Source organism: Phytophthora cinnamomi, assembly GCF_018691715.1.
Source record: "Phytophthora cinnamomi strain GKB4 chromosome Unknown Contig26, whole genome shotgun sequence".
Taxonomy (NCBI): domain Eukaryota; phylum Oomycota; class Peronosporomycetes; order Peronosporales; family Peronosporaceae; genus Phytophthora; species Phytophthora cinnamomi.
In genome coordinates, this window is record NW_027150959.1 from 737,882 (window position 1) to 1,015,873 (window position 277,992).

General features: G+C 54.9%; 50 protein-coding genes across 53 annotated transcripts; 22 read left to right on the top strand and 28 right to left on the bottom strand.

Moving 5' to 3' along the window:
- Nucleotides 1-27,622: 27,622 nt before the first annotated feature.
- Nucleotides 27,623-28,647, top strand: IUM83_08686 (uncharacterized protein; the record flags this gene model as incomplete). The annotated part of the gene is made up of 2 exons (XM_067933075.1): nt 27,623-28,086; nt 28,224-28,647. 2 exons carry the CDS (start codon nt 27,623-27,625, stop codon nt 28,645-28,647), a joined length of 888 nt encoding a protein of 295 aa, XP_067794060.1.
- A 595-nt stretch (nt 28,648-29,242) lies between these two features.
- Nucleotides 29,243-30,224, top strand: IUM83_08687 (Integrase catalytic core protein; the record flags this gene model as incomplete). Its single annotated transcript, XM_067933076.1, has 2 exons — nt 29,243-29,756; nt 29,848-30,224. The coding sequence occupies 2 exons, from the start codon at nt 29,243-29,245 to the stop codon at nt 30,222-30,224; spliced, it is 891 nt and encodes a 296-aa protein (XP_067794061.1).
- A 120-nt stretch (nt 30,225-30,344) lies between these two features.
- IUM83_08688 (Replication protein A 70 kDa DNA-binding subunit) lies at nt 30,345-55,017 on the top strand (the record flags this gene model as incomplete). The annotated part of the gene is made up of 4 exons (XM_067933077.1): nt 30,345-30,559; nt 30,640-31,131; nt 54,313-54,422; nt 54,560-55,017. 4 exons carry the CDS (start codon nt 30,345-30,347, stop codon nt 55,015-55,017), a joined length of 1,275 nt encoding a protein of 424 aa, XP_067794066.1.
- Nucleotides 55,018-67,986: 12,969 nt separating this feature from the next.
- On the top strand, nt 67,987-68,648 carry IUM83_08689 (uncharacterized protein; the record flags this gene model as incomplete). Its single annotated transcript, XM_067933078.1, has 2 exons — nt 67,987-68,352; nt 68,415-68,648. 2 exons carry the CDS (start codon nt 67,987-67,989, stop codon nt 68,646-68,648), a joined length of 600 nt encoding a protein of 199 aa, XP_067794067.1.
- Nucleotides 68,649-77,907: 9,259 nt separating this feature from the next.
- IUM83_08690 (putative short chain dehydrogenase) lies at nt 77,908-78,718 on the bottom strand (the record flags this gene model as incomplete). Its single annotated transcript, XM_067933079.1, has 2 exons — nt 77,908-78,507; nt 78,587-78,718. 2 exons carry the CDS (start codon nt 78,716-78,718, stop codon nt 77,908-77,910), a joined length of 732 nt encoding a protein of 243 aa, XP_067794197.1.
- Nucleotides 78,719-79,306: 588 nt separating this feature from the next.
- On the top strand, nt 79,307-80,284 carry IUM83_08691 (DNA binding protein; the record flags this gene model as incomplete). Its single annotated transcript, XM_067933080.1, has 1 exon — nt 79,307-80,284. The coding sequence occupies one exon, from the start codon at nt 79,307-79,309 to the stop codon at nt 80,282-80,284; it is 978 nt and encodes a 325-aa protein (XP_067794196.1).
- A 2,465-nt stretch (nt 80,285-82,749) lies between these two features.
- IUM83_08692 (putative 12-oxophytodienoate reductase) lies at nt 82,750-83,880 on the bottom strand (the record flags this gene model as incomplete). Its single annotated transcript, XM_067933081.1, has 1 exon — nt 82,750-83,880. The coding sequence occupies one exon, from the start codon at nt 83,878-83,880 to the stop codon at nt 82,750-82,752; it is 1,131 nt and encodes a 376-aa protein (XP_067794195.1).
- A 594-nt stretch (nt 83,881-84,474) lies between these two features.
- IUM83_08693 (putative short chain dehydrogenase) lies at nt 84,475-85,281 on the top strand (the record flags this gene model as incomplete). The annotated part of the gene is made up of 2 exons (XM_067933082.1): nt 84,475-84,606; nt 84,682-85,281. 2 exons carry the CDS (start codon nt 84,475-84,477, stop codon nt 85,279-85,281), a joined length of 732 nt encoding a protein of 243 aa, XP_067794194.1.
- Nucleotides 85,282-85,531: 250 nt separating this feature from the next.
- IUM83_08694 (uncharacterized protein) lies at nt 85,532-86,566 on the bottom strand (the record flags this gene model as incomplete). Its single annotated transcript, XM_067933083.1, has 1 exon — nt 85,532-86,566. The coding sequence occupies one exon, from the start codon at nt 86,564-86,566 to the stop codon at nt 85,532-85,534; it is 1,035 nt and encodes a 344-aa protein (XP_067794193.1).
- Nucleotides 86,567-89,282: 2,716 nt separating this feature from the next.
- Nucleotides 89,283-90,317, top strand: IUM83_08695 (uncharacterized protein; the record flags this gene model as incomplete). Its single annotated transcript, XM_067933084.1, has 1 exon — nt 89,283-90,317. One exon carries the CDS (start codon nt 89,283-89,285, stop codon nt 90,315-90,317), a length of 1,035 nt encoding a protein of 344 aa, XP_067794192.1.
- A 250-nt stretch (nt 90,318-90,567) lies between these two features.
- Nucleotides 90,568-91,374, bottom strand: IUM83_08696 (putative short chain dehydrogenase; the record flags this gene model as incomplete). The annotated part of the gene is made up of 2 exons (XM_067933085.1): nt 90,568-91,167; nt 91,243-91,374. 2 exons carry the CDS (start codon nt 91,372-91,374, stop codon nt 90,568-90,570), a joined length of 732 nt encoding a protein of 243 aa, XP_067794191.1.
- Nucleotides 91,375-92,545: 1,171 nt separating this feature from the next.
- Nucleotides 92,546-93,352, bottom strand: IUM83_08697 (putative short chain dehydrogenase; the record flags this gene model as incomplete). Its single annotated transcript, XM_067933086.1, has 2 exons — nt 92,546-93,145; nt 93,221-93,352. The coding sequence occupies 2 exons, from the start codon at nt 93,350-93,352 to the stop codon at nt 92,546-92,548; spliced, it is 732 nt and encodes a 243-aa protein (XP_067794190.1).
- A 380-nt stretch (nt 93,353-93,732) lies between these two features.
- On the bottom strand, nt 93,733-94,157 carry IUM83_08698 (Pol Polyprotein; the record flags this gene model as incomplete). The annotated part of the gene is made up of 2 exons (XM_067933087.1): nt 93,733-93,900; nt 93,993-94,157. 2 exons carry the CDS (start codon nt 94,155-94,157, stop codon nt 93,733-93,735), a joined length of 333 nt encoding a protein of 110 aa, XP_067794199.1.
- A 361-nt stretch (nt 94,158-94,518) lies between these two features.
- IUM83_08699 (putative short chain dehydrogenase) lies at nt 94,519-95,325 on the bottom strand (the record flags this gene model as incomplete). The annotated part of the gene is made up of 2 exons (XM_067933088.1): nt 94,519-95,118; nt 95,194-95,325. The coding sequence occupies 2 exons, from the start codon at nt 95,323-95,325 to the stop codon at nt 94,519-94,521; spliced, it is 732 nt and encodes a 243-aa protein (XP_067794198.1).
- Nucleotides 95,326-95,937: 612 nt separating this feature from the next.
- Nucleotides 95,938-96,968, bottom strand: IUM83_08700 (RNA-binding domain-containing protein; the record flags this gene model as incomplete). Its single annotated transcript, XM_067933089.1, has 2 exons — nt 95,938-96,758; nt 96,839-96,968. The coding sequence occupies 2 exons, from the start codon at nt 96,966-96,968 to the stop codon at nt 95,938-95,940; spliced, it is 951 nt and encodes a 316-aa protein (XP_067794068.1).
- Nucleotides 96,969-97,257: 289 nt separating this feature from the next.
- Nucleotides 97,258-98,030, bottom strand: IUM83_08701 (Short chain dehydrogenase; the record flags this gene model as incomplete). The annotated part of the gene is made up of 2 exons (XM_067933090.1): nt 97,258-97,824; nt 97,905-98,030. 2 exons carry the CDS (start codon nt 98,028-98,030, stop codon nt 97,258-97,260), a joined length of 693 nt encoding a protein of 230 aa, XP_067794256.1.
- A 1,216-nt stretch (nt 98,031-99,246) lies between these two features.
- IUM83_08702 (uncharacterized protein) lies at nt 99,247-100,452 on the top strand (the record flags this gene model as incomplete). Its single annotated transcript, XM_067933091.1, has 1 exon — nt 99,247-100,452. The coding sequence occupies one exon, from the start codon at nt 99,247-99,249 to the stop codon at nt 100,450-100,452; it is 1,206 nt and encodes a 401-aa protein (XP_067794257.1).
- Nucleotides 100,453-100,869: 417 nt separating this feature from the next.
- Nucleotides 100,870-102,003, bottom strand: IUM83_08703 (putative 12-oxophytodienoate reductase; the record flags this gene model as incomplete). The annotated part of the gene is made up of 1 exon (XM_067933092.1): nt 100,870-102,003. One exon carries the CDS (start codon nt 102,001-102,003, stop codon nt 100,870-100,872), a length of 1,134 nt encoding a protein of 377 aa, XP_067794039.1.
- A 1,385-nt stretch (nt 102,004-103,388) lies between these two features.
- Nucleotides 103,389-104,158, bottom strand: IUM83_08704 (putative short chain dehydrogenase; the record flags this gene model as incomplete). Its single annotated transcript, XM_067933093.1, has 2 exons — nt 103,389-103,958; nt 104,033-104,158. The coding sequence occupies 2 exons, from the start codon at nt 104,156-104,158 to the stop codon at nt 103,389-103,391; spliced, it is 696 nt and encodes a 231-aa protein (XP_067794038.1).
- Nucleotides 104,159-104,547: 389 nt separating this feature from the next.
- On the bottom strand, nt 104,548-105,681 carry IUM83_08705 (12-oxophytodienoate reductase; the record flags this gene model as incomplete). Of its 2 annotated transcripts, none has more annotated exons than XM_067933095.1 (1): nt 104,548-105,681. In XM_067933095.1, one exon carries the CDS (start codon nt 105,679-105,681, stop codon nt 104,548-104,550), a length of 1,134 nt encoding a protein of 377 aa, XP_067794254.1. The 2 variants fall into 2 exon arrangements, with proteins under 2 accessions (XP_067794254.1, XP_067794253.1); XM_067933094.1 differs by having other exon boundaries at nt 104,548-104,955.
- Nucleotides 105,682-106,441: 760 nt separating this feature from the next.
- IUM83_08706 (Short chain dehydrogenase) lies at nt 106,442-107,273 on the top strand (the record flags this gene model as incomplete). Its single annotated transcript, XM_067933096.1, has 2 exons — nt 106,442-106,573; nt 106,650-107,273. The coding sequence occupies 2 exons, from the start codon at nt 106,442-106,444 to the stop codon at nt 107,271-107,273; spliced, it is 756 nt and encodes a 251-aa protein (XP_067794172.1).
- A 174-nt stretch (nt 107,274-107,447) lies between these two features.
- On the bottom strand, nt 107,448-108,222 carry IUM83_08707 (putative short chain dehydrogenase; the record flags this gene model as incomplete). The annotated part of the gene is made up of 2 exons (XM_067933097.1): nt 107,448-108,020; nt 108,097-108,222. 2 exons carry the CDS (start codon nt 108,220-108,222, stop codon nt 107,448-107,450), a joined length of 699 nt encoding a protein of 232 aa, XP_067794255.1.
- Nucleotides 108,223-108,913: 691 nt separating this feature from the next.
- IUM83_08708 (Deoxyhypusine hydroxylase) lies at nt 108,914-109,763 on the top strand (the record flags this gene model as incomplete). The annotated part of the gene is made up of 2 exons (XM_067933098.1): nt 108,914-109,663; nt 109,731-109,763. 2 exons carry the CDS (start codon nt 108,914-108,916, stop codon nt 109,761-109,763), a joined length of 783 nt encoding a protein of 260 aa, XP_067794040.1.
- An 82-nt stretch (nt 109,764-109,845) lies between these two features.
- Nucleotides 109,846-114,482, bottom strand: IUM83_08709 (Molecular chaperone (DnaJ superfamily); the record flags this gene model as incomplete). The annotated part of the gene is made up of 4 exons (XM_067933099.1): nt 109,846-109,849; nt 109,937-109,946; nt 111,227-112,090; nt 112,172-114,482. The coding sequence occupies 4 exons, from the start codon at nt 114,480-114,482 to the stop codon at nt 109,846-109,848; spliced, it is 3,189 nt and encodes a 1,062-aa protein (XP_067794221.1).
- A 141-nt stretch (nt 114,483-114,623) lies between these two features.
- IUM83_08710 (Short chain dehydrogenase) lies at nt 114,624-115,455 on the bottom strand (the record flags this gene model as incomplete). The annotated part of the gene is made up of 2 exons (XM_067933100.1): nt 114,624-115,247; nt 115,324-115,455. 2 exons carry the CDS (start codon nt 115,453-115,455, stop codon nt 114,624-114,626), a joined length of 756 nt encoding a protein of 251 aa, XP_067794182.1.
- Nucleotides 115,456-116,320: 865 nt separating this feature from the next.
- On the bottom strand, nt 116,321-117,987 carry IUM83_08711 (uncharacterized protein; the record flags this gene model as incomplete). The annotated part of the gene is made up of 2 exons (XM_067933101.1): nt 116,321-116,325; nt 117,090-117,987. The coding sequence occupies 2 exons, from the start codon at nt 117,985-117,987 to the stop codon at nt 116,321-116,323; spliced, it is 903 nt and encodes a 300-aa protein (XP_067794183.1).
- A 387-nt stretch (nt 117,988-118,374) lies between these two features.
- IUM83_08712 (methionine sulfoxide oxidase mical1 protein) lies at nt 118,375-120,723 on the bottom strand (the record flags this gene model as incomplete). The annotated part of the gene is made up of 1 exon (XM_067933102.1): nt 118,375-120,723. One exon carries the CDS (start codon nt 120,721-120,723, stop codon nt 118,375-118,377), a length of 2,349 nt encoding a protein of 782 aa, XP_067794181.1.
- A 590-nt stretch (nt 120,724-121,313) lies between these two features.
- IUM83_08713 (Isoflavone reductase P3) lies at nt 121,314-121,526 on the bottom strand (the record flags this gene model as incomplete). Its single annotated transcript, XM_067933103.1, has 1 exon — nt 121,314-121,526. One exon carries the CDS (start codon nt 121,524-121,526, stop codon nt 121,314-121,316), a length of 213 nt encoding a protein of 70 aa, XP_067794108.1.
- Nucleotides 121,527-122,468: 942 nt separating this feature from the next.
- On the top strand, nt 122,469-123,251 carry IUM83_08714 (putative short chain dehydrogenase; the record flags this gene model as incomplete). The annotated part of the gene is made up of 2 exons (XM_067933104.1): nt 122,469-122,594; nt 122,685-123,251. 2 exons carry the CDS (start codon nt 122,469-122,471, stop codon nt 123,249-123,251), a joined length of 693 nt encoding a protein of 230 aa, XP_067794184.1.
- A 2,612-nt stretch (nt 123,252-125,863) lies between these two features.
- IUM83_08715 (Amino Acid/Auxin Permease (AAAP) Family) lies at nt 125,864-133,320 on the top strand (the record flags this gene model as incomplete). Its single annotated transcript, XM_067933105.1, has 2 exons — nt 125,864-126,471; nt 133,293-133,320. The coding sequence occupies 2 exons, from the start codon at nt 125,864-125,866 to the stop codon at nt 133,318-133,320; spliced, it is 636 nt and encodes a 211-aa protein (XP_067794111.1).
- Nucleotides 133,321-134,747: 1,427 nt separating this feature from the next.
- Nucleotides 134,748-135,572, bottom strand: IUM83_08716 (putative metalloprotease family M48X; the record flags this gene model as incomplete). Its single annotated transcript, XM_067933106.1, has 1 exon — nt 134,748-135,572. One exon carries the CDS (start codon nt 135,570-135,572, stop codon nt 134,748-134,750), a length of 825 nt encoding a protein of 274 aa, XP_067794109.1.
- Nucleotides 135,573-136,019: 447 nt separating this feature from the next.
- Nucleotides 136,020-138,086, bottom strand: IUM83_08717 (Voltage-gated Ion Channel (VIC) Superfamily; the record flags this gene model as incomplete). Its single annotated transcript, XM_067933107.1, has 1 exon — nt 136,020-138,086. One exon carries the CDS (start codon nt 138,084-138,086, stop codon nt 136,020-136,022), a length of 2,067 nt encoding a protein of 688 aa, XP_067794110.1.
- A 5,919-nt stretch (nt 138,087-144,005) lies between these two features.
- Nucleotides 144,006-144,948, bottom strand: IUM83_08718 (the record flags this gene model as incomplete). Of its 2 annotated transcripts, XM_067933108.1 has the most annotated exons (2): nt 144,006-144,170; nt 144,256-144,948. In XM_067933108.1, 2 exons carry the CDS (start codon nt 144,946-144,948, stop codon nt 144,006-144,008), a joined length of 858 nt encoding a protein of 285 aa, XP_067794180.1. The 2 variants fall into 2 exon arrangements, with proteins under 2 accessions (XP_067794180.1, XP_067794179.1); XM_067933109.1 differs by having other exon boundaries at nt 144,166-144,948.
- A 1,078-nt stretch (nt 144,949-146,026) lies between these two features.
- Nucleotides 146,027-146,995, top strand: IUM83_08719 (ATE1 protein; the record flags this gene model as incomplete). Its single annotated transcript, XM_067933110.1, has 1 exon — nt 146,027-146,995. One exon carries the CDS (start codon nt 146,027-146,029, stop codon nt 146,993-146,995), a length of 969 nt encoding a protein of 322 aa, XP_067794107.1.
- Nucleotides 146,996-148,416: 1,421 nt separating this feature from the next.
- Nucleotides 148,417-148,788, bottom strand: IUM83_08720 (uncharacterized protein; the record flags this gene model as incomplete). The annotated part of the gene is made up of 1 exon (XM_067933111.1): nt 148,417-148,788. One exon carries the CDS (start codon nt 148,786-148,788, stop codon nt 148,417-148,419), a length of 372 nt encoding a protein of 123 aa, XP_067794296.1.
- Nucleotides 148,789-149,528: 740 nt separating this feature from the next.
- IUM83_08721 (Vacuolar assembly/sorting protein VPS9) lies at nt 149,529-151,160 on the bottom strand (the record flags this gene model as incomplete). Its single annotated transcript, XM_067933112.1, has 1 exon — nt 149,529-151,160. The coding sequence occupies one exon, from the start codon at nt 151,158-151,160 to the stop codon at nt 149,529-149,531; it is 1,632 nt and encodes a 543-aa protein (XP_067794295.1).
- A 180-nt stretch (nt 151,161-151,340) lies between these two features.
- Nucleotides 151,341-151,902, top strand: IUM83_08722 (uncharacterized protein; the record flags this gene model as incomplete). Its single annotated transcript, XM_067933113.1, has 4 exons — nt 151,341-151,416; nt 151,498-151,553; nt 151,637-151,740; nt 151,818-151,902. 4 exons carry the CDS (start codon nt 151,341-151,343, stop codon nt 151,900-151,902), a joined length of 321 nt encoding a protein of 106 aa, XP_067794294.1.
- Nucleotides 151,903-152,138: 236 nt separating this feature from the next.
- Nucleotides 152,139-152,702, bottom strand: IUM83_08723 (uncharacterized protein; the record flags this gene model as incomplete). Its single annotated transcript, XM_067933114.1, has 1 exon — nt 152,139-152,702. The coding sequence occupies one exon, from the start codon at nt 152,700-152,702 to the stop codon at nt 152,139-152,141; it is 564 nt and encodes a 187-aa protein (XP_067794293.1).
- A 709-nt stretch (nt 152,703-153,411) lies between these two features.
- Nucleotides 153,412-153,790, bottom strand: IUM83_08724 (uncharacterized protein; the record flags this gene model as incomplete). Its single annotated transcript, XM_067933115.1, has 3 exons — nt 153,412-153,460; nt 153,556-153,617; nt 153,692-153,790. 3 exons carry the CDS (start codon nt 153,788-153,790, stop codon nt 153,412-153,414), a joined length of 210 nt encoding a protein of 69 aa, XP_067794299.1.
- Nucleotides 153,791-155,024: 1,234 nt separating this feature from the next.
- IUM83_08725 (putative phytanoyl-CoA dioxygenase domain-containing protein) lies at nt 155,025-155,912 on the top strand (the record flags this gene model as incomplete). The annotated part of the gene is made up of 1 exon (XM_067933116.1): nt 155,025-155,912. One exon carries the CDS (start codon nt 155,025-155,027, stop codon nt 155,910-155,912), a length of 888 nt encoding a protein of 295 aa, XP_067794291.1.
- A 99-nt stretch (nt 155,913-156,011) lies between these two features.
- IUM83_08726 (Glutamate carboxypeptidase) lies at nt 156,012-158,389 on the bottom strand (the record flags this gene model as incomplete). The annotated part of the gene is made up of 2 exons (XM_067933117.1): nt 156,012-157,992; nt 158,052-158,389. The coding sequence occupies 2 exons, from the start codon at nt 158,387-158,389 to the stop codon at nt 156,012-156,014; spliced, it is 2,319 nt and encodes a 772-aa protein (XP_067794290.1).
- Nucleotides 158,390-158,882: 493 nt separating this feature from the next.
- Nucleotides 158,883-161,207, top strand: IUM83_08727 (the record flags this gene model as incomplete). Of its 2 annotated transcripts, XM_067933119.1 has the most annotated exons (2): nt 160,237-160,282; nt 160,354-161,207. In XM_067933119.1, 2 exons carry the CDS (start codon nt 160,237-160,239, stop codon nt 161,205-161,207), a joined length of 900 nt encoding a protein of 299 aa, XP_067794298.1. The 2 variants fall into 2 exon arrangements, with proteins under 2 accessions (XP_067794297.1, XP_067794298.1); XM_067933118.1 differs by having other exon boundaries at nt 158,883-161,207.
- Nucleotides 161,208-162,190: 983 nt separating this feature from the next.
- Nucleotides 162,191-164,545, top strand: IUM83_08728 (Glutamate carboxypeptidase; the record flags this gene model as incomplete). The annotated part of the gene is made up of 1 exon (XM_067933120.1): nt 162,191-164,545. One exon carries the CDS (start codon nt 162,191-162,193, stop codon nt 164,543-164,545), a length of 2,355 nt encoding a protein of 784 aa, XP_067794301.1.
- Nucleotides 164,546-167,933: 3,388 nt separating this feature from the next.
- IUM83_08729 (Glutamate carboxypeptidase) lies at nt 167,934-170,221 on the top strand (the record flags this gene model as incomplete). The annotated part of the gene is made up of 2 exons (XM_067933121.1): nt 167,934-170,142; nt 170,190-170,221. 2 exons carry the CDS (start codon nt 167,934-167,936, stop codon nt 170,219-170,221), a joined length of 2,241 nt encoding a protein of 746 aa, XP_067794300.1.
- Nucleotides 170,222-171,652: 1,431 nt separating this feature from the next.
- IUM83_08730 (Glutamate carboxypeptidase) lies at nt 171,653-172,039 on the top strand (the record flags this gene model as incomplete). Its single annotated transcript, XM_067933122.1, has 1 exon — nt 171,653-172,039. The coding sequence occupies one exon, from the start codon at nt 171,653-171,655 to the stop codon at nt 172,037-172,039; it is 387 nt and encodes a 128-aa protein (XP_067794118.1).
- A 14-nt stretch (nt 172,040-172,053) lies between these two features.
- Nucleotides 172,054-173,277, top strand: IUM83_08731 (Glutamate carboxypeptidase; the record flags this gene model as incomplete). The annotated part of the gene is made up of 1 exon (XM_067933123.1): nt 172,054-173,277. One exon carries the CDS (start codon nt 172,054-172,056, stop codon nt 173,275-173,277), a length of 1,224 nt encoding a protein of 407 aa, XP_067794044.1.
- A 1,423-nt stretch (nt 173,278-174,700) lies between these two features.
- Nucleotides 174,701-176,326, top strand: IUM83_08732 (Glutamate carboxypeptidase; the record flags this gene model as incomplete). The annotated part of the gene is made up of 1 exon (XM_067933124.1): nt 174,701-176,326. The coding sequence occupies one exon, from the start codon at nt 174,701-174,703 to the stop codon at nt 176,324-176,326; it is 1,626 nt and encodes a 541-aa protein (XP_067794120.1).
- Nucleotides 176,327-177,099: 773 nt separating this feature from the next.
- IUM83_08733 (Tartrate-resistant acid phosphatase type 5) lies at nt 177,100-177,396 on the top strand (the record flags this gene model as incomplete). Its single annotated transcript, XM_067933125.1, has 1 exon — nt 177,100-177,396. The coding sequence occupies one exon, from the start codon at nt 177,100-177,102 to the stop codon at nt 177,394-177,396; it is 297 nt and encodes a 98-aa protein (XP_067794041.1).
- Nucleotides 177,397-251,035: 73,639 nt separating this feature from the next.
- On the bottom strand, nt 251,036-251,362 carry IUM83_08734 (uncharacterized protein; the record flags this gene model as incomplete). Its single annotated transcript, XM_067933126.1, has 2 exons — nt 251,036-251,046; nt 251,131-251,362. 2 exons carry the CDS (start codon nt 251,360-251,362, stop codon nt 251,036-251,038), a joined length of 243 nt encoding a protein of 80 aa, XP_067794042.1.
- A 317-nt stretch (nt 251,363-251,679) lies between these two features.
- Nucleotides 251,680-251,958, bottom strand: IUM83_08735 (uncharacterized protein; the record flags this gene model as incomplete). Its single annotated transcript, XM_067933127.1, has 1 exon — nt 251,680-251,958. The coding sequence occupies one exon, from the start codon at nt 251,956-251,958 to the stop codon at nt 251,680-251,682; it is 279 nt and encodes a 92-aa protein (XP_067794121.1).
- Nucleotides 251,959-277,992: the final 26,034 nt, after the last annotated feature.

The following is a 277,992-nucleotide window of genomic DNA, read 5'->3' on the forward strand; positions in this document are numbered from 1 at the left end:
GGCGTGGTTGAGGGCCACGTCACTGAGACTCCATCGATTCGTCTTTCTTGCGCTTGCCTACCCACTTAATTAGCTTGCGGTAGAGTTTAGCTTGCTTTTGGTGTAGTCTCCGCGCTTCTTGGTCATGATTCTCGGGGCGAGGTCAATTTGGTAGTGATAGTCAAATAGTTAAGCTCATTACTAACTGCAAAAGCAGACGAGACAAATCGGGTGGTCGAGAGTTAGCCAACAGGAGCTGTATACATAATGGCAGGTTTTACGGTTTCAAATATTTCATCCAGTAATATACCAGAGCTCGTAGGGTTTTGGCGTGATTGGTCGTTTCTATTAGTGCACTAATATGCTTCTAGTGCACTAAAGTGGCAGATTCCCTTATCGAATTTGCATACATATTAAAATGTTATCGTGTACCCACTTTGAAGGCGCGTGGCGCCTGACGTCGCGCTCGGCCGCAAAAGTGCTGAAACATGTCGCATCATAATTATACTGACCAATGCATTTGTATTTATTGTTATTTAGTCAGCTACCTACTCTCGAAGTTGAGGTTGGGAACAGATAGTGGTTTAATAACTATACTACTATCGGAAACGTCTTTTTTTTGTTTATGGGGCCGGAGTTTTAGCTGCTCGAGGCATCACTCTCATCCTCCTCCGTATCATTTGATTGATTATTGTGAAGGAAAATAATGTCTCGTGCGTTGTCGCCAGTCAGCTCGTTACGGCGAGAGGTGATGGCATTACCAGCACTTGAAAAACAGCGCTCAGATGGGACCGATGTGGCAGCAACTCCGAAATATTTTCTTACTACCGGGGACAACAACGGAAAATCACGTGCATTGGACTTCCACCACTTCAGAGGGTTTTCGAGCATCGTTGGCTTTGTCTTTTCACGTGCTCTGGTCTGACTTTAGTTTTTTTCAAGGAGCTCGCATTTGTCGAAGTAGATCTTTTGCTCAGCTTTCACTTTGTCACGCAGTGTCACATTCTCCGCTGACTCATGCTCCTGGTCTGATGCTTTGCGGGTTAAGCCAAGTAGCTCGCTTGTAAAATCATCCTCATCCTCACTACTCATATCCACACTCATGCTAAGATCCACATCAACGACAACAGCACCAGCAAGACGCAAGGCTTCGTTTTCTACAAACAACTCCGCTGCAGCTTTTTCGTCAGCGCGGTAGTATTTTCCATGATCAAACGGAGGGTCTAATAGACAGCAGGACGTTACGTCCGTGGGTAATTTGCTAAAGCGCTTACGGAGAAGAACCAGAACAAATCGACGAACCAAGTGCATCCGCTTAAGCGTAGGTCCATAGTATGGCTCACCTTCGTGTCCACTGGCAACTTTTTCGAACACTTTTTGCTTTGCAAGCGCATCTCAAGTAGTCTGAGACTGGGTAGTATAAGCGGCATAGTTGCATAGGTTTCACCAGATAGAAGTTTGGTCATGCCATCAAAGCTGACAAGGAGCCTATCAAGGCATTGGATATGGAATCACATCTCCCCAGTAGGTCGCGCTATCTTGACATCACTAAACTCTTCCTTTCCTACTGAGGTTTGTATGTACTCCAGAAAATCGTGTAGTGCTGGTCAAAGCTTTAGAAGTCTCCTAATCATTTGATGAGTGCTGTTCGACCGAGTTGCCACGTCTGCAATCATAGTAAGAGGCTGAGGAGTCTTCCGCAGAGCCTTTAACCTGGACTTCCCTTTCGTACTCTTGTTGAAAAAGGTTACAATCTTGCGGAAACTAGTTATATGTTTTCTCGTTTCAGACGCGACTAGCTTCATTCCGCTCATGATTTGAGCCACAGCTCGAGCGCTAAGACAACCACCAAGTAACCCTGCGTCAAGAGCGTCATCAGTCAGCACATCCACCGACTCTCCGAATGGAGACGCAACAGACGAAGACGTAGTTTCCAACTCCAGTAGCTCAATTCGATTTTCCAACTCTTCAATTGTTTGCATTTCAACTACTGGGTCTTCTATCGATCGCTCTTCACCAGGTTCGGGCTCAGCAAGATCATCAAAATGGACCCCTTGCGCTTGTCCGAGCGTTGTGACTTCAACTTCATCTCTTGTCTTTGATAGTGTGCCTGATACAACAAGATGCAATGCGTGTGCCACGCAACCGAAGTGGTCAACGCCCAGTTTGTCACATGCTTTAACAACATTGGAACCAATATCACGGACAATTTTGGTGAGCTTCAGCGGGTCTAATCCCCACTTGAGCGTCAAGCTCCTTATCACATTTGCAATCTGAACGCCAGTGTGAATCTAACGATTTCCAGTGATGACTTTTCATTTTGAAGACGGCAGTCACGAAATGAATTGTCAGGGCCAAGAAACATTCAGTTGTGCGAGACGTCCAGATGTCGGTGGTGAGGCAGTAGAACACGGCGCTTGCAACGATTCCCACTGTCAAGTCATTTCGGTTTTGCTGCGCGTAAGTCTGTAGCCGCTCGGTAATTGTACGACGAGATGACATCTCATAGATGCCGTTGATAGCTTGTATCAAGGTTGAAAAAAAAAAAGCGGAGCTCCTTATCTTCGATGTTACCCAGCGGCCGCAAGTTGTTACCGATCCAGTTAACGAGGACACGCGCAACTATCTCTTCTTCGGCTGGCGAGGCCTTCTTAAAACGCTTTGTTCGTGACGGAAACGGCATCGAAGACTTCCTCTTAGAAGCGATTGCCTCATACACCAGCTTGGCCGCAGAATTTCGTGGCATCACTCCCCTCGCTTTAATCAAAATCTCAGGGTGCTTTTCACTTAAATGCTTTCTAATATCAGCACTGCTTCCTGCCTTAAACGAAAACGAAACTTTACACTCGGTACAGTACGCAGAAGACGCATCCGACGACGCCCACTTAACTTTTCCTGGAGGGAGATGTGCGCTTGGAGCTACAAGCTTTACGAACGACCAATATGCTGTCTTATGAACGCGCGGCATATCGAAGAAATGTGTAGTGGGTCTAACTTGACTCACTACTTTAGCTTACACGTTGCGCTACGTGTATGAGGAAGCGTAAGTACATAGTATTAATATATATATATATATATATTTGAATACACAATTTAATTTAAATCAGATAAGACTCCAAGTGACTTAGATTAGGTAAAATGAGAACTGTATTGTTTGTGAATTGATCTTCCTCCTAAATCTGCTAAAACTGTTTATCATCTATGAAAGGGATTGGCAGCGGCTGGCTGTCAGAGCCCCGCCAATATGCACGTCTCTAATTGGTAGAAAGATGCTGCTTTCTACCAATAGGATCTTTGGGTATGTGTGGACCACTCATTGTGGTGGCCCACTTCAATGTATCCATTGGTGTGACTTACACCAAAGTGAGGAAGATAAAAAAACTTTTAACAGATATCTTATCTGTTAAAATCACAAGTGGCTTGTAGCCACTTGTCTGTAACCCCGTTACACCATCCCCCCTTGCTGCAGAGGAGGCTAATGTGCCGTGCGCTGTGCCCGAGGGCTTTCAGTGCGCGAAGTGTTTCCCAGGCGCAGTCCGCTTGAGCGACTGCGACCTGAACGGGTACACGTCATTTCGTGTGCCCGAAAGTCTCAAAGAGCTCCGTGCTAAATTCTTAGCACGTGAGGGTTCGGGCGCTAGCGATGACCGCAGCGCTCGCACTACTTCCGCTTCGCCAGAGCGTACTGTTCCTCGTACGCCCTCACCATTTCCGGAACGTCCTCCAGCAAGACGTTCCGCGGCTCCCATGTATCTTGATGGGGAGGAAATCCTCTCCAACGAATACGAAAACGAGCCCCTTGAGGGTTCGTTTTCGGGATACTATGGTCAACAATCCGCTCAACAATCCAGCGGGTTGAGCCGCGGGCGTCACGGATCGGCGGTGGCGGGGGTGGAAACACGCCCAGCCCCGGGCTGATCAGTATGCGTCTCTCCACGACCGGGTGACCGCCGTGGAGCGTCTGCAGGGCGCTGAGTTCGCCGCCCTGAAGCAGGAGCTGGCGAACCAGAAGGCCCAAGTCGCGGCGGTCTCGCAGACCGCCTCGAATATCCAGGTCGAGCTGGGGACCCGGGTGAAGGAATTGCTCCAGCGCGTCCGCGCGCTGGAGGAGAGGCTGCTCGTCGCCGAGGCCAAGTCCTCCGCTTCTGCCTCGGCTCCTGCCGAGGCTTCGGGTCAGCCGAGTTAGATGGCTCGTGCGGCAGGTACGGCTTCAGCCGTCCGACGTAAAAGGTCGGATGGAGGCGCATGCTAGACGATATGTCTAGCGTGTAAGCGTTGCCGTGCCGTGCCAACACAGTGAACGGCCCGATGAAGCGCGGAGCAAGCTTGCTTGCTCCGAAATCCGAAACTGCATGTCTAGGCAGGTTTTGTGTAGCTAACAAATAACTTTGAATTCATTTGTGTTGCTTCTGCCCACATTGTCTGCGTTCAGCTTCTGTTGGTCAACAGAAGCTGCTATTGCATCTTGGGCAACCGAATTACGGCCCGTCTTTTGGTGATGAAATTGATTGCATCCGAGCTGAAGTCATTCAGCTCGCTCTCCGCTAGAGGTCCGGCCTTTGCGTGGTTCATTGCGGTGTCTGCGCCCTGCGCAGACCCGTGGTTGTTGTCCTTGTTGGTGGAGGAGTCTGCGCCCTGCGCAGACTCATGTGGTTTGTCCATTGTTGCAGCTGACACTGTGCAAGTGTCAGCGGTTTTCTGCGGCTGCTGTATTGCAGTCGTAGATCCTCCCCCACTTAAAGTGGGAGCCATTGCACCGAGTAAACTCGGTAGACGTGGATGCCGCATGGCATTCACGTAGAACGGTGTATGCCCGATCGAGGCATGCACTTAGTTGTTGATGGCAAACTCTGCCATCGATAAGCACTCGCTCCAGTATTGGAACGAGTGAGCGTATCTCTTCAAAATGTCGACGAGCACGCGGTTCACCCGCTCGGTTTGACTGTCCGTCTGCGGATGATCCGCAGTCGACATTGAAAGCTGTCTCCGATGATTCAAGAAGTACTCCAGAACTGTCGTGACACACTGGAAGGTGGCCATCCGGGTGTGGTGAGAACCTACCAGCGAGTCAAGCGATTTACTACTGGTTGGGACTCTACACCGACATGGAGAAGCACGTGAAGTCGTGCCCCGACTGCAGCACCAGCAAAAGCCGCTCGCAACGGAAAGGATACTCATCTGGCAACGCGCTGGCGGAACGGCCTTTCCAGATGGTGTCTATGGACTTCGTGATACCACTACCGAAGACTCGGAGGGGCAACACAGCCCTGCTGCTCGTCCAATGTTCTTTTACGGGTTTTATCATTGCGAAAGCCATGGCGGATACGGGCGCACTCAAGGTGGCACAAGCATTCGAAGAATGCATATACCGACGATTCGGTGCGCCATCACTCATCCGCCATGACCGCGACCCACGGTTCATGAGCGAAGTATTCCAAGCGTTTGCAGAAATGATGCAGTCAAGGTCCCGAGCAACGCTGAGCTACCGGCCGCAAGCCAACGGACAGCAATAACGGTCAGTCAAAACTGTAATGCAATCCGTCAAGGTATACGCCGAAGAACCGCTACAACAAGACTGAGACGAGATCGTGGAAGGCTTAGTCTTTGCCATCAACAACTCACCAGACACGACTCGGAAGGAAACACCATTCTACCTTGTGCACGGGTGGGACGCCCAGTCAACGCTGAAAGCCATGTCATCCTCGCTCCGACACGACACGCCGAAGCAGTCAGACGCACTGGCGTGGCGACGCGAGGTCAACAGACAACACCAGATTGCTATGGAGATGGTCAAGGAATACCAAGCCACCGAGAAGACTCGCAGGGCCCGAGAACACAACACCAAACTAAGCAGGAAAGAAAAAGCGATGCTGGGGAAGACTCGGGAGCCCGAGTCGTCGGCGACAGCACAAGACCAACTGTGGTATCGGGAAATGAAGCCAAAGCCAAAACCCAAAGGCGGGACGAGGGATGAAGAAGACTCGAGGCGCCGGCGTTAACTGGCAAGTCACAACCCATCGCCAGTCATTGGACTAAACTCCCTGATCGCTGATTGGCCCAAATAGGCCGGTGACGATGACTCGTCGACGGTCCCAAGTCAAGAGCGGGCGGTTGCAGCTCGCTAAGTACGGTGCGAACCTACTGGCAAGATCCGAACTTACGAGTCGTCGGCGCCTGTCCCGAGTCGTCGGTGGCGTTTCAGCGGCCGTTTGAGTCGTCGGTAACGCCGCCACGTCGCAGAGAAAGCGCCGAAGAGTCGTGAGTTACAACTGGCGGTCCAAAACGGACGCGTTTATACTTGATATTTGTATTGATCGATAGGAAACTTAAGAGAAGACAAGATAAGCCTTCGGGCAACAATAACAGAACAGCTTTTCCTCCCAACCACGCAAGGGCGACACCAGTGCCTGCAGTGAACGACCTGCAGCTCAAGGTAAACCTGGTAGGTAGGATTATGACTGTCGGTGGGCACATCTACTAGTGTAGCGTGTGTTCATCCCTGGCAGGGCCAAGAGTTAGTGGCCGGTGTATTGGTAGCGACGAGTCGTCGCCAGGAACTGGAGGAGCGAGAGCGCACTCCATTTACTTCTTCCCGCCGGAGTATAGCTCCGGCACCCTCGTATCACGCCGTAAAAGGCCGGGACCCTTCCTTCTGAGGGCCTGCGAGGTATATTTTTGTGTGTGAGAGCGTGCTAGCCTTTGCTCGTGGCTAGTGACGCTGAGTCTTCCGTCGGTCGACTAGCGGAAGCTCGGTACACAGGGGAAACATCAACCCGGTGCAAGGGAAAGTTCCCGGGCCTTCAGGTTCTAACCCTAACAAGCCCATTGAGTCTTCGGTGACTCGGTGGGTGTTGTTGGTGGGGAAAGTGTGCCATATATAATTTAGCGCGTGTTCCTACACGACAACTGGTGCCGCGACCCGGGATTGGTGTGACCTTCTGTGTTTCGTGCTACTGCAGGTCGATCGACTTTACGAGCAATAACCAAGAGAAGAAAGGAAGAAGAACAAGAAAAAGAAGAAAAAAAGAGACGAAGAAAGAAGAAAATGGCGAAAGGATCACGTTCAGCGGTACCAGCAACTCCGATGAAGACTGGAGGAACGCGTGGCGACGACTCGACTGCGGCCCTGATCACGCCGCACCTCGACCCGATTGCTGAGCGGACCGTCAGCTTCGACGACTCGATGACTGGATCCGACGCCAAGGACGAAGAAATGGATGAAGACTACGACGATTACCTGGAGGAGAAGGCGCCTGCGCTAGCGGTGGTGACACCCGAGACTCCGGAAGATGCAGTGCTGTCTGCGGGACGCAGCGTGGGCACGCGCTCGTTGTCGCGAAACCTCGCGGTTGAGCTAGACGATGACACGCGTTCCGTGACGCGCAACCTCGCGGATGAACTGGATGATGTGGATGGCCCAGGGCCTGCATATGACGACTTGGAAGACTTTGAAGACGCCGCCGACGACTCGAGGTCACCAGTCCTGACGACTCAAGTGACCGAGCAAACCTCCGGTAACCGGCCGCCACTCAACGGTGACACGCCGGCGGCCAACAAGGTTCTCGGTCGACTATACGAAGAGATGAAGAAGAGCGACTGGGGTGAGCTATTCGAGCCAACGATGACTCGCCAGGCGGTTTGGGCCGATTTGTGTCACGAGTTGGCTCGCCCAGTGAGTTCGGTAACAATCGAACAAGTGGTGAAGGAAACCGAACGATTTCTGAAAGCATTGGGTCTTCGGCCTCTGGAGTACCCTTCGCCGTCGACTCTGGAGTGCTGGGTGCCGGCCGAAGCAGGCGCGGAGCTCTGGAAATGGAAGAAGCGACTCCGCACAGCCTTCGGCGTGAACTCGTTCACTCTGGACGACTCGCGGAAGACTCGTGCGACTCGCGAAGTGGTCGACCCGGCTAGCGTACCGCTGCCGACGACTCCGAAGAGGACAATCCGCGAAAACCCCAGCCGAAAACCCATCAGAGGGGTGTTTAGCGCGTCAGGAGAGCGATCCCCGTACTTTCAAGACTCCCACATGGTGACTCCACCAACTACGGGCTACTCAGACCGCGCTGGACGCACCACCGATGACTCAAAATCGGCCAGGGGCATGAAAAGCAACTCAAAACGGAGCACGAACCTCCGCAGCGGGCCCACCGACGACTCGTCGGACGAAGAAGCGGACTTTACCGGCGATGGAGGAGCGCAGATGGGCGAGTACCTGCGCCAAATCCGTGAGGTGACCGAATCCGAGTTGCTTAACGCGACTCCGAGGATCGAGGTGGCAACGCATCGCCCACTGGGGCAGATCAAGGCGTTTTCGGGCACCAGAAACAAGAGCGAGAACTCGATGCAATGGCTTCGCGCCTTTGTCTACGAGATGAAAGGAACACGAGCATCGCCCAACGATTGGTGCATGCCTTTCGAGCTGAGTCTTCGGGGCGGCGCTCTACATTGGTACCGACAACTACCCAAGAAGACCAAGCGAACGTGGAGCCTCTTAAGCGAAGCTTTCATCAAGTACTATTGCTCCCAGTTCAGCCAGTCAGCGGAGACTCGCTACTACTCAGCCAAGCGCGAAGACAAGGAACATGTTTGCGACTACCTAAACCGGCTCAATGGCTATGCCAGGAACGCCGGAATTCGGTTTGAGAGCAACGGCCGCAAGGCACGCGACCACGTCAAGCGGTTCCTCGAGACTTGCGGCGACCGAGGACTCGAACGGCGCCTGTGCCACCTGCGCATCTCAGACATACATGAGTTGGAAGAGATGATCCAAGAGATACTGAAGATTGACGAACGTAGTTCGTCCCGCGAGTCGTCGCTGCCTCACTCTCGAGCTCGGGATGCCTCCCGACGACGTGATGACAGACGTCGCGATGACTTGCGCCGCCACGAGCGCTCGGAGGACGCTCGCCGACGTGATGACCGCCGCCGTGACGACTCGCGGGATGCTTACAACCGTCGCGACCGACGCGAACGAGATTATGAGCGTCGTCACGACGATTCACGCAATATGCCTCGCGTGAGCCTAGCTGAAGCATCTGTCGCTGACATCGTCGCCGAACTTCATGGACGGGACACGCGAGACACGCGGAGCGAGCTGCAGCAACAACGCCACAGATATGATGGCGACAGCAACAGCGAAGATGGAAGTGAACACGGCAGCGACGACTCACAACGTTTCGGCGAAGACTGGGGTGATAGCTATTCGTCAGACGAAAGCGACCACTACCTTGCGGCAGCCAACGACAACGAACGACGAGTCGCCGCCGAAGGCACGTACGCCCGGTCCGCCAACCGACAACCCTGGGGTGACTCAGCGGGGCGCGGCCAAGGCCGGGACAATCGGCTCCAGAACCGCAGTCACCGCGACGAGAGACCTCGCCAGTATGGACCGTGCGCGGCCTGCGGGGGTCTCTATCACTCGGCGCACTACTGCCGACGTCGGTGCAAGCTGTGCAAACAAGTACACGACTCAGGAAAATGTGAAGTGTTCCAAGAAATCACCAAGATCATCAAGTCCAAGGTGGACAAGAAAGACCTCACACCCGAGCTCCAAGAACTCCTGTTTTCGGACCATTTAAACTAGGCAGCCCGCCAACTACGACTGGGTTGGTCCCAATCGGGCTGCCACAGTTAGCCGAGCCCGCAATTGAAGCCGAGTGCATCTTTGCATTTGTGGGCGAGTGCGAATGGACGAAGACTGAGCAAAACAACGACATGAAAACGACGGAATTGGAAAAGGAGAGAGGCGATTGCCTCGGTGGAGGTGTATGGTGTGAAGAAGCCGATAACGAAGAGGTGGGAGATACCGCTGAAGACTGGCTGACAAGCGCAATACAAGAAGACTCGCGCCGACGACTCGTTCCAGAAGTGCGACTCTTAGCTGGAGAACGGATGGGATGGTGGTCGGCGCAGAAATCTGACAAGCGTGTAAGGATGCGGACACTGGTGAACGGAGCCGTGAACGACTCGCGCACGAGGATATTGCTGGACACCGGGGCAAACGTCAGTGTCATCTCGGAAAAACTTGCCAAGCGACTGACACTCCGCGAAGTAGTGGGGCATGGACGTTGCATGGATGTACAAGGGATCACCAAGGGCAGGATGATGACGACTCGCCGAGCGAAGGTGAAAGTCACCCTTGGATGGGAGCGCGTTTATGTTTTTGAAGTCTGGATAATGGATCACTGTGCCGGGGTAGAAGTAGTGCTTGGCACCGATTTTATGATCCCGGCCGGTATCCGACTGGACCTCCTAAACGCAACGGCCAAGCTCCCCGACGAGGTAATGATCCCGCTGATCAAGACTCAAAACATGATGGACGAGGCCGAAGGAAGCCACGTCGCGTACGGTCCGACGAAACCAATGCAAATACCGGGCCATGAATGGGACGAGTTCAAACTACAACGGCGACAACCCGAGCCGACGACTCACGTGCCGTGGATCCGCCGAACTGAGACGTTCATCCCGACTGTCACCAGGTTCTACAAGGGACGTCCGGTCAGGATTCGACTTACCAACGCCACGGATAGGCTGGCGAGTTGTCCGGTACACTTCCCGGTGATAGTCTGGGTTCCGATTGGGTCGCTGCCGAAGACTGAAGGCTACGTGCGGCTAGAATCCGCAAAGTACAAGGAGTGGCAGGTACTCGCATACGCTGCCGCACGAGACAAGACACTACTCAAGTGGGAAGCTGAACTCTACCAACAATGGTTGGCCAAGCAGCCTCCAGCGGTGGAACAAGTGCGTTACCCGACACCCAAAGGTATCTTGCAGCGACCGGACAAAGACTCGGCCGAGAAACCACCCGTCAACAGTGAACGTGACAGTGCCGACGACTCGTCGGTGACGGATGACTCAGAATGGATAGCGGAAGAACATCACCGACGACTCGACGCTACTGCCGGCGACTCGACGGGGTGACGACGACTAACGATGAAGCCATGACTCCAGAAGCAGCTGGATCAGGACTGGAGACTGCTGAGTCGACGGTGCGCCGCGACGAAGACCGAGGACTAGAGTGCAGTCCGAAGAGGCATCCACCGATGACTCAGACTGCACCCAGCCGAGAAGCCGGAGACATCTCAACGACACTCGACCAGACGTTCATAGCAGTAATGCGTGTACTGGTCACGGAAGGTACCGTCGACAGTAGCGACGAGACGGCGGAACACCCGGCAGCGGACATCGAACTGGAAGACTACGCGCATGAATTAGCGTTCCTCCCCGATTTATCGGAGCCGGAGCCGACTACACTCAACTACTCGGCGGCGAACGTCAAGAATCCCGAGTTGTCGGCAGACCAACAAGGGAGCCTGATCGAAGTACTCCGACGCCATGAAAGTATCATGATTGCAAGCGGGAATGCACTCCCACCGCCGGCATATGGCGTTGTCTGCGACATAGATGTGCAGGGGCATGCGCCGATCAAACAGCGGGCCCGACGGATCCCATTCAAGCATCTCAAGAAATTGTACGAACTCCTCAAAGGACTGCTCAAGGCAGGGCTCATCGCGTTCTCGGACAGCCCGTGGGCCTCGCCAATCGTCATTGTCCTCAAGAAGAATGGCCAAGACATCCGCCTCTGCATCGACTACAAGATGGTCAACGCGGTAACGGCAATCCTGGAGTACGCCATGCCGCTCGTCGACGACTTGCTCACAGACTTGGAGACTTATCTTTGGTTCTGCTCGCTCGACGCGGCCAGCGGATTCTGGGCCATCCTGATGACTCTACGTGCGCGCAAGATTTCGGCATTTGTGTGTCCTCTGGGGCATTTCGAGTGGCTACGAATGCCTTTCGGCCTCAAGAACGCGCCGATGATCTACCAACGGATGATAGACAACGCATTGTGGGGATTCGTGCAACCTAAGGGCGGCTGGAATGCCTTTGCAGAAAAAATGAAGGCCGCCGAAGACTCGGCAGAACACTGCCGGCGACTCGAGTCGTCGCCTCGCCTACCAGGCACTACAGCGACGACTCGAACCAAGTTTGCAGCTGCCCGCGATGACTCGAAGACAGCTGAACCCATTACTCGACTCATTAACAGCCCCGAAGCCGATATGTTTACGACCAACGAAGCCGACGAGTCGTCGCTGGTACCTGTGTTCGACCGGCGATCCTTCGTGGACGATATCTGTTTCGGTGGCGAAGACTTCGACAGTTGTTTGGCGACGCTGGATCGGCTCCTCAGTCGTTTTGAAGAGTGCCGGATCAGCGTCAGCTTTACCAAGAGTGCTTTCGTGCAAGGACGCGTTGACTTTCTGTCCCATGAAGTGTCAAAAGACGGCATTCGGCCCGATCCGAAGAAGCTGGACGCGATCACTAAGCTGTCTTTCCCACGAACGAAGAAGGGAATGCAGTCTTTCCTAGGTGCGCTGAATTATTACAGCCGCTTCATCCAAGACTTCGCTGTCTACGGCGCGGCGCTGTACCAGCTGAAGGAAGACGATTTCGCGCCGGAGGGTGACCTCACAGTTGCCCGCCGGAGTTTCCAAGCTCTCCAAGACAAGGTTGCGGCAGCGCCGATACTCCGCCACTTCGACCACACCAAGGACGTGCACATCATGCTGTTCGCAAACGAGTGGGCATTAAGCTCCACGCTGCTACAGCTGCATGATCACAAGTTGCACCCTGTTCGCTTCTGCGGACGTGTATTGAAGGAGGCCGAGATGAACTATCATGCGGCGGAGAAAGAGGTGCTAGCACTGTTGCTACTGCTGAAGACTTGCTACACTCAGTTGGCGGGACGGACAATACGAGTTTACACTCGCTTCTCCACCTTGGAGTGGATTACCAAGTCAAAGTCACTCTTTGGGAGAGCTGTACAATTCGCGGTATTGCTCTCCCCGTGGCACCTGATCGTCCAACGAGTCAAGGAAAAGGACTGTGCCTTCACCCAGCTGCTCCAGTCGACGGTGACCAACTTCGTGGACCTCGATGACTCATTAGAACTGGTTGCCCCACCGACTAAAGGCTCACCGACGACTCGCATGGACCCAAACTTGCTCTATGCACGCCTACCGACGACTCATACAGGCTTCGTGGTCTCTTTCGATGGGTCAGCGAAGACTGAGAAGTACGGTGGTTACGGCAGTTGCTCATGGATCGTGTGGAGCCTTCCGGAGTGGAAAATAGTTATTGCAGCGAACGCTTACCTCGAGAAAACCACGGTCAATATCGCCGAGTACACCGGCATGAACAACGGCGTTCTCGCCGCGATCGAACACGGCGCCGAAGACTTAGTGATCGTGGGAGACTCGAGACTCGCGATCCAGCAATCCCTAGGGGTGATAGCTTGCCGGAAGGAATCACTGATGGCACAGCTGAATCATCACAAGGAGATCACAGCACGGTTGCGGTCAGTCAAATACCTGCACGTGGTACGCGAATACAATGCTGCCGCGGACTCGTTGGCAACAGAAGCCTTGGAGTCAAAAGTTTCCAAGGTCATTCTGAGTGAGACCCGGAAAGCAGAGTTGGCCGGACTCAATCGGATACAAGAAGTGATCTACGAGTCGCCGCCGCAAGGATCAGAAGCACAAAACCTGGTTCCAGGAGGCTCTCTTCAAACTCTGAGCGGCGTCTCGACCATGAAACGCAAGACATTTGCTGATTTCGTACGTCCAGAACCTGGAATGCTACTGGCGATGACTCGGGCGCAGACCAAGAGCAAGAAAAAACATGTCCGATTCACACACGATAAGCCGAAGTCACCGCCGAAGACTCGACCTAACCGGAAACCTCCTGAAATTCAACCCCGGAAACGACCCAAGCTCCACCAGCAGCTCCTAACGCACAAGACATTGATCCTGTGGAAGTCCAAGAAGAAAGACGACGACGAATAGCTGCCGCTCAGGACGAAGAATTGCGATGGGCTAACCTGAAGACCCTGTTACGCGGAGATGTGGAGAAACTTGGATACCGAGCCGCCAGAGATGCATGGAAAATCGCAGATAAGTTCGTATTGTCGGAAGACAATTTGCTACACTACATGGGAACGAGTCGTCGGCGTGAAGCTGAGTCGCAAGAGGAGATCTCGTTGCGTCTGGTGGTACCCACCACGATGATTCAAGAAGTGCTCCAGAATTGCCATGACTCGCTGGAAGGCGGCCATCAGGGTGTGGTGAGAACCTACCAGCGAGTCAAGCGAGATTACTACTGGTTGGGACTCTACACCGATGTGGAGAAGCACGTGAGATCGTGCCCCGATTGCAGCACCAGCAAGAGCCGCCCCCAACTGAAGGGATACTCTCCTGGCAACGTGCTGGCGGAACGACCTTTCCAGATGGTGTCTATGGACTTCGTGATACCACTACCGAAGACTCGGAGGGGCAACACAGCCCTGCTACTCTTCCAATGTTCCTTTACGGGTTTCATCATTGCGAAAGCCATGGCGGATACGAGCGCACTCAAGGTGGCACAAGCATTCGAAGAATGCATATACCGACGATTCGGTGCGCCATCACTTATCCGTCATGACCGCGACCCACGGTTCATGAGCGAAGTGTTCCAAGCGTTTGCAGAAATGATGCAGTCAAGGTCACGAGCAACGCTGAGTTACCGGCCGCAAGCCAACGGACAGCAAGAACGGTCAGTCAAGACTGTAATGCAATCCGTCAAGGTATACGCCGAAGACCCGCTCCAACAAGACTGGGATGAAATCGTGGAGCGCTTAGTCTTCGCCATCAACAACTCACAAGACACGACTCGGAAGGAAACACCATTCTACTTGGTGCACGGGTGGGATGCCCAGTCAACGCTGAAAGCCATGTCATCCTCGCTCCGACACGGCACGCCAAAGCAGTCAGACGCACTGGCGTGGCGCCGCGAAGTCAACAGACAACAGCAGATTGCTATGGAAATGGCCAAGGAATACCAGGCCACCGAGAAGACTCGCAGAGCCCGGGAACACAACGCCAAACTCAGTAGGAAAGAGAAGACAATACTGGCGAAGACTCGGGATCACGAGTCGTCGGCGGCGGCACAAGACCAACCGTCTACGGGACAAGACACCCCCGTCCCAAATCACCTGTCGCTCAAACCAAGTACGCATGTGCCACCGACGACTCGCGAGTCGTCGGCGGATGCCCCAAACCAACCGTTTGTGGGACAGGGGGTACATGTCTCTCGGGACAGGGTGGATCCACCTAAGACTGGCGGAATTGAGCCGATTCCAGGCCGAAAATCAATGCTGCCAGCCCCGTTTGATGTCGGCAGCAGGGTCTGGTTGTACGTGGAGAGAGTCAAGCCCGGCCTTACCAAGAAACCGGCACACCGGTGGCATGGACCCTTCCGGATCAAAAAGAGGATCGAAGACTATGCCTTCGAACTCGAGTTACCGGACCGCAGTGGATACTGATTCTATCCAGTCGTCCATATATCCCGACTGAAGCTGGTTGATGAGTTTGGAGATCGACCGAAGACTCGCCTCGCGCCCGGACTCGTCGACGACACGCGACTAGACTTTGACGAAGAACTGCTCCCTGAAGATAGTTGGGAGCCAGACCACGTGGCAGGAGAGTATGAAGTTGAAGCCATCCTCGACGACCGTGTGCCGTTGTCCACGGGAACTGAAAGAGCAGTGCGCGAGTTTAGAGTCAAATGGGTCGGCTACGATGAGCCGACGTGGGAGCCAGCCGCTAACCTTTCTTGCGGAGGGCTCCTCTATGATTACCTGCGGCGAAAACGAAGTGAACAGCGCCTGCAGATGGTTCAAGTTGCCGACGAAGACTAGGTGGCTATGAGTCACCACAATGACGACCTGTACTTGGGGCAACGCAGCCCAAGACCACAGACGAAAACAGCTACTGCAGTACTACTTTTTTGCATTTGAAAATTAAACGCTACCAAGATGGACAGCTAACTCAACGGCAACTCAGAAGCGGAATTGGAAACGAAAACCAAATGGATAGAAGACGCTGCCGACGACTCGCTTGAACCCGACTTCAACTCAATCAGGATCGGAGGCAACGGCTGCCCGAGCCAAGACACCAAGCAAGCTCGAGTCATCGGAACCACCAGCAGCATCCAGAACTGGTCCTCCCGGAACAGACGCAGCAGTCGGCGAAGACTCAGACGCAGCAGGAACGCGAGCACCACCAAACTCGGCCACCCATTCTGAGCTCAATTCACCCGGCTGCAGCGACGAACTTGGAACAACTCGACGACCAACATCGACGCGCGAAGAACCAGCCGGGACAAAGAGCGGAGCCGACGGGTTGCATGGGACGAACGTGGTGTTGTAGGGGTGCTGCTCCGGCACATCGATCCAGCCGTTCCGCCAAGGCTCCGCAGCATCCAGGGCAGCGACCTCGCTCAACCAGTCGGCAGTCTTGGGCTCCCAAGGCAAGTACTCCAGAGAATACCCAGGCATGGTCGGCTCAAGCATGAACTCGGGCTTCACCTCCAAGAAACTAGGATCCTGGCTGCTGCCCCACTTCCAGATGTGGGGGACCACCTTGGCGCGGAGACGGTCACTGCGTTTGTTGCGCTCGACCACGTACCTCGACCAGGCGGCTTTCAAAGTATCCAAGTCCTTCCTCGTCCGAGTCTTCCGCGCGGCAGTCCAGTCCATCATGTCCAAGTCAGCGGCAACTGCGGAGAACGTAGTCTCCACAGCCTTCGGAAGGATCCAGTGATCACGTTCCCAAAGCGAGAAGCCAAGGTCGACGTTGTCCGAGTCGCCGCTCCCACGAAAATTGCTCCAATACCCCATCACTCGAGTCATCGGCGAAGCCCGCTGGGATACCTTGGAGTCGGGATCAAACTCTGAAGTGTCAAAAAGACACGCTTGAGACGGGAGTCGCCGGCGGAGCTTCTGCCACGGATGATCAGGGTTTTTGTAGTCCGCGAATGCCGCGATGCCTTCGGGACTGGAAATAATTCGGAGATCCCGGGGCACCGGTGCAGGCAACCGAGCATTTAGCATCTGGGTCCAGCACTTGAGAGCCCCAGGACGCGTAAAAGGCGGCTCGATGTACGGCACAGCCCACTTAGCCACTTGCTTGGAAAATCGGACGAGGGGTAACTGACCCCGCGCCGGCGACGGCACCATCGGATGACGCCGGGGGCTGGAATCTGACCCAGGGGTGGACGACGAAGTGGCGACGACTCGGCCGCTTCCGGAAGACGCAGACTGGCGTGGAACGGAAGAACGACGGGGTTGTCGACGGTGACTCGTGTGAGTCTTCGGGGGGACAGGAGGTGTTTTCTTAGGCTCCACACCAGCACCTGAGATAGCTCCCGACGACTCAGAACCTGGGAGCTCCAAGAGAGAAGAGGATTGAGGGACGCCCACCGATAACTCAATCACTGATCCAACGACCAAATTCTCCGCCTCCGAACCAGTGTCCGGAAACCACTCGAGAGAAGCGCCAGAATCAACGTGAACTTGCTCGGAAGGAGGAGAAATAGTGCTCGACGAAACAGCATCTTCATCCGATGACTCCACCACACGAGACGGCTTGCGGGAAGGAACAACGGGTGAGCTGTCCGACGAAGACTTGGCAGCGGCCCCGGAGAAGGCGGCACGAGCGGGCGGACCAGTAGATCGCTGAGAACGAGCCCATCGCCCCTGGGGTTTCCGCCTCGACTTGCCCTTGGACGACGAAACCCTGGAAGCACTCGGGGCTTGCACTGCCAACGCGGGCGGAGACTCTGCGGCCGCAGGAACACTTCCGGAAGACTCGACAACCTCCACCTCCAATTCCAAGCGCTCACCATCTTGAGAAGGATCCCGAGAACCACCAGGAGCTGTCACCGAAGACTCACGGCTACCACCTCGACGGGAAGAAGACGTACGAGAGCCACGGACAGCGGAAGCTGAGTCTTCGGCGGGGCAGCGAGGTCTCTTGCCCGGGCGACTGGCGGACGGACTGCGACGGAGTGACGAGGAACGAACCCGCTTTTGCGACGCCGGACGAGAAACAGAGCTTGACCGACGACGAACATGATGAGAACCGGCTTCCCTTTGCGAGGAACGCTTGCGTGAGCAACCAATCTGCGCAGCGCGCACAGCCCGGTCCGCTTCGATATCGGCAGCACGAGTTCCCGGCGTTGTCTTGTTCGCCTCAGCCGACCGCTCCTCCGACGACAACTCAACATGAGAGTCCGATTCCAGGAAAGCAGCACGGGCCAAGTCAACGGCAATGGCATCCTCGGTTCGAGACGGATCCGCATTGGCCAGCATGTCCTTGAGGACCCGCCGAGTCTCGTGGCTAATGTCCAGCAGGTCCCAGTTCAACTCGCCAGTCGACAAACCTGTAAAGCATGAGTCATCGGCAGAATCAGAACACAAGCCAGCACATCCAGCAACACGACGACCAGTACGAACCTTCAGAGATCAGCACGAGGACGTCTGGATCCATGTCTTCAAACTTGACATGCGCCCGAAGAGTCCTGTTGGCGCGCGTGAGCCGCTTCACCTGCTCTTGAAGGTCTTCATTTCGGCGCTGGAGGCGAGTCGACGACGAGTCATCGCCGGCATCCAAGCGAACCAGAAGATCGTGAAGACGCTTGCTCTGTGCAGTCGACGACGCCACAGCAGCCTTGAACACCGTCTGCTCGCGAGTGAGCTGGAGAGCCATACACTTGCACTCGTCGTCAGCAACTCTAACGCGGTTCTCCAAGCGGGCGGCCGTCTCGGTGTGCGCATCCACGGCTCCACGAAGACCCTCCATCTCCTGGAGGTAGTGAGCCTCCAGGACCCGCAGACGCTTGACCTCTTTCTTGAGTGCTCGAGTTCCGCACGCGCTTGCTTGAGGAACACCATGGTGTTCTCGTGCTTGAACGACTCCTTCATCGCCGAGTTTTCGGCGGCAGCACGCGCAGCTTCAGCGGAGTGCAACTGACCTCGCATCACGGCCAAATCCAGACTGACGTCATCGTGGACCCCCATGTTGGGCTGAGCCGCCGCCACCACGTCTTCCAGCGAGCGAGCAGCGGCCAAGCGAGAGCCCACGTGGCGGTCCCCACGAATATTGGGACCCTGGTGCAGAGTGACATTGAGACGACCGATGAGATCCAACCGAGGACCCAACACCGCGATCACGCGCTCCGACGCCTCAGCGCTGGCTTCCATGACGATTTGCTCAAGGGCCTCACGCGACACCGTGATCAGCGAGTCGTCGGTGGTGGAACGACTGGCCTCAGCGCTCAAAGTAGAGCACCGAGCAGCTAGCTCCGACGACTGGATCGAAACTGAGTCGCCGGCAGCACTACCAACAGGCACATCAACCAGGGAAGTATCCTGAGTGACAAGAAACGAAGGCAATAACTGTGAAGGTAAGCGAGAGCAGCTCAAGATCAAGGTGCCAGTCAACGAGACGTACCGAAGGAAGAACCGGAGAGGTAGCCAGAGACGCGGACGACTCAGCGGAAGCGTCCAGCGAAGCTTGGCTCGGCGCATCGCCAACAGCGAGTGAGCCCAACTCCGGAGATGACAAGACAACCTGGGAAGCAGACGCACAAGCCGCCAGGCATCAGCATCCCACGTGAAGCTAACAAGAAAGCGAGAAGACGACAGGAAACTCACCGTGGCCGAACTGGCCGTCGACTCAACAGCGCTCTCATCCTCAGACACCGCCGACTGCGAGGGAGCAGGAGCAGCAGGCGAACCACCAGCACCAAGCGAGCTTCCTCGACCTGGCGAAGACTGACCAAGATACGAAGATCCGGGTTAGGAGTGAAGACGGCAAGAGAACAAGGAGAAGACGGCTTACCTGGAGCGAAGACCGAGATACACCGAGAGCCCTGAGGGCCGAGTTCACGGCGGACTGGGCAGCGCGCGAAGAACCAACCATGGCACAGGAGCACCCCGACGCTCACCAGCACGCGGCTCGAGTCGCGGTGGGGGCAGTTGTGGTATCGGGAAATGAAGCCAAAGCCAAAACCCAAAGGCGGGACGAGGGATGAAGAAGACTCGAGGCGCCGGCGTTAACTGGCAAGTCACAACCCATCGCCAGTCATTGGACTAAACTCCCTGATCGCTGATTGGCCCAAATAGGCCGGTGACGATGACTCGTCGACGGTCCCAGGTCAAGAGCGGGCGGTTGCAGCTCGCTAAGTACGGTGCGAACCTACTGGCAAGATCCGAACTTACGAGTCGTCGGCGCCTGTCCCGAGTCGTCGGTGGCGTTTCAGCGGCCGTTTGAGTCGTCGGTAACGCCGCCACGTCGCAGAGAAAGCGCCGAAGAGTCGTGAGTTACAACTGGCGGTCCAAAACGGACGCGTTTATACTTGATATTTGTATTGATCGATAGGAAACTTAAGAGAAGACAAGATAAGCCTTCGGGCAACAATAACAGAACAGCTTTTCCTCCCAACCACGCAAGGGCGACACCGGTGCCTGCAGTGAACGACCTGCAGCTCAAGGTAAACCTGGTAGGTAGGATTATGACTGTCGGTGGGCACATCTACTAGTGTAGCGTGTGTTCATTTACTGGCAGGGCCAAGAGTTAGTGGCCGGTGTATTGGTAGCGACGAGTCGTCGCCAGGAACTGGAGGAGCGAGAGCGCACTCCATTTGTTTCTTCCCGCCGGAGTATAGCTTCGGCACCCTCGTATCACGCCGTAACAGGCCGGGACCCTTGCTTCTGAGGGCCTGCGAGGTATATTTTGTGTGTGAGAGCGTGCTAGCCTTTGCTCGTGGCTAGTGACGCTGAGTCTTCCGTCGGTCGACTAGCGGAAGCTCGGTACACAGGGGAAACATCAACCCGGTGCAAGGGAAAGTTCCTGGGCCTTCAGGTTCTAACCCTAACAAGCCCATTGAGTCTTCGGTGACTTCGTGGGTGTTGTTGGTGGGGAAAGTGTGCCATATATAATTTAGCGCGTGTTCCTACACGACACAACCGTCTACGGGACAAGACGCCCCCGTCCCAAGTGACTTGTCGCCCAAATCGAGTACGGATGAGCCACCGACGACTCGCGAGTCGTCGGCGAGCCCCAAACCAACCGTTTGCGGGACAGGCGGGACATGTCTCTCGGGACAGGGTGGATCCACCGAAGACTGGCGGAATTAAGCAGATTGCAGGTCGGAAATCAATGCTGCCGGTCCCGTTTGATGTCGGCAGCAGGGTCTGGTTGTACGTGGAGAGAGTCAAGCCCGGCCTTACCAAGAAACCGGCACACCGGTGGCATGGACCCTTCCGGATCAAAAAGAGGATCGAAGACTATGCCTTCGAACTCGAGTTACCGGACCGCAGTGGATACTGATTCTATCCAGTCGTCCATATATCCCGACTGAAGCTGGTTGATGAGTTTGGAGATCGACCAAAGACTCGTCTCGCGCCCGGACTTGTCGACGACACGCGGCTAGACTTTGACGAAGAGCTGCTCCTGAAGACAGCTGGGAGCCGAACCACGTGGCAGGAGAATATGAAGTTGAAGCCATCATCGACGACCGTGTGCCGTTGTCCACGGGAACTGAGAGAGCGGTGCGCGAGTTTAGAGTCACATGGGTCGGCTACGATGAACCAATGTGGGAGCCAGCCGCTAACCTTTCTTGCGGCGGGCTCCTCTATGATTACCTGAGGCGAAAACGAAGTGAACAGCGCCTGCAGATGGTTCAAGTCGCTGACGAAGACTAGGTGGCTATGAGTCACCGCTATGATGACGTGTACTTTGTGGCAACGCAACCCAAGACCACAGACGAAAACAGCTACTGCAGTACTACTTTTTTGCATTTAAAAATTAAAACGCTACCAAGACGGACAGCTAACTCAACGACAACTCAGAAGCGAGACCGGAAATGAAAGCCAAATGGATAGAAAACGCCGCCGCCGACTCGCTTGAACTCAACTTCAACTCAATCAGGATCGGAGGCAACAGCTGCCCGAGCCAAGACACCAAGCAAGCTCGAGTCATCGGAGCCACCAGCAGCATCCAGAGCTTGTCCTCCCGGAGCAGACGCAGCAGTCGGCGAAGACTCAGACGCAGCAGGAACGCGAGCATCACCAAACTCGGCCACCCATTCTGGGCTCAATTCACCCGGCTGCAGCGACGAACTTGGAACAACTCGACGACCAACATCGGCGCGCGAAGAACCAGCCGGGACAAAGAGCGGAGCCGACGGGTTGCATGGGACGAACGTGGTGTTGTAGGGGTGCTGCTCCGGCACATCGATCCAGCCGTTCCGCCAAGGCTCCGCAGCGTCCAGGGCCGTGACCTCGCTCAACTAGTCGACAGTCTTGGGCTCCCAAGGCAAGTACTCCAGAGAATACCCGGGCATGGTCGGCTCGAGCATGAACTCGGGTTTCACCTCCGAGAAACCCGGATCCTGGCTGCTGCCTCACTTCCAGATGTACGGGACCACCTTGGCGCGGAGACGCTCGCTGCGTTTGTTGCGCTCGACCACGTACCTCGACTAGGCAGCCTTCAAGGCATCCAAGTCCTTCCTCGTCCGAGTCTTGCGCGCGGCAGTCCAGTCCATCATGTCCAAGTCAGCGGCAACTGCGGAGAACGTAGTCTCCACAGCCTTCGGGAGGATACATTGATCGCGCTCCCAAAGCGCCAAGGTCGACGTTGTCCGAGTCGCCGCTCCCACGAAAATTGCTCCAATACCCCATCACTCGAGTCATCGGCGAAGCCCGCTGGGACACCTTGGAGTCGGGATCCAACTCTGAAGTGTCAAAAAGACACGCTTGAGACGGGAGTCGCCGGCGAAGCTTCTGCCACGGATGATCAGGGTTTTTGTAATCCGCGAATGCCGCGATGCCTTCAGGACTGGAAATAATTCGGAGATCCCGAGGCAGTAGTGCAGGCAACCGAACATTCAGCATCTGGTTCCAGCACTTGAGAGCCCCAGGACGCGTAAAGGGTGGCTCGATGTAAGGCACATCCCACTTGGCCACTTGCTTGGAGAATCGGACGAGAGGCCGCTGACCACGCACTGGCGAAGGCACCGTAAGCTTACGCTGGGAACTCGGATCCAACCCAGGGGTGGACAACAAAGTGGCGATGACTCGACTGCTTCCGGAAGACGCAGGCTGGCGTGGAACGGACGGACGACGACGTTGTCGACGGTGAATCGTCTGAGTCTTCGGTGGAGCCGGGGGCGCCTCCTTAGGCTCTACGTCAACACCCTGAGCCGCTCCCGATGACTCAGAATCCGGAAGCCCCTGGAGAGAAGAGGGTTCGGGAACGACTTCCGGCAACACAATAAAAGATCCAACAACCAAGTTTTCTGCCTCCGATCCAGTGTCTGGAAACCACTCGAGAGAAGCGCCAGAGTCGACGTGAACTTGCTCGGAAGGAGGAGAAAGAGTGCTTGACGAGATGACATCTTCATCCGACGATTCCACCACACGAGAAGACTTGCGCGAAGGAATAACAGGCGAGCTGTCCGACGAAGACTTGGCAGCGCTTACGGAGAAAACGGCGCGGGCTGGTGGACCGGCAGAAGGCTGAGGACGGGCCCATCGCCTCTTGGGTTTCTGCTTCAAATTGCCCTTGGACGATGAAGCCCCGGAAGCACTTGAAGCCGGCACCGTCGACTTCGCTGGGGGTCCTGCAGCCGCAGGAGCACTTCCGGAAGACTCGACAACATCCACCTCTGTTTCCAAGTGCTCACCATCTTGAGCAGAAATCCGGACATCGCCAGGAGCTGCCATTGAAGACTCACGGCTACCACCTCGACGAGAAGAAAATGAACGGGATCCACGAGTAGCAGAAGCTGGGACTTCGGCGGGCGCCGAGGTCTCTTGCCCGGACGACTGGCGGAAGGACTGCGACGGCTTGACGACGAGCGAAAACGCTTCTGTGGCACCGAACGCGAAACGGATCTTGACCGACTACGCGGAAGTCGGGAATCGGCCTCCTCTTGCCAGGTGCGCTTGCGAGAACGACCAACTTGCGCGGCGCGCGAAACACGGTCCGCCTCGACGTCAGCAGCGCGAGTTCCAGGCGTTGTATTGGTCGCTTTAGCCGACCGCTCCTCCGACTACAACTCAACGTGAGAATCCGATTCCAGGAAGGCAGCATGAGCCAAGTCAAGAGCAATGGCGTCCTCGGTGCATGACGGATCGGCATTAGCCAGTCTCTTGGCTGATGTCCAGCAGGTTCCAATTCAACTCGCCAGTCGCCAAACCTGTAAGACATGAGTCATCGCCCAGAGTCAGAACAAGCCAGCACATGCAGCAACTCAACAACCGGTACGAACCTTCGGATATCAGCACACGGACGTCTGGGTCCATGTCTTCAAACTTGACGTGCGCCCGAAGAGTCCGGTTGGCGCGCGTTAGCCGCTTCACCTGCTCTTGAAGGTCTTCATTTCAGCGCTGGAGGCGAGTCGACGACGAGGCATCGCCGGCATCCAAGCGAACCAGAAGATCATGAAGACGCTTGCTTTGTGCGGTCGACGACGCCACGGCGGCCTTGAACTCCGTCTGCTCGCGAGTGAGCTGGATAGCTAGACGCTTCCACTCGTCGTCAGCAGCTCTCACGCTGTTCTCCAAGCGGGCGGCAGTCTCGGTGTGTGCATACACGGCTCCACGAAGGCCCTCCATCTCCTGGAGGCAGTGAGCCTCCAAGACCCGCAAACGCTTGACCTCCTTCTTGGATCCGCGCGCGCCTGCTTGAGGAACACCATGGTGTTCTCGTGCTTGAACGATTCCTTCATCGCCGAGTGTTCGGCGGCAGCACGCGCAGCCTCAGCGGAGTGCAATTGGCCTCGTATCACAGCCAAGTCCAAGTTGATATCATCGTGGACCCCCATGTTGGGCTGAGCCGCCGCTACCTCGTCTTCCAGCGAGCGAGTGGCTGCCAAGCGAGAGCCCACGTGGCGGTCTCCACGGATGTTGGGACCCTGGTGCAGGGTGACATCGAGACGGCTGATGAGATCCAGCCGAGGACCCAACACCGCGATCACGCGTTCCGACGCCTCAGCACTGGCCTCCATGACGATTTGTTCGAGGTCTTCACGCGACACCGTGATCAGCGAGTCGTGGAACATCTCGAAGGTAAGCGACTGCAGCTCAAGATCAAGGTGCAAGTCAACGGGACGTACCGAATGAGCAGCAGGAGAGGTGGCCAGTGACGCGGACGACTCAGCAGAAGCCTCCAGTGAAGCTGGGTTCAGCGTATCGCCAGCGAGTGAACTCAACCCCGGAGATGACAGGACAACCTGGGAAGCAGACGCACAAAGCCGCCAAGCATCAGCACCTCGCGTGAAGCTGGCAGAAGGCGAGAAGACGGCAGGAAACTCACCGTGGCCGATCTGGCCGTTGATTCAGCAACGCTCTCATCCTCGGACACCGCCGACTACGAGGCAGCAGGAACAGCAGGAGGACTGCCAACACCAAACGCGCGTCCTCGACCTGGCGAAGGCTGACAAAGATACCAAGATCCTGGTCAGCAGTGAAGAAAGCGAGCGGGCAAGAGAAGACGGCTTACCTGAAGCGAAGGTCGTGACACACCAAGATCCCTGAGGGCCGAGTTCACGGCGGACTCGGCAGCGCGCGAAGTACCAACCTTGGCGCAGGAGCACGCCAGCGCTCTCCAGCACGCGGCTCGAGTAGCGGTGGGGGCGGCTATGGTATCGGGAAATGAAAGCCGAAGCCAAAAACCCAAAGCCGAGACAGGGGGTGAAGAAGACTTGAGGCGCCAGCACCAACTGGCAGGTCAAAACCTATCGCACCAAACTCCCCGATCGCTGATTGACCTAAATTGGTCGATGGCGATGACTCGTCGACGGTTTCAGGTAAAGCGCGGGCGGTTGCATTTCGCTAGGTACGGTGCAAACCTACTGGCAAGATCAGAACTTATGAGTCGTCGGCGCCTGTCCCCAGTCGTCGTTGGCGTTTCAGCTGTGGTTTGAGTCGTCGGTAGGGCCGTCATGTCGCCGAGAAAGGACCGAAGAGTCGTAGGTTATCCAAAACGGACGAGTTTATACTTGATATTTGTATTGAACGATTGGAAACTTAAGACAAGACAGGTAAGCCTTCGGGCAACAATAACAGAACAGTTTTTCCTCCCAACCACGCAAGGGCGACACCGGTGCCTGCAGTGAACGACCTGCAGCTCAAGGTAAACCTGGTAGGTATGATTATGACTGTCAGTGGGTACATCTATTAGTGTAGCGTGTGTTCATCCCGGACAGGGCCAAGAGAGTTAGTGGCCGGTGTATTGGTAGCGACGGGCCGTCGCCAGGAACTGGAGGAGCGAGAGCGCACTCCATTTGTTTCTTCCCGCCGGAGTATAGCTTCGGCACCCTCGTGTCACGCCGTAACAGGCCGGGACCCTTGCTTCTGAGGGCCTGCGAGGTATATTTTGTGTGTGAGAGCGTGCTAGCCTTTGCTCGTGGCAAGTGACGCTGAGTCTTCCGTCGGTCGACTAGCGGAAGCTCGGTACACAGGGGAAACATCAACCCGGTGCGAGGGAAAGTTCCTGGGCCTTCCGGTTCTAACCCTAACAAGCCCATTGAGTCTTCGGTGACTTCGTGGGTGTTGTTGGTGGGGAAAGTGTGTCTTAGCTAAATTAGCGCGTGTTCCTACATGACACAGCCATCTGGTCCACCAAGGTCAGCAGGCACTTGTCTTTCTGAATCTCATCATCCGATCCAATGCCCCCAATTCAGTGTCTCTCTCCTGCGGGTCGAGGCCCAAATAACCCAGTACGTCCCGATCCACGAGAGTCTTTCTTCCGTCGGCAACCTCACAAAACCCCACGGATAGTTGTTGAGTATCCGCTGGTAGACGAGCGGAGCGTTCTTCAAACACAATTGCATGCGGCTCCACTGGAAATGGCCGAATGGTGACACAAAAGCCGATATCAGCTGGCCTCGATCCGGCATTTTGATCAATTAGAAACCAGTCACCATCTCCAGGCTCATGAACCCCATCACGCTTTCGAAACCGACCAGCAGGTCCCCGATCAACGGTAGCGGATAGTTGGACAGCTGGATGAATCCGTTGATCCAAATTCGAATGTCAACATCGTTATTCTTGAGTACAACAATCGGGGACGCCCATGGGGACGTCAATGTCTCGATCAGTCCGGTCCTCGAGCAACTTCTTCAGTAACTCGTACACCTTCATCATGAGATGAGGCACGACTAAACGAGCCCGTTGTGCGACTGGTTTAGCATCTCCCAAGTCTCGTTCTCATTCGGTGCGTCCTTGTCTGGTGCGATGGCATCGAAGAACCCTTCATCATCGACTCAGGGTCATCCACGACTTCAATGTCCTTCGCTGACGAAGCCTCTGCTGACGCTGTACCGACGTCCTGGGGCTCGGCCTTCACCAGGATGCTCTTGAAAGTCTTGTTGGTTGTGAAGCCTAGGTCTAGTGCAAGCAGCAGCAGCAGTGCTACTGTGGGTTGCGTTCTGACAGGAGCGTCTAGAGATGACCACCTAGTCTGACATGCGTGCGCGTGGTACCTTCCACTTAGAGCATGATTGCTCACCAGCCCATCTCTTTGCAGGAGACCGCCGAGAAAGCTTCAGCGTTAACCTCACTTCTGAATATACTTCATAGTTACCAAGCGAACCTAACAGGCTAACATCCTCTGTTCAAGCTCAAGAGCGCGCCATAGCCACCACTCAGGTTCAAACCAGTTTTCAAACGCAACACGCCGTGACTACTGCGGCCCCGACCCTCCCCAAACCTCGGAGCAGTGTCACAATCGTCCTGCCTAGAGGGAACGCGGGCAAGATGGCTGCTGGAAAGAAGAGGAAGTGGGCCACAAAGAAGACAAGGCAAGCGAGAGGATCGTCTTCAAGTGCGAGTGGTGGTGCGAGAGATGAGCCAGAAGGAGAGGATGACCTCGCTGGAAACCCTGACCACAATACGCCGTCGACTCGCCGGGAACGAACTGACGAGTACACTCCCGGTGGGGCCGACCGCGCACGCCCCTCGCGCCCACGTGACAATGACGACAGCGACGATGACCCTGACAACGAGAGCAGTGGTGACGACAGCGACGGCGGCAGTGATGATGGTGACGATGGAAGCAGCAACGCAGGGGATAGTGGGTCCGATGGCGCTGGCGGCGACAGCAGCCTCGGTGGTCTCGACGCTCTGGTTGCACGCCCGCCGGAAGGGGGTCGCCCAAGCCGCAAAGAGATTGTAATCCACAAGTTCTCGGGGCGCATCCAGCCTGGGAATTTGACAGCAAAGTGCGGACTTTTTGGTCTAAAATCAAAAACCAAATTCTTGGCGCACAATGGCGAGATATAAACCGCTGGATTGAGCAAGTCAAGGTCACCTTCCTGCAGGCCTGTCTCACCCGTGACGCCTCCAAGTGGTTCAACAGGTTGTGGCAAAAGAAACCTCAAATGAGCCTACGTGAGTCCGGTACTCGACTTGTAGCCAAGTACACCACCAAGATTGATGAGGATGAGATACGCGAGCGCATTGAGACGACCAAGAAGCAAGCCGACGAGAGCTATGAGATGTACTCCCAGAAGCTGCAAGACATGGCGGACTCGCTGCCGGGTGGCGTTGGTAAACGAACAAATGCGCGGGTTGCTCTTGCAGCTTTTGTAAAGGACCTGTACTTCCAGACGCTGGTCGCAGACAGAGCTCGAGGTGAGAACATCTGCGAGGTCGTCATCCCGAACGTGTACCTCGTGCCGACGCTAATGATTACGCTGCTGTCATCCTTCCGTCTCGTTCAAGCCGACCACTGGGCAGCGCACGAGTCGAGGGCTTGCCGCCGATCGTGCCTGTCACATTGATCTTGCGGGCCCAATTGAAAAGTCCTAAACCGGAAACGAGTATTTCATGGTTGCGGTGTGGCACGACTACGTTAAAGTATTCGGCTTGTAGACCAAGGATAAGGTGGGTCAACGTACGGAGGAGTTTCTTGCATACATCCGGCGTTAGTCTTGCGTCCCCGTCGGCCAACTCGAAGTTGTGCGGACAGACGGCCGCGGCGAATTCAAGATTACGGATTTCCGAGAACTCGTTGCTGAACAAGGTCTACTTCACCAGCACTCCGTACGGTACCGCAGCTCACAGAACGGCGTTGGTGAGAGGGCAATCCGTACGGGGACAAAGATGGCTTGTGCGGTGTTACTGGAATCCTTGTTGCCACACTATCTGTGGGAAGACGCACTTACGCATGCAGCGAACATCAGGAATAAAATCCCAACGAAGGGCTTACCGGTGACACCTCACGAAGCGTTCTTCGGGTTCAAGCCAAATCTCCGACAGCTTCCTGTGTTTGGACAATCCGTGGTCATCCGTGTTTCCGAGAAGGTCCGTCGAAAGCGCTTCCGCTTTGATGGACCCAGCGACCTTGGCGCCTTCGTCGGATTCAGCGAGAATATAATGGGGTACCACGTCTACGTGCCAGGCAACACGCAACGCATCCGCGAGAGCGCTGGTGTAATTGCGCTGGATCGCATGCTGCAGGAGGAAGTTGTTCTGCCAGCAGACGATATCGAGCTGCCGCTGGCAGAAGGGGGAGGAGAAGACGAAGAAGATCTCCATGAAGTAGATGTCGAGGCGGGACTGGAGACTCCAGCAGCGCCAACACAGACCGTGCATCGAAATCCGCAGCAGAAAGAAGCGGTGCGAAACGTCGTTCGGAGCACACACTGGACAAGAGACGCGGTCGAGGAACTGAACGGTACAAATGAATTCACCGAGAGGCGTGCGTCCGAGCGCTTCTCAGCGCGTGCTATCAGGTTACGAACCGAGAAATGCAGATCGGAGCGACTGCGGTCCAAGCGTGTGGATGTAGCCTACTTGTGTTTTACTGAAGTTATCCGGGAGCCGCTCAACTTAGCCGAAGCACGACCGAAGCACGACGCCTTCCGCAATGGCCCGAGTGAAAAAAAAGGTAATATGGGCGTAGCTGCGTGCCCTAGAGGTAAACAACACGTACGACCTGATCGATCTGCCACCTGGGGCACGCGCAATTGACAACACAGTTCAGTTACGACTCAAGATAGCAGCCGACGGTACCATTGACAAGTCCAAGGCAAGGATTTGTACACGAGGTGATTGCCAGATCGACATACTGGACTACCTAGAAACGCCCGAGCCGGTGATGGACCGCGTATGTGTCAAGCTTTCCTTCGCTTTTGTGGCGAAATTCGGTATGGCAATGCGCCAGGGTGACGTCCCTGCCGCCTATCTCAAGGCGCCGCTGAAAGAAACAGTCTTCGTGAAGCAGGTCAAAGGCTTCGAGCACCCAGGCATGGAATCAAACGTCTGGCGCCTCAAAAAGGCGCTGGACGGATTGAAACAAGCTGGACGCGAGTGGAACTTAGAGATTGACAAGTTCCTGAAGGAGTGCGGCCTGTAGCCGACAACTGGATATGCATGCTTGTATTATGCGCACGTGGAAGACGGACCGCTCCTCGTCTGCCTCTATGTAGATGATATTCGAGTGGCACATCCGGATGAAGAGCACGTACTGCGACTCATGGCGGCGCTGAACGTCAAGTATCAAGTTAAAGACCTCGGAAGGTCAACGCAGCTTCTGGGGATGAAAGTGCGTCGCGAGGGCAACGCGATCATGCTGTCACAAGATGCCTATATCAATGAGTTGCTGTACCTCTTTGCAATGGACCCAACGCGCCCCACGCACACACCGATGGTGACCAAGACGCGACTGGACTGCTTGACTGACGAGCTGACGTCCGAAGATGCAGAGCACATGCGCAACAAGCCATACAAAGAAGTTGTCGGAAGCCTACTCTTCTTGCACGGGTATCAAGGCCGGACCTGGCGTTAGCTGTGAATCAACTAGCCAGACATGGCGCCAAGCCGAGAAAAGCAGCTTGGGACGCTGCCAAGTATGTGCTGCGATACCTGGGCGCAACGCGAGATCTCGAGCTTCGGCTGGATGCAAATTCGGACGATCTGCGCGTGGCCACAGATGCGGACTGGGCAAACGACTTGAACGACAGAGAGTCGGTCTCCGGGTTTGTTGCATTTTTGTTCGGCTGTCCGGTGCACTGGGGTTCCACTAAGCAGACTGTGGTGGCACTCTCAAGTACCACAGTCGAGTCCATTGCCGCAACTGACGGACTGCAACATGCGGAGTGGATCCAGATCGTTGTTGGAGAGATCGGATCGGCGACACCCAAGCTCACCCTGCAAGTCGATAACCAGCCAGCAATCCACCGCATCAAGCGAGAAGGAAGCTCGGGCGCGCAAAAGGCGGTAGACATTAAGTTCCATGCGTTCAAAGACGCATGGAAAACAGGGTCATGACACTCGAGTACGTGCCAACGCAGGAGAACCCGGCTGATTTCATGACCAAGGCTCTCAGCCGACCGGAACTCCTGCACAAGCGTGGCCTGTCTGGCCTGAGCTCCGTATCGGGTGACGGCTCAGGAGCAGCTGCTTGTGGGGGAGGTGTTGGTTGTGAAGCCTAGGTCTAGTGCAAGCAGCAGCAGCAGTGCTACTGTGGGTTGCGTTCTGACAGGAGCGTCTAGAGATGACCACCTAGTCTGACATGCGTGCGCGTGGTACCTTCCACTTAGAGCATGATTGCTCACCAGCTCATCTCTTCGCAGGAGACCGCCGAGAAAGCTTCAGCGTTAACCTCACTTCTGAATATACTTCATAGTTACCAAGCGTACCTAACAAGTCTTCACCTCCTGAATGCGGTCTCCCCATCACTGGCTCCGGCCGGAGTTCGGGCGACGCAGATGCGGACAATCCCGGAACTTGCAGCACTGCAGCGAAGCATGTCACCTCCCTCTTCCCCGTCGGATGTACCTTCAATTTAGTCGACGGGGGTATTCAAACGGCTTCACGCTCGGCGGTTCACGATCCAGAAGCACTCGCAGGCGATGGCCCTCCTTCAGTCGAATCTCGCGGGAGGCAAGGTTCTCATTGATGAGCACCAGCCATTCTCGATAGCCTCGCGATCCTGGACGCACGAAACGTCCTGCGGCAGACGGAATCCATACGCGATGACAATCTAGCGTTTGGTATATGAAATGTTCACTACTTTCACGGTCACAAGCCAGGATGTGGCACCGTAGCATAATCTAGTGACCCATCGGTTTCCTCGTTCGGCCCATACCAACTCGCGTTGCGGGTTAGTGCGACCTTACAGAATGCTCACTACAGCTGCCTCTCCGGGACTGAGGTAAAGATTCCCAGGGGTAGTGACGGCCATATCCACTCCGCCTCGCACCCGAACGGCGTCTCCATACATTTGCACAGTCTCCCCATCCGGCAGCTGCAAAAGACCTTCTCGCACACACAGTCTGACTCCAGCACAGAACATGAAATTCATGCCCAGTAGTGCATGCACACCTTCTCAGCTCCATGACGTACACCACTCTCGGGCCGAGAGTGATCTTGACCTGTGCGCTAGCATATATGTAAGTGGGTACTCCACCCAGTCCGGATACCTTGATTCGCTGATGTCGATTGAGCTGGAGCTTGAGTCTACACGCAAATTCCAGGCTAACCATGCTCATCGACGCTCCAGTGTTTAATCGTATCCGCACCCGCACATCATTCACTGCACCATGCATCAAGGCCCCTTGATGTGAGGCCTCCTCCGGCTTATGATTCGTCCACCATCCATAGCGTTCTCCTGGGGCCAGCTGGATCTCCTTCGGTCCCTCTTGAAGCGATGATTCAGGATGGTTCAATCTAGTTAGTCCAAGTTAAACTCGACCAGACTGCATGGAATCATCATTGCTCAAAGAAATCATGCATTTTTCGTCATCTTGACAGTTGGACCTCCGCTCTGGCCCAATGTAAGCTGAGGCACATAATTCAGGGGACCTGCGCCCGACGTGTACTGGGTTCTCACCCAGCGGGATTAGTGATTTAACGGCCCTCCTGAATCTACCTTGCCATCCAGTAGCTGATCCGGTTTGATCATTCAGTGCTCCTTGTTGCGCGAGTTTCTTCACAGCTTCCATCGCCTTCCCATCCTCGCATCTTCAATCGTGCAACAAGTAACATTGCTTGCACGGGTACGTCTTGCAGACATGACCTCGATGGCTACGTCGGTGACAGCGTTCGCACACGATGTCGGCCCTGTAGTTCTCAGTCCGGTGTCCTAATTGTCGACATCTGTCACAAATTCGTCTGGATGGTCCCCTCACAGTGACGCTGGTGTCCACTGGTTACCAGACCTTGAAACTCCCGGCTGATGTGTTGGTCGCCATCCAGCGTCCCCCAGCGCTCTGTACACAGCGGCTCGCCGTTTGGCTTCCGTCCATGTGGTCGGGGCTGAATCTTGGCTGAATAGTCGGCCCGATGATGGCGTCACGGATCACGGCTCAGCTTCGATCACGTCCGTCGGTCATCCAGCTCGTCTTGAAATTGCACTCATCGCTCTTCATCGTCGGACATCATCACTCTAGATCACATAAGCGCGCCCCGGGCCTCTCGGTCTCGATCGCGACGCTGATTGTCCGCGCGAAGGTCTCGCGGCTTGGACGACGGAACCTCGCGGTCACGTCTCGCCACGTCTCCTCATGATGTTGACGCAGGATGGACTACAGATCTTCAAAGCTGTGAAAGCATTAGGTCTTCAGACTGGATCGGAGTCGCGTTTCATTGAGGTTCTTGATGAAGCGCTTGATGTGCTGCTCCCTCGTCCTGGTTGGCTTCTTGAACTTGACATTCGCTTTGCCTGCGGCGGCATTCAGCCGGTCAAAGAAGTCCAACGCAGATTCGGTCCGCTTTTGCGTCAGTACCTCTCTGAATCGGATATCTTTGACTTGCAATACTTCGCCTTGAACGCCTTCGAGAGCTTGGGCCAGTCCTCACGCACATGCTTTGGAAATTGAGAGTGCTAGTTGCGGGTGGCGGAAGACAGCTTGAGGCGCAACTGGTACACATTTATCTTGTCCACTCAGCCGTCCTGGACCGTTAGAGTCAGGAATCGCTCCAATCATCTAGTCCGTTCCGACAGCGGGGCCTTCTCGTCGAACTCTTCTAGCAAGTGTTGCATAGAGAAATGAAGCGGAAACCAAAAGTCGAAGCCGAGACAGGGGGTGAAGAAGACTTGAGGCGCCAGCGCCCACTGGCAGGTCAAAGCCCATCGCACCAAATTCCCCGGTCGCTGATTGGCCTAAATTGGTCGATGGCGATGCCTCGTCGACGGTTCCAGGTCAAGCGCGGGCGGTTGCATTTCGCTAGGTACGGTGTAAACCTACTGGCAAGATCAGAACTTATGAGTCGTCGGCGCCCGTCCCCAGTCGTCGTTGGCGTTTCAGCTGTGGTTTGAGTCGTCGGTAGGGCCGTCATGTCGCCGAGAAAGGACCGAAGAGTCGTATGTTATCCAAAACGGACGAGTTTATACTTGACATTTGTATTGAACGATTGGAAACTTAAGACAAGACAGGTAAGCCTTCGGGCAACAATAACAGAACAGTTTTTCCTCCCAACCACGCAAGGGCGACACCGGTGTCTGCAGTGAACGACCTGCAGCTCAAGGTAAACCTGGTAGGTATGATTATGACTGTCAGTGGGTACATCTATTAGTGTAGCGTGTGTTCATCCCGGACAGGGCCAAGAGAGTTAGTGGCCGGTGTATTGGTAGCGACGGGCCGTCGCCAGGAACTGGAGGAGCGAGAGCGCACTCCATTTGTTTCTTCCCGCCGGAGTATAGCTTCGGCACCCTCGCATCACGCTGTAAAGGCCGGGACCCTTGCTTCTGAGGGCCTGCGAGGTATATTTTGTGTGTGAGAGCGTGCTAGCCTTTGCTCGTGGCAAGTGACGCTGAGTCTTCCGTCGGTCGACTAGCGGAAGCTCGGTACACAGGGGAAACATCAACCCGGTGCAAGGGAAAGTTCCTGGGCCTTCAGGTTCTAACCCTAACAAGCCCATTGAGTCTTCGGTGACTTCGTGGGTGTTGTTGGTGGGGAAAGTGTGTCTTATATAAATTAGGCGCGTTCCTACACGACGAATGGCACGTCTTGACCTAGTAGGGAACGGTCGACGCGAACAGGAAGCTGCCCGTGCCTAGTCGACTGGGGTAGAATGTTTCCGTCCATCTATTCCGGTCCGCAGCATTTTTGGTAATCACGATACCTTATACTTAGCTTTACTATGGAAGTTGAAGTTGAAAGCATGATGTATGAGATGGCCACAACTGGTGGCATGGGCACTACTACAGTGCCTACAGTAATTAGTCTGGGCTCAAAATTAGTTTGTTTTCAAAATTATTCGGGACAAGACTAATTCATGTGGTACAGAAATTGGGATGTTCATATTTAGTCCGGGTACAATATTTATAATTAGTCTCTCTGAACTAGGCTCGTCTTGGTAAAGTGGTTTGGTTCCTGCCCATCCATTTCAATGAATCAAGCACGCAAAGCGGTGGCTTATCGCTTTGTGTTGACGGAACATGAACAGCAACGCAACTTCTCCCTCACTTACAGGAGGTTATACAGAAGTACACAATAGAGTTCGCTGGGAAAGTGCGGCGGGGCCGAGACAACAGATGAATAAGAGCCAATCGACGAAGACGAGATTGAAGCTAGATGCCGCTCAGAGCGAGCAGGGCCTGTCATCCTCGACGAGGCCATCGTTTGGTGTTTCCCTTGAAACACTGCAAACGGCAGTCTTAACTACATAAATACAAGTTCTCTTTACCACCAGCAGACTATTTAGGTATTCAAAATTAGTCTGACCATTTTGAAGACAGACTATTTATTGTGAGTGAAAAAAAAATCGATGTTCAATTTAGTCTGGGCCAGACTAGGGTTGGTTTCAGGATCCAAGGCGGGAAGCGCCGCAGGAGAGAAAGGTGGTTTTTTTCGATAGCATGGTGGCAGTTAGGAAACGACTGCGAGCAGCAGTGCGAGCAGGCAGGTCTCACTCTTTTTTTCTCCAGTTCGAGCTCAAGCGCCGTCCAGCTTAACCAAGTGCCCTCTCTCGCGCTGCCTCGATGGAGACCCCTACGTACTACTACCTTCGCCCGAGCGCCTTCGACACGCCTGGCTACTGCTACGGTATGCCCGAACGCCATCGGCGGGTTCGGAGGATCTCGCGGTTAAGAAGGTCTTGAGCGGTCGCTGGAATGATGATGACGATTACGAGGTAGAACTTGCTGCGACAACAGTGGAGAAGCGTGTGGGCACTGAGGCGGAAGCCATCAGCGGCATAGGAACCTATGTAGGGAGCAACATGTGTCTGGCAAGAATCCCGAGTGACGGTCCGAGAAGGTGGGATTGTGGTGTTGTGGTAGGTTACGCGTGGGTGGCGGAGTCGGCGATCAGCACGCTACACCTTATTTTTAACGATGGGCCGGAATCCGTACCATTCGATGAGTCACCCTTTGAGGATTTGCCCGTGGAGAGCTGTGCAATGCGGTCGTGTGTACACCGCTCAGTATGTGACTTGATGCTGGGTGAGATGAAGAGTCTTCACAAGCAAATTTCTGCCAATTTTAACTGAAAAGGCCGCCAGCGTCGAGCTACCCGAAATTTGGCGACGATTTTGAGGCGGTATGACATTTTACCTCCCGAGGAAGAAGCTCAGATTCCTCTCTATGATAGTTTGCGTGGTCAAGTTTCTCGAGTCTATATCAAGTCCGTCCTTAAATACGTCTACATCAACTCTGGGCGGCGACGTCCACCATCTAACGTCGCTGTCGGTGCATCTTTGTTCACCGAGCCGGTTTCAAGAGCAGCTCGGGTGGTAGGCCCAGTGGTTCAAGACGCGGACACAGCACCTCAGGAGCCAGACACAGCACCTACCCGGATCGTAATCGCTTCTCAGGACGCGCGGATACTCGACTCGGATGACGATAGTGACTCGCTGGAGATATCGCTGCCATTTTTGGCAACACGAGCAAAACGTGTGAGGTCAAACGACGAACAGGGCGCCGATCATGGACGGTCGCGCCTCGGCGTGCAAGAGCCCAGTAACCAGGCGGAGTCTCATTCCGCTATCGAGGAACTTGATGATATGATGGCTGTTCAACATGGTGTCTCTCGATCGCGGACTCATACGCTCCCAATATTGGGGTCAAGTTTGGATGGGGCAAAGCAGCAATTCCGGCGATCGGTGGTGGCACTGGGTATTCACAGCCGAACCGTCTCAAGTAAGTATGCCAAACTATCTCCTGATGTGTATGTGGAATCTCTGCAATGCGAGTGTCAATGTCTGCATTTGCTGTTACACCCAGCTGTCCTGCGTCGCTTATTCTCTTTGGATTTTGGTCAACGTGGTTTATCGATTCGCAATTTCGTCTACTTAGTGTAAATGAAGCTCGAGAACTTCGACATCGCTATAACATGACTGACTTCCCGGTCAAGAACGCCATACCAGCCATGGAAAGTTTCAAGAATCTGACGGAGCTGGTCGATGCTCTGTCATGCCTCTGCAGTGTGGTCACTATCGCGTGTTCGGCCGAGATCATACAGCTTTCGGAACACGCTCGTGCATTTGTCAGTGCGCTGAATCGTAACCGGGTCTCGCTCGATGCCCTCGCTATTGACGAACTCGCATACTGGATTGATGAACGGTTCGAAATACGGCCACTTCAAGCCGAAAAAGCTCCCCGACGTGGTGCCAAACTATATCACGAAGAACTTTGGTGGACTCAGTGCTGAATTTCAAGATCGCTGATGGGGCCAAGGTGAACCATTGGCCGTTCCGGCAACTTGGGACCTGCAACGCCCGTTATCCTACCCCAAAAATGTGGTCTTGCCACGAATTTCTTCCCCACGTGGCGCCAAAGGCTCCTCACGAGCGGATCCTTCGCCTGTTGTACATGGTCGCCAGCTCCAAAAGCGGTTTGCAACAACACAAGCCGCACGTAAGAGGCTACACGAGCAGCATCAGGATCAGGACGCGTACGGCTCCATGCAGCGTTGCCGAAATTTGATATTGCGCCTCCGGTAGCGTTCCCCATGCAAGAAGGCACCGATACGGCACCAAAGTTTCTGATTGATCGTGAAAACAACGCGCATTTTGCGAGTACATACGTCGATCTGGATGTGTTCTCCCGGAATTTGTACGGCTGCTGCGTAATGAGACGCCGGATGACACTAGACCAAATAAGGCGCTTGAGATTCCAAGTCGGAACAAAGCTTGGATGTCGCACCCCCACCGCCAGTTGTGGGAGCAGATTGTGTGTCATGATGTCCGGCCACGATGGAAGTCACAGCATTCGCGTCAAGCCGAGACCCCAAAAACCCACGGATCGGCGACCCGTTGCCAAGAACATTCGAACAGGTCAAGACGCCAACCAATATGTTGTGCTTGACATCAGCCTACTTGATGTACTAGATGGCTTGATGTGCAGTCCGTTTGGTGCAGTGGCAAAAGATTCCGTGCCAATGAATATTGATGCCAGATCATACATTATTTATCCTTTCCGGGTGGTGAGTCTGTAAATGATGAGACTTTGCCTGGTGACGCGATTGACATTTCGTATGAGGGAGCGCCGGTCGTCGCGCAGCGTCTCGTTGGGCTACGAGAAGCAGACCACGACACTAAGATGATGACAGGTGATGTTAATGCCGTTTTTCGGCATATCCCGATCCATTCTGACTACGTTGGGCGGTTTTCTGGTTGTGTACCCGAACTGGGCATCCTCGTTATCGATCTGAGTCGTCCCTTTGGTTGGACGGACTCTCCTGGGTACTACTGGGTCGCCGGTGCAGCCATTAAGCATTTGTACGAGCATTCAGCGCCTTCTTGGAGCGGAATGATTCTGGAAGATCGAAAGCCTTTCACATGCTCCGCGTGGTACGACGACTACATCTGCATGGAACCAGATATCGGGACACGTTTACCTGAAGCTAATATAGCGTTACGATCGGCTATGACGGAGGTACTAGGACACCAAGCGTGCAATGACGACAAGTTTTCGTTATGGTTTGTCAACGGCAAGGCGCTTAGGCTAAACCGGTTATTGGAGGAAGGAACTTTGTCGATGCCCGAGCAGAAAATAGCCAAGGCTCGCTTTAGAGTTCTCGAAATGCTTATTGCTGAATCTACGACCCGAAACGGCTTAGACCAGCTCCTTGGAAGCCTACGTCACATCACTACTTGTGTGCGTCCAGCAGTAGCCTTTTTCCAACGGGTAGCATCGCTGCATCGGAAAGCGTACGCTCGCATTCATCTGACCAATGGTGTCAAAGATGATCTGAGATGGTTTCTCATCGTTTTAGACATTGCACCGCTGAATCACGTGGGATTCGACAGGTTTGTCGAGCGCGCTACACCCTACTTCACCATTATTATGGATGCGTGTGATGGGGGGTTGTGCGCTACATTTGCCGCCGGAAAGAATTCCTTCTTGTGCAATTCGACGAAGAAGAACGGCGCGAGATTTCGCAGCTCAAACAGGGTGGGACCAGCTTCGACATTAACGTCCGCGAACTACTAAGTGCGGTGTTTGTGGCAGCGCTTTGGGGGAAGTACTGGCACTCGACCTCCTCACAACCGCATCACGTACGCTCCAACATTGACAACCAATCGGCCGTGTGCTGGAGCAACAAGCGGTCCAGCAGGAACAGCCTGGTTCAACTTCTCTCGCGTTCGCTGGCGTTGGTTGAGGTACGCTACCATTTGTTCACGACGGCACAGCACGTTCCGGTCGAAGAAAATGGATTTGCAGACGCGGGCAGCCGGGTGTGGCAATCGCAGACACACAGGAAATTATTTGCTAACCTTTCGTTGTCTTGGACGAAGGTGAAAGTGCCACCCGAGTTGAGGAAGCTCTCGGGGCTTTGGGAGCACTTTTGCTAGCGGGTGCACTCGCTAAAACCTCCACTCAAAGCTACGCCAGAGCATGGAAGCAGTGGGAAGAGTGGTGTATGTTCATGCTTTTTCTGCCTGTCTCGGTCGCGATACAATTGATCGGAATGCAGCTCAGCTTGGGGCATTCGCAGTTGTTCTTTGGCGCTACGGAATGAACCGGCAAAAACGAGGCAATCAGTACTCTACAATCAGTGGTAAGTTGTGCGCTATGAGGTGGTACCACCGTAACTACAGGGGCTACGATCCTGGTGTAAATGCTAGTCATGCAATACTTCTCCGGGGGATTCGACGATTCACGGATCCCGTTCGCAAGAAGCAGCCAATTAAGGTGCCCCTGCTACTTGCAGTTCGTGGGTTCCTCACTCTCATGCAGCGAAGACACCAATGGATTTGGGGCGGTCTACTTCTCGCTTACTTTTTCCTCCTTCGACGCTCCGAATACTTGCCCATTGGAAACAAGTGTCACAACTATATTCGACGGCTCGGCGATATCTCCTTTCTGGATGGGCATGGCCAAGCGACCACCCCGCGCCAAGTCCGAATAATCTGCATCAAGCTCACTGGGGCAAAGAACAATCAATACGACCGCGAAGAACTACGGTACCTGCATGCTTCAGATGACGACACGATTGCCCAATACTAGGTGCTCGATGGATCTACAAGGCAGCAATCAATTACGGAACTCTACCAAGTGATCTTGCGTTAGCCACATCAAGTCACCGTGGCATCACTTCAAAGGCGATGGCCTTGCTGATCAAACAAGCTGTGGTCAGTGCAGGGCTTGGTCCGGCACGGTACTCCACACATTCCGTTAGAATTGGGGGTGCAATGAATCTTCTAAATGCCGGTGTAGATCGATTGGTGATCAAAGTGCTCGACAGGTGGTTATCCAATGCCTTTGAAGAATACCCAGTTCTGTCGGCCGAAGGTTCGCGCGATATTGCACGCCTAAAGTGTTAGAATGCAAGTATCGGGGTATTGGCAGCGATCAGCGACACCCAACATCAAGTCGCGCCCCGGTAACGTTGGTAGGTAAAAAAAATGGCAGACTCGAGCATATGCACAGTCGCGCCTGTTTTCCACTTCACTACGGTTCGAGCTCCGGCACAGTCGAGAAGCTGACATGTGACTCGAACTGGAGCTACGGCACAGTTGATTACACGTGAAACAAGTGCGCTATCACATGAGGGCGCGAAGCAGCAACTGAATTTTTTGGGGCCGCCACCGTACCCTAGTTTTCATAATGCATGTTTGCCCCACTGACGTAGTGCTGATTGTTGGAAAATTACTTCACCTTTCAACTTCAAAGTGGCAAATTAAAAGTTCAATACGTCAAAATGTAAGTTCAAAACGACACACACTGATAAAACTGATAATATTGTGCGAGCAATTATGAAGGGGTATAATTTAGTAAGATATTCTTAGCGGCAAGAACTCGCGCCAAAACTACTGGACAGCAGCAACACCAACGCTTTCTTCGCGTCCCTCCAATCCATTTCCCATTTTTCAGCGCGATATCCTCACCACTTCAAGCCTCTCCGTCACCAAGCTCAATGCTGTACGACGACGTCACCATCAAGCGCGTGCTGCGCGCCACCAGAGCCGGACAAGACTGGCTCAGCGTTGCTGCCAACAACGACGTGAACCGACGCACTGCGTGCCGCTGGATCGCTGCTGCGCAGGAGTGCGATGCGTGGGCCGCGTCTCCGAGAAAGCCACGCGGTGGCAGGCGCGACGCTCAGATCGATGACGCGCACGTCGACTGTGGTGTAGGAACACGCGCTAATTTATATAAGGCACACTTTCCCCACCAACAACACCCACGAAGTCACCGAAGACTCAATGGGCTTGTTAGGGTTAGAACCTGAAGGCCCAGGAACTTTCCCTTGCATCGGGTTGATGTTTCCCCTGTGTACCGAGCTTCCGCTAGTCGACCGACGGAAGACTCAGCGTCACTTGCCACGAGCAAAGGCTAGCACGCTCTCACACACAAAATATACCTCGCAGGCCCTCAGAAGCAAGGGTCCCGGCCTTTACAGCGTGATGCGAGGGTGCCGAAGCTATACTCCGGCGGGAAGAAATAAATGGAGTGCGCTCTCGCTCCTCCAGTTCCTGGCGACGGCCCGTCGCTACCAATACACCGGCCACTAACTCTCTTGGCCCTGTCCGGGATGAACACACGCTACACTAATAGATGTACCCACTGACAGTCATAATCATACCTACCAGGTTTACCTTGAGCTGCAGGTCGTTCACTGCAGACACCGGTGTCGCCCTTGCGTGGTTGGGAGGAAAAACTGTTCTGTTATTGTTGCCCGAAGGCTTACCTGTCTCGTCTTAAGTTTCCAATCGTTCAATACAAATATCAAGTATAAACTCGTCCGTTTTGGATAACCTACGACTCTTCGGTCCTTTCTCGGCGACATGACGGCCCTACCGACGACTCAAACCACAGCTGAAACGCCAACGACGACTGGGGACGGGCGCCGATGACTCATAGGTTCGGATCTTGTCAGTAGGTTCGCACCGTACTTAGTGAGCTGCAACCGCCCGCTCTTGACTTGGGACCGTCGACGAGTCATCGTCACCGGCCTATTTAGGCCAATCAGCGATCGGGGAGTTTGGTCCAATGACTGGCGATGGGTTGTGACTTGCCAGTTAGCGCCGGCGCCTCGAGTCTTCTTCGCCCCTCGTCCCGCCTTTGGGTTTTGGCTTCGGCTTCATTTTCCGATACCGCAACTGCCCCCACTGCGACTCGAGCCGCGTGCTGGTGAGCGTCGGGGTGAGCACTTGGGAATGGAGGTGGAGGTTGTCGAGTCTTCCGGAAGTGTTCCTGCGCCCGCAGAGTCTCCGTCCGCGTTGGCAGTGCAAGCCCCGAGTGCTTCTGGGTCTTCGTCGTCCAAGGGCAAGTCGAGGCGGAAACCCAAGGGGCGATGGGCTCGTTCTCAGCCATCTTCCGGTCCGCCAGCTCGCGCCGTCTTCTCCGTAAGCGCTGCCAAGTCTTCGTCGGACAGCTCACCTGTTGTTCCTTCCCGCAAGCCTTCTCGTGTGGTGGAGTCATTGGATGAAGATGTCATCTCGTCGAGCACTCTCTCTCCTCCTGCCGAGCAAGTTCACGTCGACTCTGGCGCTTCTCTCGAATGGTTTCCAGACACTGGTTCGGAGGCGGAGAATTTGGTCGTCGGATCGGTGATTGAGTTATCGGTGGGCGTCCCTCAATCTTCTTCTCTCTTGGAGCTCCCAGGTTCCGAGTCGTCGGGAGCTATCTCAGGTGCTGGTGTGGGGCCTAACAAGACACCTCCTGCTCCTCCGAAGACTCACACGAGTCGCCGTCGACAACCCCGTCGTCCTTCCGTTCCACGCCAGCCTGCGTCTTCCGGAAGCAGTCGAGTCGTCGCCACTTTGTTGTCCACCCCTGGGTCGGATCCGAGTTCCCAGCGTAAGCTTACGGTGCCTTCGCCAGGGCGTGGTCAGCGGCCTCTCGTCCGATTCTCCAAGCAAGTGGCCAAGTGGGATGTGCCTTACATCGAGCCGCCCTTTACGCGTCCTGGGGCTCTCAAGTGCTGGAACCAGATGCTGAATGTTCGGTTGCCTGTACTACTGCCTCGGGATCTCCGAATTATTTCCAGTCCTGAAGGCATCGCGGCATTCGCGGATTACAAAAACCCTGATCATCCGTGGCAGAAGCTTCGCCGGCGACTCCCGTCTCAAGCGTGTCTTTTTGACACTTCAGAGTTGGATCCCGACTCCAAGGTGTCCCAGCGGGCTTCGCCGATGACTCGAGTGATGGGGTACTGGAGCAATTTTCGTGGGAGCGGCGACTCGGACAACGTCGCCCTTGGCGCTTTGGGAGCGCGATCAATGTATCCTCCCGAAGGCTGTGGAGACTACGTTCTCCGCAGTTGTCGCTGACTTGGACATGATGGACTGGACTGCCGCGCGCAAGACTCGGACGAGGAAGGACTTGGATGCCTTGAAGGCTGCCTAGTCGAGGTACGTGGTCGAGCGCAACAAACGCAGCGAGCGTCTCCGCGCCAAGGTGGTCCCGTACATCTGGAAGTGAGGCAGCAGCCAGGATCCGGGTTTCTCGGAGGTGAAACCCGAGTTCATGCTCGAGCCGACCATGCCCGGGTATTCTCTGGAGTACTTGCCTTGGGAGCCCAAGACTGTCGACTAGTTGAGCGAGGTCACGGCCCTGGACGCTGCGGAGCCTTGGCGGAACGGCTGGATCGATGTGCCGGAGCAGTACCCCTACAACACCACGTTCGTCCCGTGCAACCCGTCGGCTCCGCTCTTTGTCCCGGCTGGTTCTTCGCGCGCCGATGTTGGCCGTCGAGTCGTTCCAAGTTCGTCGCTACAACCGGGTGAATTGAGCCCAGAATGGGTGGCCGAGTTTGGTGATGCTCGCGTTCCTGCTGCGTCTGAGTCTTCGCCGAATGCTGCGTCTGTTCCGGGAGGACAAGCTCTGGATGCTGCTGGTGGCTCCGACGACTCGAGCTTGCTTGGTGTCTTGGCTCGGGCAGCTGTTGCCTCCGATCCTGAGTGAGTTGAAGTTGAGTTCAAGCGAGTCGTCGGCGGCGTCTTCTATCCATTTGGTTTTCATTTCCGGTCTCGCTTCTGAGTTGTCGTTGAGTTAGCTGTCCGTCTTGGTAGCGTTTCATTTTTTTAAATGCAGAAGATAATGCCGCAGTAGCTGTTTTCGTCTGTGGTCTTGGGCTGCGTTGCCCCAAGTACAGGTCGTCATTGTGGTGACTCATAGCCACCTAGTCTTCGTCGGCGACTTGAACCATCTGCAGGCGCTGTTCACTTCGTTTTCGCCGCAGGTAATCAATCATAGAGGAGCCCGCCGCAAGAAAGGTTAGCGGCTGGCTCCCACGTCGGCTCATCGTAGCCGACCCATTTGACTCTAAACTCGCGCACTGCTCTTTCAGTTCCCGTGGACAACGGCACACGGTCGTCGAGGATGGCTTCAACTTCATATTCTCCTGCCACGTGGTTCGGCTCCCAGCTGTCTTCAGGAGCAGCTCTTCGTCAAAGTCTAGCCGCGTGTCGTCGACAAGTCCGGGCGCGAGACGAGTCTTCGGTCGATCTCCAAACTCATCAACCAGCTTCAGTCGGGATATATGGACGACTGGATAGAATCAGTATCCACTGCGGTCCGGTAACTCGAGTTCGAAGGCATAGTCTTCGATCCTCTTTTTGATCCGGAAGGGTCCATGCCACCGGTGTGCCGGTTTCTTGGTAAGGCCGGGCTTGACTCTCTCCACGTACAACCAGACCCTGCTGCCGACATCAAACGGGACCGGCAGCATTGATTTTCGGCCTGCAATCGGCTCAATTCCGCCAGTCTTAGGTGGATCCACCCTGTCCCGAGAGACATGTCCCCCCTGTCCCACAAACGGTTGGTTTGGGGCATCCGCCGACGACTCGCGAGTCGTCGGTGGCACATGCGTACTTGGTTTGAGCGACAGGTGACTTGGGACGGGAGTGTCTTGTCCCGTAGACGTTGGTCTTGTGCCGCCGCCGACGACTCGTGATCCCGAGTCTTCGCCAGTATCGTCTTCTCTTTCCTGCTGAGTTTGGCGTTGTGTTCCCGGGCTCTGCGAGTCTTCTCGGTGGCTTGGTATTCCCTGGCCATCTCCATAGCAATCTGCTGTTGTCTGTTGACCTCGCGGCGCCACGCCAGTGCGTCTGACTGCTTCGGCGTGCCGTGTCGGAGCGAGGATGACATGGCTTTCAGCGTTGACTGGGCATCCCACCCGTGCACCAAGTAGAATGGTGTTTCCTTTCGAGTCGTGTCTTGTGAGTTGTTGATGCCGAAGACTAAGCGCTCCACGATCTCGTCCCAGTCTTGTTGGAGCGGGTCTTCGGCGTATACCTTGACGGATTGCATTACAGTTTTGACCGACCGTTCTTGCTGTCCGTTGGCTTGCGGCCGGTAACTCAGCGTTGCTCGGGACCTTGACTGCATCATTTCTGCAAACGCTTGGAACACTTCGCTCATGAACCGTGGGTCGCGGTCATGGCGGATGAGTGATGGCGCACCGAATCGTCGGTATATGCATTCTTCGAATGCTTGTGCCACCTTGAGTGCGCTCGTATCCGCCATGGCTTTCGCAAAGATGAAACCCGTGAAGGAACATTGGAAGAGCAGCAGGGCTGTGTTGCCCCTCCGAGGCTTCGGCAGGGGTATCACAAAGTCCATAGACACTATCTGGAAAGGCCGTTCACTCCAGCACGTTTCCAGGAGAGTATCCTTTCAGTTGGGAGCGGCTCTTGCTGGTGCTGCAATCGGGGCACGATCTCACGTGCTTCTCCACGTCGGTGTAGAGTCCCAACCAGTAGTAATCTCGCTTGACGCGCTGGTAGGTTCTCACCACACCCTGATGGCCACCTTCCAGCGAGTCATGACAATTCTGGAGCACTTCTTGAATCATCGTGGTGGGTACCACCAGACGCAGCGAGATCTCCTCTTGCGACTCAGCGTCACGCCGACGACTCGTTCCCATGTAGTGTAGCAAATTGTCCTCCGACAACACGAACTTATCTGCGATTTTCCGTGCATCTCTGGCGGCTCGGTATCCAAGCTTCTCAACATCTCCACATAGCAAGGTCTTCAGGTTGGCCCATCGTATTTCTTCGTCTTGTGCAGCAGCTATGCGTCGTCGTCTCTCTTCTTGGACTTCCACAGGATCAATGTCTTTTGCGTTAGGAGCTGCTGGTGGAGCTTGAGTCGTTTCTGGGGTTTGAATCTCAGGAGGTTTCCGGTTACGTCGAGTCTTCGCCGGCGGCTTCTGCTGGTCGTGTGTGAATCGAACGTGTTTTTCTTGCTCTTTGTCTGCGCTCGAGTCATCGCCAGTAGCATTCCAGGTTCTGGACGTACGAAATCAACAAATGTCTTGCGTTTCACGGTTGAGACGCCGCTCAGAATTTGAAGAGAGCTTCCTGGAACCAGGTTTTGTGCTTCTGATCCTTGCGGCGGCGACTCGTAGATCACTTCTTGTATCCGATTGAGTCCGGCCAACTCTGCTTTCCGGTTTTCACTCAGGATGACCTTGGAAACTTTTGACTCCAAGGCTTCTGTTGCCAACGAGTCCGCGGCAGCATTGTATTCGCGTACCACGTGCAGGTATTTGACTGACCGCAATCGTGCCGTGATCTCCTTGTGATGATTCAGCTGTGCCATCAGTGATTCCTTCCGGCAAGCTATCACCCCTAGGGATTGCTGGATCGCGAGCCTCGAGTCTCCCACCACCTCTAAGGCTTCGGCGCCGTGTTCGATCGCGGCGAGAACGCCGTTGTTCATGCCGGTGTACTCGGCGATGTTGACTGTGGTTTTCTCGAGGTAAGCGTTCGCTGCAATAACTATTTAAGGCTCCACACGATCCATGAACAACTGCCGTAACCACCGTACTTCTCAGTCTTCGCTGACCCATCGAAAGAGACCACGAAGCCTGTGTGAGTCGTCGGTAGGCGTGCATAAAGCAAATTTGGGTCCATGCGAGTCGTCGGTGAACCCTTAGTCGGCGGGGCGACCAGTTCCAGCGAGTCATCGAGATCCACGAAGTTGATCACCGTCGACTGGAGCAACTTGGTGAAGGCACAGTCCTTCTCCTTGACTCGCTGGACGATCAGGTGCCACGGGGAGAGCAATACCGCGAATTGTACAGCTCTCTCAAAGAGTGACTTCGACTTGGTAATCCACTCCAATGTGGAGAAGCGAGTGTAGACTCGTATTGTCCGTTCCGCCAACTGGGTGTAGCAAGTCTTCAGTAGTAGCAACAGCGCTAGCACCTCTTTTTCCGCCGCATGATAGTTCATCTCGGCATCCTTCAATACACGTCCCCAGAAGCGAACAGGGTGCAACTTGTCATCATGCAGCTGTAGCAGCGTGGAGCTCAATGCCAACGCATTTGCGAACAGCATGACGTGCACTTCCTTGGTGCGGTCGAAGTGGCGGAGTATCTTCGCTGCCGCAACCTAGCTTGGAAACTCCGGCGGGCAACTGTGAGGTCACCCCCTGGTGCGAAATCGTCTTCTTTGAGCTGGTACAGCGCCGCGTCGTAGACAGCGAAGTCTTGGATGAAGCGGCTGTAGTAAGTCAGCGCACCTAGGAAAGACTGCATTCCCTTCTTCGTTCGTGGGAAAGACAGCTTAGTGATCGCGTCCAGCATCTTCGGATCGGGCCGAATGCCGTCTTTTGACACTTCATGGGACAGGAAGTCAACGCGTCCTTGCACGAAAATACTCATGGTAAAGCTGACGCTGATCCGGCACTCTTCAAAACGACTGAGGAGCCGATCCAGCGTCGCCAAACAACTGTCGAAGTCTTCGCCACCGAAACAGATATCGTCCACGAAGGATCGCCGGTCGAACACAGGCACCAGCGACGACTCGTCAGCTTCGTTGGTCGTAAACATATCGCCCTCTGGGCAGTTAACGAGCCAAGTAATGGGTTCAGTCGTCTCTGAGTCATCGCGGGCGGCTGCAAACTTGGTTCGAGTCGTCGCTGTAGTGCCTGGTAGGCGAGGTGACGATTCGAGTCGTCGGCAGTGCTCTGCCGAGTCTTCGGCGGCCTTCATCTTTGCTGCAAAGGCGTTCCAGCCGCCCTTCGGTTGCACAAATCCCCACAACGCGTTGTCTATCATCCGTTGGTAGATCATCGGCGCATTTTTGAGGCCGAAAGGCATTCGTAGCCACTCGAAGTGCCCCAGATGACACACATATGCCGAAATCTTGCGCGCACGAAGAGTCATCAGGATGGCCCAGAATCCGCTGGCCGTGTCGAGCGAGCAGAACCACAGGTAAGTCTCCAGGTCCGTGAGCAAGTCGTCGACGAGTGGCATGGCGTACTCCAGGATCGCCGTTACCGCGTTGACAACTTGTAGTCGATGCAGAGGCGGATATCTTGGCCATTCTTCTTGAGGACAATGACGATTGGCGAGGCCCACGGGCTGTCCGAGAACGCGATGAGTCCTGCCTTGAGCAGTCCATTGAGTAGTTCGTACAATTTCTTGAGATGCTTGAACGGGATCCGTCGGGCCCGTTGTTTGATCGGCGCGTGCCCCTGCTCATCTATGTCGCAGACAACGCCATATGCTGGCGGTGGGAGTGCATTCCCGCTTGCAATCATGATACTTTCATGGCGTCGGAGTACTTCGATTAGGCTCCCTTGTTGGTCTGCCGACAACTCGGGATTCTTGACGTTCACCGCCGAGTAGTCGAGTGTTGTCGGCGCCGTTTCCGATAAATCGGGGAGGAATGCTAATTCATGCGCGTAGTCTTCCAGTTCGATGTCCGCCGCCGGGTGCTCAGTCGTCTCGTTTTTTTCTGTCGATGGTACCTTCCGTGGCCAGTACGCGCATTACTGCTATGAACGTCTGGTCGAGAGTCGTTGAGATGTCTCCGGCTTCTCGGCTGGATGTAGTCTGAGTCATCGGTGGATGCCTCTTCGGATTGCACTCTAGTCCTTGGTCTTCGTCGTGGCGTACCGTCGACTCAGCGGTCTCCAGTCCTGGTCCAGCTGCCTCTGGAGTCATGGCTTCATCATCAGTCGTCGTCACCCCCGTCGAGTCGCCGGCAGTAGCGTCGAGTCGTCGGTGATATTCCTCCGCTATCCATTCTGAGTCATCCGTCACCACCGAGTCGTCGGCACTGTCACGTTCACTGTTGACGGGTGGTTTCTCGGCCGAGTCTTCGTCAGGTTGCTGCACGATACCCTTAAGCGTCGGGTAACTCACTCGTTCCACCGCTGGAGGCTGCTTGGCCAACCATTGTTGGTAGAGTTCAGCCTCCCACTTGAGTAGTGTCTTGTCCCGTGCGACAGCGTATGCGAGTACCTGCCACGCTTTGTACTTTGCGGAATCTAGCCGCATGTAGCCTTCAGTCTTCGGCAGCGACCCAATCGGAACCCAGACTATCACCGGGAAGTGCACCGGACAACTCGCCAGCCTATCTGTGGCGTTGGTAAGTCGAATCCTGACCGGACGTCCCTTGTAGAACCTGGTGACAGTCGGGATGAACGTCTCAGTTCGGCGAATCCAAGGCACGTGAGTCGTCGGCTCGGATTGTCGCCGCTGTAGTTTGAACTCGTCCCATTCGTGGTCCAGTATTTGCATTGGTTCCGTCGGACCGTACGCGACGTGGCTTCCTTCGGCCTCGTCCCTCATGTTTTGAGTCTTGATCAGCGGGATCATTACTTCGTCGGGGAGCTTGGTCGTTGCGTTTAGGAGGTCCAGTCGGATACCGGCCGGGATTATAAAGTCGGTGCCAAGCACCACTTCTACCCCGGCGCAGTGATCCATTATCCAGACTTCAAAAACATAAACGCGCTTCCATCCAAGGGTGACTTTCACCTTCGCTCGGCGAGTCGTCATCATCTTGCCCTTGGTGATCCCTTGTACATCCATGCAACGTCCATGCCCCACTACTTCGCGGAGTTTCAGTCGCTTGGCGATTTTCTCCGAGATGACACTGACGTTTGCCCCAGTGTCCAGCAATATCCTCGTGCGCGAGTCGTTCACGGCTCCGTTCACCAGTGTTCGCATCCTTACGCGCTTGTCAAATTTCTGCGCCGACCACCATCCCATCCGTTCTCCAGCTAAGATTCGCCTTCTGGAACGAGTCGTCGGCGCGAGTCTTCTAGTATTGCGCTTGTCAGCCAGTCTTCGGCGGTATCTCCCACCTCTTCGTTATCGTCTTCTTCACACCATACACCTCCACCGAGGCAATCGCCTCTCTCCTTTTCCAATTCCGTCGTTTTCATGTCGTTGTCTTGTTCAGTCTTCGTCCATTCGCACTCGCCCACAAATGCAAAGATGCACTCGGCTTCAATTGCGGGCTCGGCTAACTGTGGCAGCCCGATTGAGACCAACCCAGTCGTAGTTGGCGGGCTGCCTAGTTTAAATGGTCCGAAAACAGGAGTTCTTGGAGCTCGGGTGTGAGGTCTTTCTTGTCCACCTTGGACTTGATGATCTTGGTGATTTCTTGGAACACATCACATTTTCCGGCGTCGTGCACTTGTTTGCACAGCTTGCACCGACGTCGGCAGAAGTACGCCGAGTGATAGAGGCCCCCGCAGGCTGCGCACGGCCCATACTGGCGAGGTTTCTCGTCGCGGTAACTGCGGTTCTGGAACCGATTGTCCCGGCCTTGGCTGCGCCCCGCTGTGTCACCCCAGGGTTGTTGGTTGGAGGACCGGGCGTACGTGCCTTCAGCGGCAACTCGTCGTTCGTTGTCATTGGCTGGCGCAAGGTAGTGGTCGCTTCCGTCTGACGAATAGCTATCACCCCAGTCTTCGCCGCAACGCTGTGAGTCGTCGCTGCTGTGTTCACTTCCATCTTCGCTGTTGCTGTCACCATCATATCTGTGGCGTTGTTGCTGCAGCCCGCCCCGCGTGTCCCGCGTGTCCCGTCAATGAAGTTCGGCGACGATGTCGGCGACAGATGCTTCAGCTAGGCTCACGCGAGGCATATTGCGTGAGTCGTCGCGACGACACTCATAATCTCGTTCGCGTCGGTCGCGACGGTTGTAAGCATCCCGCGAGTCGTCGCGGCGGCGGTCATCACGTCGGCGAGTGTCTTCCGAGCGCTTGTGGCGGCGCGAGTCATCGCGACGTCTGTCGTCACGTCGTCGGGAGGCATCCCGAGCTCGAGAGTGAAGCAGCGACGACTCGCGGGACGAACTGCGCTCGTCAATCTTCAGTATCTCTTGGATCATCTCTTCCAACTCATGTATGTCTGAGATGCGCAGGTGGCACAGGCGCCATTCGAGTCCTCGGTCGCCGCAACTCTCGAGGAACCGCTTGACTTGGTCGCGTGCTTTGCGGCCGTTGCTCTCAAACCGAATTCCGGCGTTCCTGGCATAGCCATTGAGCCGGTTTAGGTAGTCGCAAACATGTTCCTTGTCTTCGCGCTTGACTGAGTAGTAGCGAGTCTCCGCTGACTGGCTGAACTGGGAGCAATAGTATTTGATGAAAGCTTCGCTTAGGAGGCTCCACGTTCGCTTGGTCTTCTTGGGCAGTTGCCGGTACCAATGTAGAGCGCCGTCCCGAAGACTCAGCTCGAAAGGCATGCACCATTCGTTGGGCGATGCTCGCGTTCCTTTCATCTCGTAGACAAAGGCGCGAAGCCATTGCATCGAGTTCTCGCTCTTGTTCCTGGTGCCCGAGAACGCCTTGATCTGCCCTAGTGGGCGATGCGTTGCCACCTCGATCCTCGGAGTCGCGTTAAGCAGCTCAGATTCGGTCACCTCACGGATTTGGCGTAGGTATTCGCCCATCTGCGCCCCTCCATCACCGGTGAAGTCCGCTTCTTCGTCCGACGAGTCGTCGGTGGACTGGTAGCGGCGGCTCCTGCTCCGTCCTGAACTGCTTTTCGTGCTCCTGGCCGATTTTGAGTCATCGGTGGTGCGTCCAGCGCGGTCTGAGTAGCCCGTAATTGGTGGAGTCACCATGTAGGAGTCTTGAAAGTACGGGGATCGCTCCCCTGACGCGCTAAACACCCCCTCCGGTGGGTTTTCGGCCGGGGTTTTCGCGGATTGCCCTCTTCGGAGTCGTCGGCAGCGGTACGCTAGCTGGGCGACCACTTCGCGAGCCGCACGAGTCTTCCGCGAGTCGTCCAGAGTGAACGAGTTCACGCCGAAGGCTGTGCGGAGTCGTTTCTTCCATTTCCAGAGCTCCGCGCCCGCCTCGGCCGGCACCCAGCACTCCAGAGTCGACGGCGAAGGGTGCTCCAGAGGTCGACGCCCCAATGCTTTCAGAAATCGTTCGGTTTCCTTCACCACTTGTTCGATTGTTATGGAACTCACTGGGCGAGCCAACTCGTGACACAAATCGGCCCAAACCGCTTGGCGAGCCATCGTGGGCTCGAATAGCTCACCCCAGTCGCTCTTCTTCATCTCTTCATAAAGTCGACCGAGAACCTTGTTGGCCGCCGGCGTGTCACCGTTGAGTGGCGGCCGGTTACCGGAGGTTTGCTCGGTCACTTGAGTCGTCAGGACCGGTGACCTTGAGCCGTCGGCGGCGTCATCAAAGTCTTCCAAGTCGTCATACGCTGGCCCTGGGCCATCCACATCATCCAGTTCATCCGCGAGGTTGCGCGTCACGGAACGCGTGTCATCGTCAAGCTCAACCGCGAGGTTTCAAGACAACGAACGCGTGTCCGTACTGCGTCCCGCAGACAGCACTGCATCTTCCGGAGTCTCGGGTGTCACCACCGCTGGCGCAGGCGCCTTCTCCTCCAGGTAATCGTCGTAGTCTTCATCCATCTCTTCGTCCTTGGCGTCGGATCCGGTCATCGAGGCGTCGAAGCTGACGGTCCGCTCAGCAATCGGGTCGATGTGCGTCGTGATCAGAGCCGCAGTCGAGTCGTCGACACGCGTTCCGCCAGTCTTCATTGGAGTTGCTGGTACGGCTGAACGTGATCCTGTCGACATTTTATTCTTTCTTTGTCTTTTTTCTTCTTTTTTCTTGTTCTTGTTCTTCTTCCTTTCTTCTCTTGGTTATTGCTCGTAAAGTCGATCGACCTGCAGTAGCACGAAACACAAAAGGTCATACCAATCCCGGGTCGCGGCACCAGTTGTCGTGTAGGAACACGCGCTAATTTATCTACGACACACTTTCCCCACCAACAACACCCACCGAGTCACCGAAGACTCAATGGGCTTGTTAGGGTTAGAACCTGAAGGCCCAGGAACTTTCGCTTGCACCGGGTTGATGTTTCCCCGGTGTACCGAGCTTCCGCTAGTCGACCGACGGAAGCCTCAGCGTCACTAGCCACGAGCAAAGGCTAGCACGCTCTCACACACAAAATATACCTCGCAGGCCCTCAGAAGGAAGGGTCCCGGCCTTTACAGCGTGATGCGAGGGTGCCGGAGCTATACTCCGGCGGGAAGAAATAAATGGAGTGCGCTCTCGCTCCTCCAGTTCCTGGCGACGTATCGTCGCTACCAATACACCAGCCACTAACTCTCTTGGCCCTGTCCGGGATGAACACACGCTACACTAATAGATGTACCCACTGACAGTCATAATCATACCTACCAGGTTTACCTTGAGCTGCAGGTCGTTCACTGCAGACACCGGTGTCGCCCTTGCGTGGTTGGGAGGAAAAACTGCTCTGTTATTGTTGCCCGAAGGCTTATCTTGTCTTCTCTTAAGTTTCCTATCGATCAATACAAATATCAAGTATAAACGCGTCTGTTTTGGACCGCCAGTTGTAACTCACGACTCTTCGGCGCTTTCTCTGCGACGTGGCGGCGTTACTGACGACTCAAACGGCCGCTGAAACGCCAACGACGACTGGGGACGGGCGCCGATGACTCATAGGTTCGGATCTTGTCAGTAGGTTCGCACCGTACTTAGTGAGCTGCAACCGCCCGCTCTTGACTTGGGACCGTCGACGAGTCATCGTCACCGGCCTATTTAGGCCAATCAGCGATCGGGGAGTTTGGTCCAAAGACTGGCGATGGGTTGTGACTTGCCAGTTAGCGCCGGCGCCTCGAGTCTTCTTCGCCCCTCGTCCCGCCTTTGGGTCTTGGCTTCGGCTTCATTTTCCGATACCACACGACTATTTGATCTCTCTCCTAGGTAAGAACTGCTACTTGACGCTCGACGAGATGGTAGACGCGCTTGAAGCGCGGTTTTCGTTGAAGGTGTCGCGTTAGACGGTCAAGCATCACATCGACGGCAGAACGTACACCGTGAAGCAGACCCACCGCGACAACATTTACCGGAACCTCGAGCGCAACAAGCTCCTTCGGCGCGACTACGTCGTCAACCTCCTGGTCTACAAGGCCGCAGGTAAGACTATTTTCTATGTTGATGGGACTAACTTCAACCTGTGGTGTTCTCGTCGCCGCGGCCGGAGCCTAAAAGGCAAGCGCGCGGTCGACAAGAACACGGCAAGTAAGGGCTCCAACATTCATGTGATTGCGCAGAGAGGCGCTTTGGCTTGTTCACCTCCGATAAACGCAATGAGTTCATGCGGCTCCTTCTTCGTCACATCTCCCTCACGACCCCGCTTAATGACGTCGTTATTGTTGCGGATAACGCCCCCTGCCATGCCAACGTCGAAGACGTCTTCAAGGAGGAGGCGTTTTCGGAGGCCAAGCTACTGCGCCTAGGGCCATACTCGCCCATGTTAAACCCGATCGAGAATTGCTTCTCGACCTTCAAGGCGATGGTCAAGCGATTTTTGGCCCGCCACCGCCAAGCTATCGTCGAAGTCCCTCCGCATCGCACCATCAAGGAGCACCGGGAGCAGTACTTGCTGCTGGCGGCGGACCTGCTATTGGAAGAAGCTATTACCCCGGGTCTTTGCCACAGGTGCGCGCTGCATACCATCAAGTTCCATGCAGATGCTATACAGCTGAAGGACATGCCTGTAGGCCAATAGGTAACGCAATATAAAGTGTGGCGTCGGCTCTTTTTTATTTTGTGTCGTTTTGAACTTACATTTTGACGTTTTGAACTTGGAGTTTGCCTCTTTGAAGTTGAAAAGGTGTATAAGTACTGTACCGTACTTATATGCATAAATATTATTTTTGTCCATTATTTTTTTCATTCGCTATGAGTTAAGAGAAAACTCTGCTGTACGAAATTTACATGTAAAATACGGTAGATACTAGGGATATTCCGTTAATTCACTCAATTTCGTTCTTCGCACTTGTACCGAATACCAAGTTTCCATGACATATTGTCGATGGGAATGGCACTATAAAAGAAGGTACTTTGGGGCAACACACATGATCAATGGCCCTGTACGACTCGCGTACAGTACCTTTACACATGTACGAGGATGACGCTTCACCATAGCAGTGGCTCCGATTTCGTCGAATGGGTAGTCTGACTCTCGGTTGGTGGTGAATCCTTATGAAGGGCGAAAATACTTTCTTCAACCCGTGGCATAATCCTCACCATCCCGCGAACGCTTCCGCAGCCGTTAAACCCTCTTCACCCAAGGGCACCGAGCCTTGATGGCTTGGTGTGACTGGCGGAGAGGTCGTGCTGTGACAAGCCCGTTCTCCATTTTAGCAGCGGCGTTGCATACATACATGCACCAGTGCTCCAAGATGAGGAGCACTATACATATGCATTACATGTAGCAGTCAGCGATCTAATTGAAGCACAAAATTGTCGGCGAAGTATTGTGAACGTAAGCTAAGCACTCAAATGCGTGTTGCCATCCGACTTCCTTATACACGAAGTGTGAGTTGGGCTCCAACTGGTATTGTTATTCATGCTTCTCTTGGGATACTTCCCGTGATACACTGGATTAAAGCAGCACGTGGTTGCGACCCAGTTAGTACAGTATCCCACATTCAGAATGTGCCATTCTACCCGTGTGATACTGTACATGTATAACTGATACGATGTGCAACTTCTACATGTACGTAGTTGAAAAACTGGCTTGTGCGAGGAATACTAAAAATGTGCTAAGGGAATTTGCCAATTTAGTGCACTTTTCAAAGGGCATCAGTCAAGGCGCGATAGCCGAAAGTCTACTGTGAGTTTCAGTGTGCAATATGCATGCCCAGACAGGTGTTTGTTTACTCTCTTTCACAGATTAATTCTGGTATGGAGAGGCTCTTATTGGGTAGTCTGGATGGACTGTAGTGAATGGCCTATTTCCTGCTGATTGCCATTTTAGTGCTCCTTTTTATCTTAGTATTTGTATGAACCAGCATTTCTCAAACTGGGACAGTGTTTCTTTCGTTCAGTGGTTAGGTAACCTATAATACTCGATAAAAACGCAAACACAACAGTATTGAAAGGATATGTATCTTGGAAATAATTTGTCATTTCGACAGTGCTGACAGCTCAGTCGGTTAACGCCGCTGGCTTAATGAGGGCCCTACGGGGAGCATGGTTGTCGCGGGTTCGAGTCCCCTCGGACACGTTAATTCTCCGCACTGTTATAAAGGTATCTGCTCATCTGTGTGTGCAATTGACTTACAGTAACTAACATTGATTTGCCTGTCTGTCTTATCTCTTGACTAAACTTCAAACAGCGATTGCTCGGGTGCGCCTGGAGCATTTTCAACCTCCGTATGAACCGGTGTCAGTCGGGAACCTTTTGCCGTGCCTTTCGAGGTTTTGCTTGTAGGTTCTCTAGTAGTTCACAGCTGACTGTCGCTGTCTTCCGCTTCCTGCCTTTCGTGCGTGGTGGTGGGAGGACGAGAAGCTGTTGTTGGACGGTTTTCTTGCTTAATCGACGCCGGCGCCGCTTCATAAAGCGCCTGTACCAGCCGCTACCAGCGCCAGTGCCCGTAGTCATCTCAGCTATCGTGCTGGCCTTGGCAATGATTTCCCCACGTTTGGCCGGCTTCCCAATAAGCTAGAAAGGTTTTGCTCTGCCTCAGCTGTCAGGCGTGGTTGAGGGCCACGTCACTGAACTCCATCTGTTGCTTGCGGTAGAGTTTAGCTTGCTTTTGGTGTAGTCTCCGCGCTTCTTGGTCGCGAATTTGGTAGTGACCAGGAGCTGTATACATAATGGCAGGTTTGCTAGTGCACTAATATGCTTCTAGTGCACTAAAGTGGCAGATTCCCTTACTATAGTTCGTTTTTGTCAATACAGTCTGACACAGCTGATGGCACGGTTGTTCATCGTGTATCTGTTCTTCGATGAACACGAGTGACATATGTCACAGGATTTTTTGTGCAGACCCCTCCCCTCCCTCAACATGGGCCCCAAGTGATGCCGAAAGTGGTTTGATGGAGCAAACGGGAGCCGTTTTAGATTTTGTGCATCGTTTGTTCGTCTTTTTTGCGACAAATGTCCCGTCCAAATAGATGATCCAATTATCGTGTTTGAGGAGTAGAACATCACAAAAGGGAGCATTCGTCGGGTTGCTTCGTACAACAACAACAAAACGCGTTTGAACATTAAACCGATAGCCTTTTAACTGGAAGAGACGTTTGTTCGGCATTGCAGTGATAACAATTATCCGATAACTTCCATTTGACCTGTGTGAAACTCAATTTTGGCATAAATGTGAATGGGGTTACACAGTAGTAATATGGATCACTCAGCCAATAGGCTGTGAGCTTCAGTAAACATTGATTGCGAGCGTGCGTACAGGAACAGTCATGGCATGGTCGTATTAAGACGACCGTCGTACTGTATGCGGCATATCCATCCTCATCTTCTCGTTATCATCTGAATTGAGTACCACTTCGAGCGGGTGATTACCGGTCGCAATGCGACGGTACATACAGTGGTGGGTAAGTATTGGAGACCATTAATGGTGTCACACTTCGACCTAGAAAGAGAATTTTTGAGCAATAATGGCTATGTATGTGGCTATATGCTAGTACGATGTATATCAACGGATACAGTCCCCGATTCCGATGCCCGTGGTATAGATCGCGAGCTCAAAATTTCACCATCCCATTTGCATGCCATGTGTTTGGGAGGCTTGTTGGTGGTTGCTCGCACCGTGCTCAACCGAGCTCCAGATCAGTCACGAATTACTCCCGCACCCGCCAAGCCAACTCAAGATGAACAGCAGCGTACTTCAGCCGCCCAATTACCATAGCCTCAGCGACAGCGTTATTGGTGACGTTGTGTTGCGGTCCACGCGTACACAGCGCGACTTTGTCGATGATGGCGCTTCTTTCTACGAAGAAGGTATCGACTTCGTACATATAGCTGCGAAAGCTCCATTCGAGGACGATTGCACCTCAATGGCTCCAACACTGAAGACTCATTCCCACTCGGAGCGGAAACGGGAAGCGCAGATCAACGCAAGCTCGCTCCAAAACAGCATGATTGGGAGAGAAGAACCCCTAAAGTCTGGACATCGCGCTCAGATGAAAAATACCACGAAGGACGAAGTTGCTGCGCGTGTCCGAGAGCAACGGCGCATTATTCAGATGCGATACCGGAAAAAAATGGCTTCAAAGACGCTGTCCCTCGAGAGCGAGGTAGAGCGGCTGCGGAATGAGGTTCGGAAGCTGGAAATGAAGACGATCACGCTTGGTATCCCCTCAAACTCCAAGCCGTGGCGTTTCGCTGTCGAGTACTTTCACCTTTTCCGCCACGGTCTCAAACCAGCGTTGAAGCAGGTGTCAGTCTCCCAAGGATCCTTGGGTTCGGTCGAATGCACCAGTCACCGCAAGTTCCTCCAGTCAACAATGGCACCTGATGTGGGCGTGGATACTGGGTACGGTATTGAGGAAATTTTGAGGTGCTGGGGGCTTCTGGCTTGCTACTACGATAGCTTCAACATTGAGCTCGTCCGCCTGGAGAGTGACAATCAAAGCTCGGTTGTTGCGTACGGTAAAGTGTATGTAACTGTCAGCGAAAACACACTACGACACGCCTTCCCTCGTCTAGGAATCAACGAAAAATTCGGCCCACTCGGAGCTAAGCTTCTCGGTCGTAGACTGGAAATGCATGGGTTCTTAAGCTTTGGCTGGGATCACGTGGAAGATCGTGTGTCAAGTGTCAAGTACAGCTTCGATATGCTGACCCCGTTGATGCAACTACTCGGCTCTCTGGAAGATGCAACTCGCGTATTCGAAGGTGCTCCGGTTACTCCCGACTGCAAGTTTGTGACTTATGCAAGCTAACTAAGTTGGCACTGGGTGGACATACTCAGAATGCTATTAGTCACCACCAAATTAAACGTGGCTACACGTTAACATGCATTTTTTTCAGTTCTAGTACGCAATACTGGCAATTGCTATAAATTCAGGGAAACATTGATATGATCTAGATTGTTTGTTGTGTCGTGCCAACATTTTGCCCGTTTACCAAGTGGTATTTAGAAAAGACTGATTAATCAAGCAGTGATTGTATCATTGTTGTAGATATAGTGAGATGCGTAGCACACCATCGCCAATGGGTGGAGAGAAACAACATTTGCTTCTAGGATATGGGTGTCCAGACAATATCAAGAATTCACAGCACACCCAGTTCACCCTATCGATTTCACATAAATTGAGAACGCAGATAAATCGGTAATCGAAAACTTCGTCTTCTTGAAGAAAAATCTTGAGGAAGACGGTGTTTTCGATTAACGATGAAGAAGACTCTTCTTCTCCTTGTTGTGATCGTGATGAAAGTGAAAATCTCCTTTCGACTCCCCAAGCGATGGCAAAGTGTTGCAATTCGATGGGTGTTGACTATTGCCATGCACTGCAGGCACGAATCAATGTCGTGAAGAAACGTTTAGCGACTCGACCACGAAAGAAAGCTGGGGTTCAGCTCCTCATTAAACGACAGCAGTTCATGTTTCTCCAAAGTTTATCCAGGTGTCGAATGTGTGTATTAAAGAACTTGGGGGCGTTTGGTGTGACATCCTATAAAACGCCCGCCCAAATCGCTAATAGAAAAGACTGGGATAGTTTTGTTGGTTTTGTTGGTGGTATGACAAAGGGCAAATGCTGAAGTGCGATTTATCGTTAAGCCCAAATCTACTTTACTGTCCTTCTCTCCATGTTGTTCCCTTGTGCCCCTTGATGTTGTTTACCGGAAGCTGGATTTGACTTGATCTCATTATGGTATATCCTACCGAGAACTTAGTGTCAGTCATTGGTCTTCCCAATCGCGTCGTGGCGAGGCCCGTGTCGTGTCCACCATCAACTCGTTCACCATGACGCCATCTCCGCATGAGTCTTTGCCGTGTCCTTGTCCTTCCTGCTTGCGCTGGTGGTACACAATACAAACACTCCCACTCGTCGCTAGGGTTGAGCGGCCTTGGCGGCGACTCCGCTCGTCTCGAGCAGGTACTGCGGCGCTTGGTTCCCACAGCCTTCGATAACATATCGGCGAGCTGGTCCATTGTCTGCACGTAGTCGACCGCGATGGTGCCCCGCGCCACATTCTCACGGATGAAGTGATTCTTGATGTCAACATGCTTGGTCCGAGTATTGTAGCCTGCGTTGCTCGCCAGTGCGACGGTTATCCTCCCACACTCCCACTTGCTCGTGGCCCAGGCCCTCCAGCATGGCTCGGGCCCACAGCACCTCCTGGATATGCAGTGTGAGTGCCATGTACTCGGCCTCCGCCGAGCTGAGAGCTACCGTGCGGTGGTACTTCGACTTGAAGACCACCGGCGCCCCGCTGATCGAAGCCATCGTTCCGGACTCCGACGGCGGTGGTCGAGATTTCTGCCCCAGTCCGCGTCCGTGTATGCCCCTACCACAATCTTCTCTGTTGCAATTGTAGACGATGCCAGGTCTTGTGTGTACTTCAGGTACCAGAACACTCGAACCGCAGCCTTCCGATCTAGAACCTTGCCGACTGCGTGACCACGTATGCCACATCCGGGTGAGTGCACGTTGTGATGCATCCAATGAGAGCTCAGTGTGGCTTTGCCGGCATTGTCACACGTTCGGCGTGCGTCGTCGGTGACTGAGTCTTCGTCAACTTCAGGCCCGACTCGCACCAACTTGGCGTCTTGCTGGTAGAATCTCTTCACCACATCATCAATGCAACGCGTCTGCTTGATCACGAGCGTCTTGGCCGAGTAGTCGTGGTTGATCTCTATACCAAGGATGAACTTGGTCTCACCAAACTCCTTCATCTTGAACGAGTTGTTGAGCGCCACCTTGACCTCCTGGATCTCGTCGCTCGTGGTAGCCGCAATGATCATGGACGCAGATGTACACGTACTTGCCCTCCTTGCCCTCGACGTAGACGTCGGCACCGCAAACCCGAAATCCGATGTTCACGAAGACGCGGTGGATAGCCTTCTGCCAAAGCGTTCGTGCCTGCATCAGAGCGTAGAACGCCTTCTCGAGCCGGCACAACATGTTCGTCGCGTCCGCGACGTCGTAGGGCTCCTCCATGTACACGCGCTCCGTGAGCCCGCTGTTTAGGAACGCAGTGTCCGCATCGAATTGCTCTGTCACGTACGCCATCGCTACCACCACCGACAATACAACTCCGATTGAGTTCATCTTGGTCACGACTATTTCTCGAGGAAGTCTACGCCAAACTTCTGTTGGAACCCTTTCGCCACCAGGCAAGCCTTATACCGATTGGTAGGCTGTTTTCGTTGCGCTTCGTCACGAACACCCACCGACATCCGATCGGCCGAGCATTAGCTGTCCGTTGAACAATCGTCCAGGACCCATTGTCAGCCCGTCCATTTAGCTCCGCGTTCATCACCTTGATTCACTACGAGACTTCGTTGCTACGCATCGTCTGTTGATACGGGGATTGTTCGTCATCCGCATCACCAACACATGCAGCGTACCTCAGCACAGATTCTGCAAATGGGTTGTCCTCGTCAAACCTCGGTCGCTTTGGCGATGGAGGTCAGAAGTGATCGTCGTTGTCTGAGTCTTCGTTGCTGTTCATTTTCGACTCCTCGACGTCTGCTAATCCGTTTCCGAGAAGCTACACGGACGGCTTGAAATTGACCGAGACCTCTTAGTCAAGAAGCACACCACGACGTACCGCGAGTAGTCGTCCACGATGGTGAGCACCGGCCCTTAGACTTCGCCTTCACGGGACCCATCACGTCCGGGTGAACTAGCTTGAGTGGAGGTGTCGTTTTCGTCAACGAGCGCGAAGGGAAGTGTGCGGCCGTCTGCTTTCCCTTCACGCTCCGCCGCACAGGTTATTAACTCATCGGCTTCCCAGTCGTTGCTTGCCGAGTCTTCATCAACGAGTCGTCGTTGAGATGTCCCATACGAGCGTGCCAAAGGTCCCACCCACTTTTGACCCCCGAGTATTTGGTGTAGTACGCCGTATCCTGCTGGCGGTCCGGCACGTAATGCCTTGCCGATCTTCTTCCCCGAAGCCATCACCGTCGACTTGTTCCAGATGACACACGACTTGCGCTGGAACTCCAAGTTCATACAGCGCTCACCCAACTTTCCGACCGTGAGCAGTCGTCGGTCGAGGTCGGGTATGTTGAGCCTCTGCCGTTCGGATCCGATTGCCGTCGATGCCCGTCAAGCATACTGACCCCGTCCCAGCCACGCGAATCTTCTTTCCATCCGCGATTGTAATAAACATGTTTGACAACACCTCCGCGGAGTCGAACAAGCCGTTGTGGTGTGGCGTCATGTGCACCGTCGCACCACAGTCGATCTGCCACCCTTCCGACCGATCCTCCCCAACAGCGAACACTGAGTCTTTGTTGATGTCACCGTTGGCTTGCTCCGGGTGGGTAGTCCCGATTCACGTGTCCGATTTGGTCGCTATTGAAGAACTTGCCCTTGAACCTACCGAGCTTTCGTCCGCCATTGCTTTTTCGATCCAACCCCTTGCCGACCTTGCCGAATATTTGGTTCTTGCCTTACCTCTGAACAAGGTAACCTTCAGCGCACGCTCCGAGGTGTCCTTCTTCTCCTGTTGCTCGTACTCCTTGAGTAACTTCTCCTTGACCTCGATCAGATTCAAATCCTTGGAGTTCTCGACAAACGATGCGATCAACTCATACTCAGCGTGCAGACTGCTCACGAGTTGCCGGTCATTGTCCAGAAGCTCGCTGAGCGTTTTAAGGCCTACGATGAGCTCGTCGCACTTGTCCAGATGCTTCACCATCGTCGAGCCGTCCTTCATCTTGAACTCATGGAGACAACGAGTCATCGCTACCCGGTTTTTGTGAGCTTGGGTTTTGACTGCGGAGTGGAGCCGCCAGACCGAGGTCTAACGGCGTCGAGAGTTTGAGAGAAGATGACCGAGGTCTCCTATTGGCTACTCACATTTACCGCGCCAGAGTGACAGGAAGCTAGTTAGTGACTGTGAGGCTCGGCGGGTTCTAATAAATTCTCGCCGAGCTCTCCGGATAGTCATAGTGGATACACCTTTTGCCTCCTATTAAGAATCCGGACTTAAGACGAAGGCTCGTCCGGTTGTAGGATTAGACCGAAAGCTCGGTCTATATTAGATATTTGTATATACATTAGGGATTAGTTATAGTCGAGGCCTCACCGCCTCTAACTATTAAATCAGAGCAGAATATTCCCCCCAAGCCATCAGGGTCAAGTCCGTCTACGGTAAGTCTAGCTAGCTTAGCTGTAGGGTCTGGATACGCTCGGCCGACGCGGGGTATGTCTGCTGGTGAGCTTAAGGTACATTGACCGAGAGATCGCCCTGGTAAGACCAAGAGTGGATAGTGGCCGAGTGTTGGGAGGTAAAGAGTCCTCCCTGTACGTTGGTATGTTGTCCTGGGTGCGTGGCGTGGCCCCCAGTGTAGTAGACTCTTTGGCCGAGGTTTCACCTCGGCGCCCCTGTCAAAGGCCTTGACCGGCCCGGCACCCTTCCTTTCTGAGGGACCACAGTGGGTTTAGCGCGAAAGCGTTTATATTTACGCACCCCAGCCGTTGCTCGTGGCTGGCGGTGCCTCTGTGTGGGCTCTACCTACCTGACCGATACTTCAACACAAGGCATATTTCCAGACCGGTGTAAGGGATCGGACCTGGTCTTCAGGTTTAATCCCAAAAATCTTCACCGACCTTTCGAGTGAAGCTTGTGTTGTTGGTAGGACTCGTTCCATTTGTCGAAGCTGAGGGACGAGGACTCGTAAAATCGTGAATTCCTACACGACATTATGAATCGTCGTCCAGCTGTAGATCTCTCCCAGAGTGTTTCAGGGTTCCATGCTTGAATGGCCGAGGTAGCTGACTGAATCTTCGTGGGGTGCGCCAATGCAACCCCTTGAGCTATGAGTCTGAGCGCCTTCATGTCGTTGAGCAACCAGGCTTCGGTGACCTCACTTGGATCCTTCACCAGTTGCACGTGCGCCAGCAGCCCCGTCCTAGCCAACGTCATCCGCATAGCGAACTCCCAATGGAAGTAATTGTCGATTCCCAGGATGACTTCGACCATCTTGCTGGTCGTTACCTTCTCCGTGGTTGTGAAGCTTGAGCATGGTGCGGCTGTTAACCGGTTCGTTTTGTTGGTGATATGGAAGAGGGCAAATGCTGAAGTGCGATTTATCGTTAAGCCCAAATCTACTTTACTGTCCTTCTCTCCATGTTGTTCCCTTGTGCCCCTTGATGTTGTTTACCGGAAGCTGGATTTGACTTGATCTCATTATGGTATATCCTACCGAGAACTTAGTGTCAGTCATTGGTCTTCCCAATCGCGTCGTGGCGAGGCCCGTGTCGTGTCCACCATCAACTCGTTCACCATGACGCCATCTCCGCATGAGTCTTTGCCGTGTCCTTGTCCTTCCTGCTTGCATTGGCGGAACACAATACCTACAAGGTTTCCAGATTAGCGAGCGACTTCTAGTTGAGCCCTGGAAGTGAGTCACAGCTTATTCACCCCTGTTGTAATATAGGAATCGCACGAAAGATGTCACACTACTATCAGCTAGGTACGGGTGCTGTAAGTATAGGTTTTTCTCCTGCAACGCCAAGCTCATTTTAAATGGACTTAAAATTTGCAATCTTTAAAATGCTCGAGGGAATTTCGGTGTCGGACGCACATTTTCTAGTAGCTAGTGTGAGATTACTTCGAGTAGTGCGCACGTACGCGCAATATCACTTAAGAACGCGCGGGTTGGGCCGCCGGCGTCACGGATCGGCGGTAGCGGGAGTGGGAACGCGCCCCGGGTATGATCAGCCCTGGGCTTATCAACTCGCGCCTCTCCAAGATCGAGTGACCGCCGTGGAACGTCTGTAGGGCGCTGAGTTCGCCGCCCTGAAGCAAGAGCTGGTGAACCAGAAGGCCAAAGTCGCGGTGGTCTCGCAGACCGCCTCGAATGTCCTGGTCGAGTTGGGGACCCGGGTGAAGGAGTTGCTCCAGCGCGCGGACACGCTGGGGGAAAGGCTGCTCGTTGCCAAGGCCAATGCTTCCGCTTCTGCCGAGGCTTCGGGTCAGCCGAGCTGGGTGGCTCGTGCTGGAGGTACAGCATCAGCCGCACGACGTAAAAGGTCGGATGGAGATGCATACTAGACGGTATGTCTAGCGTGTAAGCGTTGCCGTGCTGTGCCAACACAGTGAACGGCCCAGTGAAGCGCGGGGCGAGCATACTTGCTCCGAAGTCCGAAACAGCATATTTAGGCAGGCTTTGAGTAGCTAACAGAACCAATGAATCCACTTTGAATTCATTTGTGTTACCCCTACCAATATTATCGGCGTTCGGCTTCTGTCTATCCACAGAAGATGCAATCGTGACCTGGACAAACCGAATTACGGCTTGTCTGCGATGGTTGAAGTCAATCGATTCCGAACTGAACGAGTTGAGATCGCTGTCAGCAAGAGGCTCGGCCTCTGCGTGGTTCTTCGCGGTGTTTGCGCCCTGCGCAGACACATGGTTCTTGTTGCTTGTGGAGACTATGCTCTGCTCAGACTCGTTTGTCTTGTCCTGGTCGCTTGGGAAGGCTGCGCCCTGCGCAGAGTTATGCGTTTCATTCCTTGTTGTTGCAGCTGACACCGTGCAAGTGTCAGCGGTTTTCTGCGGCTGCTGTATTGCAGTCGTAGATCCTCCCCCACTTAAAGTGGGAGCCATCACTCCGAGTAAACTCGGTAGACGTGGATGCCGCATGGCATTCACGTAAAAAGGTGTATGCCCGGTTGAGGCATGTACCGAGTGGTTGATGGCGAACTCCGTCATCGACAAACACTCGCTCCAGTACTGGAACGAGTGAGTGTAGCTCTTCAAAATGTCGACGAGCACGTGATTCACGCGCTGGGTTTGGCCATCCGTCTGTGGATGATCCGCAGTCGACATAGAAAGCCGACTCCCAAGAAGTGTAAACACGTTTTGCCACAGGTGCGCTGTGAAGCGCGGATCTCTGTCCGACACAATGTCGGTCGGCATGCCATGGTGTTTGAACACCATGTCGACGAACAGACGGGCCGTCTGCTTCGCTGTCACTTCTGCCGGCACCGCAGCGAGATGTACCATCTTGCTGAAGCGGTCGACGAAGACCACAACACCGATATTCCCTCCGCTGTCCGGGGGAAGACCAAAGATGAAGTACAAAGGCATGGACCTCCAGCACTCCGACGGAGTCGGTAGTGATTGCAAAGGAGCCTGTGCGAATGGCGCAGGTTTTGCACGTTGGCACACCTCTCAAGCACGGACGTACTTGCGCACCCACTTATACTGGTGGTGCCAGTAGAAGTCACGCGTGAGAAGGACGTATGTCTTCTCACGTCCGAGATGTCCCGCTGTCGGGGCATCATGATATTCGTACATGATCCTGAGTCGCAGGTCATGGTCATTTGGCACGACGACGCGGTCCGCGTTGTCGTCGACTGCATTATAAAGAAGCAGTCCGTCGCGCACCCGATATCGGTGTGCACGCGCACGAAGGTGCTTGGGCAACTTCTGACGAGCCTTGTCAGAAGGTGCTGTGTCATAGGCCAGCAAGAGTTTCGCGTCCGCGTCGTGCGCGTACGCGGCCTTCACGTCGTCTAACAGAGACGATGTGGGTGTGCTCGATCGCATGGTGTCAATGGCATTGACGTCAGCAGCTTCTGCGTAGTCCGGTCGATGTGATAACGCGTCGGCCACCACATTCAACCTTCCGGGTTTGTATTCGACCCGTGGTATAGCAGAACGCACAAATTAGTCCTTGCAACAGACACAACATAGTCGGCGCTTATCGGTCTGCGCTAGGTTGTCCCCAGCGGTTCGGCCCTTCCGGAACAGCGATGGCGGCTTTTTAAGCAATGCCTCTCGGGTGCTGACGGCAGACATAATCCAGCCCGCGCAAGGACTTACCGAACGTGTACGCTTGTCATGGATTTAGAACATTCTGCTCTGTTTGTTTGTTATCTCTCCGAAGAGACGCTAGGGCTCTATCTACTTTTCCCTATGATCTATACAAATACCTAATGAAATGAAGGGGTTTCGGATCTCAACTGACCCCTCACTGAGTCCCTATGTAACTATCTTATGAGTCTCGCTGACCTCTTCACTCAGTGAGAATTACCGTTCCAGCTCTCACTTCGCAACACCGGACCACTCTGACTTTGAAACCCTTTCGCCGACTTAAGAAATCGGCGGAAATTACCGTGGTCACTCCCATTTTGAGACACCGTACCGCTTTCACTCTGACACATCTGTGCAGTACCGTGGTCGCTCTGAATCTGCAACGCTGGACCGCTCTGACTTTGACACGCTTTCGCTCGTTCAGGCTGCTGCCAACGGAAGTCGGTGTCGGGTCACATACTGGTCACCGAATTTTGGTGTGACTCAACACCACAACCGCCCCGGTCGTGATACGACCCTGCTGGCGAGTGTCTTGACCCAACTGTTGTGTCGCAGCCTGTGTCCCTTTCTGTCAGTCAGCGCTTTCACTCCACGCTTGCATTCACCCGCCAAGTCACCCAGCGCGTTCGCCGCTTGCCGCTCACGCACCTGTCGTTACGTCGCTTCGCCGGGGCCACTGTGATGTGTAATAATCGAGCTGACGTATCTGTTGTGATGCTCCAGGCACTCCCATGGCCGGCTCACCTAGCGCCGACTCGGCAGCTGCTGCTGCCGGAGTTAGCCGTCCAGCCGACTACGTCTCCGACTCAATCCCCGACTTCGCCATCTCTCCTGGGACTTCTGAGGCTCCTCGTGATGTCTGGGCCACCTCTCTCGGGCGCCCAGCAACTGCGGCCGGCGTTATTACTGCGTCCGGAGCGGACACACCAGCTCCGGCCGTCGCTGACTCGGCGCCTTTGGTGGTCCCGATCGGCGAGCTGGATGCTGTCTCGCCGAGCCCTAGCTCGGCTCTAGTGTCCTCCGGTGCCCTTGAGGAGGGTGAATGCGTCGAGTTGAAGACGCGCGGCCTTCGCCGCGACACCGCCCCCGCCATCCAGGTGCGTAAACTTCCTCCTACGCTTCTCGCTGACTTGCTTCTAACCTCAGCTTCTTTCTGCAGGCTTTGCAAAGCTCAGCTCCAGCGAGAATGGCTTCGGTCGTCAGCAACTCGACGATCCGTGTGCCACTCTTTGGGCTTGCTGCGGGTCCGCGCTTCCCTGGCGCTAAGGCCTTCGAGTCGGCAGTCGAACTTGCTGAGTTCTTCCAAGACCTATCTCCGTCTTCGCCGTCGACTCATCGAGTCCAGGCAGTTCCAAGCACGCCTTCAGATTCAGCGGCAGCTTCGCCGTATTAGACATCGCAGTCGGTCCGGCCTCGCTTTATCCTGCGGGTGCGCTCTGGACAGGAAGAGTTCCCGCTCGTCGAGTCCCCACATAGCCGAGTTCCGACGACCCATCTATGCGGCCTGTTTCTCCGGTCGCTGAAGTCGACTTGACTGGGAGTGGGTCGCTGTGCTCCTCGGTCACCCACAGCGACATTTATTCGCCACGCCGGACTCCTTCGCCGAGTTAAGTGTCGTCCAGTGGGTCGGGTGGCTCCGGCAGGTCAGCTGGAGGTTCTAGCGAGCCAGCTGAAAGCGCGCTGGACCCTTTGAAATATTTGGGGAAACAGATTGCGGTGAGTATTAAGGAAGATAGTTGGTGTAGTGGGTCTAACTTGACTCACTACTTTAGCTTACACGTTGCGCAACGTGTATGAGGAAGCGTAAGTACTTAGTAATTACTTAGGTTAATTATATTTGAATACACAAATATAAGTTAAGTAACAAAAGGATTCCAAGTGACTTAGATTAGGTAAAATGAGAACTGTATTGTTTGTAAATTGATCTTCCTCTAAAATCTGCTAAAAACTGTTTATCATCTATGAAAGGGTTGGCAGCGGCTGGCTGTCAGAGCCCCGCTAATATGCATGTCTCTGATTGGTAGAAAGATGCTGCTTTCTACCAATAGGATCTTTAGTGTGTGTGGACCACTCACTGTGGTGGTCCACTTCAATGTATCCATCGGTGTGTCTTACACCAATGTGAGGAAGTATCCAAAACGTTTAACAGATAACCTATCTGTTAAATTCACAAGTGGCTTGCAGCCACTTGTACGTGTAACCCCGTTACACCATCCCCCCTTAAGGTTAGACGCGCGGGGTCTCCGCACGTCAATCTTTGGAATTGACCATTCGTCAATTCTCCGCGTTTGAGAAGAAATCCGCGCTCATTCAACGATGAGCGCGCCTCAGAAGAAGTCCGCAAAGTCGATGGGGAGTCATCTCTCCATCGACGACTACTCGAACGCCAGAAGGCGAAGTACGGTGACGTCGTCGACTTCGACGACGACGATGAAGACATGGAGGGCGAGGAGGACTCGCCCTCTAAGCGCAAGAATCAGTGTCGAGCGAATCGCTCGACCCTCATGCCAAGAACATTCGCCCGCGTGAAGGGGGACGAATCGGACGCTTCGAGTTCGAAGCGTTCGCGTACTGAGAGTGATACCCCACTCGCTTCAGCTGGGGCTCTCAGTACTCCGCGCTGCTGCTGCAGCGCGTGATGTTAAAGCTCAAGGCTCTCCGCGCGCTGCGCCTGCAGCGCGCGATCCATGGATGCCGTCCGCGTCCGAGATCGCGGACCGGTTTGGGAACTCGGTACCTCCGAATGAGGTGCCGCTGTACGTACGCAGCGCCATCAAAGATGACGCTGTGGCTGCCGAGCTGCACTTTGATGCGGAAACGCATCAAAGGCGCGATACTACATCGGACTCTTTCATGAGCTCCGATGGTTTCAAAGCAAGAAGACCTCTTCTCGCAGCAAAGTGCCCGAATGGCAGGCACTTTGTCAAGCTGGAACGCCTTTGTTGAGAACTTCAACAAGAGGCCGAGTGCTTACCGTGATCGGATTAAGCAAGCGCGTGATCGCTTCGAGACGTACTCGAAGCGTGGAAAGCTGGAGCAACTTCATGTTGCTGCTGAGGAGGCAAATGTGCCGTGCGCTGTGCCCGAGGGCTTTCAGTGCACGAAGTGCTTTCAGGCGCGGTCCGCTTGAGCGACCGCGACCTGAACGGGTACACGTCGTTCCGTGTGCCCGAGAGTCTCAAAGAGCTCCGTGCTAAGTTCTTAGCACGTGAGGGTTCGGGCGCTGGCGATGATCGCAGCGTTCGTGTTACTTCTGCTGCGCCAGCGCGTACTGCTCTTCGTACGCCCTCACCATTTCCGGAACGTCCTCCAGCAAGACGTTCCGCGGCTCCTATGTATCTCGATGGGGAGGAAATCCTCTCCAACGAATACGAAAACGAGCCCCTTGAGGGTTCGTTTTCAGGATACTGTGGTCAACAATCCGCTCAACAATCCAGCGGGTTGAGCCGCGGGCGTCACGGATCGGCGGTGGCGGGGTGGGAACACGCCCGGGTATGATCAGCCCCGGGCTGATCAGTATGCGCCTCTCCACGACCGGGTGACCGTCGTGGAGCGTCTGCAGGGCGCTGAGTTCGCCGCCCTAAAACAGGAGCTGGCGAACCAGAAGGCCCAAGTCGCGGCGGTCTCGCAGACCGCCTCGAATATCCAGGTCGAGCTGGGGACCCAGATGAAGGGTTGCTCCAGCGCGTCCGCGCGCTGGAGGAGAGGTTGCTCGTCGCCGAGGCCAAGTCCTCCGCTGCTGCCTCGGCTCCTGCCGAGGCTTCGGGTCAGCCGAGCTAGATGGCTCGTGCTGCCGGTATGGCTTCAGCCGTCCGACGTAAAAGGTCGGATGGAGGCGCATGCTAGACGGTATGTCTAGCGTGTATGCGTTGCCGTGCCGTGCCAACACAGTGAACGGCCCGATGAAGCGCGGAGCAAGCTTGCTTGCTCCGAAATCCGAAACTGCATGTCTAGGCAGGTTTTGTGTAGCTAACAAAACTAATGAACCAACTTTAAATTCATTTGTGTTGCCTCTGCCCGCATTGTCTGCGTTCAGCTTCTGTTGATCAACAGAAGCTGCTATTGTGTCTTGGACAAACCGAATCACGGCTTGTCTTTTGGTGATGAAACTGATTGCATCCGAGCTGAAGTCATTCAGCTCGCTCTCCGCTAGAGGCCCGGCCTCTGCGTGGTTCTTTGCGGTGTCTGCGCCCTGCGCAGACCCGTGGTCGTTGGCCATGTTGTTGGGGGAGTCTGCGCCCTGCGCAGACTCATGTGGTTTGTCCATTGTTGCAGCTGACACTGTGCAAGTGTCAGCGGTTTTCTGCGGCTGCTGTATTGCAGTCGTAGATCCTCCCCCACTTAAAGTGGGAGCCATCACTCCGAGTAAACTCGGGAGGCGTGGATGCCGCATGGCATTCACGTAGAACGGTGTATGCCCGGTCGAGGCATGCACTGAGTTATTGATGGCAAACTCTGCCATCGATAAACACTCGCTCCAGTATTGGAACGAGTGAGCGTAGCTCTTTAACATATCGACGAGCACGCGATTCACGCGCTCGGTTTGACCGTCCGTCTGCGGATGATCCGCAGTCGACATGGAAAGCTGGCTCCCAAGAAGTGTAAACACTTCTTGCCACAGATGCGCTGTGAAGCGCGGGTCTCTGTCCGACACGATGTCGGACGGCATGCCATGGTGTTTGAACACCATGTCGACGAGCAGACGGGCTGTCTGCTTCGCGGTCACCTCTGCTGGCACCGCAGCAAGATGTACCATCTTGCTGAAACGGTCTACAAAGACCACAACACCGGTGTTCCCTCCGCTGTCCGGGGGAAGACCAAAGATGAAGTCCAAAGACATGGACTTCCAACACTCCGACGGAGTCGGTAGTGATTGCAGTGGAGCCTGCGCGAATGGCGCAGGCTTCACGCGTTGGCATACCTCGCAAGCACGGATGTACTTGCGCACCCACTTATACTGGTGGTGCCAGTAGAAGTCGCGCGTGAGAAGGACGTAAGTCTTCTCACGTCCGAGATGTCCCGCAGTCGGGGCATCATGATACTCGTACATGATCCTGAGTCGCAGGTCATGGTCATTTGGCACGACAACGCGGTCCGCGTTGTCGTCGACTGCATTATAAAGAAGCAGTCCGTCGCGCACCCGATATCGGTGTGCACGCGCACGAAGGTGCTTGGGCAACTTCTGACGGGACTTGTCAGAAGGCGCTGTGCCATAGGCCAGCAAGAGCTTCGCGTCCGCGTCGTGCGCGTACGCGGCCTTCACATCATCCAACAGAGATGATGTGGGTTTGCTCGATCGCATGGCGTCAATGGCATTGACGTCAACAGCTTCTGCATAGTCTGGCCGACGTGATAACGCGTCGGCCACCACGTTCAATCTTCCGGGTTTGTATTCGACCCGGAAGTTATACTCCGCAAAGAATGAGAGCCATCTCGCCATTCTTTGTGAAATGTGTGGCGACTTCACTGCGGTGCGCAGTGAAGCATGGTCGGTGTAGACTACAAATGGTCTACTTCCAAGCAAATACACTCGGAACTTTGCGAGTGCATACTTCATGGCAAGGAGTTCCTTGTCATGCACCGGATAGTTGCGCTCAGCTGGCTTCAGCTGACGCGATTGGTAGTAGACGACACGATCACGGCCCTCGGGATCGTGCTGCATCAACGCGCATCCGATCGCGAAATCGGATGCGTCACACACTACGTGAAATGGGCGATCTTGGTCAGCCACTGCCAAGATCGGCGCCTCAGTCAAGCCCCGCTTGACTGTATCGAATGCCTTTTGGCAATCGGGTGTCCAATTCCACACAGCTTCTTTCTTAAGAAGCTGTGACAGCGGGCGGATCTTGCCCGCATAGTCCTCCACGTACTTGCACAAGTACGTGGCCAAGGAACTGCCTCAGTTCCTTGACACTTGAAGGCGTTGGCCATTCGTTAATCACTCTGACCTTTTCTGGGTCAGGGCGGACACCATTCTTCCCTACGAGACACCCGAGGACGGGTATCTCGCTCGCCCCGAAGATACACTTCTTCAGGTTCGCGTAGAGCTTATGCTTTCGCATAAGCTCAAGTAGCTGTCGGAGATGCACCCTGTGCATCTCTACGTCGAAGTCTTCCCGTCCACAGCCCGGCTGTGGATGAATACATCATCGAAGTAGCTCGGTGCGAAGTCGCGCACCGAGCGCAACAAGTGCGTCACGCACCTGTTGAAAGTCGCAGGGGCATTTTTAAGCCCCTGTGGCATTACTAGCCATTCCCAGAGCATGCCGCTTGGCGTGCTCACTGCCGTGAGAGGGATATCGCTCTCACGCATTAGGATTTGATAAAATCCATCTCGCAAGTCGAGAGCACTGTAAACGGTGCTCCCGGCCATCGAATCGATGATAACATCTTTTCGTGGTATCGGCGTCTGCGCCGGTACCGTCGCATCGTTCAGCTTGTTGTAGGCATGAACGATGCGCCATCCGCCCTGTGGCTTCTTGACACAGAACGTCGGAGCACTGTGCGGGGACTTTGATTCCCGCACTTGTCCTGCTTTACGACGACTTTCAAAGAAGTCGTCGATCGCTTTCACTTGCTCTCGCGGCAGTGGCCACTGCCGCGTGACACAGTATTTTGTGCCCGGCACGAGATCAATCTCGTGCTGAATGCCCTTATCCTGCGGAAGCTCCGCAGGAATGTCTTCCGGGAGTACGTCTTTGTACTCCCTCAATATTCGTAATAGGGACTCGACTTCAGCGAGTCCCAACCTTGTTCCTCGAAGCGCTCTCGCTTCGTCTTCGCACTGAGAGTGTCTTCACTCTCAGTGGTACTTCCCATGAAGAGCTGCCTCAGCTCTTCGCTCTCGCTCGTCGTTCTTTCGCTGTCCGAAAGAACGCAGACTTGCTCGATGCGTCCATCGTGCAAGTCGCGCGTGAAGCGCTTCCAGCTCATGGCTGGAAGCGAAGTCAACTCCGACGCCGTCGTCGGAGGACTAGCGAGTTCCATGTCACGATACTGGAATCCAGTATCGGTGCGCGTCAAGACGCTTAGCGTCTTGACATTCGGCGTCACCGCCGCAGTCTGCCCAGCAGACTGTTCTTGTTGCGTCTCGGTCCCGGACCGAGACTTGCGCAGCGTTTTCCGCTTGCGCCGTCTTCTTGTTGTGCGGAGCCCGGCTCCGCACAGTTGTTCTTGTCCAGGCCCGGCCGTGGACAGTCGTTCGCCGGCGGACCCTGTCCGCGGGCGCGCGGTATCAAGCCCGGCTTGACCGCATTTTCCTTCGTGCAGCCCGGCTGCACGGTAATGTGTCCCTTCGCCGGCAGACCCTGTCTGCGGGCGCGCGATATCAAGCCCGGCTTGATCGCATGGCGCTTCGTCGTGCAGCCGGGCTGCACGACAGCATGCAAATTGCGTCAGTGCGGTACGTTTGCAACCGTCCGCACTGTTTGCAGCGTCAACTCCCGGAGTTGACACGCCTTCGTCACCTCGACGCCAATCATTGGCGGAGCCCCTCATGACCGAGGGTGCGTCGGCTCCCGGAGCCGACGCGTCGTTGTCGACCTGACCGCTTCGGGTCAGGGACTGTCCCTTACACGCTTGAACGTGGGTGTTGGTTCCCGGAACCAACACATCTTTTTCTTCCGACGTCGGCAGCATTGCCGACGTGGGTCTCACTTGTGCGCGCCCTCGCGCACTTCCTGGGCACTCCGGGACAGCAGCATAAAGCGCTGTCTCGACTGGTGAGCCGCGCGCACTTGCTGGTGCGCGCGCTGCGGTAACAGGGCCATCGCTCTCTGTTCCGCTATCGCGTCCGAAGCGCACGAGCGTGCGCTTCTTCCAGTCTATTACCGGATCATGCCGTGCAAGCCACGGCATGCCCATTACTACGTCGAATTTGTCGTCCAGGTCCAGGACGATAAAGTGTTCGACAAACACTCGTTGTTTGTACGAGAAGCGCACGTTCACGACGCGCTTCTCGGTCTTCACGATGGCACCTGTTGCCAGTCGTACCTCCAGAAGACTTCGAGGTGTATCTACCTCCTCGAAGTCAAGTCTTGACAGGCTTCGTAGTCGAACAAAGTTGTTCGACGCGCCTGAGTCTACCAATGCTCGAAGAGAGTCACTCGCTCTCTTCGAGTAAACCTTCAAGATGACTAGGTTTGGCCTGTCATCTTGTTTCTTGCAGTGAGAGCTGGTCTCACTGGGGGCTGCAGTCCTCAGTGTCGCGTGCCCGATGTCGGCACGCGCGACTGCATTACCAGTAGGGCGCCCCGCGCCTACTGGATGTTCGCGTTTTTGTTGGTCCGCGGCGATGCCTAGCATCGCCACGACGGCCACCTCCAGGGGGGCATGGGAGCTGTGCACTCCCGTGCAAAGTGACCGATCCTTCCGCAACGGAAGCATCGCACGTTACCTCCCTGCTGCTGGTAACCAGCAGTTGTTGCGCTCGAGAGGTCCATTGGCTCCGGACCTCCCGTCCTCGCTACCGGGCGCGGTTGCGGCCTCGGTACGTTTACATGGAGTTTAGCCTGCCGCAGGCTAAACTCTTCTTGCATGGCAAGAGTGATTGCAGCTTCGAGAGTACTCGGGTACTCTCGGAAGAGATAGGTCTTCACAGGCCCATCTCTAAGCCCCTTCATGAACGTGACGACCTTGGTCGCCTCGTCAATCGGGAGTTAGTCACGATATTTGATACCAAATATCGTGCGCGCTGCGCGTAAGCATGGACGTCATGCTTACCCTGCTGAAGGTCGAGGAACTCCGCCCTCGACCGGAACTCGTTTTGCGGGGGCTCAAACGCTTGTTTGAGCTCCTCTTTGAACACTTCGTACGTGCTGAAGCACGTAGGATCGGAGAGTCGGCGTCCATACGCCCAACTCCTTGCGCGTCCGCCAAGGCAGGACATGGCGAACGCGACCTTCGACAGCGGGTCGACGATGCGTCGAGCCGCTATGGCTGTGTCGAGTTCGACAAGCCATCGGAGGAGAGGCTCGCCCTCTCTTCCCACATAATTGCTTACGCTCAACTTTAATGGTTGAGCACGCGGTGTCGTCCCTGACGACGCCGTCACTGAGGAAGCAGCATCACGCTGCTCCTTCATGATGAAGCCCAGAGCAACACCATGTTGCTCCGTCGGCGATAGCGTACGCAGCATTGTAGCTATCGCCGCTTCTCCAATGACTGTTGACAGTCGTTGGAGGGCCTCCCACTCTGGGTCAGACAGGTGGGGGCAGTCAGCGCGTGCAACATGCGTTGCAGGCGTGTTGGAGCTCTCCATGGGCACCTCCGTGCTCATGTGGTTCTCGGCTCCGCGTTCGTACGCCGCGTACGAACGTCAAGCAGTCGGTCGTTGGACGGACTACAAAGTGCTACCAGGTGTAGTGGGTCTAACTTGACTCACTACTTTAGCTTACACGTTGCGCAACGTGTATGAGGAAGCGTAAGTACTTAGTAATTACTTAGGTTAATTATATTTGAATACACAAATATAAGTTAAGTAACAAAAGGATTCCAAGTGACTTAGATTAGGTAAAATGAGAACTGTATTGTTTGTAAATTGATCTTCCTCTAAAATCTGCTAAAAACTGTTTATCATCTATGAAAGGGTTGGCAGCGGCTGGCTGTCAGAGCCCCGCTAATATGCATGTCTCTGATTGGTAGAAAGATGCTGCTTTCTACCAATAGGATCTTTTGGGTGTGTGTGGACCACTCACTGTGGTGGTCCACTTCAATGTATCCATCGGTGTGTCTTACACCAATGTGAGGAAGTATCCAAAACGTTTAACAGATAACCTATCTGTTAAATTCACAAGTGGCTTGCAGCCACTTGTACGTGTAACCCCGTTACAGTTGGATAGCGGCAACGGCAGGGACGGTGATGGTGCTTACCATCCGAAGTTGCAGCATGTACGCTGTTAGTGTCCGGCTAGCTATCCCCTTGTTTACACTTGATTCGTTAACTTGAAGTTATAATCATTTAGAGTTCAATTTAGGATAGTCACTCGAATGGTCCGCAGCGGTCTCCAGCGTTCGTCGTTGCTTTTGTGCGGAATTTTGGTCAGATATTTGTGGCACGCATTGATAGTCTAGCTGAAAAGTGTTCGAGCGGTGAAAGCAGCCGCTCACCGCATACCTTTTGCAAAAGGTGGTCAACATGTGCACTAGGCAGAGGACGTCACCGACGGTGCTGGGGAGACAACCATTGGCCCAGAAAAACCGCTGGGTTCGCTAGATCTACGTTTGTGTATGGATGGTACCCGACTTGGTGTCGGTACGTTTGGTCACCACACAACGAGTTTAGCAAAATAGCAAATGACTGGTACCAATGATACAGTATTCATAATTTCCAAGTCAATAATTGCTAAACAAAATTTCGTTCAATTAATGCAATCATTGGAGCTTAAGTGGGTAGATTATGGAGTTATTATAAATACCATAATTTATCCCCCGTGAAGTATTAATACTTATCCATATTATTGTTTTTTATAAATCACGCTGCTAGCGATAGAACTTACCCCTACAAGCAGAGTTCGATTCTATTCCAGATATCGATCGTAGTCGAGTCGAAGAAGGAAGCGTAGGGCTCTCGTTCCGCCCCGCGGATTTGGAGCCTTCAGGTGTGTGCTCCTCTGATCGAAGAGGAAAGGAGACCGGTATTGCTAAAAAAAATCTTACCAAGGCAGTTCGGACACGGGGATCTGAGGATCCAGGTTGAAGAACTTGCTCGTGCTATCCAGCGTCAGCTCAGCGATGAGGCTCGTCATGGCGGCCACGCTGTCCGACGGCTTGAGCGTCGCGTCGCCCTCAGTCATGTCGGTGTCCACGTAGCCAGGATGCAGCGACACGACCGCGATATTGCTCTCGCGCAGCTCAATGGCCAGCGCACGGGTCATCATGTTGAGCGCAGCCTTGGAGGACCCGTAGCCAAAGATGGCGTTCTTATACACCGCTGCTGTCTCGGGTGTGCAGCTACCGACACTTCCCAGCAGCGACGACAGCTGGACGACGAAGGCGGTGCCATGGGCCTTCGCGGCGAGCTGCAGGTTGGGCAGCAGTGTGCGCGTGACGAGGAACGGTCCGACGGCGTTGACCTCGAACTGGCGCATGATCGACTCCTTGGTAGAAGAAGTGAGTCCACCCGGGAGACCAATCCCCGCGTTATTGATGAGCAGGTCAATGGCGACACCTTGCAGTTGACGGGCCGCCTCAATGATGGAGGCCTCATCGGCCGTGTTCATGGTGACGATCTTGAACGGAGAAAGCGTTTTTAACTGGGAGGACGGTCAAAAGATGTTAGATTGGGCTACAGCCCAGGAAGCAGAGTACAATTGTTGCTGTTCGACCTCGCACCTTGTCCGTGTTGCTGTTCGCGCGCGCTGTGGCGATGACGTTCCAGCCAGCTTTGACGTAGTGCTCGACGAAGGCGAGGCCAATGCCGCGCGTGCTTCCGGTGATGAGAATGGTCTTCTGCGTGGATGCCATGTGGATGGTGAGAAGCGTGTGTTTTCTCTTGACGAAGACGTTGGGCGTCCGCGAGCTTTTCGAAAGTGAGCTCGTTCCTAGTGACTGCGGTTTGGTCCTCAAAGCCGCCGCCTGTCTTCATATTGACGCAGGCAGGTCAGTGACCAGGTCAGTCAGCATGTCACTCAGTGATCTCAGGCCACTGAGTGACATGCTTACGGAAACTGAAACTTCAACCAAACTGATACATGTACTCAGATGACAGTGTCAAAACGATCTTTTGGTGTCTTGACGACACCTTCCGACACACAGGCTATGGCGTCATTAGGGCGATGCATGGACAACATGCCTAACGTGGCATCGACATCAATCCCAAAGTCAGCGTGCTCAGCCACCACAATCGTGGGGCTCAGACTGCAACGCAACCACGTCCGGCACAGTGTACCCGTGTCTGCATTTCCACCAATCCAGCCGGCGGCTGCTTTTCAGCCAACCGCTGGGCGTTCAACCAGCGCCATCTGTCGGCGCCGCATTCTTGACGTTGACTCGCAGTGGCGCCCCCTCAGCTACCAGTTAGGCCACCGGTACAGTACACAGTACAGTCGAGTCATGCGCTACGACCAGCAGCCGCAGCCCGGCGACGACCGCCCCAAGCTCTTCATGCCGCCCGTGCACATGCACACGCACGTGCCCGCGCACGACTACAGCCACCTCATGCAGCACCAGCAGCATCCACAGCAGCACCAGCAGCAGCAGCACGTCGTCAAGTACGAGACGGGCGCGCACTACTACCACCCCGCGCCTCACGCTCAGCCGCCCATGCTGCACGTGTCCTCGTCCGCCTACCACGCGCCCGCCGACGTCTCCGCCGCCTCGGCGTCCACGCCGCCCAACGCCAAGAAGCGCTCGCGCGAGGACCTGAACCTCAAGGAGAAGCAGCGCATGTTCAAGCTCAACGAGCGCATCGCGCAGCTCAAGACGCTGCTGGACGACGCCGGCGTGCAGACCAAGAAGAGCAAGCAGAGCATCCTGGACAACACGGTGCACCTGATCGAGAAGCTGCAGAGCGACCTGCTCATCGCCAACCAGAAGGCCGAGCGCGCCGAGCGCCAGGCCGACGGCTTCCGCGCGCAGGGCCGCAGCGCCGCGGCCGCCAAGACGGACCGCCTGCTGCGTGGCTGCTTCGAGCACTCGTCCACGCCGCGGGCCGTGGTGGATCTGTCCTTCAAGCCCGTGGCCTTCAACGGCGCCTTCGCCAGGTTCGCGGGCGTTGCGGAGCCCGCGCTCAAGAAGAAGAAGACGCTGCGCCCCTACCTCTGCGCGGACAAGGAGACCTTAGATAGCATCCTGGCCAAGACGCGCGACTCGAAACAGTCGAGGAGCGTGCTGGTCAAGACGGGGGCCAAGGGCGCGGCCGTGATCCTCGTGGCAGCTGCTCTGACCGACGACAGCGGCGACGTCGTCAACATCGAGTTTAGTCTCGTCCCGATGGACGCGCAACAGCCGCAACAGCCGACCGCCAAGAGGCAGACAGCAGGCGGCGAGGGCGGCAAGAAGGGCGCAGCTGGCTTTGACGTGCAGCTGTAAAACTTTACGACGAGTTGGTGAACCCGAAACGACCAACTGCCGTACGATCCAGCCCACCGTTTTTGATTCGAGTCGAGTGCGCGCGCCACTGAGCGCCAAATGTGAGCGTATGTATGAGAGTAAGAGTAGTAATCTTCAACACAAAGGTGAAGTATTGATCGAACGAACGGTATTCATACTTTGAGAACCTACGGGACGAGGAAGCAAGTTTTCCGACAGTACTTGACACCAAGAATTCTGCCCTGAGGGGTATGGAGCACCATGATAAAAGGATCAAATCCTCTTCGCCTTCTGCTTTTGCGCCCAACCCGCCAGCCACCCGCGTGATGGACGCAAGTGAGTTGCCTGCATTCCCCGGTGCTCACAGCCGCGCGTCTCATTGTGGCGCGAATGTCTTCACCTGGAAGGGGAAGACAGCGTGCTGCAAGTAGTCGATTCCTTTCTGGACGAACTCTCCGAGACGTTGACTTTGACTGCTGCCTACAAGATTTCGGGTGGCAGTCTGCGCTTGCTGCAGTACCTGGCTGCCCACGAATCCAAGACGAAGGACTATTTCCTGCGGCAATGGGACGTCAACGGCGTGACAGGTCAAGCAGCAGCGCGTGGTGATCTGAGATCATTGAAATGGGTCGCCGAGAGCTATTTACCCGGAGAATTCCTCACGAAAGTGGTCGCTGAAGCAGCGTCTAACGGCCACATGCAAATATTGACGTGGCTGTGGGAAAATTACCGCGACAGAGGCGACTGGGGAGGCGTTGAGCTGGCCGGAGCTATTCGTAATGGTCACCAGGACGTAGTGGGCTGGCTAAGAGAGCATGTTGTACTTCGACCCGAGTGTGCTGAGTATTTGGTGACACATGCGGCAGAGTGCGGAAATTTGGCAATTGTTCAATGGCTTTGCGAGAATTTTGTGCTGGGGATGATGGAGTACACTCTGAATGCAGCGGCGTTGAAGCATCAGTGGGAAGTCACGCGATGGCTTCTGGATAATATTAAGGGTGAAGACCTGGATGCTGCTGTCAAGTTTCGCTGCATTTACACCAGCCCAGCAGAGGTTGGAAACCTAGACATGTTCAAGTTCTTGTATGATCGAGAGCTAGTGCGAGATCCTGTGGAAGTTCTGGCTTTGGCTGCTCAGCACGGTCATTTGAACATCATCGAATGGCTCCTCGACGAAGTTGGAGATATTGGTGACGCGTTCTATCGAGCTGCATGCAGTGGCCACCTGAACGTACTGAAGTACTTGCACGAAAAAAATGCCAGACGGTTGCGGTGACCCGCTTTTGGATGGCACTGCCCACGTAGGTTCCCTAGAAGTTGTCCAGTGGCTTCATGAGAATACCCCAGCTCGCTGCTCGTTATACGCCATGGATGGAGCTGCTGGCAATGAACATCTTGAAATGGTGCGGTGGCTCCATGCTAATTACACGGAAGGATGCATCTCGCTTGCGATGCACCTGGCAGCAGTACGCGGCCATCTCATGGTGGTTAAGTGGCTTCACGAGAATCGAAGTGAGGGCTGCCAAGAAGACACCATGGCAGTTTGCGCTAGATATGGCAAACTGGAGATGGTGAAGTGGTTGTATGCCAACAGAAGTGAGGCTTTCAATGGTAGAGCGATGAATGAAGCAGCGGCAAATGGCCATCTGAATGTCATGCTGTGGCTTCAAGAAAACCGCGACGAAGGACGCACCACTGAAGCAATGGACAAAGCTGCTGGAAATGGCCATCTTGAGGTGGTGAAGCGGCTGCATGAGTATCGCGAAGAGGGGTGTACGACGATTGCAATGGATGATGCACCTAGAAACGGACACCTGGAAGTGGTAAAATGGTTGCATGCTAATCGAAATGAGGGCTGGACTACGCAGGCGATGGATGGAGCGGCCGCGAATAACCATTTGAAGGTTGTGAAGTGGCTTCGATGCAATCGCTCCGAGCGGTGCACACCTGCTGTCCTTGTGGGGCTTTTCAGCGGGTTGGCACGCCTCGACACGGTGGCGTTCATGTTCTCCAACTTTCCGGAATGCCGTTCGTTTCTTTTGAGCGACAAGTTTGACTTTCCGTAGCTCGAACTTGTAGAGTGGCTGGTCGAGCGCGCTCCTGCTGCGCTGGTCGGTTGCACACTTGAAGTGAAGTCGTGGAACTGGCATGTTTGTGACTGGCTTCGGCAGCACAACTGGATGGTGGTCAACCAAGATACGGTTCATTGCAGTTTGTTCAAACTATTAATAACGAGTGGAGTGAGGAGTAATCCGCAGCTTCTTGTGCTGTTGCCAAGTTTTACGTATCCTTCCTGAAGTCCACTGTTGTGAACATGTAAAGTGGGGCGACGCTTCACTACAGCTTACAGCTAACACCAAGTGAATGAGTTATTGGCAATTCTGAATTGGCATGGCCATCTAAAAAAAAGTATTGTGTTTGGTTTCTGCAGCCAAAGCCGCTGTTTAGAACACTAAGCATCCAGTCTAGTTACTGAGCTCGTCCTTGGGCTGGTAGAACGGAAAGTCGTTGTATCCCTTGCCGCCCAACGACGAGTTATAGTACACCTCGTGGCCAACCTCTGGGGTGATCGGCCAGTCGTTCTGGAAGCGCTCAGCCAGGTCGGGGTTGGAGATGTACAGACGGCCGAAGCCCACCAGGTCCGCCGATCCGGTGCGAATGGCTCCCTCGGCACGGTCGCGCGTGTAGTTGTTGTTGGCCATGACGATGCCCTTAAACGCCGTCTTGGCGTCGAACGCAGTGGTGAGGCGGCACTTGTCCGTGTAACCGAAGCCAAAGCCGTCCAAGATGGCCAGGTAGCCGAGTCCGTACGTGCTGAGGCGCTCCATGGTGTACTTGAACATCTCGTAGTTGTCCTCGCTGCCCATGCCGGCGAAGGCGCCGTTGGGGGCGAGGCGCACACCGATGCGGTGCGCCGGCACCACCGTCTTGACCGCCTCCACGATCTCGATCAGGAGACGCGCGCGGTTTTCAAAGGAACCGCCGTACTTGTCCGTGCGCTTGTTGGTCGCAGACTGCAGGAACTGGTCGATCAGGTAGCCGTTTGCGCCGTGGATTTCGACACCATCAAAGCCAGCCTTGAGCGCCAGCTCGGCTCCGTGGCGGTAAGACTCCACGACTCCGGGGATCTCGTCCGTCTCCAGAGCACGTGGCGTCTCGTAGTCGGACGCGACGTAGTCGGCGTTGCGCGTGTGGCCACGTTCGAGCCGCAGCGCCGAGGCCGACACGATCTCGCCCTGCGAGTTGAAGCTCGAGTGGCTCTGGCGACCCATGTGCCACATCTGCAGGAAGATCTTGCCGCCCTTCTTGTGCACGCGCTCGGTCACGCGCTTCCAGCCTTCCACGTGAGCGTCCGTGTAGCATGCGGCGGCGTGGTACCAGCCGTAGCCCTGCTCGGAGATGGCGGTGGCCTCCGAGATGATGAGGCCGGCGCCGGCGCGCTGCTCGTAGTACAGCTCGTTGTCGGCGGACGGCACGCGGTCGGCGTTGGCGCGGCCGCGGCTCAGCGGGCCGAACACGATGCGGTTCTTGAGCTCGAGGTCGTCGCCTAGCTTCAGCGGCGTGAAGAGCTTGTAGTCGGCGGTGACGGCGGCCATGGCGGTGGAGTTGAGTGGGTGTGCTAGGGGCTGCAGATTCAGGAATGAGTCCTCGCCGCGTGGGGCTCTGCGCCGCTGGAATCTTAGGGAGACATCTTTCAGCTTGTCCTCCTATTGTCTCTGACGTCAGCAGGTTAGCAGAGCCCTTGGCGGGGATTGGGCGAGAGGAGCACACGTAAGCAGAAGTGTTAACGAATCTGTGACGTGTGAGCGCCAGCAGATGGATACATTTTAATCTTTGTATACGTGATCCTGCTTCAAGGGGTGCTACAGTTTACTCGGTGGTGCGATTATGGAAACGTATCCAATACGACTCGAGCCTCGCATAACGCTGTGGCAATCAGGAACTGAGATTGTTACGGGCGGCATCTCGGGTGCGCCACTACAGTGACTGTACTAGGCTGTGTCAGCACGTTAGCGCATCCAAGATGACGCCCGTTACAATCTCACAGTGTGTACTACAGTGTCGCCCTCAAGAGCGGCGATCGGCAGCGTCTGCAAATTTCGAGGAAGTTGCCGCTTGCTAGTGACCGACATAACCACTCACTTTTCAAAACACTTCGAGCCCCAACCACTTCACCAAGTCTAACAACTATGGCATCCTCCCAGAAGACCGTCCTCATCACCGGAAGCACGCGCGGCATCGGCCTCGCTTTCGTCGAACACTACGCCAAGGCTGGCTGGAACGTCATCGCCACGGCGCGCGCGAACAGCAACACGGACAAGGTGCGAGACCAAGCACCGATAAGTACTCGGTTTCTGTGTGATAGCCCGATCTAACACTTCTCGACTACCTCGCAGTTGAAAGCGCTTTCTCCGTTCAAGGTCGTCGCCATGGACACGGCCGATGAGGCCTCCATCATTGAGGCGGCCCGTCAGCTGGAAGGTGTCGCCATTGACCTGCTCATCAACAACGCGGGGGTCGCCCTGCCGAGCGAGCTCACATCGGGCACCAAGGAGTCAATCATGCGCCAGTTCGAGGTCAACACCGTCGGGCCGTTCCTCGTCACGCGCACGCTGCTGCCCAACCTGCAGCTCGCCGCGAAGGCCCATGGCGCCGCCTTCGTCGTCCAGCTGTCGTCGTTTCTGGGAAGCATCGGCAGCTTGACGAACGACACCGCGGCCTTCTTCCGGCAGACCGGGTACGGCTACAGCTCCTCCAAGACCGCGCTCAACATGATCACTCGCTCGCTGTCGTTCGAGCTGCGCGAGAGTAACATCGCGGTTGTGTCGCTGCACCCTGGCTACGTGGACACCGACATGACCGAGGGTAAGGCGACGCTGAAGGCGTCGGATAGTGTGGCCACCATGACGAGCCTCATCGCCGGGCTGACGCCTGAGAGCACGGGCAAGTTCTTCAACGCGGACCCTCAGATCCCCGTGTCGGAGCTGCCATGGTAGGCCGGTTCTACTGGGAACACAAAGGATTATCTTCACGCAAAAATCGACAGGCCGTGCATCTCAGGAAGGTGCAATTCACGAAAGGAGATCAGTGAACCAAATCAATACATTTACTTTTCTTACAGCTTCATACAAAGGACTGCAGCGTGCTCATCGACAGACAGTAGTATACGGGGACGAAGGCGCTTGGCGCGAACGATTCCACCGTAGCGAAGTAGACCGCGAAGGCGGCCTCGAACGGTGATCCAGCTTACTCCGACCGGAGGTGGCGGTACGCCTTTTGGGACGTCTCCCCAGAACCGGCGGTGGCAGTGGTCGAGATGGGCGCTGTGGTGGTGACGCTAGCACCCGCTTTGCTGTATGCGTTGTTGTTGGTTGGGGTAGCAGCCCCACCAGCACCAGTGTCCGCAGCCCCGTTCACGTTCGCACCCGTTTTTCCACCAACACCTGCACTTCCGCCCACGGTAGCTCCAACGCCAGCGTTTCCGCTTACACCGCCACCGACACTCGCAGATCCACTCACCGCGCCGGTCACACCAGCGCCCACTTTCACACCAGCGCCAGCATTGACCCCCGCGCCAGCATTCAGTCCAGCGCCCACCTTCACACCAGCACCAGCATTCACACCAGCGCCCACCTTCACACCAGCACCAGCATTCACACCAGCGCCCACCTTCACACCAGCACCAGTATTCACACCAGCACCAGCATTCACACCAGCACCCACTCCACCAGCGCCAGCATTCACACCAGCACCCACTCCACCAGCACCACTCACGCCGGCACCCACACTAGCAGTTCCTCCAACGCCAGCAGTGCCACCAACACCGGTTCCAACGTTTCCTTCGACACCAGCGCCACCGTAGCCGTTGCCGACACCTCGGCCATACCCGCCGATGTTAGCCCCGCCGTAGCCATTGTGCGCGTCGATTCCGTAAGGTCCGGTGCTAACGCCACCGTAACCATTGCCCGCACCTCGGCCATATAGGCCAGAGCTGGCACCGCCGTAGCCGTGGCCCGCATCATGTCCGTAGAGACCAGTGTTAGCACCTCCGTAGCCATTGCCGGCACCATGTCCGTACAAGCCGGCACTAGCTCCGCCGTAGCCGTAGCCGTTTCCCGCTCCGTGTCCGTAGAGATCGGCACCGGCACGGCCAGCTCCATACAGACCCACGCCTCCGTGCAGAAGTCCGAACGTCTGGGCGGCCTCTTCCTCGGCGAACGCACCGCTCGTGAGAGCCACGACGGCGAGGCACAAGGCGGTGATCTTGCTGCTGCTGAACATTGTCGGGTCGGTCGTACTTGACGGTCTTCGAATTCGCAGGATCCGCTTGATCTCGAGTGAGGAAGTTTGGAAATGAGTCTGAGCCTGCACCGGTTTGAGGTGTGCCCTTCAGGACGCACCATCATGCAAGTTTACGACGAAGACGAAGAGGAAGTATTCCTCAGCTACGCCTCTATACTCACGCACCGCCTGGGTCAAAGAGCATAGGGCGAGATGATGACCAGCCATTTCAGCAAGTCGTCGGAAATCCGTATGGATGCTCACTTTTACCGTTCGAATACAAACTCGGGCTAGACTCGCGCCTTTTAGTGTCGCCAGGTGGCAACAGCCACGAGGCATGACCCTAGTGAAAAGTTTTCATATGTACGCGATGCAGGCGCAACCTCAGCTGGCATCGGATTCAACTTTGCTCTGCCAGGCTATCGCCCGCATTTTAATGAGTATTGCTGTTATTTGTATTGTCTTTTGTATTGTCAAAGTTGAAGTTGTGGGAACAGCAAGATTTGCATTTTTCAGTAACATATATCTCGGGTCAGTAGTCTGGCAACAATCCGTAAACTATCTGTAGCGAGGTCGCTGAAAATAATGCTCATGCCCTTTGATGAGCAATTAGACAGATTCGCAATTCTCTGGAATTAGGCATTTACGCGCGGTCCAGTTAAGTTTATTAGTTGCAGACATGGTGGAGGGTAGTGCAAAGAGTGGAGTTTTGAACGGGATGAGAAGGCATGGACATGCTGAGATATGCTTACAGTAGATCTGATCTACCTCTTGAGGGGCGGAGCCGTTGTAACAGGACACAGACACCCATCTTGAGGCTGATAGTGCAATTACAGGCTGATGTCCGCTGCGTTTCCGGTCGGGAGGGTGTTCTACAATAAACCGATTCGAGCATACTCCGCAAGATACTAACCCAAACACCGCCACTACATTGGTCGAGCTTACGAGGGAATTCAGCAGTGTCACTCAGGGTACAAATGGCCAATTCAGCAACAGCGCGCACTTCCGTGAGCTCTTGCACAGCACTTTCATGTTTACTAGCGCGATATTTTTTCCAGTCTCAACGCACGATGAGCACCAGTGACCTGGTGAGTATTCGAGCGGAAGCAAGTGGCAACAAAGTACCGTGGAGAAGCGGAGCTGAAAAATAATCAGGTTCCCTGAACAGAAGTAACCGATCAGACAACCAACAACAATTCCACGGCACAGATAGCAGGCGTTCATGTTCAGTCAGAGAAAACATACATAGTTCATTTAGGAAGTGCGACCAAGCAACGCCATCGATCCAGCGATCGACATACAATGACAATCACTTTTGGACGAAATCGATTACAGTGATGCAGGTAGAACGGATGTAGAGTGGCTACACAAGCTTGCTCAATTGGATCGAACAACTTACACACTCGCTGCGGAAAAATTTGGTTTAATATGCAAGAATTGACCGGCCAACTATCCAAATACCACCCAAGATCATACCCTGCGTCAAAGCACAAAACGACTTCGGATTCACAAAGTTAGACATGCTGTTTCAGCATCACAAAAACAAATTCTGTAGTCAGGTTCCGATACATGAAAAGGCAACGCAACACAGGTGTGACACTTTCAGGATACTGAAGTCTACTCAAAGTGCTCCTCGTAAATAGTAGCGTTCTCCACTAAACAAGATAACTTCTTTATTATGAAAGATTTTTCAGACTCGTCTACAAACCTTCGACAACTTGCAATCGGACCGTCATCAGCCTCAATCTGGGTCTCTGCATCAAGTTACAACGGCTTCGCCCCTCACTGGAGCATCTTCAAACCTGGAAGTCACCGCTAACTTTGTTGCTAATAGCGATGGAGAAGCTTATGCTGTGTGTGGCGACTGGAGCATCTTCAAAACCTGGAAGTCACCGCTGACTTCGTTGCTGATAGCGATGGTCAAGTTTATGCTGTGTGTGGCGAAGAGGCAGATCAGATCTACTGTAAGCATATCTCAGCATGTCCATGCCTTCTCATCCCGTTCAAAACTCCACTCTTTGCACTACCCTCCACCATGTCTGCAACTAATAAACTTAACTGGACCGCGCGTAAATGCCTAATTCCAGAGAATTGCGAATCCGTCTAATTGCTCATCAAAGGGCATGAGCATTATTTTCAGCGACCTCGCTACAGATAGTTTACGGATTGTTGCCAGACTACTGACCCGAGATATATGTTACTGAAAAATGCAAATCTTGCTGTTCCCACAACTTCAACTTTGACAATACAAAAGACAATACAAATAACAGCAATACTCATTAAAATGCGGGCGATAGCCTGGCAGAGCAAAGTTGAATCCGATGCCAGCTGAGGTTGCGCCTGCATCGCGTACATATGAAAACTTTTCACTAGGGTCATGCCTCGTGGCTGTTGCCACCTGGCGACACTAAAAGGCGCGAGTCTAGCCCGAGTTTGTATTCGAACGGTAAAAGTGAGCATCCATACGGATTTCCGACGACTTGCTGAAATGGCTGGTCATCATCTCGCCCTATGCTCTTTGACCCAGGCGGTGCGTGAGTATAGAGGCGTAGCTGAGGAATACTTCCTCTTCGTCTTCGTCGTAAACTTGCATGATGGTGCGTCCTGAAGGGCACACCTCAAACCGGTGCAGGCTCAGACTCATTTCCAAACTTCCTCACTCGAGATCAAGCGGATCCTGCGAATTCGAAGACCGTCAAGTACGACCGACCCGACAATGTTCAGCAGCAGCAAGATCACCGCCTTGTGCCTCGCCGTCGTGGCTCTCACGAGCGGTGCGTTCGCCGAGGAAGAGGCCGCCCAGACGTTCGGACTTCTGCACGGAGGCGTGGGTCTGTATGGAGCTGGCCGTGCCGGTGCCGATCTCTACGGACACGGAGCGGGAAACGGCTACGGCTACGGCGGAGCTAGTGCCGGCTTGTACGGACATGGTGCCGGCAATGGCTACGGAGGTGCTAACACTGGTCTCTACGGACATGATGCGGGCCACGGCTACGGCGGTGCCAGCTCTGGCCTATATGGCCGAGGTGCGGGCAATGGTTACGGTGGCGTTAGCACCGGACCTTACGGAATCGACGCGCACAATGGCTACGGCGGGGCTAACATCGGCGGGTATGGCCGAGGTGTCGGCAACGGCTACGGTGGCGCTGGTGTCGAAGGAAACGTTGGAACCGGTGTTGGTGGCACTGCTGGCGTTGGAGGAACTGCTAGTGTGGGTGCCGGCGTGAGTGGTGCTGGTGGAGTGGGTGCTGGTGTGAATGCTGGCGCTGGTGGAGTGGGTGCTGGTGTGAATGCTGGTGCTGGTGTGAATACTGGTGCTGGTGTGAAGGTGGGCGCTGGTGTGAATGCTGGTGCTGGTGTGAAGGTGGGCGCTGGTGTGAATGCTGGTGCTGGTGTGAAGGTGGGCGCTGGACTGAATGCTGGCGCGGGGGTCAATGCTGGCGCTGGTGTGAAAGTGGGCGCTGGTGTGACCGGCGCGGTGAGTGGATCTGCGAGTGTCGGTGGCGGTGTAAGCGGAAACGCTGGCGTTGGAGCTACCGTGGGCGGAAGTGCAGGTGTTGGTGGAAAAACGGGTGCGAACGTGAACGGGGCTGCGGACACTGGTGCTGGTGGGGCTGCTACCCCAACCAACAACAACGCATACAGCAAAGCGGGTGCTAGCGTCACCACCACAGCGCCCATCTCGACCACTGCCACCGCCGGTTCTGGGGAGACGTCCCAAAAGACTTACCGCCACCTCCGGTCGGAGTAAGCTGGATCACCGTTCGAGGCCGCCTTCGCGGTCTACTTCGCTACGGTGGAATCGTTCGCGCCAAGCGCCTTCGTCCCCGTATACTACTGTCTGTCGATGAGCACGCTGCAGTCCTTTGTATGAAGCTGTAAGAAAAGTAAATGTATTGATTTGGTTCACTGATCTCCTTTCGTGAATTGCACCTTCCTGAGATGCACGGCCTGTCGATTTTTGCGTGAAGAGAGTCCTTTGTGTTCCCAGTAGAACCGGCCTACCATGGCAGCTCCGACACGGGGATCTGAGGGTCCGCGTTGAAGAACTTGCCCGTGCTCTCAGGCGTCAGCCCGGCGATGAGGCTCGTCATGGTGGCCACACTATCCGACGCCTTCAGCGTCGCCTTACCCTCGGTCATGTCGGTGTCCACGTAGCCAGGGTGCAGCGACACAACCGCGATGTTACTCTCGCGCAGCTCGAACGACAGCGAGCGAGTGATCATGTTGAGCGCGGTCTTGGAGGAGCTGTAGCCGTACCCGGTCTGCCGGAAGAAGGCCGCGGTGTCGTTCGTCAAGCTGCCGATGCTTCCCAGAAACGACGACAGCTGGACGACGAAGGCGGCGCCATGGGCCTTCGCGGCGAGCTGCAGGTTGGGCAGCAGCGTGCGCGTGACGAGGAACGGCCCGACGGTGTTGACCTCGAACTGGCGCATGATTGACTCCTTGGTGCCCGATGTGAGCTCGCTCGGCAGGGCGACCCCCGCGTTGTTGATGAGCAGGTCAATGGCGACACCTTCCAGCTGACGGGCCGCCTCAATGATGGAGGCCTCATCGGCCGTGTCCATGGCGACGACCTTGAACGGAGAAAGCGCTTTCAACTGCGAGGTAGTCGAGAAGTGTTAGATCGGGCTATCACACAGAAACCGAGTACTTATCGGTGCTTGGTCTCGCACCTTGTCCGTGTTGCTGTTCGCGCGCGCCGTGGCGATGACGTTCCAGCCAGCCTTGACGTAGTGTTCGACGAAAGCGAGGCCGATGCCGCGCGTGCTTCCGGTGATGAGGACGGTCTTCTGGGAGGATGCCATAGTTGTTAGACTTGGTGAAGTGTTTGGGGCTCGAAGTGTTTTGAAAAGTGAGTGGTTATGTCGGTACACTAGCAAGCGGCAATTTCCTTGAAATTTGCAAACGCTGCCGATTGAAGACGACACTGGACTAGGCTGTCTCGGCGCGTTGGCGCATCCGAGTTGACGCCCTCAAGCGTGCACTCAAGTTTACTCGGCCGTGCGATTGCATGTACATGTATAACGCACTGGTCCCTGTGGCAATCAAGAACTGAGATTGTTACGGCTGGATCACGTATTCCAAGTGTAAAATGTATCCATCTGTCGGCGCTCACACGTCACAGATTGTAGACACTTCCACTTTCTCGGCCAATCCCCGCCTAGGGCTCCGCTAACCTGCTGACGTCACACCTTGCCCTCCTTGGGGTGCAGTGAAAGACCAGCGTTCTGCAGGCGCGTGAAGACTTCGCGCAGGTGCAGTAGGTGCTCTTCAAAAGAGCTCGAGAACACCAGTATACCGTCCAGATACACGCGAACGTACTCCAGATCACCAAGCAAGACGTCCATCGCTGCCTGGAACCCCCATCGGTAGTCGGGGGCCGTCGATACCCCATCGGTAGTCGCAGGAACACGAACGTGCCGAGAGGCGTCGTGATGGTCGTCACCCTGCGGTTGAGCTCAGCTAGCAAGCAGACGTAGTAACACATCGGCACGTCGAAGACCGACTTGAGCCTGATCTTCAGCAGCGACCTAAGCAGCTCCTTGACATCCGTATTGGGGTATTATAGTGGTGGCGCCGCAGCTTCTTGTTCAGCTTGTGAAAGTCGCAGACCATACGGCAAAGCGGGTGCTAACGTCGCCACCACGGCAGCTATAACGACCACCACCACCGCCAGTTCTGGGGAGACGTCCCAAAAGGCGTACCGCCACCTCCGGTCGGAGTAAGCTGGATCACCGTTCGAGGCCGCCTTCGCGGTCTATTTCGCTACGGTGGAATCGTTCGCGCCAAGCGCCTTCGTCTCCGTATACTATTGTCTGTCGATGAGCACGCTGCAGTCCTTTGTATGAAGCTGTAAGAAAAGTAAATGTATTGATTTGGTTCACTGATCTCCTTTCGTGAATTGCACCTTCCTGAGATGCACGGCCTGTCGATTTTTGCGTGAAGAGAATCCTTTGTGTTCCCAGTAGAACCGGCCTACCATGGCAGCTCCGACACGGGGATCTGAGGGTCCGCGTTGAAGAACTTGCCCGTGCTCTCAGGCGTCAGCCCGGCGATGAGGCTCGTCATGGTGGCCACACTATCCGACGCCTTCAGCGTCGCCTTACCCTCGGTCATGTCGGTGTCCACGTAGCCAGGGTGCAGCGACACAACCGCGATGTTACTCTCGCGCAGCTCGAACGACAGCGAGCGAGTGATCATGTTGAGCGCGGTCTTGGAGGAGCTGTAGCCGTACCCGGTCTGCCGGAAGAAGGCCGCGGTGTCGTTCGTCAAGCTGCCGATGCTTCCCAGAAACGACGACAGCTGGACGACGAAGGCGGCGCCATGGGCCTTCGCGGCGAGCTGCAGGTTGGGCAGCAGCGTGCGCGTGACGAGGAACGGCCCGACGGTGTTGACCTCGAACTGGCGCATGATTGACTCCTTGGTGCCCGATGTGAGCTCGCTCGGCAGGGCGACCCCCGCGTTGTTGATGAGCAGGTCAATGGCGACACCTTCCAGCTGACGGGCCGCCTCAATGATGGAGGCCTCATCGGCCGTGTCCATGGCGACGACCTTGAACGGAGAAAGCGCTTTCAACTGCGAGGTAGTCGAGAAGTGTTAGATCGGGCTATCACACAGAAACCGAGTACTTATCGGTGCTTGGTCTCGCACCTTGTCCGTGTTGCTGTTCGCGCGCGCCGTGGCGATGACGTTCCAGCCAGCCTTGACGTAGTGTTCGACGAAAGCGAGGCCGATGCCGCGCGTGCTTCCGGTGATGAGGACGATCTTCTGGGAGGATGCCATAGTTGTTAGACTTGGTGGGTGTTTGGGGCTCGAAGTGTTTTGAAAAGTGAGTGGTTATGTCGGTACACTAGCAAGCGGCAATTTCCTTGAAATTTGCAAACGCTGCCGATTGAAGACGACACTGGACTAGGCTGTCTCGGCGCGTTGGCGCATCCGAGTTGACGCCCTCAAGCGTGCACTCAAGTTTACTCGGCCGTGCGATTGCATGTACATGTACAACGCACTGGTCCCTGTGGCAATCAAGAACTGAGATTGTTACGGCTGGATCACGTATTCCAAGTGTAAAATGTATCCATCTGTCGGCGCTCACACGTCACAGATTGTAGACACTTCCACTTTCTCGGCCAATCCCCGCCTAGGGCTCCGCTAACCTGCTGACGTCACACCTTGCCCTCCTTGGGGTGCAGTGAAAGACCAGCGTTCTGCAGGCGCGTGAAGACTTCGCGCAGGTGCAGTAGGTGCTCTTCAAAAGAGCTCGAGAACACCAGTATACCGTCCAGATACACGCGAACGTACTCCAGATCACCAAGCAAGACGTCCATCGCTGCCTGGAACCCCCATCGGTAGTCGGGGGCCGTCGATACCCCATCGGTAGTCGCAGGAACACGAACGTGCCGAGAGGCGTCGTGATGGTCGTCACCCTGCGGTTGAGCTCAGCTAGCAAGCAGACGTAGTAACACATCGGCACGTCGAAGACCGACTTGAGCCTGATCTTCAGCAGCGACCTAAGCAGCTCCTTGACATCCTTATTGGGGTAGTGGTGGCGCCGCAGCTTCTTGTTCAGCTTGTGAAAGTCGCAGACCATACGGCAAAGCGGGTGCTAGCGTCGCCACCACGGCAGCTATAACGACCACCACCACCGCCAGTTCTGGGGAGACGTCCCAAAAGGCGTACCGCCACCTCCGGTCGGAGTAAGCTGGATCACCGTTCGAGGCCGCCTTCGCGGTCTATTTCGCTACGGTGGAATCGTTCGCGCCAAGCGCCTTCGTCTCCGTATACTATTGTCTGTCGATGAGCACGCTGCAGTCCTTTGTATGAAGCTGTAAAAATAGTAAATGTATTGATTTGGTTCACTGATCTCCTTTCGTGAATTGCACCTTCCTGAGATGCACGGCCTGTCGATTTTTGCGTGAAGAGAATCCTTTGTGTTTCCCAGTAGAACCGGCCTACCATGGCAGCTCCGACACGGGGATCTGAGGGTCCGCGTTGAAGAACTTGCCCGTGCTCTCAGGCGTCAGCCCGGCGATGAGGCTCGTCATGGTGGCCACACTATCCGACGCCTTCAGCGTCGCCTTACCCTCGGTCATGTCGGTGTCCACGTAGCCAGGGTGCAGCGACACAACCGCGATGTTACTCTCGCGCAGCTCGAACGACAGCGAGCGAGTGATCATGTTGAGCGCGGTCTTGGAGGAGCTGTAGCCGTACCCGGTCTGCCGGAAGAAGGCCGCGGTGTCGTTCGTCAAGCTGCCGATGCTTCCCAGAAACGACGACAGCTGGACGACGAAGGCGGCGCCATGGGCCTTCGCGGCGAGCTGCAGGTTGGGCAGCAGCGTGCGCGTGACGAGGAACGGCCCGACGGTGTTGACCTCGAACTGGCGCATGATTGACTCCTTGGTGCCCGATGTGAGCTCGCTCGGCAGGGCGACCCCCGCGTTGTTGATGAGCAGGTCAATGGCGACACCTTCCAGCTGACGGGCCGCCTCAATGATGGAGGCCTCATCGGCCGTGTCCATGGCGACGACCTTGAACGGAGAAAGCGCTTTCAACTGCGAGGTAGTCGAGAAGTGTTAGATCGGGCTATCACACAGAAACCGAGTACTTATCGGTGCTTGGTCTCGCACCTTGTCCGTGTTGCTGTTCGCGCGCGCCGTGGCGATGACGTTCCAGCCAGCCTTGACGTAGTGTTCGACGAAAGCGAGGCCGATGCCGCGCGTGCTTCCGGTGATGAGGACGGTCTTCTGGGAGGATGCCATAGTTGTTAGACTTGGTGAAGTGTTTGGGGCTCGAAGTGTTTTGAAAAGTGAGTGGTTATGTCGGTACACTAGCAAGCGGCAATTTCCTTGAAATTTGCAAACGCTGCCGATTGAAGACGACACTGAGCTAGGGTGTATCAGCGCGTTGGCGCAAACGAGATGACGCCTGTAACAATCTCAGTTCTTGATTGCCACAGGGACTAGTGCATTATGTAAGCCGAAGAGAGGCTCGAGTCATATCTGATACGTTGCCATCATCGCAACGACCGTGCAGTTTCTGGATCACGTATTCTTAGAAGAATGCAAGAGGAAAACAATCGTGCTGCTTTTTTGAAAGCAGACGCACGATTCGGGGTATACACATCGTCGAAGTATTGTTGATTTTCATCAAAATTCCCCATCAACGTATGCATCCTCCTTGGTCTTCGAGCCTGCGAAAGACCAATTCAAAATGACTACTAAGTTCTTCACGGACGCAATGAGTACTTAAAAGTATTGAAGATGTGAAGCATGTGTTCATTAGAAAGGGTAGGCAGCACGAAACCAAAAACACGTGAACCAATACGGCAGTACGAGCAGTGAGGCTGAAATAGTGTAGCACGCCGTCGGCCCTTAGCTGCGACTGCGGCTTCGGCTGCTACTGCGGCTGCGACGTCGACTGCGTCCGCGACTGGAGCTTCGGCTGCGGCTTCTGCTGCTGAAGCTTCTTCCCCGGCTCCTGCTCCTGCTGCGACTGGCACTGCGGCTGCGGCTGCGTCCGCGCGCGCGGCTGAAGCTGCGGCTGCGACTTCTGCTGCTAAAGCTCCTGCTCCTGCTTCTGCTGGGGCTGCGGCGGCGGCGGAACGGGCTCGGCGAGCGTCGACGGCCCCCGCGGAAGGGCGGCGGCGGGCTGCGCCGTCCGCCTCTGAACGGCGAGGCCGCGCGTCGTCGGAATGCCGGCGAGCGCGAGCGGGAGCGGCCTCCGCGCCGGTTGTTGCCGAAGCTGCGGCTGCGACTGCGGCTTCTGCCGCGGAAGGGGGAGGCGCCGCGGCGTCCGCGTCCGCCTCGAGGCGGCGAGCGCTGGCGGCTGCGCGAGGCTGGGGACAGCGAGCGCGCGCGTCCGCCGCGGCGGCTGCGGCTCCGGGGGGAGAGCGCGCGCCGAGCGGCGTTGGGCTCGGGCCGCGGCGCGTCCGGCAGCACGCGCAGCTTGTTGCCGTCCAGCCAGCCGTCGTGCATGTGGTCCTTGGCGCTGTCGGCGTCCTGCTGCGAGGCGAAGGCCACCAGGGCGCTGGCCTTGCCGCGCGGCACGGCCATGTCCACGCGCAGCACGAGCCCGAACTTGCCGAAGATCTCGCGTAGGTGGTCGGCGTTCACGTTGCGCGTGAGGTTCTCCACGCGCAGCGCCACGGGGTTGGGTTTGGGCTTGGGCTTGGCGTCTGCGGGCGCGCGCGCGTCTGTTGCAGGGCGGGGAGGGTCAGAGGAAGGGCGAGAGGAAGGAGGAGGAAGAGAGAGAGAGAGAGGAAGAGGCTCGTACTGGACGCGGAGCGGGAGCGGGAACGGGACGCAGAGCGCGAGCGCGACGCGGAGCCTTTGCGACGTGCGGGCGACTGCGTCTGCGTCGGCGAGCGCGAGCGGGAGCGCGGGTTACGCGGCGGCGAGGCCATGGCGGCGGAGCTGCTGGCAGTGGCGCGGATGACTAGGGAATGGATCGCGAGCGCGGCGATACTGTAGTTCGTCATTTGATGTTGTATGATAGGTTTTGGGATTTTTTTAGGGTGTGGGTGAAGAGGATGCGGATGGAATTGGGTTTTTGATTGTTGGGTTTATTACGCGAGGAGCTTCAGGAACTCAACTGTTTGTCTGCTGCTTCCAACTTACCACGAGTGTAATGGACCGACCCTCGCTTGACATGGCTTGCACCGCCCAAATGGGTGGGTTCTCGATACCTCTGACTCACCACGGGAGGTTGCTGCCGTTGAAGTGGAAGAACTTGCCGCTGTCGTCGGGAGTGGCCTCCGCGATGATCTTCGTCAGGCCAGCCACGCTGTCCTCAGGCGTGGTCTGGCCGGTGTGGCCAGTCATGCGGGTCACCACATACCCGGGATGCAGCGCCAGCGCGATGATCTTCTCGTCCTTCAGGTCGGTGGCCAGACTCGAGTTCACCATGTTCAGAGCCGTTTTGGAAGCGCGGTATCCGTACATGCCGCCTGAGCCGTTGTCCGCGATGCTCCCCATGCGAGAAGAGACCTGGCCGACCATGGCCGAGCCGTTCTTGGCGACCGCCAGTTTTAAGTTCGGCAGGAACGCGCGCGTCATGAGGAACGGGCCCACGGCGTTGACCTCGAACTGCTTCATCATCTCGGCCTTGGTGGTCTTGTCGATGCCGCCTCCACCGCCAATGCCGGCGTTGTTGATCAACAGGTCGATGGATTCGCCCTTGAGCTGCTCGGCCGCAGCCGTGATCGACTCCTCGTCGCTCGTGTCGATCTGGACGACCTTCTCGAGCTTGAGTTCCTTGAGCTGATCACAAATGTAAACGAGGCAATGTTAGATGGCGGTTGGGGGGGGGGGGGGGGGGGGGAGCAATGGTAGCAACTTACGTCGGTAGCGCTCTGCGGGTCGCGGGCAGCAGCGATGACCTTCCAGCCGTTGGCCGCGTAGTGTTTGGTGAAGGCGAGGCCGATGCCGCGGTTGCTGCCGGTGATCAGAACAGTCTTGGCGCTCATCTTTGTTCGGGAGTGTGCTTGGTCGGATGCGTTTTCGGGACTGAGCACTGAGGTTTTTGACCAGGTACGTCGTGGTTCGTCAACACTTACACTCATACGTCATCTAGGTTTACAGCGGCGAAAGCGATTCACGCAATCAGGCACGTGGGGACTCGCCTATATCTTTCACCTCTATTGCGCTCGCAGCTCTACAGGTAGTCTTATTCAAGTTCGTCTCGAAAGACATTTCTCCGGTCGGTTCAAAGTTTTGACGCAAAAAGTTGTGTAGCAATTTTGAGATTAGAGCTCTAATTGTCACTTCCCCGTTTACACTTTGAACATTGGTTAAAATGACTGGCTAATTTCATCCAATTACTCATCATCGGTACAGTACGCTTTCAACTAAGTACGGTAACTATCAAGTTCAACGCGACGCTGGACTTGACACGCATGTCGAGCATCCTCCCGCTCATCCGAAGCCACCCCATCATGAGATCCGTCTGCTCTCCGGTGTTTGACACCGACGCAGTCCCGGTCATTTTCGATCGCAACCTGCAAAGTTTGCACGAAAGCAGTTGCCACGGAACTCGACGTGACTCCGTCCGAAGCCACCGCGACGGCGCTCTCATCTTCGTGACTTCATGCTCGCGTTTTGCTCTGCATTTCCGTCGCCGCCGCGGTGGTCTGCCCTGTCTTCGGCTCCCGCCGCGACACTGGGAGTCGTGTGAACTGCTGCAAGGACTGGGCGCGTGCTTTCGCCTCTGAGAAATAGGGTGCTCATGGCGGTCTCGGTGGGGACCAAAACCTGACGACGAAGCTCTCTTGGCAACAAGCGGGAGATCAGCCACCGCTGCCACCATGGAAATGAATTAATAGCGGTCAACTGCCTCGATTCCTCTATGACATGACATTTTGATGAAAAGTATCCACTGTCCGTGCTCGCCCTGCAGCGTTTCAATGCTACGACAACAAAGGATCACCATAATCATCCTCAGCAAAGTAATGCCCGCACTGCTGAAGCTCGGCGCGATCGACTGCGAAGAAGGACTTGAAAGGAACTGGTAGAGACGGGCTCAGCTAGAGAGCTCGGGTTCTGCCCTCTGTTGGCCTGCGCGAAGGTCTGTCGGTCTCCGATGCGCTGAGAGCATTTGCAATCCTTGTCCAGTTCTCAATTTTCCTTGGCAGTCCAAGCTTCATCAAGTTTGCTCTGGCATTGATCAGCTCCAGTCCGCGCACCATGGTCTTCTTTGCCCAAGCCACCAAGGCCGCATTCGCGCTACTCGCACTCCCAGTGCTCGCCGCCCAAGCCGCGACAACCACCTGCGAAGTCACCGACGCCGACGCCTGCGCCATCGACTCGCTCACGGCCTCCACCGACGACGGAAGCGTACTCATCTACCCGGGAGGCGACACGCGCTGCGCCTTCGATGACTACACGGACAGCGTGACGACGTTCGAGTCCAACTCGACGTACTTCTTCCAGGTGTTTCCCGCGGTCAACCAGGACAAGAAGAAGCTACTGCTCTTCTTCCAGGGCGGCGGCGCCTGCGTCGACAAGTACACGTGCGACTTCGCGCTGCAGTGCCAGCTCGGCGCCAGCTCGCTCATCACCACCACGGCCTCCGTCACGGACACGGGCATCATGAACCGCACGCTGGACGGCAACGTCTTCAACGACTACAACATCGTGTACCTGCCGTACTGCACGGGCGACCTGTTCGTGGGCAACAAGTACCTGGAGCCCTACGAGAGCGTGTACAACCAGGCTCTGGGCAACAAGCAGTGCCTCGGCCAGAACCAAGGCATGTACATGAACGGCTACAACAACACGATGGCGGTGTTGAAGTGGGCTCTGTCCAACTACCCGGAGCCGGAGCAGCTCGTTATCGGCGGCTACAGCGCTGGGTCGCTCGGTGCGCAGATGTGGTCCGCGTACGTTGCGAACACGTGGGGTGTGGCCTCCAAGTCCATCAAGTACCAGGTGCTGGCGGACAGCTACGTCGGCGTGTTCCCTGAATACAAGACAGCAGCAAGTGAGCTCATCAACTACTACGGAGGTTGTGGCCTTGTGGGCTTCCCCGATAGCATGGTTAGCGAGTGTGAGGCCGAGACGGCGACGGTGATCGAGATGGTGAGCTCGCTCATGAACGAGGCCCCGAACGCCGAGTGGCTCTTCATCGATAGCATTGCCGACAAAACCCAACGCAAGTTCTACGAGCTGGTGCTTCTGGGTATCGCCGGCTACCCGTTCACGAATCTGTTGCCAGCGGATGAGTTTTACGGCAACATGACGGAGATCCTAGACGCTTACTCGCTGTTCATGAATGTGACGCGTTTCAATATCGACAGCGACCAGCACGTGTGGTTGACTGGCAACGACTACGCGAGTGCCGAAGACCTTGAAGGCGAGTACTTGGGTGACGTCTTGAACTCTTCACTGTAAGGATTTTGAGTCGTCGGAGCTCATCCATAGAATACTTCAAGTACCGACGTCGAAAAAAAATAGTGCAATACAATAAATAATCGACTTTTTATATATCTTTTTATTACTGGACTACACTGACCTTCAATACAATATAAAAATTACCCAATTATTGCAATAAATTTGTAAAAAAATAAAAGTGCCCCACTGGCAAAAACCGAAAGTCTAGCCAACCTCCAGTCTAGAGGCCAGGGTCACTTGCAGTATCACCGCTGGCGCAACACTGTGTGCGCCCTGGCTGCCGGACTGTAGAGACTGCTACGCATTGTTCAAGTACTACTTGAAGTAATTGTAATCGAGAAATGGCAGTGAATATGAATTGTATTCGACTACATGAATGTTGTGTTGTAGTGAGCTATACAGCCTCCAACTAAACGCCTAGTTCTTGAGCTCGTTCTTAGCCTGGTAGGCTGGGTAGTCGTTGTAGAACTTCCCACCCAGAGCAGAGTTGTAGTACACTTCGTGACCAGCCATCGACTCCACCGGCCAGTCGTTCTCGAAGCGTTCCGCCAGGTCCGGGTTGGTGATATACAGACGGCCAAAGCCAACGAGATCGGCCGCGCCACTGCGCACGACACCTTCGGCGGTGTCACGGATGTAGTTGTTGTTGGCGATGACAACCCCCTTGAACGCCGTCTTAGCGTCGAAGGCAGTGAGAAGGCGGCTCTTGCTAGAGTAGTGCAGGAGGGCACTGTCACCATCGAGCACCGCTAGGTATCCGAGGTTGTGCTTGCCGAGTTGCTCCATGGTGTACGTGAACATCTCGAAGTTGTCCTCACTTCCCATGCCACCAAAGCCACCGTTAGGAGCAAGGCGAACACCGATGCGGTACGGCGGGAAAACAGTCTTGATGGCCTCGACAAGTTCCAGGAGAAACCGCGCGCGGTTCTCAAAGGATCCGCCGTATTTGTCAGTGCGTTTGTTAGTAGTGGACTGGAGAAACTGGTCGATCAGGTATCCGTTGGCGCCGTGCAGCTCAACTCCGTCAAAGCCGGCCTTTTTCGCTAGTGCAGCTGACTTGCGGTAGTCCTCAACGATGCCCGCGATTTCCTCCGTCTCCAGTGCGCGAGGCGTCTCATAATCGGCCACAACGTAGTCGGCATCGCGCGTGTGGCCTTGCTCGAGTCGCAGCGCCGAAGCCGACACCACCTCTCCCTTTTTGTTGAAACTCGAGTGGCTCTGACGACCCATGTGCCACAGCTGCATGAAGATCTTGCCGCCCTTCTTGTGGACTCGGTCGATCACACGCTTCCAGCCTTCCACATGCTCATCATTGTAGCACGCTGCGGCATGGTACCATCCGTAGCCCTGCTCCGACACAGCGGTGCCTTCCGAAATGATCAAACCAGCACCCGCGCGCTGCTCGTAGTAGATTTCATTGTTTTCCGACGGTACGCGGTCAGCATTTGCGCGGCCACGGCTGAGTGGACCGAACACGACGCGGTTCTTGAGTTCGAGGTTGTCGCCCAGCTTCAGGGGCGTGAAGAGCTTGTAGTCCGTGGTGGAAACCATTGCTGTTTTTTCGTGCTAGTGGTGCTGCTTGGGGTTTGGTTGGTTGCTTGGTTGCTAGAAAGCAAAACGCAGAATGAGCAATGCAACTCAAGTGACGTGAGTACCGCCACCTTCAGTGCTGAAGTTCACGACATCGTTTCGGTTGATTCGACAGTGGAGCTGTCTTTCTCGGCTACGATTGGTGCAAGACGCCTTCACCGCCATAGACAGGTCGAAGAGGTTCATGTCAACAGCCATGTCGAGTAATCCTAGACGCTGTTCCCTTTCAACACATACCGTATCGCCCCTGTCCTAAGCGAAGTTTTGTCCTAAGCGAATTTTATTTTAGCCAATGAAAACAATGCATTGACACCGCATATCTGTAGTTAAAATTCCATGTTGACCAGCTAATTATAGGCTGCCACCAGCCATTCGGTCTCAGTGTTCAAAGTGCTATGGGTAGACCACGCACCACAGGAACCGGCAAAAAGCCAAAACGCTACACCCGCGTTGCAGTCGACTATACGCACAAGCACCGCCTTCTCGAATTCCTGGCTGCTGGCTATTCTGTAAACGAAGCTATTGCACACTTCTACCCAAATTGCAGCAGGCAAACAGGTTTGTAGTGATGATGATTATTCCAGCAGCTCCGACGATGAGTTTTTCTAGTTGCACAATACAACACATTACTTTGATGAGACTTAATTGCGAAGGTAACCAAGCGAGCTTGGACACGTAGCTCAATTGGGAAAGAGCACCGCGTCCAAGCTCGCTTGGTTACAATTCCCGCCGTGTCCATACTTTTTGATTGGTCCAAAATACCAATAATTATTATAACTTTTACTCTTTATCATTTAATTCTGAGACTTGGCAACAAATGTACCGTAAACTGCATACATTGCAGTTCGCTTAGGACAGGGGCGATGCGGTACGCCGAATCCACCAATAGAAACCAGGACGATGGAGAGACACTATCGTCCGGATTATTCGGGTTGAGCACATAATGGCGGCGCAGTCGATCTGGCTTAACAGCTCCAAAATCCGTGTACAGGGTGTACGCTTTTAAAAAGCACGACTCCCAACAACTGGAGACCCACAACCACTACCACTGGCACGGTGTCGAATCTGGCGTTGACCACTTCCTTGTTTCCTCCTTACGAACAAATGAGCTCGACCGGAACTCACCAAACCCTGTGCAAATTCGCGGTATCGATCAGCGTGCCCACCTTCTCCTTCAACTGATCCAGCTCAAACTCGGCAGAATTAATCTGCATCTCCTGCTTCTCCATACCGGGAACGGGCGCATCCAACACGCCCGACGCGACTACGATGATCAGCGAATGGTTCGAGCCACCGTACGAATACAAATGAGTTTGTTGTTCAATCAAAAAATGGATTTGAACTATTCACCACGGAATTTCGTGACCCTCAAAGTGGAAAAACTTCCCTGTGTCTTTCAGCTTCGACTTCTGAATAATACGCACCATGGCACTTACTACGCGGTCCGCCTCGTTTTCGTAGCTGTTGCGTGGCAAGTTGGTGGCGACGTAGCCTGGGTCCAGAAGAATTGAAGCGATATGGTGGCGCCTCATTTCGTCAGCCATGCGGTGGTTGATCATGTGCAGTGCCGCTTTCGACGCCGCATAGGCGTACGGGCCACTGCCAGTCTCGATACTAGCCCACACCGACGACAAATGCGCCACACGAGCCCCGTTCTTGCCGTTCTGCTTAGCACCCAGCTTCAGATTTGGCAGCAGCGAACGCGTCACTAAGAACGGACCCACGGCGTGAACTTCGAACTCCGTCATGAGCGCGTCCTTCGTGGTCGTGGACATGCCCCCGCTGCCGGTAAAAGTGCCAGCGTTGTTGATGAGAAGATCGATCGGAATTCCCTCCAGCTCTTGGGCCATTTGAAGAACAGACGACTCGTCTCGAACGTCCATGGAAATGATCTTGGAAGGTGATAACGCCGTCAACTGATCCGCAGCGAACGAAGTGTTAGAGAGAAAATGCACACCAAATCCACAGCGAACTGTGTTCAAGCTCCCACCTCGTCGAGATTGGCTCCTTTGCGAGTTGTCGCAATGACGATCCATCCAGCTTTGGCGTAGTGCTTCGCGAACGAGAGACCCAGACCTCGGTTACTGCCGGTGATCACGACGGTCTTGCTTGGCATGGTTGCGACAAAAAGTTGTGAGAAGAGTAGGAAGAAGAACGGTTCTTCAAGAATGACTCGTAGATCACCCGCAGTATCAGAGTTTGGCGGCTAGCCGGATTGTCCCGCATAATCCCTTGCGCGTGCAGGCTGACTGCATAATCTACCCCGAGAAACTTGTCAAAGCGATCCTCAGAGAAATGCGGATGTACAGTAGGTCGATTACGAGTCTTACTGCACTGCATAATCTTCCCTAAAAGTTGTCCGTAACAAGGCATTAAGTTCAACAGCCTATTACTTGTACTTATTCCAGAGCCATACCTTATACAGCTCCAAAGCTCAAATATTAGTGCTGCACTCGCTTGTCGTTCATACTGAGAGCCCCGCCTGATATCCGGCCAGCAACTCAGCTAGTCGTCAAGCTCGTTCTTGATCTGGTACGCCGGGTAGTCGTTGTAGAACTTCCCACCCGGAGCAGATTTGTAATACACTTCGCGACCAGCCATCGACTCCACCGGCCAGTCGTTCTCGAAGCGTTCCGCCAGATCCGGGTTGGTGATATACAGACGGCCAAAGCCAACGAGATCGGCCGCGCCACTGCGCACGACGCCTTCGGCGGTGTCACGGATGTAGTTGTTGTTGGCGATGACAACCCCCTTGAACGCAGCCTTGGCATCGAAGGCAGTGAGAACACGGCTCTTGCTAGAGTAGTGCAGGATGTCGCTGTCGCCATCAAGGATGGCCAGGTATCCGAGGCTGTGCTTGCTGAGTTGCTCCATGGTGTACGTGAACATCTCGAAGTTGTCCTCGCTTCCCATGCCGCCAAACGCTCCATTGGGGGACAGACGCACGCCAATGCGGTTCGAGGGGAAAACGGTCTTGACGCCCTCGACAATCTCCAGGAGAAACCGCGCACGGTTCTCAAAGGATCCGCCGTATTTGTCAGTGCGTTTGTTAGTAGTGGACTGGAGAAACTGGTCGATCAGGTAGCCGTTGGCACCGTGGATCTCGACTCCGTCAAAACCTGCCCGCTTCGCCTGCTCGGCCGAGTGGCGGTAGTCATCCACCACACCAGCAACTTCCTCAAACTCCAACGCGCGCGGTGTCTCGAAGCTCGCAACATTGAAGTTGGTGTCGCGGGTGTGGCCGGTTTCACAGCGCACTGCCGAAGCCGACACAACGTCTCCTGTTGGGTTAAAGCTCGAGTGGCCTTGGCGACCAACGTGCCACATCTGCATGAAGATCTTGCCGCCCTTCTTGTGAACAGCTTCGATCACGCGTTTCCACCCTTCGACGTGTGCATCGGTGTAGCACGCAGGAACGTGGTTCCATCCGTATCCTTGCTCCGAAATGGCCGTGCCCTCGGAAATGATGAGACCAGCCCCGACTCGCTGTCCGTAGTAGATCTCGTTGTCCTTGGAGGGCACACCATCCGCGCCTGCGCGACCTCGAGTGAGGGGCCCAAACACCACACGGTTCTTGAGCTCGAGGTTGTCTCCGAGCTTCAGGGGCGTGAAAATCTTGTAGGCCGCAGTGGAAGCCATTTCTTCGGGTTGTTGAGGCAGGTGGTTGTGTTCGACTGAGCAAATTCAAGAATGATCAATGCAGCGACTCGGGCTCAGTCCTGTAGGAACGACTTGGTAAAATAACTCGCACTAGAACATTGCCACGCTAATCTATCCGCTCGTGCGATTGGCGTCGCGCCTCCAGCCGACGAGATGGAACACTTCGTGTTCATGCAAACACGCAGGCGGAATTCCGTAATCGCTTCCGGCGCTCATTCACCGTTGCTCTAGCAATAACTGGACTGCTATGGCGGCTGCCATCGATCGCGTTGCATCGGCGAGCTTTCAAAACAGGATTTCCAGTCTTGTAGGCTGCGCGGTGCTCTAGATCCAACGTCCTCTTTAAGTTTCGGCGGCAGCTCTCCCTGCCGGCGTAATGATCAAACCTCACCTGGTACACTCCATGCTCTATCCGCAGTGACCGACACACAGCTCCCGCCGAAATAGGAGTAACACGGCTCCATGCCAGTGCTCTGTTCGGCCACTGTTAGGTCTATTAGCGAGTGGATTCGTGAATTGAATGGCTCACCACGTTGAAGTTCATTGCATCCCGACCGCTGATTGGCTGAGACGGTGCGTAAGCGCTGGATCACGCCAGCGCTGAGTTTACGCGAAGACAAAGTCTGCACTGCACGGTTGGGCACTCAACGCTTCGTCCCACCGCACTAGTAGTGAGCCACTACCCAACAATCTACCTGCCCAACAACCTCCCAACCTCCACCGACCAACCTCAGTCGCCATGTCCAGCCCCACCAAGACGGTTCTCATCACGGGCGCCACGCGCGGCCTCGGTCTCACCTTCGCCCGGCACTACACCGAGGCTGGGTGGAAGGTCATCGGCACGGCGCGCGACGTCGACAAGGCCACCGACGTGAGTCCGCCCGACCTTGAGGCCTACGCCATTATGTTCTCTCTGTAACTCTGCATATATCGCTCGTTGTCGCCAGCTCAAGGCGCTCTCGCCGTTCCGGGTCGTCCAGCTGGACACGAGCGACGAAGCCTCGATCCTCCGCCTGGCCGAGCAGCTGGCCGGCGTCCCCGTCGACCTGCTCATCAACAACGCCGGCATCCTGGAGCCGGGCTCGTACGCGAGCGTGTCCAAGGACTCGTTCATGCGCCACTTCGAGATCAACTCGGTAGGGCCCTTCCTCACCACGCGCGCGCTGCTCCCGAACCTCAAGCTGGCCGCCGACGCCAGCGGCCAGGCCGTCGTCGCGTCCGTCACGAGCCTGCTGGGCAGCATCCATTCCAACCTGGACGGCGCGCTCGGCAGGCCGCTGCACAAGGTCTACTACGACAACCACAAGATGCCGAACGGCGAGATGTACAGCTACCGCGCGTCCAAGGCCGCGCTCAACATGATCAACGCCAACCTGGCCATGGACCTGCAGAAGGACAAGATCGTGGCCGTGGTGCTGCAGCCGGGCTACGTCAAGACGGACCTGACCCACCACAACGGCGTCGTGCTTCCGGAAGACTCCGTTGCCGGCATGGCCAAGGTGATCTCGGGCCTGACGCTGGACGACACGGCCAAGTTCTTCGACTTCCAGGGCCCCGAGCTGCCCTGGTAGAGCATCGTGAGAAGAAACGATTGCGAGTGGTATTAAGAAGAAGCGATGGCAAGAGGCAGCAACCTTCTTGTTCAACTGCTACGTCGAGGAAAAACGACCAGTGCATAGTGCTTTTTAAAGTCCTTCGTAAGAGTTATTTGAACTTAGTGTCGATCAAGTGGTCTGCTACTGCGGTCACCAGGGCATCTCGTGGCCTTGGAAGTGATAGAACTTACCTGTGTCTTTCATCGTCACCGTCTCGATCACGCTCGTCATTCCTCTCACACTCTCGTCCGTGTGGACATCACCCATTCCTCCGGTTAGATCCGTCACCACGTATCCAGGATGAACAACGATCGCAGCGATATTGTCCTTTTTCAAGTCGATCGCTAGACTTGAGTTCACCATGTTCACCGCAGCCTTAGAAGCGCCGTAGCTGTAGTTGCCGCCGTACGTGTTGCCCGCGATGCTGCCCATCTGCGACGACACCGTCACCACGAGGGCTCCGTCCTTGCCGTTCATCTCTGCTCCGAGCTTAAGATTCGGCAGCAGCGCACGGGTCACCAGGAATGGGCCCACCGTGTTCACCTCGAACTGGCGCATGAGCATGTCCTTGGTCGTCGTATGTAGCTCGCCGGGCATATAGATGCCTGCATTGTTGATGAGGAGGTCAATGGGAACTCCCTTGAGGTCCTGGGCCGCCTGCGCGATCGACGCCTCGTCGGTGCAGTCGAACGACACGACCTTGAACGGAGACAGCGCTTTCAGCTGCCAGACCACACAAATGAGGGTTAGAGGGAGTCTTGTCCGGCGTGACATGGAACGTATCTGCGAGCACACACACCTCGTCGGCTGTGCCGGCGCTGCGAGCGACGCCAATGACGTTCCATCCAGCCGTCGTGAAGTGCTTGGCGAACTCGAGGCCGATGCCGCGCGTGCTGCCAGTGATGAGGACGGTCTTGGGGGACATGAGCTCTGCCGGGCGAGGGATTTTGTCAACTGAGCTACTGTTGCGCCCTGCGTGAGATTGATTGCCAGTCGATTGGGATTTGTAATCAATTCGTCGGGTAATCTGCGACGAGCTGCTTCAGCTTCAGCCTGCCGGGTTGAGGGCAACAACGTGCTGAGTCAGCACCGACGCTGCAGGCTCCCGGAGACTGCCTGGAATAGAATTGGGGCTAAGAGTATTGGGCCTAGGGGGCGCTGGGCTGCATCCTTACAGTTCTGAGCATCGTGAGTCACGGGTGGCTACCTCGCTGACCACTGCCCCATGATGACTCCCCCCAAAGCTGCGACTCGCAATACGAGGAGAGACCGTGAGTTATTTGTAAGCGTTGAAGTAGCTACACACCAGCGATGCTTCGTTTTGAATTGGTCCGCACAAACGCAGCAGCCTACCTTCGGGTATACATGCATCAACGACAGCAGCCCAACCCCGTAGCAGGTGGCAAACGCCCGATGGTCATGAGTCGAGTCGCGATTGTGCGCGAAACGGCTGCGCGGGGTCTATAGCGCTGGCTGAAAAAGCGTCCAGCGTTGCGCCTGCACTGGACGCCTCTTGCGGCGTGGCACTAGCCATTCAGTTTTTTTTTTCTGCCGGTCGAGCAGAGTCTCTCTGTCAAGGGCGTCCCTCATCAGTTTCGATTTACCAGAGGAGCATTATGCTCGTGTGCGCCGGACGAGCAGCGCAGCGCCGCGCGTTGCTGAAGAATGAGACCTGTAGCAGCAGCAGTAGCGACGAAGACGACGGGGTACCGCATGGTGCCATCGCGCGGCCTCGAAGCCGCTTCGACCCGCGCGTCGTGCGGTCTCGCAACTGCGTCAACGCCAAGAAGGCGCAGCGCGCGGCGGTTCGTCGACGGTCGGAGCGCGCTCGGGACGAGGAGAGGCGACGGCGAGTCGAGGAGTGGGAGCGCGCGCTGATGCTGGCGCGCGCGTCGCGGGTCGTGGCTCGCCACAATGCAGAAGCTGGAGCCTTGAGACTGGTGTCGACGTACCACAAGATGCTGCAGCACGGATACTTGGCAATGAATATCGGAGACCCACATACGATTGAGATTCAGGACTTCATGCTCTCGGCCATGGCCGAAGACATCATCACGCCCGACTTCATCGGCTTGAAAACTTTCATGCAGCAGTGGGACTTCCTGTCGCGATTCCATTCTGAAGTGGACTTCCGCGCCGAACGACTGCAGCTATTCCCCATGGAAGGCGCCGCCAAGACGTACCCGTCCTTGGCGGCGCGAGATCGAGACGAAGCTGTCTACGTGGTCAAAAGCACAGGCGTCACAACGCTCAGAATCTCCCGCCTGACCATCGCAAACATCTTCCCGCACATTCTCAACGACGAGCAGCTCGTGCAGCACCTGATCGGCAAGACCTACAGCTTCAGCTTCACCACCTTTTCTCACGTTAGTGCTGACGGGGTGATATTTCAGAAGGAGTCACGGGTGGATCTCTCGTCGGCGTTCATGACAGTGCTGCATGACCGCGATGCTGCTGCCGTTATAATTCGCAAATCTGCGATATTGCCAAGTGGGTGCTTGGCGTTGCAAGACGAAGTCCGAGATTCTCAGAACACGCTCGCGAACAGCTATCTGTAAAGAGCACCATCCCATCCAAATTGCCGCAAAGTAGGTCAACAGGTTAGCAACATGTAATGTCAAAAGCATCGTCAAACGCACCCATGAACGGCTGGAGTCGTGTTTCTTGTTAGGAAAAAACACAGTTCTCTCACGACAGGTACAGGTTGGTGTTTGAAAGCAAATAGTCGAGTAGCTCTGCGACCGCCTGAAGAGAATACGCGGCAAGCGACATCTGCATCACAAGTCGGAACCCCCTGGCAGATCTGTCGTCAGTGTGAACAGTGCACTTGTCCAGATACACTAGGGTCCCGTCGCATTTCAACTTCAACGGGTTGTGTGGCGGAATCTGGAAGAAGTAGTGGAGTTCCTGCTGCTGTAGAAGTGTAGGCGTGGACATCAGATAGCCAACAGCGAACTCGACGACAAACTCTTTCGCGCCGGCAACAGATCGCCGGAACATACGAACGCTGCCTGAAATGGCACCTGGTCGTGAGGGATCACGGGGAGGCAGCATACAATACTCGATGACGTCTTCGCCATTGCAGTCATCTCCCTTGGACTTCGTATTCTCCAGAATGTCCTCCAAGATCTCAACCGTATTGTCAACATAGACGGCTTCTTCATGCCTAACATTTGAGGCATTTTCCTTGCTTGTAGATTGCTGCTGCCCGGCTGCCTGCTTTCTGGGGCCGGCTCTCTCATCCGGAGTGACGTCTTCACTCATTGTGATGCAACTGCTTAACAGCGTGGCGTTCTGGCACATGTGGCGATGAATACGCTTCCAGTGCATTCGCTGACAATCTCGTGAGCAATATTTGATTGTTTTGCAGGAACCGCAAGCTGAAAGCTTCTCACCAGGGTACGCTGAATTCCCGCAGCCAGCGCAGAGGGACCCGTTCTCCATATATTTGTTGTGTCTCAGCTGACATAACTCGAAACTTAGCGCTTGGGATGAGCATTTCAGGATGTAAATGACCACATCCTGTCCGTAAATTTCACCTTCAGCAGGAACAGCGAGCGCACGTCGATCAATTGTCTCCAGCGGGGGAGGAGAACGCCAAAACACCAGTATTGAGTTGTCCACGGCGGCTCCCTCGATGGCTTTCAAAACATCAAACACAGTGCTCGATCCTGCTGGAGGTGAGGTGTCGTTCACTCGTAACGTCCAACGCTGGCCCAGAACTGTCTGCAGTGTGAAGACCGTCTGATTGGAGGTGCTCTTCCCTTTCGTTATATCAAGGATCACACCAGCGAAATGAAACTTGGGTGTAGTCAATTCTTGCAGACTACCACTCCGCGTAGCAACGGATTTTGTGACACTCGTCTCAGTCTTAGCAACAGGCTGCGGGGCTGGGGCGTTCGGAATGGATGCCTGCGCACGCTTTTTACCTTTGCCCTTCTTTTTCTTGCTTTTACCCGCGACAGCATGGCGAGATTGTTGGTGGGCCTGCAGAGCATCGAAGACCATGCGATCATCGCAGTGCTCGCAGACCACAGTGCGGCGTGGGCACTTCGATAACTTGTGGCTGAGCAACTGGGTAGGTTTAATCGATGTCTTGCAGAATCCACACTCAATCATGTTCTGGGCCATAACGCTCGCAATCACTGAAGACTCCATGTATCCATTCTTTTTCATACCAGATCGAAGTGTTTCCTTGGCGGTGTCAAAAAGAACCTTAGGATAAAAGGCAGGAAAGCGAATCGCAACTGACTCTGCCATCTGCCCTAGTTCGTGATAGACAGTGGCCATGGCATTATCGTACTTCTTGAAATACAGCGCGCCGATGGAGTAGTATGCGTCTGGTATGAATCTCTCGTCGGGGGGATTGGTGTCGACATATTCCTTGTAGACTGATAATGCCGGATCAATCATACCCAAACCGATCATCGGGGCAGCGAACCAGTAAAGCCAATCCGGTTTCTTTTCGATGGCCAATGCAGCTTCGATTGAGTCCATAGCGTCATTGTAGTGCTGAAGCGTCAAATACGCAGTGCCTAGATAAAAGTGAAAGGAGGCTTCGTTCGGATGCATCTTCACACACCGCTTCCAGTGAAGCACAATATCTTGGTCGCTCATCATATCCCACCTGCCAATTACGTAAGCTGCATCAATATCTCTCGGATTAATCTGGAAGCTCACAGCAGCTTCCTTGAGAACCTTCGCCAGCAACTCTTTTGGACCTGCACCAGTCGTGAACACACTTTTCGGCCGTTCCCACATTAAATCCGCTCGCTTCATATTTCGCAAGGCACCTTTAATATCACCAGTGGCGAGAAGTTTCTCAGCGCTTTCAATAAGCTTTTCCGATGCAAGATAGTTGCAAGCTGCAATACCTCCAGCTTTCGCGCGGCCTTGAATCTCAGCGTCAATGACTGCAGAATGTGGTCGGTAAATTCCTGGTCTGACAAAGTGGTCGGATGAAGATGTAGCGCTGGGTGTGTACGAGCTGACCTTCGTAATCTGTATATCATCGTCGTCGTCAGTAACGACACCGACGCTGAAATCCGGACCGCTGTCATTGCCGGTTTCGTCTAAGTAAGCATCGTAGAATTCCTGAAGCACTTCCTTTCCTCGCTGGGAGACGGTGGGGTTATTCGTAAACTTGTTTGCAATGTCACCCCCACCCGCGACAGTGACACCCACGTCTGCAAAGTCATGTTTCATCATAATGTCTGTGAGTCGATTCTGGCAGGCCGTCATAGTCCATTCCCGAGCCTGCCTTTCATCCCGCCTTCCACCATAGCCCTTTTCAAACAGTTGGGCAAGGTACTGCTGCGCTTCAGGCAGGCCATGCTGTGCTGCACGCGATGTCCACATCCGTGCTGCGAACGCATCAACAGGCGTTCCACTACCTGTTGAATACGCAACAGCGACGTTGTACTGGCCCACGGGGTGGTCATGTTCTGCTGCCCTTAAGAAAAAGTGAAACGCCTTTTTCAGGTCAGCTTCCACAACAGGAGCGGGTATCCCGTCACGATAGCAAACCCCCAATTCGTTCTCGGCTTCGGCCACACCTTGATGAGGGAACACACGATTTCCAGGTGGTTTGATGAAAGGGCGCAACGCCGCTGCTTTGTGAAAGCAGTCCATCATTTTGTGAGGATCAGCTATAAGCGGCATGCCCTTGCGCACGTTGCTGCTGTAAAGCACACCGAGCCGAAACCACGCCTCTGCTACACCTGCTTCTCCAGCTTTACGGAGATAAATCATGCCCTCTTCCACCAGGTCGTCAAGCGGCAGCAATGCTCTACCTGGCGTTCCTATGCTGTCAGTGACCTGGAGAAGCGCCTTCGCAGCAATGACGAGATTCTCCATGCCTGCCTGGTAAATTTCAAGTCGCCGAGAGCCGCGCGTATGTATCTCAATCCATTTTGCCGGCACTTCCTGGTAGTTAATCATCGGCACCAACTCAATCTCCGGTGATGCGTTTTTGAGCTTGTGTTTCTTCTTATTCGTCTTGCCTTTGCCTGATTTCGACCGCTCTTTGACAGCGTTCGCGGACGCCTGCGCAGCTGCTGCTGCATTCGCAGCCTCGACTTTGGCTCTTTCCTCCAGCTCTTTCCTTTTCTTCTCCTTCTCATACTCGGCCTTTTCTTTCAGAATTATCGCCTGGGCAGTGCGGCGTCGACTAAGCAGCGTAGCATCTTTCGGGTCGAGCTCCAGTCCTTCGTCACAGATCTCCTTGGCCTCATCATAGTCCTTCATGCCCATCATTGCCTCGGACAGCAGTCTGTAGTACTTGACGTTCTCATAGCTGTCCGCATCCAGCGCATCCTCGGCGTCTTCACGCGCGCACTCAAACTCCTTGAGCCTCAGGTAGCACATGGCTCTGTTGCCGAAGAGCACGGCCTGGTTCGGCGCCACGTCCAGCGCCTGCGAGTAGGCCTCAATGGCCTCTGTATAATTCTCCTCCTTAAAGTAATCGTTGCCAATGAGCTTGAGCTCCACCCACAGCGGGTCCTCGTTCTCGTCTCCGTCGTACAAGTAATTATGCTGCAAGATCTGCTCCAAGGAGGCAGGAGGGGGCATCGGCTCGAGCGCCACGGGGTCCGCGAGCCCGGCTTTGCTCTCCTGGAGCCCGAGCTCGCTCTCCGCCTGTGCGGCCGCCTGCTTCTTGCCCAGAGGCGAGAAGGACAGCAATTTGGTCACGAGCTCCCGGATCTGCTGGCGGATGAGCGCGTTGCACTCGATGATGTCCGCCAGCTTCTCGAAGGTGGCGATGGCGTGCTCGTACTGGGCCAGGCTCAGCTGGCTCTGGTGCGCCACCTTGTTCCTGTACAGCAGCGCGCGCTGCACCACGGCGGGCAGCTCCGGGTCCAGCCCGAGGGCGCGCAGGTGGCTGTGCCAGTGGCGCCGCAGGAACTTGAGCTGGAAGGACAGGTCCGTCTGCTGCTCGGCGCTCGGGGCGTCGGCGCCAGCGGCGGCGTCGGCAGGCTCGGGACGCCGTCTGAAGTAACGCGAAGAGCCCTGGGCGCTGCGCTCCTGCTCCTGCTCAGCGTCACGCCGCGCCACGCGCTCTCTCTGGAAGGCCACGAACCTGACCAGCTCAGGGTGCACCATGTTCATGACGGCCTGCAGGCAGCCGGCGGCAATGGCGCCGCTCGCCAGCGTCTCGATGGACGCACCTCCCCCCGCCTTCGCCATCGAGTGCGCACTCGATCTCAGATCCGATATTGACGCGTGAAATGAGTGCACCACACTAATGTTACTTTCGTATTAGTGAAGTAAGGAGTAAGTAACATTGAAGTTGAGGGTAGAGCTGGTAGGATGGTTCTACGCTGCGCTCTACCAGGGCAGCTCGGGGCCCTGGAAGTCGAAGAACTTGGCCGTGTCGTCCAGCGTCAGGCCCGAGATCACCTTGGCCATGCCGGCAACGGAGTCTTCCGGAAGCACGACGCCGTTGTGGTGGGTCAGGTCCGTCTTGACGTAGCCCGGCTGCAGCACCACGGCCACGATCTTGTCCTTCTGCAGGTCCATGGCCAGGTTGGCGTTGATCATGTTGAGCGCGGCCTTGGACGCGCGGTAGCTGTACATCTCGCCGTTCGGCATCTTGTGGTTGTCGTAGTAGACCTTGTGCAGCGGCCTGCCGAGCGCGCCGTCCAGGTTGGAATGGATGCTGCCCAGCAGGCTCGTGACGGACGCGACGACGGCCTGGCCGCTGGCGTCGGCGGCCAGCTTGAGGTTCGGGAGCAGCGCGCGCGTGGTGAGGAAGGGCCCTACCGAGTTGATCTCGAAGTGGCGCATGAACGAGTCCTTGGACACGCTCGCGTACGAGCCCGGCTCCAGGATGCCGGCGTTGTTGATGAGCAGGTCGACGGGGACGCCGGCCAGCTGCTCGGCCAGGCGGAGGATCGAGGCTTCGTCGCTCGTGTCCAGCTGGACGACCCGGAACGGCGAGAGCGCCTTGAGCTGGCGACAACGAGCGATATATGCAGAGTTACAGAGAGAACATAATGGCGTAGGCCTCAAGGTCGGGCGGACTCACGTCGGTGGCCTTGTCGACGTCGCGCGCCGTGCCGATGACCTTCCACCCAGCCTCGGTGTAGTGCCGGGCGAAGGTGAGACCGAGGCCGCGCGTGGCGCCCGTGATGAGAACCGTCTTGCTGGGGCTGGACATGGCGACTGAGGTTGGTCGGTGGAGGTTGGGAGGTTGTTGGGCAGGTAGATTGTTGGGTAGTGGCTCACTACTAGTGCGGTGGGACGAAGCGTTGAGTGCCCAACCGTGCAGTGCAGACTTTGTCTTCGCGTAAACTCGGCGCCGGCGTGATCCAGCGCTTACGCACCGTCTCAGCCAATCAGCGGTCGGGACGCAATGTACTTCAACGTGGTGGAACCTGAGCGCAGACTCGAAAGGATTGGGACCAAATTTGAGTAATGGAGCTTCCCGCTATTATGTATAACGCTACATTGCAGATGCGCTAGATGACTACATTATCACACGAACCGACCGGCGCTTTGGCGTTGCTGCGAGCTCAAATATGAAGCTCATCATGGTTTCGTTCAGCTGGTGGACAGCTCTTGCAGATTGTGTGGTCTCGCGTCCTTCATCAACCGTACTGATAATCGCAGCTTTCGATCTTAAGGGGAAGCGCTCCTTCATGGCTGCCAGGTAGTTGCCGTTGAGCGATGTGAGAGACTCAGCATACGCAGCTCGGCTTTGAACCGACCGGGGTACCGAGATCTCTAACACTTCGAGCTGGTACGACAATCGGCAGGCTGGGTCTCTCATTCCATCAGCCAGGCCAAGGACCGCGTCAGAGCCATGAATAGTCAGCTTTCGCAGACCCCAGTTGTTGAGGCCCTCTTGCGATGAAAGAACCACGTCGAAATCCGTGAGGCACAGTTCTTCGAGATGAGGACAGGCGACTGCCACGGCGTCAAGCGATATGCAGCGACGCCTTCCTCTCCAAAACATCCCCATTTTGAGCGAGCGTAGATCACCTCCAATCAGTGTCAACAAGTCGGTTACCAAACTAGGCTCTTCAATCTGAAAGAATTCCAGCGTCAGAGATTGCAAACCACGTCCTTGGCCACGCTGAGGAACTGAATCACAGGGAGTGAACCTGTGAGTTCCATTGCCGAGGTGCAGGTCACACACGCCGTAGCCAGGGACTATCACTTCAGCTAGATCTCCCATTTCGATCGGGTCATAACGAGCACGACAACGGCAATCACGAGATAGCACCACGCTGTTGTTGCCATCGCTTTCATCTAATCCACGAGGCCGAAGTTTGGCTCCTTCCTTCACATCGATAAAGCCGTAAATGGACTGGTCTAGTGCGTTTTGCTCTAGTGTCGATGGAGGGAAGCACTTCGAGATCGCAGAAGCAACGGAGGCAACGGTACTAGCTGACAAGTGAATATTGGTCAGCCTCGCTGATTGAACCGAAGAGTTCGAGACGTTACTCCAAAACGCGTACGCTAGCCATCCCCAGCGCACTTGGTTCAGCCACCAGATTCGATCACCGAGCGTTCCCATGTTCAAGGTCAAATTCTGAATCGATACCGACTCCGTCATCGCAGAAAGGAGACCAGCAGGTCCTGCTGCAGAACTGCCCGCAAACGTCACCTGCAAGTCCGCCAGTTTCCCTTGTCTGGTGCGAGGTGGGCCACAGGTTGCTGTCGCCTCGCACAATGGGCGGCCACACACTAACGTGCTCAACAGAAACCCGGCAGTGGATGTAGCGTCACCAGTTGCCATTGAATCCACGATTTCGTCAAGACTGAGTCGGAGACTCGTTAAATTCATACGAGAGAGTGCAGTGGCTATGCTCACTCCTCCGGGCGCTGCAAATCTGGGCTTCATCGTCTCCACCGTCAAGGCCTCCGGGTTGGGGGGCATGCGCTCCCACATTTCCAGCATTTTCGCGCTGTCAGATACAGCGCAAAGCTGAACGACCGCCGGTACATCCACCTCAAGAAGTGAGCTAAGTTCCCGCGAGAAAAAGTCTGCCGATGCTACTGCCACTTTGCATCTCGCAGCATCTTGCACCCCGTTTGTCGGAATGGCGACGTGCTCCGCTGTCCACTCGATCACATTGCAGCCTTCGCTCCACTCGGCGGTCGCTTGCCGCCCCATGAAGTCGCACAGCGCCCCCGTGACCTCTCGCCTCATGTCCTCCAGCTTCTCCATCGCCGCGCAGAACTCGGTCGAGTGCTGTCTGGGGTCCTCCGAACAGCCGAAAAGGGCCCCCCACGACACCGTGGACCCATCGGCGACATCGTCTTCCGACGCCACCGTCCCCACCAAGTAGCACTCCCAGACCGGGAACACAAATATCAAGTCGGGCGTGAACAGGTCGGCGAAGTTGTCGGCGACCACCACAAAGTCGCCCAGCAACTGCAGGAACGCCGGTCTGCTCACGGCCGCCAGCACGTTGAAGAGCTCCACGGCCTCTCGAATGCGCTGCAACTTCCGTGCATCGCGTCGACTGGCAATGTCGGCGGGGAACGGGATCGGGATCGCGCACCTGCCCGCCAACTGCTCGTAGCCCTTGGGCAGCGACGGCCAGCACCGAAGCGACGCGCGCACGGGCAATTGCGACGCCCGGAACTCGCGCGAGTCCTCGACGGCGAGACTGTCGTGCAGACTTTTGCACTCGCGCAGAGTTTCTCGCCACGGCCGCAGGAATTGCCACTTGTCCTCCATGGCGCTTCTTGTCGAATGTGAGGCGGAGAGTCGTCCTCGCGCAATGTACCGGTAGTGCGGTGCCGCACGTCGAGTCCGAGTTGCATTTCACCGTATGGAGCGCCCGTCCTCAAGTTGACATCGACAGGCTATGACGAACGTGTGGCGCGAAAGTCGCGGCAACTACTTGAAGTTCACTAGCGACACCTTCGCGCGACATTGAGAAGAAATGGCTACCTTATAATGCTTGCTCGAAAGTTTTAACGAAAGAATTAGCGCTTTCTCGAATGAGGTACTGTAGCACGATGGGGCACTAGAACTTCTCAATTTCACTTCTTAACTTCTCAAGTTTGTGAAAATACGAACTCCAAGCGACAATTATTATGAGGTATCAACAGTACGGCGAAGCTAGGTAGCGCAAGGGAAATCGATTGTGTAGCGGGACTTGGGGTCGACAGTGTACTTCCGCACATTCTTCTGCATCTCGTCGCGGTGGTGGCCCGAGAGGCGCTGCATGATTCGGTAGGTGAATTCGCGATCAGCTAGAAGCTGCGCATCCGTCATCCTGCCTATTTGCGCCACCATCCACACGGCGTCCAGTGCACTGAGGAATCCTCGGCAGGTCCCCACTCCTTCATGCCACACTGGCTCGAGTAATGAGTCACCAATTAATCCGACGTACAGCTTTTTCCCGTGCGACTTGAGGATACTCGCAGCCTTGTCTGCGCGGGTAAGCGAGCTGAAGTCGAAGATACTGACGCGCGCAAAGTCTGCCTTCTTGGGAATCCCCACGAAACTCACGATATCGTTGACGAACATGTGGAAGGCGTCCTGGTTGATGTTGTCCGCTCGGACCAGATCCGCCGAATTGGGGTGGTTCCTCTTCACCACTCTGCGGACCACCAAGTTATGTCGTTTTGGCGTCATCACGAGGTAGTGCATCTCTCCACGGAAATACACGATATTCTCCAGGTCGAGGCCGACTTCGCGCATCTTGTTGAGCATCTTGTGCTTGAGCTGGGTAGTCCACGAAAACTCCTTCACCTTGGTCTCCTCTGGCGTCTCTAAATTCGGGAAATAGCAAACAATTCCGAGTGACTCCTTTTGGCAGAAAACGAAGCGCTCGATTCCTGCAGGCTCGGCCAACGCATTGTTCGTCCCAGACGCTCCCAGAACCGCGGAAAATTCCGTTTCGGCGATTTGGGGCTCCGTTTTGATCGTATAGGGCGATATGCTGCTGTTTTGAGTCAATTGAGGGGGAACGATTGCCTCGAAGTCCGTAGCTGTATGTACCTCCACACCAACCAGAAGCGCCACTTTGAGCAGGATAAGCTGCAACTGCCGTGTGCTCACGTGGAAGTACGTCCTCGACTTGCAGAATTTGTGGAACAAAACCTTCGCGCCCAGCGACGCCATATCCTGGACGACCCACGGCCACAAGTGAAGCATGTTCTCCCGACTGAACTTGGTTCGTTTCTCCAGCACCGACACACGACTACCAAGTAATGCCAGCTCTACTGCGGCACGCAAACCAACTGGACCAGCACCTACGATGCAAACACGCTTCTTGGCAGCAGGCTTTTGCTTGTACACATCCACATTGAAGCGTGTATCCAGCAACTTGAAGAACTGTTTCTTGCGGAACCCCAGTTTGCTGTACACGGCAGCTTTGATATGAAAGTACAAGTGCCAGGGTTCCTCCATTTTGACGCCATTGAGCCTGCAGTCTCCCAACAAATTCTTGAAAGCTGCCAACGTGGCGCCTAAGTCTTGCGCCGAGACGAATGCTTTGAAGGTGCTGCGCACAGTGGCGGCCACATTTGCCCGAGGGTATGTGAACATGGGGGTGTTGGATTTGTTGACCACTCCACCCATCCTGTCTCGGCAATGGAAGTCGTAGTCACTCGATTCACACGTGCCCTGTGTGCTTGAAAGCCGACGAGTTCGCCCTTTCATTTGGATACTACCCGCGTCTTCCCGCATGATCTCAAGAATCGAGATCAAATGCGTCGTAAGCCTCGCGATGCACAGCTCAGAAAGCTCGGTCCGTTGGCAAGCTAACGTGATCTGCCCCAGCATATCTAGCAACGACAATTGATTCGCGGAGATGTCAGAGCATAGCTGGTTTGACTTCGAGTCGGGTGGAAAAGCTGACTTGGGTTGCCGAAATCGCGAATCGTTGTTCCGCGCTCCATTAACCAATGCCCGCGACGGGTACTTCACGTCGGGTGTTGGTAGTTGTTCCCTCCCGGCTCGCGCTAAGGAATCCAGCAGTCGGACACTGTCGTAGCCGTCTACACGTACACGGCGTGTAGGAGGGTTATCCGCAGGTTGGGTATATGGTTTCTTGTGCGCTTCTGCCTTGACTTCTTCTTCGATCAGGAGCTGTCGCACCTTCAGCCAAGCCATCTCCTTCCCTCTCTGCTTCCAGTTGTCGGCTTCTTCCTCCGCAATCAGGCTTAACCGACTCGAGTCAGCTTCAATGAGCGTCAGCGGCGCCACTTTTTCACTCGAGTTCTGCCAGATAGACTGGCTTGGGTGTTCAGGTCCCGGTTCATCGCTGCTGTAGCTGTCACGGTCGCTGTCGGCGCTTCCGTCGTCACTGTAAATATCGTCCAGATATTTCTCTCCGACATCGATTGCCAAGCAGTCCAGGAGTTGATGTCGAGAGTCGTGGTCGACGTCGGCTTCGTTGAGGTGATCAAGGGCGCCAGCGTTGATCAAACCTTCGCCGACGTACGCAGTTTGGTGCTCCATAGTACTCCACGACAGCCAGGGACGGAGGGTTTGCGCTTGATCGGGTAAGAGTAAGAATGGGGTCGTTGATTGACTGCTTGAACGTGTGAAAAGAAGTAAGGTGTTGATTGAGCATTGATGGTGCTGGAATCCATGCCTAAGGATTTCACTGGCCTGGAACGTGACACTCACGTCTATTATGCGGACAGCCTTGCCGCGAGTCCAGACTTAGGATCGTGGAGGACAGCCTGTTGTTAAAAAATACTGGCCTGATACCTTCGCTTTGGTTGTGCGGAATTCGTCGAGTCAGAGGATGGACCTTCGAAAGTGCAAGTGAGTGGGTCAACCGGGGCGACTTAGTTGAAGAGCGACAGACGCAAGAATCAACTCTTGGCGCAAAGTTCTTCCGACTATTCACCAGCTTAGGCACGCCGACAGGATATTATTTCTAACACGAACGGCGTTGCTTCCAGGCAATTCCAGCCTCACCGTAAGGATGATCAGCCAAAATCAACTACGACACAACCGAAGCAGAACTTCACAGAATGAAGCTGAACTATGCTTCATTACGCTGTCCGACAATCACACGGCTATCCTGCAGTCCGCCCTCTTTACGCGATGAAGGCGCACCTCGATCTTCTTGTTGAGCTTCTTCTCGGCGAGGTCGCGGATTTGCAGCGCGACAGGCGATCGGCCTCGAATCGGAAGCGAGCGCCCGCCAGCGCGTTCTTGGGCACCGTCGACAGTACGTGTGCCACGAAGCGAACAGCGTCCTTGCGCTCCGTGATGCTGAAGGGCGTATCGCCCTTGCCGACCACGGTCATGTAGCCCTGGTAGAAGCACCAGGAACTCGTCGAAGATGCCCGTGTTGAAGATGGTGAAGGGGAGGTCGTGCTACTTGAGCACGTCCAGCACCTCCTTCTTGACGGCGTTCGTGCCCTCCGTCACGGGCACGCCGTACTCGGTGGGCACGAAAGCTGGATGCCAGCCGCCTTGGCAGCGGGCACGATGGCCTTTTGGACAGCCATGTGATAGCCGGACATGGTGCTCACGACCACCTCGCTGCCGGACAGTGCGTTCTTCAGGGTGTCTTGGTCGTCGTACAGACTTGGATAAGCGTGGTGCCGCTGGGAACTCGCAAAGACAGCGTAATGAAGCATAGTTCAGTTTCGTTCTATGAAGCTCTTGTGCTTCGGTTGCGTCGTGCTCGACTTTGGGCTGATCATCCGTCACAATGTCGTAGCGGGATCGGGAACTGCGATTTAGAATGACTCTGGGTCGGTGTTCACATCAACAACATTGGCACTTTTGCCGACGGTGCGAAATGCCAAGGCACGAAGCTAGAAGTTCTCCTCGTGGGTTCAATTTTGAGTGACGCGTTCGTTGCTGCCAGCTTTGAAGCTGGTTGGGTGAACAGTTAGAATGGGCTCTTGTGCGGCAGAAAGACACGGGAAAGCTTGCTCACCTTGGCGGTCACAAAATGATTTTCCAATTAAGAAGTAGTATTTGTAAATAAAGTGTGTTAGACCTATCATTTGAAGAACTTGTCCTGGTGGGTCACACACCCGCTGTGGAGCCCTATAGGCGCATCATCAAGGCCACAGCATAACACTAGGCCAGGGTGTTTATGCATATTTGTCGATGCCGAGGAAAATCATAATCGACGCAGTCGCGACTGAAAACGGAGAGCTAACCTCGGTGTCATTTATCAAAACATTGTCGACTAAGTACTTAGTAACTCTACCCAAACCAGCACCTCAACAGCGATGACCAACAAGACCGTGCTAATTACAGGGAGTAACCGAGGACTCGGACTCGCGTTCGCCAAATACTACACGAACGCCGGGTGGAACGTCATTGCAACTACTCGCAGGGGAAGCAATGCCCAACATGTACGCGCGTAAAATATCCTTTCCCTCCTTATCTATTACTTGAAGCACTCATTGTTGCTGGCAACATTTTTCTACTGTTGCATCCCTTAGCTGAAGGCGCTTTCGCCATTCAAGACACTGACTATTGACGTCCAAGACGAATCCACGGTGCTTCGGGCTGCCGAGCAACTCAAAGGCATCCCCATCGACTTGCTCATCAACAATGCAGGCATCTTTACAGGTGGAGACACGATGGATTCGACTTTGAAAAACGACATGATGAAGGAGTTTGAGGTCCATGCGGTCGGACCTCTTTTGGTTACGCGCGCGTTGCTGCCGAATCTGAAGCTTGGGGCAAAAGCTGGCAACAAATGCGCGTTTGTAGTGCAGATGTCCACGATTTACGCCAGCATCGAAAGTGGTGGTGGTCCGTACGCGTACTGCACGTCGAAGACTGCACTGCACATGGTCAACCACCTCATGGCGAATGAACTCAAGCGTGACAACATCGCTTCGGTTTTGCTGGACCCGGGCATGGTCTATACCAACATGCCACTGAGCAGTTACGAGACAGAAGCGGCTCAAGTCGTAGCTGGCATGGCAAGCGTGATTGATAAGGCGACGCTGAAAGACACCGGGAAGCTCATGGACTACAACGGAACTGTCCTACCTTGGTAAAACGAAGCTTTTGGGGCCACGTTCAAGTTAATCTTGACATGAACGAAGCAGTTTATCCCAGCACAGTGGTCTTATTATCGCTTTAGCCTCAACAAAACATAGTTTGATGGATCAGGTTTACAGAAATTCACCTCTGAGGTTTTGAAGTCGAAGCCACAATCCTGAAAGAAGATTTTTTCCATCTTCGATGAGTACTGCGGTGTACATGTAGTTGCATGCTTTTCGATGGTCCGATGCAACAGCCCTCGTGACTTGTGTCCTCGACTTGCATTTTATTTTGGATGTCTCGGAGCACGCGGCAAAAGTTCACTGGATAGGGGTAACAGGTACAGCATACTTTCTGTACAGCATCATATAAAATAATCCTGAACGTATCCATGTCCTACACCACACAGCTACGAAATTAATGCTACGTGCACTACGTGAGCGTACCGCTGATATAACTTCTCATAGGTAAACTCGCCTACCCGATGAAGTTGAGGCTTGCTTGAATATGATATGTTTGCAGGCCTTTACCGGTATATGCTGGCAATGATCAATCGTTGGTTGTGCATGTACGCGCCATAATGGCCTTGAAACCAAAAAAACATCTCCGCGCCATCTTCCATCTTCACTACAGAAAACGTATGCACAGTTTAGCGTCTGGTCCGCCTCGGTTAATTCTTTGCAATGACCAAGGCTGTTTTCGGCTTGTGCGGTGTGAACTACAGACTGGTCGACAGTACGATGCAGCAGCTACGTGGCACACTATTAGGTAACATGCACTGCGCAAACAACAATTCGTGCCACAAACGTTGCTGTTTGAGCAGCTCTTGTACGTGTGCACAACTCGTTCAACGAGAGCATTTGCTTCAAGCTATCCGTCTTCGCGGAAGTGTACAGAGTCCTTTGAACAACTGCCGTGGTTGCGCTACAGGTCCTGCTCTAGCTGGATACATGTGCACGAGGACCGCTCGCGAGGCCAGCTCGAGATAAGAGGAAAACTTCAAGGTAGTGGTGTCTACCCAACATCATTTCGAGACCGACCACTCAGCGTAGTGTGCCCTTGCCGGGGCCCTATCATTTTAGTACTGTAGAACGCATACATGTGACAAATAGCAACAAGTATCGATCGACCTACACTTGCCAGGATCTAGCAGTCGCCGCATTCGTCGTTCGTACCATTTTGCGATCGGGCACCAGCGGGAGGTGCTCAACAACACAATTTACATCGAGAAAATAGGATTTGTTTGCAGCTTTTGGGGGATGCTTCGGTGTTGTTGGTGATGCGCTGCTTGTCAACACCCGGCTCTAAGAACCAGTGTTCCCGCGTCGATTTGCGCGGAGGCTGCGAGTCCCTGTAATCACGGCGATTATATCGCAAGACAACGTCCATCACCTTCAGGTTACGAGGCTCGAATCGAGCTCGCAAGTTCTACCTGCACATGTACTGCAGCAACTTCGAGGAAGTCTTTGTCGTGTAGCGTTTCGATGGACGTTTGTCTTCGTTCGCGATCACACATTGAACACGGCGGAGCTCTGCAACCGAAGCCACGATCGCTCATCGAGCCGGACGACTCGGCCTGGGCAGAAACTCGTCTGGGGACAGGTGTGGGGACCGAATTTTCTCGTGGCGTTGCGTCTAAGTGTCCCCAACCCTTTGGGGACACTCCGTTTGAGCCGGGTTATGGATCGATCTGGCGGTTCTGTGGCACTTTAACACGATTTGATGGGATGCACTCGCGCTCCGAATGTTTAGATGCGGACGGTCTAAATGAATGCTCAAAATGGGATCCCTTTGCCTCGATCTGAGCGCTCCATCCCAGTTGGCGGCCCATCCTTCAGTCTCGATTACCTGTAACGCTGTTTCAGACAAAAGCATCCCGCTGCATGTGATGAGGCAACATGGGGCAGACCGGAGCATCCCAAGGTGACGCGAGCTGCATCGAGTTATCGTGATCAACGCCATCTTTCCAGGCTGCAAATGCTTTGCGGCGACTTCGAGGGACCCTCGAGCCGCGCTGGGCATGAAGCCCTGGAACTATACAGTTCCAGCTTTTCCTCATCCCATCAAACTGTTTATGTAGTGCTGCAGTCGAGAAAGTCCAGGGTCATCCATTCACCAACAAAACTTGCCCTAAAGGCCACAATCCTGAATTTGAGCCACGGTTTTATCGTTTGGATCATGCAAGACAGAGAGCTGGAGTTTTGAAAGCAGAGGCAAGATTGGGACGTTGCGCCAACCGAGCTGTCACGCTGGATCGCCGATCTCTTCAAACGATTTACTCGACCTGAAACTTCGACGTCGTAGCTGCAGGCAGAATCAGAACCGGATCTCCCTGGCGAAATTAAAGGATGGGATTGTGAACGATTGTGAGCTCTTCCTGGGGACGTTTGTACAGGAAAAATATTACGGTACACAAAAGGCCTCGATCTCGGGCAGTTCGATCCTCAACAGCCAACGACGCATGCACTGGAGGCGTAGCCTTAGCAAAACAGCCTGTGTAAAATGGCGATGGGCGCAACGTGTCTTTGAGCTCCCCAGTCCGGTGCAGGCGATGGCACCGGTACACCATGTCGGCTTCCGGTGCAAACACTCATTAGCCAATTTGCCTTCTAGGTGACAAGCAACCATGGCAACTTCGACGACTCGCTCGACTGCGATCTTCACCTTTGAAGATGCCAAGGCCGCCTTTAACATCTTCTGCTGCGTCTGCGGTATCGGCTCGCTAGGCATGCCGTCCAACTACGCGCGTGCCGGTTGGACGTTCGCGACCATCGCGCTGCTGTTCATGGCGTTCGCCAACATCTACGCTTCGGTGGTGCTGTCCAAGGTGCTTTTGGTGGCTCCGGATTCGGTCAAGACGTACGGTGACCTCGGCGAGTGGGTCGCTGGCAAGTGGGGTCGACCACTGGTGGTGATCTCCCAGATGGGCGTGTGTCTGCTGCTGCCGTGTGCATTCCTCGTCCTGGGCGGCTCGCTGCTCGACGTGTTGTTCCCGGACTGCTTCAGCCAGTCCATGTGGATCGTCTTTATGGCCCTCATGGTTGTCCCGGTTGCCCTCATTCCGACGATGAAGGAGAGTGCTGGGATGGCCGTGGCTGGATGCCTGGGCACGATTGTCGCCGACATCATCGGCATCTCTATCCTGATCTACGAGGAGCGCGGACACCCGTCTCCCCCGACCGCCGACGTTACCCTGCACCAGGTTATCACCACGTTTGGCAATCTCTCGCTTGCGTACGCCGCGGCTACCGTGATTCCTGACCTGCAGCGCCAGCACTCGCAGCCCGAGCGCATGCCCCGAGTCATCATGGTCAGCCTGGGTATCGCCTCGGCATTCTTCTTCGCCGTGGCCATTGCCGGCTACGCTGTCGGTGGTTGCCAGATGTCTGGAAACTTGTTGTTCTCGGTCGCGAACACTTCGGACCCTTCCGCCACCACCACCCTCGGCTTCGTGGCCGACCGTGGCGCTGTGGTCATGGCCTACCTGTTCATGCAGCTTCACCTGTCGATGGCCTTCTCGACGTTCCTGCACCCGGCCTTCTACCTGTTCGAGCGCGTGATTCTCGGCATGCACAAGACGGAGCCTATCGTCCAAGGTGCGGAGCCCGACCTCGAGATCGAGGAGAAGATGTCGTACATGCGTGCGTCTACGCCTGCCGACGTTGAGGGCAACAACCACCTCGGCCAGGCGCGATTCTCGGCTCCTGTGTCGATCGTCAACCTCGAGGAGGACGACCTGTCCGAGTACAAGGGCGGCGCCAACGTTCTCCGCTACATCGGTCTGCGTATCGCCATCATCGTGATTCTTGTGGTGCTCTCCATTCTGCTGCGCGACCACTTCCTCGACCTCGTCGACTTCACGGGTGCCACCGCCATCACTATGTCCAGTTTGATTCTGCCGCTGGTGTTCTACATCAAGGTATTCTGGACCAAGATTCCCGCGTGGGAGAAGCTGCTCTGCGTCGCTATCGCCACCATTTGCACCGTTGCTGGCGTCTACGTTATGATCTACGCCGGCAAGAACCTCTTCAACCCGGACGATGACGACACCACGTTCCCTTACTGCTCGACCGAGTACCAGGAAGAGCCGTACTACGTCAGGAACAGCACCGCCTAAACCGTGCCGAATAGTTATGAGCTGTGAGTGTGTACTACATTTCGTAATAAAGATTTCGTTAACGCTGTCAAGTTTTCTTGCTTTGAATACTTCTAGTACAATATCAAGCGTAGGTATCGAAAAAATCTAGCGGATTTCACCGAATAGTACCCGGGTCACTATTTACTTTTGCCCACATAAAACAATCACATTTGGGAGAGGGGGGGGGGGGGCTTTTAAATTGCGTAGGGTTACTAAAAATGTGCTACATGTGAGTGCCTGGATGAGAGGCACTCGTAGAGAAATAACTCCAACTCAACAAAGAATACTTTTTCAGATTCACTCCATAACAACTGCAGGGAAAATCCTCCGCTACAAATGTATCGGGTTAGAATGTGCTATTTCTAACTATTGACTGTGCTACAATACTCCAAATATCGTGTGTATTATCTCGTCGAGCACAGTGTTTAACGAGCTTCAGATATGATTATCTCACGCTGCCTCCACCATTGTCGAACAGTGCCCGGATCGATGGACCAGCCCAGCCTGCCGCGAAGTGACGGACTGCTCTGGTTGGGACGCCCTCGCCTTCGATCCACTTGATAACCTCTTGCTTCTTGGCGAGTGGGATCGTGTAACGCACTGCGTTATATACAGTATTGCTGGTTTCGTAATCTATTACGGAGCAGATAGTTTATATTTGTTGTGGTACGTATTACAGGACGACTTACGGGATGGCTTCAAGGTGAAGTTTACGGAGCGACCCGTCAACTAACAATTGCAGTCAACAAGGAGTGGCCATGAAGTGGGTAGCTAGTCTAGAGTACAAGAGAGTATGGACCTTAAGTTACAATATTATATTTTGGGCAGGGCTTTTATTTTCTGCTCCAAATTTCAAAACGTGAACGGGTTTCCATTTTGTGAAGGGTTTGTAATCGGTGAAATCCGTAAATAAATCCAACATGTAAAACAATACTTATAAGCCAAATTCCAGAACGAACAGGAAAAACTGGAATAAAAACCACAGAACCGATTCAGGCGATATTACACAATGTGTGCACACAATGCGTGGAATACATGTATCACTGGTGTCGGTTCGGTGAATTCAACACTAGAAATTACTAAACTTGTCTAGAATCGAACTATCTACTCCATAAAATATTTAGATTATATCCAGATTTTGATCGAATTTTATGGCATCGTACGTTTTCGGACTTACCTCATTCAAAGGAAGCTTATTGCCGCACCTAAACGATAATTTATCCTTCAATTCATAATTCCATATTATGAATAATCCGGGGTCCGTTCCGTTATGGTAGATAACGTACGTTACTGAAATATCAAGCTCGGTACTAAAACATCTGCGCGATTGTCTTCATTTTTTTCAAATACTGTTCACGAGGAATTTGATTGCACATATATATGCAATAGATATCAATAACCGCGATTTTTTTAACAAATTGTGTTAAAGTGACAAGTTCTAAACAAAGTTTGAGTTAATGATAAGCGCAAAACTAGGATTCGACAGAATCTTAAAAATGTTTAAAAATGTTATACTGATTCGTGGCCTTTAGACTCTGCTTGATATCAACATGCGTAGTTTTTGCTTATAGTTTCACAATATTAATAGAGAACTTTAGATCTTGAATCATCTTTCGCTATAGGAACAAAATAATAGTGGATAAAATCCCGTTATACTATAGATCATACTTTAAAAAGCGAAAATCCAGCAAGACATCCGGATATATTTTGGATCATTAAAATTAAATTGGATAAAATATAGATATATTTTGGATGAATTTTCCTGCTAAATTTTGTGTTCAACTTTTTAAAATAAAAATCGGATAAAATGCAGATATATTATTATTCGTATCTTGGAATTAATAATCGGATAAAATCTGGATAGATTATAGATCATCAATTGATAAAATACGGATAAATTATGAATAGATTTCCTTGCGGATATTCAAATATTCGAATAACGTGGAATCATACTTTTGTCAATTTTTGTTCTATAATTCCAGTTTCTAAAGTTCTCTATATCCTGTACCACGTAGTATTCACATTGGGTGTCTACAAGAGTGTTTTTATTTCGGATTACGTACAAAAGGTTTTAAAGTGAGCTACGCTCTTCTCATTCGTTTATGTTTTCGTATGATCGACCTCTATAAAAAGTATCGCCGGTAGCTGTTTGGTTACAACCGAAGTTGTTATGTACTTCGTTCTCCCTAGTATTGGGTACAGCTACACACTGTAGATTGGAAAAAAAAATGCAAGTGTCGCTCTTATCTATGCTGTGCTCGCTTGATAAGCAATACACGCCTTTAATCGGTCAAAATATAGTAAAAACTATTTAGTTAACGCTATACGATTCCTCGACAATGCTCTTCTTTGTTTAGGTTACTTCTAAACGTCTGCTACTGCATACCCAAGCATTGCTCCCCATCGCCACCTTCCACAACCAGTTGCAATCGTAAAACAATTGAAGTGCTCATTAATCAATGGACTTTCTGATAATACAGTATTGAATTGCTTGGCAGTTTCGCATAAATACAAGGGCTGTTGTCTTGTCTTGCATTGCATTGCTTTTATCGTGTGCTACTTATTACCGTCAATAGCGTTGCGCAATGGTAACACGACTGAGTGGTACCGCAAGGGCAATGTTGCCTATTTAGATCTTGAAGGTTGTTTACTGTCGCTCGATGGCAAACTCGCATGAGCACAGTTCTTGCGAATTCTTACGCACTGCTAATTAAAAAAAGGTTTAAAACGATTTTGTGTTAAAATACTTTTCTTAACAGAGGAAAGAAACAAACCCTCGAGATGCGCGTAAATTCAGTTTGTGAATATGCCTTATTCGAGCCAGACTCACTTTGTCTGCGCAGGGAATAGGTAATTGATAGCTTACAGTCATGGGTTGCTCTTAGCCTTAGTATTATGCGCACCTCTTCTAATAAAATAAAAAATGTGGTCTCTTGCAATCCCATCAATAATCCCTTTCTAATAAAATAGGTGTACCCATGCGCATAACGGGGAGGAACACGGGGGGAGGGGTCTGTAATGCCACTACATGTATCCTTTGTATAACATAAGATTTAATTAAGTTTTTCTAGTAGCATAACACTATTGCGCCCACAAATTTGCAGAAACACCCAAGTGATCCAACAACAACACCCATCAAAATATAGAATGTGTTCACGCTCATATCAAGAGCTTTTCAGGTAGTTTTGTTTTATTTCTCAAGAAAATGCCCTATTTCGGCACTGATGAACTAAATGCCAGTATGTACTGTACCTCCTAGTTCCCTTTTAGTCGTGCGCCTGTGGTGGCGGTGCTACCACAGTAATGCGCAGCACCGCGCACACGCGGGGTCTGTATCTATAGAATAAACATGGCAGTAAACTAAACAGAATCCGTATATTCAGGTATCCTCGTTATTTGTGATCGTATCGTCTCCATGGAACAATTGTTGTTTTAGGGGGTGGTCTATGTCTGTCAACAACGTTTTTACGATGCGAGAGACCAAGTCGGGCGCGAAACAATCGAAAAAGTGGCTCGATGCGTTTACTTTCTCTGGTACTATGTGCATTACATATTAATATACCTAGGTCGTTTGCACGTATAAGTATTGTTTCTCGGTGCAACACGTGGAGCTTTCACAATCTCATTCGAGGGAGATCCGGTTTTGTGGCTGCAGCACAATATCGAAGTTAACCTACAGTACAACTTGAAGAGGACAGGCCAATTGCCGTCGGTGCAAAGTTCCACATTCGTCGCTTCTCCCCCCTCTACTTTATCCGAGATGTTTCCACGATTGTTGTTGTTTAGTGATGCAGTAGTAATCAGAACAAGGGGATAGGAAACTTGAACGCAGACGCCAACACCGAAACGTGTGTAAATACCGAAAACCATAATGTATCTTTGAGCTGGATAGTTTTACTGGTGACCTAGCTACTTACTTACACAAAAAATTTCTTCCTCCAGCTCAAAACGGTTCATTAGCCAATTTACCTTCTGGGGGGTAAGCAACCATGGCAACTTCGACGACTCGCTCGACTGCGATTTTCACCTTTGAAGATGCCAAGGCCGCCTTCAATATATTTTGCGGCGTCTGCGGCATTGGGACGCTGGGAATGCCGTCCAACTACGCTCGAGCCGGTTGGACGTTCGCGACCATCGCGCTACTGTTCATGGCGTTCGCCAACATCTACGCTTCGGTGGTGCTGTCCAAGGTGCTTTTGGTGGCTCCGGCTTCGGTCAAGACGTACGGTGACCTCGGCGAGTGGGTCGCTGGCAAGTGGGGACGATCGCTGGTGGTGACCTCCCAGATGGGCGTGTGCATGATGCTGCCGTGTGCATTCCTCGTCCTGGGCGGCTCGCTGCTCGACGTGTTGTTCCCGGACTGCTTCAGCCAGTCCATGTGGATCGTCTTTATGGCTCTGATGATCGTTCCGGTTGCTCTCATTCCGACGATGAAGGAGAGTGCTGGGATGGCCGTGGCTGGATGTCTGGGTACCATCGTTGCCGACACTATTGGGCTCTCCATCCTGATCCACGAAGAGCGCGGACATCCGTCGCCGCCGTTGGCTGAAGTAACCCCGCACCAGGTTATCACTACGTTTGGCAATCTCTCGCTCGCGTACGCAGCGGCCACGATTATTCCTGACCTGCAGCGCCAGCACTCACAGCCGGAACGTATGCCCCGTGTCATCATGGTGAGCCTGGGTATCGCCTCGGCCTTCTTTCTTGCCGTCGCCATTACCGGCTACACCGTCGGTGGCTGTCAAATGTCGGGCAACTTGTTGTTCTCAGTCGCGAATACGTCGGACCCTTTCGCCACCACCACCCTCGGCTTCGTGGCTGACCGTGGCGCCGTGGTCATCGCCTTCCTGTTCATGCAGCTTCACCTGTCGATAGCCTTCTCGACGTTCCTGCACCCGGCCTTCTACATCTTTGAGCGCGTATTCCTCGGCATGCACAAGTCTGGACCCATCGTCACCGAAGGTGAGGAACGCGACCTCGAGATCGAGGAGAAGATGTCGTACATGCGTGCGTCTACGCCCGCCGACGTTGAGGGCAACAACCACCTCGGTCAGACGCGATTCTCGGCTCCAGTGTCGATTGTCAACCTCGAGGAGGACGACCTGTCCGAGTACAAGGGCGGCGCCAACGTGCTCCGCTACATCGGTCTGCGTATCTCCGTCATCGCTTTGCTTGTTGTATTCTCGATTCTGCTGCGCGACCACTTTCTCGACCTCGCCGACTTCACGGGTGCCTCCGCCATCACAATGTCGAGTTTGGTCCTGCCGTTGGCGCTCTACGTCAAGGTGTTCTGGACCAAGATCCCCGCGTGGGAGAAGCTGCTCTGCGTCGCTATCGCCACCATTTGCACCATCGCTGGCGTCTACGCCATGATCTACGCTGGCAAGAACCTGTTCAACCCGGACGACGACGTCGCCACATTCCCATACTGCTCGGCCGAATACCAGGAGGAGCCGTTCTACGTCAGGAACAGCACGGCCTAGACATAACGTACCAAGGTGTACACCGCACGATTGACATCGCGTTGAAAGCTCTCAAAATCACAAAAAATTGGCAGCTTTGTTTTCTCGATATTGTTCAGATCAAACATTTGTCTAGGTGCCATTATTCTTTATCCACTCGAATTGAAAGGTGAAATTCGATCCTGTTTGTTGCAAAACAACACCAAGTTAGGTAAATTTCTCCACGGTATTTGAATCGATTGACTACCCACCAAAGTGCTCCAGAGTGAACGTGAGGATGAACGCGGTCCACACGAACATCCGCCCTGTATCTGCATCGCATGCGTCTCCAGCACAAATGCCAATTGATGAATGCTTGAGAACCCAAATCGGCGCTGAATGACGAGGTACAGCACCAGCAGCGACAACATGTCTAACCACACGTAGATGACTACATTTCCCACTGCTGAATTCAGTCTATCCATCGTCACGCCGCGCGTCTGAGGGTACTATGAATGGGCATCACCTCCAAGCTGAAAAAGTGCCTGGAGGTAGAGTCCGTAGACCATTGGGATCACGCACTCGACATATTCGATCAGCACGATATACTCTCAGTGAAACAGCATCTGCGCGGTCTCGCGCACCAGTTGAATTTGATCCTCGATTGTGGCACTCGAACTAATCTGATCGTCGGATTCATCCATTTGTGGTACAGTGGGTTCCATCGGAATGATTGGCATTGTTGTCTGCGATCCAGCCAAACTCACTGGCATAATTCGACACTGGTAAAACGGGAGGTGTAATTTGCCTACGGTTGTCCTGCCGTGCGTTGCCGATCCTTGTTTTATCGAGCTCTTTCGTGCTGAATTCTCGCTTTAGTAAATGAGGTGACTTTCGCCAGTGCTCGCTGACTATCAATGGACAGTCGGACTCTCAATGGAGAACGAACACATAGCCCTGAAGTCGAAATGTTGTACAGGACGCCACTTTCGGGTTTTGGCAAACCTGTTCGGCCTCCACAATGAGATGAGGCTGGCCGTCTTTGTCTTTCAACTGGTTGATGAGTAATTTCTGCACGGTTTGCATATTTCGGTAAATGCTACGAAGCGAAAGCATGGACGATAGGGCGTCGAAACTGATGCTAACAACCTACGCGAGAGGTGACCTTGCTGTCTGCATGCAAGTGGCTGCGAACAGTGCATGCACTAACTCGGCTGAGAAAACGACTATCCCTGAAACATATTCTTCAAGAAATGGCGAGACAGAGGCGACTGCGTTCTTGAAAAGCAATTTGATGAGCAGTAATAGAGCCACAAAGACTATTTGTTCGTGACCGTCCAACGTCGCGAATACAGCACTGAGACCAGTGTAAAATATTGCGATGTTACCCTGCGAGACGACGACTTGGATCAAGCCCTGGAGTTGCTCCTTTATGTTAGGGGCACTGGCAATAGCCTCCTGGCCCACAGTCACGAACGAGAAGAGAGTCATGCAACACAGGAATGGAGGCATTGTCAGCACAAAGGAGAACGGAACAGGATGTCCAAAAGTTTGCGAAGATCACTGTGATGCACGCATGGCAAACACAGGCAGCCAAGGAGATCACCACTAGTTTGCATGTAGATAGAAATGCCGACTGACATTCCCTTCATCTGGACGGTGAGGCCAAGACCAACGGTGAAGCTGATGACCCCAACACGCAGCCAGGCCCCGTAGTTATTCTCTCACCCGTCCTTCGGATTTTGGGGTGGAATGAGCTCTAGCGCCACAACTAGTAACAAGGTAATTTTCCCTTTTGGGTAGTTAACGATCTCCTTGCTTCTTCTACCGCTAATAACTCCAACGTGTAGAAGCCAACTGGGAGGACAACGTAGCAATAAAAAATCACGGGGCTATGTTGTCAATAAGTTACAGTTCTTCTTCCCTCGAACTCAGTACGAATCCTCTTCACCATCGTCAACCTCCGCAGAGATCAAAAGTTCGATCGGTTCCGCAGTGGCCAAGAGTTTCAGCCGCTCAATGCGCGACGTCAACAGCGGGTGGGTCGTGTCACCCAGATAGGTGCCTCTCTCGTCGATCATCCACGTGTTGAGCGCCGAGCGCATCTGGCAGTTGCGGGACAGTTTCCGCTGGAAGCATTGGATCCCGCCTCGAGCGAATCCGCTTCTGGCCGCCACCTGGTCCGCCTCGTGCTCCAAGCTCCAGGACAGGTACAAATTGCCGCCAATGACTCCGAAAACGCCTACAACGGCGGCGACCAGCTTATTGGGGATCTTGTGGATGGCAAAGCAGCTACCCACCAGCGACGCCGGGAGGAAGGCCCCCGTGAGCATGGAGTGGTTCTTGGCGATGTGCGCACTCTCGTGGGCCAGCACGAAGTCGATCTCGTCCCGTTTCGGGAGGTCGTACTTGTCCTGCAGGTGGGACGGCGCGTAGAACGCGTCGTAGAGTTCCATGGGTAGAACGATGCATGCCCCTCGGCGACCGACCGTGAGGTTGGCCCCCATCGAGGCCCCCGTGGACTCCTCGCCCACGCGGATGGAGATCCGCTCCGGGTTCTTGACGCCCACGCGGGCCGCGATCCGCCGCACGTTGACGGCGAACGGGTCGTTGCGGTCGAGCTCGTGGGCGTCCAGACCTTGCGCTAGACGCAGCGAGTGCGTGCTGGTGGGCTGCGCGATGGGGTAGGCCGCGTATCCGTAGAGCAGCAGCGACGCCGCGCCGATGAACCGCTTGGAGAATGCAGCCGTCGACATGAATTGGACGTTGTGCGGTGTAGTAGAGTGTGGAGGTGGTCGAGTTGCCAAATGAATCGGGCGGCGGAGAGCGTTGTGGCGGTGGTGTACTGCGTGTCTCTCGTGGCACCGAGGAATACGGCCGCTTTTGTATGGTGCTTGCCTATGCTGCCGGCGCCCGCCTTTGCTGCCGATTTCCGTGGATTTGAGGTTTTGACGCGATCCCGGCGGGTGAATACAGGCAATTGCCTTGTGAACGAGCGGGGGCGGTGGAACAGTACTGTCGTCGAAGGTAAAGTGCTGTGAGAGGTGTTTGCTAGCCGCATACTTCAGTGTTGCTGCTGTAACCGCTTTACCCTGAGCACAAACATGATGATAACGCTCGACTCTAATGGAGCGCTCGGATTGGCTGAAAAGACACGTGTCGCAGATGTAGCCATTCCGGTGGTCGGCATGGTCCAGCTTCAACTACAGCGTTGCATCGGGAGCTGGTTGGCGTTGCAGCCAGGAAGCAGCAGGCTCAATGCTTGGATTTTCCTCGTCGACTTCGTACTTGGGCGACATCTCAGACGGCAAACTGCGACGTGACCGGATCTGTCGTCGTAATCTGGCAGCATCGCGCTCCTCTTTCGTGTGCTTGAGCATATCGCCGCTCGTGTTGCTTCGTTTCCACAGCAGATCCGCCAAAGTTTGATTCCGTGCTGCTCTGGAGCGACTGGAGAGGTCGACGGGGTACCGGCCGATGTCCGGTTGGGGTATTGGCTCAGTTGTCGTGGAGATTTGAACCACCTCCGTCCTCGGCGACTTCACCACGGATGCCTTCTCGCGTTTGGATCGTGTAGATTGGTCTGGTCCGTCCAGGTCCTGAGTGTTGCTGCGATTTCGTCGCAGGATGGCGATAGGGTAGTTACTGTCACCGCTGTGATGAGTCTTTCGATTTTTGGTTGAGGTTGGCACCCGAGGGATAGCGACGAGCGAAGGCTTGCGAGGCGCCTGGGTCTGGTAATCTTCCTTTGTGGTCGGGGCGTGGAGTGACGCAACCCGAGAGTCCGTTGAAGCAATGATGTACCGCTCATCGAGCATTGATGCCGATGACACACGTTGGCTTGGGCGGGGCTTCGGCCGACCGCTGCCACAATTGGAGCAACGCGCACAGTCGCGATTTCTCAGCATTTTCACGTCTTGCTGAAGCTTCTCCATGCTCTTCGCCATACTTTGCACAAGCTGTAGCAGACTTTGATTCGATTGAGCATCGCCCAATGCCGTCGACGAAGGCTCAGAAACCAAAGCACTCGTTGAATTTGTATCGTCGGTATTGTCGGCCCTTGAAGGTTGGCTAGAGAGCCCTCTGCCCGACCGAAGGCTGCTCCCTCGGCGCGAAAGCGTGTCGCTGATCTTGGCATCCGTCGAGTCGGCGTAGCTTAGTGACGAGTCCTCGACAAATTCCTGATCAAAATTCTGGAAGCCATACTTTATGGACTCATCTGGCACGTTGATGTCAATAGCCTCCACCAAAATGCGAGCCGCTTCAGCTGAAGTCATAGTTGCGATTACAGTGGCGCGAGAAACATTTTTCTTGCCATTATGGCGGCGTTTTTGTGACACTGCCTCTATAATACTTTCCCACGGGAACGGAATCACATCTTTGTCGATGCAGCTCTCCAACATCGCTGTGAGAACACGCCGACGGTCTTCGGGGTATCGTGAAATGATATTCTGGAAATCCTTTCGACTCAAGACACACATCTCGACAAATGTAATGGCTCGAATGTTGGCAGTGCGCTTGTAGTTCATAAGCAAACTCATTTCGCCAAAAGCTTGACCGGGGTGCAAATATTCTCGATATCGCTTCGATTTTTTTGCCTCAGTGCCCTCAGGGTAACTAGGCCGTCGCCCATGGGCATTCTTAAAGCGACGTACATCCGTGAAATCACTGGCTTGACCGATTACGTCCCCTGTGAACCGACTCGAATTTATCGAGGCACCAAACATGCCGCCTCCGAAAATTTCTTGCTCGTCGTCGTCCGAGCTCATGTCGTCACTGCAATCGTCTTCACCATCCGTCAATTCGTACACTTCCACTCGATCAGCTTGACCATCGGCGTTTGCGTTTTCTTCTTGTGAATCTGCAGATGGTTTGGTTAGCTTGCAGTATCCGCGATTGATCATCATCATCTCGCTTCCGGTTTCGCGTCGACGAACCACGTAGTCGTCAGGCATATACACACGGACGTCGAGGTTGAGGACGATTTGCGTTAGGAAATCCGGTGTACAGTCCTTCCAGAACGGAACCATTATGACAAGATTCATGTGTTTGTACAGACCAATTTCAATCCCAAGTGTGTGTGTCAGCTCCTGCTGAAATTTGTTGATATTACCATCCAGCGCCTCGTACTCTACCCACACGTGCTTGTAGTATTCATTCACGCGATCACGAAGCCTGAGAGGCAGATCCATCTTCTCCATTGTTTCGTAGACGGCTTCCATCTTGCGGTGGTAGTTGGTTGTGTTGGCGTTGAAGTTCGACACGAGCATTGCGACGTTGCCGAAAACTATCGCGAGTATGACAGAGCCTACAATGATGGCGCCACTTGAAAACAGGTTCTCTTGGTACGTGCCACCCGGGTTTCCTTGGCCCTGAATTAGGCTTACGGCGTAGTAGTAGTCCGCTACGTATTTCTCCCCCACAGTTCCCGTACTTTGGTTCAGCCCACCTTCTGTGTCTGAGACAACGTGCCAGAAGCACGCCATGTAGTGAGCGATAAGCAAGACGAGCCCCATAAGCTGCGCTATCCCAAGCAGGTGGGAGTAGCGTGAGTAGCGCATCCACTCGGTGAAATGACTGGCGACTCTCATGACGCGATTAAGCAATACACCCCTCTCAATAAAAGTCATTCGAAGTAGCCGTAGCACTATGAGCGCGATCTGGGCGCCTCGGACAACGTTGTGCGTATAATTTCCGGTGGCAATGAAGTACAAGGTCTGAACTGGGACAGCAAGAACCAAATCTAGCGCGAACCCCGATCGAATATACCTGCTTGCAATTTTTCGCCGTGAAGTAATGAGATTGCCTTGATAGAGGTATGCAGTGTTAAAATTGAGGAGTAGGTCCAGCAGAAAAAATGTTTCCAGTATCACCGCGATTGCCGCCGTGCCTTGAGAACAAGTCGGATAGTAACTGGCGAAAAAGGGCAAGTACAGCAGTTGAAAGTAGTAGGCGGTAAGCATCAGGATTCCGTGGGCAGTGGACGTCCAGCTTCTCGGCGTGATCGGGGACATCAATGTTCGAAACACATTCTCTCGAGCCTTGACGCCTGTCATGTGCCGTATCGATCGATGAAGTGAGAAGCGACGGTTCCGTTGGTACGCAGCTCCAATGGCTTTGTCGATGACGACCTCCCTCGCGCGACCGAACTTTGAAGGAAGGCCTAAGCTGTCGGACATCTTGCGGAGGTTGAACTTCTTCATCATAGCATCGTGATTCGCAGCTTTCTCCGCCATCTTGTACAGATTTCTCGTCGAAGCCTGTCGTTTGAGCACGCCAACAGAGTTTGATCGTTTGGATATTTCATTGGGGTGTTTGGCAACTGGAGGGCGGCTTGCAGATGACAGGGAAGGCAACGATCGGGATGACATCGTTTGACTGGTATGATCTTGAATAAAGACTCGATTGTCCGCAATGAAAGAGGCTAATACTAGTGTGACACAGCATGGCGGTTAGCGAACACCAAGGCTTCTTATTTTTGACGCTTACTTCCATGGGGAGTTGTCCCCCTGGAAGTTTTCCAAAAGGTAGCAAAGACGGACGGCGTGGGTATTTTTGTCGGAGAACCTACGAGTACAGTCAGTCTAGTCTGTAAATATGTAGACTCTGTCTCTTTCTGTAGTAGTAAAAGAGCGTACTCGCTATCAGCAACATCCCATTTCTCCGACTGGAATAACTGATAGAGGGGGATTACCCGAATCGTGGCACATATCCTTGCCATAGAGGGGGGATTACCCGAATCGTGGCACATATCCTTGGCACATATCCTTGCCACGATTCGGGTAATCCCCCCTCTATGGCAAGGATATGTGCCACGATTCGGGTAATCCCCCTCTATCAGTTATTCCAGTCGGAGAAATGGGATGTTGCTGATAGCGAGTACGCTCTTTTACTACTACAGAAAGAGACAGAGTCTACATATTTACAGACTAGACTGACTGTACTCGTAGGTTCTCCGACAAAAATACCCACGCCGTCCGTCTTTGCTACCTTTTAGAAAACTTCCAGGGGGACGCGCACGCCTAGAACAAACCAAACCAAAATTACCAATGAACCAGGTTCGAAACAGTTTCGTGGGTTGGTTCGAAGTCGTTTGAACCGAGTGAGACGCTGCAGACCAAAGCAAACCTCGAGAATGTGGTTGGCTAAAAACCTCGATTTGAAACTGTTCACGATGCGGCTCTTATCGAGAAGTGCCGCGCTGCACAGCCGAAAGGCCGAGCGTCGTTGAAGGCTGGAGCCGCTGTCAAAGACGAAAGCTGCATCAGGGTGAGATGCTCACCGCCTTCGGGAATGCAAATCCTGCCATCCAGGAGGTGCAAGCGACTAAGCCAACCTTGCTACCGATACCAGCCGCAGATTCTAATTCTTGGGTATGCCGCTTGCTTGGGCGCGGCCTTTGAAGAGAGCCCGCCGGGAGAACAGAGAGCCATACTGACCAATCAGGCAGTGGGACAAGCAAACCATCGGTTGCAGCTGAAGCTCAACTCCAAACCACGAAACTCCAAACCTCAGGGAGCGTTGGTCTGGTAACGTTCAAACCAAAGTAACGGCGAAAATTGGTTCAAAGGTCGTGAAATATAACTTCGAACCAATAGTTTGCACTTTGGTTGGTTTGGTTTGTTCTAGGCGTGCATATCCTGGGGTCGCGTAGTGGGCTAGCCATTTATACACAGGGTTCGTGAGTTCAGCTTTTTTAGCTTCTCTTTCAGACCTTCGTCTGTAGAAAATATGTGTGCGCGTTCGACATAATGCTAGGAGATAAAGTCCATTGACAATTGGGACTGCACATTCAGCATACTCGATAAGGAAGATGTGCAGTGAAAGATCAATCATTTGAGTCGTCTCGGATACAAGTTTTGATTGATCATTTACAGTGAAAACGACGGCAGAGTCTGCAACCTGTTCCGAATACTTCAGTAAGTCAAAAGGAGCTACAGAATGGACGCAAGAGCCTAGATTTTTCTTAAGTAAGAGTCTATAGTAGCGAGCAATAATGTGAATTGCTTGGTGAGTTTCAGCAGAAACACGTACGTTAGGAATGAACGGAATCATAACTGCCCATTAGATTGAAGATTCATTTTTTTGTTGCTGAAACAAAGCTTGTAGAATTGTTATTCTAGTCTCGTCTGCTACGGCCGCGGAATGTTCTTGTTGTAGTACTTGACGTAGTAGTAGTAGTTCGAGTTGGCTGTGAGCTCTTGCCCTTCCAGTCCGCTCAGCCCCAACACACTGCCTTAGCGTACCCGTCTTCCCTATCGGTTGCGCGTAAATCAGTCGCTCTGGCACCCAACATCGCTGGCGTAGACAGAGTACTAATCACTGGACCAGCCTTGTATTTAGTTCGGGATTCTGTCTTAAAAAAACAGCTTGTGAAATTGGAAGTGTGTCCATAAAAAAACTCGCTGACTACGCGGCTTACGTCAAGTACTTGATGACGGTGCGGTCTAGAATCCGAGGGTAGGATTTTTTTAACGCATTTAATGAATACACACGTCATCGTCGGAGGTTCCTTCAACCGTTGGAGATCGGCTCACTGAGGGAGGCGCCTTGTGAGAAGTGTCACGTTTGACGCCATGTTTCCCCCAAAGCACTATACCAGTCTGCCATATCCACGCATCGATGCTGCAAAGCTAGTGTATGGGCATATCGTCTTCATTCACTGTAGTCTATCTGTGCGTGGCCCGACGTACGTAGAAAAATTGCACCGTTGAGGACACACACCTGGCTTATCAGTCATGACGCACCGGTGATTATTTAAAGAGAACCTCTATTCCGCTGAATGCTGTTGCTCGAGCTCATCCGGCATTCATCCTGGCATCTGTTCTGAAGCGAACACGCACGATTCGTGTTAAGATTTATCTAGCGAGTGTTGATACTCCATTGACGTTTCATCCAGGATGAATCCCCCCCCCCATGCATCTTTTATTCTGCTTCTGCGTGGGCTTAATTTTTGCTCTGAGACAACAGAACTACAGACAACGTGGTTGTTTGGTGTCACTAGCACACCCATGTAGATTCAAACAACGAAGTAATGGATAGTGTCCGTCTTTGTAGTAGGGCACTCTGCCCTGTTTCAATCTGCATGCAGTTCTGCGCTGGGGTTGAAGTGAACAACACCGTGTGTCTCGTCATCATGTCCATTGGAATCGGAAACTAAAGTCGGTTCCTGTTTGTAGAATAACAAAACCGGACTGTTAATTTTCAATATTTGGATCGCCAAAAGGTAGCCTTCGTACCGAAATGCCGAAGAGTGAATGGAACTGTGTAGGGAATCCATACGAACAGCCTCCCCTGTACTTGGTACGCGTCTGTCTCCAACATAAACGCCAGTTGTCGGAGCATTGAAAAGCCGAATCGGCGACGAAGTACGATATGTAACAGCAGAAGCGACAAAACTTCTAACCACACGTATACGACCAGATTCCCGACCGTCGAGTTCAGCTTTTCCAGAGTCAGATCTCGGGTTTGAGGATAATACATTCGCGCGTTGCCTGCGAAGCGATACAACATCTGCATGTATAGTCCATACACAACTGGGATCACACACTCGACGTACTCAACGAGTACTAAGTACTCGCAGTAAAACATGGTCTGGGCTGTCTCGCGTACAAGCTCCACTTGCTCCTCAATTGCAGCAATAAAGCTAACCTTCTTGGTGTTTAGATCTGCGGTTGGTTGTGCTGGAATATGGGGCTCGGACTTGATGCCTCCAGGCGAATTCTTTGGACTAGGCGCCTTCAAGGGAGCAATTTGAAGCGAGCGAAGAGAAAATTTGCCCGCCATGTTTTGGAGCGACACGCTTTGTGACGCTTTCCGAGCAAGGTCTACAAGACGTTCATAGCGGCCCATCTCATCGATTTTGTGCCGTATAGAGGGAGAAGGCTTCAGGTCTAGCGGCGATCGAAGGCGAAAATTTGAAAACTTTATGGCGGTGGACGCGAGTACCTCCGGGTTTTGGCAAATCTGCAACACGGTCGGTACCAACTCGAGTTGCCTGCTCTGTTGGTTCCAATGGGCCTTGCAGTGATGCAGCAATCGCTGCACTGTTTTGGTCTCTCGGTTGAGTGTGCGTAGGGATGCGAACGAATGCATCGCGTCAAAGCTAATTATCACAACCGAGGCAATGAGCGACCTGGCGGACTGCATGCACGTAGTCACAAACAGTGCATGTGCTAGCTCCACAGAAAACACCACGATCCCGGCTACTCCTTCTTCAAGAGGTGCCGAAACCCATGCCATAACGTTCTTCAGAAACAACTTCACAAATGGTAGCAACAATACCGTGGCGATTTGCCCGAACTCTGGAAGAGTGGAAAACGCAGCGAGAAGCACTATGTAGGCGAACGCAATGAAGCTGGGAAAAGTTGCAACCAGTACGTAGCGCTGTAATTTTTGCGATAACTTGGTGGTACTGATGACCCACTGCCGGCCGACAATTACAAAAGTCCAAAAGATTAAGAAGAAAACGAAGTGGGGAAGAGTGAGAACAAAACTGAAAGGAATAGGAAAAGCCCACGCGCTTCCCATTATCAGTGAGACTCCCACGTAACACGCCGCAGTGAGTGAAGAGATAGTGATGCATTGCCACAGAGCGATAGAAATCCCCAAGCTCATACCCTTTACTTGGAATGTCAGGCCAAGAGAAATCATGAAAGTAAGAACAGCGTAACGAATCCAAGTGCCGTAGTTGGCTGCCCAACCTGCATTGGGGTCTTGGAGCGGGATCATCTCATAGAGTACCATTGTCATCAGAGCAGGCACCGGGGTAAGCACGCACACAGCAAGAACTCGAACATTGGATGTTTTGTGGCAGTAATCGTTCAGAGCGTGCAGCCTCTCCACGGAATACATGCTTCTGTGTCCCACTTGTGCAGTCGTCCACTGTTTCTTCAGTGACTTGATCCATCGCTGCAGGCGCGTTATGCACGACCCGCTAGCTACCTTCGCTGGTAAGTGTACATCCTGACAAACAGAGCCTATCTCCTTCAGTTCCGGCGTGGACATTCGCTTACTTCGCGAAAAGTTTTTCGCGCTGGCGTCTCGATTCTCGGCCTATCGTCGTGACAAACAAATATAGGTGAAGCTCGGCGCGTATTTCGTCCTTGCAGCAGCTAAATCTCATATTAATAGGTGGCGCAGTTGGAAAACTACCAGCATTTTTTTCATACAGCCACAACCGAAAGGCACTAGAGGAATCCGTTCTCGATGACGTTCTGGTCCTCGAGCACATTGGTTGTCAGCAGCAAGTTTCCGTGCTTGGACATCTTCGTGGCTTCCACCATTTTGATGGTCACGAAGGGGTCCTGCAGCAAGTCCAAAAAGGCCGAGGTGAGGTCGACTTTGGACTCAATCTGGAACACGCGGCCGGTTCTCGCGTCCACGAATGCAAAAAAAGGTGAAAGAGAAGCTGTACGTTTTCCCAATGAGCCACTGCACCAGGTCTTCGTCGTTCAAAATATGCGGGAAAATCCTCTCAATCGTAGTCCGAGAAATCTGCAGCGCCGTGGTGCCGTACGTCTTGACCACATTCACGTATCGTTCAGCCTCTTCTTGTCCTTGATCCCCGTTCTCAAATGGGTTAACCTCCATTCTTGCCAACCGGCACTCAATATCCGCATGGTACGCGGACAAAAGCTGCCACTGCTCGATGAAGTGGTCCAGCCCCGTGTAGTCCGGGCTGTTCAGATCCGTGGCAAACGTTGACAACAGGAAGTTTTTCGTCCCTTGAGCTTCTGTGGGGTGCTTCACGGGGTTAATTCCCGCTTTAATATGACGAAAGTACTCGTTCAAAGTATTCAACGCGGCGTCTTGGGAGCGGAGTCTCATGAGCACCGTTCGCTCGTTCATGAGCGTCAATCGGCGATCTAATTGGCGAATTTGCTCCTGCAGTTCAGCAGCAGCTAGTTTTACCTCTCTTTCCAGTCGGTGACGTCGATTGTTGCCGTTGATCTCGGCCTTCTTGGCATTGGCGCAGTTTTTCGACTTGAGGGGCAGGTTCCGCGGGCGTTTGGGGCCAATTCTACGCGGTTTTAGCGGGAAACTTCGAGAACCGAAAGACGAGTCATTGCGACGGAGTGCTGACTGCGTGGCGAGGCGAGAGTGAGGATTCGTGATCAGGAAAAAGTTCATTATCCGTGGGGGGAAGAGTGCTCGGGGACGCACAAGGACCTGGGGATCAGCGTACGGGAGCAGATGCACAGTTTCGACTTCGCTAATGTGAATTTCAGGGAAATAGACGCTGATATTGTGCTTTTGGGCCGTTTTCATTGGCGGAGACGGTTGAAGTGGCTGTAATTTTGCGTTGTGTCCAGGATTCAGTTGTTTGCTGTGGTCTTGATGGTGGTGGTTGCGTGCCATTGCAATGGTGCGGTCATCGCTGCAAAGATCACGCGGGCTGCTTGGTTGCGAGCGGTTATCGTGCCAGTGGTTGTCTCGATCGGGCGATGGCTTTTGCCGCCTTCTCGTCGCTGGCGCTAGCCTGAACGTGCCAGCGAGAAATTTGGCGACAGGCGTCACCACCGCTGTCTGTAGCTCCTGCTGAACGTAGAGGGAAGGATTCTTTTGAGCGCATCTCGAGCGTTTCGAGGGCTGCTTGGAGAGGGAGACACAACCAGTGAAAAGTGGGTTGCTTCGACCAAATGACCCCAAAGCATACATCGCGCCAGTCGCGGGATGCCTTCCAGCCGAAGACTGCCCCGTCATCATTATGTGGCCTTCGTAATAGCATTTGCGTTGTCCACCATGCCAGCGTGCTGGTCGGCCCTGTCGTCTCGCAGCCTGAAACTCGGAGCAACCTCCGGAGGATTCAGTTGGCGTCAAGTCGTTCCGATTGCCGAGTAAAGTCAATCAGTAGCCACGTGACCTAGAAACCCGCATTGATCATTATCGACGCGATTGCAACGGCATCAATCGACCGATTCCATCCTTGCGTGCACGCATCGACGATAATTAGCCGGGTGAATTTCGTCATACGCCACCTCCGCATCCGCAGCCTCGAAGTCCGCCTTATCACCAGTCCACCGCTCTTGGACGGCTGGCAACAACCTTCCGCCCCGTAGAGAGACACGACTAGCTATCGTTGAAGGCGGCAAAAGGATGGCGTTAGACCGTTCAGTGAGCAACTGTCCTTCGCGGCGCATATTTCGCGTTCCACCGTCGCCGTGCTAGCCCATTCCGGAATCCGCCAGCGCCAACTGAGACCGTCGCCATGGATTTCTTCTCCCTCTCGAACCTGCGCTTCCTGCGCGACGCTCAATCCGATTCACCAGCCAACGATCCCCCAGTCATCCGTCCAGCCTGTGCTTTCTTGCGCCGAGCTGCGTTGTTCGGGCCGAAACGTCCGCCAGGTCTGCGTCGCCGACGCCTGCACGCGAAAGCGAAGAACTGCGCCAACGCCAAGAAGGACGAGGCCAATCAACGCAAACGCAAACACAGACAGCAACTCGCGTCCGTGCAGGATTCCGTGCAGCTGCAGGAGCAGATCCGCCGTCTGGACGAGCAGCTCACGCTCATCAATGGACGGGACGTCGTGGCTCACCAAAACGCACAGGGGGCGGCCTACAACGTCATGCGCGTGTACTTCGAGTGCGTCGCGCGCGGGTTCGACCCCGTGCGGTACCCGGAGCAGGCGGAGGCCACGGTGCAGTTCTTCAACTCGGCGTTCGTCAAAGATCTGAAGACGAACGACTTCACCGGGAGCGAGAAGTTCCTGGAGCAGTGGCAGCTCGTCAACGAGTGCCACGCCAATGTTGGTTGCGCGGCCGCGAGTATCGACGTGTACCCGCTCACGGACAAGCATCTCGCAGGCGGAGGCGAGGAGCTCGAGCGCCACGTGAACGTGGTCAAGTCCTGCGGCGCCACCACGCTGCAGATCTCGCGCACGACCATCGAGCGCATCTTCCCGCACATTTTGTCGGACGAGCCGCTGGTGCAGTCGCTTATCGGCAAGTCCTACAGCTTCGCCTTCACGCTCATCGCGTACGTGGACGAGCGCGACGGCCGCATCTTCCAGACCGAGTCCACGGTCGACCTCACGTCGGCTCTGCTAGACATGCTGCAGGACCCGTTCGTGACCATCAAAATGGTCGACGCCGCGGCGATGACCAAGCGCGGGAACCTCCTGCTCATGGACGACGTGCTGGAGGACCAGAACGTGATCGAGAACGGCTTCTTGTGAAACTACCCAGGCAGAAAACAAGAACTGTTTGAGTGGATACCGCACCTTCAGGCCACTGTAATGATTCTGAGCTACCGTAACTGGACAGAGCAGATTCAAATGAATCGCACGTTATAAGCAAAATGTCGTGCAAGTAGTTCTAAGCAACTTCAGATTCATGGGTCAGTAATCCTACCAGTATGTACTCTTGACGGCCATCCGAGAGGACTCGAGCGTCGTACGATGGACGCGTTCATCCTCGGAATCTTCCAATTGGGGTTACTCGTTGACAAGATCCACACCATGAAGTTGATGAGAAGGACTATGTATTTTTGTTTGCAATCGCTGGCTCGAACTTTGTAAATATCCAGTAAGGACATGCGTTCACATGCCTCTATTAGCGACATTTAGCAATCCATACATAACGAGCACATGTACTGGGGGATTTCCACCAGCGCGCTGCTGTACGATAGATATTGCATCCTGTTGAAGTCATTTAATGCTTGAGAGGATATTGTATACTATTGTCGGGAAGACGATTTCGCAGCCGATATCCTTGTCAAGGAATCCACGTCAATCGACGCCATCCCTTCGTCAATCGTGACTGCTTCACCGATGTCGCTCTAAGTTGCGGAACTCACCACTATCGATCCTCTGACAATGACAAGCGCGATTTTCATCGCTTGGTGGGCACTGCGAAATGACCTAGTGGGTCAAGCCAAGCACCCTCAACCAAGAAGCATGCTAAAACGAAGAGAATCAAAGAAGCCGTCGAAGTTACCCAGGATGTTCAAGCTGTCAAAGCAGGCCAACCCACACCAAAACGCACGGAAAATGTTCCAGCCCTGCCGTTTGTGCACCAGTAAGTATTTCTTCTTTTGTTCCTGTCGAGGAGCCCCAAGCGTATCATGACCTCGTGTCATGCAGTGGTAGTACGTCTCCATGATCTGTAACGCCGTTGTCCATTCTGATGAGTAACTCACCCTGGGCGTGAGGCGTCGACCCAACGCATGGATCTCTTCCTGCAGACGCCGAATCTCTTCAAGTTCCTCTTTGATTATATGGCGTTGGACGCTGAGCTACAGCTTCTTAGTGTTCGCACAGTTCTTGGACTGGACTCGATGTTGAGTCTCCTTGGCTCCTGCTGGTACGCCTAGAGCAAGCCTCGACTTCCGGCGAGGAGAACTCGAGAGAAGCCACTTGCTAAACATGACGGACGTCGCACTGTAAGAGACACAAACGAGAGAGCGTGTATCGATCCGTTGCAGGAGGAGAACCATCCCATGAGATGAGATTAGCGAGACCACTTCAATCGACATGGAAGTCCATTGATGATCAATGTCTCTCTACGTGGACATGCACTGGTCGGGTCTTCAATAGAGGCATTTGCTGGCATTGCCAGCATCGCAGCTCTCTCCTGTTGCGGGTTACTAGCCTTGGCCTCACACCCACTGGTTCTTCAAGACGTACACACGACCGTTGATCATAGTTCTTCGGTACGGGAGGTGGCGCGTTGTCGAATACTTGTCGTCGGTGTCTTCGCCGTCGGTGTCGTTGAAAGGCAGTCCATTCACAAGCAGCAGTCGCTCGTGGCAGCCGCTGGTTGTCACGGTAAATCCACTAGGGCTCGGCTTTATCTTGCTGCGTTGGCTCACCTCGAGAGAAAATTCGGAGCGGTGGAACTCCTTGCGCCGTTCTTCCTCCACGTCGGTGGTAGAAGACAGCGAGCTTGCCATACTGGAGCTGGAGACAGCGGAAGTGCGCGAGAAGGAGCTCGGACGCTTGAAATTGTCGTTCTTCCGTGGACTTGACATCTGAGGACTGGGTTTGGTATCACTCGGCGGTACATTGCTGGCAGCAGATGATACCTTTGAGCGGTTCCTCCAAGCCGCGATCTCCTGTCGGGCAAGCGTGTAGCAACCTCGAAGTCTTCTCACGGCACTATTCGCGGCTTGGCCTTTCCACTGCAGTCGTCGACGGAGACCAGATACGTCAATGCGTAGCGTTGCATGCTTCGTGTCGAGTGTGGTCCGACGATCGTTTGCCGCTGCCTGTTGTTGATCTGCAAAAGTGTCGTCTAACACGCGGATCTCAGTGTTGATGTTAGTCGGCGCCGGATCTTCAGACACTTCTTCGCTGGTTGTCAGGCTTGCCGTGCGGTTCCTTCGTCGTTTTGATCGTGCTAGCTGGATCATCGCACGGACGGCCACTACTGGGCCAGACATCTGCACACCCACTGGTCTTGTACCGCGGTGGTAGCCTGCTGAAGCCTCAACTCAATGGAGTGAGTTGGTGACTTGAGCAACGAATGCAAAGTGATCTCGAGCGCGAATAAGCATCTCGAGGAAAGGACGCAATGTTGACGACTTGGGGATTTCGCGAGACAATACACAGCGTGGCCGGCCATCTGTGCAGATAGAAGCAAGCAGAGGTAGGAGAACGTCATGAAAAACGATAGCGTAATAGCAGTGACCATCCTCATGTGTTGGTAGATAAGTACGCATTGATCAAAAGTTGATAAATGAGTTGTCGTTACCTGAGTCGCCATAGATACCTACACAAGCATTGCTAGGCGCTTAGCACGGATTTCGAGCACATTGGGTAGACGCAATGATTCCTCTTCGTTGTCGTATTTGATGGTACCGTGACTTGGGAGCAATTGCTTTCGACGCTCACTCTGGAGAACCTTTGCGGTACCATTCCCAGTTTCACCACTCGCACTGCTACTGCTGGTGTTACTTGCCACTTCGTGGTCCACCTCACGACGGACGCCACGTTGTCTGAGACTCTCCTTGCTTCGTCGGAGCCCTTCGTCAAACTCTTCAGCCGAAATCGTGAGTAGAGATCCGTCCACTTCCTCAAGAAACGCCACGCTTGACACCAAATGCGTGAAAAAATAACCAGGCTCCGACACTAACTTGCTGGGGCTCCGGTACTCCAGAATGTAGGCGACATTGCGCTTGAGCTCAGTCGGGTTGGCGCGTAGCACCACATAAATCAGCGCCGGCAAAAATTCGTCCGCGGACGGGAACCTGCCTCCATTCTGCGTCTTCAGAAATATGGTCAGGTCCTGGCACACACGCAGCACGCCGTCCATCTTGCGTCGAGGGCTCGGGCACAGCGTCATAGCTTCCAGCTGGCTCGCTAAGCGGAGCCACGTTTGCTCCTGCTCTTCCGTCTTCGGCACGGGCAGATCAAGGTGTTTGAAGGTGACGAAGCCTAGCAGACTGAGCCGCTCATGCAGCGCATCGTCATGGCGCGCGACCTCATCTGAAGGCGTCAGCATCTTAGCGTACAGCTTCTCCATCAAGAACGCCTCCAGCACCTCATGCAGCATGTCCACCCCGTACTCGTCGCGCACGTGCAGGAACCTGTTCTGCGGCTGCATCTCCCCACCCTCTTGCTCTCCCTGCAGCACCTTCCTCAGCTTCTCACTGTGCTTGATCTGCTCCACGAGCTTCTTGACGAAGTCCTGCAGCTTTCCGCCGGGTCGGTCTCTGGTCGGCACCGCCCTCAGCATCTGCGGCAGGTCCCAGAGCTCGGCGCGCTTGACGAACGACTGGATCCTGTACACCAGCTCGGCAACCTGCGCGTTCTTCAGCAGCACCACCAGCTCCCGGAACGCCGCCAGGAAGGCCATCTCCCGGTCGTGACCCGTGAGCTTCCTGGTCCGGGGGCTGTGCGAGCGCGTCCACTGGTCCAGCAGCGTCTGCTGCTCGCGCAGCTCCTGGAACAGCGTGCAGTAGCGTCCGGCGGAGCTCTGGGCGTCCGCACCGGCCTCTGCGTCCTCCTCCGTGAGCTGCATGTCGTTGGCCAAGATCTTGTGCTTGAGCTCGTCCAGACTGCTGAAAAACCTGCCCAGCTCCTCGTTGACGCCCGTCAGAGCGTCACGGCAATGGCTGGGGATGGCCGAGACCGCCAGAGACCCCGGGAACTCGCTGGAACCGACTGGAAGCGCCTGGCTGCGGCGTTCTTCCGCCCCGTCGATCCAGGACACGCGCGTGGTGCGCGCAGCCAGCAACAACTCGCTGCGCCGCTGCTCAGACAGAACGTAGGACGGCGTGGCCGGCACGGTTGGAACCGCCGCGAGGTCAGAATTTTGGGATGACCGGCGAGATGCTCCAGCGTGCCCTGCAGCGGGAGCAGTCGACGCCTTCGCACCGCCGCCGAGACCCCAGAACATCATGATGGCTTTCTCGACGTTTTAGTGATGGATACCTTTGGAAGGGTCATAAACTCTCAAAGCAGACTTGTGCATTAATTCTCAGAGGTTACAGAAGTAACAATTAGAAGTTGATATATTAAGTAACGATACACCATGGTGACGTAGTTTTGGGCATTTGGGCGCGTGACGGATACGAGAACCATGGCGCTCTTCGGCAAGCTTCTGATCGCTGTGGGCGCGCTGCTGCTGGTGCACGCGGGCTACTACTCGGTGCAGTGTACGCGCCCGCGCTCGCTCTCTCCAACGCACTGCTTTTCCCCTGTGTAACCTTATATTCGTGGCGCTACGGCTGCTTCAGATGAGTCGTACGTCAAGCTGACGGAGACGGCGGACGCGCAGATGCCGCCCTTCGAGGTGCGTTTTCAACCAATCCGAGCGGGGGACTTGTCGTTTTGAGGATGGTGATTGGCTAAAACTGGGTGATGGGCGCTATTTAGGTCGTCGTGGAGCTCGTGGCGTCCTTCCTCATCTCGCTGGTGGGCGTGCTGCTCACGTCGGGCGAGATTCTGCCCATTCGGTCCAACGACGCCATGCACTCGAGGTGAAATTTGGGCTGAAAAAGGGTCATTTTGAGCTTTAGGGGGCTAAAATGCATCGTTTTGGACTTCATTTGTGCAGGTCGCTGGCCACCGTCGTGTCCAGCCCGGACTTCCACGTGTTCAACCACCGCGGGAAGGCGCTGCACAAGCGCGTTATTTCATAGAGAGAAGGTGCTACAAGCGGAGGCAATAGCTGGAGAAGAGTCGGCCTTTTGGAGCTGCACAGGATGGGAAGTTGTCGGTAACGAGGGGGGCAGGTTGAGCTCGTCAATGGGTCATTTGTTGTGGATGGTTATTGCTGTTTGTTGGTTGCCTGTCTATTATCAAACGCTTATGCGTGTTTTGTACGGCTCTATTCTACGACGGACTCCGGCTAGCTAGCCTGGCACGACCGCGACGCTCAGTTGGACATGAGGTCGAGGTCGTTGCCGATGGCCTCCATGGTGTCCAGGTAAAAACTGTCGAGCTCGTGGTCGATGTCGGTGAATTTGTACTCGTCCATCAAGGTCTCGAACTCGGGCGGGTGCCTCTGGTCGCGAGGGGTCATGCGACGCCGCGCCGCAGATGCACCGGACCGAGACGAAGACCCGTGAGGTGACGGCGATGGAAGCCAGGACGAAGAAAACGGCGTCGACTTGCCACCAAAGCACTCGTCAACAGCAACAGCTGCAGCGGAACGAGGGGTGGCGCCACTTGTGAAGAAGGAGCCCCCTGAAAATGGAGACTTGCGAGCGCTGATAAGAGGTGTCGCCGCAAGCTGGTAGAGCTCATCCCCATGGCCTCCATCGCTGCCGTCCAGGTTGGTCTGCTCAAGGAAGTGGCTCAAACCTTCCTGCTCGATGCTACTGGTGCGAATGAGACGGGGGTGGTCGAGTTTTGAATCCTGATCGTCGCTCGACTGCCTACTGCTGTTGCTGGTTGCTGTGCTAGCGTTAGACTGCTGCGACGCCGACATCAACGGCATTTCAGCTAGTCGAGGAGTCGGTAAATCGAGAAACGTGTCTGCGTAACCCCCTGTCCCGCTCAAATCGAAGTCCTGCCCCCAGAGATGCCTGGTGCTCATGCATGAAGCGTCTACACGGAAATTGGATGGAGTTCCTACCCCGGAAAATCCTGATGAACCTGACCCCACACTGTAATCGAGATCGAAGTCGTCAAACGTTGCAGAGCCACAGTTCAGCTTACGGCGCGGAGTGCGTGGCTTCGGTTGATCGATGTCAAGTGCCAGGCAGTGCGTCGGTCGCTTCTTTGATCCTGCTTTCGTGGCTCGTTTCGGCCTCGCCTTGGCCTTCTTTGTGGTGGTGACGGCTACCGGGTCGGGTGAAGCTAACGGGAAGTCTCCGTCGAGGGACGATGAAATGAGTTGCGAGAATGATGGCGACTCAAGCTCGAAACAACCTAATCCGCTGAAGAGCATCGATGATTGCTGAAGTGCCAGCACGTCGGCATCACTCATTGCAATCTGGCTGTCCACGATCATCCCTGAAGTCATCGTTGCGAACTGGCTGTGCCGATGAGCATTACGCTGGTGCGAATTCAGGCTTTTTTCGAGAGCTGCTGCGCTTAGCTGTGCGCCATTACGGCCGCCATTCTTGGTACCTGATCGGGACACACCACTGCGGCTACGACTGCCTCGCTTGGCTGAACTGCTCCTGCTGTTGCTGCTCGACCTGCTATTGCTGTTCGACCTGCTGTTGTTTCCCGAGGTAGCCGCGGTGGTTCCTGCCGCGGAAGGTGGCAACGGATTCCCGTCGCCTATCGGGCCTCCAATTCCTGCTGCAGCGGCCATCCGCCTTTTTTGCAAGTTGGCGACCCACTGATCTCGAATCGCATTTCCTGTCGAAGGTTTTCCTGCAGCCTCCGCCTCCAGCATCTGACTCTGTGATGCAGCGCGAAGAGTGTTAGCTGCCTACCACTGCGACCTGTTTCGTGGGTAGCAAGCTATAGACGCACCCGGTGAGCTACGGAAATCGGAGACAGCAGAATTGGCGCGGGGGTCATCGCTCCGTCGGCATCAGGAGTGCTCTTGGCACTTGTCGCGGCGGTGACCATCGTTTTTCTATAATCAAGCTTCCGTTTCTTTCTCGCCTGCACCGACGCTTTCGGTGCAACTCAAAATACAAGTGGCAGTCCGGCGCGGCAGATAGACGATGAGTTCGGATGTGAGGAGGCGATGCGGGTCGAGTGCGTGCTAGGACTTGCTGGCGTGGCGTCGCTAGCTTGAGGATTCCGATGGGAAGTTTCCTTGTGCGCCGTCCCATTGGAGTGCTGGTAGTCCATGAGCGCAGGCCGCGTTTCAAGCAGGTGAACAAAACTTGAAACGACTCGATGGAAAAGTGGCCTCGTCGCTGAGGCCAAATACTCAACACGCACAACAGCACGATGGTGCTGTTGGTGTTGTGTCGAGCTGCGGTAATGCTGGCCGATCCGTTACACCCCGTTTCACTGCTTCAGTTCGTTACGTCGACTCATGGGACCTCGCCCAATCAGTCAAGCCGTTGGGATGCAGGCAAGCAAGAACCAAGAAGCAAGAAGGCCCCGGGCTCTATTCAGGACAGCGAATATGAGGGGGAAGGAAACGTGTCCTCTTTCCCGGCCCACACTACCACTCTTGATGTGGCTTTCGTGACTTCTCATGGCGCCAGACACGCCACTAACGAAGTTATCGTTTGCCTTGTCCTTTGCAGCCGCGTGATAGCTGCAAACGGCATTTTCCAGCGGGTCATTAGGTGAAGGGATAAGATCTCATGAGCACCGTTGGAAGTTGACGCTCGAGTAGACCCGAACCTGCTCACCAACACTTGAAGCAGACCCACGCGAGCGAAATCGAATAACCCAGACCAGTAGACCCACGGCCCGCGCTCGACCGAAGCCGTTTTCGCCCCGTACTTCACCACCACCAGGCCGTTGATGGAGCCGCTCGCGGAAACGACTTCGCCACACCCCAGTTTGCCCACTGGCAGAGCAACGTGACGCGGAGAAGGGCCAACTCGCTCCCATTGAAGGCAACGGCGCACAGATCACGCGCTGCCAGTCTCACCTAAAGCAAAGACGAACCGTGCGCACACACCACGCTAGCAGGGCGCCGGACTAAAAAGGCCGTTACAGTCGAGAGATGGCTACATCAGGGCAACTTCAACATGCCATCGAGCAATTTCAAAACGTGGGGCCAGCATCACTCCCCCGTCAAAACCGTTCAGCTAGTACAACGGGTTTCGGTGGTACACACACGCATCTGATAACCCTTCAGTCTCCGAAAGACCCCCCCCCCCCCTTTCGTCCGACCATGCCAGGCCTGACCCCCGAGCAGCTCGCAGCCTTCAAGCGCGACGGCTTTCTGGTGATCCCGCAGGCGTTGTCGCACGCCATGTGCGATGAGCTGCGCGCCAAGGCTGGCGAGTACGTGACCCAGTGCGACGTGAGCGTGCACCGCTCCATCTTCACCACCAACGAGCAGACGCGCCGCATGAACGACGAGTACTTCCTCGAGTCGGGTGACAAGATCCGCTACTTCTTCGAGGAGCACGCGTTCCAGCAAGACGGCAAGACGCTGGCCGTGCCGCTGGACGTGGCCATCAACAAGATCGGCCACAACCTGCACAACCTGGACCCGGTCTTCCGCCAGGTCAGCTATGCGCCTGAGGTCACGGACGTGCTCAAGTCGCTGGGCTACGTGCGCCCCATGGCCGTGCAGTCAATGTACATCTTCAAGCAGCCGAGCATCGGCGGGGAGGTCAAGCCCCACCAGGACGGCAGCTACCTCTACACGGAGCCGCAGTCTGTCGTGGGTTTCTGGTGGGCGCTCGAAGACTGCACGCTCGAGAACGGCTGTCTGCACGGCGTCCCGGGCTCGCACTTGACGGTGCCCGTGCGTCAGAGACTGAGAAGGACGACCAAAGAGCAGCAGGAGCAGAACGGCGGCTTGCTGCTGGAGAACGTGCCTGAGAAGGTGGACCCGTTTGACGTGACCAATAGCCAGCCGCTGATCACAAATAAGGGGGACTTGGTGCTGCTGCACAGCTCCTTCGTGCACTACAGCGAGGCCAACAAGTCGCCCCACTCGCGCCACGCCTACTCGATCCACGTGGTGGAGAGCCACAACGTGGAATACCCCGCTGACAACTGGCTGCAAACCACGGGCAACGTGCCGTTCGAGCCCATGTACGAGAGCTAAGCAACTTCATTCAGGATTTTGAATGTGGAATGAGTGAGGAGTGGACCAAAGTGATGAATGAGATAATGAGTTTCCTTTTTTATTGATAGCTCTATCGCTCTAGGCGTCTAGCAAAAACTCCGCGGCGTTGATTACGATGCGAGCCACGTCGTCCACGTGCTCCTGAATCGTAGTGGAGTTATCTTTGAAGGCCACGCAGTCCGAGATTCCAGGGAATGCTGCCCCAGCGTAGCCTTCGTAGAATCCTGGGCCGAAGATAACGTGCCTGTACCATGGACGGTGAGGGAGCCCAGCTTCAGAGATCAGGTGGCGCTCCAGCAATACAAGTTTCTCGTTCCACTTGCGAAGAGCGTTTTCGTCGAGGTCAGTGGTGGTCGAATTCGACTCGAACGCGTCAAGCTTCGAGTGGAATGTGGTGGCACTGACACTAAAGTGCTCGATGGCTTTGTGAAGCGCAGCAAAGTCAACCCCGGTGATTTTGTCTTCAAGCCGAGCCAGGCCTTCCCTCATAACGATAGCGTACGTCGTGTAGTCGAAGGGAAGTATCGGATTATCTGCTAGACGAAGGCCCAGAAGACCCCACCAACGAGCGGTTGAGATGTGAGTGGAGTAATTTGGATCTCCGTACAGCTCGGCGTACATCAGGCTGTCCATGGAGCTGTGGTACACGCCGTACTGCGCGTGGTTAGAGATTGCGAAACCCATATCGACCGAGATGATGCCGAGGTGCTGGTAAAATGCCGAATAGTCCGAGCCCGAGCCCAAAAGCTTGATGAGATGGTCCGGCCCCAGTGTTCCGTCGTCAGCACCGTTGAGTTGTGCTCGCTTGACTTGAGTCTGGGCAACCCATTGCTCGTAAAGTGTCGACTCGGTCTCGTTGCCGTAAAACTGGTTCGCTGGAATCGCTTTTGCGGTGTTGAAAAGGAACGCAGCTATCGACGGACTCGATGCCGCGTACACCAAAGGTCCAATAGTAGAGTCGACGTTCAGGTATGCAACAGCCTGCTTCGTTAGAACCTCCGCGTTATCCTCTGCATACTCCGTGCTCCCCAGCAGTCCAGGCTCCTCGCCATCCCACGATCCAATAACGATTGTCCGGCGGGGTTTCCATCCCTGCTTTATCAATCCGCCTAAACCTCTTGCAATTTCCAACAGTACTGACGACCCGCTGCTAGGATCGATAGCTCCACAAACCCAGGCGTCACGGTGGTTGCCCAGAATCACTTGTTGATCCGGTTCCTCGGATCCTTCAATTGTGCCGATGACATCCCAAATAGGGCTGACCTTGTTGTCCATCTCAATATCAAGATTCACGACAGTATTTGCGTCATCACCGATTCGATAGCCTTTAGAGAATGTAAGCCCTCCTTGCCAAGCCGAAGGGGCTTTCTTTCCGCCCAGCGATGCCAGGATGTATTTTGCTTGGCCATACGAAAGCGGCAGAGCTGGAATATGCGGGATGGTTTTGGCATCTTCGTAGTCGAGGTACGGCGCGCCGGGTACAGAAGCGAAGCCAGGTGTGAGTGGGTCTCCGGCAGCTAGCGACAAAAAGATAGTCGCTCCGCGTTGAAAAGAGTCCTCCGGTCGCCATGGGCCATCGGGGTAAACTGGTCCCTGAACGAAGCCATCTTCGTTTGGGTCCGAGTAAATGAGAACTCCCGCCATGCCGTGTGCTTCCGCCGCCATAACTTTCAGTCCTCGATAGTTCCCCCCGTAGCGAACGAGCGCAATTTTGCCCTTTAGTGTCACGTTGTTGGCCACAAGCCACTCGAAGTCTTCAGGCTTGGCAAAATTCACGTACACGACAGAGGCTGTAACATTTCCTGTGGCAGCGTATGCGAGGAATGGCGGCAAGGCGTCTTCATCACTTGTACACGCGTCTCCAGCCACGGGAGGCTCCGTCAAGTTGAGCTCTCTAGCAGCTTTAGCTGGTTCAACAATTGCAAGATGGCGGCGCACGGGGGTCGAAAGCAACGTGTAGTACGTCTTGATCTCGGTCTTCAATCCGTAAGACTCGAATTGCTTCGCTGTGTATAACGCTGTCTCGTAGTCTTGTCGACTGCCTGCAACGTGCGGAACGCTAAAGCCACGGATCAAGACTTCAATACAAAAGACAGAGCTATTCCTGCGGGCACTCACCTCGAAAACTTGTGCTGGAATTCGCGCAGGTGGTCGATATCCACGCCGTGCACGAACATCTTCTCAACACCCTGCAGCACCGACGCAGCCGTGACAGCTACAACTTCCGCGTTGCCATGCACCGCTTTAGAAACGTCCACGACTTGGCTGTTGAAGCTGAAACCTGAGTAGCCCGCGACTGCGAAGAAGAGCAGCGTAGCGACGCCAGCCGCGCGTCTCAACACGTTCGAGCCATTGCGAGTCGACCGAGTGGAATGAACGGGAACCGCTGAGTCGAAGGTGCCGTAGACGCCGCCGCGAGCAGTTTCGAACGGAACTCGCGTCTGCTTGTCAATCATTTTCGGTGGCTGTCGCTCGAGTCGAACGTCCTGCAACCGGTTGGCGTTGGCCAGACCGTCCCAATAGTAGAATGGGAGGTAGAGCGCAAGCACTAACAGCGAGGAAGAGCTGGAGGAAGCGAGGGACCGCGACCAACACGGCAGCATCCTAACTGGGACGCTACCGAACTCACGCCCCAAACTCTCGACGCATTCGACACCACGACGGCACTTCAGGCCAGTTGCTAATTGTGACACGCACGTCCCATGAGATTGGCACTGCAATGTGTGACGTGTGAGAATTGATGGGAAGCTCGCGTTCCCGATGAAGCAAAGCACTTCAACCACGATGTACAGTACATGTAGCCATGTCGAGCAATCTGATGAGTGAACAGTACCTATAATGATGTCGCCTGCGTCAGAGCCGCATCCTTTCGTGCGCAAGATACGCCTGTATCATTCTCAGATTTGCGAGCGTCCAGCAGAGTCTCCGTTGACCTCCCTCCACCTGCCAATGAATTCCAGCGACTCCAGCGACATCTACGGCACCTTCGATGGCCGCCAAGTGAACGCCGATGCATTGCCAAGCTCTCGTGGTGCAGCTTCGTCTTCTCTCAAGTCATCGGTGTTCCGAGTCGCTGGGCTGGCTGGAGTGCTGCTGGTGGCCGGGTACGCCACGTCCAGCGGCTTCAGGACGCTGCAGAGCGCCAATTCCATCGTGACACTCAACGAACGAGACGGAGCCACCGGCGGGGACAGTCCGTTGTACCACAACGTGGCTCTCGACACGGAGCTGAACACCGTCGAGCAGCAACTGGTCGATGGCGTGGACGCCGCTCGCATCCGCGAGTACCTCCACGTGTACTCGCGCCAGCCACACATCGCCGGCTCCACGGCGGACTACGAGACGGCGCTGTACACGGTGGAGCAGTTCGAGTCGTTCGGGATCAAGACCGAGATCAAGGAGTACTACACGCTGCTGTCCACGCCCGTGCGCCGTCGTCTTGCCATTCTCGAGCCGAAAGAAGCGGCGCAGGAGCTCAATCTCACGGAGGCGTCGGTGGCCGGGGACGCGTGCACGAGTGACTCCACTGCAGAGCCGCCGTTTTTGGCGTACTCCCCGTCGGGGAACGTCACGGCTCCGGTGGTGTACGCGAACTACGGCTCGCAGCAGGACTTCCAGTGGCTGGTGGACCAGGGAATTGACCTCAAGGGCAAGATTGCGCTGGTTCGCTACGGGACTAACTACCGTGGACTGAAGGTGCTGGCGGCACTGGAACATGACATGGCGGGTGTGCTCATCTACTCCGATCCGTTAGATGACGGGTACGGGAAGGGCCCCGTGTACCCTGAAGGTCCGTGGCGACCGGAGAACTCGTTCCAGCGCGGATCAATCTACAATGAGTGCGGCGATCCCTTGACCCCTGGGTGGGCGTCGGTTCTCGGTGCGAAGTACTTGAAATATGAAGATGTCAAGACGATCCCGCACCTGCCGTCGCTGCCGCTCTCGTACGGGCAGGCAATGCACATTTTGAAGGCGTTGAGGGGGCAGCAAGTGCCTGCTAGTTGGCAGGGAGGACTGAAATTCCCCGATGGCTACCACATTGGCGACGACAGTTCGACGGTGGTGAACCTGGATCTGGAAATGGACAACTCCATCGGCCCCATCTGGGACGTGATCGGCACTATTGAGGGCGCTGAGGAACCGGAGAAGCAAGTCATCCTAGGCAACCACCGCGATGCTTGGGTGTGTGGTGCGATCGACCCCAACAGCGGAACCTCCGTGCTGGTGGAGCTTGGCCGTGTCTTTGGAGAGATGCTGAAAACTGGATGGAGGCCCAAGCGCACGATCATTCTTGCGTCGTGGGATGCAGAGGAACAGGGACTACTCGGCAGCACCGAATTCGTCGAGGAGTATGCAGAACAACTGAAAGAGGGAGCTATTGCGTACCTCAATGTTGACTCTACGCTGGGACCTCTTGCAGGAGCTGGCGGATCGCCGTCGATAGCCAAACTCCTCTTCCAGACTGCGAACGCAATCCCCTCCAATGATTTTGGTGGTGTTGCTGTGGCTAAGAAAACGCTGTACCAGCAGTGGCTCGCGCAGACGGAGTCGTATCGTCTCAGCAACGTCACGAGCGGCACTATCGGTCCGGACCATCTCCTGACAGTGCTGGGAACTGCAAGCGACTTCGGAGGTTTCTGCCACCACTTGGGCGTTGTGTCCGCGAACATCGGCTTCAATCTTCCTGGAGCCTACGGCACCTACCACAGTACCATGGATAGCATCATGTACTCGGAGCTGTTCGCGGACCCAGACTACATCTCGCACGTGACAACGGGTCGTTGGTGGGGGCTCTTGGCTTTGCGTCTTGCAGACAACCCAGTTCTCCCCTTCGAGTTCTCCACGTACGCACTAGTGATGAATCAAGCCGTCACGTCGTTCGAAGCGGCCTTGAGGGTCGAAGCGGAGCGCTACCCTGGAGTTGACGCCGTCGACTTCACTGCTTTACGTCGTGTTATCAGCAAATTCGACGCTAACGTCCAGGAGTTCCACGAAAAGCTGGGAGACCTGCAACGTGGTTCCGATCTCAGTTACTGGAACGACAAGCTCATGTATCTGGAGCGCCACCTCACGCTGGAATCCGGTTTGCCTCACCGCAACTGGTACAAGCACGTGGTGTTCGGCCCGGGTTTTTACGACGGCTACGGTGGCACGGCGTTCCCAGGTCTGGCGGACGGAATCGCCTTCCACGACAGCGCTGAGGCCATCCAGGCACACGTCGACGACGTGGTGAAGGTGCTAGACGGCGCGGCCGAGTTCCTCCTGTCCGAGTAGAGCATCCTGTAGATAGATGTACACACATCACGCAGAGGAGAGAACAAACAACGCAAGGGCAGCTCGATTTTGCTCTCAGATGAGTGTACATAGTGCGTGTGCAACTCCGGTAGAGCGAGGCTTGCCAATCAAAGCAGGGATGGCAAAAAAAATATGGAAGGATTTTTTCGAAATAAAAATATCAAAAATATTTTATTTTCATTTTTATGAAATGTTTTACTATTTTTATACATCAAACCCCGCTGAAACGGATCGCCTGGAGCACCGTATAACACAGTAACTACCTGAATACTGGCCTCATCGCATACTGACGAGACTCTCGTCGAGAGGGCTGCCGCCGCAGGGCTACTTCAGCTTCAAAGGTGGCGGAGCCGACCATGCCGATCGAGGTCAAGACACCTGAGGACTTCAGCGGCGACATCGGCGAGAAGCATCCAACCGCCGTGCAGTTCTCGGCGCCGCGGTGCGGTGGCTGCAAGATGGTGACCCCCCAAGGTGACGCAGCTGACGGAGAACGAGTTCCTGGCCGTCAAGTTCCTAAAGGTGAGCACCGAGGAGCTGGAGAGCGTCTGCAAGGAGATTGACGTGGACTGCTTTCCCACCTGCGTGTGCAAGGACGGCGAGATGACCGCGACGCACGTCTGCAAATATAGGGCCCCACCTAATAGAGCGCGGTTGTCAGATTGTGTCCGATACAAAACCGAAGTGTTTTATTTTCGTACTTACACGAATAAAAATGAAAAAATATTTTTATTATATTTTTTCACGTATAAAAATATTTAAATATTTTTTTGCCATCCCTGATCAAAGCCGCATTCGACCCCAACACTGATTTATCACTGCCGAGTCACACGTACGACGTGTACTGTATGTTGAAGTGGGTCTACCAATCATCGTTTGCGACCGTTACACTCATCAACGGCACGGCGCGCGTCCTGCGTTGCGGTCTCAGATGCCACTCCAACATTTGCGTCACCTCGGCCATGGCTCCGTTCCCGTTGAGTAATAAGGCCAGCGGCCCTGTGCTGACCCATGTCGTGGAGGAGGACGAAGTCTACGGCACGTTCCTGGGTCGAGCTCGACCGCAAAGCGCCTCCTTGGCTTCGTCCAGTTCCAAGTTCGGGGCGTTGCTACGCACTGTTGGTGTCGTGGGGCTCGTGCTTCTGGCTGTGGGCTACGTGACCGATACGAGCTCCAGCTCAAGTATTGAAATCGACACGGTAGTGGAGCAAGCGTCGAAGACTGTTGAGAACGATGACGTTGCTGCTGGACTGTCGACGGCCGAGCTGCACCAGCAGTTCGTGGACAACGTGAACGCTGGTAACATGCGTGAGTATCTGCACACGTACTCGAGCGTCCCGCACAGCTGCGGTACCGCGCAGGACTACAAGACGGCGCTGTTCACGGCGAAGATGCTCGAGTCCTTTGACATCAAGGCGGAGATCAAGGAGTACTACACGCTGCTGTCGACCCCCGTTCGACGCTATTTGGCGATCGTGGAGCCTGCCGAAGCTGCGCGCGCGCTTAACTTAACAGAGGCGGCGGTGTCAGGAGATACGTGCACTAGTGACGAGAGTGCGCTGCCGCCATTTGTGGCGTACGCAGCGACGGGGAACGTCACGTCCTCAATTGTGTTCGTGAACTTCGGCAAGCCGGAGGACTTCGAGTGGCTCGTGGCGAATAACGTCACGCTGGAGGGCAAGATTGCTCTCGTGCGGTACGGCGGCAACTTTCGCGGCTTGAAGGTCATGGCGGCGGAGCAGCACGGCATGGCCGGCGTGCTGATCTACTCGGACCCGAAGGAGGACGGCTTCGTTCAAGGTCCCGTGTACCCTGCCGGCCCTTGGCGTCCCGAGGACTCGTTCCAGCGTGGCTCACTGCAATACCTTTCGCTAGCTGGAGGCGACCCGATGACGCCCGGTTGGCCGTCAACGGAGGGGTCTTACCACCTCCCCTACGACGACGTGAAGACGATCCCTCACATCCCGGCACTGCCGCTGTCGTATGGCCAGGCTCAGCACATTCTGCGATCTCTTGGTGGCAGGGAAACCCCCGTGTCTTGGCAAGGAGGACTCTCGTTACCCAACGGCTACCGCATCGGCGACGATGAAGCCACGGTGGTGAATCTGGACATCGAAATCGACAACAAGGTGGGTCCTATCTGGAACGTCATCGGCACGATTGAAGGCTCAGAGGAACCGGACGAGCTGGTGATCATGGGCAACCACCGAGATGCATGGGTGTGTGGGGCGATTGATCCAAACAGTGGGTCCTCGACGCTTCTGGAGATTGCTCGCGGATATGGTGAGCTGCTCAAGCAAGGCTGGAAGCCTCGTCGGACGTTGATTCTTGGGTCTTGGGACGGCGAGGAATACGGTCTTCTTGGAAGCACAGAATATGCAGAGGACAATGCCGAACTCTTGAAGAAGCAGGCGGTGGCATACGTCAACGTTGACTCCACGATGGGTCCGCTGGTCAGTGCAAGCGCTAGCCCCGCCATTGCTAAATTTCTTTACGAGACTGCCAAAGCCATCCCAGCGAACAAATTCCACAGTGATGTGGCCGAGCTAACGTTGTACGAGCAGTGGATTCAGCAAGCTGCCGCTCGTCGGGAACTCCTGCATGGCGCTAGTGATGGGACGCTGGGCCCTGAGCACCTGATCAACTTCATGGGCTCGGGCTCGGACTTCACGGCGTTCTACCAGCATCTCGGTATCATTTCAGCCAACCTAGGCTTCACACTGTCGTACGCGCCTTACGGTGTCTACCACAGCTCCATGGACAGCATCATGTACTCCGAATTGTACGCTGATCCGCATTACGCCACTCACATTGCGACCGCGCAGTGGTGGGGGCTGCTTGCTCTCCGCCTCGCCGACGACCAGGTGTTGCCGTTCGACTTCACTACGTACGGCTTCGTCATGGCCGAAGACTTGGCTGGACTAGAGCAGCAGGTTGCGGCTCTGCCTCGTCCTGGGGTGGACTTTAGCCAGCTCCACGAAGCCATCACTCACTTCACCGCCAGCGCTAACACGTTCCACGCTCAGCTCAACGCTTTCGCTGCAAATGAAACTCTTGCGGTCAACGCCGACGTCCTGCACTCTTGGAACCAGAAGCTGGCCCTGTTGGAGCGACACTTGATCACCAAGGAGGGGTTGCCCCACCGTCCTTGGTACAAGCACGTGATCTTCGGTCCCGGGTTCTACGAGGGGTACAAAGGCGCTGCGTTCCCGGGCATTTCGGACGCCATTGCGTTCCACGACGACGCGGAGACGCTTCAAGAGCATGTTGATGATGTGGCCCGGATCGTCAAGACCGCTGCCAATTATTTGCTGTAGTACACTCGAATGATCCTTTGTTGGTGACTCCTTGGTAGGTTTGTTGGTAGCCTAGCGTGTACTACTAGTATGCACTTCTGTCCACCCTACCGTCAACCTACCTTGTAGGACGTAGGTAGTATTTTTCGTAGATCTTGTAGTTTGGTTTACTCGTAAGCTCCAGTCCTTTCAGCCCATCCAGCCCCAGCACCGCCTTGCTGTACCAGGCATCCCTTTCAGTCGCGGTCATAATCATCACTCTGGCGCCCAACTCCATTGGTGTGGAGTTAGCACTAACCACTGGGGCCTGACCGGTAGCCCGCCACTGCTCGATCCCGGCATTATCGAGCGTATTTATGAACGCGGTATAGTCGGCAAACTCTTTGGTGAAGATGACTTTGTTGAGCTGCATGTCGCTCTGAATGCCCTCCAGTTCCGCCTTCTTCCACGCTTCGTGTGGGGAGATACCCACATGTTTCCAGACGGCGATTTTTGCAGTGTCATCCATCGACCTGAAGAACGGGTAATCCTTGTGCGCCTTGAAGGCGTCATCTGAGAGCCCACCCATCCCCAACTTCTTTTTCACGCTTTCGTCGATTGTCTCCCTTGCAGGCGAACCTCCTGTCGGAACTTGGCCTCCTTTCCTAGAAAGAAATTGCCTACTTTCGATTTAATGGAGGACAGGTCCCAAGCTCTCTCTTCATCGATATCTGCATCAACCCGTGTTTGCCGTCGATTCGCAGCGATCTCCCCCCAACAAGTTTTCGGCCAGCGATGAGTGAATGCACCGGGATTCGGTCTGCTGATAGAGTGTCAGCGCTGGCGAGGGAAGCGACTGACGCCACCAGGATTACGTGAAGGAAACGCATTGCTGAGCGCAGTGCGTGCTTCGAGGCGAGTTCCAGAATGCGACCAGCTCGAGCAAAGGTGATTGCCGTACCCCTCCCCCCTATCCAGAGCGAATCACTGGATGGGATCTACATAGTATAACGCATTTGGTGATTACAGTGTCATGGACTGACAGTATATAGCCTACGACGCCGGAGCGCTACTGGAAAACGACGACCTCTATCTGCCTTGTTAAAAATACTGTGATGCGTCCTCCATTCCGATCCCCGTCATGCCAAGTTCCCAAACGAGCCTACTATTATAAAGGTTGGCACAGTATTCTGATGTTGTTGACATTCTTGGCTTCCGTAGATGGCGTCATCCCTTTTCGCGTTATGCAATGTCCGTTACCAGTGGCAACTTGTCACTACAGCACAGTTTTCACGGCCACCTCATCATTGGAGGTACAGTCAGTACCAGCGATGTACTCGACTCTATCGTAACTTCGATCTACCGTGATGGTTCCCTATTCAAAGTAATCTGGACGATATAGGCTATATCGTCAATGGGCTGCAGCTAGAAAATCGGTTACGTAATTAGATCTACAGTAGGCTCTGGTGGGTGGGCAGTCCTTTGTTCACTGTAGTAGTAGTTTCTTGTTCCCCACCTCCAGCAATTGCATAATCCCTCACCAGCCCTTTGCAGCCACAAGCGTGGTGCACTCGGGTCGGCGAATCCTTTACAGTGAGCGAGACTGTTCATGTTGTTTTTAACTTAAACATACAATGAACTCCGCGAGATCACTGCTCGATTCCAGCACGGCGTACCTACTCGCACGATCACATCCTCTCCAGGCTGCATGGACCGTTGCCATTCTCCGACCTATTCCCAATAAATTAGTTCGATGGAATATCTTCCGCATCAATAGCAATCGCAATATTGCTGGCGAGTCGTCCGCAGGGATCACCTCATCGACCGCTGTCCACGTTGATGTAAGCTACGCCACAGGCTGCTTCTTCAGTGATTCAGCAATTTCCTCGATAACTTCGTGCTGACGAGAAGATCCTACTCCACGCCGGTCCTGGAGACGAAGATCATCATGCGGTGAGAGGCTCCCAACCCTGTTCCAACAGCATGTCAAGGCCACGCGTGGGCTTCAGAAGCTCCGATGAACCACCTCCTGCATCGACTGCACCACCCACCCGATTACCCCACTGCTTGTTTCAGAGTGCTTCAAGCAGGTGCTGTTGAGTCAGCAGTGCTGACTACCATCAATCCGATAAGACCGTGGATACGAGCGTGGAGTGCGACTACTGCAGTAGATAAGGCTGTTTTCCAAGTGCCTAACGAATACACAGGTATGGAGTGACGATAAGATCACGGCAGCGGCTACTTCTGCCCGTAGCAGTGTCAACGTGTGCATGCACTGGTGCTCTATCGAAGCATAGTAAAATCAGATACGTAGTTCTGCTCACACTTGCTCAATCCCGTAGCACGAACGTCCTCATTCCACTTTTCCTCTCACGCCACTCGACACACGACATCCCCTCCCCCCAAGCAAGTACTTCAGTTCATCACCGCGATGACAGTGTTCCCGTCCTGCTCGATGATCATAGGATTGTTGCTGCTGCTCGCCGCCCCCGCCAGCGTTAATGCAAACTGTCCTGATGTCCACGTTGTCTTCGCTCGCGGTAGTACCGAACTACCGGGTCTCGGAATTTGCGGTGAGCCTTTAGTGAGCAGTATCGCTGCCAACCTTCCCGGCTCGAGCGTGACCTCGTACGCTGTCAATTACCTTGCGGACGCGACTCAACTGAGTGCTGGCCCGGGTGCCACGGACATGACTCGACACGTGGTGGCTGTGGCGCAGGAGTGTCCAGACACGGTGTTCGTTCTTGGCGGGTACTCGCAGGGCGCCTCGGTCACCGACATCTCCATCGGCATCAAGACGCCGCTCGGCACCGGTGAAGTGATCCCGGAGGCGTTGGCACCGCGTATCAAGGCCATCGTGACGTTCGGCAACCCCCTGAGGCTGTTTGGCCTCACGATTTCGAGGGCCAGCGCCTTGTACGGATCCAAGACGGCGGAGTTCTGCAACCTGGGCGACCCGGTCTGCGCCAACGGAGTCAACGCGCTCGCACACCTCACGTATCCGACGGACGGCAGCGTGACGGAAGCGGCCAAACAAGCTGCGGCCCTGGTGAGGGGAGGCGCTGCAACAGTGCGAGGGTATTATCCGTAAGACTGCATTCCATGTTGATACAGTGTACTTCTAGATGGTTGTAGTGCGTCAATGAAGCGAACGTAACATTGAGGAGTGCATGTGTTACTTCAACATCCAAACAACCACTCATCGCATTTGGGTTCCTGAAGCAGACCCCGCTCGATTTGCATGATGTGTGTACCGTATCACCTCGAGGGCGGCCACCTCGCAAGATCACACCACTTGCCAATCAGTATCTGCGTTCATGGCGTGCGACCAGCTCACTCTTCAATCTGAGAGAAGCATCCATCCAGCCACCAAGAGATCCGTCACACCCTCAATTCTCACGTAACTGCGGAGTCCTCATTGCGAGTGCAAATGTCGTTCGCTCCGTTGAAGTCGTACGGCACTTCACCCGGCGTCGAAGCTTCAAGCCCCGTCGTCACTGTCGCTGACGCCCCTCAAAGACGCTTCGGCGATGCCGTGCGCGTCGCTGGCCTCGCTGGCACGCTGGTTTTCCTCGGCAGCTACCTGTTCACGCTGCAGACTTGGGCGCCGACTTCTGTGACTGAAGGCATGGCCACCACCTCCACATCACTGTTGAAGACGGAGGTGCAGCCGTTGAGCAGCGTCGAGCAAGCCTTCGTGGATGGGGTGCAGCCCGAAAAGCTCCGCGAGTTCCTGCACGCGTACGCCAGCGTGCCGCACACTTGCGGCACCAAGCAAGATTACGAGACGGCGCTGTACACGGCGCAGCAGTGGGAATCCTACGGCATCAAAGCTGAGGTGGTCGAGTACTACACGCTGCTGAGCTACCCGGTGCACCGTCGTCTCGCAATCGTGTCGCCCGAACAGAGTGTTCAAGAACTCAACCTGACCGAGGGATCCGTTGTGGATGATTCCTGCACGACGGACCCGAATGCGTTGCCGCCCTTCCTCGCGTACTCGGCGACGGGCAACGTGACTGCGCCGGTCGTGTTCGCCAACTTCGGCACGCAGCAGGACTTCGAGTGGCTCGCCAGCAACAACGTCACTATCGAGGACAGGATTGCATTGGTGCGCTACGGCGCCAACATGCGTGGACTCAAGGTCATGGCCGCCGAGAAGTACGGCATGACCGGCGTGCTCATTTACTCGGACCCGAACGAGGACGGTTTCACGCGCGGCCCCGTGTACCCCGAGGGCTTCTACCGGCCCGAGGACTCGTTCCAGCGTGGATCGGTCAACTACATCCCGCTCTACTCTGGAGACCCGATGACGCCCGGTTGGGCGTCGGTGGAAGGAGCCGCGCGACTCACGTACGAGGAGGTGCCGAACGTTCCTCGGGTGCCGGTGCTCCCCCTTTCGTACGGCCAGGCCCGTCGGATCCTCGCGGCGCTGGGAGGTCAAAAAGCTCAGGATTCTTGGCAAGGAGGGCTCCCGCTTGAGTACAAGCTGGGAGACGATGGAGCTCTGGTGCTGAACCTGGACGTGGTCATGGACAACCACGTTGGCACCATTTGGGACGTCATCGGCACGATCGAGGGCGCGGAGGAACCGGAGAAGCGCGTCGTGCTGGGCAACCACCGCGACGCCTGGGTTTGCGGCGCCGTTGACCCTAGCAGCGGGTCCGCGACGCTGATGGAGATCGCGCGTGGCCTCGGTGACCTGCTGGAGACTGGCTGGCGTCCGCGCCGCACCATTGTCCTTGGGTCTTGGGACGGCGAGGAGTACGCGCTGCTCGGAAGTACGGAGTGGGCCGAGGACAACGCAAAGCTGCTGAAGGAGGAGGCGGTGGCCTACCTCAATGTTGACTTGTTGGTCGGTCCTCTTGTCAGCGCCAGCTCGGCTCCATCTATAGCGAAGTTCGTGCAGGACACGGCCAGTCTGCTACCGGCGAACCCGTTCCACGGCAACAACAGCGCCGCTGACAGTTCCTCTAGTCTATTGGACCAGTGGTCGAAGCAGATGGCGGAGGCTCACTCAGTCACTGGAGGCTTGCCCGCTCCTGGTGACGCTGCCGACCGAACGCTCGCGCCAGCGCACCTCATCAACTTCATGGGCTCGGGCTCCGACTTCACGCCGTTCTACCAGCACCTGGGCATCATCTCCGTCAACCTGGCCTTCGGGCTCACGTACGCGTCCTACGGAACTTACCACAGCACCATGGACAGCCTTCACTATATGGAGACGCAGGGTGACCCGCACTACGCGTCGCACGCCAGCATGGCCAAGTGGTGGGGCGTGCTAGCCATGCGTCTCGCCAACGACCGCATCATCCCCTTCGACTTCTCCTCGTACGCGCTCGTCATGCACGACGGACTGCAGCAGCTCGAGCAGCGTCTGGCCGACGCCGACAGGAGCGTGGAGCTGGCGCAACTGTACGCTGCCATCGCGAAATTTGGTGCCAACGCGGACGCATTCCAGGCTGCGGCGCTCGAGCTGCAAACCAGCATAGACGCATCGGCGCTGAGCGAGTGGAACAACAAGGCCGTCCAGCTCGAGCGGCAATTGCTGTCGAGCGACGGACTGCCGCACCGACCATGGTACAAACACGTCATCTTCGGACCGGGCTTCTATGAGGGCTACGCCGGCGCAGCATTCCCCGGTATCACCGATTGTCTCGCTTTCTACGACGATTCTGCCACAATCCAGACTCAAGTCGACGAAGTCACGCGCATCGTTAACTCTGCAGCTAAGTACTTTGTCAGCACGAACTAATAATGCCTCAGGCAGCGAGGCCCGTCTTCAAGCCAAGCATGTAGGAGATTGTCCTGTCGGACGCTCAACCTCGAAGTTGCTTTCCACGTTTACAGACATTCGCCTCAATATTACATGTAACGGGGTCTACCTAAGTATGCAGCGTGTTCCAAGTTTCTACCATATCAATTTTACGTTCCACTCTGCTCAAGGCAATCGGAAGCGAAGGTTGAGGCTCCATACGGCGTTTCTCGACGTGGCGCGGGGTCTTTTGCTATGCTGTTGAACAGCCTCGCTGTATAACAGTGAGGGAGACGGTCATTTTGGTAGTACCGAGGAAGGAGGTGGCGTGAAACAACAAGCAGCCGCCCTTTACAAGATGATATCACCCTCAGTCTTGCCGGGCTGCGGATAGTCGGCAGCACCTGCTGAAAGCGTTGTACGTTTGCGTTTTAAGGTGAGATTTCATTTAAGTCTTTTGGCTAGCTAACGGCCAAGAAAATGACCGTCCGTTGAGTTCTTAAGCTGAAAACGCAGCGTATCATAACGGGCAAAGTTAACTAAGGCTCGATCTAGCACGAGCTCGTTTCCTTGCCTGAAGACCCCAACTTTTGTCTTGGGCTTTAGTATGGGTAGTTTGATTTCGAACGTAGGCTCCGTGGGTTAGCATCGTCACCATGATGATTATTACAGCATCGCCACCATGATGATTATTTCAGCATCGTCACGATGATGATTATTTCAGCATCGTTACCATGATGATTTCATCATTTGTGGGCCACTAAAGGGTTTCCTATGTTTATCTCTGTCAACGCGTTCATTCTCCAATTTACTTGCGTTGACACAATGCTGAGCTCCAAACTCCTGTTTATCTTCGTGGGCTTGCTCGGTGTGGCCGTCTCGGAGGCGGCCGTCTCAAGTGCGAGCACTTGCATGTCGAGCTTGCAGGAGGGCGTCATGTTCACTGGTGATGAAATTAGAAAGGCCGCCAGCGACTACCCTGAAGGATGCTGCATCATCTGCGCCCGGACGAACGGCTGCACTGCGTTCACCTGGACCGATGACCACCACGGCATGTGTTCGCTCAAGAAATTCAAGAGAAAAGCGTTTCCGGCCCAGGGCTCTGTCTCGGGAAGTATCTAGGCTGGGGTCCCGGCATACCGAATTCTGCTCGATATGTTCGAGTTGCGGTGCGTTCGTCTAAGACAAGGGTCGTCGAGGGATAAACATTCAAATGAGAGAACCATTACCATTTCTTGCGGTAAACATGATAGCGCTGAGCCTTCTTCATTCACTATTATTGCACCTGTAGCAACTCCCAAGTCCAACATTGGGTCCAGTAAAGTCCTGTTCAAATTAGTGGTGGCAACAACGTCACTATCGAGGACAGGATTGCATTGGTGCGCTACGGCGCCAACATGTGTGGACTCAAGGTCATGGCTGCCGAGAAGTACGGCATGACCGGCGTGCTCATTTACTCGGACCCGAACGAGGACGGTTTCACGCGCGGCCCCGTGTACCCCGAGGGCTTCTACCGGCCCGAGGACTCGTTCCAGCGTGGATCGGTCAACTACATCCCGCTCTACTCTGGAGACCCGATGACGCCCGGTTGGGCGTCGGTGGAAGGAGCCGCGCGACTCACGTACGAGGAGGTGCCGAACGTTCCTCGGGTGCCGGTGCTCCCCCTTTCGTACGGCCAGGCCCGTCGGATCCTCGCGGCGCTGGGAGGTCAAAAGCTCAGGATTCTTGGCAAGGAGGGCTCCCGCTTGAGTACAAGCTGGGAGACGATGGAGCTCTGGTGCTGAATCTGGACGTGGTCATGGACAACCACGTTGGCGCCATTTGGGACGTCATCGGCACGATCGAGGGCGCGGAGGAACCGGAGAAGCGCGTCGTGCTGGGCAACCACCGCGACGCCTGGGTTTGCGGCGCCGTTGACCCTAGCAGCGGGTCCGCGACGCTGATGGAGATCGCGCGTGGCCTCGGTGACCTGCTGGAGACTGGCTGGCGTCCGCGCCGCACCATTGTCCTTGGGTCTTGGGACGGCGAGGAGTACGCGCTGCTCGGAAGTACGGAGTGGGTCGAGGACAACGCAAAGCTGCTGAAGGAGGAGGCGGTGGCCTACCTCAATGTTGACTTGTTGGTCGGTCCTCTTGTCAGCGCCAGCTCGGCTCCATCTATAGCGAAGTTCGTGCAGGACATGGCCAGTCTGCTACCGGCGAACCCGTTCCACGGCAACAACAGCGCCGCTGACAGCTCCTCTAGTCTATTGGACCAGTGGTCGAAGCAGATGGCGGAGGCTCGCTCAATCCCTGGAGGCTTGCCCGCTCCTGGTGATGCTGCCGACCGAACGCTCGCGCCAGCGCACCTCATCAACTTCATGGGCTCGGGCTCCGACTTCACGCCGTTCTACCAGCACCTGGGCGTCATCTCCGTCAACCTGGCCTTCGGGCTCACGTACGCGTCCTACGGAACTTACCACAGCACCATGGACAGCCTTCACTATATGGAGACGCAGGGTGACCCGCACTACGCGTCGCACGCCAGCATGGCCAAGTGGTGGGGCGTGCTAGCCATGCGTCTCGCCAACGACCGCATCATCCCCTTCGACTTCTCCTCGTACGCGCTCGTCATGCACGACGGACTGCAGCAGCTCGAGCAGCGTCTGGCCGACGCCGACAGGAGCGTGGAGCTGGCGCAACTGTACGCTGCCATCGCGAAATTTGGTGCCAACGCGGACGCATTCCAGGCTGCGGCGCTCGAGCTGCAAACCAGCATAGACGCATCGGCGCTGAGCGAGTGGAACAACAAGGCCGTCCAGCTCGAGCGGCAATTGCTGTCGAGCGACGGACTGCCGCACCGACCATGGTACAAACACGTCATCTTCGGACCGGGCTTCTATGAGGGCTACGCCGGCGCAGCATTCCCCGGTATCACCGATTGTCTCGCTTTCTACGACGATTCTGCCACAATCCAGACTCAAGTCGACGAAGTCACGCGCATCGTTAACTCTGCAGCTAAGTACTTTGTCAGCACGAACTAATAATGCCTCAGGCAGCGAGGCCCGTCTTCAAGCCAAGCATGTAGGAGATTGTCCTGTCGGACGCTCAACCTCGAAGTTGCTTTCCACGTTTACAGACATTCGCCTCAATATTACATGTAACGGGGTCTACCTAAGTATGCAGCGTGTTCCAAGTTTCTACCATATCAATTTTACGTTCCACTCTGCTCAAGGCAATCGGAAGCGAAGGTTGAGGCTCCATACGGCGTTTCTCGACGTGGCGCGGGGTCTTTTGCTATGCTGTTGAACAGCCTCGCTGTATAACAGTGAGGGAGACGGTCATTTTGGTAGTACCGAGGAAGGAGGTGGCGTGAAACAACAAGCAGCCGCCCTTTACAAGATGATATCACCCTCAGTCTTGCCGGGCTGCGGATAGTCGGCAGCACCTGCTGAAAGCGTTGTACGTTTGCGTTTTAAGGTGAGATTTCATTTAAGTCTTTTGGCTAGCTAACGGCCAAGAAAATGTCCGTCCGTTGAGTTCTTAAGCTGAAAACGCAGCGTATCATAACGGGCAAAGTTAACTAAGGCTCGATCTAGCACGAGCTCGTTTCCTTGCCTGAAGACCCCAACTTTTGTCTTGGGCTTTAGTATGGGTAGTTTGATTTCGAACGTAGGCTCCGTGGGTTAGCATCGTTACCATGATGATTATTACAGCATCGCCACCATGATGATTATTTCAGCATCGTTACCATGATGATTATTACAGCATCGCCACCATGATGATTATTTCAGCATCGTTACCATGATGATTTCATCATTTGTGGGCCACTAAAGGGTTTCCTATGTTTATCTCTGTCAACGCGTTCATTCTCCAATTTACTTGCGTTGACACAATGCTGAGCTCCAAACTCCTGTTTATCTTCGTGGGCTTGCTCGGTGTGGCCGTCTCGGAGGCGGCCGTCTCAAGTGCGAGCACTTGCATGTCGAGCTTGCAGGAAGGCGTCATGTTCACTGGTGATGAAATTAGAAAGGCCGCCAGCGACTACCCTGAAGGATGCTGCATCATCTGCGCCCGGACGAACGGCTGCACTGCGTTCACCTGGACCGATGACCACCACGGCATGTGTTCGCTCAAGAAATTCAAGAGAAAAGCGTTTCCGGCCCAGGGCTCTGTCTCGGGAAGTATCTAGGCTGGGGTCCCGGCATACCGAATTCTGCTCGATATGTTCGAGTTGCGGTGCGTTCGTCTAAGACAAGGGTCGTCGAGGGATAAACATTCAAATGAGAGAACCATTACCATTTCTTGCGGTAAACATGATAGCGCTGAGCCTTCTTCATTCACTATTATTGCACCTGTAGCAACTCCCAAGTCCAACATTGGGTCCAGTAAAGTCCTGTTCAAATTAGTGGTGGCAACAACGTCACTATCGAGGACAGGATTGCATTGGTGCGCTACGGCGCCAACATGTGTGGACTCAAGGTCATGGCTGCCGAGAAGTACGGCATGACCGGCGTGCTCATTTACTCGGACCCGAACGAGGACGGTTTCACGCGCGGCCCCGTGTACCCCGAGGGCTTCTACCGGCCCGAGGACTCGTTCCAGCGTGGATCGGTCAACTACATCCCGCTCTACTCTGGAGACCCGATGACGCCCGGTTGGGCGTCGGTGGAAGGAGCCGCGCGACTCACGTACGAGGAGGTGCCGAACGTTCCTCGGGTGCCGGTGCTCCCCCTTTCGTACGGCCAGGCCCGTCGGATCCTCGCGGCGCTGGGAGGTCAAAAAGCTCAGGATTCTTGGCAAGGAGGGCTCCCGCTTGAGTACAAGCTGGGAGACGATGGAGCTCTGGTGCTGAATCTGGACGTGGTCATGGACAACCACGTTGGCGCCATTTGGGACGTCATCGGCACGATCGAGGGCGCGGAGGAACCGGAGAAGCGCGTCGTGCTGGGCAACCACCGCGACGCCTGGGTTTGCGGCGCCGTTGACCCTAGCAGCGGGTCCGCGACGCTGATGGAGATCGCGCGTGGCCTCGGTGACCTGCTGGAGACTGGCTGGCGTCCGCGCCGCACCATTGTCCTTGGGTCTTGGGACGGCGAGGAGTACGCGCTGCTCGGAAGTACGGAGTGGGTCGAGGACAACGCAAAGCTGCTGAAGGAGGAGGCGGTGGCCTACCTCAATGTTGACTTGTTGGTCGGTCCTCTTGTCAGCGCCAGCTCGGCTCCATCTATAGCGAAGTTCGTGCAGGACATGGCCAGTCTGCTACCGGCGAACCCGTTCCACGGCAACAACAGCGCCGCTGACAGCTCCTCTAGTCTATTGGACCAGTGGTCGAAGCAGATGGCGGAGGCTCGCTCAATCCCTGGAGGCTTGCCCGCTCCTGGTGATGCTGCCGACCGAACGCTCGCGCCAGCGCACCTCATCAACTTCATGGGCTCGGGCTCCGACTTCACGCCGTTCTACCAGCACCTGGGCGTCATCTCCGTCAACCTGGCCTTCGGGCTCACGTACGCGTCCTACGGAACTTACCACAGCACCATGGACAGCCTTCACTATATGGAGACGCAGGGTGACCCGCACTACGCGTCGCACGCCAGCATGGCCAAGTGGTGGGGCGTGCTAGCCATGCGTCTCGCCAACGACCGCATCATCCCCTTCGACTTCTCCTCGTACGCGCTCGTCATGCACGACGGACTGCAGCAGCTCGAGCAGCGTCTGGCCGACGCCGACAGGAGCGTGGAGCTGGCGCAACTGTACGCTGCCATCGCGAAATTTGGTGCCAACGCGGACGCATTCCAGGCTGCGGCGCTCGAGCTGCAAACCAGCATAGACGCATCGGCGCTGAGCGAGTGGAACAACAAGGCCGTCCAGCTCGAGCGGCAATTGCTGTCGAGCGACGGACTGCCGCACCGACCATGGTACAAACACGTCATCTTCGGACCGGGCTTCTATGAGGGCTACGCCGGCGCAGCATTCCCCGGTATCACCGATTGTCTCGCTTTCTACGACGATTATGCCACAATCCAGACTCAAGTCGACGAAGTCACGCGCATCGTTAACTCTGCAGCTAAGTACTTTGTCAGCACGAACTAATAATGCCTCAGGCAGCGAGGCCCGTCTTCAAGCCAAGCATGTAGGAGATTGTCCTGTCGGACGCTCAACCTCGAAGTTGCTTTCCACGTTTACAGACATTCGCCTCAATATTACATGTAACGGGGTCTACCTAAGTATGCAGCGTGTTCCAAGTTTCTACCATATCAATTTTACGTTCCACTCTGCTCAAGGCAATCGGAAGCGAAGGTTGAGGCTCCATACGGCGTTTCTCGACGTGGCGCGGGGTCTTTTGCTATGCTGTTGAACAGCCTCGCTGTATAACAGTGAGGGAGACGGTCATTTTGGTAGTACCGAGGAAGGAGGTGGCGTGAAACAACAAGCAGCCGCCCTTTACAAGATGATATCACCCTCAGTCTTGCCGGGCTGCGGATAGTCGGCAGCACCTGCTGAAAGCGTTGTACGTTTGCGTTTTAAGGTGAGATTTCATTTAAGTCTTTTGGCTAGCTAACGGCCAAGAAAATGTCCGTCCGTTGAGTTCTTAAGCTGAAAACGCAGCGTATCATAACGGGCAAAGTTAACTAAGGCTCGATCTAGCACGAGCTCGTTTCCTTGCCTGAAGACTCCGTGGGTTAGCATCGTCACCATGATGATTATTACAGCATCGCCACCATGATGATTATTTCAGCATCGTCACGATGATGATTATTTCAGCATCGTTACCATGATGATTTCATCATTTGTGGGCCACTAAAGGGTTTCCTATGTTTATCTCTGTCAACGCGTTCATTCTCCAATTTACTTGCGTTGACACAATGCTGAGCTCCAAACTCCTGTTTATCTTCGTGGGCTTGCTCGGTGTGGCCGTCTCGGAGGCGGCCGTCTCAAGTGCGAGCACTTGCATGTCGAGCTTGCAGGAGGGCGTCATGTTCACTGGTGATGAAATTAGAAAGGCCGCCAGCGACTACCCTGAAGGATGCTGCATCATCTGCGCCCGGACGAACGGCTGCACTGCGTTCACCTGGACCGATGACCACCACGGCATGTGTTCGCTCAAGAAATTCAAGAGAAAAGCGTTTCCGGCCCAGGGCTCTGTCTCGGGAAGTATCTAGGCTGGGGTCCCGGCATACCGAATTCTGCTCGATATGTTCGAGTTGCGGTGCGTTCGTCTAAGACAAGGGTCGTCGAGGGATAAACATTCAAATGAGAGAACCATTACCATTTCTTGCGGTAAACATGATAGCGCTGAGCCTTCTTCATGTTGAGGTTGCACTTCGCTATCTGATCGACTGGATCCCTACCGCGAGGCAGACGGCCTGCGCGTGCTGGCACGTGCCACCGGGGTCTGTGATTGAAGATGGGAAGATCTCGCAACCTGATTGGCTGGACTATCTCTGATACTGGAATGTGATTGGACGACAACTTCAATTTGGGTGCTTATGATTTGCATGTGTTGAGTCAACCGTTTTGAGTCGCAGCCGTGACTAGGCGGATCAGTCTTACGACTGGCAACTTCGTTTGGACCGCAGCCGAGATCGTTTGGACCACATCTACAAGCCTCACCTACTAGGGAACATTGCATACAGTAGGGACTGCTAGCTGGCAAACACACTAACCTAAATCGAGCTCACTTTCGGATTTCCTTCCAACTACTCACTCGACTACCAAGCCTCATTCGCACACTCTCGATTGGTTATGAGCCCAAGCTACGCGGACACCGTCAAGCTCGTGGAAGATAACTACTTCCACTGGGAGTTCAACATGCGGATGAAGCTCTCGCGCAAGGGACTGCTGCCCCACATCATCAAGGCAGAGTTCGACCCGGTGAGCAACCGCACCACGGATGCATGGAAGACCGACGATCTGAAAGCCCTTGGAGTGATCGCTGGCGACGTCAGCCTCACATTCCAAGTCTACATCCGTGGTGTGATGACTGCGATGGATGCATGGACCATGCTCCAGGAGCAGTTCAACCGGAGCACGCTCAAGAACCGACTCCTCGTCACCAAGAAGCTGCATAACTTCAAGATGGAGCCCGGTACGCGGTTCACGACGCACGTGGACCGATTCAAGGAAATCGTGCTCCAAATGGAGACGATTGGTGAGCCTCTCGACGAGACCCGCTAACTCGTGCTGCTGCTCGGCAGTTTGACCGATGAGTACCGGATGATCAGTACCGTGCTCGAGAACACGCCGAACATGACGCTCTCGTACGCAATCCAAGCGCTAGCTGGTGTTGAAGCCTCGGATGAATCGTCATCGGCTCAAGAGAAGGCGTTTGCTACGAAGAAGAAGGAGAATTTCAAGCATCGGTTCAACGGCAAGTGCTTCTACTGCAAGAAGACTGGCCACAAGGAATTCGAGTGCCGCAAGAAGAAGGTCGACAACGAACGTGGGCAAGTCGCGCAAGCTGCGTCCGACTTCGCGTTTACGGCAACGGGTGCAATGGACAAGTCGGAGTGGCTCGTGGACTCCGGTGCCAGCTCGCACATGACCAGCGTCCGGGACAAGTTCGTGTCCATGAAGGAGCTGAAGACGCCAGTCCGCATCACGATCGCGGATGGCACGAAAATCGACGCAGTTGCAAAGGGCACCGTCGGAATGAAGCTGATGGACGGAACGTCTGTCACGCTGTCGGATGTGCTATACATCCCTGAAGTTGATGGAAGCCTCATCTCGGTTGCGACGCTGGCCGAGAAGGACGTCGTCGCGCAGTTCAGCAAGGACAAGTGTGTCTTTCGCTATGGCGATGCTACCGTCATGGAGGCCAAGCGTTTTGGAAACGTCTACAAGTTGAAGACAGTGGGGGGCGAGGTGTGTCGTGCGGCGACGGCATCTCGTAAGGAGCCATGGGCCGTTGTGCACGCCCGTCTCGGCCACATCCCGTTCAAACGTTACGAACAGCTGTTGACCATGGCAGACGGAGTGCCTTGCGTTTCGGATGGTGCCACAAGTGGTACCGTCTGCGCAGGCTGCTGCATGGGCAAGATGAGAGCGGACGACTATCCGCGCCACCCGGAGAAGCTCGTCAAGAGTGCAGGCGTACTGGATCTGGTGCACACGGACGTGATGGGTCCGATGCAGACCAAGACACCCGGTGGCTGCACGTATGTGGTAACCTTCATTGATGACTACTCACGTCACGTGACCATCTACTTCATGAAGGCCAAATCGGAAGTGCTGTCGAAGTTCAAGATCTTCAAGGCGGTAATGGAGAACGCAACAGGCAAGGCGATCAAGCGCCTACGTTCTGACAATGGTGGCGAGTACACGGGCAAGCAGTTCAAGGCCTACCTCGACCGCAGTGGCATCAAGCATGAAAAGACGGTGCCATACACGCCTCAGCAAAATGGACTGGCTGAGCGCATGAACCGAAGTTTGGTGGAGATGGCGCGCTGTATGCTCTACCACGAAGCCATTGAGAAAAAGTGGTGGGCCGAAGCCGTAAACACGGCTGCGTGGATCATCAACCGGCTCCCCAACTCGGTGAACGTCAAGACGCCCTACGAAATTGTGCATGGAACCAATCCGCAGCTCAAGAACATGAAAGTATTTGGTTCAGTTGGCTACGCGCACATTCCCGACGAGAAGCGCCGCAAGTTGGATGCTAAGGCCTTCAAGTGTCGATTCGTTGGCTACGAGGTTGGTGTCAAGGGATACCGAGTACTCAACGTGGCGACGGGAAAGATGCAAATCGAGCGCACAGTGAAGTTCGTGGAAACAACAAGTCTGGATGACATGGTGGAGAAAATGGAGCTGGATGACGATGAAGTCAAGGTGGAGCAGCCCAGCCATGGTGGGTATCAACCGGACGAGTCAGGACAAGTCGTGCCAATGGATTCTGAAGTTGGGGACGTTATCCCACTTCAACGTGACATGGGCGTAAACGATGCGATCGTGCCATACGGATCGACACATCATATGATTACCCGATCGCGTGCTCGCCACATTGACGAGACAACGGATCCTGAAGAGGCAGGCGCTCGCAAGAAGCAAGTCGTGGCACCCTCGACTACTGGCACGAAGCGCCAGAAGATGATTCAAGGCAGAGTTCAGGTTAACGAGGACCAATATGCAATTGAAAGTGGCCAAGCAATGGCTGCAACGGAAGAGGTCCCGACGTCATATGAAGAAGCTATGGCGAGTGCGGACCAAGTGGAATGGAAGAGGGCTATGCAGAGCGAGTTGAAGTCGCTCGTAGCAAACAAGACATGGAAGCTGGTGCCGAGACCAGCTCACCAACGACCGATCGGCTGTCGTTGGGTATTCGCATTGAAACGCAACAAGAAGGGACAAGTTATTCGTCACAAGGCCCGTCTCGTAGCCAAGGGTTACTCGCAACGTCACGGCGTGGACTACGAAGAGACGTACGCCCCGGTGGCTTATCTCAACTCGATTCGCGCCAAACTGGCGAAGTGTGTCGCAGATGGATACGACATCGAGCAATGCGACGTCGACACCGCGTTCCTGTACGGCAAGCTGGAAGAAGAGATCTACATGGACTTGCCAGAGGGACTCCGAGATCTCTTGACACTTGCCGAAGAAGATGGTGAAGAGGACGTCGTTTGCATGTTGCTGCAAAGTTTGTACGGACTCAAGCAGGCGTCACGAATATGGAACGAAACGATTGACGCGCACCTCAAGGTGATGGGATTCAAGCCTGCTGACGCCGACCCGTGTGTGTACACAAGAGGGGATGGAGACGACCACTGCATTGTGTGTCTCTACGTGGACGACATGCTGATCGCATCGCGGGACAATGCGGTGATTACATCGGTGAAGGCTGGAATCGCGGAGAAGTTTCGAATCAAGGACCTCGGGCGCGCACGTTTCATTCTTGGAATTGAGATCGACTACAACATGGATCGCAAGACACTGAGGATCTCTCAACAAGCGTACACCGAGTCGATCATCAAGAAGTTTGGGCAAGAGAACGCGAAGCCGTGCACATCGCCTATGGAAGCTGGAGTTCATCTGACCAAGGCCGACGAACCGCAGGCGGAAGAAGAGAAGACCAAGATGAAGTCGAAGTCCTACCGATCGCTGGTGGGCAGCCTGATGTACCTGGCATGTGGAACACGACCTGACATTTCGGTCGCGGTTGCCAAGTTGAGTCGTTTCCTGGAGAACCCTGGCCAGAAGCACTGGGACGCAGGAATCTAGGTAGTGCACTACCTACTGAAGACCAAGGACGTGGGAATCACGTACGATGGGTTACGTGGAACCGAGCTCGTCGCCTACTCGGATGCGGACTGGGCCGGCAGCCGCGACGACCGTCGTTCCGTAAGCGGGACGATGTTAATGATGTGCGATGCTCCTGTGGTGTGGCGTTCGACGTATCAGAAGACTGTCGCGTTAAGTTCTACAGAGGCCGAGTATATGGCACTGAGCGAATGCGTGAAGGAGTGCGTCTGGATGCGCCGTCTATTGAAGGACATAGGCACTGAACAAGTGGGGGCTACGGTGATCTACGAAGACAACCAAGGCGCGATGGCATTGGCGAAGAATATTGGATACCAAGCTCGCACGAAGCACATCGACATACGCTACCATTTCATTCGCGAGAAGGTGGTGAGCAACGAAGTCGAGCTGGAGTATGTGGAGACCAAGAACCAGCTCGCTGACTTCATGACAAAGGGTCTATCGTCGAAGACGCTCCGCTACTTGATGATGTGTAGCAACGTTGGACCCAAGCTCGAGACATCGAATTGAGTGGGGGTGTTGAGGTTGCACTTCGCTATCTGATCGACTGGATCCCTACCGCGAGGCAGACGGCCTGCGCGTGCTGGCACGTGCCACCGGGGTCTTTGGTTGAAGATGGGAAGATCTCGCAACCTGATTGGCTGGACTATCTCTGATACTGGAATGTGATTGGACGACAACTTCAATTTGGGTGCTTATGATTTGCATGTGTTGAGTCAACCGTTTTGAGTCGCAGCCGTGACTAGGCGGATCAGTCTTACGACTGGCAACTTCGTTTGGACCGCAGCCGAGATCGTTTGGACCACATCTACAAGCCTCACCTACTAGGGAACATTGCATACAGTAGGGACTGCTAGCTGGCAAACACACTAACCTAAATCGAGCTCACTTTCGGATTTCCTTCCAACTACTCACTCGACTACCAAGCCTCATTCGCACACTCTCAATTCTTCATTCACTATTATTGCACCTGTAGCAACTCCCAAGTCCAAAATTGGGTCCAGTAAAGTCCTGTTCAAATTAGCGGTGGTCGCGTATCAACTGACATAGCAGAAGCTACCCTCTAATTTAAAGCTTGCCAAACCTAGAACCTCGTTTAAATGGCATTGGGTATTTTTTGCTTTTTCAATAGCAGAGAAGGTTCCCCTTGTTACAACCCATTTCCCTCTTTAGACCGTCAGACACAGCCAATCACAGCTAATCACAGCACCACCTTTCAGCTCAATAAAGTGAACTGCAGTTTGCACCGAGAAAACCGTTGTGAAAGACGTAATGGTTTCAAAAATGAATGATCTTGGTGTATGAATTTTAAGAAATATTGACTTACGTCGTTGACCCATCAAGATAATCTCCTTACGGGGCACCCACTCGACGTGTAATACAGTCAAACCTGTTTATATGAGGCCCCGTTGGTGGCCATCTACAACAATGACTCATATAAAATGGACTCAGTTAAAAAAATATGTGGTGCACGTAAAGAAATCGCGCATAATTCGCTGCCGCTTTGCCTTCATCGTAGTCTCCCGAACCAAAGCGGTCACGGTCTGTAAAGCTCTTCGTTCTCTATCAGTCTGCTCTCCGCATTGAAGCAGAAATGCAGACAGCTCCATGCAGTGTCTCAGAGCGATGGCAGGTTGAATCGATGCCTAAGCGCTCCGCCAGCTCATGCGCCTTCAGCAGGAGCACGTCGTCCGCCATTGCCGTTTTAGCTTCGTTCTGAAAAAATTTTCCCCTCAGTTCCCACTCGAACTGTGGGAATTTCATTCGGCGCAGCTTGGTTGCACTCAGGTCGACGTGGCTGAAGTAGGAAGAAGGCAGGTTGCGCAGTCGGGCAAGTGTGGCACGGCTGACCCGGGCCTTGAACGTCACGTAGATCACTCAGCGAGCATGGGGTTGTTCATGCCAGGATTCTGCTTGAGCTTTAGGTGCACTTGGAGCTTTTGTTCTAGCGTCAGACAGGTTTGAGGAGACATACTAAGTACTTCAGTTCATCACCGCGATGACAGCGTTCCCGTCCTGCTCGATGATCATAGTGTGAGTCAAATAAACAGGTTAGACCTAATTTGGTCCTCCAAAATGTGACTCATATACCTTGTATACATATAAACAGCGGTTATACAAAAACTAAGTAAAATATTTGGTAGCAACAAAGCTTGCATCAAATAAATGGCAAGGCTCAAATAGGGAGGATCATATAAACAGGTTTGACTGTATCCCCAGGTACCCGTACCCGCAACCGCATCGTCGCATTAATCAATAACGATTAAAATAAAGAAAACGTTATGATAAAAATGTACTGTAGCGGCAAATTCGAAACAGATGCGGAAAAAGCTATCACCGTTTTTTTTGCAATGGACAAAAAACCGGTTGTGGGTCGGGTCAAAATTATAGCCGCACCTGGTTAGCTATCGGTAAGATTGGTAACAAACTATTAGAAAGCTGTTACGAAGGTAACATATGAGCTAAACCGATTAAATAGATAGAATAACGTCTATTGCGGCGCGCAGAGAATTAAGAAAAAATTGGGATCACCGGCAACATGCCGTACACCTTGAACGAGATAGAGCGAGGTGCTGAAACGCATCACGGCGACGATGAAGCCGAAAATAATGCAGGTAGCTATTAGAGATAATAACATGTATTTACATATATTACAGCGGAAAAACAACATTTTGCATTCGGTTTGTGGCAAGTTAGCTCGACTCAAGTGGTATGCAACCTCTAAGTGACAAATTCGTCAGCTCTCCGAGAGAAAACTAGTAGGATACCGGGGGCAACTTGTTGAGGTTGCACTTCGCTATCTGATCGACTGGATCCCTACCGCGAGGCAGACGGCCTGCGCGTGCTGGCACGTGCCACCGGGGTTCTGTGGTTGAAGATGGGAAGATCTCGCAACCTGATTGGCTGGACTATCTCTGATACTGGAATGTGATTGGACGACAACTTCAATTTGGGTGCTTATGATTTGCATGTGTTGAGTCAACCGTTTTGAGCCGCAGCCGTGACTAGGCGGATCAGTCTTACGACTGGCAACTTCGTTTGGACCGCAGCCGAGATCGTTTGGACCACATCTACAAGCATCACCTACTAGGGAACATTGCATACAGTAGGGACAACTAGCTAGCAAAGACACTAACCTAAATCGAGCTCACTTTCGGATTTCGTTCCAACTACTCACTCGACTACCAAGCCTCATTCGCACACTCTCGATTGGTTATGAGCCCAAGCTACGCGGGCACTGTCAAGCTCGTGGAAGATAACTACTTCCACTGGGAGTTCAACATGTTGTAAGATTGGGTTTTGACTGCAGAGTGGAGCCACCAGACCGAGGTCTAACGGCGTCGAGAGTTTGAGAGAAGATGACCGAGGTCTCCTATTGGCTACTCACATTTACCGCGCCAGAGTGACAGGAAGCTAGTTAGTGACTGTGAGGCTCGGCGGGCCATATTAAATTCTCGCCGAGCTCTCCGGATAGTTATAGTGGATACACCTTTTGCCTCTTATTAGGGATCCGGACTTAAGACGGAGGCTCGTCCGGTTGTAGGATCAGACCGATAGCTCGGTCAACACTAGATATTTGTATAGACATTAGGGATTAGTTATAGTCGAGGCCTCACCGCCTCTAACTATTAAATCAGAGCAGACTATTCCCCCCAAACCATCAGTGTCAAATCCGTCTACGGTAAGTCCAGCTAGCTTAGCTGTAGGGTCTGGATACGCTCGGCCGACGCGGGGTATGTCTGCCGGTGAGCTTAAGGTACATTGACCGAGAGTTCGCCCTGGTAAGGCCAAGAGTGGATAGTGGCCAAGTGTTGGGAGATAGAGAGTCCTCCCTGTACGTTTGTACGTTGACCTGGGTGCGTGGCGTGGCCCCCCACTGTATTTGACTCTTCGGCCGAGGTTTCACCTCGGCGCCCCTGTCAAAGGCCTTGACCGGCCCGGTACCCTTCTTTTCTGAGGGACCACAGTGGGTTTAACGCGAAAGCGTTTATATTTACGCACCCCAGCCGTTGCTCGTGGCTGGCGGTGCCTGTGTGTGGGCTCTACCTACCTGACCGATACTTCAACACAAGGCATATTTCCAGCCCGGTGTAAGGGATCGGACCTGGTCTTCAGGTTTATTCCCAACAATCATCGCCGACCTTTCGAGGGAAGCGTGTGTTGTTGGTAGGGCTCGTCCCATTTGTCGAGGGTGAGGGACGAGGACTCGTAAAATCGTGAATTCCTACACGACAACTGGTGCCGCGACCCGGGACTGGTGTGACCGAGTGCTTGTTGTTAAGGTCGGTGTAGGTATTACCCCTTAACGAGCATTGAGGGGGAGAAGAAGAAGAAGAAGAAGAAGAAGAAGAAGAAGAAGAAGAAGAAGAAGAGAGAAGAGAACAAGAACAAGAACAAGAATAACAAGATGGCGAACGGATCCAAGTCAGCGGTACCAGCAACGCCGGCGGAGTCGACGCGCGGACCCACCGAGTACTCGTCAACCGTCGCTAGCGACTTGACGTCTCGGTTGTCGGTGATCACCGAACGGTCGGTCAGCTTCGAAGAGTCGGTGGATGAAGATTCCGACGCCAAGGATGAAATGATGGACTATGATGACCTGGAAGAGAAGTCATCTGCAGCGATGCAGGAGACGGACGACCAGGAAGACGCGATGTTGTCCGCGGGACACAGCGGGGTTCCCCGCTCGCTCTCGCGAAACCTCGTCGAAGAATTTGATGAAGTGGCGGAGCCGGACCACGCCTACGACGACTATGAGGACGGCACCGAGGGCTCGAAAGCCCTGGTGCAGGTTACTAAGGGTCCTCAAGTTGCCCAAGTCAACCGGCCGCCGATGAATGGCAGCACTCCAGCTGCAAACAAGGTGCTTGGACGAGTGTTCAAGCAGATGATGGAAGAAAGCGAGTGGATGCAGCAATTCTCGCCCAAGTCAATCCGACAAGCCACCTGGGTGGAGTTGAAGGGCGAGCTGGCCTGGCCAGTAAACTCTATCAATACCACTCAGGTGGCCGAGGACACGGTCTCGCTCATTCGGGCTATAGAGTGTGAGCCGCAAACTCACCCCTCGGATGCTGCAATCCGTGACTGGCCCCCTGCCATAGCTGGCCGTGAGCTCCAGAAGTGGAAGCGCAAGCTCCGTCTGAGCTTTGGCACCACAGACATCGGCCTGGCTGGCCAAACCAAGGCCTCGGCGGAGCAGGAGGAGGACGACCCGTCGAAAGTCCCACTCCCACAGACACCTCAGAAGAAACCAGAGAGCTCGACCAGACGGCAGACTACTGATGGTGTGTTTTCGGTCCGTACCGAGGGTACGCCGTACTTCCAAGATTCGCACATGGTGACTCCCCGGTCGACGAGCCGCGCGGAACGCATTTCGCGCACCGAGGGGTCGAAGCCCACTCGCAGTACACAACGCGGGAAAACAGACCGACGGTTCACCCCTCGATCGGCCTCCTCTGACGAGGATGATGACGAGGATGATTACGTGGACCACGTTGACGGCCGCGACAGTCCTAGTGACGAATTGGCCCGCCAGGTCCGGGAGGTGAGCGAGATGGAGCGCTTGAGCTCGACACCGAGACTTGAGCTCGCGACCCACCGACCCCTCGCTCAGATCAGACATTTTTCCGGAGCCCGCAACAAGAGTAAAACCTCGATGCAGTGGCTCCGAGCTTTTGTCTACGAGATAAAGGGCACTCACACACCTCCCAACGAATGGTGCATGGCGTTTGAGTTAAGCCTTCGGGATGGTGCCCTTCACTGGTACCGTCAAGTTCCGAGGAAAACCAAACGTCAGTGGAAGTTGCTCAGCGACGCCTTCATTAAGTACTACTGCTCGCAATTCAAACAGTCTGCTAAAGCTCGGTACTACTCGGCGAAGAGGGATGGTGCCGAGCACATTTACGACTACCTAAATCGACTGAATGGCTACGCTCGCAACGCTGGCCTCCAGTTCGAGAAGGGTGGTCTCGATGCGAAAGACCATGTGCACCGATTCCTCGCGTCGTGTGGGGACCGAGGCCTCGAGCGGCGGCTCTGCCACGTTCGAGTGAAGGACATTCACGAGTTGGAAGGCATGATTAACGACTTCTTGAAGTTGGAAGAGCGTGGACAGTCCCGCGAGACTTCGGCTTACCCACCTAGAAGCCGTGAGAGTACTCGCAGACGCGATGACAAACGCCCCGAGGCTTCGCGGGACAGCTACCGACGCGATGACCGACGCACCGACTCTTCGCGTGACGGTTACCGTCGCGACCAATACGATCGTCGGGACCGAGACTTTGACCGTCGTCGCGATGACTCGCGCCATGTGCCGCGAATCTCGCTGGCAGAGGCTTCGCTCGCCGACATGATGACCGAACTCCAAGTCCGAGGGTCTAGGGGTGGCCGGACCGAGCGTTCGTCACCGCACCGACACTCGTGCAGCAGTAGCGAGAGCGAAGCTGGCGACAGCCTCTACTCTGAGGACGATCAAAGTGGCGGCGACTATAGTGATGACTACAACTCCGAAGATGAACGTGGGCACGTAGCCGCGGCGAACGATCATGAAAGATGTGCAGGACCGACCACCGTCAGCGCAAGGGTGGCGACTTCGACCGAAACCTCGACCGAGAAAATCGAAACATCGGCCGCGATAACCGCGAGGGTCGCCCCCATCAATATGGACCGTGCACTGCATGCGGAGGGCTCGGTCGCTCGGCCCACTACTGCTTCCGTCGCTGCAAGCTATGTCAGCAAGTGCACGATGTCGGAAAATGTGAAGCTCTCCAAGCGCTCACTTCTCTCCTTCGAACGAAGATTGAGAAGAAAGACCTCACCCCCGAGCTCCAAAGCCTAGTCTTCGGTGACCATTTAAACTAGGCAGCCCGCCAACTGAAACTGGGTTGGTCCCAATCGAGCTGCCACAGTTAGTCGAACCCGCGATCGACGCAGACTGTGTCTACGCGTTCGTGGGGAAGTGCAAATGGCCGAACAATGACAAGGAATTTGTGAACACGATGGAAAATGAATAGGAGAGAGGTGGAAACCTCGGTGGAGGTGAAATGAGTGATGCGAATGATGAAAATGGAGATGGAAGTGGCACAGAGGGTTGGGTTTCAAGCGCAGTGCCGGTAGGACGCACCAGCCCAAAGCTCGGTGGAGTGCTGAAGCTACTCCGGGGCGAGAGGCTGGGGTGGTGGTCCGCGTGGAATTCGACCAGAGGGCTCGGATGAGAGCTCTGGCCCGAGGCGAGGTGAATGATGTGCGCACTCGAGTCCTTTTGGACACAGGAGCGAATGTGAGCGTGATCTCGGAGAGATTTGCAAAGAAGTTGCGGCCGCGTGAAATTCAAGGTCACGGCCGCTGTATGGAAATACAAGGGTTTACCAAAGGAACGATGGTTACAGAGCTCGCCTTGGTCAAAATGACGCTCGGCTGGGAACGAGTGTACGAGTTTGAATTGTGGATTATGGATCATGGCGCCGGTGTGGACGTGGTCCTCGGCACCGACTTGATGATTCCGGCTGGTGTGCGCCTGGACATGTTCCACGCGACTGCCAAATTGCCGGGCGAGGTGAACATTCCGCTCACAAAACGAAGAATATGCTCGATGAACGAAGTCTCGGTCCGCACATCAACAGCGGACCCGCCGAGGATTTACTTATTCCCGGTCACGAGTGGGTTGACTATCGACCACCGAGGCGCCAACCCTCGGAGGAGACCCACGAGCTGTGGATACGCCGGACCGAGACGTTGGTGCCCACGGTGAAAGCGTTTAGACGGGGCACGGTCTCTCGAGTACGAGTGACCAATGTGAGCGATCGGCTGTTGTCTTGCCGAGCTCACCCCCCCCCGCTTCGGTGGGTCCCAATTGGGGACCTCCCGTATGATGAGGGGTACACTCGGTTGGAGTCGACCAAGTACCGAGAGTGGCAGGTGGCCGCATTTGAGGAATCTCGCGACGAGGATTTGCTCCAGCGCGAGTACGAACTCTACCAGAAGTGGCTCGCCGCGCAACCACCGGCCGAGTTATCCAACCCCGGCCGGAATAAAACCTCGGCCGCCTGATGACTCGCCGGGTCAGGCGTGTCGTTTAAGCTGCGCCGAGCTTTGGGAACGAGAACTCGCGAGGCGCGAAGAGATGGAGCAACTCGCCAACGACGGCTCACCAGTGGGTGATGATCCGGTGGCGCTCTCTGCTCAGCGCGCCGAGCTTGAGTTCGCTAGTACCAAGGCCACGGCGAAGGTAACGAACGAAGTCACGTTCTACCAGGCCAGCGACGATGGCTCCGACGTGAGCTCAGAACTAAGCGTGTCTACCGATGGGGCCCCAGAGACAGCAGAATCCACTGATTACCAACGCCAGCTTGGGCTGTCTGAAGACTCGGCCGAGGAGTTGGCGGATGAAGACTCGATGGGTATCCTAGAAGCGACGTACCTGTCTGTAGCTACGGCGTTGGTGACGGAAGAGGGTGCAGACGACGGGGGCGACCAGCCCTCGTCGGAGCACATGCCCAATGAGATCAATTTAGAGGACTACGCTCACGAGCTGGCGTTCCTTCCCGACCTAACGGAGGCCTCGGTGACAGACCTCGACTACTCGGCGCCGAATGTGCGTCTCCCAGGGGTGAGAGCGGAACGCCAAGATCGCGTTATGGAAGTGCTCAAGAAGCACGTGAAGATCATGATCTCTAGTGGAAATGCTTTGCCTCCGCCCGCCTATGGGGTGGTGTGTGATATCGATGTGAACGAACACTCGCCCATCAAACAGAGAGCTCGGCAAGTGCCCCTTCGGCACCTACGGAAGCTGTACGAGCTACTATGAGGCTTGCTCACGGTAGGCCTGATTGCGTTTTCGAACAGCCCGTGGGCCTCGCCGATCGTGATTGTGTTGAAAAAGAACGGCGAGGACATCCGGCTGTGCATTGATTACAAGATGGTGAATGCCATCACCGCAATCATGGAATATGCAATGCCTCTGGTCGGTGACCTTCTCACCGAACTCGAGAAGTATCTGTGGTACTGCTCGTTGGATGCAGCAAGTGGATTTTGGGCGATCCTGATGACAACGAGGGCTCGCCAAATCTCGGCCTTCGTATGTGCCCTCGGTCACTTTGAGTGGCTCAGGATGCTCTTTGGACTATAGAAGGCACCGATGATTTACCAACACATGCTCGATAATGCTCTGTGGGGGTTTGTACCGCCGAAAGGTGGATGGAAACACTACGCAGAGTTACTGCGGTGTGCGGAGGAGAGTGACCGAGACCTTGGTCGAACCCTCGGACGGACCCTGGCTGAACCCTCGGACGATCCGTCACCTGACCCAAACCCGGCACCCACAAAGTTCAAAGCAAGCTGCGACAGCACTCGGGCCGAGGACTTGGCCGCGGAACTCATTAATAGCCCGGCGGCCGACATGTTCGCAACTGGAGAGCCCGACGAGTCCTCGCTAGTTCCGGTGTTTGGGCGCCGATCATTTGTGGTTGATATTTGCTTTGGGGGTGAGTCGTTTGACGACTGCCTCGAGACATTGGATCGACTGCTCGCCCGCTTCGAAGAGTGCCGTATTAGTGAGCTTCACTAAGAGCATCTTTGTGCAGCCCATGGTTGACTTTTTGTCGCATGAAGTGACGCGAGAAGGCATTAGGGCTGACCCAAAAAAGATCAAAGCAGTAGCCGAGCTTTCGTTTCCTCGGTCGAAAAAGGGCGTACAAGCATTCCTCGGTGCACTAAACTACTACAGCCGATTCATCCAAGACTTTGCCGTCTATGGATCAGCGCTATATCAGCTGAAGGACGAAGATATCACGGATGGGGGTGACCTCAGTGCCGCCAAGCGAAGCTTTGCTGCGTTACAGCGAAAGGTCGGTGAGGCACCGATCCTCCGACACTTCGACCGTAGTTGTGCATGGATTTTGTGGAGACTCCCGGAATGGAATATAGTGATCGCTGCGAGTGCTTATCTCGAGACCACGACGGTAAACCTCGCCGAGTACACCGGCACGAATAATGGCGTCTCGGCGGCCCTAGAACATGGGGCAGCGGACTTAGTTATCGTGGGAGACTCGAGACTCGCAATCCAGCAATCCCTAGGGGTGATCGCTTGTATTAAGGAGTCGTTAAGGGCACAACTGAACAAACACAAGGAACTCACGGCGAGACTTCGCTCGGTGAAATACCTGCATGCAATACGTGAATTTAATGCGGCCGCTGATTCACTCGCGAGCGAAACATTGGAAAATAAGGTCTCGGTGGTAGTGGGCAGTGATGAAAGGAAGCAAGAATTGATGGAGTTGAATCGAATCCGAGAAGTTATATACGAAGGCTCGGCTGACGCTTCGGAAAACTCGGCGGAAGAGACTACACGTTCTGTCAACTCAGTTCAAGTACTGACACCGCACGACCAAAACCGTAGCCGAACTTTTTTCGATTTTGTACGGGAATCAGGATATGTAGCCGCGGTGACCAGACGCCAAGCAAAAGAGCGGCGAAAACACGTCCGCTTTGCAAACGAAGTCTCGATGGTCGATCCAGGCCGCGATGAACACGCGTCAGGCCCAACTGGGGCCAACACCGAGGGTTTAAACGACGAACAGGCCCAACCGAGGCTTGATGCAACAGTGGTGCACGAACTGATTACTGACGACATTGATCCCACGGTGGTGCAGGAAGAGCGCCGCCGACGCATAAGCGCCGCCCAAGATGAAGAATTACGCTGGTCGAACCTAAAGACGTGCTGAAAGGAGAAGAGGCAAATCTGAGTTACAAAGCCGCACGCGAAGCCTGGAAAATGGCCGACAAGTTTGCACTGAGTGAAGATGGATTGCTTTATTTCCTTGGAGTGAACCGTCGGTGGGGAAAGGAACGGACCGACGAGACTACATTTAGGATGGTGGTGCCGACAACGATGGTACAGGAGGTCTTACAGAGCTGCCATGACTCACTGGAGGGCGGACATCAAGGTATCGTCCGCACCTACCACCGAGTTAAGGCGGACTATTACTGGATCGGCCTGTTCGCTGATGTGGAGCGGCATGTGCGCTCGTGCCCGGACTGTAACTCAAGTAAAAGCGTCCCACAATTCCGTGGGTACTCGCCAGGGAACATCCTGGCCGAGCGCCCGATGCAACTTGTATCGATGGACTTCGTTATACCTCTGCCGAGGACTCGGCAAGGGAACACCGCTCTGTTGCTATTTCAGTGCGCATTCACGGGTTTTGTCATGGGTAAAGCCATGGCCGACACTTCAGCCCTCTGTGTGGCACAAGCGTTCGAGGAATGCGTCTACCGAAGGTTCGGTGCGCCGTCGTTGATACGTAACGACCGTGACCCTCGCTTCATGAGTGAGGTCTTCCAAGCATTCACCGAGATGATGCAATCGAGGTCTCGGGCTACACTAAGCTATCGGCCACAAGCAAATGGCCAGCAGGAACGCTCGGTTAAGACCGTAATGCAGTCTGTGCGGGTGTATGCGGAGGACCCGCTCCAGCAAGATTGGGATGAGATTGTGGAAAAGCTCATCTTTGCTATCAACAATTCGCACGATGCTACAAGGAAGGACGCCCCGTTTTATCTCGTGCATGGTGGGACGCTCGGTCGAGCCTTCGAGCGATGTCGTCGTATCTTAAGCGAGGGCTCGGCCGGCAGTCCAACGCCTTAGCGTGGCGACGTGGAGTCAACCGACAACAAGAGATCGCCCTGGCTATGGCTAGAGAGTATCAGGCGACCGAGAAGGCTCGGCGTGCCGAGAAGCATAACGCCACGCTGAGTGGACTGGAAAGGGCAGCCATGCCTGGGTCAGTACAGGACGACGTTTCCGACAGTGAACGAGGAGTCGGCAGAACTCATGGAACCGACGAAGAGTCGGTGGCGAACTCTCTGGTCAAACCTGGAGATCGAGTGTGGCTATACATGGAACGCGTGAAACCTGGGCTGCCAAAGAAACTTGCACATCGTTGGCATGGACCTTTCCGTGTCAAGAAAAAGGTCGACGAGTATGCGTATGAGTTGGAGCTGCCTGATCGAAGTGGATACCGGTTCTACCCGGTGGTACATGTGTCGCGATTAAAAGCTGTGAGCGAATTTGGCGATCGACCGAGAACTCGGCTGACCCCAGAAGTCACCGAGGGATCGAGACTTGACTTCGACGAGGAGCTGCTGCCCGAGGACAGCTGGGAGCCAGACCAGCTCGCTGGCGAGTACGAGGTGGAGGCGATCTTAGACGACCGAGTTCCACTCTCGAACAGCACCGAGCGCTCGGTCAGAGAGTTTCTGGTGAAGTGGGCCGGGTACGACGAGCCCTCGTGGGGGTCCGTCCCAAATTTGTCTTGCGGTGGCCTGCTGTACGACTACTTGCGCGAGAAACGCCGCGACCGACGGTTGCAAATGGTCCAAGTCGCTGACGAGGACTAGCTGCAATCTGTCGCGAATGATGAACTGCCGGTGGGGAGATGCAGCCCACCCAAGCAGACGAAAATGACTACTGCACCAAAATGATTGTATATTTGCATGTAATTTGGAACCAGTTTACGAGTGGAGATTACGATTGTAGAGAGATGAGGAGATACGCAAAGATGATGAAAAGACGATTAGCGAAAGCCTGAGAGCTAGCTACCCTGACACAAGAATCACTGAGAGAATCTGAGCTAACTACAGCCGCAAACATGAAAGTGGAAACGAGAGACCGAGGTCTCAAGGGTCCGAGTTAGAGGCGACCCGAGCGAGTACCGTGAGGCGCGCCTCTTGGGGCTCCCCGGTTCTGGGTTGAGCCTCCGACCCTCCGGCTTCCGGAGCAGAGCCAACGGCCGCGCGCTCGTCGTCGAAGTCTTCGTCGCTTGAGTGCTCGGCCGGAGGAACCGCACGAGCTTCCGAGCGAGGAGTGGCAGCTGGAGCCTCATCCGCGCGACCGTCGTGAGTGTCCGCAGCCTCCTCAACCGAGCCTTGGACCGACCGCTCTGTCGACACACCGCCGTGGGAACGCACAGATTCTCCCTCTTCAGCCGCCGAGCCCTCGGCTGCCGAGTCATCAGCTTCAGCAGGGGCCCTAGTATTCGGCGAAGCGTGGAAGCGGGTGAACTTGCGAACCCACGGCGCGGTGACCAGCTTGGGGTCCAGCGAGGGATCGACAGTGATAGCCGACGCAACTTGCTGTAGGGTCATCCCACGAGGAACGAAGACCAGGAGCGCTGGGTTGCAGGGGGCGAAGATGGTGTTGTAAGGATGCGCCGCAGGCACATCCACCCAACAGTTCCGCCAGGGCTCGTGACCATCCAGCTCCGTCACCTCGGTGCACCAGTCCGCAGTCATAGGTGTCCACAGCAAATTATCCACTGAGTAAATGGGAACCGAGGGCTCGAACATGACTTCCGGAGTGCAGTGGATGCGCCCGTGCGAATCCGGGTAACACTGAGGCCACAGACGGTATGGGATCCGGAGGCGGAGACGATCGGCACGTCCATTCCGGTTGGAATGGTAGTCTGTCCAAGCTTTGAACGCCTCGACGTAAGCGGGAGAACCCTCACCGAGCTCTTCGGCAAGTTGCTGGAGCCATCGCTCGACAGCAGCCGGGGAAATCCAATGCGAACGCTCGTACAAGGCGAAACCCAAGTCGTTCTTCTCGGTGGGGCCGACTGCTCGGCCGTTGAACTGTCGCCTGAACTTGACCACCAACGGAATACCATCTGCCCGTACCGAAATGCGCTCGTCCGGCATGAACTCGGCAGCGCTGAACAAACAAGGATCGGCAGGGAGGCTCGCCAGGAATTGCTGGTACGGATGGGCCGAGCTTTCCCAATCCACGAAGGCAGCAATGCCCTCGGCCGAGTACTCCACTGCGACTTCACTGTCAGCAGGCCGAGGCACCCGAACTTCCAATATTTTCTGCCAGTAGGCCCGAGCACCCGGGGCCGTGAAAGGAAGCTCGAGAAGATCCAACGCGTCGTCCGGCGAGGTTTTCGTGGAGCGACCAGAAGTTGTTTTGGACGAAGCCGAGGTGTCGGTCTTCCGAGCTGGCCCAGTCGAGGCATCCTTAGAAGTAGTTGGCCGACTTTTCTTAGGCTCGCCACGTTCACGCCGGAGACTCGGTGGCGGCGATGTCTTGCGCTGCCGACGTTGCTTGGAAGGGGTTTTTGAGGGAGGAGCTGCAGGCATCTTCGCCTTGCCTGGTTTCTGCTGCTGGGGAAACCTCTTTGACAGACTCTCCCTCCAGAATTTCTCGGACGGCTTCCCAAACCGAAACCCATCTCCAGCATCACGTCCGGTAAGGTCCGTAACCTCGGGCTCCGCTTCCGATGTTCCATCGAGGCCCAAGGCGAAGTCATCGGGAGCATTTTCCTGCTCGACCGATGATTTCGACTGGAGTGAGGCCACGGTAGAAGCAGGACGAACCGGACGGCCGTCCCGACGAGGCATGATCACCACCGACTCCTTGAATGGAGAATCCTGGTCGACAGGGGCCGGCGCTTTCTCTTCGAAATCTCGGCCAACTTTCAACTCGTCGTCCGGAGACTCCGGTGGGGCCGGAGGCGAAGTTAGAACCTCAGCGTCCTCAGGCCTAGTTGGCGAGCTGGGCAGTGAGTTCGTTGAAGAGTCGGACGGATGCGGCGATGGAGGCGCGTAGGCCGAGCTGTCGGCGTCGACCTCCAAGACTTTCAGCGGTGACTGAGACCGAGAACCACTACTCGCCGTTAGAGGCCTGTCGGTCGGCCGAGTCTTCGTGCTGTCAGTCCCGCCTCCAGTTCGAGGGGACGACCCGTGCGGTGGCGACGACGAATCCTGGGCCGTGGGTTGCGGAATAGTACCAAAATCTGGCCGAGACTTGGCTGCCTTCGCTGCTGCTTTAGCCCTCAAATCTACCGACGGCTTGCCAAGGCGAGATGTACGCCTGGCTTGAACTTGGGACTTCGTTGCCGCAGGCGTCGGCGGGAGCTTGGACTGAGACGATGGCTTCGCCGGGACCTTGGCTGAACGTTTCAGACGCTTGGCTGGCGGGGCAGTAATGCTCTCGTTGTCCGACAGCTTTACCGAGGAGTCAGGCGAAATGCTGATGCGAGCCGTCTGTGATGGTCCGGAGACACTTTGGGAGCGGACGACGCTTGAGCTGGCCGTCGAGGCCGAGGAGATCGGGTGAGGACGCTTGGATCCCACCGCGACCTCAGACAATCGCAAGCCCAGCTCGTCGAGCTCTCCGAGCAACGAGGAAACCACGGGCGGAAGTGACGAGTCATGGGGGAGGTCGAGGCCGCACAAACTTGCTCGTTGAGCGTCTTGCTGGCGGAGGAATGTGTTAAACCTCTCCACCGCCTTCGTGTACGAAATTAGTCCCGACTTGAACCCCTCTCGGTCTTTCTTGATGACCGCCCGAAGTTCCCTGATCGAGCTCTCATACTTGGAGCACCGAGCCTTCAAGTTGTCAGACATCTCAGCGCTCTGCCGGAGTGCATTCACCGCGATGTCCATCTTGCGAGAAAGGCAGTCTTGCTCCTCCCGAGTGACTCGAAACTTTTCAGCGAGCTGGTTGCGCTCGAACGAGGCTTGGTTGCAGAGGACCTCGAACTTGCGACGCTCGTCCACTTCTCGGCGTAGCAGCGCATCACTGTACGTGAGCTGTTCTTGGTAGTAACAAACCTCCGCCCGAAGGTCAGCCATCTCTGCGTCCCAGCCGGGGGCAGGCGACGGCGCATCTGGAGCCAATGCACGGATCACCGCGCCGAGAATTTGGGCGTCCTCCAGGCGCTGGTCGAGATCAGAGTCGAGGCGGGGCGGAGGATGACGCACCAAGCCCACCATGAGGTGCCCGAGGTCTGCGAAACGCTGCTCGGTGTGATCCTGCAGCTCTCGGACCATATCCTCGGCGGCGTCCCGGACAGCGTCTTCAGGAACATCGCGACGAGGGTTCGGAGGGCGCCGAGAGGGCCTCCGTGACCTCATCCTCCTCGAGTCGGCAGTGCTGGGTTGGGTTGGACGAGCCTGGCGGCATCTCGTCCAACCGAGGGTTTCGCGGAGAGCAAGGAGGCGAACCGTTGACGCGACCCGAACCCGCGGCCTCAGAGCTCGTTACCACCCCGCTGTGCGAATCAGAGGCGGGAGTTGGTGGCGAACGAGCCGAGGCACTGGGGTTGGACGCAGCATCACCTCTCGGTGGAAGGTCGCGCACAGGAAATGACGGGAGACCTCGGGGAGCCCCGCTGTGCGAGTCAGAGGCGGAAGTTGGCCCCGCCGAGGCCTCAACCAACCTAGCCGTGAACTCAGGAGGGAAGGGCACGATGAATGCATTTGGGTCATACTGTGGAATGCAAAGAAGACATGGAGGATTAGCATGAGGAAACCAGCGAAGCTTCGAAGACACCACATAGCTTACCCTGAGAGCGCGGCCGAGAGATTCCGACGTAAAGGGCTCCCGCCCTTGCCGAGGGCTCGGGGGAGCAGACGTGCTGGCAGCTATGACGTGCGCCACGACGCTCACCACCTAACAGGCTCGAGTCGAGGTGGGGGCCGTTGTGAGATTGGGTTTTGACTGCGGAGTGGAGCCACCAGACCGAGGTCTAACGGCATCAAGGCTTTGAGAGGAGACGACGGAGGTCTCCTATTGGCTACACACATTTACCGCGACAGAGTGACAGGAGACTAGTTAGTGACTGTGGGGCTCGGCGGGCCATATTAAATTCTCGCCGAGCTCTCCAGATAGTCATAGTGGATACACCTTTCGCCTCCTATTAGGAATCCGGACTTAAGACGGAGGCTCGTCCGGTTGTAGGATCAGACCGATAGCTCGGTCAACACTAGATATTTGTATAGACATTAGGGATTAGTTATAGTCGAGGCCTCACCGCCTCTAACTATTAAATCAGAGCAGACTATTCCCCCCAAACCATCAGGGTCAAGTCCGTCTACGGTAAGTCTAGCTTAGCTGTAGGGTCTGGATACGTTCGGCCGACGCGGGGTATGTCTGCCGGTGAGCTTAAGGTACATTGACCGAGAGTTCGCCCTGGTAAGGCCAAGAGTGGATAGTGGCCGAGTGTTGGGAGATAGAGAGTCTTCCCTGTACGTTTGTACGTTGACCTGGGTGCGTGGCGTGCCCCCCCACTGTATTTGGCTCTTCGGCCGAGGTTTCACCTCGGCGCCCCTGTCAAAGGCCTTGACCGGCCCGGTACCCCTGTCAAAGGCCTTGACCGGCCCGGTACCCTTCTTTTCTGAGGGACCACAGTGGGTTTTACGCGAAAGCGTTTATATTTACGCACCCCAGCCGTTGCTCGTGGCTGGCGGTGCCTGTGTGTGGGCTCTACCTACCTGACCGATACTTCAACATAAGGCATATTTCCAGCCTGGTGTAAGGGATCGGACCTGGTCTTCAGGTTTAATCCCAACAATCATCGCCGACCTTTCGAGGGAAGCGTGTGTTGTTGGTAGGGCTCGTCCCATTTTGTAGTGGGTCTAACTTGACTCACTACTTTAGCTTACACGTTGCGCAACGTGTATGAGGAAGCGTAAGTACTTAGTAATTACTTAGGTTAATTATATTTGAATACACAAATATAAGTTAACTTAGACAAGACTCCAAGTAGCTAGTTTAAGGTAAAATGAGAACTGTATTGCTTGTAAATTGATCTTCCTCTAAAATCTGCTAAAAACTGTTTATCATCTATGAAAGGGTTGACAGCGGCTGGCTGTCAGGGCCCCGCTAATATGCATGTCTCTGATTGGTAGAAAGATGCTGCTTTCTACCAATAGGATCTTTGGGTATGTGTGGACCACTCACTGTGGTGGTCCACTTCAATGTATCCATCGGTGTGTCTTACACCAAGGTGAGGAAGTATCCAAAACGTTTAACAGATAACCTAACTGTTAAATTCACAAGTGGCTTGCAGCCACTTGTACGTGTAACCCCGTTACACCATCCCCCCCCTTAAGGTTAGACGCGCGGGGTCCCCGCACGTCAATCTTTGGAATTGACCATTCGTCAATTCTCCGCGTTTGGAGAAGAAATCCGCGCTCATTCAACGATGAGCGCGCCTCAGAAGAAGTCCGCAAAGTCGATGGGGAGTCATCTCTCCATCGACGACTACTTCGAACGCCAGAAGGCGAAGTACGGCGACGTCGTCGACTTCGACGACGACGATGAAGACATGGAGGGCGAGGAGGACTCGCCCTCAAAGCGTAAAGACTCCGTGTCGAGCGAATCGCTCGACCCTCACGCCAAGAACGTTCGCCCGCGTGAAGGGGGACGAATCGGACGCTTCGAGTTCGAAGCGTTCGCGTACTGAGAGTGATACCCCACTCGCTTCAGCTGGGGCTCTCCGTACTCCGCGCGCTGCGCCTGCAGCGCGTGATGTCAAAGCTCAAGGCTCTCCGCGCGCTGCCCCTGCAGCGCGCGATCCATGGATGCCGTCCGCGTCCGAGATCGCGGACCGGTTTGGGAACTCGGTACCTCCGAATGAGGTGCCGCTGTACGTATGCAGCGCCATCAAAGATGACGCCGTGGCTGCCGAGCTGCACTTTGATGCGGAAACGCATCAAAGGCGCGATTACTACATCGGACTCTTTCATGAGCTCCGATGATTTCAAAGCAAGAAGACCTCTTCTCGCAGCAAAGTGCCCGAATGGCAGGCACTTTGTCAAAGCTGGAACGCCTTTGTTGAGAACTTCAACAAGAGGCCGAGTGCTTACCGTGATCGGATTAAGCAAGCGCGTGATCGCTTCGAGACGTACTCGAAGCGTGGAGGGCTGGAACAACTTCATGTTGCTGCTGAGGAGGCAAATGTGCCGTGCGCGGCCCGAGGGCTTTCAGTGCTCGAAGTGCTTCCCAGGCGCGGTCCGCTTGAGCGACCGCGACCTGAACGGGTACACGTCGTTCCGTGTGCCCGAGAGTCTCAAAGAACTCCGTGCTAAGTTCTTAGCACGTGAGGGTTCGGGCGCTAGCGATGATCGCAGCACCCGTGTTACTTCCGCTGTACCTGCGCGTACTGCTCCTCGTACGCCCTCACCATTTCCGGAACGTCCTCCAGCAAGACGTTCCGCGGCTCCCATGTATCTCGATGGGGAGGAAATCCTCTCCAACGAATACGAAAACGAGCCCCTTGAGGGTTCGTTTTCGGGGTACTATGGTCAACAATCCGCTCAACAATCCAGCGGGTTGAGCCGCGGGCGTCACGGATCGGCGGTGGCGGGGGTGGGGGTGGGAACACGCCCCGGGTATGATCAGCCCCGGGCTGATCCGTATGCGCCTCTCCACGACCGGGTGACCGTCGTGGAGCGTCTGCAGGGCGCTGAGTTCGCCGCCCTGAAACAGGAGCTGGCGAACCAGAAGGCCCAAGTCGCGGCGGTCTCGCAGACCGCCTCGAATATCCAGGTCGAGTTGGGGACCCAGATGAAGGGGTTGCTCCAGCGCGTCCGCGCGCTGGAGGAGAGGTTGCTCGTCGTCGAGGCCAAATCCTCCGCTTCTGCCTCGGCTCCTGCCGAGGCTTCGGGTCAGCCGAGCTAGATGGCTCGTGCTGCAGGTATGGCTTCAGCCGTCCGACGTAAAAGGTCGGGTGGAGGCGCATGCTAGACGGTATGTCTAGCGTGTATGCGTTGCCGTGCCGTGCCAACACCGTGAACGGCCCGATGAAGCGCGGAGCAAGCTTGCTAGCTCCGAAATCCGAAACTGCATGTCTAGGCAGGTTTTGTGTAGCTAACAAAACTAATGAACCAACTTTAAATTCATTTGTGTTGCTTCTGCCCGCATTGTCTGCGTTCAGCTTCTGTTGATCAACAGAAGCTGCTATTGTGTCTTGGACAAACCGGATTACGGCTTGTCTTTTGGTGATGAAACTGATTGCAATGGAGCTGAAGTCATTCAGCTCGCTCTCCGCTAGAGGCCCGGCCTCTGCGTGGTTCTTTGCGGTGTCTGCGCCCTGCGCAGACCCGTGGTCGTTGGCCTTGTTGTTGGGGGAGTCTGCGTCCTGCGCAGACTCATGTGGTTTGTCCATTGTTGCAGCTGACACTGTGCAAGTGTTAGCGGTTTTCTGCGGCTGCTGTATTGCAGTCGTAGATCCTCCCCCACTTAAAGTGGGAGCCATCACTCCGAGTAAACTCGGTAGGCGTGGATGCCGCATGGCATTCACGTAGAACGGTGTATGTCCGGTCGAGGCATGCACTGAGTTGTTGATGGCAAACTCTGCCATCGATAAGCACTCGCTCCAGTATTGGAACGAGTGAGCGTAGCTCTTCAACATATCGACGAGCACGCGATTCACGCGCTCGGTTTGACCGTCCGTCTGCGGATGATCTGCAGTCGACATGGAAAGCTGGCTCCCAAGAAGTGTAAACACTTCTTGCCATAGGTGCGCTGTGAAGCGCGGGTCTCTGTCCGACACGATGTCGGACGGCATGCCATGGTGTTTGAACACCATGTCGACGAGCAGACGGGCCGTCTGCTTCGCGGTCACCTCTGCTGGCACCGCAGCAAGATGTACCATCTTGCTGAAACGGTCTACAAAGACCACAACACCGGTGTTCCCTCCGCTGTCCGGGGGAAGACCAAAGATGAAGTCCAAAGACATGGACTTCCAACACTCCGACGGAGTCGGTAGTGATTGCAGTGGAGCCTGCGCGAATGGCGCAGGCTTTACGCGTTGGCATACCTCGCAAGCACGGATGTACTTGCGCACCCACTTATACTGGTGGTGCCAGTAGAAGTCGCGCGTGAGAAGGACGTAAGTCTTCTCACGTCCGAGATGTCCCGCAGTCGGGGCATCGTGATACTCGTACATGATCCTCAGTCGCAGGTCCTGGTCATTTGGCACGACAACGCGATCCGCGTTGTCGTCGACTGCGTTGTAGAGTAACAGTCCGTCGTGCACACGAAAGCGGTGTGCACGCGCTCGAAGGTGCTTGGGTAGCTTCTGACGGGACTTGTCAGAAGGCGCTGTGCCATAGGCCAGCAAGAGCTTCGCGTCCGCGTCGTGCGCGTACGCGGCCTTCACGTCATCCAACAGAAATGATGTGGGTTTGCTCGATCGCATGGCGTCAATGGCATTGACGTCAACAGCTTCTGCATAGTCCGGCCGACGTGATAACGCGTCGGCCACTACATTCAATCTTCCGGGTTTGTATTCGACCCGGAAGTTATACTCCGCAAAGAATGAGAGCCATCTCGCCATTCTTTGTGATATGTGTGGTGACTTCACTGCGGTGCGCAGTGAAGCATGGTCGGTGTAGACCACAAATGGTCTACTCCCAAGCAAGTACACTCGGAACTTTGCGAGTGCGTATTTCATGGCAAGGAGTTCCTTGTCATGCACCGGATAATTACGCTCAGCTGCTTTCAGCTGACGCGATTGGTAGTAGACGACACGATCACGGCCCTCGTGATCGTGCTGCATCAACGCGCATCCGATCGCGAAATCGGATGCGTCACACACTACGTGAAATGGGCGATCTTGGTCAGCCACTGCCAAGATCGGCGCCTCAGTCAAGCCCCGCTTGACTGCATCGAATGCCTTTTGACAATTGGGTGTCCAATTCCACACAGCTTCTTTCTTAAGAAGCTGTGACAGCGGGCGGATCTTGCCCGCATAATCCTCCACGTACTTGCACAAGTACGTGGCCAAGCCAAGGAACTGCCTCAGTTCCTTAACACTTGAAGGCATTGACCATTCATTGATCACTCTGACCTTTTCCGGGTCAGGGCGAACACCATTCTTCCCTACGAGACACCCGAGGACGGGTATCTCGCTCGCCCCGAAGATACACTTCTTCAGGTTCGCGTAGAGCTTATGCTTTCGCATAAGCTCAAGTAGCTTCCGGAGATGCACCCTGTGCATCTCTACGTCGGTCTTTCCGTCCACAGCCCGGCTGTGGATGAATACATCATCGAAGTAGCTCGGTGCGAAGTCGCGCACCGAGCGCAACAAGTGCGTCACGCACCTGTTGAAAGTCGCAGGGGCATTCTTAAGCCCCTGTGGCATTACTAGCCATTCCCAGAGCATGCCGCTTGGCGTGCTCACTGCCGTGAGAGGGATATCGCTCTCACGCATTAGGATTTGATAAAATCCATCTCGCAAGTCGAGAGCACTGTAAACGGTGCTCCCGGCCATCGAATCGATGATAACATCTTTTCGTGGTATCGGCGTCTGCGCCGGTACCGTCGCATCGTTCAGCTTGTTGTAGGCATGAACGATGCGCCATCCGCCCTGTAGCTTCTTGACACAGAACGTCGGAGCACTGTGCGGGGACTTCGATTCCCGCACTTGTCCTGCTTTGCGACGACTTTCAAAGAAGTCGTCGATCGCTTTCACTTGCTCTCGCGGCAGTGGCCACTGCCGCGTGACACAGTACTTCGTGCCCGGCACGAGATCAATCTCGTGCTGAATACCCTTATCCTGCGGAAGCTCCGCAGGAATGTCTTCCGGGAGTACGTCTTTGTACTCCCTCAACAATTCGTAATAGGGACTCGACTTCAGCGAGTCCCAACCTTGTTCCTCGAAGCGCTCTCGCTTCGTCTTCGCACTGAGAGTGTCTTCACTCTCAGTGGTACTTCCCATGAAGAGCTGCCTCAGCTCTTCGCTCTCGCTCGCCGTTCTTTCGCTGTCCGAAAGAACGCAGACTTGCTCGATGCATCCATCGTGCAAGTCGCTGCGTGAAGCGCTTCCAGCTCATGGCTGGAAGCGAAGTCAACTCCGACGCCGTCGTCGGAGGACTAGCGAGTTCCATGTCACGATACTGGAATCCAGTATCGGTGCGCGTCAAGACGCTTAGCGTCTTGACATTCGGCGTCACCGCCGCAGTCTGCCCAGCAGACTGCTCTTGTTGCGTCTCGGTCCCGGACGGAGACTTGCGCAGCGTTTTCCGCTTGCGCCGCCTTCTTGTTGTGCGGAGCCCGGCTCCGCACAGTTGTTCTTCTGGTCCAGGCCCGGCCGTGGACTGTCGTTCGCCGGCGGACCCTGTCCGCGGGCGCGCGGTATCAAGCCCGGCTTGACCGCATTTTCCTTCGTGCAGCCCGGCCGCACGGTAATGTGTCCCTTCGCCGGCAGACCCTGTCTGCGGGCGCGCGATATCAAGCCCGGCTTGATCACAAGGCGCTTCGTCGTGCAGCCCTGCTGTACGACAGCATGCAAATTGCGTCAGTACGGTACGTTTGCAACCGTCCGCACTGTTTGCAGCGTCAACTCCCGGAGTTGACACGCCTTCGTTACCTCGACGCCATTCATTGGCGGAGCCCCTCATGACCGAGGGTGCGTCGGCTCCCGGAGCCGACGCGTCGTTGTCGACCTGACCGCTTCGGGTCAGGGACTGTCCCTTACACGCTTGAACGTGGGTGTTGGTTCCCGGAACCAACACATCTTTTTCTTCCGACGTCGGCAGCATTGCCGACGTGGATCTCACTTGTGCGCGCCCTCGCGCACTTCTTGGGCACTCCGGGACAGCAGCATAAAGCGCTGTCTCGACTGGTGAGCCGCGCGCACCTGCTGGTGCGCGCGCTGCGGTAACAGGGCCATCGCTCTCTGTTCCGCTGTCGCGTCCGAAGCGCACGAGCGTGCGCTTCTTCCAGTCTATCACCGGATCATGCCGTGCAAGCCACGGCATGCCCATTACTACTTCGAACTTATCGTCCAGGTCCAGGACGATAAAGTGTTCGACAAACACTCGTTGTTTGTACGAAACACGCACGTTCACGACGCGCTTCTCGGTTTTTACGATGGCACCTGTTGCCAATCGTACCTCCAGAAGACTTCGAGGTGTATCTACCTCCTCGATGTCAAGTCTCGACAGGCTTCGTAGTCGAACAAAGTTGTTCGACGCGCCTGAATCTACCAAAGCTCGAAGAGAGTCACTCGCTCTCTTCGAGTAAACCTTCAAGATGACTAGGTTCGGCCTGTCATCTTGTTTCTTGCAGTGAGAGCTGGTCTCACTGGGGGCTGCAGTCCTCAGTGTCGCGTGCCCGATGTCGGCACGCGCGACTGCATTACCAGTAGGGCGCCCCGCGCCTACTGGATGTTCGCGTTTTTTGTTGGTCCGCGGCGATGCCTAGCATCGCCACGACGGCCACCTCCAGGGGGCATGGGAGCTGTGCACTCCCGTGCAAAGTGACCGATCCTTCCGCAACGGAAGCATCGCACGTTACCTCCCTGCTTCTGGTAACCAGCAGTTGTTGCATTCGAGAGGTCCATTGGTTCTGGACCTCCCGGCCTCGCTACCGGGCGCGGTTGCGGCCTCGGCACATTCCCATGCAGTTTAGCCTGCCGCAGGCTAAACGCTTCTTGCATGGCAAGAGTAATCGCAGCTTCGAGAGTACTCGGGTACTCTCGGAAGAGATAGGTCTTCACAGGCCCATCTCTAAGCCCCTTCATGAACGTGACGACCTTGGTCGCCTCGTCAATCGGATTAGTCACGATATTTGAGACCAAGTATCGTGCGCGCTGCGCGTAAGCATGGACGTCATGCTTACCCTGCTGAAGGTCGAGGAACTCCGCCCTCGACCGGAACTCGTTTTGCGGGGGCTCAAACGCTTGTTTGAGCTCCTCTTTGAACACTTCGTACGTGCTGAAGCACGTAGGATCGGAGAGTCGGCGTCCATACGCCCAACTCCTTGCGCGTCCGCCAAGGCAGGACATGGCGAACGCGACCTTCGACAGCGGGTCGACGATACGTCGAGCCGCAATGCCTGTGTCGAGTTCGACAAGCCATTGGAGGAGAGGCTCGCCCTCTCTTCCCACGTAATTGCTTACGCTCAACTTTAATGGTTGAGCACGCGGTGTCGTCCCTGACGACGCCGTCACTGAGGAAGCAGCGTCACGCTGCTCCTTCATGATGAACCCCAGAGCAACACCATGTTGCTCCGTCGGCGATAGCGTACGCAGCATTGTAGCTATCGCCGCTTCTCCAATGACTGTTGACAGTCGTTGGAGGGCCTCCCACTCTGGGTCAGACAGGTGGGGGCAGTCAGCGCGTGCAACATGCGTTGCAGGCGTGTTGGAGCTCTCCATGGGCACCTCCGTGCTCATGTGGTTCTCGGCTCCGCGTTCGTACACCGCGTACGAACGTCAAGCAGTCGGTCGTTGGACGGACTACAAAGTGCTACCAGGTGTAGTGGGTCTAACTTGACTCACTACTTTAGCTTACACGTTGCGCAACGTGTATGAGGAAGCGTAAGTACTTAGTAATTACTTAGGTTAATTATATTTGAATACACAAATATAAGTTAACTTAGACAAGACTCCAAGTAGCTAGTTTAAGGTAAAATGAGAACTGTATTGCTTGTAAATTGATCTTCCTCTAAAATCTGCTAAAAACTGTTTATCATCTATGAAAGGGTTGACAGCGGCTGGCTGTCAGGGCCCCGCTAATATGCATGTCTCTGATTGGTAGAAAGATGCTGCTTTCTACCAATAGGATCTTTGGGTATGTGTGGACCACTCACTGTGGTGGTCCACTTCAATGTATCCATCGGTGTGTCTTACACCAATGTGAGGAAGTATCCAAAACGTTTAACAGATAACCTATCTGTTAAATTCACAAGTGGCTTGCAGCCACTTGTACGTGTAACCCCGTTACAACCCAGGTGGCTTGTCGGATTGACTTGGGCGAGAATTGCTGCATCCACTCGCTTTCTTCCATCATCTGCTTGAACACTCGTCCAAGCACCTTGTTTGCAGCTGGAGTGCTGCCATTCATCGGCGGCCGGTTGACTTGGGTAACTTGAGGACCCTTAGTAACCTGCACCAGGGCTTTCGAGCCCTCGGTGCCGTCCTCATAGTCGTCGTAGGCGTGGTCCGGCTCCGCCACTTCATCAAATTCTTCGACGAGGTTTCGCGAGAGCGAGCGGGGAACCCCGCTGTGTCCCGCGGACAACATCGCGTCTTCCTGGTCGTCCGTCTCCTGCATCGCTGCAGATGACTTCTCTTCCAGGTCATCATAGTCCATCATTTCATCCTTGGCGTCGGAATCTTCATCCACCGACTCTTCGAAGCTGACCGACCGTTCGATGATCACCGACAACTGAGACGTCAAGTCGCTAGCGACAGTTGACGAGTACTCGGTGGGTCCGCGCGTCGACTTCGCCGGCGTTGCTGGTACCGCTGACTTGGATCCGTTCGCCATCTTGTTTTTCTTGTTCTTGTTCTCTTCTCTCTTCTTCTTCTTCTTCTTCTTCTTCTTCTTCTTCTCCCCCTCAATGCTCGTTAAGGGGTAATACCTACACAGACCCTAACAACAAGCACCCGGTCACACCAGTCCCGGGTCGCGGCACCAGCTGTCGTGTAGGAATTCACGATTTTACGAGTCCTCGTCCCTCACCCTCGACAAATGGGACGAGCCCTACCAACAACACACGCTTCCCTCGAAAGGTCGGCGAAGATTGTTGGGAATAAACCTGAAGACCAGGTCCGATCCCTTACACCGGGCTGGAAATATGCCTTGTGTTGAAGTATCGGTCAGGTAGGTAGAGCCCACACACAGGCACCGCCAGCCACGAGCAACGGCTGGGGTGCGTAAATATAAACGCTTTCGCGTTAAACCCACTGTGGTCCCTCAGAAAAGAAGGGTACCGGGCCGGTCAAGGCCTTTGACAGGGGCGCCGAGGTGAAACCTCGGCCGAAGAGTCAAATACAGTGGGGGGGCACGCCACGCACCCAGGTCAACGTACAAACGTACAGGGAGGACTCTCTATCTCCCAACACTTGGCCACTATCCACTCTTGGCCTTACCAGGGCGAACTCTCGGTCAATGTACCTTAAGCTCACCGGCAGACATACCCCGCGTCGGCCGAGCGTATCCAGACCCTACAGCTAAGCTAGACTTACCGTAGACGGACTTGACCCCGATGGTTTGGGGGGAATAGTCTGCTCTGATTTAATAGTTAGAGGCGGTGAGGCCTCGACTATAACTAATCCCTAATGTCTATACAAATATCTAGTGTTGACCGAGCTTTCGGTCTGATCCTACAACCGGACTAGCATTCGCCTTAAGTCCGGATTCCTAATAGGAGGCGAAAGGTGTATCCACTATGACTATCTGGAGAGCTCGGCGAGAATTTAATATGGCCCGCCGAGCCCCACAGTCACTAACTAGTCTCCTGTCACTCTGTCGCGGTAAATGTGTGTAGCCAATAGGAGACCTCCGTCGTCTCCTCTCAAAACCTCGATGCCGTTAGACCTCGGCGTGGCGCTCTCGCTTCACAATCAAAACCCAACACCAGAGCAGGCAGCTGCATGGGCAAGATGAGAGAGGACGCCTATCCCCGACACCCGGAGAAGCTCGTCAAGTGTGCGGGCGTACTGGATCTGGTGCACACGGACGTGATGGGTCCGATGCAGTCCAAGACACCCGGTGGCTGCACGTATGTGGTAACCTTCATTGATGACTACTCACGTCACGTGACCATCTACTTCATGAAGGCCAAATCGGAAGTGCTGTCGAAGTTCAAGATCTTCAAGGCGGTAATGGAGAACGCAACAGGCAAGGCGATCAAGCGCCTACGTTCTGACAATGGTGGCGAGTACACGGGCAAGCAGTTCAAGGCCTACCTCGACCGCAGTGGCATCAAGCATGACAAGACGGTGCCATACACGCCTCAGCAAAATGGACTGGCTGAGCGCATGAACCGAAGTTTGGTGGAGATGGCGCGCTGTATGCTCTACCACGAAGCCATTGAGAAAAAGTGGTGGGCCGAAGCCGTAAACACGGCTGCGTGGATCATCAACCGGCTCCCCAACTCGGTGAACGTCAAGACGCCCTACGAAATTGTGCATGGAACCAATCCGCAGCTCAAGAACATGAAAGTATTTGGTTCAGTTGGCTACGCGCACATTCCCGACGAGAAGCGCCGCAAGTTGGATGCTAAGGCCTTCAAGTGTCGATTCGTTGGCTACGAGGATGGCGTCAAGGGATACCGAGTACTCAACATGAATAATGAAAACCTGCAAATCGTGCGTACCGTGAAGTTCGTGGAAACAACAAGTCTGGATGACATGGTGGAGAAAATGGAGCTGGATGACGATGAAGTCACGGTGGAGCAACCTAGCCATGGTGGATTGTAACCGAACGAGTCAGAACAAGTCGTGCCAATGGATTCTGAAGTTGGGGACTTGATCCCACCTCAACGTGACATGGGCGTAAACGATGCGATCGTGTCATACGGATCGACACATCATATGATTACCCGATCGCGTGCTCACCACAATGACGAGACAACGGATCCTGAAGAGGCAGGCGCTCGCACGAAGCAAGTCGTGGCGCCCTCGACTACAGGCACGAAGCGTCAGAAAATAATCCAAGGCAGAGTTCAGGTCAACGAGGACCAACTCGCAATTGAAGGTGACCAAGCAATGGCTGCAACGGAAGAGGTCCCGACGTCATATGAAGAAGCTATGGCGAGTGCGGACCAAGTGGAATGGAATAGGGCTATACAGAGCGAGTTGAAGTGGCTCGTGGCCAACAAGACATGGAAGCTGGTGCCGAGACCAGCTCACCAACAACCGGTCGACTGTCGCAGGGTATTCGCGTTGAAACGCAACAAGAAGGGGCAAGTCATTCGTCACAAGGCTCGCCTCGTAGCCAAGGGTTACTCGCAACGTCACAGCGTGGGCTACGAAGAAACATACGCGCCGGTGGCTTACCTGAACTCGATTCGCGCCAAGCTGTGCGTTGCAGATGGATATGAGATCGAACAACGCGACGTCGACACCGCGTTCCTGTACGGCAAGCTAGAAGAAGAGATCTACATGGACTTGCCAGAGGGACTCCGAGATCTCTTGGCACTTGCCAAAGAAGATAGTGAAGAGGACGTCGTTTGTATGTTGCAGCAAAGTTTGTACGGACTCAAGGAGGCGTCACGAGTATGGAACGAAACGATTGACGCGCACCTCAAGGTGATGGGATTCAAGCCTGCTGACGCCGATCCGTGTGTGTACACAAGAGGCGATGGAGACGACCACTGCATTGTGTGTCTTTACGTGGATGACATGCTGATCGCATCGCGGGACAAGGCGGTGATTACATCGGGGAAGGCTGTAATCGCGGAGAAGTTTCACATCAAGGACCTCGGGCGCGCACGTTTCATTCTTGGAATTGAGATCGACTACAACATGGATCACAAGACACTGAGGATCGCTCAGCAAGCGTACACCGAGACGATCATCAAGAAGTGTAGGCAAGAGAACTCGAAGCCGTGCACATCGCCTATGGAAGCTGGAGTTCATCTGACCAAGGCCGACGAACCGCAGACGGAAAACGAGAAGACCACGATGAAGTCGAAGTCCTACCGATCGCTGGTGGGCAGCCTGATGTACCTGGCATGTGGAACACGACCTGACATTTCGGTCGCGGTTGCCAAGTTGAGTCGTTTCCTGGAGAACCCTGACCAGAAGCACTGGGACGCAGGAATCTAGGTAGTGCACTACCTACTGAAGACCAAGGACGTGGGCATCACGTACGATGGATTGCATGGAACCGAGCTCGTCGCCTACTCGGATGCTGACTGGGACGGCAGCCGCGACGACCGTCGTTCCGTAAGCGGGATGATGGTAATGATGTGCGGTGCTCCTGTGGTATGGCGTTCGACGTATCAGAAGACTGTCGCGTTAAGTTCTACAGAGGCCGAGTATATGGCGCTGTGCGAATGCGTGAAGGAATGCGTCTGGATGCGCCGTCAATTGAAGGGCATTGGCACTGAACAAATGGGGGCTACGGTGATCTACGAAGACAACCAAGGCGCGATGGCACTGGCGAAGAATGTTGGATACCAAGTTCGCACGAAGCACATCGACATACGCTACCACTTCATTCGCGAGAAGGTGGTCAGCAACGAAGTCGAGCTGGAGTATGTGGAGACCAAGAACCAGCTCGCTGACTTCATGACGAAGGATCTATCGTCGAAGACGCTCTGCTACTTGATGATGTGTAGCAACGTTGGACCCAAGCTCGAGACCTCGAATTGAGTGGGGGTGTTGAGGTTGCCCTTCGCTGTCTGATCGACTGGATCCCTACCGCGAGGCAGACGGCCTGCGCGTGCTGGCACGTGCCACCGGGGTCTTTGGTTGAAGATGGGAAGATCTCGCAACCTGATTGGCTGGACTATCTCTGATACTGGAATGTGATTGGACGACAACTTCAATTTGGGTGCTTATGATTTGCATGTGTTGAGTCAACCGTTTTGAGCAGCAGCCGTGACTAGGTGGATCAGTCTTACGACTGGCAACTTCGTTTGGACCGCAGCCAAGATCGTTTGTGACCACATCTGCAAGCCCAACCTACTAGGGAACATTGCATACAGTAGGGACTGCTAGCTGGCAAAGACACTAACTTAAATCGAGCTCACTTTCGGATTTCCTTCCAACTACTCACTCGACTACCAAGCCTCATTCGCACACTCTCAATTCAACTCGGGCATCAGTTGCAAGAAGAAATAGTCAATTTTATTTATGCGTAACAATGTATGTACCCAACTAGCCTCTATAGGGTCTAAACCTCCACTGGAAATCGTGACTGGTTTTGACAGTCATGTTTAATACAAATATCAAGTGTAAATGATTTGCAGTGAGCCGAAAAAAAGTCGACTGAGTTATCTGGTATTTGTTGCCCCATTGAGCAACTCCAACATCACTAGCATGTTTAATTGACGCCCACGAAAATACTGTATGACTACCAGCCTCAACTAACATTTATAGACTGCTACAACTTGTCAAAGCCCTCGTTTCTATACAAAATCAAGATAGCACGTGTCTCCACGGAATCTTGTCGTCCTAATTAGTTCTCGTTTCCCTGGGCACCGCAATAGACGTTATTCTATCTATTTCATCGGTTTAGCTCATTTGTTACCTTCGCAATAGCTTTCTAATAGTTTGTTACCAATCTTACCGATAGCTTACCAAGTGCGGCTATAATTTTGACCCGACCCACAACCGGTTTTTCGTCCATTGCAAAAAAAACGGTGATAGCTTTTCCGCCGCATCTGTTTTCTATCGATTTTAGATGAATCACGTGCAGCGATTTGACGCCAAAAGCACAACCATTGGTTGAAAACGTGATTTTTTCGAGAGCGACTATAATTTCGGCGTGCACTGTTATAGACTTGGGTATACCCGCACCCTACCGGAGGATGATTTCGGGTGCCCGCACCTTCGAGTATACCAAAGCTCGCAATCGGGTAGGGTGCGGGCACCCGAAATAATCCTCGGGTGGGGTGCGGGTATACCCGACTCGGTCTATAAGGTTGCGTACTAGTACAGTATAACCGCTTGCCTGCCTTTGTTATCGATATAGCGCGCTTCCCCGTGCCATTTTCATCCCAAGAAACCACAGCGCTTGTACAAGACGTTGAGAGAGTATCAGTGTATTCAATGCTTCATCAACACGTACGCTGCCGGACGATCACCCGTTCCTCATCACGGCGCAGCTGCTGGACGAGGTGACCACTGTGTTCGTGGCCACCATGGCGCTGCGCCACAAGGGATGCCCCTAGCAACGCCAACAACGTTAATCACCCCAACTCAGCCGTCGATATCCACGGGCTGCAAGGGGGGTACTTCGCCAATACAAAACTAACTTTCGACGAGTCATACCAATAACCCCATGAATTTCAACCATTATTGTAGAAACGCATACTGTATTGCAAATTCACTAAATGAATTAAAACGTTTAATTTTTTTAATTTCCATTGACATTTCACCACATGCTATTGGAGCAACCGATCATGAGCAACACTCCTGCTTTGCATTTTTCCACTAATCGTACAGTTGTACCTCAAATTTTTGCGAGCACTTAACGATTAACATGTAAAAAAACATAGGTGCGATGCACTTTGCGTTGCGCTTAGTGCTCTACCCACACGAGTGGCTTCAATGCATGCGCACGGGAGGCTTACAACTCTGAAATAAATCACATCACTTGGCATACATGCACTGTGGTCCATACCATGCACTAGGATGAGCTTAAGTGACATGTACTGTATGTTCGGTACGACCAGCTGCAGCGCGAAATCTTTATTATTATTATTTATTTAAAATACAACCGTACGGTATATATACGTACAGTAGGAGGTGGATGTGTAATTCACACGCAGAAATCAAGGTGAAACGTAACTTCTCAGCAACATATCTGACTTTAGAAGTGCTGGTTGCTCTTTTACTTATTCTGAATTTGCCCGTTTTACTCATCGAGCATTGCACGTACCATGCACACCTCATCCAACGATACCCCCAGGCGATGGGAACTCCCCAGCCTGGGGAGTTCCCAGGGGAGGGGGTACTGTCGCCAGCATTTGCATGTGTAATACAGTGTATAATACCGGTAGCCATACTAGCCAGTATAACGTCGCAATGTTTGCATACCCTTTCATATATGGTACTGCCAAATAGACTGCTTATACCAAATGAAGAAGGAGTCAGTCTTATGATTAGATACTTGCCGTACATACTGTACTACATGTTAACCTCTTGATCATACTATGATCAAGTACTAACGGAAATTACGGAATAATACCCCGGGCACTATTTAATAGTACCCCTCACAAAATCTCGAAAGGTTTCTCTGTATTACCAAAAGGTTACATCGCTACCTTAGCTTACTCGTCGATCAGTGCAGCATCATCAAGAGCGTCGTGCAGCTCGTCCAGGTTAAAGTCGTCCATATCCTCGTGGCTGCGTTCTATAGTGAAGTGAGGTATAACAAGATGACTGGTCATCAGAGCAGGGTAGGGTACGTGAGTTACTGTAGGGTTACTACCGGGTTACTCTGAGAGGGTACTATTTGGGTAGAGGGTATTAATCGGGAATTTCCGTTAGCATGTGGAGCTGCTTCGATCTGACGCTGTTCGCATTTCGGAACTTGTCTCGAAGCACACTGACTCGGTGACAGAGCGCTAGTACAGTATAAACTATGCGTGTCTGTCAAGCGATATTGGTGGCAGCAGTCGTTTCCTCCGCCAATACAGCTTCTCTCTCAGTGGAAGAAGCAGGCTGGACCAGGATGGACTTGGCACCGCCTCCACAACTAGCAAATGCGCTCAAGGGTATCTCCAGCGGCAAGTCTGGTCAAGGAAGATCACTGCGGGTCGACGCGGCGATTCATGCAAACGAAGAGGAAGAACGGGGTTGGGATTTTAAATCGATAGTGCGTAAAATTGTGTCACACAAAGAAGGTAAAGTGCAGCAACCGATTCTATCGATTCTGAAAGAAACGCCCGAAGATGTTCTGAAGATCGAAGCGTTGCAGCACCTTCCCCGGAATGTCCGAAAGTCGCACAAGAACTACAGGCGTGTCATTCGGGTTGATGCCGACGTTTTGAAGGAATGGTTGAAAGATCGAGTTACTTCATTCAGTGCTTGGAAGAAGTTGGGGTTGCTCAAAGTCCGTGAAGACCAGCTCGACGAAGTTATGGACACCAAAAAAATCGCGGACTACATGACTTACATGAAGATACTTGACGACACTGAGGTTGCAAAGTGGAAGAAGACGGGAATGGCCCCACTCGTAAGTCTTCAGCCCACAGCTGCGGAATTGACCTCCAGAGCTATAGCTTTGGGGGTTTACAAAAGGGACGATGAGTACGCCAAGTTGGTGCTGGGGCTGGGCGGGATACCGGAAAATGCACTTAAGGGACACACGAACTACCGATTTTACGAAGACTTCAAGCTCGCGTTGAAGGGGCCGGAACGCTAGGGATGAGGCAGACCAACGCGGAGAGAGAGAGAGGGTCGGTCGGCGGTACGAAAAAAATGGGAACACTATTAAAATACCACCGATAAGTTTACTGGAATTCCATCCACTCGAAAGGCAACGATGAAGTGCAACACAGTCTTGGAAGCGGTGTGATGATGTTGAATGTGTATTATGGAATCTTGCATGCACATGACCCTGTTGGTCTAGGGCTCACAACAACAATACGCGTGATATAAGTGCAGCAGCAACCTCATCGATGCAACTTTCGTTGGCTGCGTAACTTATGGATGCTTCACATTTTGACCAGGTCCATTTGGAGAGCGTTTGTTGTCGCGACCAGCACTGCATAATGAGCGAGGCAATGGCGAGAAGGCGGACACTTCAGAACAGGTTTCTATCGTTCCTTTCGGGACTCTACAGAAGCAACCACTCACTTGAGGAGGGTGCTTTATCTCGCTTCAGGTAAGTGCCGCGCAAATTGTCGAAGTAGACGGAATTCCATCGTGGAATACTAGTCGGCGAGAAGACAGATAACACGAGCACGTTTGTTTCCCAGGTTAGCGGGAAAACCCCAATCCATCGTGCTGTTGAAAGAGAATGCGTAGCTCACTAAGAATTAATACCTGTTTTTTCCCTACAGATTTCTTTCCGGCGCACACTCAAAACCGTGCACGAGGGAAATTGAATTAATGAACCTGGCGCAAGTCCCGCCCGGCAACCAACACGAACCACTGGAAGTCAGTTCGGTCGTTTTGGTGGACATGGCCGTTCCAAGTTGGGTCGAGTTGGTGGCATTTTACTAACGGGTTCTACCAAATAGTATACCCACTCCGAATAGTATACCATAGCCTTCTTTTTGGGTATTCAACTGCTATGTTATTAAATACATTCTAAATAAATACTCATCAAAGTTATGTACCCTATTTTTTTTAATAATCAAGGAGAAGAAAGGAGTCTGTTTATTCAAAGTATTTCGTTCTCCTTATTCAGCACTACTCCGCAGAGCCTGCTGTGCTGTTATTTCTTCTGTGTCTGTGTGTATTTGCCCACTGTTGGCCCTTGGTCCGATTTGGTCCAAGCTATGGAATTACATGTCCACTTTCGCGGTTGTTAGAGTAATATAAATTTCGGTCACACCTCCTTAATTGAACCCCTCCAATTGACCACGCGTTCGCTGTCTGACTAGGATTCATTCATTGCAAAACCGGACTATACGAATTTCAATTTAGCGGTTCTTGTAGTAGGTCTCAGTGAAGACACCATTAGGGGAGCAGGCACTCCCAGAACACTTATGCCGATTGTATTCCTCAAGGCACAGTAAAATCTAAAGTAAGGATAATCTACGCTAGGCACTGAGTTCCTACCAGCCCTGGTGAGATATCCAGTTGTGGCTTGGGAGACGTCACAGTCTTATCCTGCAGTAACTGCTTACCACAACCAACTGTAGAGTTGCGTGAGGCTTTCACGCCAAATCTTACTGCGGTATTGTAGGTCAAGAATTGACAGAGACCAACCCGAAGGTTGTACGAAGGGCGCGCGAATGTGGATCCTCCGTATTTACGGAGACCCGAGACCAGGTGTCCCGTGACGAGAAGAAATGTGGAGATCAGCGTGGTATTTGCGGAGATACATAATCGACGGACCATAAGCAAGGTGATGATGTCACCCAGGGCCTCTAGATGACGTCATAAGGTAGAAGCGAGGCAGTATAGGAATGGTTGGCCGGCAGGCGAGCCGCCGGCAGATAGGACAGTTCAGTTCAGAATTTCCAACATCAAGACAAGGTACTTCTTCATATTAGTCTTTGTATTGTGTGGTTAGCGGCTGTGTGTGCATTGTGACTGTTTCCTACCTACCTGTGACGTGTACTCGGGGCTCTGGATTGATTTGGCCTCCCCGGTGCCATCGTGGTAGCGTAGTGTGTTACATTGTCTGGACTCAAGAGATCAGCTCTCAGTGTTCGACAGTAGGACACTCTAAACGGTTTGGTAAGGCATTGGCGTGCGTCTCGCACTTTGGTTTGGTCCCGCAGAGTCGCTGCGGTAGGGGATCTCTGGTAGATCTCGTACATATTGTACAACATGTTCCCGTACAGTGGGAAGATTTACCTCGCTGTACAAGTATGCCCGTGACAGAGTTAACTTAAATCTCTGCCCGCGAGTGTACTACCCCCCCCCCCCCCATACTCATCCCTTCACATTACACGTCTTCTAGGAATTACGCTAGATAAAGATCCGCGTCTTGCTACAAGGGTACACAAAGTGAGGCCCAGAGATCTCGAGGATCTCTGGGAGTTTGGCTTGCAGGGGTACCCCCCCCCGTAGTTGCGTGGCAGGACACGTGTGGGAGTTTGTTCGTTTTATCTGAAGGGCTCCACTACAATGGTGCGCGTGCCCGGATCTACTAGTCCAGATGAAGACGCGCAAGGGTAGGTTGAGGTGATAGAAGACGGATCTCTGCTAGGGCCGGCAGAGACGAACCGCGGAAATACAAGGTCCACCGACGGCCAGGCACCGGGGGCGCCTGGGTCGAAGGATGTCGAATAATACGGAGGGAAGTCCCCCGTTACGGCTCCGAAAGGACCCTCCCGGGACTTGGCCCAAAAGCCAAGTCCCATTGGCCTCGCTGCAAAGCGAGGCACCGGCGTTGCTGAAAAGTGGGACCACAATCTGGAGCGTGAACATCTGAAGGGCGTCACCCGCGTTCTCGCGGCTCGAAGTGACGCGCTCGACGCTGCAATGGACTATATGGAAGCTGAAGGAGCGACGACCATTGCCGCGACGATGAAGAAGGCCGCCAACCCAAGGAGAGATCCAGGATCAATATCCCAAGAGATCTCTCACAGCGATGAAGAAGAAGATACGCGATTTCGCGAAGCTGAGAAGAATTACTTTCGCAGGAGCTCGAGTTTCTCCTCCAGAGAGATCCCATGCTACGTAAATTGGACCTGGTGATGCCGGAACAACTCAAGGGTATGGTTCACGATCCTCGTGCACTGACCATCAAAGACAAGTTCCACGCCGTTATGATGCTCTTCTGTGTGCTCCAAGATGCTGGTTTCGCTTTGGATCGACCCCGGATCGCTGCTGATGTGGACGAGTACGATCTTGAGACCGTCGTACTCACCCTTGCGAGAGTCTTCACTGTGTTGAGGAAGCGTGTCCGATGCTCGGACGATGTGTCTGCACCTCCGGTTGCTGGAGGCCTCGTTCCCCCACGAAGGGGAACGGAGAACTCCCTTCGTGCGTCAACAGTCGAAGAGCAACGAGTGCCAAGTTCTGTACCAGGAAGGAAGACCCCACCGGCACCACGTGTGTCCCGCTGAGAACGTCACGCGCAGGCGGTCCAAGTGGCCTCTGTAACTGATGTAGGACGCGGGAAGTCTGACACACCGCCAATTGCTCAGACTCACTCATCGAGAGGACCACGTGCGAAGCCCCTGGAGCCCCAAGACTTGGTATCGGAACAGAGCCACATCGACGAAGGTCTTCTATCATGGTTCGCGAGTGTGCGAATGGAGGATGAAGACGTATAAATGGAATCCGTCACCGGTTGGCCGGCCCGATCGGAATCTCAATGAGATCTCTACGACTTGTACGACGATCTTAGTTACGCCGCTGGGAGCGGGGGCGCCGGAGGACGCGTCGCGGCTGTCTCCACTGCTACTCGTTTACGTGCATCCGCCGTGTCTGAGGTAACGGAGTTCAGTGGCAAAGAACACGATGAGGAGGCAGCACGCACGTGGTTAAACAAGGTGCAGACGGCGTTCCGGCAAGACCAAATGCAGCCTGAGGAGGTGTGCCTGATATTCGCAGACCTAATGATTGGTCCAGCACGTAACTGGTACTATCAGCTGAGTCGCAGTGTAGTGGGTCTAACTTGACTCACTGCTTTAGCTTACACGTCGCGCTACGTGTATGTGGAAGCGTAAGTACTGAGTAATTACTTAGGTTAATTATATTTGAATACACAAATATAAGTTAAATCAGATAAGATTCCAAGTGACTTTGATTAGGCAAAATGAGAACTGTATCGTTTGTAAATTGATCTTCCTCCTAAATCTGCTAAAACTGTTTATCATCTATGAAAGGGGTTGACAGCGGCTGGCTGTCAGAGCCCCGCTAATATGCATGTCTCTTATTGGTAGAAAGCAGCAGCTTTCTACCAATAGGATCTTTGGGGTATGTGTGGACCACTCACTGTGGTGGTCCACTTCAATGTATCCATCGGTGTGTCTTACACCAATGTGAGGAAGTATCCAAAACGTTTAACAGATAACCTATCTGTTAAATTCACAAGTGGCTTGCAGCCACTTGTACGTGTAACCCCGTTACACCATCCCCCCCTTAAGGTTAGACGCGCGGGGTCAATCTGTTGGAATCGACCATTCGTCAATTCTCCGCGTTTGGAGAAGAAATCCGCACTCATTCAACGATGAGCACGCCTCAGAAGAAGACTTCAAAGTCGGTGGGGAGTCATCTCTCCACCGATGACTACTTCGAGCGCCAGAAGGCGAAGTATGGCGACGTCGTCGACTTCGACGACGACGATGAAGACATGGAGGGCGAGAAGGACTCGTCCTAAAAGCGCAGAGACGCAGTGTCGAGCGAATCGCTCGACCCCCAAGCCAAGATCATTCGCCCGCGTGAAGGGGACGAATCGGAAGCTTCGAGCTCGAAGCGTTCGCGAACTGAGAGCGATACCCCACTCGCTTCCGCTGGGGCTCTCAGTACTCCGCGCGCTGCAGGCGCAGCGCGCGATGTCAAAGCTCAAGGCTCTCCGCGCGCTGCCCCTGCAGCGCGCGATCCATGGATGCCGTCCGCGTCCGAGATCGCGGACCGGTTTGGGAACTCGGTACCTCCGAATGAGGTGCCGCTGTACGTATGCAGCGCCATCAAAGATGACGCCGTGGCTGCCGAGCTGCACTTTGATGCGGCATCAAAGGCGCGATTATTACATCGGACTCTTCCATGAGCTCCGATGGTTTCAAAGCAAGAAGACATCTTCTCGGAGCAAAGTGCCCGAATGGCAGGCACTTTGTCAAAGTTGGAACACTTTCGTTGAGAACTTCAACAACACGCCTAGTGCTTACCGTGATCGGATTAAGCAAGCGCGTGATCGCTTCGAGACGTACTCGAAGCGTGAAAGCTGGAGCAACTCCACGTTGCTGCGGAGGAGGCAAATGTGCCGTGCGCGGCCCGAGGGCTTTCAGTGCTCGAAGTGCTTCCCAGGCGCGGTCCGCTTGAGCGACCGCGACCTGAACGGGTACACGTCGTTCCGTGTGCCCGAGAGTCTCAAAGAACTCCGTGCTAAGTTCTTAGCACGTGAGGGTTCGGGCGCTAGCGATGATCGCAGCACCCGTGTTACTTCCGCTGTACCTGCGCGTACTGCTCCTCGTACGCCCTCACCATTTCCGGAACGTCCTCCAGCAAGAGGTTCCGCGGCTCCCATGTATCTTGATGGGGAGGAAATCCTCTCCAACGAATACGAAAACGAGCCCCTTGAGGGTTCGTTTTCGGGGTACTATGGTCAACAATCCGCTCAACAATCCAGCGGGTTGAGCCGCGGGCGTCACGGATCGGCGGTGGCGAGGGTGGGAACACGCCCCGGGTATGATCAGCCCCGGGCTGATCAGTATGTGCCTCTCCACGACCGGGGACCGTCGTGTTGCGTCTGCAGGGCGCTGAGTTCGCCGCCCTGAAACAGGAGCTGGCGAACCAGAAGGCCCGAGTCGCGGCGGTCTCGCAGACCGCCTCGAATATCCAGGTCGAGCTGGGGACCCAGATGAAGGGGTTGCTCCAGCGCGTCCGCGCGCTGGAGGAGAGGTTGCTCGTCGTCGAGGCCAAATCCTCCGCTTCTGCCTCGGCTCCTGCCGAGGCTTCGGGTCAGCCGAGCTAGATGGCTCGTGCTGCAGGTATGGCTTCAGCCGTCCGACGTAAAAGGTCGGGTGGAGGCGCATGCTAGACGGTATGTCTAGCGTGTATGCGTTGCCGTGCCGTGCCAACACAGTGAACGGCCCGATGAAGCGCGGAGCAAGCTTGCTAGCTCCGAAATCCGAAACTGCATGTCTAGGCAGGTTTTGTGTAGCTAACAAAACTAATGAACCAACTTTAAATTCATTTGTGTTGCTTCTGCCCGCATTGTCTGCGTTCAGCTTCTGTTGATCAACAGAAGCTGCTATTGCTTCTTGGACAAACCGAATTACGGCTTGTCTTTTGGTGATGAAACTGATTGCATCCGAGCTGAAGTCATTCAGCTCGCTCTCCGCTATAGACCCGGCCTCTGCGTGGTTCTTTGTGGTGTCTGCGCCCTGCGCAGACCCGTGGTCGTTGTCCTTGTAGGTGGAGGAGTCTGCGCCCTGCGCAGACTCATGCGGTTTGTTCATTGTTGCAGTTGACACTGTGCAAGTGTCAGCGGTTTTCTGCGGCTGCTGTATTGCAGTCGTAGATCCTCCCCCGCTTAAAGTGGGAGCCATCACTCCGAGTAAACTCGGTAGACGTGGATGCCGCATGGCATTCACGTAGAACAGTGTATGCCCGGTCGAGGCATGCACTGAGTTATTGATGACAAACTCTGCGATTCACGCGCTCGGTTTGACCGTCCGTCTGCGGATGATCCGCAGTCGACATTGAACGTTGGCTCCCAAGAAGTGTAAACACTGCTTGCCACAGGTGCGCTGTGAAGCGCGGGTCTCTGTCCGATACGATGTCGGACGGCATGCCATGGTGTTTGAACACCATGTCGACGAACAGACGGGCCGTCTGCTTCCCGGTCACTTCTGCCGGCACCGCAGCAAGATGTACCATCTTGCTGAAGCGGTCGACGAAGACCACAACACCGCTGTTCCCTCCGCTATCCGGGGGAAGACCAAAGATGAAGTCCAAAGACATGGACTTCCAACACTCCGACGGAGTCGGTAGTGATTGCAGTGGAGCCTGCGCGAATGGCGCAGGCTTCACGCGTTGGCATACCTCGCAAGCACGGATGTACTTGCGCACCCACTTATACTGGTGGTGCCAGTAGAAGTCGCGCGTGAGAAGGACGTAAGTCTTCTCACGTCCGAGATGTCCCGCAGTCGGGGCATCATGATACTCGTACATGATCCTGAGTCGCATGTCATGGTCATTCGGCACGACAACGTGATCCGCGTTGTCGTCGACTGCGTTATAAAGTAGCAGTCCGTCGTGCACACGAAAGCGGTGTGCACGCGCTCGAAGGTGCTTGGGCAGCTTCTGACGGGACTTGTCAGAAGGCGCTGTGCCATAGGCCAGCAAGAGCTTCGTGTCCGCGTCGTGCGCGTACGCGGCCTTCACATCGTCCAACAGAGACGATGTGGGTTTACTCGATCGCGTGACGTCAACGGCATTGACGTCAGCAGCTTCTGCATAATCCGGCCGATGTGATAACGCGTCGGCCACTACATTCAATCTTCCGGGTTTGTATTCGACCCGGAAGTTATACTCCGCAAAGAATGAGAGCCATCTCGCCATTCTTTGTGATATGTGTGGCGACTTCACTGCGGTGCGCAGTGAAGCGTGGTCGGTGTAGACCACAAATGGTCTACTTCCAAGCAAATACACTCGGAACTTTGCGAGTGCGCACTTCATGGCAAGTAGTTCCTTGTCATGCACCGGATAGTTGCACTCAGCTGGTTTCAGCTGACGCGATTGGTAGTAGACGACACGATCACGGCCCTCGTGATCGTGCTGCATCAATGCGCATCCGATCGCGAAGTCGGATGCGTCACACACTACGTGAAATGGACGATCTTGGTCAGCCACTGCCAAGATCGGCGCCTCAGTCAAGCCCCGCTTGACTGCATCGAATGCCTTTTGGCAATTGGGTGTCCAATTCCACACAGCTTCTTTCTTAAGAAGCTGTGACAGCGGGCGGATCTTGCCCGCATAATCCTCCACGTACTTGCACAAGTACGTGGCCAAGCCAAGGAACTGCCTCAGTTCCTTGACACTTGAAGGCGTTGGCCATTCATTAATCACTCTGACCTTTTCCGGGTCAGGGCGAACACGGTTTTTTTCCTACGAGACATCCGAGGACGGGTATCTCGCTCGCCCCGAAGATACACTTCTTCAGGTTCGCGTAGAGCTTATGCTTTCGCATAAGCTCAAGTAGCTTCCGGAGATGCACCCTGTGCATCTCTACGTCGGTCTTTCCGTCCACAGCCCGGCTGTGGATGAATACATCATCGAAGTAGCTCGGTGCGAAGTCGCGCACCGAGCGCAACAAGTGCGTCACGCACCTGTTGAAGTCGCAGGGGCATTCTTAAGCCCCTGTGGCATTACTAGCCATTCCCAGAGCATGCCGCTTGGCGTGCTCACTGCCGTGAGAGGGATATCGCTCTTACGCATTAGGATTTGATAAAATCCATCTCGCAAGTCGAGAGCACTGTAAACGGTGCTCCCGGCCATCGAATCGATGATAACATCTTTTCGTGGTATCGGCGTCTGCGCCGGTACCGTCGCATCGTTCAGCTTGTTGTAGGCATGAACGATGCGCCATCCGCCCTGTAGCTTCTTGACACAGAACGTCGGAGCACTGTGCGGGGACTTCGATTCCCGCACTTGTCCTGCTTTACGACGACTTTCAAAGAAGTCGTCGATCGCTTTCACTTGCTCTCGCGGCAGTGGCCACTGCCGCGTGACACAGTACTTCGTGCCCGGCACGAGATCAATCTCGTGCTGAATGCCCTTATCCTGCGGAAGCTCCGCAGGAATCTCTTCCGGGAGTACGTCTTTGTATTCCCTCAACAATTCGTAATAGGGACCCGACTTCAGCGAGTCCCAACCTTGTTCCTCGAAGCGCTCTCGCTTCGGCTTTGCACTGAGAGTGTCTTCACTCTCAGTGGTACTTCCCATGAAGAGCTGCCTCAGCTCTTCGCTCTCGCTCTCCGTTCTTTCGCTGATCGAAAGAACGCAGACTTGCTCGATGCGTCCATCGTGCAAGTCGCGCGTGAAGCGCTTCCAGCTCATGGCTGGAAGCGAAGTCAACTCCGACGCCGTCGCCGGAGGATTAGCGAGTCCCATTTCGCGATACTGGAATCCAGTATCGGTACGCGTGAAGACGCTTAGCGTCTCGACGTCCGGCGTCACCGCCTCAGTCTGCCCAGCAGACTGTTCTTGTTGCGTCTCGGTCCCGGGCCGAGACTTGCGCAGCGTTCCTCGCTTGCACCGTCTTCTTCTTGTCGGACTCCGCACAGTTGTTCTTCTGGTCCAGGCCCGGCCGTGGACAGTTGTTTGTGGCGAGGCGGGTGAGCGCCTTTTGCCGCCCAGGTGTATAGCACGATGCCACGGGGCCGCCCGTCCGGAGAATTACTCCTCATTCTGGATTTCCCAATGGGGTCAGACTCCGATAGCAGCACTAGGTGCTCCAAACGGAGGTGGCGTGTGACCTTGTGAATCCCTGTAGGTGTCGTTTATCTTCGATAGAACGAACTTCACCTGGTGAGTTGTCTTCACAATGATAAGATTTTGGGTGTAGAGCGCTCACGTTACTTCAAACGTAGGTCTCCACGACTGGGGTTGAGATCACAAGTAGATCCTTCCAGCCAAACCTTCAACATCAGAGAGTTAATATGCAAATATACAAATATACAGCCGCTACTTATTCTTTGGGGGGCCCTTGAGCGGGGGGGGGGGGGGGGGGCGTACACCGGTCTACTGGAGTTTCTTCCGGACCACCGGTCGAGTCCGAAAGCACCCTTCACTCACGCGCACCAGCTCCCGCAAGGAGATAATTAGCTCCAGGCAGAAGACTTTCCAAACGTTCAACTCCAAAAAAGGAGAACAACCTCCGGTCAGACAATATACAATCCTATCACAGAGAGTCAATCGATCGGATCTAGGGGTGACTACACACAACCTCCTAGAAACGCAATTAATATGAAATGGGATCTCCGAACGAAGGACCAACAACTGGAATATGAAATAGGACAGGTCACCTCGGAGCGCGCGTCACCCGATCACAGCCTAACTTGGTCTTAGCCTTTGGGAGAGTTCCACGGCGGTATTCGCGGTCACGACGCGTCCAAACGCAGGTCTTGTAGCTTAGGGCCGCCGACAGGGTTAATCCCTCCGGTCGAGGCTTGTTCCTCTCGCTTACTTGACAGCACACCTCATCCCTGAGGACGGGGAAACACTTGCGCCCTTCTTGGCAAATTGAACTCTCTGATTATCTTTTCTGAGGCTTCTGTATCCACTGTTCTCTCTGGAATCAGCTTTTTTATCTTGGTTTCACTATAGTCGGGGCGTGGCGTAATCACGTCGCATGTCGAGCAGGTCATGGATAGGGCAGGAATCTGGTCAGTGCATAACATATCATGGTCGGTCGTCTTGGTCGGTCGTTAACATCTTGGTCGGGGTATACTTGAAACTTGGAAGGCCTTTCTGGGTACAAATCAGGCTGGGACAGGGCGCGACCGGTCGCCCATCGAAGATCTTCGTCCGGAGCCTGGTGTCTGGAATCCTGCGTCCAGGGTCCGGAGACCAATGAGTCTGGAGTTTGACTTGACTTCACTATGGCGGGAGTCTGGACGATCTTGAGCAATCTGCTTCGGCTCTCTGTCTGGACTTGCTTGAGCCTTCTTTCTCGCTTGTGTTTTTCGCTCTTCTCTTGTGCTCTTCCGTCGCATGTCTTACGGGCCTGTCGCTGGCCGGGTCACTGAGCAGAGACCTGGGCAAATTTTCTGGAGCCGCTTCGTGTCAACCGTCCCTCTCATCCCAATCTCTCATAGAGGAATTTACTCCCGAACTGATAGGTTGCGATGAGACCACGCGTAGCAAGGCGGACGAAAACGTCCAAACGTCGGAGTGGTCCGGAGGGCGGCAAGGTAGCCTAGCTCGCGGAGGTGGCCTCCCTTCTTTGTCCCATGTCGCGTCAGCCAATCGGGTCGCAAAACATCAATCGGAAACTTCTTTCGTCGAAACGCAGCCAAATCGCGATTTCCCATCAGCCAAACAAGACGATGGTGGTCGCGCCTGCAACGAGCGCCGCGAGCAGCGCCCCGGCCGGGGCTGGCTCCACCACATCAGGCGTAGGCGATGGACCTCGTCCGAGCGCCTCTCGTAGCTCGAGCGATGAGAGCGAGGCGGAGGAAGAGGAGGAGGAGGAGGAGGAGTGGCAGCCGCCCGCCCCGAAAGGGGGGACTCCGGCCTCCGGATCCAAGAACAAGACGCCCACGCCTCCACCCAGCAGAAGAGCCTCGAGCTCGGCGAATCAGCCACAAGGGTCAGGTGCCGCGGTCCTCAAGAGCCTTCAAACGTTCGACACAGAGCAAGCGAAGGTTCTCCAAGCGCAGGGTCGGCTTTCGTCCGGGCAGGGCTCCACGCCTAGTCAGCCTGCGGCGTTTGACATCGCGCCAGGGGAGGATCCAGACACCACCGTCCGGGTTGTCGGGATTCCGGCGACCGAGAGACACAACGACGGCAGGACCTTCCTGCAAGATGGCTTCGGCGGTCTGGAGCCATTGGTCCAGATGGAGAGTCTGGGGGCTGCTGAGTTGGCCCACCTCTACGACTTCTTCGAGGAAGACGACGTCATCAGCGGCTTCATCCTGACTCCGCGCGAGGATCCGCTTTCAGAGTCCGAGCTCACGGCCCAACTCAAGAGCTGCCGGGTCAAGCGCGAGCTGGCGAGCATCCTGTCTCAGTTCGACGCCAAGCAACTGGCCTATCGCACATTCGGAACGGTGTCCCTCCTTCGGAAGGTACCACATGATCAAGCGTCGACTGGGACAGGACGCAGCAGTGAAGTCGGAGGTCGAACTTCAGGAGGAAGTTCTTCGGCTCAAGCGCGCGCAGCAGTTCCAAGCGGACTACTGGGTTTCCAAAGTGGCGGGGCTCCAGAAAGAGAAGAACGCGGCCATGGCTCAAGCGCGTGCTGACTTCCTACTTCTGATGGAGGAGCGTGAGAGCGACGTCCGGGGCTTGCGCGCTCAAGTCAAGAATTTGGAAGCGGAGTTGAAGGTCGCGCGGGCGTCTCGACCGCCCCTGGCTCCACGGTCCCAAGGACCGCGTCTCCGAACGGCTCATATGATGAACTTCCTCCACGCGCACGCGGCGGTCACGATGAATTGGCCTAGGCTCCGGGACCTCCTGGACCATCTGGAGTCTGGAACCCCAGTCCCTCCAGAGTGGCAGACTGTCATTACGGTCATGGCCAACGACAACCTGGGATTCCAGGCACCAAGCTTCGTCCGGCTGGACCCGCCTGCGGACGAGGACGAGGAGACCAAGGATAGTGAGCCACCTCCGCCGGGTCCTGTCATCGACTTGTCGCAGGGTTCACCGTCCAAGGCGTCCGGGTCCAAGCGCAAGCGTTCGGGTCAAGCGGAGTCCCTTCCCAAGTCGAAGTCCAAGTCGAGCAAGGTGGCTCCGGACCAAGCACAGGAGTTCCCAACAGACTGGGTTCCGGACTCGAACTCTCGGTGCCGTCCAGAGGAGTCGCCTCTGCCTTTGTCGAGCGCGAAGGCCTGGGCGCACTTGGCGGACTATCCGGTCGTCTGGAAGGACTTGCGTCCAGATCTCCAGCTCCTGATGAAGGATGGTCTGGAATTCCCCGATGCACTGGACTTGATCAATCAGGACAAGTGCCTCCACTCGAGGTTTCCCCTGTAGCACCTAGTGGCCATGCTCGTGTCGATGATGCGCTGGCACCGTCTGGATACTGCGCTGTGGACTAGGCATGTGCCGCGTCGTTACCTGTCAGTCGCCTCGGTTGCTCTGGACAGTCTGCGCAAGGTCGACGACAATGTTCCAGAGTGGGATGGCTCGCTCCCGAGTCTCAATCCCGACGCAGCCGAGCTCGAAGAAGACGAGGACGACGATGATGACGAGGCTGAAGACAAGGACGAGGAATACGACCCTCAGCAAGATCCGGATGACGGTGTTGACGACGAATATGACGGAGGCAACGGGGATGATGACGCAGGCGAAGTATCCGACCACGGTGAGGCAGACGATGATGATGACGGCTCTCCGGCTGGCATCCCTCCTAGCATTGCTAAGCGAGCCTCCAAGCGTCGACGTCTGAGTCAATCCTCAGCTGAATCGGGCACGCCCAAGAAGCTCAAGCCGGAGACCAAGTCCAAGTCGTCGTCCAGGAAGAAGTCCAGATCAGGGATCAAGGCGGAGTCCAAGTCTGGAAAGTCGAAACGTCGCAGCTCTGGAGGCCAGACTGCACTCGTGGCCAATCGTCCGGCCAAATTGACGGCGAAAGAGCGACGACTGATTGAGTCACCTGGCCCGAATGAAGTGTCCTGGATGTATTTTGGCGTGCGTATGAAACCTGGTAGTCCGACCGCACATGCACCGTTCCAGACGCTGGGTTTTCCGGATTTCGAACCAAATCGACACGATCTGGACATTTTGAAAGACCGTTGTCAACGCGACGAGCTCAAGGAATTCCTGGCTACACATCCCTGGGTCAAGATGTCCGGCGAGCGCCGGGCGGAGTTCTTCTTCCACCGGCGTTCCAGTCTCAGCACAAGTGCGATCAAGGCAATCGAAGATTGGATCGATTTCATGGAAGACAATGCAGAGGCGTTTTGGCATGCGCTCCATTGGATCGTGCTGGATCGGGACTGCGACTCCAAGTTTGTCCGGAAGCTCAGCCTCCGACGTGGCAAGAACCATGAGAGCGTCAGGAAGCGGGCTGCCACCAAGGAGAAGCACATTGACAAGGTCGTCCCGGCTTCCATCTGGAACGAGCCGGGCATCTGGAAGTTTCCCAAGCGTGTCTGCTACTGGATCCTGATGAGTCGGGACCACACCAAGCCTGGAACCGATGTCCGCTACACTCTGAAGGAACAGATGGAGCTTCTGGATGCTCGCGAACCGGCTCGTACGGAATGGGGACTCTGCTCTTCAGACGACGAGCCCATCGCCCATCTGCCGGAAGATGTCCGGCGCACTCTGATTCCAGCCGGACAGCGTGACTCGATCGAAGATTAATCTCCGGACCTAGTCGCAGGCGTAGCGTCCGCACTCATTATGCGTAATTCCTCTTGAATACATCTTCTCCTTTTCCTCATTCTTCTCCTTTTGTCATCTTAGTCCCGAAACGCCAAACTCTCAAACTCCAAGCTTCATCTTTCCAAAACTCTCCACTCGTTCTCCACTTGAAACTCCGAAATATCATATCTGAACTCACATCGCAAATCTATCGATTCAAAGCACATTCCGTCGAGGGGCGCATCCACGCAGTCGATCCAGTTCAGACGTGTGCTAGGCTCTGGGGTGAGCGTCCCCAGCCTGCATCGTCTGGAACCGGGCTCGTGCACGTGCACCTTGATTGAACGCGTACAGCAATGCTCCACAACTGAGCTGAGACACGGGCAACCATTCGGGGTCCTCGTACCCTTTCCACTTAACGAGGTATTCTCGAGTGCGTCTAGACGTTCGGGTCCGTTTAGACCACCTGAGGTCCAGAATATTCTCCAGTTCATACTCGTCTTGTTCTGAGTCTGGCTCCCAGCTGTCCTCCGGAAGTAAGGCCGCGTCGAAGTCATCGTCTCCGGACACTTCGACCTCTCCGACTGGGCGCTTCGGGAAGAGGGCACGCGGCTTAAGTCGACTGACATGAACCCAGGGATTAACCTGGTACCCAGTGTCATCAATCTTGAGCTTGACTCGGAAGTCGTCGTGCATCTCCTCAATCCGGAAGGGGCCATGCCACATGTGGGCAAGTTTACGGCTGAGACCTGCCTGGACTTTCGGAATGTACAGCCAGACCGAATCTCCCTTCTCGAACCCCGACTTCAGTCGTGCGGACAGCTCTCTCCACTTCTGCGTCTGGACCTCAGAACGCTGGTGTTTCGCCTTCTTCTGCAGATCCTCGGCACATGCTTGCGCATAGCTATATTGCCGCTGAAGCTTCCGGCGCCACTCATAGGCAGTTCGCTCCGGAACGCTAGAGGGTTTCGGACCTAACATTGCAGACAACGTCCCTTGAGCGTCCCAACCATGCACCAGGTAGAAAGGTGTATCCAGACGCGTGGCATCGAACGACGTGTTCAGAGCGAACATAAGCCTCTCCGCGTGGTCGTCCCAGTCACTTTGGTCCGCCTCAGCAATGTATGCTCGGATACTTCGAACGACAGTCTGAACAGACCGCTCCTGTTGACCATTAGCTTGCGGACGATAAGCGAGAGTGGCTCGCTGCTTGCTTCCCAGAAGTTCTCTGAACCGTGTGAAGACCTCACTCATGAAGCGGGGGTCCTGATCATGTCGGATCATGGAGCTCGCTCCAAACCTCCGGAAGACACACTCTTCGTAGACCTCTGCGACGTCTTGAGCAGTAGTCGACCGCATGGGCTTGCACATCACGAATCCGGAAAACGTATCCTGGAACAACAGCAGAAAAGTGTTTCCGCGTTCGGACTCCGGCATGTGAGTGACAAAGTCCATCGAGACAACTTCAAACGGACGTCTGGGCTCAATATTTCCGGGCGACGGTCCTTCGTTGGGCGGTCGTCCCTTGCCATTCGCACAGTCGACACACTCCTTGGCACAGCGCTCAACATCGGCGTACATCCCCGGCCAGTAGAATTCCGAACGGAGTCTCTCGTACGTCCGGGTGATGCCTTGGTGACCACCTTGGAAATCCTCGTGTACGTAGTGCAGCATGTCTGGCCGCAGGGATTCCGGGATCACCAGTCTCGGCTCATCTACAAAGTCGCGAGGGCGGTCTCGAGTCGATCGGGCCAGACGGTGTAACACATTCCGAGCATCTAACGCAAACAAGTCCGCCACCTTGGCAATCTTGCGGAGCCTTCTCGGCGAGAATCTGTCGATATCCCCTTTCAGGAACGACTTGATTTCGGACAAGTAGGCATCCTGATCCTGGTGCGTCCTGATACGTCTCCACCGTTCGGCCTGATACTCGAGGGGACCCATGGGTCGCTGAGGTTCACCATCACCAGGAGGAGCAATGTCCTCAACTCCCGGATCCGGATGTACGGCGTCCCTGGCCTTCGACCTCGTCAACGCAGCGAAGCCTCTTGCCGCACGAGAGAGTGGCGCGGACTGTGAGTCTGCAGCCACTGCGTCACTTTCCATCCGGACCGAAGTCTCAGGACGCGGAGATTGGTCTCCGTCCAGATGGACCACCTTTGGCTTCATCAGCTTCTCCGCAATCTTCGACACTCTTTCCAGGTGTGTCCGCTCTTCGGAATCCTGAACAGTCCAGGACCACCCGAGCGCCAGCGTCTTCGACGTCAGGTAGTCGGCAGCTTGGTTGTACTCGCGCTTAACATGTACCAGACGCAACGTCCGGAACTTATCCCTCTGGACTTCACACTCAGCCAAGTGTTTCTGGAGGTTCGGCTGGTGACAGTTGATGAGACCTTGGACTTGTTGAATCACGATCCGAGAATCTCCCACAACCACCAAGTCTTCGACCTGACGGTCGAGCGCCATCTGGACTCCTTTCAGGAATCCATGATACTTCGCATCGTTGACTGTCACGTCGTCCAAAACAAAACCTCGGGCTTCGAGCACGTTCCAGCCGGGGAGCTGCCAGAGAATACATCCGCAGCTTCCTCGCCGAGTCGACGTCTTGGCCGCACCATCGAAACTCAGGACGACGCCCTGATAGGTATCGTCGAGCATCTCCACACTGAGAACTGGGGGCTTCTGAACGCATCCCTTGGCAGGTATCAGTGCTTCTGCGACTTCGTCCAAATGCTCACGCGGGGGGATCCCAGCTCCCATGATAGCCGCCAGACCGTCTTCATCTTTCTGGACCTTCCGGACGGTGATGTCCCAGTGTGAGAGCATAACCCCCCATGGAACACAGCGTCCGTCAGCAGACTTCGACTGGAGTATCCACTTGAAGACTGAGTGCCGAGTGTAGACTTCCAGGCAACAACCCTCGAGAAGTGTTCGGAAGACTTGAAGGACTCTTAGCACAGCAATCACCTCCTTTTCAGCTATGTGATATCGGAGCTCAGCATCGTTCAGAACTCGTCCAGTAAACCGCACCGGTTGGATCTTTCCATCGTATTCCTGACCGAGGACCGCGCAAGCAGCCCAACGGTTGGAATACGGGATGATCACGAACGGCTTTGTCCGGTCTGGATGCCGAAGCAGTGGGGTTGAAACGATCTTCTTCTTGAGAATCTTGTGGTGTAGGAAACATCACTTTTGTGGAGCACCCAAGTGGATCAGTGTACCAAATCCGCCTAATAGCGGAATCGACGGTACTACTCGGCTGGATGGTACACTGTGCCAGTCCGCCGAGTTCGCCGAGCTCGCAGTACCGAGACGGCCAGGAAAGCAGCACCGACGGTACTACTCGGCTGGATGGTACACTGTGCCAGTCCGCCGAGCTCGCAGTACCAAGACGGCCAGGAAAGCGGCGCTGACGGTACTACTCCGCTGGATGGTACACTGTGCCAGTCCGCCGAGCTCGCAGGCTTCACGAGCGCACCGCGGCCGACTGAGTGGGAATCAAGAGCACCGGAGACCAAGGACGGGTGGCGCTACGCAAGGAGAAGACGCAAGTACAGCGGGCCGAGTGCGGGGACGCTAGGAGACGCTCCGCCGAGTTCAAGGCAGTTTCCAGGCCTTGAGCTCGGCTAAACAGAGCCGCCGGCCGCCCAAACGACACGGTGCACGGCCAGAAGGCGCACAAGAGGACCAAGCGTGAGCCCGGCGAGCTCAGCAGCACTCAGCCGAGTCGGCGAGACCTCCCCGTCGAGCTCGCCGGGTTATCCGGACAACTTATCCGGCTCCGCCGAGTTCGAAGCGTCGCTGAGAGGGTGAAGGGTCGGCCGAGATCCGAAACCACTCCATTTCACTTGATATTTGTATAGGACCTTAGGAGATAGTGGAGGCGCCCTTTCAGGGCGCCCAGGAGACTTAAGAACAAACAGAGCAGAATTTTCTAGGCCCACAACACGTGCACACTTTCCGGTAAGTCCCTGCACGGGGTCGGATTATGCCTGCCGTCGGTACCTGAGAGGCATAGCTTGTAGGGTACTCGACTGGCAGCGCCAAGAGATTAGGTCGGCCCGGGATTGGGCGTTGGGTGCTCGCCAAGTGCGAAGGAAAAGTCTCGCTAGCTCAGCGAGCCGGTACGCCGGACAGCCCGGGTGCCGTTACTCTTCAAGTCGGGTTGCTTCTGCCCCGGCGGCCTGTAAAAGCGCTAGCGCGCCGCCGTCCATCCTTTGGTGGAGGGCACAGGAGCTTGTGAACGGAGTCCGCTAGCTCGGCGGATCTCCGGAAGAGTGGACCTTGGTTGGCAGGTGTCGGCGAGAGGCGAGACACCCGCTGTCCCGGTTGGGCCGAACCGCGAGGGGACAACCCCTGCGCAGGCCAACAAGCGCCGACCTAACTCGGCGATTGTTGTGGTTTGTGCTGGAGATCCACATCTGACGATATTTGTGTGTTCTGCAACACCACAACTGGTGCCGCGACCCGGGAACAGGGGTGTGCTTGTGTTTCGTAGGTACCAGCTAACAAGGTTTGAGAAGAGCAAGGAGAGAGAAGATGGTCAAGGGATTTGTAACGCCGAGCCTGGCGACGGCCAGAGCTAACTCGGCGGAGCTAACCAACTCGACGGACTCGACGGCGGCGATGGTTATGGACGCGACGGCGGAAGTGACGCGCTCCGTCTCGTTCGACGATGAGGAAGCCCGAGGCCATGGAAGTGATGATGAGGAAGAGTTGGAGATGAAGGCCGAGTATGACGCGGTGAAGTCGACGGCAGAACTACTCGACGAAGTCGAGGAGTTGTCGCTACAAGTTGGGCGCGTGGGAAATCCGCGCCCAGTTCAGCGAAACTTAACCGCCGAGCTCGGCGATGATGCGGACGATGATGATGACGACGTTGCTCCAGGGGACCGTCCGCCCCTAATACCGCGAGCGACGAAGAATGCGGATACGCCGAGTGCGAACAAGGTTTTGGCTCGACTCGGCGAAGAGATGAAGACGCAGAGTGATTGGATGGTGATGTTTGGGCCGGTGGCGATGGCCCAAGCGAAGTGGCCTATGCTGGGGCCGGAGCTGGCCCAGCCATTGAATAGCACCGATGTCAACCAGTTGGCGGAGGATACCATGCTGCTTCTGAAAGCAATGGGGTATCGGTGCACGAGTCGGCCCAGCAGCTTGATGCTGGACGGATGGACCCCAAGGCGAGCCTCGCTGGAGTTGATGCGGTGGAAACGGCGACTGAGATGGGCGTTCGGACTCGAACAACCGGCGGGACCTCGGCAATCGATCGCAAAACGAACCGCCGAGCCCCAGCAACTCGGCGAAGACCCCAGCAGGATTCCGTTGCCGAAGACGCCGGAGACGAAGAAAGGCCGGCGTGAGGTGTTCCGGGCGACGGAAGGGACCCCGTACTTTGAAGACTCCCACATGAAGACTCCTGTGAGAGAGAGGTCGAGTGGGGTCGGTACGCCGAGTTCTACGACGCGGCGGACGAAGCAGAACTCGGCGGAGACGACGACGACGAAGAAAGGGACTATCAAGACTTGGCGGAAGACTCGACGAAGGCGGTAATCAAGCGACTGAGCTTCGACGACACCGACAGCGACAGAGCCCAGTACTTGGAAGTACGTACCCACGCTTCGCTGGACAAGATCGCCGAGTTCGAGGGAAAGCGTTACCGTTCTGAAGACTCGCTCCAGTGGTTGAAGCGATTTATCTACGAGATGAAAGGCACGAGGATGGCCCAAGATGCTTGGTGCGAGCCGTTCTCGCTGAGTTTAGGGTGCGCAGCTAAAGGATGGTACCGCCAGCTGCCGAAGAAGACTCAGCGGAAGTGGAGCCTTCTCAGCGAGGCATTCCTGGACTACTACTGTTCGCAGTTCGACCAGTCAGCGCGTACGCGCTACTACTCAGCTCGACGCAAGGAGAACGAACCTGTGTGCGACTTCCTGATACGCTTGAACGGATACGCGAAGTCGGCCAAGATCCAGTATGAGTCTAAGGGGCCGGACGCCGCTGATCACGTCGAGCACTTCTTGCTGAATTGTGGAGACGACGACATCATGGACCTTCTCTATCCGCAGCAACTCGACGACATCAAGAAAGTGGAGAAGATTATCAACCAGAAGATCCTGGGGGAAAAGCGGAAGAAGCAGAGGGACCGGCTCGTAGGAGCGTACAGTCGAGATGGGAAACGGTCTGAGTCGACTCGGCGGAGTGACCTCCGCCGAGATGACCGACGAGACGAACGCCGAGATGATCGACGTGGAGATCGCCGAGACGACCGACGTGGAGATCGCCGAGATGATCGACGAGATTATCGCCGAGACGACCGGCGACTGCGCCGAGATGAAGGCCGGGACCGCCGACTTGCAGCAGCTGCAGTGCTGGAGGATGATCCGTACGAGGTGGCGGACCGGCGATGCATGGCTCCGTACGATTCCGAGAGCGACCGCAGTGATGACAGCTATCATAGCTGTTCGGACTCGGCGGGCGACTCGGAAGAAGATTTCCTAGACGCTGGGAACGTGAGCGATCGCGATCGTTGGTCTGGCGATCGCAACAACTCGGCGAAGACACCAAGGGGTGATGTTCGCCGAGTTCCGCCCGGGGCAACTGGGCGAACTGGGCGGCCCGCCGAGCGCCGAGACTATGATGGACGTCGTGACTCCCGTGAACGCCCACCGTACGGTCCCTGTGCCGCCTGTGGTGGAGCCAACCACTCCGTCCACTTCTGCCGTCGGCGATGCAAGTTCTGCAAGCAAGTTCATGATGCAGGGCAATGTGAACTTTTCCAACGCTATGAGAAGCTGGCCTCGTTTGTCAAGGCAAATGTTGACAAGTCCAAGGTGCCAGATGATCTACAAGACCTCTATACGCCGAGTGCTTTAAACTCGGCGGCCCGCCAACACTGACTGGGTTGGACACTACCGGGCTGCCACAGTCCGCCGAGTCGGCAGTAGAAGCGAACTTTGTGTTTGCTTTCGTCGGCGAAGCAAAATGGCCCGAAGAACGGAGTGAGGATAGTGATGGTGCAAGTGAAAACGACGGTAATGGCAGTGAGCTCGACGGATCGGATGAAGAACGCCGAGCGATAGTGAATAGTGCAGTGGTGACTCGGCGGACGAGAGAGTCGGTGACGACCCCGAAGGTGATGAAGTTGCTCCCTGGAGAAAAATTGGGGTGGTGGTCGTCCCAGAAGTTCGACCGCCGAGTTCGGATGAGAGCGCTTGTGATGGGAGCGGTGAACGACCAGCGGACGAAGATCCTACTGGATACGGGGGCGAATGTGACAGCAATCACGGAAGCATTCGCCAAGAAGCTGCGATTGAAGCAGCGAGTCGTGAGCCACGACATGCAGATCGATGTACAAGGCATTGGGGAATACAAAATCCCAACCCAAACCAAGGCGACAGTGAAAGTGATACTCGGCTGGGAAGTAGCTTACGAGTTCGATGTGTGGATTATGAACCACCATGCAGGAGTCGACTTAATCCTAGGCACGGATTTCATGATCCCTGCGGGGATCCGACTCGACTTGTTTAACTCGACGGCCAAACTGCCCGACGAGGTGATCGTTCCGCTGCTTCGATCGAAGAATGCAGCGGAAATGCCACGGGACAGCCTGTACATCACAGACGGGCCTGCGGAGCCTATGAGCTTGCCGAGTAGGCTCCCCGCCGAGTTCAAGTTGCGTAAGCAGCAACCGGACGACTCGACGCATGACTTGTGGGTGCGGCGCACACGAAACTGGGTCCCCACTGTGATCGTCAACCAGAATGGCAAAGCCGTGCGCGTGGTGCTCACGAACGTGAGGTCAGTGGCCGTCTGGTGCCCTGCCCACTTCTCAGTGATTGCTTGGGCCCCATATGGCGTGCTTCCCCCCGTGGGATACGTCCGATTGAACTCGGCGAAGTACAGAGATTGGCAGGTTCTCGCCTATGAAGCGGCTATCGACAAGGTTTTGTTGAAGGAGGAGCGACAGCTGTATGATGAGTGGCTGGCACGACAGCCACCGGCGGTGGAACGTAGACCGTGCACGAAGTCTGAAGAAGTGATTGCTCGCCCCCCAGAAGAAGGAGAGAAACCAGAGCTCACGTGCGCCCAGCAATGGGAGCTAATCGCCAAGCGCGAGGAAGAGTCAGCCGAGTCTGCAGGCAGGACGGATCTGTCCGGGCCGCCGGCCACGGGTGGGGACCACGTTATCAACTCGGCTAACAGCAATTGGAGCCCCTGGGATGACTCAGCCGAGTCGAGCCCTGATGGAAGGGATGTCGTTGAGGGAGCCAATCGCTCTACCCCGAATCGCTGCCTGGATATGGATGTAAATTCGGCCGAGCCGAGCGATCCCGGCTCACCGAGTGACTCAGCTGAGCCGAGATCATGTGGCCGACTGGCCAGAGATCCTGTTGGCTCTGACGGTGAACCACCCCCCACGTCAGTCGAGTTGATCCTGGAGGAGACTGGACCGGGACCACCTACCGGTCGACTCGGCTGTGAAGAGATCGACGTCAGCGGTGTACCCTTGGACGGGGACCCCGAAGGAGGCATCCAGCTACGCTGTCACTCGGCCGCGCGACTCGGCGAAGAATGGAAAGCTAAGGAAGATCAGCGGTCCGCCGAGTTCGAACATTGGAAGGAGCCCTCAGCTGCGTTCGAACTCGAGTCGAGTTCGATTACGGAGCTTGAAGCTGATCGCCGAGCTCTCGTCGTAGCCAATCCGCTCGAAGACTACTTGGAGAACTCGGCTGCCATGAGGATGGATCCAGACCTCCTCTATGCTCGAGTACCAACCGACTTCAAGGGGCATGTGATGTCATTCAACGGTGCGGCTAAGACGGAGAAACTCGGCGGGCATGGAAGCTGTTCATGGATCCTGTGGCGATTGCCCGAGTGGCGCATTGAGATCGCTGCGAGCGCGCACCTTCGGTCGACCACGGCGAACTTAGCCGAGTATACTGGCATGAGCAACGGGGTGATCGCCGCCTTGGTACACGGGGTCACTGACCTGATAATCGTGAGCGACTCGCGGCTTGCAATCCAGCAATCCATGGGGGTGATCGAGTGTAAGGGGAGAGTGCTGCAAGTCGAGTTGGCACGCCACAAGAGGTTGGTCGTACAGCTGAGTTCGGTTCAATACCTTCATGTAGGGCGTTGCTACAACGCGGCTGCCGACTCCCTTGCGTCGGAAGCCCTGGAGAACAAGGCAGGTCGCGTAATTCTTCGTCGGGAGAGAAAAGCCGAGTTGAGGAAGCTGAACAGAATCCTGGAGGTCATCTACAGGGGCAGACCCGGAGCATCCAACTTCCACGGCTCAACAACTCATGTCAGCGTAAGGCCGAAGAACCAAGTTCGCCGAGTTCATTTTGGCGATAGTTATCAAGAGGGCCACACCGAAGACGTAGCGAATTCGACCACAAAGAGGGTCGCGTCAACTGAGTGTCAAGATTTGTCAACCTCGCCGAGCTGCATCCCGCCGAGTTCTAACAAGTGCAAAAATTGCGAGTCGCAACAGGCCACAGCACAAATTCGCCGAGTAGAGCATCAAGTCGAAGTCGAAGTCGGTGATAATCGCTTTCCGGACTCGGTTGACACCGTCTCAGTGTCAACACAAGCTGAGCAACGACGAGGAACAGCTGAGTCCGAAGATGAGAAGTTGAGGCAGGTCAACTCGAAGGCGCAACCCCAAGACAAACTCGGCGACTTCAGCCCTCACCGAGAAGCCGGCGCCCAGAGAGAAGTCGAGTTGGAGAGCGGCCCGACAGCTGAGAAAACGCAGCACGCCGAGAAACCTAGAGCTCGGCTGGGCAGGAAGAAATGCGAAGCCCAGATTGAATCCGCTGACATGGCCGCGTCATTAAAACGTCTAGTCGCCGAGTCTGCAAGGCACCCGTTAAAGGAAGGAAGCCGAGTTTGGTTGATTATGGAACACGTAAAGCCTCGCGTGAAGATGAAGCTTGTTCGTTGCTGGTGTATACCGTTGGTGGGGAAGAAGAAGGTCTATGAGCTCAAGAAGAAACGTGAAACCCGTCTGCAAATGGTGCAGGTTGCAGACGAGGGCTAAGTTACTGCACCACATGTTGACCACCCGCCGAGTCATAAGCAGGCTCGGCGGAATGGAATTGCTACTGCTGAAATGGCATGGAATGTATTGATGAGATGATGGATTACGGATTACGCTGAGTTACACAAGCTGCATACGACTATGGCACTGACGAGCTAAGTTACCTCGTAAGACCTGAATGCAAATCGCCAAGTCTCCGAGTCGTGGCCGGCGTTGACCTCGGATATGCTTCGCCGAGTTCAAGTTCGGCTGGGGCATACCGAGATCAAGCTCAGCCGAGTCCAATTTCGACTGGGGCATGTCGGCGTTGACCATAGCTGCGCCTCGCCGAGTTCAAGTTTGGCTGAGGCATACCGAGATCAAACTCAGCTGAGCTCAATCGAGTCTGGGGGATGTCGACTATCTGCAACAAAACAAAAGTGAAAACTGTCTGCAAATGGTGCAAGTTGCAGGTGAAGATTAAAAGCTATTGCACCAAGTGATGATCCACCGACTCGGCGAAGACCAGCAGGCCGAGTCGAGCTGAAGAAAGCTACTGCGTCAAACTGCATACGTTATATTAATTACGAAATGGAGATGTGGCAGATAATGAACCGTGCCAAGCCGAGTTGCGACATCACCCCCGCCCGTCGCGTCTCGACGAAGGCGCCGAGTCCGCAAGCGAAGCCACGAATGCCAGCAAAGTAACAGCGCCTCCCCGCCGAGCTCGACGCAATTGCGGAGCTCGACGCCTAGTAACCGTAGCTGAGCTCGCGGGGGCAGCGGGGCCGGGTACGACCGAAGTAGAAGTACCAGTCGAGTTGGACCTCGCCGAGTCGAAAGGGTCGACCAGAAAAGCTGGACCGAATAGTGAGTGTGTCGGCGAAGGCCCGCACAACTTCGGCGAGCTGAGCTGGGACCCAGGCGTCGAGTCGAGATCTTCCACTGACTTGAACTGGAGCTGGACTGACACCTGCCTCCAGCAGGATACCCCTTCGCGCCGAATTGTACCGCAGTATACCAGGCGGGGTGTGAGCCAGCCTCCACGCCAAGTGGCGCCGACCTCAACATGGGTCCAGGTCAGCCGAGCTCCAATCCAGCTAAGTTGCTGCATGTCGAGATCGAACTCGGCGAAGGTTGAGTTCGGCGGGGTTCGAATCAGAATGCTAGCCTGGTCCGCCGAATTCAGCGCGATCTCCTGGAGACGCCACAGCATGACACCACAGCGATTAGCCGCAACCCACTCGATCGACACAAGTATCGCGGACTTACCATGCTAACGGACCGCGAGCTGGTGCTCACCCAGTCGAGCTCAGCGGGCTAACGGATCGAGAGCTGGTACTCACCCAGTCGAGATCAGCGGGGCCCGCAGAATTGCGGGGCTTCTGCGCGGCCATCACCGCGGCCGGGATGCTGAGGGAGGGGCACAGCCGACTTCGGGTTGCCCGGTCCAGGTCAAAAGGGGTCGATGACCGAGCGCTAACTTGGCCGGTCGGCGGGGCTTGGCTCCAGCGATTGACGCATCTGCACGCGCACAGAAATTGCGGGACGCAGAGACCACATGTCAGTCAAGGTGTGTGCCAACGCGCAAGTCATGAGGAAGCCTCACCTTGTCGGGGCGAAGTCGTCAAGGTCGCGCTCTGGCGGCTCTTGCCGGCTTCGATTTTGGGAATGTGATAACTGGACTGAAGAACTCTATGTGGGACACACCAAGTGGGTCAGGCCCCTCACCACCTCGGCTCGGAACATGACCGGGGCAGTTGTGGTGTAGGAAACATCACTTTTGTGGAGCACCCAAGTGGATCAGTGTACCAAATCCGCCTAATAGCGGAATCGACGGTACTACTCGGCTGGATGGTACACTGTGCCAGTCCGCCGAGTTCGCCGAGCTCGCAGTACCGAGACGGCCAGGAAAGCAGCACCGACGGTACTACTCGGCTGGATGGTACACTGTGCCAGTCCGCCGAGCTCGCAGTACCAAGACGGCCAGGAAAGCGGCGCTGACGGTACTACTCCGCTGGATGGTACACTGTGCCAGTCCGCCGAGCTCGCCGAGCTCGCAGGCTTCACGAGCGCACCGCGGCCGACTGAGTGGGAATCAAGAGCACCGGAGACCAAGGACGGGTGGCGCTACGCAAGGAGAAGACGCAAGTACAGCGGGCCGAGTGCGGGGACGCTAGGAGACGCTCCGCCGAGTTCAAGGCAGTTTCCAGGCCTTGAGCTCGGCTAAACAGAGCCGCCGGCCGCCCAAACGACACGGTGCACGGCCAGAAGGCGCACAAGAGGACCAAGCGTGAGCCCGGCGAGCTCAGCAGCACTCAGCCGAGTCGGCGAGACCTCCCCGTCGAGCTCGCCGGGTTATCCGGACAACTTATCCGGCTCCGCCGAGTTCGAAGCGTCGCTGAGAGGGTGAAGGGTCGGCCGAGATCCGAAACCACTCCATTTCACTTGATATTTGTATAGGACCTTAGAAATAGTAGAGGCGCCCTTTCAGGGCGCCCAGGAGACTTAAGAACAAACAGAGCAGGATTTTCTAGGCCCACCACACGTGTACACTTCTCCGTAAGTCACTGCGCGGGGTCGGATTATGCCTGCCGTCGGTACCCGAGAGGCATAGCTTGGAGGGTACTCGACTGGCAGCGCCAAGAGATAAGTCGGCCCGGGTTGGGCAAATCTCGCCAAGCGCGAAAGGAACAAGTCTCGCCAGGTCGGCGAGCCGGTACGCCGGACAGCCCGGGTGCCGTTACTCTTCAAGTCGGGTTGCTTCTGCCCCGGCGACCTGTAAAAGCGCTAGCGCGCCGTCGTCCATCCTTTGGTGGAGGGCACAGGATTTCTGAACCCGGAGGCAGGTAGCTCAGCTGACCTCCGTGATTTGACTGGCTTGGGGTACTTGGTCTCGGCGGAGGCGAGCCACTTCTGTCCCGGAAGGGCCGAACCGCTTGGGGCAACTCAGCGCAGGCCAACAAGAGCCGACTAACTCGGCTATTGTTGTGGTTTGTGCTAGTATCCACATTTGACGATTTTGTGCGTGCTACAACACCACAATCTCGAACGCAGCCTTGGCCCTGGTGAGATCTCGTCCGGCTTGCACGTGGTCGTCTGAAAGCTCGTACAAGACTGCAGCCACTACCGGAAAGTCTTCAATAAACTTATGATAGTAGTTCACACTTCCAAGGAAGGACTGCACTCCTTTCAGAGTCTTCGGGAATGGCAGGTCTTGAACTCCCTTAGCGATTTTCGGAACTGCTCGAATCCCCTCTGCACTAATTTCGTGCGACAGGTATGGAATCGACAGCTTTCCAAACTCACTTTTCGGGAGACTCACAGAAATGTTCCAGTAGCGCAGACGGAATAGAAGAGCATTCAGATCCTCACAAAGCTTGTCCCAGGTGGGCGCGCCATGTGCGATGTCATCAATGTACGAGCTCCGCCCCAAAACTGGACCCATGCTGTCTGGAGCAGGGATGTTCCTCTGGAACACCGTCGCTGTATCCGTCAATGCCAACACTTGGCCTTCGGAGTCACTCCTGGACGGGTCCAAACTCAGGAAGTCCAGAACATCTTGGTCCACCTCCAATTCTTCTTCCGGGGATAGTCTCACGAAACCCCACAGGCAGTTATTAATCACTGCCTGGTAGACGAGAGGAGCATTCTTGAGTCCAAACGGCATCCGAACCCACTGGAAGTGCCCGAATGGACAGACGAAGGCTGAGATCAGCTTCGCACGCTCAGTCATCCGGATGGCCTAGAATCCACTCGCCATGTCCAGACGCATAAACCACATTGCACTCTCAAAGTCAATCAATAGATCGCCGATCAAAGGCAGAGGATAATTGGACAGTTGAATGAATCCATTAACCACTCGGTAGTCGACACACATCCGAATGTCCACACCGTTCTTCTTCAAGACGATGACGATCGGGGAAGCCCACAGCGATTCGGAGTGTTCTATCAGCCCTGTCTCCAAGAGCTTCTTCAGCAACTCGTAGACCTTGATCGCTAAGTGTGGGGCGATTGACCTCGGACGCTGAGCAACTGGTTTAGCATCACCGACATCTAGATCACACCACACACCACGAGCCGGCGCGGGGGCAGCATTCCCGTCTCCCAAGAATATCTTGTGGTGATACCTCAGGTGCATTCGAAGTTTCTCCTCTTCGGCCGAAGTAGTCTGTCCAGGTTCTCGAACGTTGGCCTTCTCGATATCACACCTTGGACTCAGCTCTTGGACTTCCGGAAGCATGGCCAGTTCGTCGCGCAGCTGAGCCAGTAACTCACCACCTTCGTGTATGTACACGGCTGGTTCCGGGTTCAGCTCTTCCGCACTCGTCTGCATGCATCGTTCGTATTCCACTTCGAGCCTTCGGACCGGAATGGACGATCGTTCAGGACCCCGTTCAACATTCGACTCGACTCCAACGGGGATTTCCGGGACGCACTTGGTCAGACACTCATCGTCAAAATTGATCGCGTCAAAAAACTCGTCCAAGTCCGAACCAGAGTCCTCATCCGGGCTCCTTTCAGGATCTTCGATTGTCTCCGGCTGAATTTTTGCAACTTCAGACACCGAGCTCGCATTCTCAACATTCTCGCCTGGTACGGGTACCTCACCTGGGACAGCCTCAGGAACCGTGCATTCTCTTTCGGACACTCCGGAACTCTCGGTTCCCGAAAGTCGAGGAGTCTGATCCGGGCAACGCCCTTCCGCCTTCACGCCAGGTTTAGGCTGCAGGCGCACCATGTGCACCTGCGCCGAATCAACTGGTGACCGAGTGAGTAACTTCGTGGGCCACGGGTAATCGGGAGTCTGGACACACGGTGGTTCGGAACTCTGATGCACTCGAGCGAGTCGCTCCTCACGCTCTCTGAGCTCCCTTGAGTTGGTACTTTCATAAATCATCACTTGCCATTCTCGATACCTCCGTAATCCTGGACGGACAAACCTTCCGGCTGTCGGGAAAAATCCAAACTCCACAACCCGGGCCACCGCCGTTCGAGGGTCAATCCAGACTGTCTTGTCCGAAATGTTGACCACCTTCACAGCAACTGGCCAGGACTTCGCAGCATAGATAATCTGCGTAACCCAGCGGTCACCTCGACCAGCCCAAACGACTTCGCGTTGCGGATTGCTCTGACCGTAGTCAATTCGGACGACGGCCGCCTCACCTGGGGCTAAGTACAGACTCTCTTTCGGAGTGACGGCCAGGTCCAGGCCACGTCCCATGTGGTCCGCAGTCCGGCCAGCTAACAGTACCGTCTCTTCGTCCGGCAGCTTGACCAACCCTTCCTGAGCACACAATCGAACCCCAGCCGAGTACATGAAGTTCATACCGAGAAGCACATCCACACCTTCGCCAATGTTCGCGACCCATAGTTCCATAATGTAGACCACGCGAGGTCCCAAGGTAATCATCACCTCGGTAGTAGCCGTGATAATCGTCGGGACACCACCCAGTCCAGACACCCGGAGCTGTTTGCAAAACTTAAGCCGGAGTCTGAGCCTACGCGCAAGGTCCAAACTCACCATGCTAACAGATGCTCCGGAGTCCAGGAGGATATCCGTTCGATAATTGTTCACAGCACCATGCACCATCGCCACTTTCTTGGTGTCCTCAGGGTTGTGCTCTTTCCACCATCCGTACCTTTGGCCGGGCCCCAGTCGGAATTCGGGAGGGTCGTCTGAATAATTATCCCCCAGACGACCTTCTTCCAACCGAGAACGCTCCAAACGCTGTTGATCGGATAGGTACTTGTCGTTTTCCTCTGAAATCACAGTCATGCATTGATGGTTATCTTGGTGCTTGCTCCTCAACCCTGGTCCAATATACACTAGGACACACAATTCCGGGGTAGTCTTGAGCCCGACGCGTTCTGGATCCCCATCCAGCGGGCTTGTTAGTTTAACTGTTGTTCCCCAGAATCGATGTCCCCATCCAGTAGTTTATTCCGGTTAGCGGACGGAAGGTCCAGTGTACCTTGACGAGCGAGAGTCTTCACAGCTTGGAACTTCTTTCACTCTTCACACTGGTCTTCATGAAACTTCTTGCAGAATAGGCAGGGTCGAACTCTGCACAGGCGGGCAGGGTGCCCTTTTGCGGCCGCAGCGATCACACTTGAGGTCGGTCCAGCAGCTCTCCGTAGAATGTCCAAAATCATTACAGCGCTCACAGAACTTGGTGCGGTTCGAGGTGTCGAAACGAGGAGACCGAGGTGGTGTTCGGAAATCTCCGCCCAAGGGAGGTCTCCAACCTGAGTTCTCCATAATCCGGAAGACAGTACTTGAAATATCTTGCACCCGATCTTCGTCCCGCCTGGAATCACCTCCGGTTGGCGCACTTTCAACAGCGGAGCTTGCCGTCGACGGAGTGGCAGGAACTTCCTCCACCGCATCTTGGAAACGCACTTCCCGATCATCTTCATCCTCGTCTGACACGTCTTCGTCCTGAACCACGTACGCCCGTCTGGCACGCTTCGACTGGAACCGTCCGTGCGGAACATTGTCCGCCCGGAAGTCCCGCTTGGCCTGAGGAGCATCGTAGTCGTCGCCTTGGGCCATCTCTTCGTGCTGCTTTAGGACGTACTCCAAGTCACGTAGTCTCCGAATGCGCTGGCCTTGCAACGTCGATCGAAGGCGTGAGTCCAAGAGCTTCTTCGTGAATACCTTCCGATGACGTTCCCGCTGCTTGGACGACGAGTCGAAATCGATACCCGCCTTATCTGCCACCTTGTTCAGGCGATAGTAAAACTCTAGCGGGCTTTCGGACTTCCTTTGGACCATCGTGTAGTAGCGTTCGGAGTCTGAGGTCTTTGCTTTGCAATACATCTCACGGAACTCCTTCAGAAACTTCTTCCAGTCTCGTCTCACCTTCGGACGAAGGTTCGCGCGCCAGTTCCGGACGGCAGCGGACAACTTGAGCTTCATCTCGTATATCTTGACTTTGTCCGTCCATCCGCCCTGAGCCGCAATACTTTGGAATCTCTCCAGCCACCTTGTCCGGACCACCAGCGAGGCCTTCTCGTCGAAGTCCTCCAGGCTGTTCGCATTCACATACGGCCGGAACGTGAATCGCGTCCCTCCAGGTCCTGCAACAGTCGGTGCGCCCTGGGTGACATCTTCAAACGACGAGCTATTGGAGCTGTCGGAGTCCGAAGAACTCCCGTCGGAGCTTGAGCCAGAATCGGAACTATCCGGATCACCACGGTGCTTGGGGGTTTCTTCGATTTCTCTCTACGGGACGAGGCGTCCCTTCCCCCTCGCTCTGTCGGCTTGCCACTCGCAGACTTCACCTGTCTCGCCGAGCCAGCTTGCGCCTTGCGCTGCGGCACGCCCTCCGCCTGTGCCTTTCGTTCGGGGCGCGCGTCGGCGTGTCCACGTGCGGATGCGTCGGGGGCGCTCTCGGTCTTGACGCGCGGCGGCGCTGAGGGTCGCCCGAAGCTGGGCCGCCAGGAATTCGTCGAGGTTCGTCGAGGTCCATGTGATATCTCCTCTGATTGCGTCATCACTCATGACGTCACTGGATTCTGGACGCCTGACCTGACGACTGGTCGCCACTGGATTTTCCGTTGTCGCATGAGGGTCCCGAGTTGCCGAATCAGGTCTGAATGCGAATGGTCGCGGAGGCGTCTGGGCGGATGTTGCACGAAGGTCGCGCAACTGTCCAGTCAGAAACTTCTGGACGTTCTTGGCCGCCTTTTGCTCCTGGGCCCGCCCAGCGCGCATGTCTTCTAGTTCGCGCTGTAAGGACTCCATCATGGCCGCCACGCGCTGCGCTTCTTCGGCCTGACATGCCTCCGTCTGGGCACGATACTGTGCCAGGAGGGCATCCGCTTGCTCACGTTCCAGACGCGCGGCTTCCAGTCGAGCGACTTCCCGGGTCTCCGCCTCGCGGCGTATCCAAGTGTCGTCGGCCGGGCTCCGAGTGGACTCCACATTCGCAGGTGGGTCCCGAGCCGGTGGTCCGGACCTCCGAGCGACTTCCAAGTCCAGCTTGGTGTTCAGCTTCTCGAGCGCGGAGTCCTGGTGCCTCTCCATTCGGGCGACCGCCTCCTGCACCTGGAACATGGCGTTCAAGGCGACTTGCGTGCTTCCATAACTGGCTGAATCATGTGATCGTCCCGAGCGGTACGAACGTTCAGACTGGGAGCGTCGGCTGGACCTGCGGCGTCGGCTATCATCGTCGCTGCTGGAACTCTCGGATGGCGACGGACTTCGACGCTTGGAGCGACGCCGGAATGCCTTCGACCCCCGTCCCCGGGCGTGCGATCGTTCGGACTCAGACATAACGACATCGTCCTGATCCACGCGCACCGGGTTCGAGGGGAGAGCGTCCTGGGTGACGTACATGGCCATCGCGGATTCGACCGGAGCCACTCCACCAAGCGTCTGGGCAGACATCGCCATCGGAACGGCCGGCATGTGCAATCCAGCATCCTGACCCCAGCTCAGTCCCGAAGACCCTGACGAGCTGTCCCTCGAGGTTCGCGATCCTGACGTGGCGCTAGCAAGCGATTCGTCCGAGCCACCTGACGTTCCGAAGAGACTTGACGATGCTCGAGATCCCGACTTGACCGAGGCATCCAGACCGGACGCCACACTGCCAGGTCGAGCGCCTTCCAGACTTCGGAAAGCAGACGACGACACAGACTGCGGGGACTCAGGCGTCGGGATGGACGACGAAGGTGCGAGCGCTGGCACACGTTGGACGCGCTTGGGTCCAGGCTCACTCACCGCGGGGCTCCTTGGACTTCGCGGCGTCTGAAGTCCAGACACCTTGGGCATCTGGATGTAGCCGCGTCCCAGCAACTCGACTTCGTGGTCGGTCATCTCCGCGTCAAGCTCCGGTGCAGCCAAGTCTGGACGCGATTGTTCGGGGCGAGCCGTCTGCGCTTGGACTTCGGACGCCTTGGTCATCAGCTGCTTCAGCTCGGCCATCTCGATGGACAGCAGCAGGAGCACCTCTTCGACGACGTGGCGGACCAAGTCCGGGTGCGCCTTGTTAGCTCGTGTCCGGAACCAGCCAGGAACCAAGTTCAGAAAACTGAAGCCGGACTCGAACAGTTGCGTCTGAAGGACCGCAACACACTCGCGTGGGGAGAAGAGTCCGACCGGAATCGTCGCAGCCGTCCAGTCTCGGGTGACCCCAAACATCCGACGTGTCAGTTCCATCTCGGCGATCCAAGCGTTCGCCTCCACGGCCATCGACGTCCGCTTCCGTAACTACTCAGATGTAGTCAGGATAGCAGACATGTAAGCCGTTGAATCCAAATGAGCTTGAGGCCATTCATACTTGATGTTCGGAGGAACACTTCTTTCGGAGACGTCCCTCTCCCATCGTCGCACTTGGTCAGCCACATACGCTTTCACTTGAACTTCCGATGGAGAGACCAGTGTCGGTCGGACTTGAGTCAGCGTTCGGGCAGAAGCCGTTGCGGAGGATTTCGGCGAAAACACTTCCGTGTCCTCGAGCACCTGGTCTTCCTGAACCGTAGACAGGTAGGCTTCCTTCTTGACCGCCGGTTCGACCTTCACCAGCTGCACTTCGTCGTCCAGCTCGGAGTCAACTTCGACAACTTCGACGTCTTCAGCCGGACCTTCCAATCGCTTCTTCGTTCCAACGTATTGGACTTCGTCGTCGACGTCCGAAGCCTCGACCTCATGTTCCGGTTGGGGGGAGTCCGAAACTCGACCACCCACCGGGGGCTCAACCACATCGGCGCCTCCCGCAGACGCCTTGGTGGACATGTCCGGAGCGGACTTGTCCTCGTCGTCCGGACCCAGCTTCGAGTCCGCCGCCATGGAAGTGTCAGCATCTTCCAGAGCCGACTCCTGGTCGCCGTTCTTGGACACTTGGTGCGCGTCTGGAGCAGCGGGTCCAGAAGTCGTCTCGCTTGGAGCCGACGCTTCCTTCGCTTCCTTGGCAGCCTTGCGTTTTGCCGCGTTGGCCTTCCGGGCGTCACGTTCGACGTCTTCCAGAGGTCGATGCGGCTCGACTCCCAAGTTCGCGACTCGGCGCGACTGCTGACTTGGTTCAGACTCCGCCGACTGCCGTCGCCCTTCCTTCTTCCTGCTTCCACTTCCAGCCATATCAACCACGGTTAGAAGATCGTTAGCTGTCAACACCCTAGATCTCAATCAATATAATATAAACACAACTCGGTGAAATTCCACGGACTACCAAATCCGGGCACGCGCACCAGCTATGGCGAGGCGGGTGAGCGCCTTTTGCCGCCCAGGTGTATAGCACGATGCCACGGGGCCGCCCGTCCGGAGAATTACTCCTCATTCTGGATTTCCCAATGGGGTCAGACTCCGATAGCAGCACTAGGTGCTCCAAACGGAGGTGGCGTGTGACCTTGTGAATCCCTGTAGGTGTCGTTTATCTTCGATAGAACGAACTTCACCTGGTGAGTTGTCTTCACAATGATAAGATTTTGGGTGTAGAGCGCTCACGTTACTTCAAACGTAGGTCTCCACGACTGGGGTTGAGATCACAAGTAGATCCTTCCAGCCAAACCTTCAACATCAGAGAGTTAATATGCAAATATACAAATATACAGCCGCTACTTATTCTTTGGGGGGCCCTTGAGCGGGGGGGGGGGGGGGGGGGGCGTACACCGGTCTACTGGAGTTTCTTCCGGACCACCGGTCGAGTCCGAAAGCACCCTTCACTCACGCGCACCAGCTCCCGCAAGGAGATAATTAGCTCCAGGCAGAAGACTTTCCAAACGTTCAACTCCAAAAAAGGAGAACAACCTCCGGTCAGACAATATACAATCCTATCACACAGAGTCAATCGATCGGATCTAGGGGTGACTACACACAACCTCCTAAAAACGCAATTAATATGAAATGGGATCTCCGAACGAAGGACCAACAACTGGAATATGAAATAGGACAGGTCACCTCGGAGCGCGCGTCACCCGATCACAGCCTAACTTGGTCTTAGCCTTTGGGAGAGTTCCACGGCGGTATTCGCGGTCACGACGCGTCCAAACGCAGGTCTTGTAGCTTAGGGCCGCCGACAGGGTTAATCCCTCCGGTCGAGGCTTGTTCCTCTCGCTTACTTGACAGCACACCTCATCCCTGAGGACGGGGAAACACTTGCGCCCTTCTTGGCAAATTGAACTCTCTGATTATCTTTTCTTAGGCTTCTGTATCCACTGTTCTCTCTGGAATCAGCTTTTTTATCTTGGTTTCACTATAGTCGGGGCGTGGCGTAATCACGTCGCATGTCGAGCAGGTCATGGATAGGGCAGGAATCTGGTCAGTGCATAACATATCATGGTCGGTTGTCTTGGTCGGTCGTTAACATCTTGGTCGGGGTATACTTGAAACTTGGAAGGCCTTTCTGGGTACAAATCAGGCTGGGACAGGGCGCGACCGGTCGCCCATCGAAGATCTTCGTCCGGAGCCTGGTGTCTGGAATCCTGCGTCCGGGGTCCGGAGACCAATGAGTCTGGAGTTTGACTTGACTTCACTATGGCGGGAGTCTGGACGATCTTGAGCAATCTTCTTCGGCTCTCTGTCTGGACTTGCTTGAGTCTTCTTTCTCGCTTGTGTCTTCGCTCTTCTCTTGTGCTCTTCCGTCGCATGTCTTACGGGTCTGTCGCTGGCCGGGTCACTGAGCAGAGACTTGGGCAAATTTTCTGGAGCCGCTTCGTGTCACAGCACAGCACGAGCGACGCTAAAACGTCTTTCCACCACATTAGAAGTTGGTGGAATCGCTTCTAACAGCGCATACGAAGGAGGAGCAGCTCGCACCTTGCGGCGCTTCAGCACTCGCTCCGCCAACCCCTCAGCTGTCCCTGCCTGCGGTTTCGGCACGACAGCACTGACGACAAGCTTGACGGTCTCCAGCGTTGCTCTCTCCTCCTCTGTTAGCAGCATCGCATCGCTAGCAAGCACTTTCACCACGACCTTCTCAAAATTAACAGAATGCACGATGGCTACGTCGGTGCTAGCATACAAGCATCCATAAAGAACATCCCAGAATTAGTCTAACTAACTCAGGTACAAAATTTAGCTCTCCGATAGAACTTACTCAGGTATTTAGCAAAGGATGGTCGTATCTCGATCAGAGCATCGCAGAGATCGCGTGCGTCCAGTAGTGTTAGCCCGTCATCTTGAAGACGCTTCGGTACCGACTCCACGTCGCGCAAGCTCTCCAGCAGCCCCGCGAGTTTGCGGTGCGCGGTACGAGACGGGATGTAATCCGCCAGTTCCTCGTCGTCCGCCGAAAGGAACTCGCGCAGCCTGAAGAAGCGCTTGAGCATAGCAAACGTGGATGACCAACGTGTGTCTTGGCGGAGAACTGGCACCAGAGCGGTTTTGGTCCTAAAATTCGAAAGGAGTGTACACATAAAATCGTATTTAGCCAAACCCAAAATAAAAAGATTGAATACCCAAAATACGTTAATTTGGCAGCCTGCCTCAGCGTACGCAGTTTGCGCATGAGCTGCTGCACTTCTTCGAGAGCACTGTTGTGTGGCTCCAGATAGTCACGAACGGCCAAGTTAAGGCGGTGGCTTGCGCACCCAACCAGCGGCACGCCAAGCAAATTTGCAAGCCGCTTGTTAAGTGCGCAGTTGTCTCAAACCAGGAACTTGCAGCCAGAAATCGACGTCCCAAAGAACGGTAGGAAGCGCGTGAGGGCGGTAAGATGGTCCTGAGCATTCATCTGGTCGTCGGGCTCGTCGATCACCGGGGCCAGCGACAAGAGCTGGTACTGCGGCCCGGCCTCGGTCTCGTAGCAGGCGTAGACGGCTAGGTAGTGCTCCGTTCCCGGTGACCATCCGTCGATCATAAGCCTAAAGCTATCAGGCATTTCCACCCCAATTGCCTTCTCTACAGCCTTCACAACCCCTTCCATGCTCTCAGTGAGCGTCGCGACTGAAATAGGATTCATCTTTGTGTACCTAAATTTAAAATTAGAGTAGATACATATCAATTTCTAAAATAGAACCAACGTTACTTACTGTCGCGTTTCTTTTGACTCACAATAGGAAAGCGGCAAGTTGCCCATGACTGTAACGGGGTTACACGTACAAGTGGCTGCAAGCCACTTATGAATTTAACAGATAGGTTATCTGTTAAACGTTTTGGATACTTCCTCACATTGGTGTAAGACACACCGATGGATACATTGAAGTGGACCACCACAGTGAGTGGTCCACACATACCCAAAGATCCTATTGGTAGAAAGCAGCATCTTTCTACCAATCAGAGTCATGCATATTAGCGGGGCTCTGACAGCCAGCCGCTGTCAACCCTTTCATAGATGATAAACAGTTTTTAGCAGATTTAGGAGGAAGATCAATTTACAAGCAATACAGTTCTCATTTTACCTTAAACTAGCTACTTGGAGTCTTGTCTAAGTTAACTTATATTTGTGTATTCAAATATAATTACCCTAAGTAATTACTAAGTACTTACGCTTCCTCATACACGTTGCGCAACGTGTAAGCTAAAGTAGTGAGTCAAGTTAGACCCACTACACCTGGTAGCACTTTGTAGTCCGTCCAACGACCGACTGCTTGACGTTCGTACGCGGTGTACGAACGCGGAGCCGAGAACCACATGAGCACGGAGGTGCCTATGGAGAGCTCCAACACGCCTGCAACGCATGTTGCACGCGCTGACTGCCCCCACCTGTCTGACCCAGAGTGGGAGGCCCTCCAACGACTGTCAACAGTCATTGGAGAAGCGGCGATAGCTACAATGCTGCGTACACTATCGCCGACGGAGCAACATGGTGTTGCTCTGGGGTTCATCATGAAGGAGCAGCGTGACGCTGCTTCCTCAGTGACGGCGTCGTCAGGGACGACACCGCGTGCTCAACCATTAAAGTTGAGCGTAAGCAATTACGTGGGAAGAGAGGGCGAGCCTCTCCTCCGATGGCTTGTCGAACTCGACACAGCCATAGCGGCTCGACGCATCGTCGACCCGCTGTCGAAGGTCGCGTTCGCCATGTCCTGCCTTGGCGGACGCGCAAGGAGTTGGGCGTATGGACGCCGACTCTCCGATCCTACGTGCTTCAGCACGTACGAAGTGTTCAAAGAGGAGCTCAAACAAGCATTTGAGCCCCCGCAAAACGAGTTCCGGTCGAGGGCGGAGTTCCTCGACCTTCAGCAGGGTAAGCATGACGTCCATGCTTACGCGCAGCGCGCACGATACTTGGTCTCAAATATCGTGACTAATCCGATTGACGAGGCGACCAAGGTCGTCACGTTCATGAAGGGGCTTAGAGATGGGCCTGTGAAGACCTATCTCTTCCGAGAGTACCCGAGTACTCTCGAAGCTGCGATTACTCTTGCCATGCAAGAAGAGTTTAGCCTGCGGCAGGCTAAACTGCATGGGAACGTGCCGAGGCCGCAACCGCGCCCGGTAGCGAGGCCGGGATGTCCGGAACCGATGGACCTCTCTAACGCAACAACTGCTGGTTACCAGCAGCAGGGAGGTAACGTGCGATGCTTCCGTTGCGGAAGGATCGGTCACTTTGCACGGGAATGCACAGCTCCCATGCCCCTGGAGGTGGCCGTCGTGGCGATGCTAGGCATCGCCGCGGACCAACAAAAAACGCGAACATCCAGTAGGCGCGGGGCGCCCTACTGGTAATGCAGTCGCGCGTGCCGACATCGGGCACGCGGACTGCAGCCCCCAGTGAGACCAGCTCTCACTGCAAGAAACAAGATGACAGGCCGAACCTAGTCATCTTGAAGGTTTACTCGAAGAGAGCGAGTGACTCTCTTCGAGCTTTGGTAGATTCAGGCGCGTCGAACAACTTTGTTCGACTACGAAGCCTGTCGAGACTTGACTTCGAGGAGGTAGATACACCTCGAAGTCTTCTGGAGGTACGATTGGCAACAGGTGCCATCGTAAAAACCGAGAAGCGCGTCGTGAACGTGCGCGTTTCGTACAAACAACAAGTGTTTGTCGAACACTTTATCGTTCTGAACCTGGACGATAAGTTCGACGTAGTAATGGGCATGCCGTGGCTTGCACGGCATGATCCGGTGATAGACTGGAAGAAGCGCACGCTCGTGCGCTTCGGACGCGACAGCGGAACAGAGAGCGATGGCCCTGTTACCGCAGCGCGCGCACCAGCAGGTGCGCGCGGCTCACCAGTCGAGACAGCGCTTTATGCTGCTGTCCCGGAGTGCCCAAGAAGTGCGCGAGGGCGCGCACAAGTGAAACCCACGTCGGCAATGCTGCCGACGTCGGAAGAAAAAGATGTGTTGGTTCCGGGAACCAACACCCACGTTCAAGCGTGTAAGGGACAGTCCCTGACCCGAAGCGGTCAGGTCGACAACGACGCGTCGGCTCCGGGAGCCGACGCACCCTCGGTCATGAGGGGCTCCGCCAATGAATGGCGTCGAGGTAACGAAGGCGTGTCAACTCCGGGAGTTGACGCTGCAAACAGTGCGGACGGTTACAAACGTACCGCACTGACGCAATTTGCATGCTGTCGTGCAGCCGGGCTGCACGACGAAGCGCCATGCGATCAAGGAGGGCTTGATATCGCGCGCCCGCAGACAGGGTCTGCCGGCGAAGGGACACGTTGCCGTGCAGCCGGGCTGCGCGAAAGAAAATGCGGTCAAGCCGAGCTTGATACCGCGCGCCCGCGGACAGGGTCCGCCGGCGAACGACTGTCCACGGCCGGGCCTGGACCAGAAGAACAACTGTGCGGAGCCGGGCTCCGCACACCAAGAAGACGGCGCAAGCGGAAAACGCTGCGCAAGTCTCGGTCCGGGACCGAGACGCAACAAGAGCAGTCTGCTGGGCAGACTGCGGCGGTGACGCCGAATGTCAAGACGCTAAGCGTCTTGACGCGCACCGATGCTGGATTCCAGTATCGTGACATGGAACTCGCTAGTCCTCCGACGACGGCGTCGGAGTTGACTTCGCTTCCAGCCATGAGCTGGAAGCGCTTCACGCAGCGACTTGCACGATGGATGCATCGAGCAAGTCTGCGTTCTTTCGGACAGCGTAGAACGGCGAGCGAGAGCGAAGAGCTGAGGCAGCTCTTCCTGGGAAGTACCACTGAGAGTGAAGACACTCTCAGTGCGAAGACGAAGCGAGAGCGCTTCGAGGAACAAGGTTGGGACTCGCTGAAGTCGAGTCCCTATTACGAATTGTTGAGGGAGTACGAAGACGTACTCCCGGAAGAGATTCCTGCGGAGCTTCCGCAGGATAAGGGCATTCAGCACGAGATTGATCTCGTGCCGGGCACGAAGTACTGTGTCACGCGGCAGTGGCCACTGCCGCGAGAGCAAGTGAAAGCGATCGACGACTTCTTTGAAAGTCGTCGTAAAGCAGGACAAGTGCGGGAATCAAAGTCCCCGCACAGTGCTCCGACGTTCTGTGTCAAGATGCCACAGGGCGGATGGCGCATCGTTCATGCCTACAACAAGCTGAACGATGCGACGGTACCGGCGCAGACGCCGATACCACGAAAAGATGTTATCATCGATTCGATGGCCGGGAGCACCGTTTACAGTGCTCTCGACTTGCGAGATGGATTTTATCAAATCCTAATGCGTGAGAGCGATATCCCTCTCACGGCAGTGAGCACGCCAAGCGGCATGCTCTGGGAATGGCTAGCAATGCCGCGGTGGCTTAAGAATGCCCCTGCGACTTTCAACAGGTGCGTGACGCACTTGTTGCGCTCGGTGCGCGACTTCGCACCGAGCTACTTCGATGATGTGTTCATCCACAGCCGGGCTGTGGACGGAAAGACCGACGTAGAGATGCACAGGGTGCATCTCCGGAAGCTACTTGAGCTTATGCGAAAGCATAAGCTCTACGCGAACCTGAAGAAGTGTATCTTCGGGGCGAGCGATATACCCGTCCTCGGGTGTCTCGTAGGGAAGAATGGTGTTCGCCCTGACCCGGAAAAGGTCAGAGTGATAAATGAATGGCCAACGCCTTCAAGTGTCAAGGAACTGAGGCAGTTCCTTGGCTTGGCCACGTACTTGTGCAAGTACGTGGAGGATTATGCGGGCAAGATCCGCCCGCTGTCACAACTTCTTAAGAAAGAAGCTGTGTGGAATTGGACACCCGATTGCCAAAAGGCATTCGATGCAGTCAAGCGGGGCTTGACTGAGGCACCGATCTTGGCAGTAGCCGACCAAGATCGTCCATTTCACGTCGTATGTGACGCATCCGACTTTGCAATCGGATGCGCGTTGATGCAGCACGATCACGAGGGCCGTGATCGTGTCGTCTACTACCAATCGCGTCAGCTGAAACCAGCTGAGTGCAACTATCCGGTGCATGACAAGGAACTACTTGCCATGAAGTACGCACTCGCAAAGTTCCGAGTGTATTTGCTTGGAAGTAGACCATTTGTGGTCTACACCGACCACGCTTCACTGCGCACCGCAGTGAAGTCGCCACACATATCACAGAGAATGGCGAGATGGCTCTCATTCTTTGCGGAGTATAACTTCCGGGTCGAATACAAACCCGGAAGATTGAATGTAGTGGCCGACGCGTTATCACATCGGCCGGATTATGCAGAAGCTGCTGACGTCAATGCCATTGACGCCATGCGATCGAGTAAACCCACACCATCTCTGTTGGATGATGTGAAGGCCGCGTACGCGCACGACGCGAACGCGAAACTCTTGCTGGCCTATGGCTCAGCGCCTTCTGACAAGTCCCGTCAGAAGCTGCCCAAGCACCTTCGAGCGCGTGCACACCGCTTTCGTGTGCACGACGGACTGCTACTTTATAACGCAGTCGACGACAACGCGGATCACGTTGTCGTGCCAAATGACCATGACCTGCGACTCACGATCATGTACGAGTATCACGATGCCCCGACTGCGGGACATCTCGGACGTGAGAAGACTTACGTCCTTCTCACGCGCGACTTCTACTGGCACCACCAGTATAAGTGGGTGCGCAAGTACATCCGTGCTTGCGAGGTATGCCAACGCGTGAAGCCTGCGCCATTCGCGCAGGCTCCACTGCAATCACTACCGACTCCGTCGGAGTGTTGGAAGTCCATGTCTTTGGACTTCATCTTTGGTCTTCCCCCGGATAGCGGAGGGAACACCGGTGTTGTGGTCTTTGTAGACCGTTTCAGCAAGATGGTACATCTTGCTGCGGTGCCGGCAGAAGTGACCGCGAAGCAGACGGCCCGTCTGCTCGTCGACATGGTGTTCAAACACCATGGCATGCCGTCCGACATCGTGTCGGACAGAGACCCGCGCTTCACAGCGCACCTGTGGCAAGAAGTGTTTACACTTCTTGGGAGCCAGCTTTCCATGTCGACTGCGGATCATCCGCAGACGGACGGTCAAACCGAGCGCGTGAATCGCGTGCTCGTCGATATGTTGAAGAGCTACGCTCACTCGTTCCAATACTGGAGCGAGTGTTTATCGATGGCAGAGTTTGCCATCAACAACTCAGTGCATGCCTCGACCGGACATACACCGTTCTACGTGAATGCCATGCGGCATCCACGCCTACCGAGTTTACTCGGAGTGATGGCTCCCACTTTAAGTGGGGGAGGATCTACGACTGCAATACAGCAGCCGCAGAAAACCGCTGACACTTGCACAGTGTCGGCTGCAACAATGGACAAACCACACGAGTCTGCGCAGGACGCAGACTCCCCCAACAACAAGGCCAACGACCACGGGTCTGCGCAGGGCGCAGACACCGCAAAGAACCACGCAGAGGCCGGGCCTCTAGCGGAGAGCGAGCTGAATGACTTCAGCTCCATTGCAATCAGTTTCATCACCAAAAGACAAGCCGTAATCCGGTTTGTCCAAGACACAATAGCAGCTTCTGTTGATCAACAGAAGCTGAACGCAGACAATGCGGGCAGAAGCAACACAAATGAATTTAAAGTTGGTTCATTAGTTTTGTTAGCTACACAAAACCTGCCTAGACATGCAGTTTCGGATTTCGGAGCAAGCAAGCTTGCTCCGCGCTTCATCGGGCCGTTCACTGTGTTGGCACGGCACGGCAACGCATACACGCTAGACATACCGTCTAGCATGCGCCTCCACCCGACCTTTTACGTCGGACGGCTGAAGCCATACCTGCAGCACGAGCCATCTAGCTCGGCTGACCCGAAGCCTCGGCAGGAGCCGAGGCAGAAGCGGAGGATTTGGCCTCGACGACGAGCAACCTCTCCTCCAGCGCGCGGACGCGCTGGAGCAACCCCTTCATCTGGGTCCCCAACTCGACCTGGATATTCGAGGCGGTCTGCGAGACCGCCGCGACTTGGGCCTTCTGGTTCGCCAGCTCCTGTTTCAGGGCGGCGAACTCAGCGCCCTGCAGACGCTCCACGACGGTCACCCGGTCGTGGAGAGGCGCATACGGATCAGCCCGGGGCTGATCATACCCGGGGCATGTTCCCACCCCCGCCACCGCCGATCCGTGACGCCCGCGGCTCAACCCGCTGGATTGTTGAGCGGATTGTTGACCATAGTATTCCGAAAACGAACCCTCAAGGGGCTCGTTTTCGTATTCGTTGGAGAGGATTTCCTCCCCATCAAGATACATGGGAGCCGCGGAACGTCTTGCTGGAGGACGTTCCGGAAATGGTGAGGGCGTACGAGGAGCAGTACGCGCAGGTACAGCGGAAGTAACACGGGTGCTGCGATCATCGCTAGCGCCCGAACCCTCACGTGCTAAGAACTTAGCACGGAGCTCTTTGAGACTCTCGGGCACACGGAACGACGTGTGCCCGTTCAGGTCGCGGTCGCTCAAGCGGACCGCGCCTGGAAAGCACTTCGTGCACTGAAAGCCCTCGGGCACAGCGCACGGCACATTTGCCTCCTCAGCAGCAACGTGGAGTTGCTCCAACTTTCCACGCTTCGAGTACGTCTCGAAGCGATCACGCGCTTGCTTAATCTGATCACGGTAAGCACTCGGCCTCTTGTTGAAGTTTTCAACAAAGGCGTTCCAACTTTGACAAAGTGCCTGCCATTCGGGCACTTTGCTCCGAGAAGATGTCTTCTTGCTTTGAAACCATCGGAGCTCATGAAAGAGTCCGATGTAGTAATCGCGCCTTTGATGCGTTTCCGCATCAAAGTGCAGCTCGGCAGCCACAGAGTCATCTTTGATGGCGCTGCATACGTACAACGGCACCTCATTCGGAGGTACCGAGTTCCCAAACCGGTCCGCGATCTCGGACGCGGACAGCATCCATGGATCGCGCGCTGCAGGGGCAGCGCGCGGAGAGCCTTGAGCTTTGACATCACGCGCTGCGGCAGCAGCGCGCGGAGTACTGAGAGCCCCAGCGGAAGCGAGTGGGGTATCGCTCTCAGTACGCGAACGCTTCGAACTCGAAGCGTCCGATTCGTCCCCTTCACGCGGGCGAACGTTCTTGGCGTGAGGGTCGAGCGATTCGCTCGACACTGAGTCCTTACGCTTTGGGGGCGAGTCCTCCTCGCCCTCCATGGCTTCATCGTCGTCGTCGAAGTCGACGACGTCGCCGTACTTCGCCTTCTGACGCTCGAAGTAGTCGTCGATGGAGAGATGACTCCCCATCGACTTCGAGGTCTTCTTCTGAGGCGCGCTCATCGTTGAATGAGCGCGGGTTTCTTCTCCAAACGCGGAGAATTGACGAATGGTCGATTCCAACAGATTGACGTGCGGAGACCCCGCGCGTCTAACCTTAAGGGGGGGATGGTGTAACGGGGTTACACGTACAAGTGGCTGCAAGCCACTTGTGAATTTAACAGATAGGTTATCTGTTAAACGTTTTGGATACTTCCTCACATTGGTGTAAGACACACCGATGGATACATTGAAGTGGACCACCACAGTGAGTGGTCCACACATACCCAAAGATCCTATTGGTAGAAAGCTGCTGCTTTCTACCAATAAGAGACATGCATATTAGCGGGGCTCTGACAGCCAGCCGCTGTCAACCCTTTCATAGATGATAAACAGTTTTTAGCAGATTTAGGAGGAATATCAATTTACAAGCAATACAGTTCTCATTTTACCTTAAACTAGCTACTTGGAGTCTTGTCTAAGTTAACTTATATTTGTGTATTCAAAGTACTTACGCTTCCTCATACACGTTGCGCAACGTGTAAGCTAAAGTAGTGAGTCAAGTTAGACCCACTACAATGACAACCCAACGCAACCAAGCGTAGCGATTAGATGCTTTCTGGTTTACCCATGGCAGCAGCGTTCCGCCAGCTGCCACGGTAGTGTCGCGCATGTCACTCTCGTAGTTAGGATGGTCGGTTCGGACGTGCGACACCAGGTTGGTGTAGCCCGTCCGTTGCGTATGCTTGCGGGATTTCCCACATGACTTGCAGGAGTAGTACCCCGTTGCCTCTCCTTCTACATCTACGCAGGGATTGAAGTAAAAGCTTGTTATTTGCCTGGGCGTGAAGGTCGTGCGAGGCGAAGTGGCAGCGAGTAGGTTGTCAGCCGTCGTGGCGTCGGGATGCGTGCAGTAGGGAGTGGTAGTTTGAGTTTGTGTTTGGAAATAGGGCTGTGGTTCGGAGTGAGCTGTCGGAGCTCGATGTGTGGCTCCGAAAACGCTGGTACTTTGAATGGTGGGGCGATGCTCTGCAAAATAGGTAACCTTAAAATAAAGTGGTGCAACACAAATTACGGATTTTAATCTGAATTGGCACCAAAATAAAGTATTGTAACACTAAATACAAATTTATTTGTAGCGATATCTATTTTTGGGGATGCCTGGAGCGAGTCGACCGGTCCCTGTCTGGCATCGACGTGCGGGACGCCAAGGTGGTGGTGACCTGCGGCCACTGCGCGAAGCACCTGATCGTGAGGAATGGCGCGTCGGCGGTTAAGTGTCCGTCGTGTCACGGAGGGTCTAAGGTGTCCACCACGACGAGTAAGCTCTTGAGCATTGATGCGCATGTGCATGTGCATTCTCTTTCTAACCTGGGCTGTGTCTTGTTTTGTGTGTATGCAGCCCAAGCGATGAAGCGTTGCAAGAATGGGGTCCTCCAGAGCGTTCCACAGTTGTTCAACCTCTTTTAGAGCTTCCTCTTCGACGAAAAGCTGCTTCTAGTGTTCACGGGTTTGATTTTCGAGTTCTTCTTGGGTGCGTCGGCTCCGTTTCGGGACAGAACCATGGCTACTAAGCCAATGGTCCACCAAACTGGAAGTTAGACCGTGAATTAGTACTTTATAGACTACACGGGTGAGTACAGACAACGACGGATAAATCCGGACTCACTGAATGACATCCTCCATACTATAGGGCAATCTCCGCTCCCGACACAAAAATCCAGAGAGTAAAAATTCTGTGATTGGATTGGTTGATAAACTAACCTATGGTACAGAAACGAAGGTGAAACCGTATGGAAAAGCAAAAAAAAAATCGTCTGTTTAGACAGTTACCTTAGGGTACCTACGAATTGTTTTTTTTATGCTGCGAATTATCGCCTTTGTCGGTATGGCGTTCCACACAGCAATAGTGGCATGAATAGCACGAAGGCGTTTTTCTTTTGCCGTGCCTCCAGTAGCTTTAGCACTATTTCTTAGCTTCGCTTTTTAATGGCCCCATGACACCAGCACTAAGCGGTTGGAACAACGGTGAGCTGTTTGGTGGCAACCTCACACCCGGATATGCGTCATGCTCACCTCCCACACCTCGGCGCTGCTCGCTCCCCCCCCCTTCCGCATGCTCCAGATGTCCCCACCACGTCTCCAAGACGGCGGCGCGTCCTACACGGGAACTGGGTGGCCCATGAGCATGGCCTTCCTAGACCCGGGGAACCTCGAGGCGGACCTGCAGAGCGGCGCCTACACGCGCTACCAGCTGCTCTACGTGGTTCTACTCAGCACGTCCTTGGGAGGGCACTACCAGGTGCTGGCCGCCCGCCTGGGGGGCCACCACCGGCCGCCACTTGGCCCAGTTGTGCCGCTCCGTACCCTGCAGCCGTCACTTGCTCGACGCGCTTCATTGCGCAACTGACCTCAAATTACTGTGTCGGCAAAGGAGTTTAACTTCATACCACTCATTATCTTTAACTTTCTGATTGGCTCTAAAATACCTCATTTAAGCATTTCATTGGATAAAAATGGGGTTAGATTTTGTATGGGGATCGAATGGGGATCTGTCTCACCCGGATTTTAGTGTCGCCCGGATTTATCCGTCGTTGTCTGTACAGCTTTCTATGGAAAGGGGTCTTTACCGAACATATGGTCCTAGTTTGTCTTTGTTGTCGGGTAAATGCCACAGCTCAAAGCATCTGCTACAGTACAACTGTTTTCTGATTGCACATAGACACAACTGAATTGCACTGGGGCATTTCATCTAATACTCAGTACCCCGGCCGGAGTTCTAGTAAAGATGGACAGAGCGTCTTCGTGGATTTTGCCAACCGGGTCTGAATTATATAAAATGGAGGGCGCTTAGGATAGGCAGGTCAGACTCAGCTATATCTGACCCGATTTAGAAGAAAACCGGTAACGCGGCATTCGCCATCGCTACGAACGAGTTGGCCCTATAAGACATTGGTGCCAGGTATCCTCTGTATGTCTTCATCTACATCATTTTCCACCCTACTAGTAAGTTTTATTGTGCTTTCAGCTCTTTTGGCAAATCGGACTCTGTGAAGTGCCTCAGCTCATCAAAGGGATAGGTGTACAGCTACGAATTACTGATCAAACAACAGCTATTTAGTAGAAATCCGACCAATCAGATTACACTGCATCCACTGGTGTGAGGGGACTCTGGCAGTACCGACGGAGCTACCGCTGTAGGCGAGCTTGTCCGATTGGCGCGCATTTTGACGACATTCGGGAAATTGCGATCTGAGGACTGGTGTAAGCGGTCAGCAGAAATCATGACCTTTTCAATCGACATGCAAGGGCGTGCTATAGTTCTTGTCTACGTATACAGCGTGGATATGAGCACGGTGAGCACAGTATTAGGAATGTCGATACGTAGCATAGAACATTGGTTCAAACTTTTTAAGACTACCGGCAATGTTGCAAGCCATCAGCTACACAAGAACAAGACATCGCGATGGCCAGCAAACGTGTGTGGTTTTGTCAAAAGCTACGTTAAAGCTAACCCCTGCTATTAATTTGAAGAGGTGAGGCTGGAGTTCGCGCAAATTTTAGTGTTCAACGCAACCTCTCTGAATCCACCATTTGCCATGCATTGCGATTTGACTTGCGTCATACGCGCAAGGTGCTGACAAAGAGAGCTAGCGAGAGTGCTCCACGAGTGCGACGCGAGTATGCAGAGCGCCTTTTGCCATACTACAGCGGCCCCGATCAGTTGGTGTTTGTCGACAAAACTTCGAAGGATGCGTGGTATGTGTTCCGTTTGCTAGGTGTATTTAACTTTGTTGCTAATTTGTGCTGTTGTTCAGGTCTGTATTGCGAGTTGAAATGAGCTAGATCGAAGCACCACACAAAAAACGGTTTTCAATTAGAACTATCTTCGGGCTCTGATGCCATCCTCTACCGATTCTGGTACAGCAATACGCATCCTCTACCGATTCCTGTATAGCAACAAACATCATACATTTATTAGCTCACACGATATAAAACCATGGCCTGAATAGTAGCAGCATACCAACATCTGCGTACCGGTGCGGCATGGTGACGGGAGCTTCAGTGCAAGTCAACATCCTTCTGCCGCTTCATCTGCACCAGTTGTAGCTGATGCTCGCCACCATCTTGTTCTAGTATCTGGTCTATTCGCCGTCACCACTACAGCACCTGCTGCCCGCATGGGCGTGACTTTGCGGCGGGAGCTTCAATGGTGTGCCAGGTATCGTTTTGCCCAGCTCCTGGTGTAGCTACTGCGTCCTGAAGGGCGCCACTGTGGGAAGCCGAAGCCAAAACCCAAAGGCGGGACGAGGTACGAAGAAGGCTCGAGGCGCCGGCGCTAACTGGCAAGTCACAACCCATCGCCAGTCATTGGACAAAACTCCCCGATCGCTGATTGGCCTAAATAGGTCGATGACGATGACTCGTCGACGGTCCCAAGTCAAGAGCGGGCGGTTGCAGCTTGCTAAGTACGGTGCGAACCTACTGGCAAGATCCGAACCTATGAGTCATCGGCGCCTGTCCCGAGTCGTCGGTGGCGTTTCAGCGGCCGTTTAAGTCGTCGGTAACGCTGCCACGTCGAAGAGAAAGCGCCGAAGAGTCGTGGGTTACAACTGGCGGTCCAAAACGGACGCGTTTATACTTGATATTTGTATTGATCGATAGGAAACTTAAGAGAAGACAAGATAAGCCTTCGGGCAACAATAACAGAACAGCTTTTCCTCCCAACCATGCAAGGGCGACACCGGTGCCTGCAGTGAACGACCTGCAGCTCAAGGTAAACCTGGTAGGTAGGATTATGACTGTCGGTGGGCACATCTACTAGTGTAGCGTGTGTTCATCCCTGGCAGGGCCAAGAGTTAGTGGCCGGTGTATTGGTAGCGACGAGTCGTCGCCAGGAACTGGAGGAGCGAGAGCGCACTCCATTTATTTCTTCCCGCCGGAGTATAGCTCCGGCACCCTCGTATCACGCCGTAAAAGGCCGGGACCCTTCCTTCTGAGGGCCTGCGAGGTATATTTTGTGTGTGAGAGCGTGCTAGCCTTGCTCGTGGCTAGTGACGCTGAGTCTTCCGTCGGTCGACTAGCGGAAGCTCGGTACACAGGGGAAACATCAACCCGGTGCAAGGGAAAGTTCCTGGGCCTTCAGGTTCTAACCCTAACAAGCCCATTGAGTCTTCGGTGACTCGGTGGGTGTTGTTGGTGGGGAAAGTGTGCCATATATAATTTAGCGCGTGTTCCTACACGACAACTGGTGCCGCGACCCGGGATTGGTGTGACCTTCTGTGTTTCGTGCTACTGCAGGTCGATCGACTTTACGAGCAACCAAGAAGAAGAAGAACAAGAACAAGAACAAGAAAAAAGACGAGGAAATAAGACAATTGCGAAAGGATCACGTTCAGCGGTACCAGCAACTCCAATGAAGACTGGCGGAACGCGTGGCGACGACTCGACTGCGGCCCTGATCACGCCGCACCTCGACCCGATTGCTGAGCGGACTGTCAGCTTCGACGACTCGATGACTGGATCCGACGCCAAGGACGAAGAGATGGATGAAGACTACGACGACTACCTGGAGGAGAAGGCGCCTGCGCCAGCGGTGGTGACACCCGAGACTCCAGAAGATGCAGTGCTGTCTGCGGGACGCAGTGCGGGCACGCGTTCGTTGTCGCGAAACCTCGTGGTTGAGCTTGACGATGATACGCGCTACGTGACGCGCAACCTCGCGGATGAACTGGATGATGTGGATGGCCCAGGGCCATCGTATGACGACTTGGAAGACTTTGGAGACGCCGCCAACGACTCCAGGTCACCGGTCCTGACGACTCAAGTGACCGAGCAAACCTCCGGTAACCGGCCGCCACTCAACGGTGACACGCCGGCGGCCAACAAGGTTCTCGGTCGACTTACGAAGAGATGAAGAAGAGTGACTGGGGTGAGCTATTCGAGCCAACGATGACTCGCCAAGCGGTTTGGGCCGATTTGTGTCACGAGTTGGCTCGCCCAGTGCGTTACGTAATAGTCGAACAAGTGGTGAAAGAAACCGAGCGATTTCTGAAAGCATTGGGGCTTCGGCCTCTGGAGCACCCTTCGCAGTCGCCTCTGGAGTGCTGGATGCCGGCCGAAGCGGGCGCGGAGCTCTGGAAATGGAAGAAGCGACTCCGCACAGCGTTCGGCGTGAACTCGTTCACTCTGGACGACTCGCGGGAGACTCGTGCGACTCGCGAAGTGGTCGACCCGGCTAGCGTACCGCTGCTGACGACTCCGAAGAGGGCAATCCGCGAAAACCCCAGCCGAAAATCCACCGGAGGGGTATTTAGCGCGTCAGGGGAGCGATCCCCGTACTTTCAAGACTCCCGCATGGTGACTCCACCAGCTACGGGCTACTCAGACCGCGCTGGACGCACCACCGATGACTCAAAATCGGCCAGGGGCACGAAAAGCAGCTCAGGACGGAGCATGATCCGCCGCAGTGGGCCCACCGACGACTCGTCGGACGAAGAAGCGGACTTTACCGGCGATGGAGGAGCGCAGATGGGCGAGTATCTGCGCCAAATCCGTGAGGTGACCGAATCCGAGTTGCTTAACGCGACTCCGAGGATCGAGGTGGCAACGCATCGCCCACTGGGGCAGATCAAGGCGTTCTCGGGCACCAAGAACAAGAGCGAGAACTCGATGCAATGGCTTCGCGCCTTTGTCTACGAAATGAAAGGAACGCGAGCATCGCCCAACGAATGGTGCATGCCCTTTGAGCTGAGTCTTCGGGACGGCGCCCTACATTGGTACCGACAACTGCCCAAGAAGACCAAGCGAACGTGGAGCCTCTTAAGCGAAGCTTTCATCAAATACTATTGCTCCCAGTTCAGCCAGTCAGCAGCGACTCGCTACTACTCAGCCAAGCGCGAAGACAAGGAACATGTTTGCGACTACCTAAACCGGCTCAATGGCTATGCCAGGAACGCCGGAATTCGGTTTGAGAGCAACGGCCGCAAAGCACGCGACCAAGTCAAGCGGTTCCTCGAGACTTGCGGCGACCGAGGACTCGAATGGCGCCTGTGCCACCTGCGCATCTCAGACATACATGAGTTGGAAGAGATGATCCAAGAGATACTGAAGATTGACGAGCGCAATTCGTCCCGCGAGTCGTCGCTGCCTCACTCTCGAGCTCGGGATGCCTCCCGACGACGTGATGACAGACGTCGCGATGACTCGCGCCGCCACGAGCGCTCGGAGGACGCTCGCCGACGTGATGACCGCCGCCGCGACAACTCGTGGGATGCTTACAAACGTCGCGACCGACGCGAACGAGATCATGAGCGTCGTCGCGACGACTCACGCAATATGCCTCGCATGAGCCTAGCTGAAGCATCTGTCGCCGACATCGTCGCCGAACTTCATGGACGGGACACGCGGGACACGCGGAGCGAGCTGCAGCAACAACGCCACAGATATGATGGCGACAGCAACAGCGAAGATGGAACTGAGCACGGCAGCGACGACTCACAACGTTGCGGCGAAGACTGGGGTGATAGCTATTCGTCAGACGGAAGCGACCACTACCTTGCGGCAGCCAATGACAACGAACGACGAGTCGCCGCTGAAGGCACGTACGTCCGGCCCGCCAACCGACAACCCTGGGGTGACTCAGCGGGGCGCAGCCACGGCCAGGACAATCGGCTCCAGAATCGCGGTTACCGCGACGACAAACCTCGCCAGTATGGGCCGTACGCAGCCTGCGGGGGCATCTATCACTCGGCGCACTACTGCCGACGTCGGTGCAAGCTGTACAAACAAGTGCACGACGCCGGAAAATGTGAAGTGTTTCAAGAAATCACCAAGATCATCAAGTCCAAGGTGGACAAGAAAGACCTCATACCCGAGCTCCAAGAACTCCTGTTTTCGGACCATTTAAACTAGTCAGCCCGCCAACTACGACTGGGTTCGTCCCAATCGGGCTGCCACAGTTAGCCGAGCCCGCAATTGAAGCCGAGCGCATCTTTGCATTTGTGGGCGAGTGCGAATGGACGAAGACTGAACAAGACAACGACATGAAAACGACGGAATTGGAAAAGGAGAGAGGCGATTGCCTCGGTGGAGGTGTATGGTGTGAAGAAGACAATAACGAAGAGGTGGGAGATACCGCCGAAGACTGGCGGACAAGCGCAATACAAGAAGACTCGCGGCGACCACTCGTTCCAGAAGTGCGACTCTTAGCTGGACAACGGATGGGATGGTGGTCGGCGCAGAAATTTGACAAGCGTGTAAGGATGCGGACATTGGTGAACGGGGCCGTGAACGACTCGCGCACGAGGATATTGCTGGACACTGGGGCAAACGTCAGTGTCATCTCGGAGAAAATTGCCAAGTGACTGAAACTCCGCGAAGTAGTGGGGCATGGACGTTGCGTGGATGTACAAGGAATCACCAAGGGCAAGATGATGACGACTCGCCGAGCGAAGGTGAAAGTCACCCTTGGATGGGAGCGCGTTTATGTTTTTGAAGTCTGGATAATGGATCACTGTGCTGGGGTAGAAGTGGTGCTTGGCAGCGACTTTATGATCCCGGCCGGGATCCGACTGGACCTCCTAAAGGCAACGGCCAAACTCCCCGACGAGGCAATGATCCCGCTGATCAAGACTCAAAACATGATGGACGAGGCCGAAGGAAGCCACGTCGCGTATGGTCCGACGGAACCAATGCAAATACCGGGCCATGAATGGGACGAGTTCAAACTACAGCGGCGACAACCCGAGCCGACGACTCGCGTGCCTTGGATTCGCCGAACTGAGACGTTCATCCCGACTGTCACCAGGATCTACAAAGGACGTCCGGTCAGGATTCGACTTACCAACGCCTCGGATAGGCTGGCGAGTTGTCCGGTGCACTTCCCGGTGATAGTCTGGGTTCCGATTGGGTCGCTGCCGAAGACTGAAGGCTACGTGCGGCTAGATTCCGCAAAGTACAAGGAGTGGCAGGTACTCGCACACGCTGCCGCACGAGACAAGACACTACTCAAGTGGGAGGCTGAACTCTATCAACAATGGTTGGCCAAGCAGCCTCCAGCGGTGGAACAAGTGAGTTACCCGACACCCAAAGGTATCTTGCAGCGACCTGACGAAGCCTCGGCCGAGGAACCACCCGTCAACAGTGAACGTGATAGTGCCGACGACTCGTCGGTGACGGATGACTCAGAATGGATAGCGGAAGAACATCACCGACGACTCGACGCTACTGCCGGCGACTCGACGGGGGTGACGACGACTGACGATGAAGCCATGACTCCAGAAGCAGCTGGACCAGGATTGGAGACTGCTGAGTCGACGGTGCGCTTGCGACGAAGACCAAGGACTAGAGTGCAGTCCGGAGAGGCATCCACCGATGACTCAGACTGCACCCAGCCGAGAAGCCGGAGACATCTCAACGACACTCGACCAGACGTTGATAGCAGTAATGCGTGTACTGGCCACGGAAGGTACCGTCGACAGTAGCGACGAGACGGCGGAACACCCGGCAGCGGACATCGAACTGGAGGACTACGCGCATGAATTAGCGTTTCTCCCCGATTTATCGGAGCCGGAGCCAACTACACTCGACTACTCGGCGGCGAACGTCAAGAATCCCGAGTTGTCGGCAGACCAACAAGGGAGCCTGATCGAAGTACTCCGGCGCCATGAAAGTATCATGATTGCGAGCGGGAATGCACTCCCACCGCCAGCATATGGCGTTGTCTGCGACATAGATGTGCAGGGGCACGCACCGATCAAACAGCGGGCCCGACGGATCCCATTCAAGCATCTCAAGAAATTGTACGAACTCCTCAAAGGACTGCTCAAGGCAGGGCTCATCGCGTTCTCGGACAGCCCGTGGGCCTCGCCAATCGTCATTGTCCTCAAGAAGAATGGCCAAGACATCCGCCTCTGCATCGACTACAAGATGGTCAACGCGGTAACGGCGATCCTGGAGTACGCCATGCCATTCGTCGACGACTTGCTCGCGGACCTGGAGACTTACCTGTGATTCTGCTCGCTCGACGCGGCCAGCGGATTCTGGGCCATCCTGATGACTCTACGTGCGCGCAAGATTTCGGCATTTGTGTGTCATCTGGGGCACTTCGAGTGGCTACGAATGCCTTTCGGCCTCAAGAATGCGCCGATGATCTACCAACGGATGATAGACAACGCGTTGTGGGTATTTGTGCAACCGAAGGGCGGCTGGAACGCCTTTGCAGCAAAGATGAAGGCCGCCGAAGACTCGGCAGAGCACTGCCGACGACTCGAGTCGTCCCTTCGCCTACCAGGCACTACAGCGACGACTCGAACCAAGTTTGCAGCTGCCCGCGATGACTCGAAGACAGCTGAACCCATTATTCGGCTCATTAACAGCCCAGGAGCCGATATGTTTACGACCAACGAAGCTGACGAGTCGTCGCTGGTGCCTGTGTTCGACCGGCGATCCTTCGTGGACGATATCTGTTTCGGTGGCGAAGACTTCGACAGTTGTTTGGCGACGCTGGATCGGCTCCTCAGTCGTTTTGAAGAATGCCGGATCCGCGTCGGCTTTACCAAGAGTATTTTCGTGCAAGGACGCGTTGACTTCCTGTCCCATGAAGTGTCAAAAGACGGCATTCGGCCCGATCCGAAGAAGTTGGACGCGATCACTAAGCTGTCTTTCCCACGAACGAAGAAGGGAATGTAGTCTTTCCTAGGAGCGCTGAACTATTACAGCCGCTGCATCCAAGACTTCGCTGTCTACGGCGCGGCGCTGTACCAGCTGAAGGAAGACGATTTCGCACCAGGGGGTGACCTCACAGTTGCCCGCCGGAGTTTCCAAGCTCTCCAAGACAAGGTTGCCGCAGCGCCGATACTCCGCCACTTCGACCGCACCAAGGAAGTACACGCCATGCTGTTCGCAAATGAGTGGGCATTGAGCTCCACGCTGCTACAGCTGCATGATGACAAGTTGCACCCTGTTCGCTTCTGCGGACGTGTATTGAAGGATGCCGAGATGAACTATCATGCGGCGGAGAAAGAGGTGCTAGCGCTGTTGCTACTGCTGAAGACCTGCTACACTCAGTTGGCGGGACGGACAATACGAGTCTACACTCGCTTCTCGACATTGGAATGGATTACCAAGTCGAAGTCACTCTTTGGGAGAGCTGTACAATTCGCGGTATTGCTCTCCCCGTGGCACCTGATCGTCCAACGAGTCAAGGAGACGGACTGTGCCTTCACCCAGCTGCTCCAGTCGACGGTGACCAACTTCGTGGATCTCGAGGACTCATTGGAACTGGTTGCCCCGCCGACTAAAGGCTCACCGACGACTCGCATGGACCCAAATTTGCTTTATGCACGCCTACCGACGACTCACACAGGCTTCGTGGTCTCTTTCGATGGGTCAGCGAAGACTGAGAAGTACGGTGGTTACGGCAGTTGCTCATGGATCGTGTGGAGCCCCCCGGAGTGGAAAATAGTTATTGCAGCGAACGCTTACCTCGAGAAAATCACGGTCAATATCGCCGAGTACACCGGCATGAACAACGGCGTTCTCGCCGCGATCGAACTCGGCGCCGAAGACTTAGTGGTCGTGGGAGACTCGAGACTCGCGATCCAGCAATCCCTAGGGGTGATAGCTTGCCGGAAGGAATCACTGATGGCACAGCTGAGTCATCACAAGGAGATCACGGTACGATTGCGGTCAGTCAAATACCTGCACGTGGTACGCGAATACAATGCTGCCGCGGACTCGTTGGCAACAGAAGCCTTGGAGTCAAAAGTTTCCAAGGTCATTCTGAGTGAAACCCGGAAAGCAGAGTTGGCCGGACTCAATCGGATACAAGAAGTGATCTACGAGTCGCCGTCACAAGGATTAGAAGCACAAAACCTGGTTCCAGGAGGCTCTCTTCAAATTCTGAGTGGCGTCTCAACCGTGAAACGCAAGACATTTGCTGATTTCGTACGTCCAGAACCTGGAATGCTACTGGCGATGACTCGGGCGCAGACCAAGAGCAAGAAAAACATTCCGATTCACGCACGACAAGCCGAAGTTACCACCGAAGACTCGCCCTAACCGGAAACCTCCTGAAATTCAACCCCCGGAAACGACCCAAGCTCCACCAGCAGCTCCTAACGCACAAGACATTGATCCTGTGGAAGTCCAAGAAGAAAGACGACGACGAATAGCTGCCGCTCAGGACGAAGAATTGCGATGGGCTAACCTGAAGACCTTGTTACGTGGAGATGTGGAGAAACTTGGATACCGAGCCGCCAGAGATGCATGGAAAATTGCAGATAAGTTCGTGTTGTCGGAGGACAATTTGCTACACTACATGGGAACGAGTCGTCGGCGCGACGCTGAGTCGCAAGAGGAGATCTCGCTGCGTCTGGGGGTACCCACCACGATGATTCAAGAAGTGCTCCAGAATTGTCATGACTCGCTGGAAGGTGGCCATCAGGGTGTGGTGAGAACCTACCAGCGAGTCAAGCGAGATTACTACTAGTTGGGACTCTACACCGACGTGGAGAAGCACGTGAGATCGTGCCCCGATTGCAGCACCAGCAAGAGCCACCCCCAACTGAAAGGATACTCCCCTGGCAACGTGCTGGCGGAACGGCCTTTCCAGTTAGTGTCTATGGACTTTGTGATACCACTGCCGAAGACTCGGAGGGGCAACACATCCCTGCTGCTCTTCCAATGTTCTTTCACGGGTTTCATCATTGCGAAAGCCATGGCGGATACGAGCGCACTCAAGGTGGCACAAGCATTCGAAGAATGCATATACGGACGATTCGGTGCGCCATCACTCATCCGCCATCACCGCGACCCACGGTTCATGAGCGAAGTGTTCCAAGCGTTTGCAGAAATGATGCAGTCAAGGTCCCGAGCAACGCTGAGTTACCGGCCGCAAGCCAACGGACAGCAAGAACGGTCGGTCAAAACTGTAATGCAATCCGTCAAGGTATACGCCGAAGACCCGCTCCAACAAGACTAGGACGAGATCGTGGAGCGCTTAGTCTTCGCCATCAACAACTCACAAGACACGACTCGGAAGGAAACACCATTCTACTTGGTGCACGGGTGGGATGCCCAGTCAACGCTGAAAACCATGTCATCCTCGCTCCGACACGGCACGCCGAAGCAGTCAGACGCACTGGCGTGGCGCCGCGAGGTCAACAGACAACAGCAGATTGCTATGGAGATGGCCAGGAAATACCAAGCCACCGAGCAGACTCGCAGAGCCTGGGAACACAACGCCAAACTCAGCAGGAAAGAGAAGACGATACTGGCGAAGACTCGGGATCACGAGTCTTCGGCGGCGGCACAAGACCAACCGTCTACGGGACAAGACACCCCCGTCCCAAGTCACATGTCGCTCAAACCAAGTACGCATGTGCCACCGACGACTCGCGCGTCGTCGGCGGATGCCCCAAACCAACCGTTTGTGGGACAGGGGGGACATGTCTCTCGGGACAGGGTGGATCCACCTAAGACTGGCGGAATTGAGCCGATTGCAGGGCGAAAATCAATGCTGCCGGTCCCGTTTGATGTCGGCAGCAGGGTCTGGTTGTACATGGAGAGAGTCAAGCCCGGCCTTACCAAGAAACTGGCACACCGGTGGCATGGACCCTTCCGGATAAAAAAGAAGATCGAAGACTACGCCTTCGAACTCGAGTTACCGGACCGCAGTGGATACCGATTTTACCCAGTCGTCCATATATCCCGACTAAAGCTGGTTGACGAGTTTGGAGATCGACCGAAGACTCGCCTCGCGCCCGGACTCGTCGACGACACGCGACTAGACTTTGACGAAGAACTGCTCCCTGAAGATAGTTGGGAGCCAGATCACGTGGCAGGAGAGTATGAAGTTGAAGCCATCCTCGACGACCGTGTGCCGTTGTCCACGGGAACTGAAAGAGCAGTGCGCGAGTTTAGAGTCAAATGGGTCGGCTACGATGAACCAACGTGGGAGCCAGCCGCTAACCTTTCTTGCGGAGGGCTCCTCTATGATTACCTGCGGCGAAAACGAGTGAACAGCGCCTGCAGATGGTTCAAGTCGCCGACGAAGACTAGGTGGCTATGAGTCACCACAATGATGACCTCAACGCAGCCCAAGACCACAGACGAAAACAGCTACTGCGGCATTATCTTTTGCATTTAAAAATTAAAACACTACCAAGACGGACAGCTAACTCAACGGCAACTCAGAAGCGGGATTGAAAATGAACACCAAATGGATAGAAGACGCTGCCGACGACTCGCTTGAACCCGACTTCAACTCAATCAGGATCGGAGGCAACGGTTGCCCGAGCCAAGACACCAAGCAAGCTCGAGTAATCGGAGCCACCAGCAGCATCCAGAGCTTGTCCTCCCGGAACAGACGCAGCAGTCGGCGAAGACTCAGACGCATCAGGAACACGAGCATCACCAAACTCGGCCACCCATTCTGAGCTCAATTCACCCGGCTGCAGCGACGAACTTGGAACAACTCGACGACCAACATCGGCGCGCGAAGAACCAGCTGGGACAAAGAGCGGAGCCGACGGGTTGCATGGGACGAACGTGGTGTTGTAGGGGTGCTGCTCCGGCACATCGATCCAGCCGTTCCGCCAAGGCTCCGCAGCATCCAGGGCCGCGACCTCGCTCAACCAGTCGACAGTCTTGGGCTCCCAAGGCAAGTATTCCAGAGAATACCTGGGCATGGTCGGCTCGAGCATGAACTCGGGCTTTACGTCCGAGAAATCCGGATCTTGGCTGCTGCCCCACTTCCAGATGTACGGGACCACCTTGGCGCGGAGACGGTCGCTGCGTTTGTTGCGCTCGACCACGTACCTCGACCAGGCAGCTTTCAAAGCATCCAAGTCCTCCCTCGTCCGAGTCTTCCGCGCGGCAGTCCAGTCCATCATGTCCAAGTCAGCGGCAACAGCGGAGAACGTAGTCTCCACCGCCTTCGGAAGGATCCAGTGATCACTCTCCCAAAGCGAGAAACCAAGGTCGACGTTGTCCGAGTCGCCGCTCCCACGAAAATTGCTCCAGTACACCATCACTCGAGTCATCGGCGAAGCCCGCTGGGACACCTTGGAGTCGGGATCAAACTCTGAAGTGTCAAAAAGACACGCTTGAGACGGGAGTCGCCGGCGAAGCTTCTGCCACGGATGATCAGGTTTTTGTAGTCCGCGAATGCCGGGATGCCTTCAGGACTGGAAATGATTCGGAGATCCCGGGGGACCGGTGCGGGCAACCGAGCATTCAGCATCTGGGTCCAGCACTTGAGAGCCCCAGGACGCGTAAAAGGCGGCTCGATGTACGGCACAGCCCACTTGGCCACTTGCTTGGAAAATCGGACGAGGGGTAACTGGCCCCGCGCCGGCGACGGTACCACAGGAAGACGCCGGGGGCTGGAATCTGACCCTTGGGTGGACGACGAAGTGGCGACGACTCGGCTGCTTCCGGAAGACGCAGACTGGCGTGGAACGGAAGAACGACGGGGTTGTCGACGGTGACTCGTGTGAGTCTTCGGTGGAACAGGAGGTGTTTTCTTAGGCTCCACACCAGCACCTGAGATAGCTCCCGACGACTCGGAACCTGGGAGCTCCAAGAGAGAAGAGGATTGAGGGACGCCCACCGATAACTCAATCACTGATCCAACGACCAAATTCTCCGCCTCCGAACCAGTGTCTGGAAACCATTCGAGAGAAGTGCTAGAATCAACGTGAACTTGCTCGGAAGGAGGAGAAATAGTGCTCGACGAGATAGTATCTTTATCCGATGACGCCACCACACGAGAAGGCTTGCGGGAAGGAACAACGGGTGAGCTGTCCGACGAAGACTTGGCAGCGGCCCCGGAGGAGACGGCGCGAGAGGGCGGACCAGTAGATCGCTGAGAACGAGCCCATCGCCCCTTGGGTTTCCGCCTCGACTTGCCCTTGGACGTCGAAGCCCCAGAAGCACTCGGGGCTTGCACTGCCAACGCGGACAGAGACTCTGCAGCCGCAGGAACACTTCCGGAAGACTCGACAACCTCCACCTCCATCTCCAAGTGCTCACCATCTTGAGAAGAAGTCCGATAATCACCAGGAGCTGTCACCGAAGACTCACGGGTACCACCTCGACGAGAAGAAGACGTACGAGATCCACGGACAGCAGAAACTGAGTCTTCGGCGGGGCGGCGAGGTCTCTTGCCCGGGCGACTGGCGGACGGACTGCGACGGAGTGACGAGGAAGGGACTCGCTTTTGCGACGCCGAACGAGAAACAGAGCTTGACCGACCACGAACATGATGAGAACCGGCTTCCCTTTGCGAGGAACGCTTGCGTGAGCAACCAATCTGCGCAGCGCGTAAAGCCCGGTCCGCTTCGATATCGGCAGCACGAGTCCCCGGCGTTGACTTGTTCGCCTCAGCCGAGCGCTCCTCCGACGACAACTCAACATGAGAGTCCGATTCCTGGAAAGCAGCGTGGGCCAAGTCAACGGTAATGGCATTTCTCGGTGCGAGACGGATCCGCATTAGCCAGCATGTCCTTGAGAACCCGACGAGTCTCGTGGCTAATGTCCAGCAGGTCCCAGTTCAACTCACCAGTCGACAAACCTGTAAAGCATGAGTCATCGCCAGAATCAGAACACAAGCCAGCATATCCAGCAACTCAACGACCAGTATGAATCTTCAGAGATCCGCACAAGGACATCTGGATCCATGTCTTCAAAGTTGACATGCGCCCGAAGGGTCCTGTTGGCGTGCGTGAGCCGCTTCACCTGCTCTTGAAGGTCTTCATTTCGGCGCTGGAGGCGAGTCGACGACGAGTCATCGCCAGCATCCAAGCGAGCCAGAAGATCGTGAAGACGCTTGCTCTGTGCAGTCGACGACGCTACGGCAGCCTTGAACGCCGTCTGCTCGCGAGTGAGCTGGAGAGCCAGACGCTTGCACTCGTCGTCAGCAGCTCTAACGCGGTTCTCCAAGCGGGCGGCTGTCTCGGTGTGCGCATCCACGGCTCCACGAAAACCCTCCATCTCCTGGAGGTAGTAAGCCTCCAAGACCTGCAGACGCTTGACCTCCTTCTTGGAGTGTTCGAGTTCCGCGCGCGCTTGCTTGAGGAACACCATGGTGTTTTCGTGCTTGAACGACTCTTTCATCGCCGAGTTTTCGGTGGCAGCACGCGCAGCTTCAGCGGAGTGCAACTGGCCTCGCATCACGGCCAAGTCCAGATTGATGTCATCGTGGACTCCCATGTTGGGCTGAGCCGCCGCCACCACGTCTTCCAGCGAGCGAGCAGCGACCAAGCGAGAGCCCACGTAGCGGTCCCCACGAATGTTGGGACCCTGGTGCAGGGTGACATTGAGACGACCGATGAGATCCAGCCGAGGACCCAACACCGCGATCACGCGCTCCGACGCCTCAGCACTGGCTTCCATGACGATTTGCTCAAGAGCCTCACGCGACACCGTGATCAGCGAGTCGTCGGTGGTGGAACAGCCAGCTTCAGCACTCGATGTAGAACGCCGAGCAACTAGCTGCGACGACTGGATCGCAACCGAGTCGCCGGCAGCACTACCAACGGGCACATCAACCAGAGAAGTGTCCTGAATGACAAGAAACGAAGGCAATAACCGTGAAGGTAAGCGAGATCAGCTCAAGATCAAGGTGCCAGTCAACGAGACGTACCGAAGGAGCATCAGGAGAGGTGGCCAGTGACGCGGACGACCCAGCGGAAGCCTCCAGCGAAGCTTCGCTCGACGTATCGCCAACAGCGAGTGAGCCCAACTCCGGAGATGACAGGACAACCTGGGAAGCAGACGCACAAAGCCGCCAAGTATCAGCATCTCACGGGAGCTGACAGAAAGCGAGAAGACAGCAGGAAACTCATCGTGGCCGAACTGGCCGTCGACTCAGCAGCGCTCTCATCCTCAGACACCGCCGACTGCGAGGGAGCAGAAGCAGCAGGCGAACGACCAGCACCAAGCGAGCTTCCTCGACCTGGCGAAGACTGACCAAGATACCAAGATCCGGGTTAGAAGTGAAGACGGCGAGAGAACAAGAAGAAGACGGCTTACCTGGAGCGAAGACCGAGACACACCGAAGCCCTGAGGGCCGAGTTCACGGCGGACTGGGCAGCACGCGAAGAACCAACCATGGCACAAGGAGCGCCCCGACGCTCACCAGCACGCGGCTCGAGTCGCGGTGGGGGCAGTTGTGGTATCGGGAAATGAAGCCGAAGCCAAAACCCAAAGACGGGACGAGGGACGAAGAAGACTCGAGGCGCCGGCGCTAACTGGCAAGTCACAACCCATCGCCAGTCATTGGACTGAACTCTCCGGTCGTTGATTTGCCTAAATAGGCCGGTGACGATGACTCGTCGACGGTCTCAAGTCAAGCGCGGGCGTTTGCAGCTCGCTAAGT